The 288,358-nt window shown below is 39.1% G+C and overlaps 1 protein-coding gene and 1 non-coding gene across 11 annotated transcripts; both read right to left on the bottom strand.

Annotated features, from left to right (window-relative positions):
* Positions 1-101,780: 101,780 nt before the first annotated feature.
* ADGRG6 (adhesion G protein-coupled receptor G6) lies at positions 101,781-254,314 on the bottom strand. 10 transcript variants are annotated; one of them, XM_042253536.2, is made up of 26 exons: positions 253,743-254,314; positions 247,048-247,120; positions 245,685-245,785; positions 186,048-186,389; positions 183,006-183,629; positions 171,193-171,261; positions 168,915-168,998; positions 162,698-162,783; positions 159,823-159,875; positions 158,211-158,273; positions 153,837-153,979; positions 150,291-150,402; positions 149,122-149,186; positions 148,321-148,531; positions 146,789-146,960; positions 144,158-144,298; positions 140,880-140,999; positions 138,307-138,352; positions 136,684-136,790; positions 132,157-132,284; positions 130,937-131,205; positions 129,684-129,780; positions 127,146-127,429; positions 111,831-111,932; positions 110,615-110,767; positions 101,781-104,895 (listed from the first exon to the last, which is right to left on the bottom strand). In XM_042253536.2, exons 3-26 carry the CDS (start codon positions 245,782-245,784, stop codon positions 104,717-104,719), a joined length of 3,750 nt encoding a protein of 1,249 aa, XP_042109470.1. In that variant the 5' UTR covers position 245,785; positions 247,048-247,120; positions 253,743-254,314; the 3' UTR covers positions 101,781-104,716. The 10 variants fall into 10 exon arrangements, with proteins under 10 accessions (XP_042109470.1, XP_060275739.1, XP_004011434.3 ...); XM_060419756.1 differs by lacking the exon at positions 247,048-247,120 and having other exon boundaries at positions 101,781-107,510; XM_004011385.6 differs by lacking the exon at positions 247,048-247,120.
* TRNAF-GAA (transfer RNA phenylalanine (anticodon GAA)) lies at positions 151,509-151,581 on the bottom strand. The gene has a single exon. It is a non-coding gene; the product is annotated as a tRNA-Phe (tRNA).
* Positions 254,315-288,358: the final 34,044 nt, after the last annotated feature.

Raw genomic sequence — 288,358 nt, 5'->3', positions numbered from 1 at the left:
GTCTTAACCACTGGACCGCCAGGGACATCTCTGCAATCACACTTTTCTTCTCCTGCCTTGCCGGTAAGCCCTTCTTGCTGCCTTTTCCTATCTCACATGTTCTGGACAAATAGAACTTTGGAACTTTTGAGTTTTGACTATGGGTACTAGAAAAGGTGATTCTAGGCTGAAGTGGGAAGGGAATTTAGAAAAAAGAATTGATGAGGCAGAGGTATTTCACTATCAATTTTAGAATAAGAAATGCCACACATTGAAATATGGAGCCCTTCTACCAAAGGAGATCAAATCAATCAACTTTTCAGGAAAGAAAGAGGCCTTTTAATATGTGAATAGATTTTACTTTTAGAACATATAGAGCCTAACATCTTAAAATAACAAAGTTTCTAAGTTAATACAGTTAAGTCCCCCACGTAAGAACCTTCAAGTTGTGATCTTTCAAAGATGAGACTGTGCCTTCCATCAATGTCAGGCATGAGTGAAATTGCAACTTGCCCTCTGCTGGTGTTAGCTGGGTACCTAGGCTAACTTTGCTGACTCATGAACATATTGGAACTCATTCATAAGTAGGGGATTTACTGTACTGGAATATTAGGAGGAGGGATGGGGGAGGGGCGGGATTACAAATTCTACCCCCTTGTCTCATATCTGACCTTTTAAAAGACTTCCTCAAGGGCAACCCACTCCAACATTCTTGCCTGGAGAATTTCATGGACAAATGAGCCTGACAGACTGCAGTCCATGGGGTCAGAAAGAGTCAGACATGACTGAGCAACTATCACTCAAAGGTGCAGGTCATAAAAGACAGCTTAAGTGATAGTTGAATAAGAAACTAAACCCACATGCTCCTGAAGAGACTTGGTCTCTAAAAATAAAATTTGTAACTGAAGAGTGAAGACATATAGAATCATATTATGCTATTAATAGAGCCAAGAAGGACTCAGTCTCCTCATTTGTGACATGAGAAGTTGGAATGAATGATTGCTGTATATTTTTTCTCAAGATCCTATGACATTTTGAGTCAATTGTGGATGATTTGATTTGAAAAGCAAAACTGAAATCAAAACCCAAAAGCACCTTTTCATAAAATTCTTCAGGAGCACTACAGTGATAGATACCTGGCTTCATATCAGGTGTTTGAGGAAATAATATGATGTGAGAAGAGGCTGAGAGCAGTGCCAGGCAGCACAGGGAAGTGTACACAGTGTGTCCACTTGATGAAAACATATGGATGTGTATACACTGCTCTATTTAAAATGGATAACCAACAAGGTTCTACTGTATAGCACATGGAACTCTGCTCAATGTTGTGCGGCAGCCTGGATGGAAGGGGAGTTTGGGAGAGAATGGATACATGCATGTGTTTGGTTGAGTCCTTTTGCTGTCCGCATGAAACTATCACAACATCGTTAATCGGATATTTAGGAGGGATGGTGTGCTCAGTCATGTCCGACTCTTTGTGACCCCATGGACTGTAGCCCGCCAGACTCCTCTGTCCTTGGGATTTCCAGGCAAGAATACTGCAGTGGGTTGCTATTTCCTTCTCCAGAGGATCTTCCAAACCTAGGGACTGAATCCGTGTCTCTTTCATCTCCTGCATTAGCAGGCGAGTTTTTTTTTGTTTTTGTTTTTGTTTTTACCACTAGCACCACATCTGGTATACCCCAACACAAAACAGAAAGTTAAAATAAATATAAATACGTAATATAATATAAAAAGTTGAGAGTGCTTCAATGTTCACAGCAGCACTACTTACAATAGCCAAAACATAGAACACACACACACACACACACACACACAATGGAATACTACTCAGCCATAGAAAAGAATGAAATTTTGCCTCTTGCAGCAACACAGACAAACTTGGAGGGCATTATGCTAAATGAAATGTCAGACAGAGAAAGATAAATGCCATGTGATATCATTTATATTTGGAAATCTAAAAAATACAAAAAAACTAGCAAGTAAAACATAAAAGAAGCAGACTCACAGATATAGGGAATAAGCTAGTGGTTACAGGGAGGGAGGGAGGGAGGGGAGGGTAATCTAGGGGTAGGGAGAGTGGGAGGCACGAATCACTGGGTAAAAGATAGGCTCAAAGATGTATTGTACAGCACAGGGAATCTAACCGATATTTTGTAATAATTGTAAATGGAAAGTAATGTTTAAAATTGTATACAAAAAAAATCTTATAAAAAATAAAAATAAAGAACAGAAACAATACTAAAAAAAAAAAATGGATTGAGAGCAGTGCTCCATAGCCTCCTCTGTACACACAGTGCTGCACAAATCTGCTTGGCCACCTACACAGTATTCTTACCTGATACAAGTGTCTGTGATTAGGAGAGGATGTTCTTCTCAATAGCAGAAATGGATTTAATCTCATGCATCATAACACTCTTGCTTTTTCTATGATCCAGTGGACGCCGGCAATTTGATCTCTGATTCTTCTGCCTTTTCTACATCTAGCTTGAACAGTTAGAACCAGACATGGAAAAATGGACTGGTTCCAAATAGGGAAAAGAGTACGTCAAGGCTGTATATTGTCACCCTGCTTATTTAACTTATATACAGAGAACGTCATGAGAAATGCTAGGCTACATGAGGCACAAGCTGGAATCAGGATTGCCAGGAGAAATATCAATAACTTCAGATATGCAGATGACACTGCACTTATGGCAGAAAGTGAAGAGGAACTACAGAGCTTCTTGATGAAAGTGAAAGAGGAGAGTGAAAAAGTTGGCTTAAAACTTAACATTCAGAAAACTAAGATCATGGCATCTGGTCCCTTCACTTCATGGCAACTAGATGGAGAAACAATGGAAGCAGTGTCAGACTTTATTTTCTTGGGCTCCAAAATCACTGAGGACAGTGACTGCAGCCATGAAATTAAAAGGCTCATGCTCCTTGGAAGAAAAGCTATGACCAACCTAGACAGCATATTAACAAGCAGAGACATTACTTTGCTAACAAAGGTCTGTCTAATCAAAGCTATGGTTTTTCCAGTAATCAGGTATGGATGTGAGAGTTGGACCATAAAGAAAGCAGAGCACCAAAGAACTGATGCTTTTGAACTGTGGTGTTGGAGAAGACTCTTGACAGCCCCTTGGACTGTAAGGAGTTCAAACCAGTGAAATGTAAAGGAAATCAGTCCTGACTGTTCATTGGAAGGACCGATGTTGATGCCAATACTTTGGCCACCTGATGTGAAGAACTAACTGGCTCACTGGAAAAGATCCTGATGCTGGGAAAGATTGAAGGCAGGAGGAGAAAGGGAAAACAGAGGATGAGATGGTTGTATGGCATTGCTGACTTGACAGACATAAGTGTAAGTAAGCTCCGGAAGGTGGTGATGGACAGGGAAGCCTGGCGTGCTGCAGTTGCTGGGGTCGCAAAGAGTCAGACATGACTGAGCCACTGAACTGAACTGATCATAATACTCTCTTGCTTGGTCTTCTTTGGGGCCTTGGAAATAGGATTTCTGAATAGTTCAGGCATGGTCTGAGATCATGGAAGAGACTAACAAGCTCCAAAGTCTTATTTTTGTCCTCCAAGGTGAAGAGATCTCTCCAGGTAAGAAAAAGGCCACATCAGGAAGTTTCAGTGGGCCTGCAACCAGCTTTTAGGCCAGAGGTTCTCAATGTCAGCTGTATCACTGCCCCTGGGGAGGGTGTTCAACATGCAGATGTCTAGGCCCTACTCCCAGAGATTTTGATTTTAAAAGTTATACATGGGGCCTGGACCTTTGCATCTCTAACCAGTCATCCACGTGATTCTAAAACAGGTGGTCCTCTTTGAGAAATGCAGTTCTAGAAGTTAGGTTGATCTCTGCCTTTCTTCCTTGGTTCAGATCCTTTGAATTAGCCCCATTAAAAGTTTTTTTTTTTTTTTTTGTGGTTCCTATTTTGATGAAGGCAGTTTTAGAATCATAATTTACTTCTAGAATGCTCTTACTGCTATTCAAAATAGTATCACTTGGCAAAGTGGAAATGATTTTGAGAAAAGGGAGCATAAAGAGCTTTTGAAAAGAAAACCAGATCATAAGATAGCCTGTTAAGCAGTGAGAACAGAGGCAACTGTGAAGCTATGGAGAATTTTAGCAAGTGGCCTCAATGAGGAAATGACTAATGGAGATTTGGGGAGCCAAGGGAAAGAGACAGCGAGCGTATGATACTTCTGTCAGTAGTTAGACCAAGAATGTCTGCTCTGCTAGAAGACCCTGTGGCACAAAGAGAGCCAGGTGACTGGGAGATTAGTGTGCCCATCACAGACTTTTATTCACTTATCTGGAAGCCATTCCAGCTGAATTCGCGTTTCCAAGACTATGAAGACCATCCAGGGAAAATTTGCCTGGATTTATAGGAAGTCGAAAAACCTTGGCTTCAGTGTGACTATTTGGATCTTAGGCTAGAACAGCTGAGAGATCACTTTTGTGGTCCTCATTATTAGAAGAGGTCGGAGTCCTTAATTATCTAGGATGGGTCATGGTGGCAAACAGGCTTAGGCAAACGCATGAAACTTGGCAAAAAAATTGGAAAGAGCAACAAACAAGTACAGAGGTGCTTGCCCTTCTGTCAGAAGGATCATTTTAGCAAAACAGAAAACAAAGAAACAAGCAAAAATGCACGAAAATTGACAGTTGGCCAATGCAAGCCAAGAAGCATAATGACTAATAGCAAAAGAAATGGAAAATGCTGATATCTGTTCTCACTGTAGATGAATTCAGACAATCACCATGGGGAGGAGGACTAATAAATAATAATAATATTGAGGAAAAAAAAGTACTGAAGCAGGCAATTTGAGCCAGCCCTTTACTCCATGCCCTCCAGGTTTTTGGTAGCTGGGGCCCAGGCCTCCTGTGTCTCTAGACTGCCCTCTGGCTGTCACTGCTGGTACTCCCTTGTCTCTTCTAGACAGAAAGTTTGCAGATTGTCCCTTGGAAAACAGACTGCTTTGCATCCCATTGTCTTCCTGTTCCACTCCCTTCAATTAAATCTGAAAAGCCAATAATGCTTAAATACTTCTAACAATGAGATCCTTTCTTCAAATACAATTTCAGGCATAAGTCCAGTACACAAAACAAATAGAATTGCTGATCTTGAAGAGGACAAGACTTGCCGCTGGGGCAAGTGGCCTCCAACTGGAGATAACCCCATAGAACCCAGTTAGGCAACTACTGTGACAAACTCTTGGTGGCAATGGACTTCTGTTAGTTATCTTAAGGGATATATTTGCAGTTAAGAAGGGATATTTTGAAAATAATACACATGCATCAGAACTTTTTTGGTTAGAATGGACAGAAACCCAATCACATTAATTAAAGCAAAAGTGAGAGCTTTTGTTTATGAATCTTGCAATATTGGGTGTGGTCTAAAATAAGACTAGATACAGATGTTCAGATCATGTCTATAGGACTTGTCCCTTTCCATTTGTCTCCTCTCCCCCTGAATTCTTTACACACAATGTGAGTATATCTGGAGACAGGTCTTTAAGGAAGTAATTAAGGTGAAATGAAGGGTTTCCCAGGTGGCGTGAGTGGTAAAGAGCCCACCTGCTAATGTAGGAGACGCAAGAGATGTGGGTTTGATCCCTGGGTGGGGAAGAATACCTGGAGGAGGTCATGGCAACCCACTCCAATATTCTTGCCTGGAGAATCCCTTGGACAAAGGAGCCTGTCAGGCTACAGTCCACAAGGTCACAAAGAGTCGGACATGACTAAATGACTTAGTACACAAGGTGAAATGAGGTCATGATTTTGGACTTCTACCCTCCAGAACTATGAAAAAATAAATTTCAGTTGTTTAAAGTACCCCAATCTGTTGTGTGAAAGAGAGATGGGATGAATTAAGAGATTGGAACTGAAATACATATATACTACTATGTGCAATATAAGTGACTGATGAAAACCTGCTATATAACTTAGTAAACTCTACTCAGTGCTTTGTGGTGACCCAAATTGGAAGGAAAACCAAAAAGAAGTGATATATGTTGGTATATAGCTGACTCACTTTGCTGTACAACAGGAGCTAGCACAACATTATAAAGAAACAAGACTCCAATAAGTAATAATAAAAAAAAATAACACTCAATCTGTGATATTTTGTTATGGAAGCCTGAGCAGACTAATACAGATTTTTGTACCCAGAAGTGGGACAAATGACTGACAATGTGGAAGTGGCATTGCACCAGAGTAAAGGGTGGAGGCTGTCAGAGTTTTTTTTGAGGTGTGTGCTGGACAACCTCAAGCTTGCCTTGATGGGACTGTTGATAGAACTATGACCATTAAACACAATTCTGGGTGAGATCTCAGAAGGAAATGAAGCACATGCTGTTGGAAACTGGAGAAAAGGTGATCCTATGGAGAAGAGAAAGCAAGGACAAACGAGAGTGTGTGAAAATGCTTGGGAGGCCCCAAAGATGCCCTGGAACTTACTGGTCTCTCGCTACCTCTAGGACACCAATCTTGATGATGAGGTGACCTGAAGGAGCAGCTGGCACCCTTTGTCAGGGAGTTAACCATGCCCTTGTCCCAGGAATCAGAGAAGCTGGACAAGGTGAGATGGCAAGGCAAAGAGACTGTGGGTCTGGCTGCTGCCTGATGCTAAGCAGGTGACCCAACAGATAAGTGACAACATGTCTGAAATTAGCAGTGCTTCATGGTCTGCATCAACCTTTTAAGGAAAAAAAAAAATCATTGATGTTGCTTCATTTCTGTCCAGAGCTCATGCAAAATGTCTCACATGGCTGATACGAATCCAGAATTACAGTGATGGAAATTCTAGAAAACATAGTGCTAGATGAGCTAAATTGACAGTATAAATCCACCACAGGAATTAAGGCAAGGTAGAAAGAAAGGTCAGAGAAGGAAATGGCAAGCCACTCCAGTACTCTTGCCTGGAAACTCCCACGGATGGAGGAGCCTGGTAGACTGCAGTCCATGGGGTCGCGCTAAGGGTCAGACACGACTGAGCGACTTCACTTTCACTTTTCAGTCTCATGCATTGGAGAAGGAAACGGCAACCCACTCCAGTGTTCCTGCCTGGAGAATCCCAGGAACCGGGGAGCCTGGTGGGCTGCCGTCTATGGGGTCGCACAGAGTCGGACATGACTGAAGCGACTTAGCAGCAGCAGCAGCAGCAGCAGCAAGAAAGGTATGGATACCATCTTAACCATTGGTCAGACAGGGTTGTAATCCACAATAGTCCTCTATGAATATTGGAGAGAACTTTCTGTGTTCATCCTAGAGCACCTAGGACCCATCTCCTAGCAGGGCATGTTTTCCAGGAAGATTCAGGCAAAAGCTAGTTCTGAATGCTTAAATTCTGTTGAGATTATTAAAAACAGCAGTCACCTTACCTTGGAGTCATCCTTTTTTTTTTTTTTTTTTCCTAATTTAAGAATTGATTGCTTTCTGGAGTAGTCTAGGGAAATGCTTTGTTTCTGAAACTTTCTCATGTTCTAATGCATAAATTTATTCACATAGCAATGAGAATGATCAACAGCAGATAGGAGGAAGAGAGAAAAAAATAGATTAAGAGCTGGAAATAGAGAGAAATTGAGAGAGAGAGAGAGAAAACCAATTTAGGATTTCCATCACTATCAGGAAAGATGTCATACAAGTGGGTGCTTACCAGTTGTTATTTAATTCATATGACAATTCAAAAGGATAGATCTCCTTATTCTCATTTTGTGAATAAGCCTTACCCAAGGTAGTCTAACTTTAAGAAAAGAACAAGGATTTTAACTCAGTTCTATTTGGCTGCAAACTTGAGAGAATTCCGTTATTGTTGGGCAAAGCCACACCCTGTAATTCAGCAACGAGGCTGCCCCTAAGGCATACCATTTTATGCACATTTTAAATCAAGCCCCATCTTTCTCTCAAGGCCTTGACAAGAATCAAGACTTTTCTGTTTGGAAGACAATTTTAGACCTTTTTTTTTTTTTTCCCTCATTTGTTGTACTGACTTTTGAGAGAGTGGATAAATCTAGAAAGCCTTGGGATCCTTAGCTAGTTTGGGGATGAGAGGTTGGAGATAAAGCTATGAACTTTGGGAGCAGATTTTCACCAAGATTTTGTTCTCAGATCAGAGTAAGCAGTTTGTTATCAAAGGAAAGAAGATGGAGAGGATTGATGGAAAATCTTAGCAAGACCCCTGAATATCTGATAGCCTTATTTGGATTAGGTAAGATAGCCGGAGGGACCTGCAGTTGAGGCAACAGCCTCTACATCTGGCAAAGATCGATGAAAGCCCCAAAGAAGCTAGTTTCCTGATAACATTTGTGCTGCTTCAGGCCACTCTGCTCCATTCCTCCATACTGGACTCGCCCTTCAGGTTGTTCTCCAGTCTTCTGGGGTTATGGCTCCATAATTACTTGTGACTCAAATTGTAGATTAGAGACCAAGCAGTTCCTTTTTTTTTCTCTCTCTCTTTCTCATTCATTATCTATTGTATGCTGCCTCTGCTAAGTCGCTCCAGTCGTGTCCGATCCCATAGATGGCAGCCCACCAGGCTCTGCTGTCCCTGGGATTCTCCAGGCAAGAACACTGGAGTGGGTTGCCATTTCCTTCTCCAATGCATGAAAGTGGAAAGTGAAAGTGAAGTCACTGAGCCGTGTCCAACTCTCAGCGACCGCATGGACTGCAGCCCACCAGGCTCCTCCATCCATGGGATTTAAAAATAGTACCAATAGTGATATATGTGTCAATCCCAACTTCCCAACTCTTCGAAAAAGACATTTCTCCAAAGAAGACATACAAGTGACCGTAAACACATGAAAAGATGCTCAACATCACTAATTATTAGAGAAACTCAAATGAAAACTACAATGAGCTATCAGCTCACATCAGTCAGAATGGCCATCATCAAAAAATCTACACAATAAATGCTGGGAGAGGGTGTGAAGAAAAGCGAACCCTTATGCACTGTTGGTGGGAGTATAAACGGATGCAACTGTTACAGAGACCAAAACTTTGGCCACTTGATTTGAAGAGTCAACTCATTGGAGAAGATCCTCCTGCTGGGAAAGATTGAGGCCAGGAAGAGAAGGGGCGACAGAGGATGAGATGGTTGAATGGCTTCACTGACTCAATGGACATGAGTTTGAGCAAACTCTGGGAGATAGTAGAGGACAGGGAAGCCTGGCGTGCTGCAGTCCATGGGGTCACAGAGTTGGACACGACTTAATGATTGAACAACAACAAAGTACAGAGACCAAGCAGTTCTTTCTTTGTTGACATGTTATGCCTCCTGTCACCAAATACAACAGCATTAAAAAAAAAAAAAAAACATTTGCGATGGTTGCATCTACCAGAAATTTCAGGGCCACTACAGTCATATTGTGAGAAAGATACAGGTTTGTATATAGGAAAGTGTTGCTCTGTTGGTCTGTTTGTCCCCAGAGATCCTTTTTAGTAGGTGTTCTGGGTGTGAAGCTGTTCAGAAGACCCTGGCGGTTTCCTGACTCAGGGTCTGGTGATGGGCGGGAATGTGTGTTTGTGCATGTGGGTAATAGGGAGCCACTGCTGCGTGTATCTCACTGCGCACCTCCTTCCTTCCTTCATCAGTTACAGATGACTGAATGCGGAATCAGCACAGTCCACATTCCCGACATCAGAGACTTTTCCAAACGGTCCTCGGGTATTTGAGAGGACTCCCTGTGTCATCTGTATCAGCAACTTCATAGTCTCAGGGTAAACATCACTTCTGAGTCTATAAAGAGTCACAGAAAAAATACCTGGATAAAATTAAATAGAAAAAGAGGTGGTGGTTCATTTTTTAAAAATATATATATTTTTTCTCTCCCAAAAGTAGTGTCTATCAAGGTAAGTTGATTCATGGACAGGAAAAGACTTCTCTGTCTAGTCCACATCTTATGTGTTCCACCTGGAGACAAAAAGTAATGATTGGTCATAAATGGTTAGTTGATGCTTCTGTATTGACATGTGGTTTGCTTACAGCCTTACTTCCTTCACTTTGTGACATCATTTTCCTGTTCATTTCCCACAGTTGCATATGTGGGTTTATGTGATACACAGTAACCCAACAAATGGAAGAAATTATGTACCATGTCAGAGAGCTTTCAGGAATAGAATTTGGAACAAAGTGGTCAATACTTGAAGTGTTCATGAAGTAAGAATGATGATGAGATAACTGGTAAGGAATGCTTCTCAGCCTACAGTTAAAGAGCTCTGCTCACCGAATGTTTTGAGTCGACTGTGATGGTTCTCCTTATCGCTGATGATCTTCATGCTGGCAGCACTCAGTTCTGGGCTGGAGAGCATGTTGGGCAACTGGACGCATATTCATCCCACAAAGCCTGATGGCCTTGACCGTGATGGGGAAGCCATTTCCATCAGCAACAGGACAGAAGGGGCTTCTTTGAAGGAGTATGGTTTGTGGGAACCATGAGAAATCCAGGAGCCTTAGGTAACTGGTACAACTTTCACAGAGAGAGAAAAGAGGTATTGGAGGCTATTTCACTTGGCCAAAATGCCTTCAAGCCGGAAAATGCTTCCCAAGGTAGCTTGGGGTCACTGTAAATTCTCTAATTACTTTAACCCTGACAACCTCATTGCTCCATGACACTTGGAGCATCTTGGACTTTCAAGGAGTGTCAGAGTGCCCCTTTACTGATGATAACTCTCACTCTGAAGAATGATACCTTGCATGATACTTTTGTTGATGTTTTCTGCTATGAGAGCAACTTGTTAGTTGCTGACGGAGATTCTCTGTTACTTTGTTGGGGTTTTAGCTTGACAGTCAAGGTGTTCTGCAGTGCTGCACTGCTGTTTGAGATCTATTCATCTTCTCTGTTCTCCATGCACCCGATGGCTACACCTGTAAGAAGGAGAGACACTTGCATATTGAGGTGACCACTTTCATGAAGCCCATTATCCAGACGGCTTTCTCTCAGAACTTATGTGACTGTAGAAGAGGGTAATCTCTTTCAGGAGTCTGACTTGTAGTCTCAAAATGCATCTGAAATAACCCAGGGCTATTAAAGCATATCTAAAGCATCTGTAGAGGCTCCAGGGAACACTGTGGTAGTTTAGAGTTCATATCGGACTCTTGCGACCCCATGGACTATAGCCTGCCAGGCTCCTCTGTCCATAGGATTCTCCAGGCAAGACTACTGGAGCGCATTCCCATTTCCTTCTCCAGGGGATCCTCCCGACCCAAGGATCGAACCCTGGTCTCCTGCATGGCAGGTAGATTCTTTACTGACTGAGCTATGAGGGACATTATCAGCAAAGTCTGGGAGGAGGATAGCAGTAGATATGAGAAAATTAAAGATTTAAGCCTCAAGCTACTGGGTTATCTAAGTATCTTCAGTAGAGGTTTCATTGTTTAAGATAGAGGAAGTGCTTAATAAATTTCTTTGGATGGATGCCAATGGAACACTTACTCTGAGCAGAGCCTAGGGAGGGCTCTTTATACCCACAGCTAAGATCATGGCATCTGGTCCCATCACTTCATGGCAAATAGAAGGGAGAAAAGTGAAAGCAGTGACAAACTTTATTTTCTAGTGCTCCAAAATAACTGTGGACAGTGACTACAGCCATGAAATTAAAAGACTCTTGTTCCTTAGAAGAAAAGCTATGACAAACCTAGACCATGTATTAAAAAGCAGAGATATCATTTTGCAGACAAAGGTCTGTCTAGTCAAAGCTATGGTTTATCCAGTAGTTATGTAGGGATATGAGAGTTGGATCATAAAGAAGGCTGAGTGCCAAGAATTGATGATTTCAAACTGTGATGCTGGAGAAGACTCTTGAGGGTCCCTTAGACTGCAAGAAGATCAAACCAGTCAATCCAAAAGGAAACCAGTCCTGAATATTCATTGGAAGGACAGATGCTGAAGCTGAAGCTCCAATACTTTGGCCACCTGATGTGAAGTGTTGACTCATTGGATAAGACCCTGATTCTGGGAAAGATTGAGGGGCAATAGGAGAAGCAGGCAGCAGAGGATGAGATGGTTAGATAGCATCACTGACTCAGTGAACATGAATTTGAGCAAACTCCAAGAGATAGTGGATAGAGGAGCCTGTTATGCTACAGTCCATGGAGTATCAAAGGGTCGAACATGGCTTAGCAACTGAACAACGAATACTCCAGCCTAACTGCACATGCCTTCTGTAACTGTTGGAACAAATGCTGCCATAGAACTGGACTTTCTCTGCAACCAAGAGTCAGTGGAGCTTGATATGTAGAAGAAGAAAAAAAACATTGTGATTATAGTGACTTAACCTTTAAATATGAACTTTCAGAGCCTCAGCTATTCATCTATAAAATGAGATAAGGTGACATATAGGACTGAAGCAAGTACTAAAACTGTATTATATGTTATTGTAATTGGAAATGCATCTAATATATATATGTGTGTGTGTGTGTGTACACATATATACACTTATATACACATAAGGAAATGTAATGTGTTATCTACTCACAATAACTCTGTGAGATAATAGTCTGTGGCTTATTTAGATCAGTTGAACCTTAAATACTTAACATATCCAGCTCGTAAATGATGAAACTATAATTTCTGTCTATTCTATCTGATTCCTAAACTATGCTCTGTTCTATACCTGACTCTAATTCCCTATAGGTAGTATAAATTGGGTGAGAAAAATTTAGAACTGTCAAGATTTTTTACTTTTGGCTGTAGTTGATGTAACTTAATTTTCTGCTTGTTTTCAAGAGCCTCATACATAAATGAGATCTGGGCAAATTGTGTACCTAATTGTCTAGTAGTCTATGCAAATTAATTTGAGATTAATTCTTGTCTTTCAGAAGTCAGGTAACAACTAACATTTGTAATTGACTAATATGATTTTCCTCCAGCTTTAGTAAATTTCTATTTTACCATTTCTTTGAAGTATTGGTGCAATTGAATTCCATATTTTTATTTTTGCATTTTTTCTTGTAAGTTTATAGATCTCTTTTTTCAGAAGGAAAAGAAATTCTTTTTCATATTTTAGGGGTGAATGACTCACCACCATGGATAAAGATACTATAATACACACACCCATACACATACCTCCACACAGCTATGTATACATGCAAAGCATTTAGGATATGTGTGTATGTAAATTATATATAATATATATTTAAAGTATAGGCATATATAATGTAAACAGTATAATATTTAGAATATTATAGAATATATATACTATTTACATTATATATGCCTGTACTTTAAATATATATATGTGTATATTCTCTACATGTATTCCCAACAAGATAAGTGTGAAGCAAATCATTACTCTTAATCCTTTGATTTGTCTCCTGTGCCTACTACTTCTCTCATCCAACATAGTAATTTTCTTTCCACCCTGTTGCAAAATGTACACCAGCGTACACACAGAAAAAATATTCATGAGCCCTTCCTGAGAAATTGTTTTTAAGAGTCAACTGTCACCGCCCTACTTGGACCTTCTAAACTTTAACACCAGGAAAATCCCTATATGCTGTTGTCTTTCAAGAATCTACGAATATATCCTCCCCATCAATCTAGGGCTATGTAATACATGCTTCTCTATCTTTCCCAAAGCATAGGTTCAGCCACTTGTTATTACAGCATCTGTCTCCAGGCAATATGCCACCAGGCTGCTGAGCCAGTCTTCCAGACTGTAGGTTTACTGTGGTGACTGACCCCTTTGTCTTGAGTCAGTGACTTTTTGTTTCAGAGGCACAGCTGAGGAAGAGAACGACCAGTTCTGAGCTATTTGGCTGGGTGCACATCCTCAGTCTAAAACGAAGGATGCATGCAGGTAAGGTTGACTTAAAAAGGCTAAGGTGGATGGCTTCTGTGTGCCTACCCTCCGTTTGTCCTCACACGTCTAGGCTCATCAGCAAATAGACGCCTGTTGTCCAGAGTTCCAGTGTAGAGAAGGGGTAACAGAGGTAACAGGCCAGCTGCATGGTCTTTCAGGTTCCACTGCTCAGGGCCTCTGCTATTTTCTGTCACAAGTGTCCCAAAGCCACAGAGCCAGCATCACCAACCAGTATCACAAGTCTACACTTCTTTCCCTTATTTATTATCATCTCTGGGAGTATTTTGAAGATGGGTTCATTGGATGATTAAGCCTAAGCTTTGATAATCCATTGGCCTCAGGTTTACATGGACACTCGCCTTTTATATGTCATTGTATATTTTTCTAAGTCTTTAGTTACTCATGAGTCAGAGCAAATCAAAGTTGTCTACTGATGGCAGGGATTTTTTTTTTATTTTCCCAGTTGCTTCTGTAAGAAAAGGAGCGAGTTGAAACGGGGATAGTGTTGAGGCAGATGGAAGAGACCGGAGTGAACTGCAGCTGATTCTCTGATCCTCGGCCTCAGATGAGTGAGTGAGTGAGGCAGTTGGAGTCCAGACTTTTCCATCATCACCGAAACAATCACCTGCTTGTTTTTACTGTCATCATCACTAAACACAGTTTGTGAGCACTGTTTGCGCCTGGTTGGAATCAATGACCACAATGTTCACGTGACTGTTCCTGAGAGTTACTGAGGGGCATGGGCGCCAGCATCAGCCGGCATCGTGCCCCAGATCCAGCACAATGGGAAGTCAAGTTTATTAGTTAGCAAGCTTAGAGTACAAATTGAGGCTTCTGAGTCTTTCTCTAATCATGCAAAATCAGACAATGATAATGTTTTATGGCATTCAGATAAGTGGAAAAAGATGCTCTTGGCCTCAGGCCACTGGTCCAACAACTTGGGCAATTCTAGGTCCCATGAGGCTGCCAAAAGGTCAAAGAAGGTGATATGTCAGCAGCAGCCCATTCATGGCAAGAATACTGGAGCGGGTTGCCATTTTTTCCTCCAAGAGATCTTCCTGACCTAGGGATCAAACCCACGACTCCTGTGTCTCCTGCCTTACAGGTGGATTCTTTACCTGCTGAGGCATCAGGAAAGCCCAGCCATGACCCAGCATTGCACTACTACCTGCCAGCAGAAAGGTGCTAATCTACCTCACTGATATTAATGAACTACGTGGTACCAACTGACAAAATTCTATGTCTATATAATATTTGAGATATCTGCTAAATTAACAAATGCACTTCAATAGCCAATAAATGCTAAATTCCAGTGATTGTCCCTCTGTGAATTCTAGCAGTGCAGTTGACCCTAAAGGCTCATAAAGACTGGAGAGAGAAGAGTCTGTTACAAAAGATGTCAAGGTTTCATTACTACCAAATATTTCTAAAGCATGGACCCACTGTTTTCAGAATATTCAGGAATTTGGTAGGAATAATTCTATTTGGTTACCTTTAATGAGATAAATGGCAACCCACTCCAGTACTCTTGCCTGGAGAATCCCATGGAGTGAGGAACCTGGTAGGCTACAGTCCATGGGGTCACAAAGAGTCGGACACGACTGAGCGACTTCACTCACTCACTCACTCACTCACTTAATGAGATAAATCCCAGGCAAGTCCAAAAAGTAAATCAAATGCCCCACTGGACATGGTAGCATGAGAGGGAAACCAGATGGTGTTGCCAGGGAACATGCGAGATAGCTAGATGGTATTGCCCAAGGGGTTTTCAGATTATAGCAGCACTTGATAGTTGCTTTGTGTGCTAAGTTGCTTCAGTCATGTTCAACTCTTCATGACTCTATGAAATGTAGCCCACCAGGCTCCTCTGTCCAGGGGATCTCCAGGCAAGAATACTGGACCCATGCCATGTCCTCCTCCAGAGGATCTTACTGACCTAGGGAGTGAACCCGTGTCTCTTATGTCTCCTGTATTGGCAGACAGGTTCTTTACCATTAGTTGCCAGTTGGGAAACCTGATAGTCACCAAATAATAGATTCAGGTCGTACCTTCTAAGAAAGTATACGATGTGAAAATGATCCCCAGAGGAAATTGAATGTACTTGTCGTTCAAGATATGAGTTTGGAGTCACTTCCTCCTAAAGCTTCTTGGCTTTGTGTGAGACCCTTTCTCAGGAAAGCATCTGTTTCCTCTTCTATAACATCCCAGCATATACCAAATGATAACTGCTTCTTAAGAGTACAAAGTCCTTAAGAGATGGGGCCCTGTGTCCTGCATCTCTGAATCCACAGCCTCTTGTAAGTACTCAATAAGCTGTCAAATGATAGAGGATGTGAAATAGGAAATTTGGGGAATATTTATCCCCTATTCTATGAATTTTATTCACTACAGATGATAAGTGAGTGGGTGAGTGAATGTTGCTCAGTAGTGTCCAGCTGTTTGCGACTATACAGTCCATGGAATTCTCCAGGCCAGATTACTAGAGTGGGTGGCCTTTCCCTTCTCCAGGGGATCTTCCCAACCCAGGGATTGAACCCAAGTCTCCTGCATTGCAGGTGGATTCTTTGCCAGCTGAGCCACCAGATGATACGCTGGTATGTTATAGACAGGTTGCCCTCAATTTATGAACATTGGGGCTTTTCCCAAGTTCATTTTATTAAGTCAATTGTGAGAAATTTGGAAAGGGTTTCTTGGAGAAACGTTTTGATGTGTGGTGGGCTATAAAAATTCAGTGTAATGGAGAAAGTTACCAAAACATCACACTCATGTAACAAGATGGAAATCTGGCCAGGAGGAACAGCAGTCTCACAGTACAGAAATGAAAGGAAAGACTTTCTCTCTGTTCCGGGTTGGCCCTTGGCAGTGTTTTGGAACAAAGAATATTTAAGGGCCTTTCATTTATTGTAGAACATTATTTTGCCTCCTCCTAGATCTGTCCTATTTCCTAAAATGCTGTACTTTTAAAAATAACCTCTTTAACTCCAATCACAACACAGATTTTCTGACTGGATGAGATCTCAAGCTTACATTCACATGAAACGAGCTGATCCAAATGAATCCCAGCAAAGTTAATGACTTATCTGGGAGGTGCTTGCTCTGTTGAGTGGCAATTGAGGTTAATCCTCTAAACAGTCCTTGATTTTTCCCGATTTTGCCTGGCTTAGAGGATCCACGGTTCTCTCAATGGTCTGTTATTTCATTCCAAATTTCTTGGAGTCAGAAACGCCAGGGCTGCCTTTAGCCTGGGCAGGAATGACCCTCTGTGTCACCCCTGGATCATTTATTTATAAACTGGGAATGTGCAAGGCTGGTACTGTCTGTGCTCGGGATGGCTGACTAATATTCCCCACCCCAAGGCACTGGAATGCCCACTTCTCTAAACCTTCAGAAGGCAGCTCCTGCCACACCCAGGAACAGCCTGGGGAACCTGAGCGCCACCCTGGGGTTTGGAGGCTTGAGTTAATGACACATAGCCACCTGGCTGTGGTGACTGGCTATGCTGCCAAGCTTGTACAGCTGGTTGCCTGTGAGCTGGAAGATTCTGATGCCCCCTGCTGCATCCTGGCTTGCCAGGGAGAGCAGTTCCAGTGGGTTTAAGGAGAGCACAATTTATCTTTTCTCAGAGGCATCCTTGTTCCTTGGCTCCTGGCAGGTTGAACTCAGCTCAGGTTGTGGTTATGTAAGTATTACACACTGAGCCATCTGCCTTCCCCGAGGGCCAGGGATTTACAAGCGAGGCTATAGAGAGTGTTTGACGCTGTCATAGCTTGGATTTTACTTCAGCCATGGACCTCCAGAATATTCTGTACTGTGTTCCCTTCCTCACATGGATGGAGCAGGCATTCCATGTATTTTTGTTTTTCCTTTCTTTTTTTGCCTGGAGTGTTTGTTTACCACAGCATTGTATAATACCACAGGCATTGCTTCAACTCTCTTAATCTCCTCAAATGAAGATTGCTTTTGCCTTCTATTCTGTGGTGCTCTCTACAGCTGCTAGAAGTGTTTCAAATTTATGCTTTTATTAAATATTTAAACGTGTATTTTCAGGGATGGAACATATTCTCTGCTCAGAGCTGCACCAGCAGATTCATTTTGTCTGCCGGTGGGGAGATGAATTCATGAAAGGCTATGAAGTGTCCCCAAGTAGCTAGCCACAGATGGAGGAGATACTAGAGGTTTTATGTTACTTGAAGCTTCAGACTGGCCCTTATTCCTAGAAGACCCTTGGTTTGCAACAGTATTACAAGGCTGTGAAATCCCAGGGTCAGCAGCACAGAATTTAAACTGAAATGAAATGCATGCTAATGTGAAGTAAAATGTGTATTGTACCCTCTGAAAGAAAATAGTAACATTTAAATTCTCGCAACTGAGGCAAAAATCTTTTATTCAGTGAACAGGGCTCCTGCAAGTAAACTTTGCAAATGAGACATCTTTTCATGTTTGTGTGGAGCTAGCCGACCCCTCTGAGTGTTTTCTGAACACCTACTATGTGCTCAGCCTGGTAGTGGAGAGGGGCTGCTTTCAGAAACAGCTTTGTTTTGCCTTAAAGTAAGACAAGGTTTGTTCAAAATTATCACTTGATGGTTGATTTTTAAGGATAAAACTGACAATACCCTAAAATCTTGATGTATCCTTATAATATCCATGAGAAAAGTCATAAATATTACTTGACATGGCTGAAAAAAAAAGACAGCTTCTGAGATACCCAAGAAAAATATTTGAAAATCATTTTAGAAAGTCTTGTAATTAATGCACATCCTAAGTGGCTCAGTGGGTAAAGAATCTGCAATGCACGAGACACAGGCAGACACGAGTTCGATCCCTCGGTAGGGAAGATGCCCTGGAGGAGGGCATGGCAACCCACTGCAGTATTCTTGCCTGGACAGTCCTATGGACAGAGGAGCCTGGGGCTACAGTACATAGGGTCGCAAAGAGTCGGACACAGCTGAAGTGACTGAACACACAAACACACACACATTTACTAAACGATTAGCCTCCATTGTGTAAATCATAGCAATCACAATTGTCATTATGTCATATAAACAAAAAATATTTCTGAAAGCCTATAATCCTATAAAGCCTATTTTAATCAAGGAACACACAATGAATTGTAGAAGGTTTTATTTCGACTATGTATGAAATGAATCAATATTAATAAAACTGAATGTTTTTTAACTGAATGGTTTTAATTTTTTAAAACTCTATTTTAAAAATTAAGTTTATCTTTTTATTAAAAAAAAAAGAAAGAAACAGCATTTTTTAAAAGCCCGTATAAGTGTGCCAGAACATGAAGAGCTGAACCCAATCCTGTCAGGGCATCAAGGTTTTCTTCTGTACATTGCCCTTTCCCCATCTACCATCTCCAGAGTAAATGATGCTATCTTCTAAAAAGGAGAATAGAGCACAAAAGGGAAGACAAGTGCTTTGGCATTAAATAAGTAAGAGCCCCCAGGAAATACCAAGCGAAGGTAACATATAGTAAGAAAAAAAAAATAGTCTTAAAATGAACATAAAATAATTTATTTAGTTTACCTTAAATGCAACAAGCTTTATGACCATCATCATCATCACCATCATGTCCGACTCTGTGTGACCCCATGGACTGCAGCGTGCCAAGCCTCCCTGTCCATCACCAACTCCCGGAGTTTACTCAAACTCATGTCCATCGAGTCGGTGATGCCATCCAACCATCTCATCTTCTGTCGTCCTCTTCTCCTCCCGCCTTCAAACTTTCCCAGCATCAGGGTGTTTTCCAGTGAGTCAGTTCTTCAGATCAGGTGGTCAAAGGATTGGAGTTTCAATTTCAGCATCAGTCCTTCCAATGAATATTTAGGACTGATTTCCTTTTGGATAAACTGGTTGGATCTCCTTGCAGTCCAAGGGACTCTCAAGAGTCTTCTCCAACACCACAGTTCAAAAGCATCAGTTCTTTGGTGTTCAGCTTTCTTTATAGTCTAACTCTCACATCCATGCATGACTACTGAAAAAACCATAATTTAGACTAGGTGGATCTTTGTTGGCAAAGTAATGTCTCTGCTTTTTAATATGCTGTCTAGGTTGGTCATAGCTTTCCTTTCAAGGAGCAAATTTCTTTTAATTTCATGTATTATGATACTTAAAGGCAAATCCGAATAAGTGGTCAGACTAATTGTCTCTGCATCCTTTCAGCTCCTCCTGGTCTGAACATAAGCACTCTTATCCAGTGATTGGCCATCATTTCTCCAATTACTGCATTAAACCCCACTTTATGTTTCAGAAAAGAGTAAGCAGACACTTGCCTTGATTGTTATAACCAAATTTCCCTGGAACTCACCATCTGCTTCCTCCTTCCAAATTCTTGAGATTCTGTCTTGCTTCTTCATGCTACGCCTTTCAGTAGGTACCTGGTTGTTGTTATTGTTCAGTTGTTAAGTTGTGCCTGACTATTTGTGACCCCGTGAACTGCAGCATGCCCAGCTTCTCTGTCCTTCACTATTTCCTGGAGTTTGCCCAAACTCATGCCATTGAGTGGACGATGCTATCCAACCATCTCATCCTCTGTCCTCACCTTTTCCTCTTGCCGTCAGTCTTTCCCAGCATCAGGTAACTCGTATGTGCTTTCAAACCTTCCTCAAGCTGCTTCCCAGCCTGTCTCCTTTCACTTGTCATTATACTCTCTGGGACCTTCTCTGCCTCCCTGCCTTCATCTCCTCTCTTTTTCCAGTGCTGGGTTTTCATCCCCAGCTCCCTCATTCCAACACACACATACAATTCAAACTGGACCTATTACATGCTATCTGTTTGTAAAGTATGTTCTAAATTTGACTTCATGTTATTCCTGTCACTGACTGTTGTGTGTTGTGTGTGGTAGTCACTCAGCCGTGTCCGACTCTTTGCGACCCCACAGACTGTAGCCCGCCAGGCTTCTCTGTCCATGGAATTCTCCAGGCAAGAATACTGGAGTGGATTGCCCACTGACTGTTACATCATCTTTAAAAAATATATACCTTCTGTGAAAATCCCAGTGAAAATTAAAAATTAATATGCTTAGAGTTCAAATACCTTCCCATCCTTTTGTTTTGCTTATTTCTTGGGGTTCAAACAGTCAATTGTCTCTTTCTGAAAGAATGTGAAAAAAAACTTCGTAGATCAAACTGCCATCTAAAGTGAAGATTTCTCTTCCTAGAGCAGCCTCTCTTGCTCTGAATTTCTTGCTCTTAAATGTGATCAGCCTCCCTGCTCCAAAATTCTGAGATCATGTCGAAGTACCTTTTGTCTGTGCCGACCAGCGTCCGGATGACCTCAGTCTTTGAATGGATCTTCAGGTTTGACAGTAGGTGAATGATTTAATCACTTAGCATCTTTTGAAAAGGCCAGAGTTATTTTCATGCAAAACATATGTTAAAACAGATTTAGTCTCACACATATATATATATATATAAGTAAATAACCTTCCTCACAGTCCCCGATTATAGTCTACTTGAGGAGACAAGGCTAGCACATGTACATTAATTCCGGAACAATATAAGGCTGCTAAGCTAAGTGTTAAATCACGTGAGGCTGTCAATAAGAAACCAAGGAGTATAAGCAAGTATGGGAAGAATGAATGCTGCAGGTGTGGATGGGCAATGAAGCCTGGTCTTTGAGACTGAAGGGATTGAATTAGGAGAAGGAAGAAAGGGAGGGCATGTAGGGATGAAGAACAATCAAATGCAGGCAAAGACACAGGGATATGGTTTTAGAGGGGTGAGGAGAGGGTGTTTAAAACATTGGCTGACAAATGAATGCTGGAAGTGATGGAAAATAAGTTTGAATAAGTAGTTGTTTAGTCAGCAAGTCGTGTCCAACTCTTTTGCGACACTGGGGTGAGTCCTGATCATGGAGGCTTCAACCACCAGACACCAGGAACTGGATTCTGACGCTCAGGCACTGTTGAAAATGTTATGAAAACTGAGTCTAAAGAATCTGAATTCAGGAATTTGGAAACAGTTGGGAGGTAATTTTATTTACATATTTACAAGACAATGAAGTTCTTGTCCAGGGTTGTTTTTTTTTTTCTTTAGTAAAAGATTAAAGAATACTTTTCTTTTTCTATAAGTCCTCTTTGTTAATATTAAACAGAGGTTAGATATAATTGGAGTCAGTTGGGAAAAAACGAGGGTAATAAGTGTCTATCAGTACAAGTGAATATTGCTTCACTTCAACCTCCACCATTTTTTTATACAAATTTATTTATTTTAATTGGAGGCTAATTACTTTACAATATTGTATTGGTTTTGCCATACATCAACATGAATCCGCCACAGGTGGACCCGTGTTCCCCATCCTGAACCCTCCTCCCTCCTCCCTCCCCATACCATCCCTCTGGGTCGTCTCAGTGCCCCAGCCCCGAGCATCTAGTATCATGCATCGAACCTGGACTGGTGATTCGTTTCATATATGATATTATACATGTTTCAATGCTATTCTCCCAAATTATCCCACCCTCTCCCTCTCCCACAGAGTCCAAAAGACTGTTCTATACATTTGTGTCTCTTTTGCTGTCTCACATACAGGGTTATCATTACCATCTTTCTAAATTCCATATATACATGTGTTAGTATACTGTATCGGTGTTTTTCTGGCTTACTTCACTCTGTATAATAGGCTCCAGTTTCATCCACCTCATTAGAACTGATTCAAATGTATTCTTTTCAATGGCTGAGTAATACTCCATTGTGTATATGTACCACAGCTTTCTTATCCATTCATCTGCTGATGGACATCTAGGCTGCTTCCATGTCCTGACTATTATAAACAGTGCTGTGATGAACATTGGGGTACATGTGTCTCTTTCAATTCTGGTTTCCTCAGTGTGTATGCCCAGCAGTGGGATTGCTGGGTCATAAGGCAGTTCTATTTCCAGTTTTTTAAGGAATCTCCACACTGTTCTTCATAGTGGCTGCACTAGTCTGCACTCCCACCAACAGTGTAAGACGGTTCCCCAGAGGCAGAAGGAATTACATTAAAAGCAGATGGAAGTTACCATTTAGCTTATTGTGGATAATGGATTTGGTCTCATTTGCATTAAATTAGCAGCAATGTCAGAAAACCCAAGCCAAAGTTGCAAGTGCTCAGGAGGTAAGTGTGTGCCCATAGAATGACCATTCTGGATTTGTGACATGCTTTTCCTGCAAGTGGAAGCATATCTCTGTCCACACTACATTTTTCTTATGCAGTAAGTGGAAAACACTCTATTTACTTGAGAAATAAATGTCAAGAGATATTTTTGAATGGGCCGGTCACACATCTATTTATGTTTAGTCATTTATTTTTTATGATGAAATGTACCTGAATTAAACCAACTGGCTAAACTCAGTAGATCTACTTTGCTTATTTTTCAATAATAAATACAAGTAAAATCAGCTTTTCCAGTGCTGTCTCTGTGAGTCAGTACTAGTTTTCTGCTATGCAATCTCCAAATCTTGATTCAGTAGGTACTGAATGAGAGTCAAAGAAGGGACTTCCTGTCCTGAAAGCTTCTGTGAGGTTTGTAAGTTATACCTAGGAAAGGGCCAATAGGCAGTGACAGTTCACCGGAGTCCCCCAAGGGTCCCCAGACTTTACTTTCATTAATGGACGAAACAAAAGACCTGAGATAGGTTATTATAAACAATATTGGAACATTCAGAATTTTGCCAGAGTAGGATGTGGAAGTGCTGAAGAAACCAAAGGTAAAAAGTTTGGGGATCTGTATTTTCAAAACAGTGAGGGAAAGGAGTAGCAAGAAGGATTTAATATATTTGTGCAAGTCCCTGTCAAGGTACTTGAGTAAGAAGCACAAACACCAGAAATCTGAAGATTAGAAAACATTTGATCTGGTGAAGAGGAAATGCCAGATTAAATATCAAATGGGGAGATTGAGGTTTAGATATGTTTGTTTTTAATTTATTTACTGTTTTTATTATTAAAGTATAATTACAGCATTGTGTTAGTTTCTGCTATACACAGATATGTTTAAAATAAGAAATACTGAATTTATGAATTTATGTGTGGCATTATGGTCAAGTGGGTTTGGGACTTGCAACTTAGAGGTGACCTCTGTCCATTTAAGAAATAGTTCAGGGACTTAGAATTTAGCTGATTAGAAATTTAATCTATTGCCAGGAGAAATATCAATAATCTCAGATACGCTGATAACACCACCCTTATGGCAAAAAGTGAAGAGGAACTGAAGAGCCTCTTGATGAAAGTGAAAGAGGAGAGTGAAAAAGTTGGCTTAAAACTCAACATTCAAAAAAATAAGATCATGGCATTTGATCCCATCACTTTATGGCAAATAGAGAAATAATAGAAACAGTGACAGAATTTATTTTCTTGGGCTCCAAAATCACTGTAGATGGTGACTGCAGCCATGGAATTGAAAGACACTTGCTCCTTGGAAGAAAAGCTATGATCAACGTAGGAAACATATTAGAAAAGCAGAGATCTTACTTTGCCGACAAATGTCCATCTAGTCAAAGCTATGATTTTTCCCATAGCTGTGTATGGATATGAGAGTTGGACTATAAAGAAAGCTGAGCGCTGAAGAATTGATGCCTTTAAACTGTGGTGTTGGAGAAGACTCTTGAGAGTCCCTTGGACTGCAAGGGGGTCCAACCAGTCCATCCTAAAGAAAATCAGTCCTGAATGTTCATTGGAAGAACTGATGTTGAAGCTGAAACTCCAATCCTTTGGCCACCTGATGTGAAGACCTGACTCACTGGAAAAGACCCGGATGTTGGGAAAGATTGAAGGCAGGAGAAGTGGATGACAGAAGATGAGATGGTTGGATGGCATCACCAACTTGATGGACATGAGTTTCAGTCAGCTCCGGGAGTTGGTGATGGACAGGGAAGCCTGGCGTGCTCCAGTCCATGGGGTCGCAAAGAGTTGGACATGACTGAGCAACTGAACTGAACTGAATCTAGAAAAATAAATAAAATTTTGTTTTGTTAATATTTTAATTAAATGATTAAATATTTTCAATTATAAGAATCAAAACCTATGTCTTAGTAGCTATGATTAGGGAACCTAATGATTAAGCTCTTATATGTTTGAATGAAGGGAAGCCAGTTTCTGGCAGAATACTGGACAGCAGCACTGTATTATAGAAACCTACCTTCCAATCTCCTCCCTCTAAAATGATTTTGCTCAAAATAGCACAGCTATTAAGGGTGGGACCTAAGCCTAGATGATCTGATTCTGAAATATCAATATCAATTTTGAGTCCCTTGCTTCCACTTTGCTTCCATATCTAGATCACATTGAAGCAACCTGCATCTAAACTGGTCTGTCTTGGCTCAATCCTCTTTCATAGCAGAAACTTAAGGGGTTTAATCTTCCCTCCATACATCTGTTTATATCACTCAGAGCAGCTATACTTGTTCAAACTGGTAACTTCAAATTCAATGTATGCACCTCTTAAAAATTAACAAGTGATCTTTCCATTTCCTTAGAAGAATGCTTACACAGACAAATAAACTTTATTTCCGGTGGGCAAGGCTAAAAGAAAATTTGACAATGGTGTTAAAAAGATGTGTAGCAGCTAGCCTGGGAGTCCTTGGGTACATTACATGAAATAGCACAGAGTCAGCCTCACCTCTTCCTTACCTTACACATGCCTGGGTTTGTATGAGGTTCTGTAAGGGACTCATGAGCATAGTTTTCAGTGAGCAGTATAGTCTTCATTTCTATATTCTGGGAAGGGAGAGGTGAAGGAATGTGCTTTTGGTTATGGTAACGTATCAGTTTTTGTTCTTGTCAAAATCAGAGCTCATTCAAAGAAGCTATTTAAGTGAATTTTATAAAGGCATTGGTTGGACTGAGGAAAAACAAAACGTTAATATAGCCCTTTGGCATGATAATAGTATCTCTAGTTTTGAGGGACAAGGAGAGGGGCAAGTTAACAAAACCTAAAGACAGTGGTGGGAAGCCCCCTACCAGGGGGCTTCTCTGATAGCTCAGAAGATAAAGAATCTGCCTACAATGCTGGAGACCCAGTCCCTGGGTCAGGAAGATCCCCCGGAGAAGAGAATGGCTACTCACTCCAGTATTCTTGCCTGGAGAATTAAGGACAGAGGAACCTGGCAGGCTACAGTGCATGGGGTCACAAAGAGTTGGACACAACTGAGCAATTGACACTTTGACTTTTTTCCAGAGATAGTGTGGTGTGCTTAGTTAGTAGCAGTAGTTGTAAATGAGATTTGGCAAACAGAAGCTGCAGCCTTCAATAAACAAAAAACAGGAAAGAAAAGAAAAAACTCAAACAGCCCTAGTGATGGCCCAGCCATGATGCGGCCAGGAAAACGCACTTGGCCTGATGGTCCTCTCCTTCCTCATTCGGAGCTCCTGCCAGTGCCTCCTATGGCAGAAGCCAAGCAGAAGCCAGGTGACTAGAGAGCCTGTCATGCATGCGAGGAGCTCAGTCTCCCAGGTCTCCAAGGGCAGGTTTGGGAAGTGGATCTGAGAGGCAAATAGAAAGTGCCCAGTGCAGACAAGGACTGTGGGTAAGATAAAGGCAAAGTAATCTTGTGGATCAATGCCGGTTATATTTGGCCAATATTTGACACATTCTCTAAACTAAAGGCTCTTGGGAACAGAGATTCGCTGTGAGTAACACCCTCAGAACCTACAAGTGAACATCACTGTCTGAATCTGGAGTTCTGATTAGACCACTTGAATCCCGGCCCATCCTGACAAGGGTCTCAGAAGGAAAGCCCATGGGGGAACAATGGCTCTCACTTTCCTAGAGAAACTATCAGGAGGGGCAAATAGATGAAACCAGTGAAGAAGGAGAGGTTATTTCATGGGCAAGCTTCTAGGCTATTGCAAACAAGAACCAGCTCAAAAGTTTTTTGCAAATGAGTTGGCAATGTCTTTTTAAAGCCAATTACACTTACTTCAGATTGAAAATGATTGTGAACCGTGTTGTTCTTCTTTTAAACCAGGGGTTTGAGGTTCATTTGTGAGAAATCAATGCAACCACATTTATCCTTGGCCTAGTATTGAAAAAAAAGAGTAGTTACAGTAAAAATGATTCTAGTCTTTTGAAGCTGTGGGTAATGTGAGTGATACTGACTGAATGGAAATTTCAGGTTAAGTGTATGAAATGGGAATTCAATAATGATGTGGAATTTGGGTAGGGAGGGTGGTGGTGGATTTAATCTAAAGACTCATAGGTAATTTATGTGCAAAAAGATATCATCGTGTTCCAGTAAGTGATGTGACCCTGAAATGTTCATGGGGTGGGCACCATCACACTGTCACAGCCCAGCACATTTTCAGTACTGGTTAAATATATCCTGGGGACGAAATAGAATAAGGCCAGCATTGATGACAGCAAGCCTTGCAAAAACCAGCCCCGGCAGAGCAGTCCCCTTCTGTTTTCTTACTTTCAAGAAAGGGCTTCAAGCGTTCATTTGAAATTTGTCTCTTAATCTGTTTTCCATTGATGGCAGCAACCGAGAAAAGTTTTCAGCCAGAAAAAGTCAAGTTAAGTCAAACCATTCTTGTGCACAGCAAGCATACAAATTGGCTATTTTTTAAAAATCAGAAGTTAACCATATGTTTTGAATTCAGAAGTGGGATTACATACTCAAAGGTTGCATTAGCCTTAAATCATCCCGTCTGTGTGCATGGGTGTGCCTGTGCAGGGGTGTGTGTTTGTGTGTGTGTGTGTGTGTGTGTGTGTGTGTGTGTGTGTGTGTACGACTATTCTCTCACCACTCTGCCTTGTGGTGACCCTTGAACAGGGACAGTGAACTGGGGGACAGTGGCCATAGAGCCCTCTACAGTCCCCCGAAGGCAGAGACAGTCTCTTAAGGACACTGGAGAGAGAGGTTTACTCTACAGACTCTCTGAGAGAAGATGTATGGAGTTCCAGGAAGCACAGAGAAGATTTCTACAAAGAATCTTCACTAAATAACACTTGAATAAATAAGTTCTTTTAAGATGAAAATAGGGGGTAAATAATATTCCTTGAAGTTTAAATTATTTCTCACCAACTACAGTGTATGAGAAGGATTCTCTACAGACTAGATCTGAGAACAGGAAAAGAAATAAAGGGAGCCTCCCCCTCCATATTCACACACACACACACACACACACACACACACACACAAGATTGCAGCAGTTATAGAGTTGGATGAATTTAAGAGTAGCTCTAGAAGAGAAAACAAGACTGCTCTTCCCAGGTAGCTCAGCTGGTAAAGAATCTGCCTGTAATGCAGGAGACCCTGGTTCAATTCCTGGCTCGGAAAAGTGTCCTGGAGAAGGAATAGGCTACCCACTCCAGTATTCTTGGGCTTCCCTAGTAGCTCAGCTGGTAAAGAATTTGCCTGCAATGTGGGAGACCTCGGTTCTATCCCTGGGTTGGGAAGATTCCCTGGAGAGAGGAGTGGCTGCCCACTCCAGTATTCTTGCCTAGAGAATTCCATGGACTGTATAGTTCGTGGGGTTGCAAAGAGCTGGACACGACTGAGGGACTTTCACTTCTCTAGAAGAGAGAATGCTTCAATGTCTCAGATACATCAGGACTCCAAAGCTGCAGTTGGGGATTTGTTTATTTTCTGAGCAATATGTGTACCCACGTGGCACTAGGCCTCTTCTTCTCACAGAAGGTGGAGCCCAGAAGTGGAGATATCCCATGAGGGTGTTAAAGGGACCAACAGGGACACTATTTCTCCTGTAACCAAGATAGGGTGAGAAGAAGTGGCATTTTGAGCCTGTTTTAGGGAAGCTGCTTACCTCAGTGCTTACAGTCCCTGGTAACCCTAGTGTATTACCCTTAAAATGCAGGTGTGTCCTTTGCTCACTTTCTTACACATATTATAGGTAAGTGAATTACTGTATAACCTTTCCCAGACCTGTTATGGAACCTTGAGGCAGAAACATGTGTTCCAAGGTCTTTGTGTCTCAGTAATGTTTCCAATTATCCAATTACATTTCACAGATGTTGCATCAATGTTAGGAGACTGCTGGGGGCAGTGCCTTATTTGGTGAGAGCTCTGAGACCCCCCATTCTCACCCATAGCAAGTGATCAGAGAGGCCTTACAGAGTAAGTGTGGTGGCAACCAGTGACCACCTGGGTTACCCTTGCTTCTCATGGAGTCAGAAAGATTGCTGACTGGGTCTCTAGTTCAGGCTTAAGGTGGGAAAGAAAGAAACTTGAGTATGTATCTCCTTCCTCTCTCTCTCACTTGCTCCAACATGTATGGGCATTCACATTCTCTGGACCTTTAGAGAATGATGTGACCAGATGAATTAGACAAGAGAGTGGAAACATAGAAACAAGCAGAAGGATCTCAGCCTTTACCTAATTGCTGGACAGCATACAGTATTCAGCAGACCACCTTGGGCAGAAAAAGTTGCTGATAATCCTTTAGGCGTCTAAGAAAATTTCTGTATGGTAGCCTGCCCCCCGAGTCTTAGGAAACTTCCTCTCCAGTCACAGATAAATCCAATTAAATATCTGCAATACTATTTTGTTATAATCCCTGTTATATTCAATCATCAATTTTTTAAATTAAAAAGATAGGCAAAGGTTTTGAAAAAAATTCCCAAAGCATTATGGCTATGAGGTAACTCCAAAGAAGCAACTTACGGCTGCACTATGGCTGAGAGGATGAGATGGCTGGATGGCATCACTGATGCAATTACATGAACTTGGGCAAACTTCAGGAGATGGTGAGGCCTGGAGTGCTGCAGTCCATGGGCTTGCAGAGTCAGACACCACTGGGTGACTGAAAAACAACAACAACAATGGCTGAATTCAGACAGAAATTTTGCTTTATTTATTTTTAAAGTGATCAGAAATCACAGATGGGTTGACCTTTCTGTGGCTTCCATAGCAGTTTAGGTGCCTCTATCACTTGTCACATTTTATAGAATGATTTCTGAATTTTTCAGCCCACAGCATACATTAAAAATTAAAATATTGGCACCCATCATTAGACTATATGGATAAAGTTGTCCACAGCTAGAGGCAAAATTGGTCTAGGGCTCCAGTCATCCAGGGAACCACTGGTCTCTCCAGGACTAGGTTTATTGAGCTGAATTCTTCGAGAATTGTTTTAAGAATGTCTCCACTAGGGGCTTCCCTGATCCAGGAAGATCCCACATGCTGCAGAGCAATTAACCTATGTGTCACAACTACTGAACCTGCGCTCTAGAGCCCAGGACTGCAACTCCTGAAGCTCACGCGCCCTAGAGCCTGTGCTTTGCAACAATAAAAGGCACCACAATGAGAAGCTGTCAAACTGCAACAAGAACCTCCTTTCACCACAAGGTGAAAGAGAAAAACCTGTGCAGCAACAAAGACCCAATGCAGCCAAAAGTAAAATAAATAAGTTAAAAAAGAAAAGAAAAGAATATCTCCACTGCCTGCAGAGCAATGGAGATGCTGGCCATTTTTGTTTTTGAAATAGACTCTCCTGTGTAGGAATATTGTGAAACTCTGACAGCTGAAAATACCATGCAAACAGGCTAGTTTGTGAAGCCACCTTAACTGACTTGATGACACGCTGATCCCGATCTAGGCGAGGCTCATTTACGCTGTTACCCATCTGTTTCTCCTGGTCTCTGGCTGTGGGCTGAGAAGGTGAACTGTCGCTGTGTTTCCTCCAGCAGCATGGAGTCTCCCTTCGCCATGACAAGTGAAGAAACAGTGAAAGCACATAGCACTTTATTTACTTACATTCCAGTTACCTTTGATTCTAAAAGCCTCAAGTGACTCCCAGGGATTCTGTCTTAATTGTGAGAGTGCAATATACAGAAGTGTTACTAAAGTTAAATGCATTACTTGTTGTTGTTCAGTTGCTAAGTCATGTCTGACTCTTTGTGACCCCATGGACTGCAGCACGCCAGGCTCCTCTGTCCTCCACTTGCTCCCAGAGTTTGCTCAAATTCACCTCCATTGAGTCAGTATTGCTATCTAACCACATCATCCTCTATCACCCCCTTCTTCTTTTGCCTTCAATCGTCCCCAGCATCAGAGTCCTTTTCCAGTGAGTCAGATCTTCTCATCAGGTAGTCAAAGGATTGGAGCTTCAGCTTCAGCATCAGTCCTTCCAATGAATATTCAGGGTTGATTTCCTTTAGGATTGACTGATTTGATCTCCTTGCAGTCCAAGGGACTCTCAAGAGTCTTCTCCAACACCACAGTTCAAAAGCATCAATTCTTCGGCGCTCAGCCTTCTTTATGATGCAACTCTCACAGCCATACAAGGCTACTGGAAAAACCATAGCTTTGATTACGCAGATCTTTGTCAACAAAGTGATGTCTCTGCTTTTTAATATGCTGTCTAGGTTTGTCTAGGTTTCACTTTCACTTTTTTCACTTTCTTTTCAAGAAACACGTGTCTTTTAATTTCATGGCTGTAGTCACTGTCCTTAGCGATTTTGGAGGCCAAGAAAATAAAATCGGTCACTGCTTCCACTTCCCCCCTTCAATTTGCCATGAAGTGATGGGATTAGATGCCATGATCTTAGATTTTTTAATGCTGAACTTCAGTAATATTGAACCTGAGTATAAAGATCCCAGGCTTTGATTCTGTCCATCAGGGTAGGCTATAATATCAAAGTTCACTTGTCATTAATCTACATTCCATCATGACATGGCAAGAGAGTTATCCTCACCACGGACACACCAGGAGCCCAGGATGATGGGGGCCTATCTCACAGACTTCCATAACACAGAGGCAAGAAAGAGAGAGGAGGCCAAACCACATGCCGGTACTTCAAGCTTCTGACCAAATATAACACATTTCTTCTGCTCAACTTTCATAGGATAAAAAAATGCTATGACTAAGTCCTCTTGCAGGGAGGGATGCAGAATATTGGTGAACTGTGATATAGTATGCCACTGACAGAACGGCCTCATTATCTGAAAGAAAGCATTCATTAATTCAAAAAACACTTTTGAGCATCTATGTCAGGACCATTTGAAATTCTTGGAATACATTAAAGAACACAATCTACCCAGAGCCCTGCCCTAATGAAGTTTATATTTTAGTGGGAGGAGAAAGGTAAGACAACACAATAAGCATCATGTGTAAGTAAATTATATGGTTTGTTAGAAGATGATAAATGCTGTGGGAAAGGAACTGTAGAATGAGGCTGGAGGGGATATCGTACGATTGGAAATGCTAGGTCAAGAATGACAATTTTATTTTATCTATTTTTAACTAAAGTAAGGCTGAATGGCATCACCGACTCAATGGACATGAATTTGAGTGAATTCTGGGAGTTGTTGATGGACAGGGAGGCCTGGCGTGCTGCAGTTCATGGGGTCACAAAGAGTTGGACATGATTGAGCGACTGAACTGAACTGATTGATAGTTGATTTACAACAGTGTATTAGATCCAGGTGAACAGCAAATTGTTACGGTTTGTCGCTTAGCCATGTCCAACTCTATGGAATTCTCCAGACCAGAATACTGGAGTGGGTAGCCTTTCCCTTCTCCAGGGGATCTTCCCAACTCAGGGATCGAACCCAGGTCTCCTGCATCACAGGCGGATATACATACATACATACATATATATATATATGTATATATTCTCTTTTTAATTCTTTTCTATTATTGCTTATTATAAGATATTGAATAGAGTTCCCTATTCTATACAGTAGATCCTTGTTGCTTCTCTATTTTATATATGGTAATATGCATATGTTAATCCTATAATTCCAATTTATCTCTCCTCCCCTTTCCCCTTTGATAAGTTTGCTTTCTATGTCTGTAAATCTGTTTCTGTTTTGCAAATAAGTTTTTACTTTGAATAAGTTAGGAAGTCGGTGATGGGGTGTCTTTTTCATTGTATTTATTTATTTATTGCCTGTTCTGGGGATTTATTGCTGCTTGGGGCTTTCTCTAGCTGTTGTGAGCAGGGGATATCCTTTGTTATGACGCACAGGCTTCTCACTGAAGTGACTTCTCTCGGTGTAGAACATGGACGGTAGAGCCCGCAAGCTTCAGCAGTTGTGGCACGTGGGTTTGGTGGTTGTGGTTCCTAGGCTTTAGAGCACAGGCACACCCACTTCGTTGCCCCCTGGCACATGGGATCTTCCCAGACCAGGGATCGACCCCTTGTCTCCCATGTGGGCAGGCAGATTCTTTACTACTCAGCCACCAGGGAAGCCCCAGTGATGGGTTTTGACCAGAGGAGTAACATGACTAATGTGATTTCTGTTTTAAAAGGAACTGGTCTGTGGATCACAGACTGGAGGATGTAAGCCTAACATAAGGAGACACATTAGAGAGCTATTTCAGGAATCCAGGTGAGACGTTATGGCAGCTCTGATCAGGGAAACAGCAGTGGAAATGGCAGGAAGTAGTCTGAGGAAAGAAGCAAGGGAGAGGAGGGGAAAGAGGCAGGGAAGAAAGAAAGATGCATGAAATCCATCAGTGGCTTCCTACTGGCCTTGAGGAAGACTCAAGCCTTTCACTGCCTGCTTGCTGCCTTTCCAACTCTCTTCTTTCTTTCTCCTCCCTCTTCTTTCCCTTCCCCACTGTGGCTAACTCCTTTATCTGCTCTTAGCCCCAAGTACCCTCTTTAGGGCTCAGTTTAAATGTCAAGTCTCTGACCCCATCTCTCTACTCCCACCAGATTGGGATGAATGCCCTGATATTTGCTTCCACAATCCCCTTCCTTCTATTATCATTACAAGCATGACACACTGTTACATCTGAATTCAGACAGGTTGTGTCACTCATCCACATATGCTCAGAGCCTAGCATTTTGTGAAGCATCCAACCAAAAGTTATTAAGCATATGAGTAATAAATGACAAAAAGATACTACAGCTTTATCCCATCTATAGAGCCTTTTAACAGGGATGAAAGCTTTAAGGGCTGAAGCTGTCATTGGTGCTGGAGAAGAAGATTGCAAATGCTATCAGGAAGAAAACTCTGAACAATTCAAAATGTTTGGAACAGGGAAGGAAGTGAAAATTCCCTGTGTTCTGTTTCCTTTAAAACGTGAGCTGAAGACAGAGGGTGGGTTGTGTCTGGCAGAGGCCTAGACCCTACACATTCCTTGGCCACTCCCCCTCATCCTTCTCCTTCCTGTCTTAGCATTTGACAAGGAAGCTTTCTTGCTTACTTGAATTCACGTAAATCCATTTGAAACTACCTCATTCTGAAAGCTGTTTCTAGCTGCCTGTTTTTAATTTGCTGGAAACTTCAGAGAGAAAGAAGATTTATGGTTGTGTCAAATAATTCATGTCTGAGGTAACTTAAATATCAGCATTATTTGTCCTGCTGAATATTTCCAACATGAAACAAAATATTTGTCTTTAGTCTTTGGAGGCTTTAGTGGAAATTATATGGGAATATGCCACATCTTCAATACCATTTTGATTGCTCTTGTGTCCTCATGAAATGGCGGCTCAATATTTCAACCTTCTCTTTCCTTCCTCCCTTCCTCTCTTTCTCTATTTCTATGTTTATGGTCACCAGAGAGCACCACTACAAAAGGATATCTACCACTAAACCACTAAGTACACAGGATGGAATAACGTGGCCAGTTGCAGTTGACATTGGCCAACCTCTGCCACCAGACCAGTGCTCAAACAATAGTGCATGAATGGAGTAGCCCTTGTGGTAGGGATGAAGGCTATGTAAGGGTCCAACATAATATGCCTTATAATTTGAGACCAATCAGCCACTTACAGAAAGTCTTGCTATGCCACCACCACTGAGTTTGGAATCCCATTGCTAAGGGAAGTTTGTACCACAATTGTGTATTAGTCACTCAGTTGTGTCCAACTCTTTGTGTCCCCGTGGACTGTAGTCTGCCAGGTTCCTCCATCCGTGGAGGAATTCTCCAGGCAAGAATAATGGAGTGGGTAGCCATTTCCTTCTCCAGGCGATCTTCCTGACCCAGGCATCAAACTAGGGTCTCCTGCATTGCAGGCAGATTCTTTACCATCTGAGCCAAAAGGAAAGCTGTACCATAATAGGTCTTCCCAAAAGATCCTTTGCTATTGGCTGAATACCACTTGTTCCTGATCCCCTCTAGAGGTTGTATCTCTGCTGTTTTTCAACTCTTTTGCCCTCTTTCCTTACTCTGAGTTTTCATGCATAGAAGAGCTAGGAGATGAAAAGTAGGGAAAAGGGATTATATAGAAAGGAAATGCCTCAAGAAATGGTGGTTGTATTATTATAATTTTGTATGTCATCTTATAATTTGTAGGTTAGTTTATTATAGATATAGATATAGATATACCCTTTAATTTAACAAATATGTATTAAGCACCTACTATGCTTAGCCTAATCTTTATTAAACATGTGCTAGGATTGGACAATGGGTATATAAATATGATAATGTCTTTGTTCTGACAGGGACTTAACTTCTTAAAGTATGTGACTCATAAGCAGGAAAGATAAGGGTTATGCTGCTGCTGCTAAGTCGCCTCAGTTGTGTCCGACTCTGTGCGACCCCAGAGACGGCAGACCACTAGGCTCCTCTGTCTCAGATTCTCCAGGCAAGAACACTGGAGTGGGTTGCCATTTCCTTCTCCAATGCATGAAAGTGAAAAGAGAAAGTGAAATCGTTCAGTTGTGTCTGACTCTTAGCGAGCCCATAGACTGCAGCCTACCAGGCTTCTCTGTCCATGGGATTTTCCAGGCAAGAGTACTGGAGTGGGGTGCCATTGCCTTCTCTGGATAAGGGTTATAGGTGCTAAGAAAAACTCTGTTTAGGTAGAATAATGAAATAACTTATCCTTTAAATGCAGCACCTTTGAGAATGAGAGGGGAGTGCTAACTTGGGATAAACTGACTTACAGAGAATATCAGAACAGCAACACAAAACAGAACAGTCTAAGAGAAACCAGGACCTAGTTTCACATTCTGAATACAATAAGGCTCACAAAGCACACCAATGAAAGAGCAGCCAGTTTCACAGGCTGGTGTCAGAAATGAATTCGTTAAGGATATTTTTGAGCTGAGTCATACAAGATGAAGCGGATATTGCAGGTGGACAGTAAGCAAATGCATTCCAAACCATGAAAAGCATCAAGGTGTGGAAGAGAAAAGAACAGACAGAAAGTGACTCAGTGTGGCCTGAGAGGGGCTTCCAAAGAAAGCATGAAACTAGAGAGTTAGGTGAGTGTAGACGATGGAGGCAGGACATTCTATGTGATATTGGGGACTTTAGAGTTCCTCCAGTGAGGGTAGGGAGCCACTGAAGAGCTTTGAGCAGGGGAAGAACATGATTGCCTTCAAATTTTAAAAATTCACTCTGGCAGTAATGTATGAGATGTTTTGAAGGGATTAGAACATAAGGCTATAAACATATTTCACATTTAAAGATCAATTTTGGGAGCCATCTGGGATTAATGATCATATAAATGTGGTGTTTATTTATTACCTACCATGTTCTGGAGAGCTAAAGAATTGACGCTTTTGAATTGTGGTTCTGGAGCAGACTCTTGAGAGTCCCTTGGACTGCAAGGAGATCAAACCAGTCAATCCTAAAGCATATCATCCCGAATTATTCATAGGAAAAACTGATGCTGAAGCTCCAAAACTTTGGCCACCAGATGCAAAAAGCTAACTCACTGGAAAGGATCCTGATGCTGGAAAAGATTGAGGGAAGAAGGAGAGGGGGATGACAGAGGATGAGATGTTTGAATGGCATCATTGACTCAACGGACATGAGTCTGAGCCAACTCTGAGAAATAGAGAAGGACAGGGAAGTATGGCATGCTGCAGTCCATGGGGCTGAAAAAAGTCAGACACTACTAGGTGACTGAACAGCAGGCTCTGGACTTTACTGGGTATTGGACCATTTAATTCAACAGCCACTGTTGGAGTGAGTATTACTATGATGAGTTGATTGTGTCCCCTCAAAATTCATATGTTGAAGTCTCATTTCCAGTGCCTCAGAATATAGCCTTTTTGGAAGTATGGTCACTGCAAGTGTAATTAGTGAAGATGAGGCCTTACAGGAGAAGGCCGTGATCCAATGTGACTGATGACTTTAGAAAAGGGGGAAATTTAGACATATAAAGAAAGAGGGACCACCACGTGATGACGATTGCAGAGTTCAGAATGACACAGCCACAGTGGAGGAGCCCCAGTGACTGGCAGAAGTTAGGAAGGAAGCATGGAATAGACAGCCCTCAAAAGGAACCGACTCTGCCCGCACCTTGATCTTGTACCTCCAGCTTCCAGAACTATGAGACTATAAATTTCTGTGGTCTAAGCACACACTGTGGTAGTTCGTTATGGTAATCTAGCAAAGTAATTCAATTACTTTTCCATCGTATAGATGAGGAAATTGAAATTCAAACAAAGAAACATGCTCACCAGATGGTAAAGAGAGTCAGGATTTGAACTGTCATCATTCCTATCCATAGCCGGTGTTCCTTCTACCAACTGTGCATCATTAATTCTTCAATGTTGCACCAAGTGTTAACATACGAAACACAGGGAAGTCATCGCTTCGTGCAGTGTTGCCTGTAGAGCTCAAATGCAGACTCTGGGCTCTGAATTCTGTTTCCCTAGGGAGCAGCTGCACTGTTACTACTATATCATCATTTTTCTTTAGCATAGAAAATAATTATTGATTTCTTGGTGAGGGGTGGGGAGACTTTTGTAACACGAGATTTTATTCTAGCCAGAGAAGTAAAGAAAATCTCTTATTTTGGTTGATGTGTCAGCATCAGAATGTACATGAACTGTAAAGACAAGCAGATGTGGCTACAAAAGCCAGGTTGGCATCAGAGTATTTCATCTCATTTTCCAAGACAATAGCCTTTCTGTTGAGAAATCTGAAAATGGTCAGAAATTCTGCAACTCTTTTTATCCACAAAAGGTTGCACAATGAAAGCCAGAAATTTTGCAGATGAGTCTTCCTCATCGTTTGCATTTCAATAGAGTGTAAATATAATGCATTCCATCGTTGATTGAACTTGATCTCGCTTTCTAAAATATTTCTTACTTTTTTGACAACTTTTAAAAATCATGCCCTGGAACTTCTCAGGAGGTCCAGTGGTTAAGACTTCACTTCCAGTGCAGGGGGTGTGGGTTTGATCCTTGGTCAGGGAGTTAAGATTGCACATACCTCAATGGCAAAAAAGCAAAACAGAAAACAGAAGCACTATTGTAGTAAATTCAATGAAGACTTTAAAAATGGTCCACATCAAAAAAAAAAAATCTAAAAAATATCATGCCCTTAAGATAGGAGTTGAGTTCTACACTTTGCCGTAGTCCTCAGCATTCCATAATATTTACACTGGCCCTGCAGTTCGCATTTTAGATCTGTAAACATTTCAGTTTATGACCCCTGGTTTAGGTCTTTAATTTCTTACGATGTTCTGAGTTTCACGATTTGAAAACTCTAGTGTTTCATATCCAAATGATCCAATTGCAAAGGAGTTTTCATTTTCTTTCCCTTTTTTTTAAAAAAACAAAAGAATGAAGACAGTCTAATGTTCAGTTTACATTATATTTATACTCAAATGAGCTAATGATATCTTAGCCTAAGGAGGTATCTGGGAGAAAATTAGTTTTGTGATTTAAGTAGAGTGCAAATTTTACCTGGTAAAAGATTTTTTCTATTTATCCTCAGAGAACACCTACTTCTCTGCTTGAGTGGTGCTATATGCCATTCAGACTGAAGGATGTAGATGTGAGGATAATATTTAATTCATTCTTCTCATTTCCATGTCTTTGGAGCTTTTGTGCTAGCACTTAGCTTTAATGCCAACAAACACTAACTTTGAAGTGTCCGAAGGTTTTCTTTTTTTCCTCCTCTCTTCAAAAACATCCCTTTTCCTTTTGCACATTTACAAAATAAATCTGAAGCTAGAACCTCAAACTTCCTTTAGCCAGAGCCCTGTTTCTTTACTAATAACAGGGTTTGCTTCAACTAAGCCTCAGAGCTTGCCAGCTCTCCACCCTCACTGGATTCCAGGGAGGAGAGAGGGGAATGAAGCACACTGGTGATTGATGAGATCTTGTGGGCATGGCAAAAAATATTTCCAATTTTAATTTATTAGGCTTATATTGACAAAGAAACCATAAGCTCTTAAAAGCTTACTTCATTCACATATTTTTTGGCCAGCGAAAATTTCACCATTGCCAAGTAAAAATGCTTCCTTTATTCCTCTTACTTCTGCTGACATATAAATTTTTTTGGAAAGACTTAATTAGAATCAGAGAGCAGCTGATCCAGCCAGAACTGGTGATGGAGACAAGGTGTTTGGTAGCTGGATCTTGCTTGGATTTTTGTTGTTGTTGTTGTTGTTGCAATTTCTCTGGTTTTGCTATAGACAGGAGTTGAGGAGGTCCAGGCTTTTGGCACAGGAGAGTGTCTCTCCTACCGGAGTCCATTCACTACCGGGAAAAGGAAAATGAGCACTGTATGTTCTATTCCTACAAATATGGATGCTGCTGACCTTCGAGGTTTCAAAAAGGATCAGTGCTATTTTATGATACTTGGAATAGCTGCCACTGTGAAAAAAAAATAAAATTCTTGATGAATTCTTTAGAAAAATGATTTTTGCAATCTGTTAGAGCTGTACTGCAAACCGGAAACAAAAGAGTTAAAGATGCTGAGAAAATAAAGACCTTCTCTAATCATGAGTTTGGGGGAAGAAGTGGGTGGATCCACTTGAAGCTTGCCAAGTCTTGCTTTTCTGTTTATTTCTCTCTTGTGTAATCGTCCTTCACGATGCTCTTGTTGATGTTAACATTTAATGAGGGCCAAAAATATGCTAAGCCCTCGGTGGTACATAGAATGAGCAAAGCCCTTTCTCTGAGGTCTCATATCAAGACACAAAGGGGATAGAAAAAGAAAAGATGAAGACAGGAGACAGAACTATAGAATTATAGAAGGTATTCTGCCCATTGTTCTCAAAACAACACAAAATACCACTTGACACCAAATAAAAAACAAAATGCAACCCGCAATGAGACACATTGATTGATAGACTATATATTCCAGAATATGTGACAAGTATATTTTTAATTGATATATGTTCATGAATTTATTCTTTTACTCCATTCATTCAAAAAATATTTATTGTATTATTATTATTACAAAGTCCTGGTCTTGCATAGGATAAAAATGTGTTTCCATAACATTCCTGACTTCAGGGAATTTCTGATCTGGTAAGAGAGATAAGGACAAAATGTTGTTCAGTCATTAAGCTGTGTCCAAATCTTTGTGACCCTGTGGACTTCAGCACTTCAGGCTTCCCCGTCCTTCACCATCTCCTGGAGTTTGCTCACACTCTTAATTATCAGGACAAAATATGCACACAGTATCTGTTAATTAGATTACACCATGCTCTTACTAATAGGAAGTAGGTGATTCTTTCCACTCCAATATTGTCTATTTCTCTGCATCCCCAAACCTGTCTGGATCTCATCATGTCCTTTCTGTCTCCTGATTTCAGTCTTGTTCGTCTCTCATCCATTCTTGATTCAGTAGCTGGAGGATGACTTTTCTTGTCTAGAGAGGGCCTGGAGGAAATGTAGGATTTGGACTCCGGAAGGGAACTGAGAATGTTCTCAAAGGAAGAAATTCACACGTGAGGGAAGCAAGTGAAAGACATAATGAACAAATGAAACCAGTTCCTCTGCCTGAGTGTTGGGTTATGAGAAGGAAGAGGTGGTGAGAGTTGAGGAAGGCGATGCAGGCAGGGTCTTGCGGGTTACATGAAGGAGTTTATGCCTACTTTAATAGGAGAGTAATTGAAGGCACGGAGGGGCTTGCAGAAATGAATGGCATCCATTCACTCTTCGTACTTTTTCTCATCTCTCCATCTTTTTGTGTCCACTGGACGTTTTGCTCTTCCTTAACATCTACTTCTGCTTTATTGACTACACCAAAGCCTTTGACCATGTGGATCACAACAAACTGCAAAATTCTTCAGAACAAGGGAATACCAGACTACTTGACCTGCCTCCTGAGAAAACTGTATGCAGGTCAAGAAGCAAGAGTTAGAACTGGACATGGAAAAACAGACTGGTTCCAAATTGGGAAAGGAGTACATCAAGGCTGTATATTGTCACCATCCTTATTTAACTTATATTTGGAGTACATCATGAGAAATGCTGGGCTGGATGAAGCACATGAAATATCAATAACCTCAGATATGCAGATGATACCAGCTTTATGGCAGAAAGCAAAGAAGAACTAAAGAGTCTCTTGACGAAAGTGAAAGTGGAGAGTGAAAAAGTTGGCTTAAAACTCAACATTCAGAAAACTGAGATCACGGCATCTGGTCCCATCAGTTCAGTTCAGTTCAGTTCAGTTCAGTCGCTCAGTCGTGTCCGACTCTTTGCGACCCCATGAATCGCAGCACGCCATCACTTCATGGCAAATAGATGGAAAAACAATGGAAACAGTGAAAGACTTTATTTTTGCGGGCTCCAGAATTACTGCAGATGGTGACTACAACCATGAAATTAAAAGATTCTTGCTCCTTGGAAGAAAAGCTATGACCAACCTAAACAGCATATTAAAAAGCAGATATGTTACTTTGCTGACAAGGTCCATCTAATCAAAGCTATGGTTTTTCCAGTAGTCATGTGTAGATGTGAGAGCCGGAAGATAAAGAAAGTAGCTGTAAAGAATTGATGCTTTTGAACTGTGGTGTTGGAGAAGACTCTTGAGAGCCCCTTGGACTGCAAGGACATCCAACCAGTCCATCCTAGAGGAAATCAGTCCTGAATATTCATTGGAAGGACTGATCCTGAAGCTGAAATTCCAATCCTTTGGCCACCTGATGTGAAGAACTGACTTCTTGGAAAAGCCCCTGATGCTGGGAAAGATGGAAGGCAGGAGGAGAAGGGACGATAGAGGATGAGATGGTTGGATGGCATCACCAATGTGAAGGACATGAGTTTGAGTAAGCTCTGGGAGTTGGTGATGGACAGGGAAGCCTGGCGTGCCGTGGTCCACCGTTTCACAAAGAGTTGGACATGACTGAGCGACTAAACTGAACTGAAAATGGTGCTCAACCAATGAGTGTCTAACCCAAACCAAAGCTCCAAGGCTGAACAATGGAATGCTGAAGTCCTCACAGAGAATCTCAAGCTAGGACCATGTTAGTTTTCTATTCTATCATTACAAAGCACCCAAACTGGACAGCTTAAAGCAATAGAAATTTATTCTGACATAGTATTGCAGGCCAGACATTCCAGATCAATATGTGGACAACGTGGGTTCCTTCTAGAGGCTCTGTGGAAGAATCCATTCCAGGTGTCTCACCTGGCTTCTGGTGGCAGCTGGCTTTCTTGGTATCCCCTGGTTTAGAGCTGCCTCACTCCAATCCTTGTTTCCATGGCCCTCTTTCCTACGTTTCTTTCCATGTCTCTGTATCAAAATTTCCTTCTCCTTTCTCTTATAAAGATACTAGTCATTGGACTTAGGGTCCACCTTAATCCAATACAACCTCATCTTAATTGGATTACATCTACAAAATTTCTATTTTCAACTGAGGTCATATTCCTTGGTGGCTCAGACAGTAAAGAATCTGTCTGCAATGCAGGAGACCCAGGCTTGATTCCTGAGTTGGGAAGATACCCTGGAGAAGGAAATAGCTGCCCACTCCAGTATTCCATGGACAGAGGAGCCTCTAGGCTATGTCCATGGGTTCACGAGTCAGACATGACTGAGCAACTAATACTTCCACTTTTACTTCTGCAGGTATTAGGAGCTATGACTTGAATATATTGTTTTGGTGGATACAGTTCAACCCACCACAAGAACATTAATATAAAATTTGTTCCTGCAGTAGTAAAATACCTATAGTGCCACATCAAAGCAAACATCTCCTCTAATCAATGCACACGGGACACCAACAAAAATACACACACACACACACACACACACACACACACACACACAGCTGAAGATTAGCTCACAGTAAAAAATTACAGAGCACACAAGGACTTGATCAATGATTTACCATGAAAAAGAAATATCATGTAAAACACTAAGGAACAAAATTTCAAAATAATAAAAATATCCGAAGGATTTACAATTATGAAAGGAATCCACCATAAAAGTAGTTATTGAAGTGTTTAAAATATAAAAGGAGAAACAGGAAATAAAATGAAAGATGAGAGGAAGAATAATGAGGACTTGTAAAAGAGAACATAGATCCTCTAGAAATAAAAAAGAAAGCTATTAAAGTAAGTGGGAAATAAAATATTTTCTGCCCTATGCTCTATCAGTAAACAAACCTTATCCAAATGTAAATTTATGAGCCCAGGTGAAATAAAGCCAGCTTTTTGGAAGCCATCAGCTGCTTCCTCCCCAGTGTACTGAGTAGCTGGGGGCATATGAGAGGTATCAGACACATTTGCCATCTCTTATAATAAACAAAGCGTATGTGAACAGTAAAGAAAGGAGGATTGGCTCCAGATAGCTACATGCATATGAAAGAAATGCTTTCAATAAGCCTGCAAGATTGCATCTTCCAGTGCATAGAAGATTGCTAAATCTCTTCATGTGAGAGATTTAGTTTTCTCTTAGTTAACAGTAATCTTTTAATATTCAGATTACCTGCCCCTTGCTGCAAACTTGTATATAGCCTCACTCTTCCCTGCCTCCTCAGAGTCTGCTCTCTCAGACCTGAGATATTGTCTTCTGGGCCCAAGTCCTAACATTACCACCAAATAAAACCTAACTCTCAACTTTTAGGTTGTGTCTATTTCTTTAGTAGACATTAGCAAAATTAATAAATCAGTTAAGCAATAGATTAAGCCTAATCAAAGGAAGATCATCCCCAAGAGAAAGAAATTCAAAAAGGCAAAGTGGTTGTCTGAGGAGGCCTTACAAATACCTGAGAAAAGAAGAGAAGTCAAAGGCAAAGGGGAAAAGGAAAGATATACCCATTAGAATGCAGAATTCCAAAGAATATCAAGGAGAAATAAGAAAGCCTTCTTCAGTGAACAATGCAAAGAAATAGAGGAAAGCAATAGAATGGGAAAGACTAGAGTTCTCCTCAAGAAAATTAAAGATACTAAGGGAATGTTTCATGCAAAGATGGGTACAATAAAGGACAGAAATGGTATGGACCTAACAGAAGTAGATTATTAAGAAGAGATGGCAAGAATACACAGAGGAACTATACAAAAAAGATCTTCATGACCCACATAACCACAGTGGTGTGATAACTCACCTAGAGCCAGACATCCTGGAATGTGAAGTCAAGTGGGCCTTAGGAAGCATTACTATGAACAAAGCTAGTGGAGTTGATGGAATTCCAGCTGAGCTACTTAAAATCCAAAAAGATGATGTTGTGAAAGTGCTGCACTCAATATGCCAGCAAATTTGGAAAACTCAGCGGTGGCCACAGGACTGAAAAAGGTCAGTTTTCATTCCAATCCCAAAGAAAGGCAATGCCAAAGACTGTTCAGACTTCCACAGAATTGCATTCATTTCACACACTAGCAAAGTAATGCTCAAAATTCTCCAAGCCAGGCTTCAACAATACGTGAACCGTGAACTCCCAGATGTTCAAACTGGATTTAGAAAAAAGGCAGAGGAGCCAGAATCAAATTGCCAAAATCTGCTGGATCATTGAAAAAGCAGGAGAGTTCCAGAAAAATGTCTACTTCTACTTTATTGACTATGCCAAAGCCTTTGACTGTGTGGACCACAACAAACTATGGAAAATTCTTAAAGAAATGGGAATACCAAACCACCTAACCTGCCTCCTGACAAATCTGTATGGAGGTCAAGAAGCAACAGTTAGAACTGGACATGGAACAACAGGCTGGTTCCAAATTGGGGAAGGAGTACATCAAGGCTGTATATTGTCACTCTGCTTATTTAACTTATATGTGGAGTACATCATGCGAAATGCTGAGCTGGATAAAGCACAAGTTGGAATCAAAATTAATGAGAGAAATATCAATAACCTCAGATATGCAGATGACACCACCCTTATGGCAGAAAGCAAAGAAGAACTAAAAATCCTCTTGATGAAAGTGAAAGAGGAGAGTGAAAAAGTTGGCTTAAAACTGAGAAGCATTCAGAAAACTAAGATCTTGGTATCTGGTCCCATCACTTCATGGCAAATAGATGGGGGAAATAATGGAAATAGTGACTTTATTTGGGGGGGGGCTCCAAAATCACTGCAGATGTTGACTGCAGCCATGAAATTGAAAGATGCTTGCTCCTTGGAAGTAAAGTTATGACAAACCTAGACAGCATATTAAAAAGCAGAGATATTACCTTGCCGACAAAAGTCTGTCCAGTCCAAGCTGTGGTTTTTCCAGTAGTCATGTATGAATATGAGAGTTGGACTATAAAGAAAGCTGAGTGCTGAAGGATTGATGCTTTTAAACTGTGGTGTTGGAGAAGACTCTTGAGAGCCCCTTGGACTGCAAGGACATCAAATCAGTTTATCCTAAAGGAAATCAGTCCTGAATATTCACTGGAAGGACTGATGCTTAAGCTGATACTCCAATCCTTTGGCCACCTGATGTGAAGAACTGACTCCTTGGAAAAGCCCCTGTTGCTGGGAAAGATCGAAGGCAGGAGGAAGGGGACGACAGAGGATGAGATGGTTGGATGGCATCACCGACTCGATGGACATGAGTTTAAGTGAGCTCTGGAAGTTGGTTATGGACCAGGAAGTCTGGCATGCTGCAGTCCATGGGGTTGGAAACAGCTGGACATGACTGAGCGACTGAACTGACTGAACTGAATGCAGGTGTGGGGGAAATAGATACTTTCCTCTCAATTTTACTGTAAATCTAAAACTGCTCTAAAAATTAAATCTAAGGAAAAACATGTGACAAAGAAGAATTTATCTCAGAAATACAAGAATGGATTAAAAAGAAAAAAGTAGTAAAATCAGAAATGCGTAGAAAACACATTTTAGAAAGGAAAGGGTGGAAAATAACATGCATGAATATCTCAGTTGATCTAGAAAAAGTTTTAGATGAAACCCGATGTCCAGATATTGCTCAATATATAGGCCTCCCTAGTGGCTCAGATGGTAAAGAATCTGCCTGCAATGCAGAGACCTGGGTTCAATCCCTGGGTGGGGAAGATCCCCTCAATATATATACATATACATACACACACACTTGGCTAACTATGAATAAGAGGGAAATCCCTTAAACAGTTAAAGAATGTCTGCTTAACACTTCCAGCAAATTATATATCCTATTTATTACATGTCAAAGGCTGTTTTGAAAAGTTCCAAATCATACAAAGATACCAATTTACAAACTTTTTTTTTTGACTTTTTATTTTGAACTAATTCTAAACTTACAGAAAAGTTGAAAAAAAAAACAGAGAAAGGTTTTTTCTTTAATATAAATTTATTTATTTTAATTGGAGGCTAATTACTTTACAATATTGTATTGGTTTTGCCAGACATCAACATGAATCCGCCACGGGTTTTTTTTGTTTGTTTCTCACTCAGCATCCCTTAATACTATTATTTTCTATGATTGTAGCACAATTCTCAAACCAGGGAATTAACACTGGCACAATATCATAGGCTGAAGACCTTATCCAAATTTTACCCTTTTGCCACTGGTCTCCTTTTTCTGGCCTAATTTCCTATAAGAGATTCCGTGTTATGTTTGCTGATTTAGAACTGTCTCCAGTGATTTGTAACAGTTCTTCAGAGTGTCCTTGTCTTTTGTGACCTTGACACATTTGCCAAGTGTTGATTGATTGTTTTGTTGAAGGTCTCTCAGCTTGTGTTTGTTTGCTATTTTCTTATGATTGGGCTGGGGTTATGCAGTTTGGTAAGACTGACACAGAAATAAAGTTGTATTCTTCTGAGTGCATAATACCAGTGGGTTCAGTACCTCCATATGCACAAGGTGTCCCAAGTCTTGCTGTCACAAGAACAGCAAGACACCTTATTGGTTTAAGAACTGGACTGGGTAAAGCAGATTTCCTTCGTTTCCCCACAGACAATGCTTGTCTACATAGAAAATGCAAGACAATACACAAACCAACTATTAAAAGTAATTATGCAGTTCAGCAAGCTTGCTGGATAAAAGATCAAAATATAAACATCTTTGATATTTTTATTCACATGTATTAACCAGTCTAAAAATGTAATAACAATAGAATAAAGCATAAAAATATCCAAGGTAACTAGAAGGAAATATAACAAAGATATGCAAGATTTCTGTGGAAATTTGTAAAAAATTTATTGTAAAACATGAGACAATAACAAAATGCATATGAGATACACTTCATTCATGGACTAGAAAAATAAATAGTTAAAATAAATACCTAATTTGATATAGAAATTTAAATGTAATTCCAATCAAATTCTCAGCATAGTTTTTCATGAAATTAGACTGCTGACTCTAAATATTGTAAGAAAATAAACTGTTAAGGAGGATCAATACAATTTGATATAAAGTTTTTAAAATAAAGCTTTAGTAAATAATAATGTGCTTTTGATACAGAAATAAATAGATCAACTGAAAAAAATGGAGCAGAAACAAACTTACATATTTTGGGTATCAAAGAGATGGCATTAAAAACCTTTGAGGAGGGACTTCCTTGTTGACCCAGTGGCTAAGACTCTGTATTCCCAATGCACAGGCCCAGGTTAGATTCCTGATCAGGGAATCTTATGTGCCACAACTAAAGAATTCGCATGCTGCCAATAAAGGTCCTGTGTGCTCAGTTCAGTTCAGTCGCTCAGTTGTGTCCAACTCTTTGTGATCCCATGGACCGCAGCATTCCAGGCCTCCCTGTCCATCACCAACTCCCAGAGTTTACCCAAGCTCATGTCCATTGAGTTGGTGATGCCATCCAACCATCTCATCCTCTGTTATCTCCTTCTCCTCCTGCCTTCAGTTTTTCCCACCATCAGGGTCTTTTCAAATGAGTCAGCTCTTCGCATCAGGTGGCCAAAGGATTGGAGTTTCAGCTTCAACATCAGTCCTTCCAGTGAACATTCAGGACTGATTTTCTTTAGGATGGACTGGTTGGGCCTCCTTGCAGTCCAAGGGACTCTCAAGAGTCTTCTCCAACACCGCAGTTCAAAAGCATCAATTCTTTGGCTCTCAGCTTTCTTTAAGGTCCAACTCTCACATCCATACATGACCACTGGAAAAACCATAGCCTTGACTAGATGGACTTTTGTTATGTCTTTTATGTCTCTGCTTTTGAATATGCTGTCTAGGTTGGTCATAACTTTCCTTTCAAGGAGTAAACATCTTTTAATTTCATGGCTGCAGTCACCATCTGCAGTGATTTTGGAGCCCAGAAAAATAAAGTCTGCCACTGTTTCCACTGTTTCTCCATGTATTTGCCATGAAGTGATGGGACCAGATGCCATGATTTTAGTTTTCTGAATGTTGAACTTTAAGCCAACTTTTTCACTCTCCTCTTTCACTTCCATCAGGAGGCTCTTTAGTTCTTCTTCACTTTCTGCCATAAGGGTGGTGTGATCTGCATATCTGAGGTTATTGATATTTCTCCTGGCAATCTTGATTCCAGCTTGTGCTTCATCCAGCCCAGCGTTTCTCATGATGTACTCTGCATAGAAGTTAAATAAGCAGGGTGACAATATACAGCCTTGACTTACTCCTTTTCCTATATGGAACCAGTCTGTTGTTCCATGTCCAATTCTAACTGTTGCTTTCTGACCTGCCTACAGATTTCTCAAGAGGCAGGTCAGGTGGTCTGGTATTCCCACCTCTTTCAGAATTTTCCCCTGTATGCTCAGGCGTGCTCATTCATGTCCGACTCTTTGTGACCCTTTGACTGCAGCACACAAAGCTCCTCTGTCCGTGAGATTTTTTTAGTCAAGAATACTGGAACAGATTGCCATTTCCACTTCCAGGGAATATTCTTGACCCAGGGATTGAACCCGCATCTCCTGCATTGGCAGGCAGATTCTTTTACCGCTAACGTCACCTAGGAAGACCCAAGGAGGAAAGGATGGATTACTGAAAATGTATTTTTGAAAACTGGTTATTCCCGTTAGCTGCCATATCATATTATATGGATTAAATAAAAATAGCAACATCCTTAAAGGTTTAAAGGTTTAAAAAATCAGAATTGCAGAACTTCAGAAAACAACAGAGGAGACTATCTTAATGACATAAATTGGGACAACTTAAAGCCTAAGTAAATAAATAAGCCATAGAGTAAAACCTGCATACAACTGACTACTCTAAAATTAAAAACTTCCACACAATAAAATACATGTAAAGGAAATGAAAAGATAGGTAAAGAATACACCAGAAACTTGTAGGATGGAGAAGGAATTCGTATCCAGAACATCACATAACCTAGATTAGAAAATGCATGTTTTTTCACACTTTAATATCTCCAAATTTGGATACATCCTACCATTGAAAAAGCAATTGGCAATAATTGATCAAGAATGCCCATGCCCTCTAACCTAGCAATTCTCCTCCCAGACATACCTTAAACCAGTGTTTTTCAAACCTTAGGTCCTAATTCATGTTCGATCATGGAATGAATTTAGTATGTCCATCTCAGAATACAAAAGGAATAGAATAGAAATGCTTCAGAATGTACTGCAACTTCGTTTCTGCTAAATGCATGAGGGTATGCTTTTCTGTGTGCACCTGGGCTTGTGGATGGTGATATACAGTGTAGTCAGATTGTGAGTTCTTGTCAAAATGAGGTTGAAAAACACTACTCTAGAGAAATTCTCACACACATGAACAAGGAGGCATTTATAAGAATGTTCACTGCAGAACTATACTTAATAGAGAAATTTTGAAGTGTGTAAATGCTCACCAAAAGTAGAAAAGCTAGATTTTTGTAAGCATATAACAGAATAACACTCAACTGGCAGAATATATTGAACTAAGTCTATAGGGATCAACTTGGATAAATGTCAAAAACATAATTTTCAATGGAAGGTGTAACTTCTCAGAGGGCTTATAAAGTTTGGTACCTTTTTGAAAATCAAAATCATACATTTTATACATACAGGATTATCAGGTAATGAGGCTAGTGCTTACCTTTGAGAAAGATAGAGAGAGAGAAGGGAAGAGAGATGGAGAAAGGAAAATTAAACTGTTGATCAAGAGCTCTTTAATTCTGTTGTTAACATTTTTTTACTTACCAATACAAGATCTTTGGGGAGGTCCTCAAGATGACAGAGGAGTAAGACGAGGAGATTGCCTGCCTCCCCACAGATATCAAAAATTCATCAGAACACGGAACCAATCCTACTGAACAACTTCTAAATTCCAGAAGACCCCAAACTTCCAAAAAATGCAAGCCAATCTCCTTAGAAAAAGGTAGGGCAAAAGATAAAGACATAAAAGGAGACAAAGAATTTCAGGACAGGGCTGGGTAGGGGGTGTGGGCTTGTGCCCTGAGGGAGGGAGGGAGTCGTGAAGGAGGAAAAGTTTCCGCACACTAGGAAACCCCCCTTGGGCCAAGGGGGAGCTACGATACCTCAGAATGCTCTGCAACAGTGGGGACTCAGAGGGCAAAACAAGCTCTACAGAAAATTTGCCAAATTTATATCTATTTAGTGTTATATTTGATCAGTCCTGGGTGTTCATTGAAAGGACTGATGTTGAAGCTGAAACTCCAGTACTTTGGCCACCTGATGCGAAGAGCTGACTCATTTGAAAAGACCCTGATGCTGGGAAAGATTGAGGGCAGGAGGAGAAGGGGACGACAGAGGATAAGATGGTTGGATGGTATCACCAACTCAATGGACATGGGTTTGGGTGGACTCTGGGTGTTGGTGATGGACAGGGAGGCCTGGTGTGCTGCGGTCCATGGGGTCACAAAGAGTAGGACACAACTGAGAGACTGAACTGAACTGAACTGAATGTTATATTTTGTTATATAGTTTTAAAAAATGCTGTATTTTTTTTTTTTTTTACTATATGCACTGTTTTCGGAGAAGGCAATGGCACCCCACTCCAGTACTCTTGCCTGGAAAATCCCATGGACGGAGGAGCCTGGTGGGCTTCAGTCCATGGGGTTGCTAAGAGTCAGACATGACTTCACTTTCACTTTCACTTTTCACTTTCATGCATTAGAGAAGGAAATGGCAACCCACTCCAGTGTTCTTGCCTGGAGAATCCCAGGGATGGGGGAGCCTGGTGGGCTGCCATCTCTGGGGTCGCACAGAGTCGGACATGACTGAAGCGACTCAGAAGTAGCAGCATGCACTGTTTCATAGTAAAAAATAATACTAATTTTTTGAAAGCGAGACAAAGTAACACATGTCATGTATGTTCCATATTCCCAGCAGCCAGGACATATTTGGGATACAATGTACCTAATCCACTGGTTAGTCAACCAATGAACTTTAGCATATGCTCGTGCATGCTCAGTCACTTCAGTCATGTCCCACTCTTTGTGACCCTATGGACTCTAGCTTGCCAGGCTCCTCTGTCCATGGGATTCTCCAGGCAAGAATACTGGAGTGGGTTACCATGCCCTCCTCCAGGGCATCTTCCCAACCCAAGGATCTAACCCATGTATCCTGTGTCTCCTGGATTGCAGATGGATTCTTTTACCACTGAACCAATGGGAAGTCCCAGATTTTAGGACACTTGATGCCCTTAGAGAATATTCTAGTACCAGATCTCACCTATGAAATAAACTGGTAGAGTCCTCAGGCTTACAGGTGGGGAGAGTTGGCAGGTGACAACCTTGTGGCCAGTAGTTTCATTCTTTCCAAAGTAAATCCACAGGGAAGCCGTAGGAGACTTCAGACATCCCAGACAATGTAGTTGTGATGGAGAAGACAGTTTGGAGAAAAACATCACTATCCTTCCTTCTTTAAGAACTCGAGGTCAGAACCAGGAAGGGATGTTCAGTCGCTGGATGCCTTTCATTGATGTCAAGAATTCCCAGGAGATATCTTTATTCCTAGAGTCTGGGGGAAGGAGGAAAATGTTAGGGCAGCAGGGGACCACCCAGTGTGCCTTAGCCTGCAGCGGAGCTAGAGATCCAGAGAAAGGGGCTGGAGACAGGAAGAGGCAAAGAGGGTCTCTGGCTCAGGGGAATGGCTGAATTCCTGCTCTGACCGTGTGTGGCTCTATAAATTCCACGGCAGCTCTCCTGGTGAGGCACAGAGGCAGCTGTTTGTACTCAGGACACTTCCCCTACCAGACAGCAGCTGTAATGGATCCTGTTGCTCTCAGGACCGGACAGGACAGAAATAGGTTTACGAAGGCATACAATTCCCTGGTTCAGAGACAGAAAGAGTTGACAGAGCAAAGATTTTTTTCACACTCATTCTTCTCTCTCTGAGATCCTGCTTTGGAGATGATGCAATTCCAAGCCCTTTGAGATTGATTAAACGTGAAAGTCCCTTTAGTAGCTGATCGCAATGCCAAGGAATCAATTTGCTCCAAATGAATCTTTAGTGCTTATTACAGATCGGCCACTGTCACCGACTGGGGGAGATGGGAAGTAGAGTGTAGTTTCTTAGGTATGAGGTTATGATGTCCCTGAGTTGTCATCTTTGAAGAGAGAAATCTGATTGATGTTGACAAAGAGGAGGAATTTTCTGTTCTTTCCCTAGCAGTGGATTTGTGGGGTGGGGGATGGAAAGAGATGAGTCTGTTCCCATTTGGAGAATGAATGCACTGGCAGACCAGAACAAAATGCAGGCTGGACAGAGCAAGTCCAAGACTGAAAAGGGCCTCACCAGAGGAGAAACGAGTTAAGGAAAAGTAGTAGAGAACTAGAGAGTGAAATAAAACCTAAAAGTTACTTAGAGTTTGCTATAAATTAATCACTGTTGGCAGCATCTTAAATACATCAGTTCATTTAAACATCTAACAACCTTCAGATATAAATACAGTAGAATCATTACAATGAATACTTTATTACAATGAATAAAGTACAGAAAGTTAAGTAACTTACCTGTCAGAGTTCTGAAGTCATCTCACCATTGTAGCTGTTCCTCAATATCCCTGGGGGATTGGTTCCAGAACTTGTATGGATACCAACATCCATGGATGATCAATGTTTATACAAAATGGCATAATATTTGCATATCACCTATGCACATTCTCTTGTACACTTTAAATTATTTCTAGATTCTTTATCATACCTAATACAATGTAGTGAATGTGAAAGTCGCTCAGTCGCATGAGACTCTTTGTGACCCCATGGATTATACAGTCCATGGAATTCTCCAGGCCAGAATACTAAAGTGAGTAGCCTTTCCTTTCTCCAGGGTATCATTCCCAACCCAGGGATTGAACTACATTGCAGGTGGATTCTTTACCAGCTGAGCCACCAGGGAAGCCCAAGAATACTGAATGGGTAGCTTATTCCTTCTCCAGTGGATCTTCCTGACCCAGGAATCAAACCGAGGTCTCTTGCTTCGCAGGTACATTCTTTATCAGCTGAAATAACAGGGTACCGCTATGCAAACAGTTGCCTGTGCATAGCAAATTCAACTTTTGCCATTTGGAACTCTAAAAAATTTTTTCAAATACTTTCAATTCTCATTTGGTTATATCCATGGGTGCGAAACCTATGGGTATGAAAGGCCTGTACAGCAGTTCCCCAACTTGTGAGAGCCTGATAGGATCCTACACCCTTGCTTCCTGAAGGTAGATTTTGAACATGCCTGCTAAGTCATTTCAGTTGTGTCTGACTCTTTGTGACCCTCTGGATTATAGCCTCTGTCTGTGGGATTCTCCAGGCAAGAAGACTGGAGTGGATGGCCACGCCCTCCTCCAGGGGATCTTCCTGACCCACGGATCAAACCCACGTCTCTTATATCTCTTGCATTTGGCAGACGTGTTCTTTACCACTAGCACCACCTGGGAAGCACAAAGGTGGAGGTTACTTTATCCCATAAAATAAGACTGGAGGTGACATGTACCACTTCTGGACAGTTTCAGGAAACAGCCTTCTTCTGTCCTTGTTTCTTTCTCCTTGCCATGACTAATCAGAGACACTTGAGAGGGAGGTGTTGCCATCAGCCTGAACCCAGAGTGAAGAGACACGACTGAGCTGTGCATTGATCAGAAAGCCCAGCCTAGAAGCTTCAGCTCTTTTAGCAACTATGTAAGCAGCTATTTTGATGAATTCAATTCTTTCTTACTTAAAATACCTGCAGGGCTTTCTGTTTCCCTCCCTGACTGGTGCTCTTAAGTAAGGACTCTTGCAGAGTCTAACAGAGTGAATCATTCCCTTCTTGACCCTCTCTTGGCTTCCATGTCACTATTCTTATTTGCGTTTTCTTACTTTTTCCCTGTGCCCTTTGCAGGTTCAGAGCCTTCTTTCCATCCCTAAAATGTTGGTGTATTTCAGATTTGATTCTCAGGGGCTTCCCTGGTGGCTCAGTCGGTGAAGAATCCACCTGCAGTGCAAGAGTCTCAGGAGATGTGGGTTTGATTTCTGGGTTGGGAAGGTCTCCTGGAGAAGAGCATGGCAACCCACTCCAGTATTTCTCACCTGGCGAATCTCATGGACTGAGAAGCCTGGCAGGCTACAGTACATAGGGTTGCAAAGAGTCGGACATAATTAAAGCGACTGAGCATTCACACAATCTTCCCTTATTGTACATTTTGCCTGTAAATTTATATCCACATTGTAAATTTATATCCAGCTGATTCCTAGAAATCTTTGACTAGGCATTAGAGCTCAAAGCAAAATCCATCCTCCAACACCAAACATGCTCTTCCTCTGGGGTTTGACATTGCAACGAATTATTTCACAACTTCTAAGAAACCAGTCTTCTTCAACCAACCTCATACATCACCTCCCATCCATCAACGATGCTTCTCATTTGGTCACCTTTTCATTTGTTCAGAAAATATTTTTGAAACACCTAAATATGGTGGGCATACTGTGGGAGACGACAGTGAGTAAGATGTGGTCCCGGCCCTCAGTTTAGCGTAGTTCAGGCTGTCACCACGTCTCCCTAGCCTACACAATAGTTGCCTAACTGGTGCAACTCTCTGATCTACTTCACTGTGGCCCAAGTGAACGTTCATTATGGAAAACTGAGTTTAAAATATGTCTTCTCACTTAGAGAGGTCTGGATTTGAATGCCCATCCTTGAATTTGCCAGTTGTGTACCCTGAACAAATTAACTCAAAAACATTTTCTATAAATAGTCTTTTATGTGACCAAAGTATAGGGTAGCTCAATAAACAGTAGTTAACATTATTAACATGAAAATGGGACCAGGTGACTTATATTCCTTGTGTAAATCATTATTGTGGATAATATAAAGTCCAATCTCTTTGGCACGGGGTACTAGAGTCTTAAAGACCCAAAGAGGGATAAATCTGCCTTTATTTTTCTCCACCCTCATGCTCCCGCCATGCGTTCTTGCCACATCAAATGACGTACTGAATGTACCTGTTACAGTCTTTCTGTGCTCCGTGCTCTTGCACAGTTTGTTCTTTCTGCCTAGAATGCTCTTATCTTGGGCTTCTGATCACCTTTCAATTCATCCAACAACATTTTTTGGCCATTTATAACTTCCCAGACATTGCATTAGGCATTCAGGACTCAATATTTTATAAGTCAGTGTAACTCCTTGGGAGATCCTTACAGTTTAATGAGAGAAGCAGCCAGGAGGGAGGTCATTACAGTACCAAGTGGTGGGGAGCCGCGATGGGCAGATGAAGACAGAGGAATGCTATTTACATCATATTCAAAAAGTCCTAGAAGATTTCTTGGCTGAGGAGACATCTGAGCTGAGTTTTAAAAGAGGAGGTAGAGGAGATGAAGAGAGAGTAGAGTGAGTGCTTTTGCAAAATTTTGCTGTATGGGGAAACAAAGAAATAGGGTGCCAACTCTTGGAGGGAAATGGATTAAGAGTGGTTGCTTTTTTAAAAAATAAGAAATATAAAAACATGTTTGTATAATGATATACACAACCCAGTTGACCCAGCAGAGAGGCAGTAACTGATGGCAAAATAAGAGGGGAGTAATTAAAGTACTCTGCTATACACCTGAAGTGAAGAAGTGACGCAAAGTGAAAGTCACTCAGTCGTGTCCAACTCTTTGTGACCCCCATGGAGTGTACAGTTCATGGAATTCTCCAGGCCAGAATACTGGAGTGGGTAGCCTTTCCCTTCTCCAGGGGATCTTCCCAACCCAGGGATCAAACCCAGGTCTCCTGAATTGCAGGCAGATTCTTTACCAGCTGAGCCACAAGGGAAGTCCATACACCCGAAACTAATACCATATTGTAAGTCAACTATACTTCAATTTTCAAAAAAATGAGAGGGGAGAGTTGCTAGAGTGCTGGCTTTGAGAAGGCCAGAGAAGGCAGGATCCTGTGTGCAAGAAGAAGGCTTGGCCAGAGTTTAGAGCCTGGAGCCGGGTAGCTGGGGGGTGTGGGGGAGGTGGGCTCATCTGCAGTAACCTCATGTCTGCCTTCTCCTCTGGTGTACTCCCTTTCATCTTTCTAGAAGCCCTTATTACCATTTTCCCAGCAGGGATGGGATTTTAACCATACCTCTGTATGCAGAAAGCTCTCAGAAATTTATCTGTGAAATGAATAATGAATGAAAAATGACCTAGAGACTGCACCAGCATGTGCAAATCTAAAACATAAAACTTGTTGTCTAAAGAAAAGAATAATTGAATTACCGATTATCCTTTGGAACAGACTTATTCCTAAATTGAAAACTATCTTTAAATTTCTTTATTGGCAACAGACAATGTACTTAAATACATTGGATTTAAGTAAGTTTGCAACTTTTGGGGGGCAAGTTGCAAATTCTATTTATAGAGCTGTCCACTTCCAGAAATAATTTCACGTTCTACAGAGAAGTCCTCAAATTTTCATATTGTGAATATTTGCTATGAACCAAAGAGACAATGTCTTAAAGTAGAAAGATTGCATAATCGTTCATCACAGCAATGTTAATAAGAACAAAAGAACTGGCAACAAGGTAATCTATAAGAGGAAATTAAATTATTTATTAAATTCTATAAATCCATGAAATTAATGAGTAAAGCAATAGGCATAATTAATGATACAAAACCTACTTATGACATATATTTAGGGCTTTCCTGGTGGCTCAGATGGTAAAGAATCTGCTAGGTTGGGAAGATCCCTTGGAGAAGAAAACATCTACCCACTCCAGTATTCTGGCCTGGAGAATTCCATGGACAGAAAAGCCTGGCAGACTGCAGTTCATGGGGTTGCAAAGAATTGGACACGACTGAGCGACTTTCACAAGTGACATATATTTAAGTGAAATAAAGTTTATAAAGCCTATGTAATTTTTGTTTTAGAAAAAATATAAATTTAGGCATTGAAAAAATTTCTGGATGGATATATACCAAAGTATCACATAATTTTCCCTACATATTTGAATCATGGGTGAGCTTTTACTTTTCTTTTTTTTTTTCTTGCTTTTCTAAATTTTCTAGTTTTGGGGTGATGAATATATAGTATTTCTGATTTTTAAATGCTATTTTTAATCAAGAAAAATGCATATTCCATCAACTCCCTCAGTCAACATTATTCCTATATGGCCCATAGTTCTCCACGGCTAACATCTTTAATAGACCACATTTTCCTATACTTTTCCCTTTCACAGGCAAAAAGCAGTTAACCCCTGTGTTAAATCTCTTCTGAAGCAGAAGGCTGTTCACACAGCGCTAGCATTCATCTAGGAGGAGTGTAATGGTGTGGCAAACATTTTCTCTTTTCCATTCCAGACCAGGAAATTTACAGGTGGTCTGCGTATGTCAGGAGTAAATATTCATGATCAACGGGTATCTTGACTCTCCTGAAAAATGCTCTGTGGAAGTGTGGCTGTTTCTTCAGGTGGTAAATTATTATTCATTTATCAACTCAGAAGATTTCATTTTCTATAATGCAAGCGTGAAGTTTAAAAGTAGCCTTTGGTTTTTCAATTGCAGGAAGGGAAGTGTCATTGAAATTGGTGAATGCACTGTGTCTTTAATACAGAACCTATAGCATCTTCAAAAAGTTGCTGAAGAAATATTACATAACAGGTGTTAGTGTCTCCTGACCTGGCTGGTTATAGGTAAAAGTAACATTTTCAATTTATATACTTAATGCCCTCCATCTTAGCTATCCTTAATTTCCACTGTAATTTTCTCCAAAATTAACTTCCAATAGAACACAAGCTTCCTCTCCAAATATAGCCTCCACTAGCACTAAAATAGCAAGCTTTTTTTTTTTTTTTTTTGCTTTCTATTTCTTCTTGGTCACAATCAGAGAAGAGAAGAGAGAATTCAGTAAAATTCTTCCCTTTGAGAAGCATCTTAAGCATAATATAATCCTTTTGGGAAAATAACAACCCACTCTAGATATGTAGCTGGCAGGGGGTTGAACTGTTAATATTTTATGTGGCCAGTGTGTTCCTTCAGCCTTAGAATGTATTTGGATGATGTAACTATGTGGACTTCTCCATCAGTCAGGTGATGGGAAGCAGGCAGGCTGTCTGTTTATCTTATACTTTACATTTTTCAATGGTACTGGGGCTGAGAATGGAGAAGGCAATGGCAACCCACTCCAGTCCTCTTGCCTGGAAAAGCCCATGGACGGAGGAGCCTGGTAGGCTGCAGTCCATGGGGTCGGGAAGAGTCCGACACAACTGAGCGACTTCACTTTCACTTTTCACTTTCATGCATTGGAGAAGGAAATGGCAACCCACTCCAGTGTTCTTGCCTGGAGAATCCCAGGGACGGGGGAGCCTCGTGGGCTGCTGTCTCTGGGGTCGCACAGAGGCGGACACGACTGAAGCGACTTAGCAGCAGCAGCAGCAGGGCCGAGAAGAATGCAGATATGTGTGGAATAAAGAAATGCAATACAAGAAAACTCAGTGAAATGATTTTTCAAAATAAATCCTGAGAACGGAAAAGATCGTCACATTCATGGGGAGAATGCCAAATTATAAATATATTATAAATATAATATAAATATATTATAAATATAAATATAAGTGTCAGAGACAAGATTGCTAGATTAATTAGATGTCAGCTGTCCAGTTAATTGAGAAAATATCAGTCCTAGTCAAAGAGAAAGAGGTTTAGATTAGACTTACAGAGATTTTTCAACATAAAAAATTGAGAACAGAGCACAGGAGAGTTATGAGCCTGGATACATAATAAACATTCAGATAGTATACCTTTTTCCAACCTTCAAAGGGAGGATTTGGGGTTGAAGGGAGCAGGGGACATACGCAAAGGGAAATGTAGCTCATTGAAGAGAACAAGTCTTTGGAGAAGAGAAGATCTGAGAGTTGCTTTCCAACTGTGTCTCTTAGGCAAGAAACTTTATCCCTCCACCCTGTCTTTGTTTTATCTTGTTTAAAATGAGAAAATTAGACATTATCTCCTTAGAGTTTCATTATCTCTGAAAATAGACAGTATAATACCTAGTATATGATTGATGCTAAACAAATTGTACCTATAATTATTTCCAAGAGTGTTCCAACCTTTCCAAGAAATGCTTGGTTACTCTGGCATTAGGATGTGAATAGCACAGTGATCTCCAACCAACATGTTTGTCTAATACAGCCAATGTTCTTCACTCTTTAATGAATAAACCGATGTCATATGTCAGTTAATTGATAAATAACATGTTCTTAAGCCAAGCATCATGATTCATTGTTAAAAATCATAAACGTAAAATAAGCCATGGCTTCAAAATATTTTTTGAGGAGGGCATGGCAACCCACTCCAGTATTCTTGCCTAGAGAATCCCATGGACAGAGGAGCCTGGCAGGCTACAGTCCTTTGGGTCGCAGAGAGTCCGACACAACTGAGTGACTGAACACACACATTTTTATATGAATTTGGGAACTAGACAGAGATCAGGATGGAGAAATGGATAAGAGAGCAACAGAGGGCAAGTAGATTATCATCATGGTCTTGGGCTCTGATATCAAACAGACCTGGCTTGAAAGACTGGCTCAGCCCAGTTAATGCTCTGTATCCCTGAGCAACTTGCTTAAACTATGTAAGTATCAGTTTCTTCAACTCTATAAATAAGTATAACAGATACTAATTATTGTTATCAGTTAAGGCATAAATGGGTGACCAAGAGTGGAAAAGTAGCAGACTCAAGTCCTTGCCTTGACTGATAAGAGTTGCCGTCTTATGGTAAGAACTTGGAGTGTCCCAAATGAAATCTCTAAGCAGGCATTATGTTTATAGATATAAACTTGATTTTCTCTGACTCTTGATTAGGTCTTGAGAGCTCATTTCATTTTAAATAAATAATTTTGAGACATTTTTAAAGTTACTTTTACGTATGATGGGATCAACCCAAACACTGCCTTTGAAAAGCATAAATCATCATAAACACATGTGTATTATTGGTATAAGTATAAAAACTAGCATGTGTCATAAGAGAAGTGTAGATAAAGTGTTATGGGAGTTTAAAAGATTATTACTTCCAGTTGGAGGGAATAGAAAGGTGATTTTTAAAAAAAAACTTTCCACACTTTATCCAAACCCCAGAAAAGCTATACCTAAATATAGGTTGAGACAAACACTAGCTCTGTGCTCCAGGTCAATCCGGGGACATTTTAATACAAATTGGAATTGTGTCAAAAAAAGCATTGTAAACCAATATTTGGTTCATTTTGACTTAAAGTAAAAGATCGTTTGTATTCTTGAGTGGTAGTTCTAGTATGTAGTAAAATATATTGCCCGAATGGGCTAATCAGAATTTTTGGTTCTGATACAGCTATTTCATATATGATTAGCTTTAGAGAAGAATGAGATAATTATACCAGGACTTCCAAAATATGACAAGGGCTGTAAACCAAAGACTTTTGGAAAAGACCCTGATGTTGGGAAAGATTGAAGGCAGGAGGAGACGGGGACGACAGAGGATGAGATGGTTGGCTGGCATCATTGACTCGATGGACATGAGTTTGAGCAAGCTCCAGGAGTTGGTGAAGGACAGGAAATCTTGGTGTGCTGAAATCCATGGGGTTGCAGAGTCAGGCACAAATGAGTGACTGAACTGAACTGAAGCCTTACTAATGATCATTACAGAGAACTGTTCATCAGGTATCACTTTTTGTCTATACTCATATGCACAAAAAGCAATTTTCCCCAAAGACTCAAAACCACTGCCTAATATGACACATAGTCTGTTGAGAAAAAGAAGTACAGTTAGTTGACTCTGGAACTACATGGTTAAATGTCACCAACTCTTGAACAGTTACAAATTCATGTACTGTTATCTCTGCCTCAAAAAAGAATAAATAACTCATTCAAGGGCAGGAAGTTGAAACAGCTGGGTAGAATCAGGACTACAACTATAGTTCTTTTTAAAATTCTTTTAATTTTTATGAACATTTCAAATATATGCAAAAGTGGAAAGAATACTACAATAAACACCAGGGTACTCAGTACCCAGTTTTAAAATTATCAATACTCAGTCATTCTTATTTCATCCATCACAAGCACATAAATTTTTGCCTGAAACATTATAAAACCAATGCAAAACATTGTATTTCACCTATGAATATTTCATTTTGCTGCACAGTAGAAACCCTAGTTCCTTTGATTCTGCATGCTATGCTCTCTAACAGAACATAAATTGTTCCCCATCCTTACTTAATTTAAAGATCTGTAAAATGAAAATACAGATACTATGTTTACATTTGAAAATATGTGTTATTCAAGGGTCAACTGTATAACCTTAATTGTAAATGGGCTCAGTACTGTCAAATAAAATATTTCTTATTTTGAATAAGGATCAGAATAGCAGATTCTCCTCCACGTACCACAACTAAGGAATGAAAAGAATTCTTTTGCACAGATTCTATATTGTTTGTGACCTATGAATTCTTGACCAAACCGTTGTGGCACACCTATAATCTCTATGACTCCAAGGTTGTATAACTAAAATATAGTTTAGACCTCTTGAGTCTCCTTGATAGACTACTTGTTTCTAAATTTTAGATATGACAAGAATCAGTTTATCACAGATTCCCGATGCCCATTTCCAGGCTTCCCAGGTGGCTCAGTGGTAAGAATCTGCCGGCCAGTGCAGGAGACACAGAAGTGGTTTCGATCCCTGGGTTGGGAAGATATTCTGGAGGAGGAAATGGCAACCCACTCCAATAGTCTTGCCTGGAGAATTCCATGGACAGAGAAGCCTGGAGGTATGGGGTCTCAAAGAGTCGGAGACCACTGAGCATTCACGCCCATTTCCAGTTATTCTAACTTAGTGAGTCTTGGATGAGTTAGTATATATCACAAGCAGTACCAAGCCATTCCAATGTTAAGTCCATAGTCCGAGAAACTTGCTTTAGATTTACTAAGATTGATATAATGTCCTCCTTTAATAAAAGATCTAATCAGTATTTTCTTCCTTCACTTTCTAGAACATATTCTGTTCCCATTTTTACTCTTCCTTAAAAATGGCAATCATTTCTGGGCTAAATCTAGGCCAGGCTGTGAAAGAGAAAAATATTTCCTGTGCACAAGTCTCTCTAAATGCTCAAAGCTAGTGGTTTTCTAAGTGGTGTGTATACCTTAAGAGCTGCACGAAGTGACTTACTGGGATATGGGGGGAAATTAGAATTCTACTTTTATTCACTTTTATCTCAAAAGAAAAATTAAACTTCACCAATTTAAATGAATTGGAGCAATACTGTATATCCTTGTTTCTAAGCAAATGAATATGCACATAGAGGCATGCACAGTAAAAGACTTTTCACTGACAGAAATGAGTAATGAGAGGTTGACAACCAATAGCACGAATCAATAAAGTTCCCATTTCCCTAAATCTTTCAACATTTATTATTGCCTTGCATCATTGGTTACATTCACTGTATATATGTCTTCTGTGCCCAATTAGAATGTAAACTGGAGGACAGGAACTATTTATTCAACTCTCCCCACACTCAGCCCCAAATTTCCAATTAGTGGACATTTAATAACTGCTTGGAGATGAGTGAATTTGTCCTATGTCTTTTGAAATATTAGTTCTTTAATTTCAAGGTGACTGGCAGCACCTCAGACTATCCTTCCTCACCTCTTTGCTTTCTCATGTTCTGTATCCAGAACAACTCTTCACTCACATTCCCTTCTGATGAACACATATGTCTTTGTGGTTTAGCTCCAACATTCCCTTTTCTCTGCTGGCTTTCTTACTTCCCCAGCTTCACTTAGACTCATGTCCTTCCTGGCTTTCCAGAGAAACTGATACGCGGCTCTCTCATAGCAAGTGCCAAGCTGTGTGCAAGCCTGAACTCTCTTGGGATTCCAAGTTTACAAAACGACTCATGTCATGTCAATAACAGAGGAGGTACTCAATGCATGCTCTTGAGTAATTGGTTGAATAATAAATGAAGGCCCCAAAAAACTGCCTTTATCCTTTATCTGTGGATTTTCTTATGCTCATTAGAGCTTTTATTTCAGTTCACAGTATCTTTTCTCCCTAAATTATAAAATATACCAAATTAAGTTAAGTAACCTGGCGTGCTGCAATTCATGGGGTCGCAAAGAGTCGGGCACGACTGAGCGACTGAACTGAACAAGACAGTGATAAATACCTTTAAATAAAATGGTTCTAAGTATAAATTGTTGTCATTGTTGTTGTTTTGGTTTGATTTTTTTGGCTTTAATTTTTTAATTTTTAATTAGATGATATGACTGAATATTTTTAAAATCTTAGAAATATGTTATATGTCTACAAGAGTAGATAGCATCATCTAATCACCTTAAAGTGATATTTCACAACAGCTTTTTATTTCAATGTGTGAATACAGAATTGCTATACTAGAGCTAAAACCTTTTAAGCAATGCTTTGATTCAGTTTCCCTTCAAAGGTAGCAATTTATAAACAATTGCTGAGAAACGGTCTGACGAATGCACAAGCACCTTTACATGGTGATTTTAGAAAGTAAATAGATGAAGGCAACTGTAAATAAAAGAATGAGAAATAGTCTTAATTAAAGTACACCTTATTAGAATAGACATTTTAAATGAATCTCTCTCCAGGTTTTCTTTATCTAAATGAATATCGGAAACCAGTGTTTGGAAATTTTCTATAAATTGTTCCAATTATTTTTAAACCTCATATTTCCTAGCAGCTTGAGAATGACTCCATCATGTTAAGTGCACATTTCCAGAATGATTTCAACTGAAATGTTCGCTGGTTGTTATTCTGTATTCTATACATAAGACTCTTGGAGATTATCAGAAATTTGGGCCCCAAGAAGTAATCAGAAGACCTTTCATCCTGAAAAAGAGAGACAAAATGTTCTGATCTCTAAAGTCAGTGAATATTTACACCTACGAGTGTAAAAATATTTTATTCTTTCATTTATTTATATATTTATCTACTTATTTATGGCAAACCCAGTGATTTTAAGTAATGAAACTATAAAAAGTAACTTCTATTCAACACTGTCTATAATGGAATTGGCATTTAGTAAGAAAATTGCTGTCTCATTTCCATGGCCAAATATCCATTCGCTATTGCATAGTATAATGAAAAATAGGTCTAGGCCACTTATCTGACTCAGGAACATTTAGAAGGGCAAAAATTGCATGGAAATACAAATTTGGTGACATCAACAGTTTTGATGTCTTGCCTGATGCTTTAAACATTAGGCATCTAACTCTAAATCTCACTTCAGTAATATACTGCCCTTTGTCTTTCCCTATTTGAAATTAAAATGACAACAAAGTGTACAGTGAGAAGAAATAGGAGTCACAGCTGTTTTTTCTCCCTCTGAGATGCTGGAAACTCAGAAGTTAACAAAACAGAAGTATCCCTTCAGCCAAAGAACTTCTTATCTGGGGAGACAGGAAATGAAGAAGTAAACATATAAATTAAAAAAATCATTTTAAACATGAGAAATGCCTTGATGAAAAATGGATGATAAGAGAGAGGGTAACTGCTCGGCGTGGACTGGAGGATGGTGGGTCCTACTCTGATACTGTGGTCAGTTCATACTGATTTGAGAGGACATTCATGCAGAGACTTGAAGGAGCAAGCCTTTTGAGAAACCAAGCAGGGAGAATTCAATTATCAAAGCTCTGTGGTAAGAAGGAGCTAGGGTAGATGAAAGAGAATAAGCAAAGAATTGGGTAGAGTAGGGAAAATAAGCCAGCTGATGTGGGATCATTACATTATGTACATATGTACATTTATATCTATATATCTATATCTATATATTGTGTCACTGTACATAATGCCATAATTCTGCCAATAATACACAACCTGAATTTAATCATGAGGAAAAAAGAGATATACCCAAACTCTGCAGAGCAACTGATATGTAATCCTTAAAAATGTCAGTCCTGGAAAACAGTGAAAGACTGAGGATCTGTTCCAAATTAAAAGAGACTTAAAAACAAAAAAAAGAAAGAAAAGAAAATCACAATCAAATGCAGTGTGAAATCCTGAGATAGGATACTGGATTGAAGGGTGTATGGCTGCTATAAAGAACATGACTGGGAAACTGGCAAATTTTAAATAGGAAATATTAAATAATATTATGGTATCAATGTGCACATCTGATCACTGCGCATGATCTTAGAGAATATTCTTGTTCTTAGGAAACTAATGCTAAAATACTTAAGAGATATACAAGCATAAGAAAAGACAAATGTGGATAAAATATTAATGATTAATATGTCTGGGTAAAGCTAAGTGGGAGTTTATTGAACTACTACAGTTCTCTATGTCTGGAATTAGTTGAAAATTAAAAGTTAAAAAAATGTCACTCTGGCTGCGGCTATATGAATCCTTTTTAAGGAGACAACAGAATCAGTAAGGTCAGTTAGGAGGTCTTTGAGGCCCTGCATGTAAAAGATAGCAGTGGCTTAAGCTCAGAAATGACAGCACAGTTATCTTTGTCTGATAACCGCTCATCACAAGAACAAGAAGTGAGTTTTGCAAGATAATAGAACCTGAGCTCAATGTACAAAATCAACTGTATTTTTATATACAAGCAATAAACAATCAGAAATTGAAATTTAAAAACACTATTTACAGTAGTATAAAACTATGAACTACTTAGTGGTGAATCTAACAAAAGATGTGCACACTCCACACTGAAAACCACAGAATACTCATAGGATAAATTAAAGGTATCTAGATAAATATGGAGATATACCTTGCTCATGTCTTAGAAGACTCAATATTGTTGACATGCTTGTTCTCTCATAACTGATCTACAGATTCCAAACATCCCAATCAAAATTCCAGAATGCTATTCCATTAAGATTGACAAGTCGATTCTAAAATTCATATGCAAATGCAAAGGGGCAAGAATAAATAAAACAAATCTGAAAATGAAATTTAAAACTATGATTAGATACCTATTAAATGGGCTAAAATTAAAAAGACTGACCATACCAAGCATTGGCAAACATATGGAGAATGAGCATTCTCATTAGCTCCCGATGGGAATGTAATATGGTGTGGTTTTTTTGCGAAAGTTCATCAGTTTCCAAAAAAGATACATGTACACCTTCTATGTGATCCAGCCATTCCCTCATATTATTTATGAGAAAAGAGAATGTTGGCTCATACAAATAGTTATACACAAATATCCAGAACATTTATGATCATCCTAGACTAGAAACAATTCCAATTTCCATCTATAATGAATGGGTGAAAAAATTATGGTTTATCCATGAAAACAAAAACTACTTGGTAATAAAAAGTAGTGGACTATGGACACATGCAGTGATATTGATAAATCACAAAATAATTATGCTGAGTGAAAGAAGAATATATACTGTCATTTGTATAAAATTCTAGAAAAGGCAAATTACTCTCTAGTGACAGAAAGTACGTCAATGGATGCTTGGGCTTGGGCTAATTCAAAGGATGGAACAGACTATAAAGGCTGTCTGGATACTTTGGGGGTTCTACATGTGTCAAAACTTTAAAATGGTATTTATTTTTGTACAAAATTGTACAAAAATTTTAAATTGTGTATTTTAAATGTATGCAGTTGATTCCACATCATATATATCTTAAATTATGAGGCATGTGTGCTTGTTAAAGTAAATTAAAGACTATAATTAAGCATTTTAGAATTTAAAAACAAAAAGTGACTATTGAAAAATTTTCTTATATTTATTTCATTTTTTTTTCTTAAAAACTAGTAAGTGAAATAAAAAGAACTATTTTTACAGAAGAAAATTCTAAGAAGATTTTGTTATCCCACTAGTCCCTGGGTAGGTGTTTTTACCTTTCAAGGTAGTTGGAACTAATCATTTACCTCCACAGTTTATTCACAGTAAATTGTATTTAGGCTAATTTATCATATATACTCCCACAAATTGCTAAAAGCTTTATTGCTTCTTCACCTCTGATTTCTGCTGAAATCTTATTGCTTGCAACAACTATGATCAGAGTCAAGTACAACCAAGTGAAATGAAGTCGTGCACTGTTTCAGTAAACGCCCTTATTTCACTGCTAATTGTCCGAAGACACTCTTTCAAATTTAACTATAACTTCTTTGTGGTTAGATCATCTTTAATCATTTATAATATAGAAATAAGAAAAAAGTCAATCTCTTTAGCCTCAGTTTTCTATCAAAATGAAAAATGGCATATAAAATGTACTTTCACAAATTGCCAAGCATGACTCAACCAATGGTTTTTAATCACTGTTATTTTTTTATTATTGCATCTCAATGAATGTCCATCCATCTGTCTAAAAGCACCACTCTCCCAGGTGTCTGCTTCTAGAAAAAGAGGACTAATAAACTTCCAAAGGTAAAAAAAAAATCTAACAAACAAAACAAAAAACAACTAGTAAGTGAAGAAACTGGGCTTCAAACCCTCTCTATGTCACCATTTCAGTGTTCTGCTCTCTACAAATGTTAGTCGCTGTCCCTGAAATAGAGTAGATTCTTATAGTAGGTACTCAATAAACATTTCTGGAGTTGAATAGAATGGAGGTGTGTATTAGGAAGAGGGGATGATTGCATTCCAATACTTTTTTGGATGATGACATGATCTTTGTACATTTTCCTTAACAAAGAGCAACACAATTTAATTTCTCTGCAGTTTCCTGAATAATTTCCCACTGCATTTGCTATGTATCCTCCCACTGCCAAAAAGCCAGATGTTCTCTCTTTGATCTATATTTGTTCAGTAGTTGTATTGCACATGCTATTAATTGGTCAGTAGGGGTTCATAATATTTATTCCTTCATAATCCAAACCATACTGGGAATTCCCTGGTGGTCCACTGGTTAAGACTGTGTGTTTCCACTGCAAACCATACTAATTCTTTGGGGGCAGAGAGCAATGATATATTTGGGCCTGAAGATCTTATTCTGTAAAACATCATCTTCTGCTTACATTTGCCTTTCAAAAACATTAGAAATTTAAAATCCATATTTATTCACGTCTCAGTTCAGTTCAGTTGCTCGGTCGTGTCCAGCCCTTTGCGATCTCATGAACCATAGCATGCCAGGCCTCCCTATCCACCACCAACTCCCGGAGTCCACCCAAACCCATGTCCATTGAGTCGGTGATGCCATCCAACCATCTCATCCTCTGTGTTCCCCTTCTCCTCCTGCCCTCAATCTTTCCCAGCATCAGGGTCTTTTCAAATGAGTCAGTTCTTTGCATCAGGGGGCCAAAGTATTGGAGTTTCAGCTTCAATATCAGTCCTTCCAATGAACACCCAGGACTGACCTCCTTTAGGATGGACTGGTTGGATCACCTTGCAGTCCAAGGGACTCTCAAGAGTCTTCTCCAACATCACAGTTCAAAAGCATCAATTCTTCGGTGCTCAACTTTCTTTACAGTCCAACTCTACATTCACATCTATTTTGTTGTAAACCTTAAAATCACTCTAAAAATAATTTCTTAAAAAAAAAAACTTGCTTCTTCTTCTCATCTGAATTGTGTTCCACATCTCACTCCCTATCGAGAAACCAAGAAAAAAATTTAATGTATGTAAACTTTCTTATATTTTACATAGCAAACGTATGTGTTTCTGTATATGTGTGAGAGATTTGTGCTTATTATAAAAGTATTTTTAGCTGATATAGGTTTATGAGAGCTTCCCAGGTGGCGCTAGTGGTACAGAACCTGCCTGTCAGTGCAGGAGATGTAATAGATGCTTGTTGATCCCTGGGTTGGCGTGGCAACCCACCCCAGTATTCTTGCCTGGAGAATCCCACGGACAGAGAAGCCTGGTGGGCTATAGTCCATAGAGTCACAAAGAGTCAGACATGACTGAAGTGACATAGCATGCATGTAGCACATAGGTATATGAGTAATTAAAAGATCTAATTCTCCAAAAATATTTTTGGGGAAAGACCTAACATGTCATGAGTACCTACTGCTTATGTTAAGATTTTGCATAATTTTGTTACCAAAAGAGTGTGTGGGGTCTGGCTACTCATTGCTTAAAAGTCAATAAACAGGCCAGATTGGTGGAAAGAAAAGTTCGCTTTAATTCAGATGCTGGCAACTGGTCGGGGGAAGGATGGCAGAAACCTGTCCAAAGGTCAACTTCTCCCCCACTGACAGTCAGTGGGGCAAGAGCTTTTATAGACAGATGGAGGGGGCTACATGCAAAAACAGCACAGTCAGCTCTGACAGTCATCTACAAATTGGTCGTTGGTGGTCTGACCAGCATCATCTTGATTGTTTCAGGTACCGTTAATCTTCAGTCCCAGGGTCTGTTTGTTCCCATTTCTCTGAGGCCAGGTCTCGGAATTGTGGTAGCTTATGTCCTGGGCACAGTCTTGGTCATCACGTAGTTAACTTTTCTGCTTGGTGTTTTGGTGCCTAGAAGACAGCTCAGAGGATATGGCTCAAAATATTATCTATAGCCCTCGAGGAAGAACTAAAGGTCCTAGGCTATGTTTAATGACTACATTATTATTTAGTCTCCTTTGACTGTTTTTCTTTGCTTCCACATTTCTCACTTCTCTGATTAAACTTTTTTGACCACGGTTTTCCACAGACAGAAGGCAGGCAGAGGGCATGATGAGAGGGGGTGTTCAGGACCATAGTGTCCTGCTCCCTTTCAGTATGATAAATCCTATGAAAAATGACCAGAAAATGGAGGGTCTGAGAAATTAAGAAAATTGTCACATAGCAGTGATAGTAAGTGGCACTCCCTGGATCTTTCAATTCCAATTGTCCTTATTTTAAAGTCCCACACTAGAGTTACTGGGTCTAAAAGAGGATTCCTGTCTTGGGAAAGCTGCTGCTTTCTAATGGTCCTAATATCCTTCTGAGTCCTTTCAGTTAGTTAAGTTCAGCCGCTCAGTCGTGTCCGACTCTGCGACCCCATGGACTGCAGCCTACCAGGCTTCCCTGTCCATCACCAACTCCCAGAGCTTACTCAAGCTCATGTCCATCAAGTCGGTAATGCCATTCAACCATCTTATCCTCTGTCATCCCCTTCTCCTCCTGCCTTCAATCTTTCCCAGCAGCAGGGTCTTTTCAAATGAGTCAGCTCTTTGCCTCAGGTGGCCAAAATTTGGAGTTTCAGCTTCAACATCAGTCCTTCCAATGAATATTCAGGACTGATCTCCTTTAGGATGCACTGGTTGGATCACGTGGGACAAATTGAAAGATTGGTGGTTTAGTCACTCAGTCGTGTCCAATTCTTGTGACTCCATAGACTATAGCCTGCCAATTTCCTCTATCCATGGGATTTCCCAGGCAAGATTACTGAGGCAGGTAGTCATTCTCTTCTCTAGGGGGTCTTCCCAACCCAGGGATCAAACTTGGGTCTCCCGCATTGCAGTCAGATTCTTGACTGACTCAGTCACCAGGGAAGCACTGGGAGATTATATATACATTGCTGCTGAAGCTGCTTAGTCGCTCAGTTGGGTCCGACTCTGTGCGACCCTATGTACTGTAGTGCACCAGGCTCCTCTGTCCATGGGATTCTCCAGGCAAGAATATTGGAGTGGGTTGCTATGCCCTCCTCCAAGGGATCTTCCCAACCCTGGGAGCGAATCTGGGTCTCCTGCATTGCAGGCAGATTCTTTACCACTGAGTCACCAGGGAAGCCCCATATGTACACTATCATATGTAAAATAGATACCTAGTGGGAAGCTGCTATATAGCCAGGGAGCTAGGCTCAGTGCTATGTAATGACCTAGAGGGATGGGATGGAGGGGTTGGAGGGAGGTTCATAAGGAGGGGATATATGTATATATATATATAGCTGATTCACTTTGTGGTACAGCAGAAACTAACACAATATTGTAAAGAAATTATACTGCAATAAAATAAAATACAGAATCAAAGTTTAGTTTAGCGGTAATGTTGACCCTAGCAAGAGACAGAGTCCCCTCATCTCTTTGCTTCCCGTTACCCGTGGTGAAGTTCTGGTAAACTGGTAATCGCTGGAGCAGACCAGTGTGTGGAAACTTGTCAGGGCATGTCACAAGCTCCCTGGGGGCCCCATCCATGTCATGGTGGCCACTGTGAAGTCTGTGATTTTATTCTGGAAAGGCAGAGTTGAAAACACGGGGAGGCAGTTAGTGGAGAGGAGACTCATTAAAAACAGAACTGGGCATGGTGACTAAAAAAAACAGAAGAAGCAACAAGCAAAGAGCAAAATGGTCTGAGGGTCAATGATATGTTTCATTAGCTCCTCTGGGCCTCTAATGGAATATGGATTAGTCTGCTCTGTGAAGGATGGTTAGAGCAAACAGTTGGTGGTAATGTTCTCCTTGCAGAATACATTACAAAACTTGTTCTCCTGCCATAGCTGATATATCACCATTTTATAGTAGGACAAACATAAGTGACATAGTGAATTTTTTCAAGGAAGAAGCTCACAGAATAAAATTGATAAAAGAACATGAGGAAAGGTATTAGACAAGTTTATAAATCCTTTCTTTTATATAGACTGTACTCTCAAGACATCATGTGTCGGTTGCTTAGTCATATCTGACTCTTAGCGACCCCATGGACTATGGGGGACCCACTAGACTCCTCTGTTCATGGAATTCTCCAGCTAAGAATACTGGAGTGGGTAGCCATTCCCTTCTCCAGGGGATCTTCCCAACCCGAGATCAAACCCGAGTCTCCTGCATTGCAGGCATATTCTTTACCGTCTGAGCCACCAGGGAAGCCCAAACACATCGTATATGCACCTAATTTCAATAATACTTTTGATTGTAGGTCACACGAGTACAATTCCCAGTTTTTCGTTGGGAAAGTTTAGCCATTATAGACAGTTCTCAACTCACAACGGTTCGAGTTACAATTTTTCAAATTTACAATGATACAAAAGTGATATGCATTCTGTGGAAACTATACTTCAAATTTTGGGTTTTGATCTTTTCCCGAACCTGCCTACCAATGCAGGAGACAGAAAAGAGTTGGGTTTGAGCCCTGGGTGGGGAAGATCCCCTGGAGAAGGGAATGGTAACTCACTCCAGTATTCTTGCTAGGCTAATCCCCTGGACAGAGGAGTCTTACGGGCTACAGTCCATAGGGCTACAAAGAGTCAGAAATGACTAAAGCAACTTCGCACACACACACACGCAGGGTAGTGGTTGTGTAGTATGACACTCTCTTGTGAGGCTGGGCAGCTCTACAGAGCCTGCAGCTCCTGGGGCTCTGTGCCATCACCAGGGTAAACAACCAGTACACTTAAAGTTATTCTGGACCCATACAATTACCTGTTTTCCACTTTCAGTGCAGTATTCAATACGTTGCCTAAGATACTTAACATTTCATTATGGAACAGGTTTTCTGTTAGATGACTTTGCCCAACTGTGGGCTAATGTAAAGTGTTCTGAGAATGTTTAAGGTAGGATGGGCTAAGCTATAATGTTTGGTAGGGTAGGTATATTAAATGCATTTTCTGCTTAGGATTTCTTCTGTTTACAATGGGTTTAGTGGGATATAACCCCATCATAAGTCAAGAAATATCTGTATAACCAAATTATTTAGCCAAAGCCTAATACGCTCTGCGGCAGAAACGCATATCTCCCCATAGATGTAGAGAAAAGAATATATGGATACCAAGGGAGAAGGGGGGAGAGGGGAGGAACTGGGAGATTGAGATTTACACATTCACACTATTGAGACTATGTATAAAATAGATTACTAGTGAGAAAATACTATACGGCACAGGGAGGTCTACTTCATGCTTTGTGGTGACCTGAATAGCAAGGAAATCCAAAAGGGAGGAGATAGATGTATAGGTATGGTTGATTCCTTTTGCTGTATAGCAGAAATGAACACAAAACTCTAAAGCAACTGTACTCCAATAAAAGTTAATTTTTTAAAAAAGAAAGAAACACAGGTCTCCCAACCCCATTTGCTGTCAGTTACTAGTTAAACTTAGTATATTTCCCTCCTGCCAGGAAAGACTATGCAGTTTCCTGTGCTTCCTAGAGGGCTTCCCACGTGGTGCAGTGGCAAAGAATCCATCTGCCAATGCAGGAGATGCAGGAGACCCAGTTTTGATCCCTGGGTTGGGAAGATCCTCTGGAGGAGGAAATGGCAGTATGCTCCAGTATCCTTACCTGGAAAATTCCAGGGACAGAGGCATCTGGCCACACATAGATGTGCTTTCTAGAGCTTAGCTGATCAGAAGTAAAATGTCATCATTGTTTTGAATATTGCCATCATGGAAAAATAGGCAGATCTTAAGAGTGATGGTATATACCAAAAAGAAAAGAAAAGAAAAGAAAATCTGAAAATTGTCCTTAAGGAGATAAGCATCGAGGAATTAGATTCAAGCTGGACCACTTCTGACACTGACATTGATTTTTCTTGTCAACTACAAGGTTCTCTGAATACTTTTTAATTAAATGACTACAAAGGAGGAACTAGGAGTCCACCAATGGCTTCCTTATTAGGAAACAGCTTTTACACTGCAAGTTCCATGTCTATTGTATCAGAGTTTCTTTGGAAAGAGGGAAAATATCTTTTTTTTTTTTTTTTCCTATTCAGTGATTTAGATCAGAAACAGCCTTTTGGATTAACCTGTTTGACCACAATGTCTGATGAAAGTGAAAGTAAAAGTCACTCAGTCTTGTCCTACTCTTTGCGACCCCATGGACCACAGAGCCCATGGGCTTCTCCAGGCCAGAATACTGGAGTGGGTAGCCTTTCCCTTCTCCAGGGAATCTTCCCAAACCAAAGGTTGAGCCCAGATCTTCCCAACCCAGGGACTGAACCCAGGTCTCTCACTTTACAGGTGGATTCTTTACCAGCTGAGCCACAAGGGAAGCCCAAGGATACTGAAGTGGATAGCCTATCCCTTCTCCAGGGGATCTTCCCATCCCAGGAACTGAACTGGGGTCTCCTGCATTGCAGGCAGATTCTTTACCAACTGAACTATCAGGGAAGCTGATAGAGGTCGTCAAAGAAAAAAAATTCTGATTGGAATTGCTTTGGATCTTGAATCAATAGAAATTGGTGTGTGCAGACTTCCTTGCGTCCTGGCCAGTGTCTCATTGCCCAGTGGAAATACCACAAGAGGACTGAACAAGAGAGGATTTTTTTTTTCTCTAAATTTGTCATTTCTTGGATTTTGAAATTGCAAAGGCATGTTAATTATTCCCGTTGTTCCCCCTCTCTCTAAGAAAAGAGAACATATTTTAATCATTACATAATATGATTCAACACATCTCTCAGCTTCAGGTAACTTTCACTTATTTGCCTTTTGAAATTTAAGTGAAATGTTCCTGTAGTGATTGATTTGCAGTCTGACCCAGTTTCCTGGGCTGAAGTGGAACACAGTATGTTGAGTTCCCCAGAGTCATGGGATTTGAAGTGGTCTGAATGCAGGCGATGGAGTTCCACAGACTTGGATTCAGTCCTCACCTCTGCCACGTACTGGCTGCTGCACCCCGGACCCTTATGTAACCATAACTGTCCGAGGACATCTCCTAATCAGGAAAATCAGTATTACAATACGAAGCAGGCTGTATTTGTTTTTCCTAATATCTGATGCAGCACCTGAAAGTAGCTAAATTAAAAGCCCACTCACTATCAATGTTAGCTATTGTTATTAGTGTTTCTCAGGCTGGAATAATTGATAAGAGGTCTAAGCTTCTAAGGATAGAAGGAGTGATCCGACTGTAAAAGGACCATAACATGTCTTGACTGATGTAATTGGAACTGGGATGGAAGAGGTGCAAGTGAGGTCAATATAACCACTGGAAATAATCTTGGAGTAAACTGGTCAAACCAGGAGTTGGAAATAGGAATTAGTCATGGCTTTAGAAGCAAGAGTCAGAAAATGACTCTGGTTAGTGGAGCTCGAGGAGCTGATGGAGACACGGGCTTGGGAACAATCAGGGACATAGACATCCTAAGGCTTGGGAGCAAGAAGGAAAGTGGAAGGTTCCAAAATCACTGACCAGAACCCACCTGGAGATGACCCCAGACACAGCCCAGGCACCCCTGCCTTTGCCAATCTTTCCAAGTGCCTGGTGTTGCCACTGCACCAAGAAAGCATAAATTGTCACTCTGTCCCCTTCTTTCCATCAGAGTTTTCAAAGTCAGAGTTCTGGAGGGGTGTGTCTGATCAGTAAAAGGGCTGCACAGAGCAAGCATAACCTTCCACTTTCTAAATGAGAGTCTCTTCCACCCATTACTACTCAGAGGGCAGAAGATCCCCAGAAAAGAAGGACAAGGAGATGCTGACCAGCCAAAAAGCTTTGTTCCCTGTAAAGAACAAGGTCAATGTCAGGTGTGTTATCAGAACCAAGGGTACCTGTGTGAGACCACGTGCAGTAAGATTCATGTGCAGGATGTGGTGGGGAAGGTCAGTAGTTAGAGTCGTTGAGTTATCTAGCACCTGGGACTCCTCACTGGACTTATTTTTCCAGGCAGGCATCTGGCCTGCCCCCAGAGCAGCCCCTCAGCTATCCCCATGTGCTCTCATAATGCTTATGAAATAGTTCTAGGTTGACCTGTTTGGGAATTAAAGTGGTTCCCCTCATCTTGGTGGTTTCAACAATTCTTCGCAGGCCTGAATGGGAGAAGGTAGTAAAGGGTTTTGATCTGGAAAAGGGGGACACTCATAATATAGGGTGAGTATCATTGCTCCATCCTCCCACGTCTAGCCTTAGCCAGGACTTCTGAGTTCTCATGTTTGGGGTCAGGGAAGGGGGCAGTCTTTGAATCTCTAGTCTGAATAGGAACATAAAAATAATTCTACCAATTACTGATACTTTAAAAAATAAACACATGGTTTTATATAAGAGCAATATAATTTAGTCAAATATAAAATAATATAGTATATAATATAATTTTATCAAGGGGAATTTTAAAAAACTAAAGAAAACAGAAGAGTTTATTATAACATCATTCTAACAAAAACCACTTTGGGCCTTTGGGTCTATTCTCTGCCACAGATCCTCTGCTGTTAAAAGCCATCTGCTTGATCCCCCAAAATCATGCTTATTAAAGAGAAGTTGAGGATTAGCTCCAGGTGTGTGTATGCATCTTTGGAGGCTGTGGCGGAGGGGAGAGGGAACCAGCCTTGGCTATTGGCAACAGGAATGTGAGTGTGACTGTCATTCAAAACTAGAGACAAGGCCAACCACACATGACTGATATGAGAATTAATGGCGAGGAATAAAGCAGCAGTGAAACAGTGGATAAAATACAAACACACACACAGAAAAAAGTAAAATCACCAAGGTTGCCACATATTTCCCTTTTCCTCCATGGTTTAGGCAACTCATCAGGAACATCCAAACTCTAATTAATTACGTTTATTAGAGATACTAAGAAGCCCCAGCTGTTATCTAACCAGTATTGAAATAAAGTACTTCTCTGCATCAGGCCCTGTTACAAGAGTTTTATAACTTAACTCATTTATCCTCTTCACAACCAATGCTGTTGTTGTTCACTCACTAAGTCATGTCCAACTCTTTACGACCCCATGGATTGCAGCACGTCAGGCTTTCCTGTCCTTCACCATCTCCCAGAGTTTGCTCAAACACATTTCCATTGAGTCGGTGATGCCATCCAACCATCTCATCCTCTGTTGCCCCCTTCTCCAGGACCACGAGGAAAGTCTCGCAACACACAGGATGATATTGTTTCACAGATGAGACCACTTGGTACAGTGTCATCGCTTACAGACCTCAGGTGGTAGAGCTGGTACAAGGCAAGCCTAGGGTTCAAGTACAGAAGCCTGGACCCAACTCCATACTCTTCACCCTTGCACTGTTCCACTGTTGGCTGAACTTAAGAATATTGAACATAGAAAACAATTGTTCTGTTCCAGCCCAGTGCTCTCTTTGGAGTGGCCACAGTCTTTCTCCTTAGGAGCTAGTGTTGGCTATTCTCCTGAATTCATCTGAAAAACAATTCTGAAAGAGCTGATTGGACGTGAGGTACACATGTGGCAAAGTCCATGTTCCTTCTGCAGGCGGCCTGTCCTGGAAACTCAAAAGATGGTGGTGCTTAGGGTAGATCTGGTATTTAAAATGGCATGCTCATAAATAGGACTATTTAACTTGAGATCAAATCGTTGCTTCCAAGAAGCATTTGGCTTAACTGAATCTAACAATCTATCCCACACTGCTTTTTTGTCCATCTGTGAGCCATGATGGGACAAATAATTTGTATGACATGTATACCTCTGAAGTCATGACTTCAAATGTTCAATGAATGAATGAGTGAAGTGTGGCTTGAAGGAAAGTGGAAAGAGGAAGCAGTGTGGCCTCTCAGAAATGATGTCATGCTCCTCCCTGCCCCCTGTTCCCCGCAGTCTATAAAACATCTTCAGAACAGGTGTCCTATAGAATGGCGAAACTTGGAGAACTCAGTTTCAGGCATTTGTCAACCATACATCACAAAGCTCCCTTCAGACTACAGTACTCTTGAGTTATTCCCCCACCAAGTAGTTAAGCTGTGTGACATTCCTTCTCCCACACTCACTCCCCTCTTCACACGTGGCTTTGTTAGGGGAACACGCAGTCCTGTGATGTGTTTAGCACTGCAGGTGTCGGGTGTAAATCTCTCTACAAGCCTGGGAGACAGGCGTGGTGGGAGAAACCGCTGCATGTGCCTTTGAATAACTTTTTCTGCAAGAGAGACAGTTAGTGCATAAAAGGCTTTATTTCAGCTTGTCATTGGTGCTATTTAATAAAGAAATTGTCCCTAGAAAAGGAAATTGTGAACTTTGTGGTCCTTGGTATTCTTCCAGAGTTTTTATGCTGAACAAACATCCACTCAGTAAGTATCTGAATTATTCTGAAAGTCTGCACGAATTCATCTGGCCAGCTCCATGACAGTATCAGCTTTTCACACGTACTTCATTGTCTTGATGCTCCAACTGGCGGCACCATCAGGTGAGATCACGTGTTGATCTTACTCAGCGTATGCCTTTGAAGCTGAGGTTCTTTCCTTAGGGTGTTATGAGGATGAGAGAAATAGAATCTGAGTTTAGCCACCAGACTAGGTCTTAAATGAGCCCTGAATTGTCAAGCCTGGAGAGCTGAACAGCTGTGCTCCCTTTCAGTAGCCAGATTGTGCTAGGGCTGCAGGTAGCAGCTTATGAGCTTTAGCTGGCTTCCTTGGTGGCTTAGATGTTAAAGAACTCACCTGCAATGCAGGAGACCCAGGTTCAATCCCTGGGTCAGGAAGATCTCTGGGGAAGGGAATGGCTACCCACTCCAGTATTCTTGCCTGGAGAATTCCATGGAAAGAGGAGCCCGGAGGGCTACAGTCCATGGAGTCACAGAGTCAGACATGACTGAGCAACTAACACTTTCACACAACTTGGGAATTTCCCCATCCAGGTATGCTGAATGGCTTCTAGACAGCCAGGAAGATCTCAGGGTCCTCTCTCTCTTTCTCTCTCTCCCCTCTTTCTTTTCTGGGACTGTGGAAAATATGAAGAAATTCAAATATTCAAAAATACAAATAGTAAATGCTCATTACAAAAATTTAGAAAAATGGAAGGGTTCAAAAAAAATAGCATGAGGAAATACACAGTTTTTATTATGCTCAAAATTCTCCAAGCCAGGCTTCAGCAATACGTGAACTGTGAACTTCCAGATGTTCAAGCTGGTTTTAGAAAAGGCAGAGAAATCAGAGATCAAATTGCCAACATCTGCTGGATCATGGAAAAAGCAAGAGAGTTCCAGAAAAACATCTATTTCTGCTTTATTGACTATGCCAAAGCCTTTGACTGTATGGATCACAATAACTGTGGAAAATTCTGAAAGAGATGGGAATACCAGACCACCTGACCTGCCTCTTGAAAAACCTCTATGGAGGTCAGGAAGCAACAGTTAGAACTGGACATGGAACAACAGACTGGTTCCAAATAGGAAAAGGAGTACGTCAAGGCTGTATATTGCCACTCTGCTTATTTAACTTATGTGCAGAGTACATCATGAGAAACCCTGGGCTGGAAGAAGCACAAGCTGGAATCAAGATTGCTGGGAGAAATATCAATAATCTGAGATATGCAGATGACATCACCGTTATGGCAGAAAGTGAAAAGGAACTAAAAAGCTTCTTGATGAAAGTAAAAGAGGACAGTGAAAAAGTTGGCTTAAAGCTCAACATTCAGAAAACAAAGATCATGGTATCTGGTCCCATCACTTCATGGGAAATAGATGGGGAAACAGTGGAAACAGTGTCAGACTTTATTTTTTTGGGCTCCAAAATCACTGCAGATGGTGACTGCAGCCATGAAATTCAAAGACGCTTACTCCTTGGAAGGAAAGTTATGACCTACCTAGATAGCATATTCAAAAGCAGAGACATTACTTTGCCAACAAAGGTCCGTCTAGTCAAGGCTATGGTTTTTCCAGTGGTCATGTATGGATGTGAGAGTTGGACTGTGAAGAAAGCTGAGTGCTGAAGAATTGATGCATTTGAACTGTGATGTTGGAGAAGACTCTTGAGAGTCCCTGGGATTGCAAAGAGATCCAACCAGTCCATTCTAAAGGAGATCAGTCCTGGGTGTTCTTTGGAAGGAATGACGCTAAAGCTGAAACTCCAGTACTTTGGCCACCTCATGCGAAGTGTTGACTCATTGGAAAAGACCCTGATGCTGGGAGGGATTGAGTGCAGGAGGAGAAGGGGACGACAGAGGATGAGATGGCTGGATGGCATCACCGACTCAATGGATGTGAGTTTGAGTGAACTCCGGGAGTTGGTCATGGACAGGGAGGCCTGGTGTGCTGCAATTCATGGGACTGCAAAGAGTTGGATGCTACTGAGCGACTGAACTGAACTGAACTGATAGACATATAGTTAATATGTTTTTATGTAGCCTTCCAGGTCATTTCTACTGTGCATGGGAGAAGGAAGGAAGGTATGAAAGTGTTAAAATGAAATAATATTTACCATAAAATATTGTTGAAGTGTGAAGATCAAATTATAATATTTCCCATGGGCCACCCTAAAACCTAAACTCTTCATATTTAGCATAGATGTCAACATCTTTTCATCAATAAATGGGTACAATGTCTACGACTCACAGCTTATTTTAATGGCTTAGAAAAAATTTGTTTATCATCTATCATGTATAGAAGAGAAAGTAAGACAGATTTAATCACAGAACAAATATGGTAAGATGTTGACATTGGGGATCTGGGTTAAGAGCTGTACAGAAATACTTTATACTATTCTTTCAACTTGCTTATAAAACTAACATTCTTATAAAATATTATGCTAAATATTAAACAGTCCATGGGGTCGCAAAGAGTTGGACACAACTTAGCGACTGAACAACAATCAGTTCAAATACCTTGCTTAAAAAAAAATTACTGGCTTTATTGTTGTTTTCTCGTCTCTGCCCATCTGAGGACAGGGTAAACATGCGCTGTAGAGTGCAGATTCTTGAGTTCTGCTTTGTTCAGGATGTAGAAAGTTGTAACAGATCATCTCTTACCCTAATAATAAGAAAAGCCAAATAATCTATAAAACTATAACTTTTCCTGAACCTGTCAGAGAGCTGAGGTTGTGCTGCAGCCAAATGGACTGGTGTCCAAAGGATGACAAGGCTCTTTGAGGAGGAATGGGGCACATGGACCGTTTCATCAGGAGCAGAACCTGGGAGGAAGGTGGCTGCCATGAGAAGGGCTGAGAGAAAAGCAACTAAAAAGTCACCTGGCAAAGGCCAAGTGTGTCAGGCACTTTCCTTTGTATGGGCTGTGTCTCTGCACACTCTGGCTCCAGGATTTCTTAAACAGTTTTATTGAGGAATCGTTGACGTAAAAAACATAAATAAATAAAGGCCAAGTGTGAACTAGCATATCCACTTAGATTATCCACAAGCTCCATACAAGCCAAGTTTACATGCAAGCTCATCCCCACAAACCTCCTGCAGATGCTTATAAGACAAATGACAACATTGTGGAAGATTCTGAAGATGTGTTATACTGAAGGCGAGAAGAGCAATGTAAAGAACTCAATAGCCCAGTCACTGATGACAGTAACCCAATGCACCACACTACTGTCCAGACACAAGAGAAGATGTACCCATGGCCATGTACAAATACTATTTACTTCAGTTCTGTGACTCTCCTACACACAATATTAGGCATTTGATAAAAAATTATGAGATATGTAAAATTAAAAACAAGGGAAGGTGGGGGCTTCCACACGTCCATTGCAGGAGACATGAGTTCAATCCTTACTCAAGGAACTAAGATCCCACATACCACACAATATGGGGGAAAAAAAGACTGGAGAAGGTGACCCACTGTGAAGACACGAATCAACTATAGACCAAGCCTTAGTGTGGAAGTGCAGGAAAAACAGGTCTCCTTCAACTCAACAGCTCAACTCAGCAAGACTCAGAGACGAAGCAGATGCTATAACCAGCAGACAGGATCTTTAAAATAACTAGACTCATAGGTTGTTGGAGCACGATCAGAAACAGACAGACTAGGGTGGAGTGGACGGTAGGGAGACATGCTTGCTTGAAGAAAGGGATATGAAGAATTCTGCAAATGAATTCCTATCTCATCACGAAGAAGTCACACTTTCTCAGTTTCTACTTCCCTTCAAGTTGACTGCCATTCACTGATTCCTTGGCCATTGGGAGCCATAACTTTAATCACATGTATACCTTAAATTCTGTTTTTCCCCTCATGCCACACAAACAAAAAAGCCAGAATGCAACTCCTCACTTTGTTTCCTCTTGAGAATGTATTCCTTTTTTTTGGTCCTTATTGATTGCATTTTGGACATGGTAAGTGATGGAGATTCTGGCTTCTATTATTTTTCTCCACTAAGTATTGTTTTCTTCAAACAATGTAATTCACAATATCACATATATATATATCATAATAAAACTATATATATATATATATATATATATACATTTTTTTAGGTACTGTACTAGAAATAGAATCTAAGATGGAAAAGGTCTTCAGCCTCACGGAGAGAAACAATGGACAAGCAAAGAAATAGGTAATGTTACTAATGTGATTGGTCTAATGAAAGGAATAAATTCAATACACTAGACCGGAGTCTATAAATATTTTATGTAAAGGTAAGATAGTAAAAGTTTAAACTTTGAAACTATCCAACTCAGCCATTGTAGCACGAAAGTAGCCAGAAATGATACACAGCCTAACTATGTTCCAATAAAATTTTATATTAAGGGGGGGAAAAAAAAACATAATGGGGCTAGTTTGGTTCCTGGGTCAAAATTTTCCAATCTCTGTGCAATGGAATAAAGCACACTTTATTCTTCATAATTTTGATAGAGTGGTCAGGGAAGACTTCTCTGAGGAAAAATGTTTTAGCTGAGACTTTAGGGAAAGCCAGTGTGTTCTGGGAAAAGAAGCGGTTAGCATGAGAGTTCTAAGGCATGGCAAAGGCTTGGGCTGTTCTGGGAACTGACAGGACGCAAGTGTGGCTGGAGTGTGGTCAGCAAGCGGCAAATTAAGGTTGGAGGGTGGACACGGGAGACCATGGACGGTTTGGGGGTTAGCGTGAGAAATCTGGTTGTTCTTTCAACTGCAAAGGGTAGTCACTGAAGGGTTTTAAAAATGGAGTGATGTGACCCGAAGGACAATGAAAGGTCATACAGTCCGTGGAGAAAGATTAGACGGTGACAAGCGTGAGGAACCCAGCCTGGAGGTGTTTGCAAGAATCTGGTAGATATCTACACTGCCTACCGTGTGGTGTAAACTGGATAGCTAGTGGGAAGCTGCTGGATAGCACCGGGAGCTCAGCTCGATGCCCTCTGATGGCTAGAGGGGTGGGTGGAAGGTTCAAGTGGGAGGGAAGGTACACAGACATATGGCTGATTCACTTCGTTGAACAGCAGAAATGAACGCAACATTTTAAAGCAATTATACTTTCCCCTTCTTTCCCCCTCAAAGCACAGAAGCTGGTAAAGACCACTGGAACTTTTACTTGGTATTTACTTAGCGCTATTATTTGTCCTATTAGATCTTATCATGCCTAGGAAGTAGTTATTGTTATTAACCAAAATTCTTTACACAATTTAGGAACCAGCGAAACTTGCCCAAGGTGATGAAGGAGGGATGAAGCCCAGGGAGATGCTTTCTCAGGTCTGAGGTAGCCAGCCGCCCCTAGTCCTTTGACCTTAAGTCGCCCTTCCCATCACTGCCTGTGGCTGTGTGTCTGAGTGGTTTCCAGAATCCTTTGGCTCCATCCACCGTGACTCAGCAGTAAGCCATACCACCTTTGGCTTTGGGCACTTACCAGCCCAAAGCCTGCGTTTGATCCTTTAATGCAGGGGAGTCAGTGTTCTCTGTGGGCACACCTCTGAGATCTGTGCCAAAGGATATTAGCAGCTAAGACCTGGCTGAGTGTGTGTCAAGCACAAAGATAATGTCTTCATTCAGAAGAAATTGCGTTGCAAAGGCTGAAAATGCTTTAAATATAATTTTCTCTTTGTTCTTCATGGCTGATTGCACCAATTTGTCATAATTTTCAGAAGATTTTTGAGATTATCACTCTCTCATATTTGATTCCATACATTTGGGGAAAAATGGAGATTTAGAGCTGGAGGGTCTTTACAAGCTCACTCAGGGCAGTAGTTTTCAAACTGTGTTCTGAGGAGGCTGAAGATTCTAGAGGAGAAAGACAGAAGCTCAAGAGGAACAAACTCTTTCAACTCAAGCTTGTTCCTTTATTTTACTTACTGAACTCTAGCTTAGATGCTGAGTGGTGTCCAACTCTTTGCGACCCCATGGACTCTAGCACGCCAGGCTCCTCTGTCCATAGCATTCCCCAGGCAAGAATACTGGCATGGGTAGCCATTCCCTTTTCCAGCAGATCTTCCCAACTTGGGGATCAAACCCAGGTCTCCTATGTCTCCTGCATTGGCAGATGGAATATTTACCACGAGTGCCACCAGGGAAGCCCACTGAACTCTCCAGTAAGATTTTAAAAAATATTCCACTGGGTGAAAGTATTTGAACCTACTTACCACATCTAATGCCTTAGATTTTACAGAAAAATAAATTAAGCCCCAGAGGGATTGAATGAATTTGATTAACCACACACAAAGAGTCAGTAACAAGATAAGGACTAGAAAATTTTCAGCCCTGAATTTGTCACTCAGAGTATCACTGCGGTGAAACATTTGAGAAAGTAGTTCATCAACTGATTTGCATCTAACTGTTACTAGTTGTGTGTGTGTGTGTGTGTGTGTGTGTGTGTGTTCAGTCATGTCCAACTCCGTGACTCTATGAACTATGGCCTACCAGGCACCCCTGTCCATGGGATTTCCCAAGCAAGAATATTGGAGTGGGTTGCCATTTTCTTCTCCAGAGGATCTTCCTGTTTATATAAGGATTCTAACTGTCTTTTGTTTTCCTTCTTTCACTACAAAACTTTCTCTCAGAAAAGTGACTTTTAAGGAGTTCAGAAAGAGTAACATGAAATTTTCTGAAAAGACAAGCTTGGGACAATTCTTTCTTCTTCCACACTTCTGCATGCTACTCCACTAGAATATTATCCATTAAAGCAGAGTTTATGTCTGTTTATTTACCAGTATAACTCAGAGTCTGAAGAAGAAACTTGCACACAGAAAGAGATCCATAGATTCATGTTTAGTCTATGCATCTCTGAAGAATGGAACAACCTCTCTTGGTCTAATGGGTATGCAACCATTTTTAATGATGCAATGCCATCTGCTGGCAATGTGCATAATTACAGTTGCATCTATGAGAAGACAATCTTGAGGAACATTTTCCTTTGTTTTATATTGCATTAACAGTCCGGCAATCTTGATTTCAGCTTGTGCTTCTTCCAGCCCAGCATTTCTCATGATGTACTCTGCATATAAGTTAAATAAGCAGGGTGACAATATACAGCCTTGACGTACTCCTTTTCCTACTTGGAACCAGTCTGTTCCATGTCCAGTTCTAACTGTTGCTTCCTGGCCTGCATATAGGTTTCTCAAGAGACAGGTCAGGTGGACTGGTATTCTCATCTCTTTCAGAATTTTCCACAGTTTATTGTGATCCGTACAGTCAAAGGCTTTGGCATAGTCACGACTGAGCGACTGAACTAAACTGAACAGTGGAGAAAATACTGCGCCAACACTTTGTCTTTTATAATAAAATAAAAAACTATGAATTTTTAGACTAGAAAAACTCCTTCATTTTACCTGCAAAATGACAAAACATGTACCCTCACCTATACTGAGAAATATAAGCAAGACTGGGAAAAGAAAGGCTGGAAATGAACAGATGTACCTGAGGGAGAAGGAACTGAACACTGGTGAGTGTCACCCTACTGTGGACATTCAGTCTTACTCAGAATGAGGAGATGAAGGTTCTATGGTAAGACTCTCTTTCTGTTCAGTTCAGTTGTTCAGTTGTGTCTGACTCTTTGAGACCCCATGGACTGCATGCCAGGCTTCCCTGTCCATCACCAAATCCTGGAGCTTACTCAAAGTCATGTCTACTGAATTGGCGATGCCATCCAACCATCTCATCCTCTGTCTTCCCCTTCTCCTTCTGCCCTCAATCTTTTCCAGCATCAGGGTCTTTTCCAATGAGTCAGTTCTTCACATCAGGTGGCCCAAGTATTGGAGTTTCAGATTCAGCATCAGTCTTTCCAACGAATATTCAGGACTGATTTCCTTTAGGATGACTGGTTGGATCTCCTTGCAGGCCAAGGGACTCTCAAGAGTCTTCTGCAACACCACAGCTCAAAAGTAGTAATGCTTCAGCACTCAGCTTTCTTTAAGGTCCAACCCTCATATCCATACATGACTACAGGAAAAATCATAGCTTTGAGTAAATGGACCTTTGTTGACAAAGTAATGTTTCTGCTTCATAATATGCAATCTAGGTTGGTCATAGCTGTGATTTCAAGGAACAAGCATCTTTTAAATTCATGGCTGCAGTCACCATCTGCAATGATTTTGGAGCCTCCAAAAATAAAGTCTGTCTCTGTTTCCATTGTTTCCCTATTTATTTGCCATGAAGTTATAGGACCAGATGCCATGATCTCCGTTTTCTGAATGTTGAGTTTTAAGCCAATTTTTCACTCTCTTCTTTTAACTTTCATCAAGAGGCTCCTCAGTTCTTCGCTTTCTGCCATAAGGGTGGTGTCATTTGCATATCTGAGGTTATTGACAATTCTCCCGGCAATCTTGATTCCAGCTTGTGCTTCATCCAGCCTGGCATTTCTCATGATGTACTCTACATAGAAGTTAAATAAGCAGGGTGACAATATACAGCCTTGACGTACTCCTTTCCCAATTTGGAACCAGTCTGTTGTTCCATCTCCAGTTCTAACTGTTGCTTCTTGACTTGCATATAGATTTCTCAGGAGGTCAGTAAGGTGGTCTGGTATTCCCATCTCTTGAAGAATTCTCCACAGTTTGTCATGATCCACACAGTCAAAGGCTTTGGCATAGTCAATAAACCAGAAGGAGATGTTTTTCTGGAACTCTTTCGCTTTTTTGATGATCCAAAGGATGTTGGCAATCTGATCTCTGGTTTCTCTGCCTTTTCTAAATCCAGCTTGAACATCTGGAAGTTCACAGTTCACGTACTGTTGAAGCCTGGCTTGGAAAATTTTGAGCATTACTTTGCTAGCGTGTGAGGTGAGTGCGATGGTGTGGTAGTTTGAACATTCTTTAGCATTGCCTTTCTTTGGGATTGGAATGAAAACTGACTTTTTCCACTCCTAGGGCCAGTGCTGAATTTTTCCAAGTTTGCTGGCAAATTGAGTGCAGCACTTTCACAGCATCATCTTTTAGGATTTGAAATAGCTCAACTGGAATTCCTTCACCTCCACTAGCTTTGTTCATAGTGATGCTTTCTAAGGCCCACGTGACATCACATTCCAGGATATCCAGCTCTAGGTGAGTGATCACACAATCACGATTATCTGGGTTGTGAAAATCTTTTTTGCATAGTTCTTCTGTGTATTCTTGCCACCTCTTCTTAATATCTTCTGCTTCTGTTAGATCCATACCATTTCTGTCCTTTATTGTACTCATCTTGAAATGTTCCCTTGGTATCTCTACTTTTCTTAGAGAGATCTCTACTTACCCATTCTATTGTTTTCCTCTATTTATTTGCACTGTTCACTGAGGAAGGCTTTCTTATCTCTCCTTGCTATTCTTTGGAACTCTGCATTCAAACGGGTATATCTACCCTTTGCCTTCCACTTCTCTTCTTTTCTCAGCTATTTTTAAGTCCTCCTCATACAACCATTTTGCCTCTTTGCTTTTCTTTTCCTTGGGGATGGTCTTGATCTCTGCCTCTTGTACAATGTCACGAACCTCCGTCCATAGTTTATCAGGCAGTCTATCACATCTAATCCCTTGAATCTATTTGTCACTTCCACTGTATAATCATAAGGGATTTAAGTCATACATTTTGGTCTAGTGATTTTCCCTAGTTTCTTCAATTTAAGACTCTCTTTAGAGAACTTAAAATTAATGATGAGATTCCTGAATCCTAAGAAAATCTCAAGTTTCATTGATTATTTGGTCTGATTCTTTACAAATAAAATCTCCCCAAGGTATATCTAAGTTCTTCCCACTGTTGTTGTTGTTCATCCCCTAAGGCATATCCAACTTTTCAGGACCCCCATGGACTGCAGCACCCCAAGCTCCCCCATCCTTCACTATCTCCCAGGTTTGCTCCAATTCATGTTCATTGAGTTGGTGATGCTATCTAACCATCTCAGTTTTCATTCCAATCCCAAAGAAGGGCAATGCCAAGAAATGTTCAAACTACCATACAGTTTTGCTCATTTCACATGCTAGTAGTTTATGCTCAAAATCCTTCCCACCACACTTTATCACATATCCTTGGGAGCACAATTTGTTTATTAAAAGCCAAGATGAGTTGCTGCCGTGTGGGATTTCTCTGAGCCTCAAGCTTGTCCTGTGAAATATGGATTGTTCTAGAGAAACTCAAAGGTTTCTGAAAACCATTAAACCATGACACCTCTTAAAAATCGTTAAATCTGATTAGCATTTCAACTTTCCTATTCTGCTCATCCCTCTCCTCTCTAGGAAGACAGTATCTGTGACTATGAGACTTTACATGGAAAACAAGACTTTGCAGACATAATTAAATTAAAAATCTTCAGATGAGGGGATTATCTTGAATTATCCAAGGTCAGCCCAATGTAATCATAAGGGTCCCCGTGAGAAGGTAAAGAAGAGCCAAAGCTGAAGAAGGCAGTGTGACAACAGAAACACAGAGGCTGGAGTAATAAGCTGCCAATCAAATATAAGCATCCTCCAGAAAGAATGGATTCCCTCTGGAGACTCCTGAAGGATCCAGCCAGGCCAACATCTTGACTTTAGCCCTAGAAGACTTGGTTCAGATTTCTGGCTTGCAAAACTTTAGGGAAATAAATTTGTTTTTGTTTGTTTGTTTGTTTTTTGGCCACCCCACATAGCATGTGGAGGCTTCCCTGGTGGCTGAGATGGGAAAGAATCCGCCTGCTATGCAGGAGACCTGGGTTCGATCCCTGGGTTGGGAAGACCCCCTGGAAAAGTGAACAGCTACCCATTCAAGGATAATGGCCTGGAGAATTCCATGGACAGAGGAGTCTGGCAGGCTACAGTCCATGGGGTCACAAGGAGTCAGACACAACTGACGACTTTCACTTCACATGGCACGTGGAACTTCCCTGACCAGGAATTGAACCCTTGCAGTGGAGGCTCAGAGTCTTAACCACTGGACCACCAAGGAAATCCCAACAAATTTTTTTAAGAGAACAAATACGTTGTTTCAAGCCACCAAATTAGTGGTAATTTGTTACTGCAGCAATAGGGAACTGCTGCTGTACTTATCTTTAATAAATAAGAAGATTTAATCTAATCACCACGCTGTCACATTTCACAAAATTAACCATTTCATTTATATCAAATAACATACTCCAATTACCTTGATTTTGTAGCTCTAATCACCACATATTGTCATCACCTGTTTGACATACCTGCCTCCCCCACCAGATCATGAGCTTATCAAGAAGGGTTGATTCCATTTGGTAATGTTATCTCCTACAAAGCCGAGGTCCTCACATATCATAGACGATTAATAACAGCAGGCTGAATTGAAATAAATCACATCAATAACAACTTTGATGTGAAACTGCTGAAAATGGAACTTTACTGTTATAACTATATACCCCAAGTCAGAAAGCTATTACACCATAATGACAAAGTCACCATTTACTGATTGGCCACTCTGGACATTTCATTTTACATATAGTTTTTAATGTAATTGCTATAACAGCTCTGAGAAATAGACAGTGTCATCTTATCACACAGTTAGTCACACTAAAATTTAAAGATCGGTAACATGATAAATATTATTTAACAGGCAATTAGCAGAGACAAAGTTCAAATCTTGAAAACATCTGATGTTGGAACCACTTTACATTCTTCATGAATAGCTGCTGCTTAGAGAGTTGAAGTGTCCACCAAAAGTAGGATGGGGCAGGGGCCAAAGCAAGAGTGGCTTAGGCGAGAACACCACCTGCTCTAGTCCCAGTGGTAGGACTGTAGAGAAACAGACTGGCAGAGAGAGGATCTGAAACCAGGCAGACTGAAACGTGACGATGAATATTTAATGTTAAACGTCATTTAGTTCCTGACTTGAGATTGAGTAAGAATGAATGTCATCAACCAGTAATGCTGAAGAAGTTGAAGTAGAACGGTTCTATGAAGACCTACAAGAACTTCTAGAACTAACACTCCAAAATGATGTCCTTTTCATTATAGGGGACTGGAATGCAAAAGTAGGAAGTCAAGAGATACCTGCAGTAATAGGCACATTTGGCCCTGGAGTACAAAATGAAGCAGGACAAAGGCTAACAGAGTTTTGCCAAGACAACACACTGGTCATAGCAAACACCCTCTTCCAACAACACAAGAGAAAACTACACATGGACACCACCAGATGGTCAACACCAAAATTAGATTGATTATATTCTTTGCAGCCAAAGATGAGAAGCTCTATACAGTCAGCAAAAACAAGACCAGGGGCTGACTGTGGCTCAGATCATGAGCTCCTTAATGCCAAATTCAGACTTAAATTGAAGAAAGTAGGGAAAACCACTAGACCACTCAAGGATGACCTAAATCAAATCCCTTACGATTATACAGTGGAAGTGACAAATAGATTCAAGGGATTAGATCTGATAGACAGAGTGACTGATGAACTATGGATGGAGGTTCCTGACATTGTACAGGAGGCAGTGATCAAGACCATCCTCAAGAAAAAGAAATGCAAAAAAGCAAAATGGTTGTCTGAGGATGACTTAAAAATAGCTGAGAAAAGAAAAGAAGTGAAAGGCAAAAGAGAAAAGGAAAGATATACCCATTTGAATGCAGAGTTCCAAGAATAACAAGGAGAAGTAAGAAAGCCTTCCTTAGTGAACAATGCAAATAAATAGAGGAAAACAATAGAATGGGAAAGACTAGAGATCCCTTCAAGAAAATTAGAGATACCAAGGGGACATTTCATGCTAACATGGCACAATCAGGGACAGAAATGGAATAGACCTAACAGAAGCAGAAGATATTAAGAAGAGGTGGCAAGAATACACAGAAATGTACAAAAGAGATCTTCATGACCAAGATAATCACAATGGTGTGACCACTCACCTAGAGCCAGGCATCCTGGAATGGAAAGTCAAGTGGGCTTTAGGAAGAATCACTATAAACAAAGCTAGTGGAGGTGATGGAATTCCAGTTGAGCTATCCTAAAAAATGATGCTTTGAAAGTGTTGCACTGAATATGCCAGCAAACTTGGAAAACCCAGCAGTAGCCACAGGACTTGAAAAGGTCAGTTTTCATTCCAATCCCAAAGAAAAGCAATGCCAAAGAATGTTCAGACTACTGCACAACTGCACTCATCTCACACACTAGCAAAGTAAAGCTCAAAATTCTCCAAGCTAGGCTTCAACAGCATATAAACCATGAACTTCCAGATGTTCAAGCTGGATTTAAAAAAGGCAGAGGAACCAGAGATTAAATTGGCAACAACCACTGGATCATCGAAAAAGCAAAAGAGTTCCAGAAAAACATCTCCTTCTGGTTTATTGACTATGCCAAAGCCTTTGACTGTGTGAATCACAACAAACTGTGGAAAATTCTTCAAGAGATGGGAATACAGACCACCTGACCTACCTCCTGAGGAATCTGTATGCAGGTCAGGAAGCAACAGTTAGAACTGGAGATGGAAAAACAGACTGGTTCCAAATTGGGAAAGGAGTACGTCAAGGCTATATATTGTCACCCTGCTTATTTAACTTCTATGCAGAGTACATCATGAGAAATGCCAGGCTGGATGAAGCACAAGCTGGAATCAAGATTGTCAGGAGAATTATCAATAATCTCAGATATGCAAATGACACCACCCTTACGGCAGACAGTGAAGAGGAACTGAAGAGCCTCTTGATGAAAGTGAAAGAGGAGAGTGAAAAAGCTGGCTTAAAACCCAGCATTCAAAAAATGAAGATCATGGCTTCCAGTCCCATCACTTAATGGCAAATAGATGGAGAAACAGTGGAAACAGTGGCAGACGTTATTTTCTTGGGCTCCAAAATCACTGCACATGGTGACCGCAGCCATGAAATTAAAAGACACTTGCTCTTTGGAAGAAAAGCTAAGACAACTAGATAGCACATTAAAAAGCAAAGACATTAGCTTGCTGACAAATGTCCGTCTAGTCAAAGGTATGGTTTTTCCCAAAGTCATGTATGGAAGTGAGAGTCAAATCTTAAAGAAAGCTGAGCACTGAAGAACTGATGCTTTTGAACTGTGGTGTCGGAGAAGACTCTTGAGAGTCCCTTGGACTGCAAGGAGTTTAAACCAATCAATCCTAAAGGAAATCAGTCTTGAATATTCATTGGAAGGACTGATACTGAAGCTGTAACTCCAATCCTTTGGCCACCTGACGTGAAGAGCTGACTCACTGGAAAAGACCTTGATGCTGGGAAAGATTGAAGGCAGGTGAAGGGGACGATAGAGGACAAGATGGTTGGATGGCATCACTGACTCAATGCACCTGAGTTTGAGTGAGCTCTGGGAGATGGTGATGGACAAGGAAGCCTGGCATGCTGCAGTCCATGGGTTCAGTAAGGGTTGGACTCGACCGAGTGACTCAACTGAACTGAACGTCATCTCCCTCCAGCACACACACGAACACATCAGACACACAAATATCAGCTGCAGTAAAAGCAAACTGAAACCTTTAAAGGCAATAGTCAGATGCATTACTAATTATCTTTGTTAATTTTTTGAAAAATATAAATGCCCAGGTATGCTATTCTTCTCCAAGGCTTCAGGTATGTTCTAATGAGCAGCCACGTTTAAAAACAACTGGATTATATGATGATCTTTTACTTTTATCTAGTTTGTTTCACTTTTTCTGTTTCATATTCAGTTCAGTTCAGTTCAGTCGCTCAGTCATGTCGGACTCTTTGAGACCCCTTGAATCGCAGCATGCCAGGCCTCCCTGTCCATCACCAACTCCCGGAGTTCACTCAGACTCACATCCACTGAGTCGGTGATGTCATCCAGCCATCTCATCCTCTGTCATCCCCTTCTCCTCCTGCCCCCAATCCCTCCCAGCATCAGAGTCTTTTCCAGTGAGTCAACTCTTCGCATGAAGTGGCCAAAGTACTGGAGTTTCAGCTTGAGCATCATTCCTTCCAAAGAAATCCCAGGGTTGGTCTCTTTCAGAATGGACTGGTTGGATCTCCTTGCAGTCCAAGGGACTCTCAAGAGTCTTCTCCAACACTACAGTTCAAAAGCATCAATTCTTCGGCGTTCAGCCTTCTTGACAGTCCGACTCTCACATCCATACATGACCACAGGAAAACCATAGCCTTGACTAGATGGACCTTTGTTGGCAAAGTAATGTCTCTGCTTTTGAATATGCTATCTAGGTTAATCATAACTTTCCTTCCAAGGAGTAAGTGTCTTTTAATTTCATGGCTGCAATCACCATCTGCAGTGATCTTTGAGCCCCCCAAAATGAAGTCTGACACTGTTTCCACTGTTTCCCCATCTATTTGCCATGAAGTGATGGGACCAGATGCCATGATCTTTGTTTTCTGAATGTTGAGCTTTAAGCCAACTTTTTCACTGTCCTCTTTCACTTTCATCAAGAGGCTTTTAGTTCCTCTTCACTTTCTGTTATATTCAGTCTTTCCATATCATTTAGTTTATGTTTTCCAATCTCTCTATTTTTGCTGTTCTTTCTCAAGTGTAGTAGAAAAGCTTTTGTATATATATATATAGTATGTATAATATATATTTTAGAAAATTTATAAATCTTTGCTTAGCTAAAAAAGTTTATTACATTTTGATTCCACTTATTTAACTTAGTATGAATAGAATGCTGGATTTCTAATTTATATTCACTCAAAATTTTGATGTAATTTCATATATTTTAGCATTTAGTATACTGCTCAAAGTCTAGAAGATCTATTATCTTAGTGATTTAAATGCTCTGGTGTGATATGTTTCCTGAATATTGTCTGGATTTTTCTCTCCCCAACTTGCTCAGTGTGGAGGCCGAATTCTGCCTCCAGAGGTGCTCAGGTCCACATCCCTGGAACCTGTGACCTTTACCTTGTTTGGCCATAAGAATTTCACAGTTATGATTCAGTGAAGGCTCTTGAGATGGGAAGATTATTCATGGAATTCATAGGCCTTAAATGGAATCATACATGTTCTTAACAGAAGGAAGCATAAGGAATTACACAGAGGGAAAAGAAGGTGATGTGACTGAAGAAAAGAGATTTAACTTTAGTGATAAAGGAAGAGAAGTGCCTGGCTGACCCTTTGACATTGCTGTTGTTCAGTCACTGAATTGTGTCTTGAGTCTTTGTGACCTCATGGACTGCAGCATGCCAGGCTTCCCTGTCCTTCACCATCTACCAAAGCTTGTTGAAACTCATGTCCATTGAGTCAGTGATACCATCTTGTCCTCTATTGTCCCCTTCTCCTACTGCTTTCAATCCTTCCCAGCATCAGGGTCTTTTCTAGTGAGTCAGCTCTTCACATCAGGTGGCCAAGGTATTGGAGCTTCAGCTTCAGCATCAGTCCTACTAATTCAGGACTGATTTCCTTTAGGATTGATTGGTTTTATCTCCTTGCTGTCCAAGGGACTCTCAAGAGTCTTCTCCAACACCACAGTTCAAAAACATCAATTATCTGGCGTTCAGCCTTCTTCATGGTCCAACTCTCATATTCATACATGATTACTGGAAAAACCATAGCTTTGACTATACAGACCTTTGTTGGCAAAGTAATGTCTTTGCTTTTTAACATGATGTCTAGGTTTGTCATAGCTTTTCTTCCAAGGAGCAAGCGTTAGCCCAGTGTAACTGATTTGGGACTTCTGGATTCCAGAATCATAAGAGAACAAACTGGTATTGTTGTAAGCAACTGAGACTGTGGTAATTTGTTCCAGCAGCCATAGGAAACTAATACACTCACATAAAGAGATTACTGTTAAGTTCAGCTATGATTTAGTTTATGGAATAGGCATGCATTGACTGCTAAAAAGTATATATGGGGAGAAGGGATAGTTAGGGAGTTTGGGATGGACATATACACACTGTTATATTTAAAAAGGATAACCAACAAGGACCTACTGTATAGCACAGGGAACTCTGCTCAATGTTAGGTGTCAGTCTGAATGGGAGGGGAGTTTAGGGGAGAATGGATACATGTATATGCATGGCCAAGACCCTTCACTGTTCATCTGAAATGACTATCACAACAATGTTAAATCAGCTATGCTCCAATATAAAATAAAAAGTTTAAACAAAAATGTATATAGGTGTCTCAAATCAGTTTATTCAGTACTTTTCATTAGGAAATTTCAGGCATTATTTTATAGAACCCCACAAACAGTTGTCATAGTTGCTTCTCTAACAACTATCAGATTGTTTTATTTTTAAAAATACATACATAAAGAGAAGCTGACAAGTCATAAGTGCAAATTGATGAATTTTGAAAAAGTAAAGGTTTTCATGTTATCACCATCCATCAAAAAATAGAACATTTCCAGCTCCACAGGAATTCTCATGGTTCCTCTTCATAGTCACTTCATATCACGAGTTTTCTCCCAAACCTTACTCCTATCTTCTTCCTGTTTTGAACCTTATACAAATGAAATCAACAGCATGTAATCTTTATCAGGCTTCTTTCTCTCAACATTGCGTTGCTCTGTTTTGTAGCTAGAGTGTCTTCATTTTCTAGACTGGGTAACCTTTTGCAATGTGTTTATACAGTGGTCTATGGCACTGTTTATGGACAATAACACTGGGGCCATTACACACAGTACCATTATGGATAGCATTGGGCATATTTTTCAATACACACAATTGTCTATTAGTCACATTGATAGACAGTGAATTGATGGGGCCATAGGTATGTGACTGTTCAACCTTAGGAGTTACTCCTAACAGGTTTCCAAATTGTTCTATCAATTTATATTCACAACAAGAATGCATGAGTTCTAGGTTCTTTTGATGTTGTTTGTAAATGTTAGTCATTATGAGGGGTATATAATACCTTTGTGTAATGTTAATTTTAATTTTTTTTGAAGTTCAACTCTTTTAGCCACTTCTCTATTACCTTTTTTTTAAAATTTAGGATTTAAAAAATATTTTGGATATGAATCTTTTGTAGGATCTATGCATTTCAATATTTAATAATGTGCACTGTCAGTCTCTTAAATAGTGAGAACAGAAGTTCTCAGTTTAAAATTGAAGGGCAGAAATTCAACAATATCTTTGCAATATCTCTTTAAGAAATATGTACCTACTCCAAGGTCACAAAGATTGTCTCCTATGCTACTCCTATGTATAGAAGCTGTATTATTTTACTTCTCACATTCAGATTTACCAATCACCTAGACTTGATTTTTCAATGAGTGCAGTAGCAGTCAAATCTTATTTTTTCCATACGGGTATTCAACTGGCTCCACATTACTTATTGAAAAAACTTTCTATATTCCATAAGCCATTGATTTTGTCATAAGTCAAGACACCATAATGAATGTGTGGGTTTATTTGTAGACTTTCTATTCTATTTGTATATTCGTCAATTCTCCATGACAGTATCACACTGTTTTAATCACTGTAGCTTTATAATACGTTTTGATACATGGCAATGCAATTTTCCATTATGAATCTCTAAGATTGCCTTATTATTAATGATCCTTCATTTTTCTATAAAAATTTAGTTTTAGCTTGTCAATCTCTACACAGAAAAAGAAAGGACACTTGGATTTTAAACAGGATCAAATTGATTGTTTAGATCATTTTGAAAAGTGATATTTTTGTATTATTTACTTTTTACATCTATGAACATGGTACCTAACAGACAATTTGCTTCATATCACTTTCAATTTTTGTCAAAAATGTTTTACTTTTATTATTGTAGAGATCTTGCACTTGGAATATTTCTTCTGGAGGCTTAATCTTCATATTGCCTAGTTTTATATTTTCATTTATCCTTTCTTATAGGAAAAAAAGAATATTGGTAACTTTTACGACCATTTCTTGTGTAAGACTGGCCAGTAGTCAGTAGATATCTTTTCTGTTAGTGACGGATGAAAAACAAATTAAAGTTCTTCTACTTAAAGTTTCTTTGTTGTTGATGATGATGTTGAGGGACTCTGTTGGCTTACTGTACAGATCCCTAGTCGATTTAGAAAAATTTGTTCCTCTGTTGAAGGACTAGACAAATGCCTGGATGAGAGTTTTTGCCCAACAAAGAATTATGGGAGTAAGACCAGGAAACTTGGGCACATTTCATCTGTGAACCTTATAAACGTTTGTGCTAAAAAGAATTTAGAAACAAGGAGGGATTAGAGTCCAGTGGATTTGCCCTGTTGTTTAGCTGTGACTGAAGAAAGACAGACTGCACGTTGTAATTCTGAAAGCCCCTCACACCAGTGAGAATAACGGACGAAAAACAGCGACTGTGAAATATGGCTTCCTCCCCATGACTCTGGGCTCATCACAGCCTCCTTTATCCCGCCTACAAGCAAAGTGTGAAATTCAACTGGAGGCTCATGGAGAGAATGGCTAAACTTCAAGTGCTCCTCTTGAGTAAACAAGGATCATCCAAAATAGCAGAACCAAAGTTAGGAAAAAGATCCTTTGAAGGAAAAAAAATTTCCAAGTGAACTGGGAATTATTTGGAAGAATGAAAGCCACAACTATGTTAGCAATCCTTTATAGCTTTTGTGGATAAAGAAAAAAAAAATCCAACCAACACTTTGTAACTACAGACTGATTTTTCTATAACTATGGCAAAGAGCTAGTAAAACATTTTCTAACTCTTGTTTGGAATCCTTGCTTGGAACTGTTCCTGAGGAGAAAATGTCCTTTTGACAATTCTGAGTATTTAGAAGACAGTCTGTGCATAGAGCTATCTACCAAAGTATTTGAAGAAGCAAGTTTCTGTGAAATTCAAATGAAAATGCTAACTGGAAGTGGGCTACTCAAACAGTGATAACTACTTGCAGAAATAGATGTATTACTTTTAAAAAATATATAGTAAGATATCACTATTCCGGTAGCTGTATTGACCTCTAAGCTATCCAAGCATTCGCCTTACTCCACTTCACATCTTTGCATTGCCATAGATGATTTCTCAGCATCATGACTCTGTAAACTGGTGTTTAACACAACTTAGACTCTCAGGGCCCTTGAAAAGGAATCACAAGAAATAATACATCTTTAAAACGTTTCTCAGGTCTTTGGCAATGAGTTCTGTGTTAGAACTGCCCTCCGTAACTGATGTGCACACAACTTTCTCTAATTTGAATGCAAACTGGGCCGAGACATCCAGGACGACAGTAAATAAGCTCCTCTGAGCTGCGGGGCACGTCCAGTGTGTTTATTACATGGCACCTATTGGTTTTGTCTTTCTCACTCACCCAGCAAGAGACCCTGAATTGGCCGTCTGAGGCACATTCTTGGCAACTGTTGAAACTGTTTTGCTTGCTGTCTTTGTATTTCCTCCTGATCTGTTTTCTTCTCTCCCCCTGTGGACTGTGCACAGCATTGCAACACAGCTGGGGAGGAGAAATGGGTTTCTTGTACCTATGTTAGAAGGGTCATTAATTCCACCAATTTGCTAAAAGAAAACTAGAATTTTAATTCTGATTTTCACAATGAGTAGGTACTGCCTCACTGCTGGGGCATCTTCTCTTTGGTACTTGAGTGGATTTTCCTACTACTTTTATCTGCAAAAGATTTAATTAGTGCTCTGAAAATACCTCAGTGTTTGCATAGAAAAGGCATTTATTTTGGAAATAAAAAAGACACAGAATGCATGTATGTCCTTGAAAAATTGAGACTGAACAAGATCAAACATCTTGCTTGACATTTAGTTTTGGGGTCTTTGGATTCTGTGTTTAAATACAAGTGACTGACATTTTTCTATTTAAAGATGTTAAAGAGAACTATAAAATTCCAGTGCTGAAAACATTTTAGCTCTTTAGTGGCCTTTTTTGTCTACCAGATAGATAACCTGAGGCCCACAGCAGATGGGTGACATGCTAAAGTCACATAGGGCAGACGGTTACTTGTGACCTTTCTTCTACACCCTGTGGTTCCTTCAGAGAAGGAACTGTTGGCTTTAGCAAAATGGGATCATTCCACCTTCGTAAACCTTAAACAATATGGATTCTATATGGTCACTTTCTCCAGTTCTTCTCATCCTTACTAGTTAACAGTATCACTGCTCACCGTTCTTCCTGCAGATTGTACCATGGCTTTCTCACTGATAGAGACTCCTAGACAGACAGTAATAGAATCAGGCTAGTAAGCTCGTTGGGATCTCAGACTTTTCTTTACATGCAAGGAATTAGCCAGAGCAAAAACTTACTTACCACAAATTTCATACAAAGCAAGTCTAACAAATATTTGTGAATATCAGTTAAAGCAGAGGAAAATATCCCTTGATCCCAGATTCCTCAAAGTCTGGCCACAGGGTTCCATGAGGACCCTGTATGTTCATACGTTAAATTCCTAGATTTTGAAGCCAAGTTGAGTCAGAAAACAGTTTCTAAGAGTTGCTCAAAAGCAGGTTTGTGTGCTTAGTTACCTCAGACTTCAGCTGAACCTAGTTTCCTTTCCAAAACATTAAAAAGTATTTAGAGCTAACCTTAAACTGAAATCTTCTTGTTCTTATCCTACTTTACTGTAGCATATAAGGTGACATTAAGCAATGTGGGTAAAGTGTCTTGAATAGTGTGATACTAGCATATTTTCCCTTTTACTTTGTATTTCTAGTCCGTATTCTTATAAACTCACCCAAATTCAAGGTACTCTGAGATCTACTTTTCCAAAACATGAAATGCAAATAGACCAGGTAAACACCATATAAATTCAATAAACATGAACCAAGCACCTGTTGTATAGCCAGCAGTATGCTATTGTCTGTGAAAATGATGAGAATAGACATAACCCAGTGCATCCGATCTTAATATTAATGTCACTCAGTAGAAGAGCTATACACCTAGAAAAATTTGAAAACCAAAAATACAGTATACTGTGCTCTAGACATTGTAGGAACTTGCTGTTGCTGTTAACAGTGTTACGGGAGATAATGTGTTCACTCTAATTTGCCAGTAATGATTACACAGCAGATCTTCACCGATAAACTGATTCTTTTTTAAGTTACAATAGTTCCAAATGTGTCAGGTCTGCCAGCTCCGGCCAGTGAATAGGGTCACAGAGTCGGACATGACTAAGAAGATCGAGCACGATGTATCAGTCACTTAAAATCCTCCAATGACTGGCTAAACTGTAGGATGATGAAGCAGGAAAATACGGTAGTGCTCTAGAGATCTTTCTTCTGTCCCTAGGGTATTTAAAAATCTTTATTTTGCTATTACTTTGTTATTTTCTCACACCGTTTGATCTGTGTATCTCTATTAAATTATATTTAATGTGAATATCAAGTATCTTACTCTCACTGACAATCTGAATTTATAAACATCTTTTAAAGCAATTTATGATGAAAATAAGCCAACAGAAGATATAACTTAAAAGATGAAAAAAGATTTTGGGTATGTCTCCAATTATTCAAAAATGTTTGAGATAAATCAGTAAATATTTGAGACTTTAGAATATTAAATATTTGGTTGTGAGCTTGAAATAAACTAGTTTTTCAAAACACACCAAATAAACATATTTAGATACAATGATTTAGGGAATGTACTTGTGAAAGCTACTCTGAGGGCAAACACCATGTATTAGTTTATTTAATTTAGCCAGGAACTTGCATTCCTGTAAGGCTGTTTCACATTTTAATTTTACTCAGATCCCCATCCTAATATTGTCCTTAGAACACCCAGCAGATGAAAGAGCTTTTAATTATTTTAATTAATAAAAATCAGGAAATCCAACACTGACTCACTATCAGTCTCTTTATACCTCCTTGTCTCATCTAATAACCTGTAGTTCAACCTCAGAAGAAAGCTATGCCTCTTCGTATTATTATTTCTTTCTTTCTTTCTTTTTTGGCCACACAGGCATGTGGGGTCTTAGCACAGCATACGCAATCTTAGTTCCCCGACCAGGGATTGAACCCACACCCGCTGTGTTGGAAGCACAGAGTCTCCAGCGCTGGATCACCAGAGAAGTGCCCATATGCCTCTTCTCTTTGCCCGGGCTGACCTTCTCCCTGTAATTCTCATCCCACCCTTGCATCTTCATGTGTACTCTGGTTTTTCACTAGGGAAGCAGAAAAAGAGAACGGTTAAGTATTATTCCTTGATATGAAGAGGGAGGGAAGGAAGAGAGAAAGAGGGGGGAAAAGTGAGAAAAGCAGGAAAATTGGGGGAAGCAGAAAAGGGAGCGAGGAGGACAGAAAGAGGGAGAGAGAAACAGTACTTTTATACAGAAAAAATAGAATGTTACCCAACTGGAAACACAGGCATTCTTCCAAAACACTGTGTTTGCAAAGCCCAGTTCCTTCAGATTTCAAAACACTACATACACAGATTGGCCTGAAAATCAAGTGTTTCCCACCTACTCCCCACTGCTGCTCCCCTAGCTTCAACCTGCTATATGTGACTGGAGACGAAGCTTTACCAACTGCTTGCCTGTTTTCTTAACATGGCTTGGCCAGGAGTTGTGAAGTTGGCTCAGAAGACCTGAGTTACCAGTGACCAGCCAACACGCCTCACAACTTAGCACTAAGTAGGGCCATGAGCCAAATTGGGCCTTGGCTCTCTGCAGAAGAGAGTTATCCTAAATAATCACAGCAAAAGGAAGTAAGGAGGTCCTGCTCTCATCATGCAAGTCAACTTGGCTAAATTCTGTCATTTTCTAAGCCTCCCACAAAGAAAACAGTGACTATAAATATTAAAAAAAAAAATCCTAAGACCTAACTTCTATGTCATATTATTGATTTGGTTCCCTTTTCAGAAGGCTGAAGACTTCCCAAAAAGGAAACCTACATTACTGTTAATTTGCCACAGAGCTTGGCTTTGCATCAGTCATCTCAAGAAAATCTAAGAACTTCAAAATGCATTAATCCCCAGTGAACTGGATCTTTCTAAAATATTCATTCTCAATGTTTTGGCAAAGTCACCCCATGTCACTAGCTTAATTGGTGGCAGGTTATTTTCCAGTTGTCAAATAATCTTTTCCTATTTAAGAGGCAGAAATAAAAACAGTCACTCATAAAGGAATTGAATAATTTGGATCACAAACAACATAGGCATTTATTTGAAAAACATTTTCCATTTAAGTAAAACGGCAAATCAGCTACAGTAGCTTCTTTACTGATTATTCTATCTGCACTCACAGTCATTTTTTATTCATCAAATTCAGAGATACTGCTATAGAAAACTATTTCACAAAGTATTTAGAAAAAATATAATACAGTCTCTCTGATAGAAAGTTAATTAAAATAACAAAGCCAGGCAATATAAAGGTAAGATATAAAACAAGCTCACATTTATAAACACAAATAAATAAATATGTACAAAAGAGTCTATGCCAACATTAAACAAACAAAGCTTTACAACGCCAAGTCATGGTGACAACATTGGAAAACATATCAGGATCCTAGACTGACTCTAACATAATGTAGTTTAAAAAAAGGAAAAGAAAGAAAATTAAAAAAACAACAAAAATTGAAACTCTTTTCCAACTCTCTTCCAACCCCAGAGAGTCTAAGTTGATACTATTCTCAAATTTAGGCTAAACGAAATTTTGGCTCCAGAGCTAAATTCCTGAAGTTCTGTTCTGAGGGGGTTAAATGAAGCTGAGAACTACATGTGTAGAACTCAAGTCCATTTGCAAATGTTTCTATTCAGCTGTTTCTCCATTTTTTTTTTTTTTCATCCTTACCTGATTACTGGAAATTTCTAAAGTGGAGCTGATACTGTTGTCAAATATGAAAAAAACATTTTTCCAAGATCTGCATGAATATGAGTAGAAATCAAAGATATTTTTAAAGTTCTCACTTTAATTACTTATAACTACATAAGCACTTCGGGTAGAAATCTCACAGTTGAAAGCTAATTAAATTCTATCATCTCTAAGGCTTGGAGGAGAGTATATGAAGATTAAGTGACTAGTTAAGGTTAACTTTCATCTAGATGCAACCTCTGCCAAAATAAACAGCCTGTTAACATACATGCCTATGGAAAACGAAGTGACTCTGCTGTAGGGAATCTTAGTGACCTCAGATTTACTATCTTTTCCTCTGTCTACACCCCTCTCCTGGGAAGGCCAGGCTGAGCCATGCTTTTATCTCCCAGAAAAGTGTTCCAGGATGCTACAAAATGGAATGGTATGAAAACTCATTACCACATCATCACCTGTTCGGGTCTGGCAAAAACCTACATGACTGAGGATGAGTGGAAAGTGAGACGTCCCTTGGTTGCTGCACAGTATGAGAGCTTTCTTATATCTCAAACTAAGGGCTTCCTGCTTCCTGCACAGAGGGAAAGGTCCCCAGGTGCTCAGTCTGGCTTCTGCCTTTAAGCAGTTTCGTTCTGCAGGAATGTCTCATCTTCTCACACTTAAGCTGCTTCCAGAACCTGAAACGTCTCAGATAACCCAAAGCAAATGTAAAGGTACAGCACATATTGAGACCAATTTCTAAGAAACTGGACGCTCATCCATCATTTAAGAACAATTAAAATGTGGTCTCCTCCACATTCACTAGCAAGCACATTACTCAGGACAGTCTGAAAGTTAGGCTAAAAGCTGCTTAATATTATGCATGGCTTATATGCAGAAACCTAATCCATAAATAACACCTCCTCTATCTTGCCAGATCTCCTCTAGCTCTTATAATCAGAGGACCTATATACAAATAGTTTTCAGACTGGCAAGTATAGACCCACATGTTTATATATTATTTTGATTATGATAAGTCACCCACCTAAGTCTCAGTTTATATTCTTTGGAACAAAGCTCTTGAAAGAGTAAGTAAGAGGCTTTTCATTTGTGCAAATGGAAATATCTTAAAAGTCTCTGGAGCTATGACAAGACCATAGAGTCTCAATAGTTGTTTTTCCCAAAAGGGCAAGACTGTTGTACACAGCATGCCTAATGGAAATTCCATTGCTCCCATGAACCCATGGCTCAATATACAGTAGACGATCAAAAATAGAGGTGTAAGAGGTTCATTCTTCAACTACTGTGAGGTCCACTGTAATGAAACCCCAACACTAAATTTGATTCAAAAGTATAGGATTAAATTATAATTAATAATGATGTTTACGTTGTGTCTTGAATAGGATAAATGAAACAGCATGACTTCATATTAACTAGGTCAAAATTTGGGAAATTCTTTCTTTCTTAGGCACATTGTGCTCTTCATGGTTAAACATTTGAGATAATGGAAGATACACCTTTCTAAACTTTGTCAGACATCATTCTTTCGTCTCTGTAGTTAAAAGAGGAAATGCTACTGCATTCATGGAAACTAGCAGAGATGAACTTGTGGGCATCCAAAATAGTTTTAAATATTAATATGCTTTTTAAAAGATTTTTTGGATGTGGACTATTTTAAAAGTCTTTATTGAATTTGTTTCAATATTGTTTCTGTTTTGTGTTTTGACTGCAAGCCATGTGGAATCTTAGCTCCCTGACTAGGGATCGAATCCACACCCCACCCTCACCCCCCATGTTGGAAGGCAAAGTCCTCACCAGTGGATCACCAGGGAAGTCCCTATTAGTATGCTTTTGTTTGTTGAGAAAGATGATGGAGCAAATGGCCATATCCAAACCTAATTATTAGGTGGAGTGTGAATAAACTCTAAACTAAACTTTTCCATAGCCTGGCCTGTCCCTTGTCCTCTAACCGTAATATTCCACCTCCCAGCCCAAGTTCTGATTGGTCAATTCAATTATATATTTAAAAAACCTTATCCCTGTGGGTACTGAATCATGCTGCTCTCAGTAGTGAAGTTTTAGTGATGGTGGAAACTCCCCCATGTAAGAAACACACTGAAAAGACAGATAGTGAATTTCACAAATGCCTTCTTCACAAAACACATTGGTCATATATATGCAGTTACCTAGCTAAGACCACGTTTACATCTGCTAGTCAGAGTTTGACTGCTTGCACATCTTCGTGTTTGTGTAGACTGATTCCTCTTTCTTATATTAAAGATATCAAAACTTTGTGCTGTGGCTGAAAGTGTCTGACATGATAATATTTTTATAGAAATTATCTGAATGAGCATTGCAATAACCCTTGACCTTATCAATGACCTGATGGACAGGAATGATCGATGTTTGTTCTCCATCAGCATGAGTTAGTTTTGATGAGGACTTGTCCATGGAAGCATTGTCTGAAAGAAATGATACAAGAAATTAGGCTGCAAGATGAGCTGGTGACATGCCTGAGGGCCACCGTTTTGGACGCTCTATTTTGCACATTAAAGAAGATCACAAAGGAAATAAAGCTCTGATTCTTTCTTAGTTTCGATTGCAGGCAGGACTAAAATTTCATGTTTTTCATCTTCAAGGTGCATTCCTGCATATGAATGAATGTTAATGTGCCTTCCAGTAATTTGCGGGGGTTTAAGAATGTTCTTCTAAGTGGTATTTTTCAAAGAGCCAGTGAATAGAGTCATCAGAAAATTGAGGAAAAAAATATATATGGCAAATGGCTCGCACAAAGTAGTGATAGATTATATAACAATGAATTAAAAAGTGCTAAAATATCAGTGGAAGAAACTATATGATGTCTATGATATGTTTTCACAGTAATACAGAAAGGGGAAAATGTGTAGGTGGCTATGAGTTGATAGATTCAAGGAGATTCATTATATTATCCTCTCTACTTTTTATATGTGTTTGACATTTCATAATAAAATTTTTAATGAAATATAAAGAATTTTGGAAAAGAAAAGTGAATAAAAAACATAAAAGCTATTTTGAACACATTTTCTCATGGAAAAAACTAGTGAAATGATTGCAATATAGAAAAAAGGCATCTTTTATGAATTATTTTTAAATTATAGAATCCAAAATTATCTTTATCAGAAATATTTTAAGTGTATGTTTTCATTAACTATGCTACAGTCTCAGAATAATGTTATTGCTGGCAGCAATAAAATCATAGCAACTAACAGTAATAAAGGATTGCTAAATACATTTCTTTTCCTAAATTTCTCAGTATCACATATTAAACGCTATTTCTCTAGACCCATAGCTTTCTAAAAGTGGCTCAGCCAATGCCTTGAAACTCTGTTGTGTGTGTGTATGTGTTAAGTCGCTCTGTCATGTCTGACTCTTTGCGACCCCAAGGACAGTAGCCGGCCACCCTCCTCTGTCCATGGAATTCTCCAGGCAAGAAAACTGGAAACTCTGTTAAACACTCTTATCTATAAATACGCATGACTATCTTCATGTACCCTATGAGTATCTTGTAAGTTTCTGTCTTCCTCCTTCTCCCAACACATTTTGGAAAAAAATTCTATCTTTTTAGAATTGAAAAAAGTCTATCTTTTAGAATTGAAAAAAATTCTATCTTTTTAGTTGAAAAAAATCAGCTACAGAGATTTCACATCAGTGAATGAGCAAATATGACCTTCTATAAAGTACTCTGTCTCCTGCAGCTGTATCATCTCTATTCACTGTGGAAGGGGAAAAAAAATTTATCATGAAACACTGTGTCTAGAAATCATGGCTCAAAATGGAATGTTCACTCCACGTGTTTTATGTTTTGAGTATGCTGGACCCAGTATGTGACTTAACATTAAAAATCCATCCATAATTGGCAAAAGCCATTGCTATTGTATCTGTTGTCTTTGGAAATGACTCAAATTGTTCAATTGTGGTCTTGGTGTTGGAGCAGACACTAAATACAATGAAAGCTAAAATAAAAAATGGTGCATCCATCTCACTGGAGGAAGCAAGAGAGAACAGATGGTCTATGGGAAGAGTGAGCAGACTGAAGCATGGTGGGATGACCCAGGATTGGTGAGAAAAAGGCTCAGGGGTCATTATATAAGAGTCCCTCCCCATTCAGCTCTCAGCAAGCTGATTGATTCTATGCTTTCCTTCCATTCACACATTCACTAGCCATTGGTTTTCTTTTGGGAATTTTTTCTGTTGGCTTAAATCTCAATAATGAACAATTTGTACTTGATGTTTTTAGAAAACTGCACATCCTCAAAAAAACCTTCAAAGATACATTCATTCTATTTCATTGACAACTTCCAGGGCCACACAGTTTTTAAAGATTTTGACCAGCTCCATTCCAAATATATGACCCAATTTTCTGGATCTTCACAGTCTAATAAAGTAAAATTCTGAGCTAGGTCTGTGTTTCTACATATATGCCATTTCCAGTTTCTGCAATTCCCAGTTATAGTTATTATATTGTGGATAATATAGATTTTTGATTATTGCTATAAGTCGGAAAACCAGGGGCTAGAGAAAGGAACTATTATTTGACTGATGCTGAAATTTCAAGCAGACAGAAGTCCTCAAAAAGCAGGCTTGGAATCGACAATTTGTCTTTTATGACTTCTGTGAATGTACCATGACATATCCAGTAATTCATAAGAGCAGTGAAAAGGTAAAGAATTGTACTCCATTCTGCAAAGAACCTCTCAAGTACTGCTCTTTTTTTTTTTTTTTCCTGTTATATGACCCACTAACTCCAGAGCATGGTACATTTCCTAGAAGGAGCAGCTTGCAGATACCCCCATGCAGAGAAGAGCCAGCCCAGCACACGATCATCTGACAGTTCAGAAATTCCAGCTCAATGCAGGAATGTCCTTGTGCTGAGAAGTATTGTAAAGAAGAAGCCATTTTGCTGGTGCAGCAAGAGTCTTAGTTTAATCCATGCAAATATTCTATTACCTTGCAAAAAAAATTCATGCATTCAAAAAAGTAATAAAAGTTTACCTGAATGATCCACTTTTGTTGAAGGAATGATCTTAGAAGACATTATCTACAATTCCAAGAAATAAACCATCTAGATATCCATGATGATATGTGGTGACTTTCTACATACCCCAAGTGACCTAGGTACACCAGCAGTCCCACTGAGAAGTGGCTAGGTTGCAGAAGGCCCTTCATATGTCAACTGACTGGAATGATTGTACCATGAAAGTCATGTCATACCGTTGACTATATCCTAATACTAGTTAATAAGAACCTGTTTAACTCCAAATGTTTGAATGGAAATGATTAACATTAGGGAAGTCTTCAAAAATAAATATCCAAGATTTTGAAACAGCAAAGCCTTTCTTTGGTATTCCCATTTCTACAGTCTCTTTTATCTTCTAGTCAGTTTTCCCCATGATGCTATTTCCAAATATTTTATACTTTCAAAATGCCCTCTGTTCCAAAATATCTACCTGTTACCTTCTTTACCATTTTAATAGTGGTTTTTCAGGCTAGCTATTTTGTTATATTAAGAGGAAAGTAATTCAATTGGGCTAATTCCTATGTATTCACAACTAACTTATAATGCATTAAGCATTTGGATTTTAAAAGGGAGACAAAATGAGTATTTAATTTTAAGGCTGATTAAATAAAGTATAAAATTCACTCATTATAAGTACAATAGAGCCTTGCATAATAGTTGGGATTAGGGGGCACTGACTTCCTGAACAACTGAAAATCTGAGTACAATTTACAGTTGACTCTGTCTGAGCTTCCTCACTGTCCACAGTTCTGTATCCATGTATTCAGTCAACTGCAGATCATGTAATACTGTTTGCTGTATTTAGTACTAAAAAAAAAAACCTACGTATAAGTGGACCTGCACAGTTCAAACTGTTTTGTTCAAGGGGTAACTGTAAACAATATTTTTGCCAGGGAACTATCAATTAGGTAGACTAATCTATCTCAGATTACATAGCTGTCATCATGTTTCTTACACAGGTGTTTCAAGCAAGAATGCAAAGACCTCTTAATTTTAAGGAAAACTGCTTGTGTGCAGGACTCCAGTACTCTTGCCTGGAAAATCCCGTGGATGGAGGAGCCTTGTAGGCTGCAGTCCTTGGGGTCGCACAGAGTCAGACACGACTGAAGTGAGTTAGCAGCAGCAGCAGCAGCTTGCGTGCAGGACTCAAAGACTGCACCCCATTCTGGAAGAGTTCATAGCTTCTATTCAATTTCCCAAAGTATCCCTAACTCCGAGAAACTTTAAGAACTGCTGCCCTAAGCTGCTCCAAGTTTCCAGATATTCTTTAAAATAATATTAATTATGTATTGGCTGTACTGCATCTTCGCTGTTGGGTGAGCTTTTCTCCAGCTGTAGCGAACAGGGGCTACTCTCTAGTTGTGTGCGGGCTTCTCATCGCAGGGGCTTCTCTTGTTGCTGAGTGCTCTAGGGGCCCAAGGGCTCAGTAGTTGCAGTTCCTGGGCTCTACAGCACAGGCTCAATAGTTGTGGCACACGAGCTTAGTTGCTCCTGGGCATGTGGGATCTTCCCAGACCAGGGATCGAACTCATGTCTCCTGCAGTGGCAGGCAGATTCTTTACTGCTGAGCCATCAGGGAAGCCCTTCAGATCTTTCTTTGACTAATTTTGGAATTAAGAAAACTCTCTAAACATTCAAACTTTTTTCCACAGTGCTATCTCGAATACCAGGCAGTGGGCACCACAGTGGTACAAGCAGGGACATGTGGAAAGATTCAAATGTACACAAGGGTCATTTGCAATGCAAGTGTTATAATGTGAACATTTATACACATATCACGCAAATCACTCTTGCCAAATATGAATGTTTTTGGTGCCATTTGCTTCTGTCTACGTTTACTAGCTAAACAAATACAAAACTTGAAAGTCATTTCCATTACCTTTTATAAGCATCTTTCATTTAGAAAGTGCTGGATACTGAGTGTTGAGAGCTGTTTGACTGAGGTTTAATTAGCATTTAAAAGTAGCATTTCTGCTATTTTCAACTGAAATTATTAAGGGAGTATACCTTTTCACACTGTTCACTGGCTATCAAGGACTGCAAAATGGTCTTTGCAGGCATATGTCATTTTATTTCACTTCACTTTGAAGCCCTTCACAGACATTGCAGTTTTTATAAATCGAAGATTTGTGTTGTCTGATGACAGTCAAGCACAGTTTTTAGCAATAAAGTATCTTTTTAAATTAAAGTATGTATATTTTTTGACATGACTGTATTACACACAACAGACTGCAGTATAGGGTAAACACGTATGCATATATTTATATATGCTACATATAAGCATTGAGAAACCAAAATATTTGTGTGACTCTCTTTATTGCAAAATTCAATATATTATAGTGGTCTGAAGCCAAATTCTCTGTATATCTGAAGTCAGCCTATGTTTTCACAGTCTTCAGAAATTTTCATACACAGGCTTAGTGTCAGAAAGTGTGATCATTGTAAATATCATGAAGATTTGGTAGATGAATAAAGATACAATGTTTCTCACTATCTGTATCATTTTCCAAACATAATGTTCCATCTTTCATATTTAATCAGTAACGTAGAGAGCAATTGCCAGTAACACTGCCAATGGTTAGGGACTTATGTATCTTTTTTGATTGAGGTATAATTGACATATATCATTATTGGTTTTAGGTGTACACTATTATGATTTTATATTTGCGTATATTTCAAAGGACTTAAGTCTTTCACATACAAGTTGGATGGTGTCTCTTCCTGTTTTCATTCCAACTTGCCAGGTAACTGTCACACTATGCTGAAATAATCTGCAACTCAATTTCTGTATTTTTTAAATAAAGATATAACTTCTAAAAACAAGATACCATACTTTTTTAGGAAAATTAAATTTTAAAGCAAATGAAGTTACAAAAATAATGAGCTAATGATACTCTGACAATGTAGGTTCACTTTTGGTTGTAAAATTTTTTAAAAAGGACAAAACATTCACAAAGGTGCTGAAGGTGCAAATAAATTTTGATTTTCCTAAGTCTAAAATAAGCACCCTAATGGGCACTGTGATCTATGAATCTTTATGACACGCCAGTTCTCACCATGAAAACATGATGGGAAGTGTCCCAGACAGCATCTTTACCAGCACCTTTCTGGCCAGAATGACTCACCCGTGTGGCTGTTCCTTTTGAAGTAGGTGGTAGAGCTGGATTTAGACTTGGATGTAAGGTAGGTTGAGTTGGAACCAATGGAGCTGGAGGACAAAGATTTTCCTAGATTATCAGAACTTTTCTTGATGATGTTGGTAGCTGTCTTACTCCAATCTGAAAGAAATGACATCTCTCCATGAGTCTGCTTGAAAGGGGATACAGTCTGCCTTGAGGCCTTCCCTGGTGGCTTAGCAGTAAAGAATCTGCCTGCAATGCAGGAGATGCAGGTTCGAACCCTGAGTTGGGAAGATTCCCTGGAGGAGGGCATGGCAACCCATACCAGTATTCTTGCCTGGAGAATCCCATGGACAGAGGAGCCTGGTGGGCTACAGCCCATGGGGTTCCAGAGTTGGACAAAACTGACTCAGCACACATGCACACACTTCGCCTTGAAAAATCACCACATTATTTAAGTAACTGATTCATAGCATTAGATGGTCTGACACACTGGCAGCGAATCATACAAGAGACTGACATATCAACGGTAACAACTCGAAGAAACAGAAAAGTTTCTTACTTTGACCTTATGTTTAAAATTCTACTTAATATCTTAAGGTTGAGAAGTAACTACTGGACGTTTTTTTTAAAGAGTAATATTTTTCTTCAGGGATTTTTTTATATTGAGAAAAATCTCTTTTGTCTAATAATGTAAATGAAGACTTCAAAAATATGGAAAGGTACACAGGGTATAGTGGATATCCGAGTTGTTAAGTTAGACATAAAACCTTGAGCAACTCACTTAGCCTATCTTGAACTCATGCGTCTCCTTTGCAAAAAAGAACAGTCAGGTCCAAAGTCCTCAGGTCCCATGCAGTCTTAATAATCTAAGACCCCAAGCAAGCATCTTTACACACTCCACCTCTACACCTTGCTACCACTGGGACTGGGTTGCTCTGACAATGCAAATGTGTGTGTGCTCAGTTGCTTAGGTGTATCTGATTCTTTGCGACCCCACGGGCTGTAGCCCACCAGGTTCCTCTGTCCATGGAGTTTTCCAGGCAAGAATCCTGGAGTGGGTTGCCATTTCAGGGGATCTTCCTGATCCAGGTATAGAACCTAAGTCTCCTGCATTGGCAGGTGGATTCTTTACTACTGAGCCACCTGGGAAGCCCAAATGACAAACCCTTCTGTCCACACTCTTAATGTAAAAAGCTCAATCACCAACGGGCCCCTTTACCTGAGTTGTCTGCCAACCGAAATCTACCACAGCAGAGATGCCGCCTCCACTGTTTCTGAACATTCTCCTTCATAGCACAGTGGAAGATAAATATAAATAAGCCTGGGGCAAAAGAAAATATAAAACAATTAGGCAAAATGACACACTGCTAAAGACAAATCTTACAAAACACATGGATTTAATTTAAATTTTTTTTTACACCCAAATCACTAAGAAACAAAGATCAAAGGAATCTTTAAGCATGCAGCTGATGTTTTAATCCTTTAGGGTAGAACACAGAGGCTCAGATAAAACTAGAACAATTACATGAATCTAATTCTGTCCTTGTTTTAATCAGTATTTGTTGTGACATAACCTAAAGACTAATCTGAAATAGGCAACATTCACTTTAAGAGACACTTAATGTTTCCCTTATATTTGTTTTAAAACTATGTGAAAACATAGAGAAAATATCCATGAGCTCATCATCTATTTCAATTTGTGTATTCTAAGCTATTTTATGTAAGCATATTATTGTAAGTCTGGGCCTGGTATTTTTACAAGTCAAGAATGGCCCCAAATCAGCAGTTTCATGTAGCTCCACCTGGCCTGCTTTAGTTTCTCAACATTTTAATGCAGATACTTCTGTATTGTCAAGTGGTCTTCATATATTTATAGTCTGCCTGCATCTATCAAAAACTGTATCACTTGTGCTTTGGGAGCCAGCCTCTTTTAACTCTTCAAGGAATTTGCTTTTGCATTTTTACTTTCTCTTGGCTGCCTCAATTTCTACCTCTCTTCCTCCAAACTTGGTTATTCCTGTTGCTCACAAGCATATCCTAGTAACTCTCTTTTAAATAATCAAATAATTTCACCTTTAACCCCTGATCTTCCAGCTTCTACTTCTTCATTCCCTTTCTCAAAAAAACATCCAATGACTAACTTTTGCTGTCTCTACTTTTTCTCATTTCTTTCCTTCTCAATCTGCTCTAAAGAGGTGACTATCCTCATCTCTGAGGCCACTGTTCACATCTCTGGGGAGACTGTCCACATCTCTGAGACCAGTTAAACTGTAGATCACAGGAACTCCCCTACTGTTAACTCAGTTTTCTCTCCCATTTTACTAGACCTCTCAACCGTATTCAAAACAATTGATCACTCTCTCATTCTTGAAATACATCCTCTCTTTTTTAAAGATTTTTTTTTCACGTAAACCACTTTTTTATTGAATTTTGTTACAACATCGCTTCTGTTCTATGATTTGGTTTTACGGCTGAGAGGCATGTGGGGTTTTAGCTCCCCGACCAAGGACAGAACACATACTCCTGCATTGGAAGGTGGTCTTATCCACTGGACTGCTAGGGAAGCCCCTTGAAATATAGTCTTGATACCATTTTCTCCTGTGGTGGGGGTGGTTTAGTCACTAAGTCATGTCCGACTCTGAGACCCCATGGACTGTAGTCCTCCAAACTCCTCTGTCCACGGGATTTCCCAGGCGATATCCTTCTCCAGGGAATCTTTCCAACCCAGGGATCAAACCCACATCTCCTGCATTGGAAGTAGATTCTTTACCACTAAGCTACTATCCCTGATGTTCAAAACAGAAGTGCTCTTCATCATTACCCTCAAACAAACATATTAAACTCATTTCAGCTCGATAATTTGATGGCTCTTCCTTCAAATCTTTCCATAACAGGCTCTTAACCTGCCATTCAGGTCTCAAACTCCTCAAAGAGGCCATCATCAACTGTTCCTTTTTATTTTTTATGTCTTAGCCTCTGCTCACACCCTTGCACACACCTACTTTTGCTACGGCACTGATCAGTACCTGATATTCTTGTATTCTGTATGTATTCATTTATCTCTTTGCTTGATTATCCCTTGCTAGTAAATAATAAGCTCCAAGAACACAGGGATGCTTGCCTATCTAATGCTGTACTAGCCATTCCCAAAATAATGCCAGGAACTAAGCAGGACCTCCATAAATGCTTTGTTGAATGAATAAATATAACCATGATTAATCACTCACCTATTTTACATGAGATAATTTAATACATAATGTACATCTGAATGTCTTAAGTGTGTTTGGGTGTAGGGGCTTAAAAACAGGAGTTAACAGAACACAAGTTAAGGAGTGACAGGAATACAATATATTTAAGGCAAAAGTTTCTGAAACGTATGCAAATTAGCTGCCAAGTAATAGCTTAATAATATACCATATTAAGCAGATTATCTACGTAAGTGAGGGTATTCTAGAGAGTGCAAGGGCTTAAACTGAACTTGAAGAAAACTTTGGGTAGGAAATTCAGGGAAGTTTCCAACTGAATAATCTACTCAGTGACTACTAAGCACTGCTAAGCAGAAGGCACTCTTTTAAGAGCAGGAAATTCCATGGGGATGATCATTGCTTTCATGGAGCACAGGGTCTAGCATGGAACACCATAAAAGTGAAAATGACTAAAGTACCTTTAATGGACATTAAAACCTATCCATTCTTTTTGAATATGGAGTATTCATCAAGGAAACTATAAATTACACTGTAGCCTGTGTAACTGGAAAAATGGGGCGAGTATTTAAAGTACTCTTATTTTACATGTGCAGATAAATTTTCAAATGAGATCTAAGGCTGTGCTTTTACGTTTAATTTTTCAATATCTTAACTGAAAGTGGTCACAGTTTTACTCCAGAATAAATTACATTATTAAGAAGGATTACAGAAGGGAATGCACTGGATTTCTACAGGTTAGACCCTGAATGCAGTGAGATGACCATGGCTGATTCTCCTCCTCTGGGCTTGGCTTGTTTGGTCATCACTGAGTGGCAGACACTTACTTAGGAGGTGTTCCACCAATTCCTATTGAACCCAGGTCTCCCACGTTGCAGGTGGATTCTTTACCAGCTAAGCCACAAGGGAAGCCTGAGAATATTGGAATGGGTAGCCTACCCCTTCTCCAGTGGAGCTTCCTGACCCAGGAATCGAACCAGGGTCTTCTGCATTGCAGGCAGATTCTTAACCAGCTGAGCTACTAGGGAAGCCCTTATTATTGTTACCATATCATTTTATACATATTTATATAAGTGAAACATTATTATGTTATTTATTAATGATACTTTATTTGCAATAAAACAATTAGTGATGAAAATATATGCTAGTGACACAATTACTTGTCTGAGATGATACCAGATAGACTAGGGAAGTTCTAATTTTAAAAGAAAGCTCTACTAAATATGAATCAAATTTCAGTATTTCAGAAAATAAACACATACATGTACACCCTTCCTGAAGGTCCCCATGCTATTGACAAGGAGGGAGGCTGGGTTGGGGAGGAAGAACTGGAGATAAGAAACCCTCTTGCAGCCTGGCCTGGCCTGGAGCTCAGACATGACAAGCCTCAGAGTAGGGGAAAGATTTTCCTCCACATTCAAAACTCCACAGAATCAGGACCTAGCAGGTAGAGCTATCTTCCCAGGAAGTACAGCACAGGCACTGGGTTTGGACCTCATCTTTACATTTTGACTAAATCTGATTGGGCTTCCCTGGTAGCTCAGTCAGTAAAGAAACTGCATGTAATGCAGGAAACCCAGGTTTGATCCCTGGGACAGGAAGATCCCCTTGAGAAGGAAACAGCAATCCACTCCAGTATTCTTGCCCAGGAAATCCCACGGACAGAGGAGCTTGGTGGGCTGCAGTCCATGGACTCGTAAAGAGTCAGGCATGACTGAGTGACTAACAGTTTGGACCTCATCTTCACACTCTGACTAAATCTGATTGCCTTTTAAAGCCTTCCTACACCAACAACCCCCAAGTCCCTAACCTGCTTGCTAACACAGAAAATCCCTTTAATTAGCATGCACGATTTGTAATACGGGTATACACAATATAGATTGGTTTCCCTTTGAGAATCTTTGAAGAGGTGGTGGCAGTTTCCTAGTACAGGGAGCAGAATGCATGGAAGCTTGAGGTTCAGTTCAGTTCAGTTCAGTCGCTCAGTCATGTCCGACTCTGCGACCCCATGAATCCCAGCACGCCAGGCCTCCCTGTCCATCACCAACTCCCAGATTTCACTCAGATTCATGTCCATCGAGTCAGTGATGCCATCCAGCCATCTCATCCTCTGTCGTCCCCTTCTCCTCCTGCCCCCAATCCCTCCCAGCATCAGAGTCTTTTCCAATGAGTCAACTCTTCACATGAGGTGGCCAAAGTACTGGAGTTTCAGCTTTAGCATCATTCCTTCCAAAGAAATCCCAGGGCTGATCTCCTTCAGAATGGACTGGCTGGATCTCCTTGCAGTCCAAGGGACTCTCAAGAGTCTTCTCCAACACCACAGTTCAAAAGCATCAATTCTTCGGTGCTCAGCCTTAGCTTGAGGTTAGGTCAGCACAGGTTACAGGTGAAGGAGTCAGAGGTGGAGAGGGAGCTCTTTGACTTGGGTTGAATCTATTTTTGTGCACTGGGGCAGGATTTGCAGAATTTGTTGTTGGAGGTATTTTTGTCCTACAGCTGAAAATATAGCTAACCGTGTGTTTCTTAAACAATTGTTTAACAAAATCAGTTATCAGAGCTGGAAAAGATTATAAACTCTAATTAAGGACTTTGGTTCTCAGGCATTAATCCTGGCCTTACTCATGCTTGGGATTCACACTGAGCAAATGATTTTTAGTAGACAGCAGAAAGTGAAATTTGCTAGATGATGTTTCTCTTAACACTCAGAAGTTTTTATAAATGTCATATATATTGGAGAAAAAACTTCAGAGCATACAACTGGTGTTTTGAGGACACTGGGAAAGACCCAGTTCTGGATTTGCTTCCCTGATATTAAGGGCTTACCTGGTAGCTCCTGCCTGTAATGCTGGAGACCTGGGTTCTATCCCTGGGTCAGGAAGATCTCCTGGAGAAGGAAATGGCAACCCACTCCTGTATTCTTGTCTGGAAAACCCCATGAATGGAGAAGCCTGGCGGGCTACAGTCCATGGGGTCACAAAGAGTTGGACACGACTGAACGACTACCATATTAAGATGTGAATTATTTTGGGGCTCTGAGGCTGACCACAGTCATACAGAAGGAAGCTAAAGCTAAGAAAACTGACTTAATAAAACAATTTTTTAGATGGTACAGTGCTACTCTATATCATAATTATATAGCATTAGATGACACTGCTTATTTTTAAGCAAACCTGAAAATACACATCTCCTGCATTGGCAGGCGGGTTCTTACCACTAGCACCACCTGGGAAGCCAAGTTTAAGAGACATGTATAGAAATTAAATTCAAAATCTGATACTTCTCTAAACCTTTGTAATAGAAGTCATTTACATGCTCCACTTCCCACTATGAATTGTGATGCGATGGGACAAAAGCAGATAATAGGCATGAGAAATTAGAATTCTTTGGGATAAATATATTTTAAATTTCCAAGGTATCATGCAGATTCTTCAGCCATGAGACAGATTTCCATTTTTAAATCAGAATGGGACTCTCATAACAGGTTATTTGACTATTTGTAGCAACTAGCCCTTTTCACATGTATTTAAATCAGTCTGGCAATAAATATTATCCCAAGATTATTTTAGGACAAAACATCCCGCTTAGATTTCAGCCGTGGGAAATGTGGAAGGTAGCCACATCTGGAAGCATGCACATGCGGTATGGAAAGAAATTCTGAACACTGCAGGCGGGAGGGGTAGAAAGGCAGGGGGAGCGCCAAGGGCACTTGGAGGCCAAAGTGAGAAAACAGAGGGCTGGTCCCTCGTCAGTCTCAGGGTTGGGTTTTTTTTTTTTTTTTTTTTTTCCATCTACTTGCGGATCTTGGTGCCAGGAGCAGAACTTAAAATCACAAAACTTTATAGAGTTTTCCTTTGGCATCTAAAAGAATCTGTTTGACTTCTCATCTCCATCTCTGTTCTTTCTATCACATGTTTTCCCTTTGAGAATCTTTATATCAACCCACATGCCTCAAAGAGGCTCTTCAACCACCTGGAAAAATATGCTTTTCTAACTTTCTGGAAAGGGCTTTAAGCTGCAACTGGGGACCGGAATAATTGACTCTTACTCCTCCCAGTGCCTTTCAGCTTTATTTAACTGATCAGGGAGTAGGAAACACTGCCCATAAACGCTGGACACTAACACGACTGAAAAGATAGAATTCAGAGTTACAAAGTCTCTGCTTCATCTTGACAGGCCGTGCTAGTTTTATGACAACCCTTTTACGGTGAATTTGAGCCTGGAAAACCACCACTCTGATGAATCCAAGCCAGTTCCTTTGCAATAGTTTCTTCAGCTTGATAACTGCCTTGATTCTTTATCATACCCATAAAACCCCAGATATTATGTTAGAGCAAGATAAAGAGTAAAACTTTCTTTAAATGAACAGATTCTTAACCAGTTCTATACCCGTTCATCCTTGTCTTCCTTACACCTCCATTTTTCACTAACCAGAGGTATCTGCTCACTTTTAAAAATAATTTTGACCAATACATGAATAGATGATGTAATTTCTCATTTAAATGCTTTCTTTTCTGCAATCACCCTCTGTGTTTTTTGTTGTTGTTGTTGTTGTTTTGTCTTTTAACTTTACTGAGGCTTTCAATGGCTAAGTCAAAGATCTCTTGGTTAATGTCACATTGCACTTGAAACTATGTGGGCTATTTTCAAATATGTTTTGATATTGATTTCTAACATAATCCCACAGTGATAAGAGAACAGACTCTGTATGAAATTTCTGCACCTTGTTTTATGTCCCTGGATATGTTCCAGTGTTTGCTGGTTTATAGTCTATGGGAAGTTAAATAGAATTTGCATCCTGCTGTTGTGTGAAAATTCTATAAATTATCTTAACTATGCTGAATTGGCCTACAGTGCTTTCCAGGTCTACTATATCCTTCTGCTTTTATGCATATTCATTCTATAAATTTTTGAGAGTTTGACACTGAAACTCCAACTAAAAATTTATCTACTTTAAAAAACAATTGTAGTATATAGTGGAACTATATGTAACTTTGTTCTGCATTTTCCAGAAAGTGAAAGTGAAACTCGCTCAGTTGTATCCAACTCTTTGCCACCCCATGGACTATACAGTCCATGGCATTCTCCAGGCCAGAATACTGGAGTGGGTAGCCTTTCTCTTCTCCAGGGGATCTTCCCAACCCAGGGATCGAACCCAGGTCTCCCACATTGCAGGCAGATTCTTTACCAGTTGAGCCACTCCAAGTCTCTTGTAAATGTGTTACCATACCTTCATAATTTAAAAAATAAAAAGAGAAAGAAAAAAATAGCTTTTTCGAGAAAGGGTGTTATAAGTATGTGGGTCCTGGTAGGAAGGAAAATGCAATGAATTCCACCTCATCAAGACCTCCTGAAGAACCACATCATGGGCCAAAGTTGGCTCAAAAAACACAGTAAAGGGACATCCCAGGGGGTGCTCTCAATATCTGAACATGGAGTGAGAAACATTCGGAGAGACCTCATCAAGTAGCAGGCTTGGGTTTTGATATCTAGTTCTTTCACCTGCCTCAGAACACATTCAAGTAGAAAGTCTTAAAAAAAAAAATCCCCTTTCTAAAGCATTGACTTCATAACCATTATATATAGATTATATAGGCTTGTGTTTAATCTTGGTCTCTATAAGTGCTATTTAACTACTTATTTGGGGGGAAAAAGATATCCTTAGCCTCAATATTTTGGCTAGAAATTGGGCGTCCACATAGAATTCATCCTCTTTGGTTGATTTTAGCAAAAATAGGGGACTTCCTATGGGCAAATATGAAATAAGTAGCTAAAGGGATCTTCTCAGATCTCAGTGCCATACAGTAAAATTTAGGGAAGCACATTTTGCATTCTTTTACTGGCCTAACAACTCACTTTCAATGTCTGGTGAAGGAAAACAAACAAACACCTTGAGTGCTCATTTCCTAAACATTTCTTTACCGACTAAGGTCCATTAGCAATTCCAGCAGGCTCGTCATTAATATATTCTGATAAATGACCTAAGTTGATTTTTCATACCTGGACAGAAAAGATCCAGAAACACAGTGAAAAGAAGATTATGGATATAGGTGACTTCAGGCATATGGGACGGAATCAATCAAGAATTAATCAAACCACATGCCTGGGTCAAAAAAGACACACATCCTAGATAACTGATCTTTGACAAAAATGATCCAGATAACTTCTCAGCTTCCCACCAAGCCTGAGTGCAACAACGGCTCATGTGTTCTCTTGTCACACAGATGCAGCCAGCTGGCTGCAGGACTGGGGAATCTCTAGAGTTTATGACTCCCTTTGGGAACCTCTTGAATCCTCCTTTCATTCAACAAGGTGCCCTTTAAAAAAATTACTTCTCTACACACAATATGCTCTGCCAAAAGATGAGTAATTTATTTCCCTGCAGTATGTAATGTCTTGGCCAACGTGATGCCACTTCAGATGTGAATGGGTTTAAAGGTGGTACATCTCTTTACTTTGGCGCCAACCCGCCGTGTGTGTTGTCCATGTAATTATGGCCCAGCTTAACTATCAGGAGGTTCCTACTCCATAATTTTACTTAATTTTCTGAGTTTGCCAACAGGATTAAAATATATTTTTATTTTAAAATGATAAATAGGTTTCTATAGATGATTTTTGCTAGAAAAGGGTAAGAGCAAATTTCCACTTCATTAGATATACATTTACTACATTTCTTTAAACAGACATATTCACTTCCTAGAACTTTTGAAATAAAACATTGAAAAGGCAGTAATTTGTTTTATTTTTTTACTCATGCTTTCTCACCTGATGTGCTTTTCTATGCTCACATATGCTATGTTGTAAATATTACACTGTAGGAGTCAAACTGATCTTGGGAAAGTCATGAACTCTTGTAAGCCTGTTTCTTCGTCTATAAAATGGGGAGAATATCCTCTTTCTTGGGTACCTACTTTTCATATTTGCTGCAAGAATTACACAACAGATCACAGATGTTATGTGAAAGTGCTCTGTAAACCACAGCACACTATGCAAATATTCTTTCTGTTGCTCTGGGTATTTTAATCTTACCCACTAATTAATGGCAAACGTGATCTCTGAGTAGATTGATGATACCCTTCTGCGTTTGCCATGGTAGCCTCTATTTGCAGAACCATATGCTGCACGGTATACATACAGAAGATGGACTGATTATGCCTGAGACTATTAATCAATATTGTTTCATATGCATGGAAAAGGAAAACTGATGATTAAGCTCTCAGTATGGGGCTACGTTTTAAATCCTGTTAAACGTGTCAGGAGAGTTAAACTTCCCTGTGTACTGGAGAAACCTAATCTAATGTTGCTGTTGTTCAGTCACTAAGTCATGTTTGACTGTTTGTGACCCCATGGACTACAGCACGCCAGGCAGCCCTGTCTCCCGGAGTTTGCTCAAATTCATGTCCATTGAGTTGGTGATGCTATCTGACCATCTCATACTCTGCTACCCTCTTCTCCTTTTGCCTTCGATTTTTCCCAGCATCAGGGTCTTTTCCAGTGAGTCAACTCTTTGCATCAGGTGGCCAAAGACTGGAGCTTCATCTTCAGCATCAGCCCTTCCAATGAATATTCAGGACTGATTTCCTTTAGGATTGATTGGTTTGATGCCTGTGCAGCCAAGGGACTCTTAAGAGTCTTCCACACACAATTAGAAAGCATCAGTTCTTTGGTGCTCAGCCTTCTTTACGGTCCAACACTCACATGCACTCATGACTACTAGAAAAACCATAGCTTTGACTATGTAGACCTTTGTCAGCAAAACGATGTCTTTGCTTTTTAATACGCTATTTAGGTTTGTCATAGCCTTCCTTCCAAGGAGCAAGCATCTTTTTATTTCATGCCTGTAGTCACCATCTACAGTGATTTTGGAGCCCAAGAAAAGAAAATCTGTCACTGTTTCCACTCTTTCCCCTTCTATTTGCCATGAAGTGATGGGACTGGATGGAACTGGATCTGTTTTTTCACTGTTGAGTTTTAAGCCAGCTTTTTCACTTAGTGTCAAATACTTTTGTACAGTAATGAAAAAATATACAGTCTGAGACACTATCATTTGTATAATAAGCAGCAATGTGCACAGGCTGCATCTCAAAGCAATAACTGAATCTTGCAAGTACATCAATATCACCAAAGGATATATTATAGATGCCCAAGAGGACTCTGGCCAAGATCCTCTCAGAAACCAGAGAATTGCCTTTTACTTCTTTAGGATGAATTGCATTATACTTCTTGACATATAGGCTAATGTTCTCAGGCATGTGAATTATGATGTATTTTAGTCAAACATCTGTTCTCTTTTGAATAGCAATTTGTATACTATGTGATTTTCTCAAGTTGTATTCTTTAGAATAAATTAAAATGTCGAATAAAATGCTTTGCTACTCTCACCCTAGGAAAGCAGCAAAGATAGAAAAAAGAGTTAGAAACATAATTGTGCCATATTAAGAGAAGGTATATTTATCTAGTCATCTTAGAATAAAAAATGCAATGAAATATTTAGTATATAACTTAAATGAAGTAGGTAAGAGAAACAGAACAAAGCAATATACGGTGGGAAAGCAGTTAATAGTAAACCTGGTTTCAGCCTGGATTCAGGTGACTTCATTTGCTTATTCAAGTAGGTAAAATTTTAGGTAGAGCTGCACAGATTATAATAATTTTATGATATCCAGTTAACATGATTTTTTGCAACTAAACTGTGCAATTACAAATGTATCTTAAAAATTCAGAAAAAATAAAGATAGTACTGAAAATAAAAATAAAACATCTAAAATAAAAATACACATATAAAGCTTTAATACATAAGCTACACAAATATGAATATTGACATAATTATACATGTATATGTCTTTGTACATACACACATATACACATGTATTTCTAAGAATCCTGAGAGATAAATGGATTTTTAACATCTTTGAACCAAATTTTTAAAGACACACAAAAGTGAAAAGAAATCTGCTAGCAAAAGCTATTCCTCTGATACACGTGACCTGGTATCACTGCTCAAACACATCTGTCCTCCCTGACAGACCTCACCTCTGTAACACTCAAGAGTGACTTGTGATCTTGCCGGTTTTAAGATGCTCAACTATAAGCTAAATCTGAGAAAATTAAAATTTACTTTTTGGGGCTTCCCTGTGGCTCAGATGGTAAAGCATCTGCCTGCAAACCTGCAGGAGACCCAGGTTTGATCCCTGGGTCGGGAAGATCCCCTGGAGAAGGAAATGGCAACCCACTCCAGTACTCTTGCCTGGAAAACTCCATGGACTGTCACTTAAGGAGCCTGGTAGGCGACAGCCCGTGGAGTCGCAAAGAGTTGGACACGACTGAATGACATCACTTTGGCATAATTTTAGGTTTCAGAATATTACATTATTAATCTTTGACCATTGCTAATTCTTGCAGTTCCAGGCTTCAAATCATTACAATACTGTATTAACATGAAGCTTTCTTATCCTAATCAGTGCAGAGAAGAAAGAATTTAATGACCAAACCAATGGTAAGTGTTTTGTTACTAGCACACCTGCAAATTCTCTTGACTCTGCTCACGTATCTCAGGCTCCTCCATTCCCATCACAGTCTAAAACACTGAACCGTCTTACCTTACTTGGATCATTGCCACGGCTTCTCATCTACAGACACTACATGGCTGCTGTAATCCATTCTCCACATTATGTCCAGCTTCACCTTTACAAAATGTGTATCTGATCATATCAGTCCACAGGCCTCAAACCTTTCAAGAACTTCTAAATGCTCTTACACAGATCAAAATACAGAGCCTTTACCTTCCTTCTGTATCATCCCCACTGCTCTGTCACTCTCCTGCTCTTTCTTGGTTGGTTATATGATCTTTCTTTTAATGCCTTGAGTATATGCTATAATCACCAATTACAGCAATTGTTTTGCACAAGAAATGCCCTCTATCTGAAATAGTTTTCACCCAACTCCTACCCCCACCTCTCATCTAGTTAATTCCTACTGATCCTTCAGCTCTCAGTTTAGGCATCATATCTTCTGTCACATGCTTTCAACACCACCATGTATATTGTACAGGGTGACGTATTTGATTAACATCAGTCTCTCCTAGGGCTTTCCTTGTGGCTCAGCTGGTAAAGAATCCACCTGCAATGCAAGAGATCTGGGTTCAAATCCTGAGTTGGGAAGATCCCCTGGAGAAGAGAAAGGCTACCCACTCAGTATTCAGTCTCTCTTACTATAATATAAGCTCCATGAGACCCGGGGGCAAGTTTTATTTTGGGGGGGTTTGAATAAAGAATATCAGAAAGACATCGACACAACATAGTTTGCCTAAGTTCACCCTGAGTTCATTATGTATTCATGGAATTTTTTTCTTTAAACTGTCTAAATTCCACATGCTTCTTTTAATAAATCATATACTTTTAATAACCACCAAGCCTCTCACAGAAGGTTCCAAAAATGACGCAAATAAAAACCATTAAATGACTTTCCATAGTGTCTGAAGAAGCTGTTGTACAAGTCTGGCCAGTAAGCAATTGTTAGATTCATGTGCTCTGTATCATTGCCTTTTAATTTAAATTTTCTTTTTAGAAGGTGTTTTTAATATCACTGAATGTGCAGAAATCTGTTCTGAATTTATATCATTTAAAATCAGCCCTAAAAGTCAGTGATTTATGAAGAACACTGACTCGATGATGGTTTACAACATTTTTCCCTCCTGAGAGGAGACCTATGCTGGGAAAAATAAAACATCCTGAGTCTTATTAATGGAAACAGAGCTGAACAGACAACTGTAACTATTGCAGATTACTGAAAACTGCCAGGAAATTCTAAAAGCAAAAACAAGGTTGGGCTGGCAGATTAATGTCCCTTTCATGTACAATCCTGAAATATAAAACCATGGAATTTTCTAATGTTAATGGATATTTCTGTCAATATTTGTCTAGGCACTTTTATGTTGTATATTATAGAAGAGATTAAACAAGAGGAACACTCACTTTACAAAGTTGGATCCCAGTGCAGATGTATTCATATGCTACCTATTCAGTTTCCAACTTCTGGAGGTGCACTTGAGGCTTATTATTTTATTTACTAACGATAATGAGCCCACCAAGTTCCTCTGTCAAAGGAGAATGAATCTGAATAAAATTTGCTCAACTAATTAATTCATATTTATGCCGGAGGAGTCTCGGATTGAATTTAGGCCATCCCCCAAGCTCCTCCCTTCTTCATCTACCAATGCAGTGATTGATTTATCAAGTAGTTACTGAGCAGCTTTTAAGTGACAGGTTTTTAAAACAACAAGAGCTCATGAACTAGTTGGAAATTGAGGAAGATAAGCAAAACAGATACATAGGATACAAAGCTGTAAAAACTCTTCTGTAGATAAACACAGATGTTTCTTAGAACACAGCTGCTGGGAGCATTTGCTCAGGCATCTCACCTGTGAGAAGCACAGACCTGATTTCCACACTTTCCTTCCCAGCTCAGATTCATTCAGCTTTAGCCAGCGATTCCTTCCCCACAAACCTTCAAGTGCATGACCAGTAGCTTTAGGTAAGCCAGTAGTAATGCCCTGCTCTAAAAGATGCCAAACTTGGTCATCTCATTCCTACTGGTCTGTGGACTTCATTGTGCTTCCAACATTAGGGAGTTTTAACAACAATACAGGGTATATCAATGTCTTACAGAATGTTACTGAATCTTGAAGAAAACACTTCATATTCACTTAAGGTTCAAAACTAAATTCATCCTAAAAGGGAACCTTCCTAATAGTGTTGGTGGGAATGTAAGTTTCTACAGACATTATGGAAAACAGTATGGATGTTCCTCAGAAAACTAAAAAACAGAATTATCATATGATCTAGCAACCCCACTCCTGGGCATATACTTAGACAAAACTATAACTTAAAAAAGATGCATGCACCCCTATGTTCATAGCAGTACTATTCACAGTAGCTAAAACATGTGAACAACCTAAATGTCTATGGACAGAAGATATGGTACATACATACACTGGAATACTGCTCAGCCATACAAAAGAATGAAATAATGCTATTTGCTGCAATATGGATGCAATAGAGATTATCACACCAAGTGAAGTCAGAAAGAGAAAGACAAATAACACACGATGTCACTTACATGTGAATCTAAAATATGGCACAAATGAAATGGTCTATAAAACAAGCAGACTCACGGACGCAGAGATCAGACTTCTAGTTGCCAGTGGGGAAAGCGGAGAGAGAGGGAGAGGGGTGGACTGGAAGTTTGGAGTTATTAGATTCAAACTATTACATTCAGAATGGATAAGCAACAAGGTCATACTACATAGCACAGGGAACTATACCCAATCTCTTGGGATAAACTATAATGGAAAAGAATATATTTTTAAAAAGATTGTATATATGTGTATAACTGAGTCAATTTGCTGTATAGCAGAGATTGGCACAACATTGTAAATCAACTATACTTTAATAAAAATGGTTTAAAAAGTTAAATTCACTCTAGAGTACACTAGGTTTTGTGTTATGGACTTAGAAGCATTACAGGGAACTCCTTGAAAGAAACCTTGTATTTCTAAACAGAACAGGCCATTTATTAGATTGTTGAGTTGACTGCCATATCTTAGGGAAAAAAAAAAAGCATTTCTGAACTAGATTGTTGGTATTTACATTTAGAGCCAAGGAATCAAAGTGAATTTTTCTGACCCTGACAGAGTCCAAAGATTTTTCTGGCCAAGAATGCTACACTCACATGGTTCCATGAAGAGCATCAACACTCAGCAAAACAATGAAGAAGCCACAGAGCGTCTGTGCCTCCCTTTCACTTCCCATTGGACCCCTCTCATATTGACTCATGAACAAGATATATATACCGAGCACCTACTATCTTCCAGGCATAGTTTTAGGTGCTTGGTAAATACAACACTGAAAACAAATAAACTAACATTCTACCTCTTCACTTCATTCAAGGCCATTTTCATGAGCACCCACTCTGTGCCTGGAACTGTGCTCAGCACTCAGAATAGTGACTTAGAAACGCAGCATGGCGTCTGTTCAAAACTGAAGTTGTCTGCACATACGTTCAAATATGAAAGAGAAAACGGTGCGGGTACCATTTATCTTGGGCTTCCCAGGTGGCATTAGAGGTAAAGAACCCACCTGCCAATGCAGGAGACATAAGAGATGTGGGTTCCATGCCTGGATGGGGAAGATCCCCAGATGAGGGCATGGCAACCCACTTCAGTATTCTTCCCTGGAGAATCTCATGGACAGAGGAGCCTGGTGGGCTACAGTCCATAGGGTTTCAGAGTTGGACACGACTGAAGCGACTTAGTAGGCATGCACCAGTTATCTTACCTTGTAACGAGTTGAAGATGGAGAAGAGGTACATGAAGGGGACATTCAAAGGTCCCCAGGCAAAGAAAGCAAACCCCCACGTCATGCCCAGGAGAAACGTCAGGCTGACCACGCTACGCAGGTTCCGGAGAACCTCCTCACGCAGCGTGCGGCTGCTTCTCTTGCCGTTCCTCCCACAGATCTGCACCATCACCACAATGAACATGGCGACGTTCAGGAAAAACATGAGTCCGAAATACCCAGCACAGGTCACGTAAAATACGACAGGATCCTGTATCCAACAGCTTAAAGGAGAAGAGACAGAAAGAGAGAGATTAATCATCACGCCCTGTTTACCTAAGAGGCTTACTTTGGGATTCTGCCTACTTTACAGGTGGGCCTTCCTCAAATGCCCCTCAAATCCCTTTAGGAAGTCATTTCATTTGGGGAGGGGGCTCAGTTTCTTCCTTGATGTTTACATAAGTTTTTTGTTTTTGTTTTTGCTTTCTTTTGGATAGTCATTATCTTAACACTTAGTTATTTAAGTCAACAATTAAGAAAACAAGGTAGCCTCTTAAACTCTGACTTGGTGTGAAGACATTATCGTTTGGCTCACTCTAAACCACATCTATCCCCTTTCTCTTATGGGCCTCCACTCCAGAGGATGGGACAGTTTCTCAATTTCCTTTGTTATTTAAATGGTGGCCATGTGGACTTTCTGGAGAAAGAAATGGCAACCCACTCCAGCAGTTTTGCCTGGAGAAACCCATGGACAGAGGAGCCTGAGGGGCTACAGTCTATGAGATCACAAACAGCCAGACACCACTGAGTGACTGAGCATATGTGGACTTTGTTCTACAAAATGATAAGGTAGCAGAGTCCACTAAGGGATTTTAAGAGAGGTATTCCTGACAGTCTGACTGGCAAAGCCCTTATTTCTTATTTCTGCTTTGAACATGAATGCGAGCTCTGTGGCTGTAGTCATCATCTTCTGTCCAGGAAAGGAAGACCAAGAGAGCTATAGGATTGCTGGTCCTAACATTTTCAGCCCAAAATTAATGCTGGTTGTTGCCTTCTTCCAAGTTTCTTATTATGTGAAAAGAGTAATACTTACTTATTTAAGACATACATAATTGTGGATTCCATTATTAGGAACAAAATACTTCCTAATAATATAATTGGTCTAATTGAGGCACAACCTTATTGTATAACTCTGTTATTCTTATGCTGAAGCTTCTAATGCACAAATAAAAAGCTTACATCATAACATCCTTGTGAGATGAGGAAAGATACACTTGCTATTCAGAATGACATACATCTGAAAATAGATGGAAGTACTTTTAAAGGGTACTAAAAGTAAAATTAAAATACTGCAATTTGCAGATGCCCCAGTACCTAATTAATACTATGCAAGTTCTTAGGTACCAAAAATATTTAGATGAACTATTTAAGACAATTAATCTTCAAATTCTAAAGCATATGGTCATCATTTTGGTAGGTTGTGTCTACCATGGTATAACTTGACCACTGCAAAGGCAAAAGCTGTCTTGAACATCTTTGAGTCCTATAACCTAACCAGATTCCTGGCATATAGTAAATTCTCAATTAATGAGAGCTGTCCATGGCACAATAGCTTACTGAATCATACTTTAAAGGCCTGTAAAAGTTGACTCACATACTTTTTATATTCCCTTATTTAGAACTTGTTCACTGACTTGTACCTTTAATATAGCTTATTTTAAAGGTCCCCAAGTGATATGGCTTGTCCCTGGAGCTAATCTTACTTTCTATATGGAAGTCCCCCTAGAATCTGAAATTCCTGGCCTGGATCCTTTACTTCCCACTAGCTCTCTTGGGGGCTTTTGAATGTTACTTTGGAAACATAAAAGGGAAGACCAGGAGGAAAGGAACAAGACTGGATACTGACTGGATATAAAAGTGATATCCATCCATGAAATGAGCACAGAAATGTGGCGTCACAGTCAGGAGTAAGCTCTTCATTCATTCAGTAATTCAGTCAACCCACAAATAATACTCAGTACTTATTATGTGCTACATAAAATATAAGAAAACTAACTGCCAAAACTGAACAGTTTAAAAATCTTAGCCTCAATAATCTCACAGTCTGAAGGGAATTTTTCAAATTATTCAAGATCCATTCTCTCCACTTTCACACAATAATCATACTGTTACTGAATCCCTCACTGTCTGATGCTGCTACTTAACTCTCTGGAAGATGCATGTGGTTTAACGAGGTGGAAGTATTAGGAAATCTCCTCAAAGAGACAGGATCTTCTAAGTCCAGAAGAGAGAATCTTAGGCTTCTTCTGAACTCCGGATGAGAAGAGCACAACATTCATAAAAGCAGCTCACACAGTTCAGGGCTTTCAACTGAATTCATGTATGATATAGCAGAGGCCTTGGCAAAGACACATAAATACAACTTAACCTTCCAAAATAAGAAGCTCACTATTGGCATGAAAACTCACACTAAACTTCAGGAAATGAAGCATATAATACTCATCACAAATTAATTCCCAACAAACTTTTGTTACTTACAATTCATCACCTTGTTCTTTTCCATAACTGTCTTTTCCATAGACTTCATTTTGCTTTCTGCTTGCTAGAACAATGGATACAACTAAGACAGGCACACCTGTTATAACAAAACCATGACAGAAACAACTTTTCTGAAACATCTGAAATTGCTTTATAAGACTGAAAATGGCAAGGGGAAAAAAAGAAAGTAAACACTCCATATTATAAAATCAAATTTCTTAGAACTGGCAGCTTGGTTGAAAACAACAATAAAATCCCCTTTGTGGTATGAAACATCCAACTCTAATTAGAAACAATCTAAATCTTAAGTATTCTGTTTGCTTGCTGGTACCCACTAGAGTATAAGGACCTGCCCTATACTGAACACAGCACCAGAAAATGTAGTTTCATGAATGACACCTGTTAGACTGACCGAGTTCAGGTTGGAAAGAAAGTGCAGCTTCATTCTACCCCTTTCTATAGAAAGAAACGTCTTCAGAATAAGTTGAGGGGAAACAATGGGGGCAGAAAGTCTTTACAGTCATCTCTTTTTTCTCATGAGAATCTATATAGATTTGCATGTATATATCAGTAGGAAAATGCTACCCCACCTGAATTCCCTGAAAGGTGCCTTCACTGCCTCCTAAGGAGGTACTGAACACCTTGCAAATGTCTCATTTTCCCCCTGCCATCTGAAAAAGAGATTTGTGATAAAGCTTGAAAATGCCTGCCCCAATACAGAACCCAGATAAAAGAAGGAGCCTGATTGGAAGACTGTAAACAGGCTAACATAGCCATCTGTGTGGGGCTGAGGAATCATGGTAAGAAGTTCAAAGCAAGAATTCTGTCAGTATTCTGGTTGCACTCACAAAAATAACCTTTTCGCTCAGGTTTCCAAGACATGGGCATGTGTCTAGGGGCAAGAATAGTTAAGAGTCTGAGCTGGCCTTTCTATTTTGAAATATAATGGAAATCCACCACTGTCTGCCAGCTGCTTCTTCAGACTTGGGTGGGCTGGCTCTGGACACAGGAAATAAGTTGGTGGTGACTCAAGAGCTAAGGCTTTTTTTTCTTTCCCCTTTAATCGTGACTTTTGTGAGGACTGTGGAACAGTTTTAAAAACACCCCTGCCTTCGGTTATGTATATCAAAGGCATATCACTCACAATCTTGAAGTTTCTTTTAGCAGTCCTATTCTTTCAAAATAGGATTTTCCTATGAGAACCTAGTGATTTCCAGGACAGGGGAAAAAAAAAAAAAATGCAGGAGGCTTACCCCAGCCAACGATGCAGAATTTCAGGATATACCGGCGAATGTAAGTGTTAAATACTTTCACCAGAGCAATGTACATGTGAATTGCTTCTAGTCCCATCCAGGTAAAGGTAGCTAGAAGGAAGAAGTGCAGCAAGGCTGCGATGGCCGTGCAAAGTCCATCCACATGAAATGAGGTGATCCACCCGTCCAGGAGGAAGACGAGATTCAGAAACAGCAGGGCTGTGCTGAGGTTCATCAGGATTTTGGAGGGATAATCCCTTCGTAATTTTCTTTAGGAAAAAAAGGAGGAGCAATAGAAAGATAAATGAGAATGATATTGTAAATAAATCTTTTAAGCACAGGCAGTTAATTCACATCTTATACAGCTCTGCAATAACCTAGATACTACCATCTTTGACTTCACTGGTGGCTCAGATGGTAAAACATCTGCCTACAATGTGGGAGACCCAGGTTCAGTCCCTGGGTTGGGAAGATTTCCTGGAGAAGGAAATGGCAACTCACTCCAGTATTCTTGCCTGGAGAATCCCATGGATGGAGGAGCCTGGCAGGCTACAGTCCATGGGGTGGCAAAAAGTCAGACACGACTGAGTGACTTCACTCACTCACTCACTCCACCGGAAGGAGGGCCAAAGATATAGGAGTACCAGGCAAATTATAAAGATTTTTTTTTAAAACTACTAATCTAATTTTAAAACTGTTTCCAAATTTTCTAATTGGTTACAACAGATTGATTTTTTTTTAATCCAGGAAAAATTCTAGATTCATTAGAAAAAATATTTTTGTTAAAAACCAATTTCCCTAAAACTTGTTGAAATTTATTGATTTCTAATGAGGTCAGGGTCCTTTTTTAAAAAGACTTCCTGTTTCAAAACCAATTTTATAAGATTTATTTTGCTTTCATCTTTTTTTCATCTTGTATTTTCACAAAAATGTTTTTATCTTTTACCGTAAAAAGCAACTCATACAATTGTTATTTACTTAAATACTAATTATCTTAACAGGCTTAAATACATGTTATCAATAGAAATATAGTAACTATAAATTAAGATTCTAAAGCTGGGAAACTCATGTTGCATGATACATCTCATGAGAAATCTGAACATTAAAACTGAATCCTACATGATTCACAGGGTGTATACATGTTTTTTAAAAGCTGAGACAATTCATGTTTTGCAACAGTCCGCTCTGGATTTGGCAGATAGTGAAAAAAAAAAACTTACTCAAAAGCAACATATGTCAGGAGGGTAGCTGCTGAAAAGATGGCAGATATTCCACACCCAATATAGGTAATGAAGGTGAGGATTTTAGTGTTTTTCGCATCCAACTGTGAGGCAGTTCCTTGAAGGTCCTACCGAAAACATGAGAAACAGCTGTAATAATCTCTTTTCATGAGAATGCTGTTTTGTTCTAGTAGAAGCTTCATGACAACACTTAGAATCGCAACTCAATCTTAGGGGCTAACAACAACAGTGTAAATCAATACAGGTGAATCTCATTTTAAGTGTTTGCCTTTATTGCACTTCACAGACACTGCATTCTTTTTACAAATTGAACATTTGTGGCAACTCTGAATTAAGACCTTTTCCCAACATTTGCTCACTTTGGGCCTCTGTGTCGCACTTTGGTAATTCTCATCACATTTAAAACTTGTTCGGTTCATTGTTACTATATTTGCTATGGTGACCTGTGATCAGTGATCGATGTCACTGCTTGATAAACTGAAGCTTAGACGATGGTGACCAATTTCTAGCAATAACATATTTTAAAGTAAAGTATCTATATATTGTTTTCCTTTTAGAGATAATGACATTGCACATTCACAGGCTACAGTATTGTACAAACGTAACTTTTATATGTACTGGGAAACCCCAAAATTTGTATGACTCATTTTATCTTGATATTTGCTTTATTGCAGTGGTCTGGAACTGAACCCACAAAAATATCTCCGAGGTATGCGTGTACTGAAATTTCCACTTATTGCACTCTTGTGGATCACTCCATGAAATAAAAATGAAGCATTATTGAGAGAATTGTACATGGTTTTTTATCATTACCTATTACCCAAGCTCTTTGCACATCAGTATAACTTGAAGAGCAAAACCACTGGTTCCCCTAACAAAAACTGGAAAGGAGGTCATTGTCTTGCATTATAAATAACCAGACCCTTCCTACCATTTGCAGAGCTGGGGTCCCAAGCACAAATGGAGGCCACTGTGGCCCATGTGTCCAAGCCCTCAGGTGGGCCTGATTTCTTTGCTTGGTAGGGTGGGACTCATCCGAGACAGCCAGAGGCTGGCTGGCACGTGGCTGCCCAGTTCTAAGAATAGTGCTAAGGCTCTTACTGTGGTCATTGCAGAGTTTGGTACATATATGGTCTTTCCTTTTCTGTTGTCATAAATAAGAAGCCACCAAGAGTTTTTTTTTTGGTGGAGAGGGTATCATAGATTTTTCGTTTTTATACACTTGAAAAGTTGTTACTTAAAAGTGTTAGGGGTTGGACTTCCCTGGTGGTGCAGTGGATAAGAATCTGCCTGCCAATGCAAAGAACACAGGTTCAATCCCTGGTCCAGGAAAATTCCACATGCGGAGGGGAACTAAAGCCTGTGTACCACAACTACTAAGCCTCTAGAGCTGATGCTCTGCAACAAGAGAAGCCACCAAAGTCAGAAGTCTGCCAACAGCAGTGAAGACCCAGCACAGCAGGAAATAATTTTTTTTTTAAGTATTAGATGTTATTGTGGTTAAAAATAAGTAAACATTTTTGCATGTGAATACACAGCCGTAATTTCACTGTGCAGAAGGAGGCAGACTTGCAAAATTCAGGTATGATAGGAAAATCTTTCTTTTCTTCCTTAAATGGAGAATTGGACTAGGGATAAACCTTGAGTTAAGACCAACTACTCAAGCCTTGGATGGGGGAGAAAGGCATCTCCATTATACAGATGTTTGAAAATGGAGCCTTTTTGGAAAAAGAACAGGGAATATCTGGTTTAAACTTTTAGGTCTTAAATTATGAAAAAAAAAGTTTATAGGTTTTTCATTCTGTAATGTTAATTTTCTTTAATTGTCACCAAAATGTCAATAAAATCTACTATTCATACAAAAACCTCCAGGAAGTCGTTTTGTATGAGTGCCTATTTACGTGAAACCACGAGTGGGACTTAATTCCAGGTTCGATTGACACAGTGAGGAGCAGGTAACAGTACCTGTGTGATAGCAAGAAATGCACAAAGTGATGGAATTCAGCAGACACAGGGACTCAGGGTCAGAGAGGACCATCAATCCCTACCCTCCTCTCCCAGGAATCCCTCAAACCACTGGGAGGACCTGAGATTCCCCTGGCACATGGGGTGTCTTTGAGTCAGGCCACTCGATTCACTGGTAGGTTACCCTGATCAAAATTCTGGTTACTCCAGGATTTGATGGAGCAGAGAAATATCTTGAGAACCTCCAAAGGACTCATTATTACCTCTTGAAAAATGTACGGCTCTCCGTTAGATGTTGTGGTTGACTTGCAAGTCATGATTAGAGCCACAGTTTAAAATGTAAATTGAATAAAATAATGCTCTTCATGGTTACACATTTAAACACAATTTTCATGCTGTTTTGTACTTTTAAAGAATGAAGAATATGAAAATATTTGTTCCTCTGAACTAGCCAACATGAAAACATACTAATGTCAAAAAAGATGAAAATCGGTTTTACTACAAATACTTGGAACAGAGGATGTGAACATTTTCATGTTTGTAGATTAGGAGATACAATTATGAATCTGGGGTATGTTTTTTTGGGGGGGTATGTTTTTTTGGGGGGGTATGTTTTTAAATTTCTCATATGGTGACTGTGTCATGGGGCAAAGCAGACTCAAGGAACACCTTACAGAAGTGAATAAAGAGTCTGTACACCAAGAAAGACTCTTAACAATGTCTTGGTGGTTTGGAAACGCTGAAAGGATATGGACATATGACCAGAAAAGATAAATTCTGGAAAGTTTTTCTTCCAGAACTTTATAATCCTATAAAAGCAGCCACAATGGAAAATGGAAAGAGAGCAGTGAAAAATGCACATACCCTTATACCTGTAAAATTAATTATTTCATCAAAATACAACAGAAAAAGTAATATATAATTAAAAATTCATAACAAAATGTAAACAATACTTGAAAAAAAGTAATAGGAAGCCAAACTTTGGTTACTCATAAATCATCTCTGAACAGTGAATAGTATTATTGCTATCTATTTATCTAATATTGATTTATAACACACACAATCCTGCTCAAACACACACACAGTTAAATACTTCAGTAAATTAAGCTAAAGCTTGTATACCTAAATGATTAATGATGCAAAATCAGCATTTCATGAAAGAAAGAGGCTGTCACTTTTCAAAAAAACAAATACAGAAGAAAACAGGATTTTAAAAAATTATTTAGGGAAGACATACTATAGTTTAATTGCTCATTTTCATGGTCTGTCAGTAAATAAAGACATTAATATTTGAGGAAAGTTAAAAAGTTACTTTCTATGATTGTCAGTCTTTTTAAATGACATGGTCCTATCCTTCAGAGCTTTAAGTACTGGATTGTCGGGAAAATCACAACGGGCAGGGCTGCCTCATGACAATGGCCCTTTATCAGTCCACAGGCCCAGTAGATCCATGAGCCAGTCACTGCGCCCCACAGTCCCTCACTGCTTCGTCTCAGTCCCATTGGAAGTGGGTATAAGATTCAAGGGACAGATTGGATACACATAACCCGACGTCTGTGATTCAAATTTAAAAAGCTTTACTGCCTTAGCACTCATTACTCCCATCTTCAATTAAAAAACAAATGTGGTTTGTTCCCTTTATGGAAACTATACAGAAACAATGGCTCTGTTTGGATGTGGAGGGTATATTTCATACCAGAAAGATGTTTACACAAACACTAGCATACCAGATTATAAAATGAAGGTTTAAGTCTATGGATGAAGTCATACAAGTTCCTGCTTGTATGACTCTCGAAAACTGACTCTTAAAAATGTGATGGGCTGAAAAAACATACTGATGCGATCTAATTTCTGCTTAGAACTGTTGGACAGGCTGGCTAATGAGATAAAACCAGGGCCAGGGGAAAGAAGGCAAAAGAAAGGGAGGAAAGAAAGATAGGAAGGTCTAGTTGTGAGAGAAATGTCACACCCATCATTCCTCTGCAAGCCTCCACACTACCCTAGTTACTAGTCTGTGCTAACAGGCGTGATCTCTAGATAGGGCTGCAGTCATTTGGGGTCACAACTGGATCACCAGTACCTGGTACAAAGTTCCATTCAAATATACGAGTGATAATACAAGACAATTTTTGATGAAACTTTTCACAGTTCACTTCCATGCTAGTAAAACCCAACATTTTCTCCCTCTTTAACTTTTCTCTCTCTCTCTCTCCCACCCTCCCTCTCTTTCCCCATCTCCCTAACTTCCTCTGTTAATTTGAGGGTTTCATGGTGATTTTCTTGTTTCTGAGGTTATTTGTGATTACTGTTAATGCACGGGATGGGGGGACAGTATTCTTTTCTATACTTACCTTGCACATTTTAAATATATGATCTCTGCCAGTTAGATTCTTATTTAAGAATCAAGATTTCAGGCTATAGATGAAAATAATTAGGAAAAAAATTTCCCAAACACATCATCCATAAAGGCTGACTCACAAAAAGAAATACGCCTTCCACAATTATATCATTTCAAAATGAGGTTAGACATTCCTCCCCTACCATCAGAACCCCAAAGTGGGTGAGGTGGTTACACAGGCAGATTGTCTCGTTGGCATCTGAATCTTTGTGTGCGTCACATCCTGAAGTGTTCCAAAATCCAGAACCTTCTGTGGGAAGAAGTCAACAGTGTGAAAACGACAGCGGATCAGTTCCTTTCCCAGAATGGGCGAGCTTTCCCTTAGGGAACTATGCCTCAGTCTCTTTTGCCCTGCTGTTTATCTGCAAGACAGATACTGTCTTGAAAACTGCCAATACTTAAAATAATTTCGATTCCTGTAATCATAGGATGTTATTACAAGATGGGCAGATAGAGATTAGGTGGCGGTTTTCAACTGTGTCCTATGGAAGTGCCTCCTCAGGGAGATTGCAAAAACGTCAATTTTTAAAATTCAAAATATTTGAATATATATTTTACTTATGTAATGTATGTATCTTGAGTATATCTATAAGACATATTTATTTAGTAGATCATATTTTATATAAATATATATTTAACATAACTATATTAACGCATGAATTGATGTGTAATTTATTTAATATATTTCAAAGTTAATTTCCATGAAAAGAATATTCCTTTCCAAATATGTTATGTACTAAAAAAGTCTCTACAGATCAATACAATTTTTTACCCCCTTGAGTTAACCTATGTTTCTGGGAAGACATAAGAACAAAGGTCAGTTTCCTTAGAACATGCTATTAAGCACACAGCAGTCATGCACAGAAACAACTTACTGTAATGCCTTTACCACATCTTATATGACTTTCCTGGTATGATATGGAATATGAATGACACATACAGTTGGAAAGTGTTTTAAGACTACAAGGTGATATCATTTTTAACTATGTAGCAAGTAAATCAGGATCTTCTCAAACTGCAACCAGAAACCAAACAACAACAAAAACTTTCCAGCTAGGATAAGGAGGATGAGGAGGTTTGGGACACTATCAGATTACATTTCTGAGAAGCAGCCCACACTAGCACTGGTTTGACTGGGCCACCACAGTCCCACTGGGGAACCGCAGGAGAACAGCAGGGAATCCCAGGGGAAGCCGACCAGGTGTGAGGTTTCCCCTTCCCTTCACAGACGTCACCACCCTTTACACCTAGTGATTTATCCCTTAATTTTGCCTTTCTCTCTCAACTGTAAAATGTCATTTTGGAGGCACTTCATTTCTTTCAAGTAACATGTATCTATTATAACCATTCCTATAAGTCCTCTAATATGATACCCCCCCATAATCCATGGTCTGGAAACTAGATTTTAAACTGCATGCCTCATGCATATCAAATGATCTCAGAAGTGTCCCAGAAGAAATGTGATCAAATGTATACTGACATTCATCTAAAAGGGGCAATAAAATGTATGCTATAGCTTATAAATTACTGAAATTAGAGGTAGTTTTTTTTTAAAGTAAAGTAAGCCTATTTCTTCTTGCAATGAATAAAAAATTACTGAAATAAGAATTCTCTTCCCAAGCTACCTAAACTAAATTTTGCAGCTCAGTTGCCATCACCTTACATTGTGACTCACTCTGATCTGAGATGGAATTAAAGGAAATGGAGGTGTCTAACAAGGTTTAAAATTCAGCTGTTATTAAGACAGCCAATATTTTAAAACTTACCATTTTTGTTCAAATCCCAGAAGGCACAGATGGGATGAGCCACTGCCTATATTAACATAAGAATAAACATGTTAAACTGTGTTTAAAAAAAATGAAAAAAAAATCATAAAAAAAAAATCATACAATTTGAACATGGGAAATGAGTAAAAATGCTAAGCTTTTCACAAAGGAATAGATCACCATTAGTCACAGCAATACAATCCAAGAACAGCAGGCAGTTTAAGGGGTTTGCTCTTATAGACTTCAAATGGAAATCAACTATAGCTCCAGAGGAATCATCACCTTATTCATTTATCTGCAGGTTACTAATTTTATGTCTCATCGTAAAGTGCAATTCTAAGCATTTAGCAAAGCTCTTTACACTAAAATTTCACTTCATCTTCAAAATTCTCTTTTATTTCTAGGTATATGCCCAAAAGAATCGCAAGCAGGGACTCAAACAGATATTTATACAACCATGCTCAGAGCAGTATTATTCACAATTGCCAAAAGATGGAAGCAGCTAAAGTACCCATTATGAAGATAAGCGAAATGTGTGTGTGTCTCTGTGTGTGAATGTATGCAATGGAATACCATTCAGACTTAAAAATGAAAGAAATTATGACACATGGTATCATATGGATAGAACTTGAAAATACCAAGTGAGATAAGCCAATCACAAAAGGACAAATACTGTATGATTCCACTCATATGAGATATCCAAGTAGTCAGTTTCATGGAGAGACAGAATAGAAAGGCAGTTTCCAAGGACTGAGAGAGGAGGGATGGAAGGTGTTTCATGGGGACATAGTTTTAGCTGGGGAAAATGAAGAAGTTCTGGAGATGGATATAGCGATGGTTGCAGAGCAGTGTGAATGTACCCACAAAACTGCACACTTAGTAATGGTTAGAATAGTAACTTTTATGTTATGTATATTTTACCAATACTTTGGCCACCTGATGCCAAGAGCCAACTCACTGGAAAGGACCCTGATATTGGGAAAAACAGAGGGCAGGAGGAGAAGGGGGCAACAGAGTATGAGACGGTTGGATGGCACCATTGACTCAATAGATGTGAGTCTGAGCAAGCTCTGGGAGAGAGTGATGGACAGGGAAGCCTGGCATGCTGCAGTCCATGGGGCTGCAAAGAGTAGGACACGACTTAGCTATGGAACAACAACATATTCTACCACGATAAAAAAAAATCCTTTATGGATGAAGGAGCTGAAACAAAGGAGGCCAAAGGGTAGAACAGGGAAGTCTCAGAGGGTTCCGTGACAAAGCAAGGCGAATTCTTAGTAGACTTCAATTCCAAGCCTTACTCCTTATCAGCTGGGTCACTTCCCGCCTGCCTTCCTGCCTGCCTAACAGTCGAACCATGACTGGGAGCCTCTATAAAACAGGGGAACACTGTGGTTAGGCCACTGAGGACAATAAGAACCCCCACATAATTTTGTAAAATAAACAGATGAAGCAGAAAAAAAAAAGCAACATTTGCCAAGATTTTAGACAAGCACTAACCTCTCAAAAAATAAGTCAACTCTCTCCTGTTTCTCCCATTTCCCTTCTGCTTTCCCAGCTTCAGATATCTTTGACTTTAAAAGGGGTCCCCTGGTAGCTCAGCTGGTAAAGAATCCGCCTGCCATGCAGGAGACCCTGGTTCGATTTCTGGGTCAGGAAGATCCCCTGGAGAAGGGATAGGCACTCCAGTATTCTTGCCTGGAGAATTCTATGGACAAAGCAGCCTAGTAGGCTATACTTGCTAAGAGTCGGATACAACTAAGCGACTTTAACTTTCACTTGACTTTAAAAAAGACAACAAAAACCTTTAATGACACAATTGTGCACTGTGTCTAAATCTAATTTAGCTGAAGTACTGGGTTGGCCAAAAAGTTTGTTCAGGTTTTTTGTAAGCGGCACAAAAATACGAATGAACCTTATGGCCAGTCCAATAATTATTTGTTGTCGTTGTTCAGTGGCTAAGTCATGTCTGACTCTTTGCGACCCCATGAACTGGGAAGCTTCCCTGTCCTTCACTATCTCCCAGAGCTTGCTCAAATTCATGGCCATTGAGTTGATGATGTCATTCAACCATCTTATCCTCTGTCAGCCCCTTCTCTTCCTGCCCTCAATCTTTCCCAGCATTAGGATCTTTTCCAATGAGTTGGCTCTCCGCATCAGGTGGCCAAAGTATTGGAGCTTCAGCATCAGTCCTTTCAATGAATAATCAGGGTTGATTTCCTTTAGGATTGACTGGTTTGATCTCCTTGCTGTCCAAGGGACTCTTAAAGAGTCTTCTCCAGTACCAGTGTTTGAAAGCATCAAATCATATGTCGTTTCTTAAAAGGAGTGGCTCTTTCCTTCACTCTTATTCCTCTTCAGATGACTGAATCCTAGATAAGACTAAATTTCCCTCGCTCATCCTACAGCCACCATCTGTGACATTACAGGACTGCCGGACTAGCTGGTTTCCCCTTTGTGGAAAACAGCCCCCCACAAGGTACAAGTTACTTCTAACCATGTTTTAAAACATGCCTCGGAGTGCTATGAAACAGTCAGACTCCGTCCCATGGCTGTTTGCAGCTTTTCTTTACCTGAGTTCTTGTGTGTTTGATCTTTATCTGAACAGGATCCTTCAGATCCTGGATAGTAATGTTTCCAATACTGCACGCCATCACATAGCTTACTAAGGTGACTTTCTTGGTTCCTACATCCTTTCAAAGAAAAAAAAAAATGTGTATTAGTCAGAAGTACACCCTTTTATTTTATTTTGGTGCTCCAAAGTAAGCAATCTGTCAGCACTTCTTACACTTAAGATCTTCAGTTATAGAACATCCTGTTTATAAGATCAAACTGCTAGCTTTCCTGAAAGAGCTCTGCTATTTCCCTTATTATAATAAATACATTGAAGGAACCTTAGAGCCAATGCTGTAAGATAATGTTCATAAAACTTCGTTCTTGATTGCTGTAACTGATGTCAGCCAGTTAACATCTGAAACAATGCAAACTCACAAATAATATACACTCATAAAAAGCTGCGAGACAGTTAGATCATTTCCCTACCATAAAAAATAGATGAGGTTGTTTTCCTCTAAAGAAATAACAAGGAAATATGGTGTGAAAAATAAAAATCAATTCATCTTTCAGGTTCATGACAACAGTCTGAGTGTTTACTAGAAGTGAAGTGAGTGAGGCTAAAGTCGCTCAGTTGTGTCTGACTCTGCGATCCCATGGACTGTAGCCTACCAAATTCCTCTGTCTATGGAATTCTCCAGGCAAGAATGCTAGATGGGTTGCCATTCCCTTCTCCAGGGGATTTTCTCCACCCAGGGATGGAACCCAGGTCTCCTGTATTGCAGGCAGATTCTTTACTGTCTGAGCTTCTAAGGAAACCTGAGTGTTTACTAAAGTGAAGTGAAATGAAAGTCGCTCAGTTGTGTTTGACTGTTTGTGACCCCCATGGACTACAGTGTCCATGGAATACCCCAGGCCAGAATACCGGAGTGGGTAGCCTTTCCCTTCTCCAGGGGATCTTTCCAATATAGGGATAGAACCCAGGTGTCCTGCACTGCAGGCAGATTCTTTACCAGCTGAGCCACCAGGGAAGCCTGAGTGTTTGCTAATGTAAACCTAAATGTAATTCTACTGGATTAAAACTCCACCAAAACTTCTACCATCTCCAATCGTACACTTGATGGCGTCTGTAGCTACCACTTCAAAGTTAAGGTTGTCAGGAAATCAAATTAATGAATCTGTGCTGCAAAATGCCTGGGAACAATAGGTTATCATCACTTTCTCTTTTCCTTTGTATTTCTTGTTGAACCTCCTCAATTTCTCTATTACAGCTTGTAAATCAGCCCTTTTGGAATAACTATAGGATTCCTTCAATGCTACCTAGTTCTCAGCACCCAGAGTATAGCTTTTTATTAGGTTTGTGTGTTCTCTCTCTCAATGAAGGAGCTACAGTTTGGAGATATCCAGCCTTTCCGGTAAAGAGGAGAGGTGAGAGAAATTAGAGATTGAGACTGACACATATACACTATTGATACTTCGTATAAAATAGACAACTGATGGGAATGTACTGTATAACTCAGAGAACTCTACTTGATACACTGTACTGTCCTAAATGAGAGGGAAATCCAAAAGAGAGGGGATATGCATACATATACAGCTGATTCATTCTGCTGAGCAGTAAGGCTTCCCTGGTGGCTCAGACAGTAAAGAATCTGCCTGCAATGCAGGAGACCTGGGTTCAATCCTTGGGTGGGGAAGATCCCTTGGAGAAGGGAATGGCTACCCACTCCAGTATTCTTGCCTGGAGAATTCCATGTACAGAAAGGAGCCTGGTGGGCTACAGTCCATGGGGTCACAAAGAGTCAGACAAGACTGAGTGACTAACACTTTCACTTTTCAGAGGTTAATACAACATTGTAAAGCAACTATACTGCAATAAAAATTAATTAATAAAAAAATACTCTTATTCTGTTCCCTTCTTGAGGGGAATACAATTAGAACCTTCCATGTTTTTCAGTCTTCTATAAATTTACTTTAAAAACCAAACATATGTTTTCTAACAATGTCGAGGATTGGGAGATGTCAAAGGAGAAGGAAGTGATCACATGAGAAGATGAGACTCAAAATGAAACAGTGACTGATCTTATAATGCTAGGACTTCCTCCAGTGCCCACCTCTCCTCTCAATGACCTCTTCTCCCACTATTCACATCATCCAAAACCTACTGCATTTTTTTGTGTTATTATTATTTGCTGGGGCTTGGCAGGTACACCTGGAAGCATGTGGGATCTTAGTTCCCTGATCAGGGACTGAACCCAAGCTCCCTGCATTGGAAGCGTGCCATCTTAAACACTAAACTACCAGGGAAGTCCTCTCCTATTATCTTAAAAGGTGCCATTGTTACACGTCTCCAACAACTTTAACAAATGCATTTTTAAGTGTTTGTAGCTATTAAATCCTTCAAAGCAATTGCATGTAGCTACATTCTTAATTTACTCAAAAACTGTATATAGCTTGTTCTGAAAGCATTTGCTGATAACATTTTAAAGTGTTTTGAGTTAATGACTATAAACAGTTCCATGTTCCTCCTTTTACTTCCCCGTAGCCTCCTTTGCCATTCTTCTAAATGTGATGCCTAGCACAGTGAAAAACATTTCTACTGACTTTGAAACTTGCAGCTCTCTCTTACATAGGTCACACTGTTTAATATACACAGGTATCCTCAACATAACAGATAAAACTTTTATTGACAGGGCTCAGTGAAACTGCTCAAAATGAGCTGTACTTTCAAAGGCAACCAGAGGTCATCAGTGTTTGCTGGCAGGGGACTTTCTAGTATTTGGAAATGATGCCAATAAAAATGATAATATGTGCTCAGCACAATGCCACGCTACTCGGGGGATGTGGGAAGGCCAAAGGCCATTTGAAATACTAATGGGAAAACTGATTAAAGCCAAGAATGCTGCTCGTTATGTAAACAGTGCTTCCCGCTGAATCAAGAAAAAAACCTTTCCTTTGGCACACAATTTCTTTAACTCTGAAGATCTAAATTGCTGGAGAGCATAAAATACTTAACAAAAGAAATAAGAAATAATAACTTCTCCACAAATTCCATTTCTAATTGCATCATGCAAGTCTTAATCTGATTTATTTAAAAAACTTAAATGAATACATCTTATTAATAAGCATATGATTACCAGAAATAAAGTATTTAGAGTTATATTAACTAACTTTTTAAAATACAGTAGATTAATTTTTCTATACTTTTGACATGTTTTCGAGAAACCTGAACTTTTATCTTTCATTTTAAGCAAGGAAACTATTTCGGTTGAAAAATAGTAAGTTAATGAACACTTACCTGGAAAAGTCCAGTTTTATTGAAGAAAGTAAATTGTGCTCTTTTCACTAATACAGAATCCTCTTCACTTAGGTTCTCAAGTAAGTTTGGAGGCAAAATGACAGAAGCCAAAGGATCCATTTGTCCACTCTTAAAATCCATCTGTCACACACACAGACACCAGTTGAGTAATTATATTTAAATTGCAATGATAACTTTACTCCCTAGGACAGTAACTGCCGTCATCAAGACTCAGCTTCGTCTCCTCTTTACCTCCACCACAGTCTCTGCCCTCAGTATGAGTCCCTTACGAAGGCCTGGATCTTATTCGAGCTTTGCAAATGTGGCAAACAAGAAATGTAGAGTTTAACTCAAACCGAGAAATCTACAAATCAGTTGACATTTTCAAGAATAAAGATTAGATTTGCACTTAATAGATTTTAAATTTTTCTCAAAACACACTGTGAAAAAATAACTACCAGAAAAAAAAAAAAGACTGGAATTCATTTGTTTTATTGCTGAGAATGAGTATCTTTTCACTGAGGAAGCAGCTGAAGTTTTATGAGCGTTCTTGGGTATCATTTTTCCTGAACCCACAGATTACGCCAAAGAGTGTTTTCCTGCAAATGGACCTGAAATGAGACTGACGCTGACTGCTTTTTAACTCTTAAGATGTGAAACAGAATTACTCCAAAAGAGCTGCTGGTCCAAAGCAGAAAAAAAGTTCTTCCTTATATCCAGATTTTAAAATATTCTATCTTGAATTATCTCCACAGTTAAGAAGTATGACATGCCAGCCACTTAGGTGTTCTCCCATGTCAAGGATGATGTTTCAATCATTTCATTTGCCCATGTGGCTAACACTGTCTAGTACATAAGAGGAATCTGACAATTATTTGCTGAAGTGTCACTTGAACAAGTCAGAGAGGATCTCCATTAATCTAGCCCCGAATTTCTTGTTCAGCCTCATTTTCATCTGTCATTCTTAGCCTTCTATACCTGGAGAAGGAAATGGCAACCCACTCCAGTACTTTTGCCTGGAAAATCCCATGGACGGAGGAGCCTGGTGGGCTGCAGTCCGTGGGGTCGCTAAGAGTCAGACAAGACTGTGCAACTTCCACTTTCACTTTTCACTTTCATGCATTGGAAAAGGAAATCGCAACCCACTCCAGTACTTTTGCCTGGAGAATCCCAGGGACGGGGGAGCCTGGTGTGGGCTGGGCTGCGGTCTATAGGGTCGCACAGAGTTGGACACGACTGAAGCGACTCAGCAGCAGCAGCAGCCTTCTATATCACTGTTTCTCAAAATACAATCCTCAGACCAGCAGTACTAGCAAATACCTGGGAACTTGTTAAAAGTGCAAATGAGAGATCCACTCAGGACCCTAAATTAGAATCTCTGGAGATGGGACCTAGAAACTTTTATTTGTTTATTTATTTTTGGCTCTGCTGGGTCTGCATTGTGGCTCAGGCTTTCCTCTAGTTGGGGCAAGCAGCAGCCACTCTAGTGGCAGTATGTAGGCTTTTTGCGGTGGCTTCTCTTGGGTTCTTTGGTAGCTCAGACGGTAAAGAACCTGCCTGAATGCAGGAGACACAGGTTTGATCCGTGGGTCGGGAAGATCTCCTGGAGAAGGGAAAGGCAACCCACTCCAGTATTCTTGTCTGGAGAATTCCACAGACAGAGGGGGCAAAGAGACAGACAGAGGGGGCAAAGAGTCAGACACGACTAAGCAGCTTTCACTTTCCACTTTCTCTTATTGCGGTTTCAGTAGTTGCAGCACATGGGCTCAGCAGTTGTGGCTCCCGGTTCTAGAGGATAGACTCAAGAACTGTGGCACACAGACTTAGTTGCTCTACGTCATGTGGGATTTTCTCAAACCAGGGATCAAACTTGTGTCTCCTGCATTGGCAGGTAGATTCTTTATCACTGAGCCACCAGGGAAGCCCCAGCAATCTGTTTTGGTAAGTTCTCTAGGTGGTTATAATGTAACAGTTTGAGAAATACTGGCACACCATGCATCTTCCCATCTTTGGGTCCTTAAAAAGGTCTTTCTTCTGACTAAAGGAAAGTGAAAATCATTCAATTGTGTCTGACTCTCTGCAACCCCATGAACTATACAGTCCATGGAATTCTCCAGGCCAGAATACTGGAGTAGAGAGACTTTCCCTTCTCCAGGAGATCTTCCCAACCCAGGGATCAAACCCAGGCCTCCCGCATTACAGGCGGATTCTTTACCAGCTGAGCCACAAGGGAAGCCCAAGAACACTGGAGTGGGTAGCCTATCCCTTCTCCAGGGGATCTTCCCGATTCAGGAATCAAATCGAGGTCTCCTGCATTGCAGGTGAATTCTTTACCAACTGAGCTATCAGGGAAGCCCTTTCTTCTGATTAAACTAATCCCATATCCCACTCCCAGTGGGGTGGTACTCCCTCATAGTTCAACGTTTAATTCCAGTATCACCTCCTGGAGAAGGTAAGCTGAAGGTATACCTCCTGTCTGAGTCGACATGGCTTATGGCTACTGCTGCTATTAATCTCAGTCAGCCTTGAGACTCACCTTCCACCCCTAGAACCAAGATCTCCTTGCCATAGCAATTAGCAGAAGATCAGAGATTTTTGTCTAATTGATTACAGAAACCACTAACTTATTACCTGGAAGTATGATTCATTATTGCTTGGAAGACCAATGCTAAAATTTGAAATTTCATTGGTCTCTGGGGACACAGATGATACTCCAAGAGCCAGATTCCGAGTTGTGATATTCACATGTGTTGTGCTCTGTAGGTCTATCTTGAAGGCCAATTCATCAATTGTTTTCAAAGCTCTAAAGAAATGACAATAGCATTGTTAAGGAACACATTTTAGGTACCTGCACACATGTGATTTCCTGCAGGACAAAATACAAACCAAATAAAATCATCCTTAAATCTTTTGATCTTAAAAAAATTTTTTTTGACCTTAATACGAATACCTATTAAATTAATTGCCTCATATCACAATAATATCAGTTAAAACACTGAATTCTAGAGGTAAACTTCAAGAGAAATATATACTTTAAGGAAAAGGAACAATAAAGTTATCCTAAACAAATACTCTGTTTTTTAGGTATTTTAGCCTTTCTTTCCTCATACAAAAAATTCTCTTCTTACTTTATACTGAGTGAGAATCAAAGGAAATAATATGATAAAAGTATTTTTTGAATTGCAAGACCCTGTAAAAAAAGTTTGTAATTATTTTTGCATAATAAGTTAGAGAATGCATTCTAACAAGGAAAATTTTCATCAAAGAAATTTGGTTGAAAGAAAATAGAAAGGAAAAATATCTCAGTATTCGTGCATACTCAGCTACTCAGTCATGTCCTGTTCTTTGTGACCCCATGTACTGCAGCCAACCAGGCTCCTCTGTCCATGCAATTTTCCAGGCAAGAATACTGAAGTGGGTTGCCATTCCCTCCTTCAGGGAATCTTCCTGACCCAGGGATTGAACCTGTGTCCCCTACATCTCTTTCACTGGCAGGCAGATTCTTTACCACTGAGCCATCTGGGAAGCCCAAACATCTTAATACTAACACATTAAATTAAATAATTGGATATAAATTGAATTATGTAAAAATAGGTATATTTCACCCTTCCCTAGGCATTTTCATTTCAGAAGTATAACAGTCAGAGTAGTGGCTGTTTTGTGTCACAGTCCATGGAATAGTAGACAGCAATGACCACATTATACCTAAAAGATGTGAGCTGAATGTTTGCTAAGTATCTCCTTTGCAAGCAAAAATAGTGTCATAAATTTATATACATATATAAAATATATATAATATATTCTAAATATAAAATTATATTTATGCTAAATATATAAATATACACAATTTATCTTTTGAATTTACAGCAGTTAACATTTTTCAGATGAAAAAATGAAATACCAATAATGTCTTTCAGGGACTATTTACATTACCTAGCCAGGTGGGCAGTCCTAATCAACTTGTAAATTATTTTCTCAAAAAAAACCCCAAACAAACAGAATTTTGAAGTACATTTTGTGAATGATTTGGAAAATATCAGTGGATCTTCTAGAGATTTAAATTATGAAAGCTGGGTACTGAGCATTCAGATTTTTGAGAAACTACATAACAATACCTGTATCCAATAAACATTATTCTCTGGAAGAAAAACAAACAGACTTACTCAGAAGATGACTCAAGCAAATCGCTGTCTGGGCTGGTTAAAATATTAGAAAATATATTCATTAAGGTTGAGCCAAGCGTTATATCAATGTTTTCTTCTTTATTTACAATCCTTTTGACCTGTTCTACGATGCTGGTGATATTGGCTGAGCTTAATGTCTGCCCGTCACTGGTTAAATTTAAAATCTGACTGGCAACTTCATTTGCTTCCCCTAAAAAATATGACAGAAGAACAACATACAGTTTTACGTGTGTATTCTGAGCAGTTCTAGGGATCCGAAACATAGGATAACATTTTACTTCACAGTAAAGCAGCAAATCAGGTTCCCTGTGTGTATCCCTTAGCACGATTTTCACAGGACAACAGTATTTCTTTACACACACAAACTAATTTCTTTCTTTAGTGAGACACAAACTGTGCTTATAAGCAGCTTAGGTAAATAACTTGGAGGAACCAATATTCACACATAGTTCTAAGTGAGATGCCCGCAGAATCACTAAATAAGTATGTATTTGCTGCTTAAAAAAACACACACACACAATCTTAATTTACACAGTCTCTTCTCCAAAATTTTCTTACTATTGTTATCTACTACAGAATAAGTATAACAGAAAGTCAGAATGAGCAAAAACAGTATTTTCTACTTTAAGTGAGTCGAACAATCATTTGCTTAGCTTTTAATATCACAATGGTATCAGCACGTGATACCACAGAACAGAACATCTTCCAAAGAAGATGAAAACCCTGAAACTTGAGGTCATCTTATTTTGCCTTGGAGAACTGAAGACATCTCTCACTTACTTGAGCAATTGGAGATATCGGGATGCCCCCAGTAGGCTACAGAAGTGTTGACAGAGTCTTTATAACTATAAAACAAAAAATGTAAAAGGTTTCACAGACATGACATTATAGCTGACAAAAGTAGTTAATAATAAGCTTTAGAATTTCCCTTGATATCTAGGTAAGTTTCATTTGAAGACTATAACAATGGACATAAAATTCATATTAAAAGTTCTTATCGGGGAAAAAAAATCAGGCACGTGCATCAAGGGAAAAAAAAATACTAGCAGTGGCCTATATCCTAGCATAGGCTCCATCAGATTACTAAAGTTAAAAGCATAGTTGTTAACATGGATCAAGCATCACTTTAAGAACTTTCTAGATAAAATCTCATTTTGATTTCACATAACTCTGTAAAGCAGATTATAATCCATGTTTCATAGATGAGGAAACAGACTTAGATAAATCAAGGACTTTTCCAAGGTGTCACAGGCAGGAAGAGGCAGAACCACAATCCAAAGCCAAGTCCCTTTCTTTCCTCTCCACCACTGGGGCAAAGTATTTCTACACGGGCAGTTTCAGTGTCTGAATTTCCCTGCAAGAAAATTCTCACTGAAGGTGGGGTGGAGGGTGAGGAACTGGATTTGACTTATTCAGTGAATCCTCTGTTAACCTGTCTGAGGTTTCCATTCAACAATTAGAGAAAAATCCACACCCTGCCAGTCTCCACTAGCAGACTGCCCTAACATGGATCTTGTCTTTCTTCTTTTTGATTTCTCTTTTCCCCTCCAGTGATGACCACTCCAAAGATTTAAAAAGACTTGGCATGTCATGACACATATATGCAAGTCATGTCATGTAAGTGTATGTCATGTCATGTCATGTATATACATGTCATATCACATATATGCTGGTTCTGTTCATCAACTTTGCTCTAGAACTTCCCTCTGGTTTTCAAATTGCTCCATCTTTCTTTGAAGAAGGCTAAATTAGCATGTTGCTTAAAGAGAAAAAAACGCTTTTCTTGGTAACCTACCTTCCTCATCTTTACCTCACATGGATTTGACGTACAAAGAGATTCCTGTCCTTCTTTCCTATTAATATACACTGCATGGGATCTATGGAACAGCGCCTGTAACTCTGGAAAGCAGGTACATGGAGTTTGCTGGCAAGAGTTAAGAAAGTATTACCATGTTCGTGAAGCAGAGAAGCCCTGTTTCCCTGGACAGGGCATTCTGTATTCAGAAGGTTGGATGCTTGGCCATTTATAACCTTTGGGTTTCTCATCAGAGTGACATATACCTATGTGAAAATAAGACCCAACATGAGAAATATTAATCTATTTCTTGAAATTAGACATGCAAGATGAGAGCAAAACAACAATGTTGGTAATTAGGTATTTATTCCATGCAATACTAAAATAACAGGTTTTTATGTTCAGAATTTATAAAAGTTTAGAAGCTATGAAAAATAAACATTAGCTGCATTTCATATTTAAGACTGTATCTCAAAAATCATCAAATAAAAACATATACTTATGCCAGTATAAAAATGAATCAGACAATATTATTCCAACATAAGTCCATTTGTAGATAAAACTATTAAATACTTGTTGTTTAGTTGTTAAGTCATGTCCAACTCTTTTGCGACCCCATGGAGTATAGCCTGCCAGGCTTCTCTATCTATGGACTTCTCCGGGCAAGAATACTGGAGTGGGTTGCCATTTCCTCCTTCAGGAGATCTTCTGCAGTGGCTGGTGGATTCTCTACCACTGAGCCACGAGGGAAGCCCCTAGTAAACCAGATTTATTGGGAAACCAAAAAAACCAACATAAAATGAAAGCTATCCTGAAAAATTCAAAATGTAATTTAATTTTTTTCAAAGAAAAAGCCTATAAAATAGTGCCTCAACAGTGTTGCTGTTGAGTTGCCAGCATGTTTTATATAAACAACTTCTGGTTGCTCTGAAAGCATGTTTCATCTGGCAATTTGCTGGGGGAATGACAAGAAGATAGCTGCAGGCCACACATCTTGCACACACACCTTCACCTCAAATCATCCTACTTATTGTCTAAAAACTGTCTGAGTGAGAGCTATGACATAAATAACTCAGACTTTATACTTTAAAAATATGAAAATAAAATCACTGTATCGATAACAACAAAATCTCATATTTCAGTACTGAAAAAAAGCAAGTTACACAAAGACTACCGGAAACCAGTAGAGTAGTTACCAGTTGAACATTTAAATAACTTTCCTATCTATATTCTGAGCTTTTCTTTTCCCAATTGGTAGAAATTTTTCTATAGAAGCAAGGTCTGCTGCATTGCAGGTGGATTCTTTACCAGCTGAGCCACAAGGGAAGCCCAACAATACTGAAGTGGGTAACCTATCCCTTCTCCAGCAGATCTTCCCGACCCAGGAATCGAACTAGGGTCTCCTGCATTTCAGGCAGATTCTCTACCAACTGAGCTATCAGGGAAGCCCTAAGGATTTTCCTGGTGGCTCAGACAATAAAGCGTCTGCCTATAATGCGGGAGACCTGGGTTAGATCCCTGGGTCAGGAAGATCCTCTGGAGAAGGAAATGGCAACTCATTGCAGTATTCTTGCCTGGAAAATCCCATGGACAGAGGAGTGTGGTACGTTACAGTCCAAGGGATCACAAAGAGTCGACTGAGCGACTTCACTTCACTTTCTACAGAATAACAATACAATATGGAATTTAAGTGGTATAGTAGCATCGTGCTCAGTCCTGACTCTTTGTACATCCTCCTGTATACTTTATATCATCACTAGATTACTTACCATAATAAATACAGTGTAAATGCTATGTACATAGTTTTAAATACAATGCATACGCTAGGTAAACAGTTGGCCAGGCACGGCAAATTCAAGTTTTGCTTTCTGGAACTGTCTGAATTTTTCCTCCCAAATATTGTCAATCCAAGGTTGGTTGAACTACAGATGCAGACCCCATGGAGACTGTGTATGCTGACACATTAGAGATGAGGGTTTCCTCAGAGAAGCAAGGATGCCTGCTTCCTTGTTGCACTGCGATTCTGGCTGCAGTCATAATCATGCTTTTAGAGGCTGAGGAATATCTGCTTCACTCACTTCAACTTCCTAAGTGTGTGTCTAAGGAAATGTGTCAAAGTTTCCCTTTCTTTTGAGCTCTACTAATTCACCTAATTAGCTGTCATCATAACATTAGAACGACTACTTTACTTTTCGTTATCCATGTTTTTGATCCATTTATTTTTCTCAAAGATGCCCATCAAGGGGCATTCATTTATTTATTCATGCATTTAAATGCTCAGGAATGTGCTGGTTGCTGGGAAGGAGGTGGGAAGTAAGAGTGTTAAGAGAAAAATAAGATGTATTCTCAAGCCAGAGGAAATTTCTGGTTAAAGGAAATATAGAAGAGAACACAAACAAGTCCAGTCAAATTCAAGTTTTCTATATGGATGGTACTTTAGGTCTGTGGACAGCACGAGGTGGAGGCTCCCAGGCAGTGATAGCTATTTGTACATAATGATGTTAGAAAAGGCTTCACAGAAGAGGCGACCTTGGGCTATCCTTCATACCATGTAGGTGATCATCAGGTGGGCAGTGAGAGGGGAGGAAAGAAATGTGGGCAAAGAAAGAAAAGAGCACAGCATGTCTGGGGAAGTGCTGGTGGCACCACGCCTATGGCTGGAGGTTAGGATGTGAGTGGCGTCCAGGTAGGAAACGGTTAGGCAGGTAGAACAGGGGAAAGGAGTCCAAAATGGCGGTGGCCACAGACAAGGAAGGGAAAAAGCCCGCGAAAATGAAACAAAAGAAGGCCCGAGAACCAGAGTGAGGACCTCAGGGAAAACAAACACCACTCCTGGCTGGCCCAATTTACATAGGACAGGCCCAGGGAGAGATAAACATATAAATAGAGGAGCCAGAGCCAGCTCTCTCTCTCTCTCCCCCAACCCGTGCGCTGGGGAGCTCTTCTCCTCGTGTCTTTAGATCAATGTGCCCTCACGCCTCGAAGACGGATTTTCCTGATATCTTCTAAATAAAATAGAGCCGTAACACTGAGCTGTAACACTGATTTGTCTAAGAGCTATAACACGGTCCATTCGAGACCTGAGAGCTATAACACGGTCTATCTGAGACCTGAGAGCTGTGATACGCCGAGGGGGCTTTAATGTCCGCCACTCCAAATCTCTGTTGTGACGAGACAAAGAATCGAGGAACATACACTTGCGTGACAAAAGCCATCTGGGTTTGGGATAACTCCCAGATTTTTTGGTCTATTCCTGCATAGATGGTGGTATCATTAACAGAGACAGAGAACATAAGAGAAGAGGATGTTTCATAACAAGAAATTGCCTTTTATAAGATTTACTTTATTGGAGATCCCATATGCACATACACACACTCTCTTTATTCCTAAAGTTGAAGCCAACTCTGGTCAAGGTTATCTTGGCATTTTGCTCATATTCTTAGTATTTTCACAACAGGTTCCTAAAATAGGGTATCAACTTCCATCTGCCTCTTTCATTCCCTTGGATTCATAGGTATCAAGGTGCTATCTTTTATGCTAACCTTGTCACGCATTTGTTGAAAATGTCACCAACATCATCAGAAAAATAGCTTTAAATAAGTAAACACACAAAGGAAGAATATTTTTGTCGATTTTGTTTCAACTTAACCTGTTCTATAGTCACATAAATACATATAATAAAACAATTAAAGGCACTTACCCAGCTGTCTCACATTCACGGTATGTAGCCTCAAGCCTTCATCCAGGGACTCATTATTTCTTAAAAGCTTCTGCTGAATGGTTCTTCCTTCTAAAGTGGGATTGTTGGTAGCATTATAAACCAAAAGGGCCAAAATCACCAACCTAGGAAAACAATTCAGATAGAATTGTTGTTGCTGTTGCTGACCAGTCAGATCATTTTTTGGTGGAAAAACAGAACATTTGCATATGGTAGTAAGAGGGTAACTGTGAAGCGTTGAGATTTAAGAAATACGTCAAAGCATTCAAAGACTTCTGTCCCTGTAAAATTATAATGCTAAAAAAGTGTTTAAAACTTATAACCTAATGAAGCAACTGACAAACAACTAATCTCAAAAATATACAAGCAACTTCTGCAGCTCAACTCCAGAAAATAAACGACCCAATCAAAAAATGGGCCAAAGAACTAAATAGACATTTCTCCAAAGAAGACATACGGATGGCTAACAAACACATGAAAAGATGCTCAACATCACTCATTATTAGAGAAATGCAAATCAAAGTGTGGAGCACACTGTTGGTGGGAATGCAAACTAGTACAGCCACTATGGAGAACAGTGTGGAGATTCCTTAAAAAATTGCAAATAGAACTACCTTATGACCCAGCAATCCCACTGCTGGGCATACACACCGAGGAAACCAGAATTGAAAGAGACACATGTACCCCAATGTTCATCGCAGCACTGTTCATAATAGCCAGGACATGGAAACAACCTAGATGTCCATCAGCAGATGAATGGATAAGAAAGCTGTGGTACATATACACAATGGAGTATTACTCAGCCGTTAAAAGAATTCATTTGAATCAGTTCTGATGAGATGGATGAAACTGGAGCCGATTATACAGAGTGAAGTAAGCCATTATACTATATGGTAGGAAGATAAGAAGGGAGAACAGATGTGTATAACGGACTTTTGGACTCAGAGGAGGGAGAGGGAAATGGGATGATTTGGGAGAATGAATTCTAACATGTATACTATCAAAATTGAATCATTATGTCAAAATGCACATGCTCTGTGCCCTGTTAAAAATTCATAATGCATGTAAAAGATTTTTTAAAACTTATAACCTTAAAAAATCTCAATATGAACATTTTAAAGAATGCTGCATGTATTATCTTATTACCCCATTTCTTTTAATAAATATTTAATATTTTATAGCATACATGCAAGAAAGAATCATATTTGTGGTTGGTTCTATACTGTTTCTTTACAGTCAAAAACAAAGTTTTTTAAGAAAAATTAGAATTTTAACTAATCTGATTAAACAATTGACTTTTAAATTACTATTATCATTTACTAATACGTTGCAAGTTTCTCCAGAATTGTGATAAAATGCTTTTCTATCTCCATGAATCATTTACTAGTACTCTGTACACTGAAAAGCTACAAAATAAGTACTTGAAATTCACTCAGTAATTGGCTGGCATGTTACTGAAGAAGTTTATATATTGCTTGAACTGGCTTGTCTTTAAAAAGAAAGTATCTGTATGGGAAGCAGAGATATATATCCTAAAACACCTACCAAAACTCTGGTTCTACAATTTAAAGTAATATAATTTCCTGTTCACTTGCAATCACACAGACAGTCAAAAGGGAAAGCAAAAGATGCCAAAGTGAACCCAGTAGCATTGTTTCTGAAATAACTATGAAGTCCTCAGAGGAGAGGCAGTGGCATATTTGATTTATGAAATACTATGGGTATCAACATAAATGAAATAAAGTAGTAACATATTTGTAATGCTAAAAAGAAGAAAAATAACTGAAATCTTTAATATTCAACATTAGGTGAAATTTTAAAATAGCCCTATTTTCCCCCTAAATATCTGTGCTTCACAATTCTCATAGTTTACTCTGAAGAGCTATTTATCTCTAAAATCACTTACTGCTTACTGTTCATATAGGAGTCATATTTTAGGATGAGAAAAACACAGATGTGAATATAATGTTGAACTGTTATAATAATTTTTAAATGACCTATTAAAAAAAAAGTATCCCTTGATTAAATTATTATTGGATGCTAAACTTCGCCACTCCAGTAACTGAGAACTTAAGAGCTGGCAATGTGAACTTTTACTTTCCTTGAATATTGAGAAAACAGTACGTTTTGGATGGTACTGACCCAAATTCAGCAATTCAAGAATGACCATGCATTTTCACATTTCTTATCTGTGTTGTTTCCCTCTCTCATCCTGGAAACTGAAACTATTTTATAGTTCTGCAAAATCCAGTTCTATCTGTTGTTACTATCAGTCATTCTTTAATTGAATAAATCAGTCTCTGTGGCTCTGGTTTCCTGTCTGTCTAGGCAATAGATTATGATAGCATTATCTAAAGCTAGGGTTTGTGTTAGGTGTTACAGCTCAATTGAAAGGCAAGGTCGGGGAAAAAAAGAGTGTGTGTAAGACTAGTAGATTGTAACTTTGAGAAAATCTATGAGAGATCACAAAGGTTCATCCATGAGCATAAAAGCAACAGAGAGCAGAAAGGAAAGATGGAGATAAAGATGGTAAGAACAAATTTTAAAGCAATGCCAGAAGCTCATACCAAAGAAAAACAAAATGTATGGATTTTCCCATATATACTCTAAGTTTATTCTCCCTATAATTTTTTATAAAATTACCCATTGGCGTTACAGACAGGAAACTGAGATCCCACGAATTTAAATGTCTTTCCAACAAGAGTTTCTAAGGTGTGGACATATACTCATGATGACTGATTTTAGTATCATCAGGGAATAGAAGAATCACAGTAAATGGGACCAGAGCATGCGAGTATGAAGTCAGAAATCTTGGCTTCTCACATTGGCTGGTTGATGTTGGGCAATTTATGTGGTCTTAGTTTTGTCACTGGTTGAAAGGGCAGGACGTTACCTGCCTTATCTATGTTGGGGGTAACTGGTAGAGAGAAACAAATGAGCCAACGAATAAGACAGTGCTTGGAAACATGAAGTTTCCAAGGAGATGCTGTGATGAAGGTTATAAAGGTGGTCAGAATGAGGGTGATAATGCTTTCAAAGGGCATGAGTTTAATATATTTTATACTTCTGGAAAATGTTTTATTTGGCTGTTCTCATCAAATTGCATTATTAGAATCTGAGTTTGAGTCCTATGAAGAGGGGATAGCATTGGAGACACTTTGAACTAGGGCTGCTCCAACTGCAAGACAAAGTGTCCAGCAAAGTTATCCAGGTAATTGTGGATCCATTATTCCAGGTTCAATATGATCTAGCAGTAAGGTCTGGAGAAGAATTTATTTGGCTAAATCAAGGAGAAAAATCCTGTTACCATCAAGAAGACAGTGTTAAGATACATTAAATACATTATTCTGATCTTCAGATCATAAAGAAAAAGGAACAATTCTAGAAAATAAACAATAACTTTCCCTAATCAGATGGTCCAATCCAGTCTGTTGAACATACACGGAAATGGTAAATTTGAAATATAATCTTAAAGACGTGTGTTTCTCTAATGCATAGAGAAACGTGTGTTTTTCTAATGTGTTTTTCTGAATAGAAAAAGAAAAAAAATAAGAAAACTCTCTGGTCAACTCTCATATGAAATTTTATTACTAGCTTCTCTTATAAGAATATATGACCTGGAAAGAAATATATTCCATCTCTATAGTTGTAAATACACATATCAATTCAGTCAATTGAAACTGAGTAAGAGATGTAAACTTTCGCTTTTCAGCTGACTTTTTTTATTCTGTGGAGATGCAATATACGACCTGACACGACTTCATGTATTTTCCTTGGGAGTTTACATTGTTTTTTTACTACATAGCACTCTTGAACAGTTGGTTTTTAAATGCCCACTATTTATACATGATGAACATATCTATTAAATTACCTGCTTGCTTAAGTCATGACCTTGATATAAATTTAAAAATGAAGACTTCAGAAAATTAGCTGATGGCTTTGAATGCTGAAAATATTTCAGCACCTATTACCCATATTATTAGATGCTACTGTACGTAAGTACTTTACTTAAAATAACACTATAATTATTTTTTCTTCTTTGAAGGTCTATGAAATTTCAAATAACAAGTAATAGGTTATCATAAACTGGAATTATCAATACTAAAAATAATAAATGTTCCAATTCTGAATTATTTTTTTATCAGATGTATATTTCTACTGAGTCGGCTTATATTACAGTTTTAACTATAGGAAAAAAGAAAGATTTGTTCATTAGGGCTAAAGAAATAATTTAAATGTGCTACTCAAAATAAACATTTCTCTCCTACCTCCTTGATTTTATTTCTCTACAGGACATTCAAAACAGAGAACACGAGAAAAGATGTCACATTTTCTACGAGACCTTGTCAGCGTTACCTTTGGTCAGTCACAACGCTTCTCCTCACTTTAATCTTGTCCTCTCCAGTGCTCAGGTGAAAACTGTGAATACAAACAGATATATCATTATCAGGGTTTCCCAGGTGGCACTAGGGATAAAGAACCCGCTTGTCAATGCAGGAGATGTAAGACACAAGGGTTTGATCCCTGGATCACAAAGATCCCCTGGAGGAGGGCACGGCAACCCACTGCAGTATTCTTGCTTGGAGAATCCCCATAGACAGAGGAGCCTGGCGGGCTATGGTCCACAGGGTCGCAAAGAGTCAGACTCGACTGAAGCAACTTAGCATGCATGTGTGCATATTCATTATCAACCTCATCTGCTGCATGATCAGCAACAGAACTTGAGGAGGTGAGAGGAAGAGGCAGAGAGGATGTTCTAAGCCAATGTTAGCAAATGTGTCTTTAGAGGTCCTAGTTCCTTCTTAAGCCTGAGACAAATCAGCTCCTTGGCCAAATAAAACTTGGAACTACATGACTTCTCTCTCTTTCGAAGATTTCATAATGCATATCAGCACATGAGAGAACCTGAGATGCTCAGATATACAGAAACTTGCTCCTGAACTAATTTCACCCTTTGATCCTCTTTTCTGTGAGATACATTATCGCTATATCTCAGGTTCATAGAATACATGTTTAAGGCTTCCCTGGTGGCTCGGACAGTAAATGAGACCTGGCTTTGATCCCTGGGTTGGGAAGATCCCCTGGAAGAGGACATGGCAACCCACTCCAGTATTCTTGCCTGGAGAGTCCCATGGACAGAGGAGCCTAGTGGGCTATAGTCCATGGGGTTGCAAAGAGTCGGACATGACTGAGTGACTAAGCAAAGAACAGCACAAATACACTTTAGAAACTGTAAAACTATAAAATCAAGGTGCAGAGGAAGACAGGTAGATAACACAGGTAGAAAGTCTCTTCTGCTAGAGATTCATGGAGTATTTAAATAGAAGATTAGTGAAAGTTAATTTTGAAAAGCTAGGTTGCAATCACACTGTAGATGTCTTATTTTATAGAAAAAATGGTCTTCAAACAGGTGCATGCAAACCAGGGAGTGCTCTTGATGATCTACTGGTGTGTGAGAAGCAACTAATTTCTATTTATATTACATGATAACATATATTGGTTAAGTAATATACACGTACAGACATGCATACATAAAATTTATTTAAAATTACAAATATATTTTGGGAGTACAAGCTAAATTTCTAAAAAATGATTGGGATCTACAATCAAAAATTTTTTAAACCATTACTGCACTATTGAAGCTTTTTGTGCAAAGCAATGATATAATATAGAGAGTTATTTAGAAAGATTATGAGTATAGTGTGTATTTCTGTATTTTCATGTGTATGTGTGTGTAGGTATAACCACAGAGAGAGAGTAGTAGTAAATTAGACACTCTTGTTTATTTGCACGTGGCAGGGGGAGGGAAAGGGGAAGTTGCTATACTTTGCAGCGCGTGGGATCTTAGTTTCTCTAACAGGAATCGAACCTGTGCCCCTTGCAGTGGAAGCAGAGAGTCTTAACCACTGGCCTCCAGGCAAGTCCCCTGGACACTACTTTCTATTTCTCAATTTATTCTGTCACTTACCTGATATTAACCACATAAACAGTGTAGTTCCAATTCTGGAAAGTTGAATTGAGCTGAAAATACAATGGAAATGGTGAGTTTGAATTAACACTTAAAAAAAAGAAACTTAAATCCAGTTTCTTCTCTCCCCTTAATTGTTATTGGAATAAGACTCTGGGAAAATTCCAAAGAGCTAAAGGAATGAAAGAAAGGTACAGATAACAGTTACTGAGGCACTGTATGCCAAGAAATTTACCAATGTTTTTTCTTTCATTCTCACAACAGCTAATGAGATAGGTATTATCTGCACTATCCTCCCACCCATTACACGAAGAAACTAACCTTCACGGAGATGAAATAGCTCACCCAGCTGCAACTAAGAAGTAACAGATCCCAGACTGGAACCGAAGTCTATCTGAATGGAAACATTATACTTTCCTCTTTAGCCTGTATTATTAGGGCTTTCTCTCTAATGGGCTTTCAAGTCAGCTCTAACACTGAGAACTTATCCTCAATAGAGTACACAGGAAAGACTAGCACAATACACACCTTCCACGTTCTTCATTCAACAAACACCGAGGTGCATTAACACATGTTTTTCTAGCAATTGTCATCTTATAAGAATGTCAGTAGTAAGAAAAATGACAAATTAACAATATAGACCTTTAAAAACAAAGATCAACATTATGGAGAATTGTTATTGCTAATTATGTGGCCATTTAACAATTTTTATGGATCTCAGCACTAAACTTTTTAATGAAGCAAGGGATTCCTCTCTATGGAAAAAAAAAAAAACCCCAAAACTTTCCATATGTCCAATACAATCACAAAATATTTTGATTTCTTTACTGACATGAAATTCTCTTATTTATATATCACCTCCAAAGAGTTTTTAGGTCTTGTTTGGCTCAGATGGTAAAGCGTCTGCCTGCAATACGGGAGACCCAGGTTTGATCCCTGGGTTGGGAAGATCTCCTGGAGAAGGAAATGGCAACCCACTCCAGTATTCCTGCTTGGAGAATCCTAGGGATGGAGGAGCCTGGTAGGCTACAGTTCACGGGGTCGCAAAGAGTCGGACACGACAGCCACTTCACTTCATTTCACTTCACTTCATACACACATTTAGCCTTCCTTGTGAGCATTTTTTAATTGAATGTAAATTCTAGGAAATTCTGGAAAGAAGCATTAAATTATTTTTAAATTGTGAATAGTAATGATATGAAATAGGGACACCACTTATACTTTCTCTATCACCAAACACCTGCTCTTGTATCTTACGTCTTTAGGAGAAATGTCCATTTAAGTTTAGTTTCAGATGAAAAACGATGCTATGTTGAAAACCATGCATGAGATAAATACAAATGTAAAATTATACCTTGCCTAAAGCATAAACTCCCCAATGGATGCTGATTTACAGAATTAATAACATTAGAAGTGGTTCATTTGAGAATGAGAATAAAGAATTCTATCTTTTGACTAACACAACGTTGAAAATCAACTATACTTCAATAAAATAATTTAAAAACTTTATCTTTTGAAAACATTCTGACTTTAAAAAAGCAGAAAGAAGAATGTGAAAGAAAATGGGATGCAAGATTAAACTCATTCAGTAAAGCTCTCTCTCCATTTAGAAATTCAATACATCTAGTGTTTGAATTAGCTACTAAGGTTAATATGTCATTCCAGAAAGTTGACAGTAGTACTTTTCTTGGATTTCCACTAGATTTTACTCCCCCGCCTCAATTTTTGTAACAGAGTTGTTAATTACATACTTTTGTTTTCTGTGGGTAACTTGTTGCAAAGGGTACAGCCTTTAAAAATAAAACTATGTCTTCCTACCATTCTTCAACTATATATACATATACATATATCTGAAGAAAGTATATACAGTTTTATATATATAAAGTATTATCATCACTATTTCTCAGCGTATGGTGTAACATTTTTTTGCTACCGAGGCCACATTTATTAGAAATGCGGCCTTGGTATATGCCCTACCACATAAGAAACCCATTTTTCTTACTTCAGAATGTATACCTAAATGACAAATTACTTTTTCCACAAAAATTGTCTGAACTGTAGTAGTAAATAAAAGCAGTACAGGGTCCCAAAGTATGCTGTAGATAGGAAATAAAATAATAAAAAATATAAACCTATGGGAAATTAAATTTTTGATATTATATCAGAGAAGGAAAAAATCATTAACATGTATTTATAAAATGTATTTATATATTTATATAATGTATATATATAACATGCATTTATAAAATAATAAAATAAAATATTCAATTTTTTAAATTAGAAATTACCCAAATTTCTACCAGTAGAATACTGGTTAAATAAATTATAACCCAAATATCTAGTACAGTGTAGAATGGTGTGTACAATATTCTATTTTTACTGTAAAAAGAAAAACATAAGAATGTACAGTCATTTTCTTTTACATTCACAAATTCTTGGAAAAAAAACAAGAAAAATTCACAGTGATTTTCAAGCAGATCAGTTGGTTTCCAGGCAGATGAGTGTCAAGGATGGGTGGAAGATATTCATGATATACTTTTTATACACTTGGTTTTTTAATCAAAGACTCAAAAACAGTGCTAAAAATGTACAACTATTACCGTAAATAAAGATACCTGTCAAAATACTTTTCCATTTGTGCTGTTCTTTTCTTATTTGACATAATAGCCCATTAGGCTCACTTTCTTGTCCTTTATTCAACTATACCTCACTTTCTATTCAAAGGTGCAATACTTCACTTACACTTTCATACATTTATAATGAACAGTATCTTTATTTCAGTATGATCTGTGGGTTCAGTTAGACAGCAGAGTGTTTCCCAGATTTCCAGAGATTAGTTTAAAGCCCCCAAACAGAAATTTTACAATCCACTTACCCATTCTGCCACCTTGCTCTGTACTTTCACCTCGGGGTGAGGAAGGATGTTTTGAATCACTATGGAAATTCTATAAATAGTCCCATCTGTCCATTGGAAATAGGATTCAGTCCATTAGTTATATTTTACAGTCATACAATTATCAGCTTACATTTATAATGACATAATTTCATACAAGGTCTTCCCCCTGTGGCTCAGCTGGTAAAGAATCCACCAGCAATGCAGGAACCTGGGTTCGATCCCTGGGTTAGGAAGATTCCCTGGAGAAGGGAAAGGCTACCCACTCCAGTATTCTGGCCTGGAAAATTTCATGGACTGTATAGCCCATGGGGTAGCAAAGAGTCGGACACGACTGAGCTACTAAGAAATGCCTTCTACATAGGTACAGAAATTTTCTGTACAGGTCATTTTCAGTGACCTTGCAACTTTTTAGAAATAGTTATCATTTAGTTTACTTATAGATAAGTCATTGCTTCTAAATTATCACCTATAAATGTTCCTTCATAATTCTTAATTCTATACGTTTCTCCCTACTGTCTGTTAAATGATTTTTCATGTATAATTTGATTTCCTGTAACCAAAAATTATCCTTTTCTAACATTGTGAAGAATGATAGTTTGAGATGTGAAAACTTGAGTAAGATGATGGGCAGAACTTAATTTGGAAAAGAATAGGTATCACGTATTTTTCACCCACAGACCCTTATTCTCTCTATCCTCTTTCCCCTGCCCCACTAAAGCATTTTCTTCTATTTAAGTTGTTGGGTTCATTTTCACCAGATTTTTTCATCAAAATTCCATAAGTACTGTCATTTGTATCAAGTAAAGGAGGAAAAAACAAAGAATATTTGCAGATGGACTTTCAACTGGACTTGCTTGTAAAAGAAAATCCTATATCAGAAGGAAGTTGTGCTTTCTTGCAGGAGAGAAGTGCAATCTTTAAAGTAGTCTGCCATACATATACATATATTTTTTTTTAATGAAAATCAAACTGACCAGCCAGGGTTTGCTAAATTTCTCTAGATATGTGCTAAAGGATATCTTACTACAAATAGTAATGAGAAAAAGATTCTTTTTAAATATGGTAGATCATGCAGAGAAAATATATTGATTCTTCATTATTGTCAATCAATCATCTATCTCCATGCTTATAAACATGAGTAAAATACACGTTGTTTGTTGTTTAGTCGCTCAGTCATGTCCAGCTCTTTTGTAACTCCACGGACTGTAAACTTCCAGGTTCCTCTGTCCATGGAATTTCCCAGGCAAAAATACTAGAGTGGGTTGTCATTTCCTTCTCCAGCGGATTCCCAACCCAGGGATCAAACCTGTATCTCCTGCATTGTAGGTGGAGACTTTACTTCTGAGCCACTGGGGAAGCCAAAATATGCACAGCAAATGTAAAACTATATTATTAAAACAGTGGGGAAAAGATTTAATGAAGATTTGGGGGAAGTAGTACATAAAAGTACAAAAGTATGTCTCCTAGGAACTCCCAAATCTACCAAAATGCAAATTCCAGTCACACTCCTAAAGGAATGTTTTCCAGTTATAGGGGTCACAAACTCATGCTTAAAAAAAAAAAAATCACCACTCCCAGATGTAATAATATGTCTATGAGATCAGTGTAAGTCCAAGGATATTTATTTGATTCATGCATACTAAGTTATTGGAAGTCCAGCTTTTAAAACTCTTCAGATATTTTAATAACCTTGACTTTATCTTCCTTTAAAAAATATTCTGAATGAAAAATTACAGGAGTGTATGTAAAATAAATGATAATTAAGTCAGGCAAACAAACAAACAAATTTACACTGTAGACCTTATCATATCAAATCGTGGACATTCTGAATGACTCAGAGGGAATTTAAGTTCCAGAAGTCCAAGATGCTACACCAATGTTAGGAATCAAGGGGTATTCTGTGCATGTTCCCTGATGCCAGTTAAGTATTAAAACTGACGAGCTACCACTAGATGGAGACCTAAAGCGTGTGTCTGTGTTAGGAATTACAGTCTTGCCCTCTCAGGAGAATCCTGCAAAATATTAAAAATGAGTATTTTTAATTACTCACATTTCTGAAATCCCATTTAAGATTTTTTTAATTTAAAATATTTCTCACTTTTTTTTCTAATTCACTGTTGTTATAAATGAGAAAGACATTCCATATCAGAGTCAGTCTAAATCCCTATAGGACTCTTCCCAGTATTATGTTGTTTATGGCAAATAAAAGCTATGACTATACCAAACAACCTACCCCTAAGTGTTGGAGATTCGCCCATGCTATGGATCTTTTTTCATATAGTCCTGCTTCAGAAGCCTCAGAATGAGATATTTATATATTCAGCAAAAATTATTCAATGCTGTCTACTTTTTATACTTATTTAAAATTTTTGGGTAATGCAGTCAACAAGTAATCCAAAGAAATGCGCAAGAATGAATTGTTAAAGCAAGATAAAATATCCACTGAAGGTCTGGTGAGAAAGGTTTTGGACTGCAGCGAAATAACTGGCTTAGGTTAAAGCGTCTGCCTCCAATACGGGAGACCCAGGTTCGATCCCTGGGTCAGGAAGATCCCCTGGAGAAGGAAATGGCAACCCACTCCAGTATTCTTGCCTGGAGAATCCCATGGACTGAGGAGCCTGGTGGGCTGCAGTCCACGGGGTCACAAAGAGTTGGACACGACTGAGTGACTTTACTTACTTAAGCATTGCCACTGCAGAAAATGCACAATTGAGACACCTCAATGCAGACTTTTCCAGGTCATCCTGGTAATCAAGTCACCTTCTCCTATAAATCCTATGGTTTCTCAATAAGAAAGCTATTCACAAATCTTCATCTGTTCCAGAGACTTCAAAAGCTGTATGTATTGTCCTAATAATGACATCCCAGTCTAAAGAATGCGTGACACTTTTTTCCAATTAGATGACTCTTCCAGGCCCACAAAACTTCAAAGAAGAAACCGTTACTTGCCATAACAGATCTGGTATCAAAATATATGCCTGGCTGTAGATCTTTTCCTTTTTTAATTTTCTTAACATTCTTCTCAGAATTTTTTGGAACATTTAGAAATGAGATTATTCTCCATTCAAGGGAATGAAGTAGGTTTGAACAGGTGGGTTTTAAAATATATACTTGAAAAGATAGATTTTAAAGTAAAAATTAAATGCTATTTTACATTCAAGATGACTCCTTTGACTGGTGCAGAGGCAATTATAGTAGACAGTGGCATTTATTATATGACTAGAGTACTGCTCATCACACACACAATTTCTTTAAGTTATTTGGTATATAAAGCTAGATTGATTGTTGGGTCCACATGAATACCCTGAGAGTGAATTTTTTTGAGTAGTGAAATGTATGTGAGAAACTAGAAGCAGTGATACAATTTGCACTTGTAGGTTTTTAGAAGAATAATAAGGACTAACAGAGTCAGCTCCTTACTTTGACTGCTTGTGTTAACCTCACAAAAGTTTAACATTCAGCCACAGTACAGCGATGCTTCAAGCATGGAACATATGATTTGGAATGGAAATAATAATACGTCCAAGAGCTTTTCTTGGGAATGCAGTAGAAAAGGCACAAAGGTTATTTGTGGGAATACCTAAATTGTTCCTCATATAGAAATATGTTTGTGAAAAGTAGCTTAAAAGATAAGATTTTCTTAGTATATAATCTGAACTATCAGATTAAAATCCTATTGAAAAATAACAACAACAAAAAAAACTTCATGCAAGGGAATAGGGACATTTCACTAAAGCCATGAAAACAAATTCTCTTGATATACTCAAAAAATACATCTGATTGCCAAACAATTTAAATCCCTCTTCCCTCACCACACCAGCAAATCATGACTAATGAATTAGATTTCTTTGATAAAGTAGATTTCTTTGATAGTGCAGAGTTTATAAGACTGGATAAGGTAGATAACAGATCTGATAGCTGTGTATCTTTCTTATAGTGAACAAAACAGCATTCTCTAATATATCAGATCTGAGCCCTGAGAATGTTTACTACATCAGTTTCCCAAGAAAAGTGTATTTGAAATTGCTGATAGCATGTGAATGATCTCAGATAGTCTAGAATAGGACATTAAATCCTATTTATTCACAAGGTAAACAAGTAATTCTCTTTTCAATTATTTTAAATTTAACTACACCAAAGACAAAAAACTTAATTACAGTGGGTCTTGGAACCCTCCCTTTTAAAAAAAAATAATGAAGGCTTCAAGTGCTGAGATGTGAGAAGGCAACTGGATATAGAGAGAATTCAGTAGCATTGTTTTCATTATATTTATTTTCACTTTACACTTCTATTTTAAGACAAGCAGTACTAGTTTCAGTTTACAATTGTGATATTTTCCCATGTAAACATAAATGTTTAAGTTTAAAAGTGAGTCAATTTCGGGGGGAAAAATCTATTATAAATAGTAGAGATGGTTCAAGGATGTGCTAAAATTGAGATGCTGCACAAATTTGAGTACACAATTTGAGATTATTTCTACAACATGGGGACTTTCAAATATTTTTAAGTGCTCAGATTACATTTTTATGAAGAATGATCTGAATTCAAGTTTTCTTTCTTTAAAGTAGCCAAATCAAACCATTTGAACTGATTCTAACATTTGCTTTTTTTGTTGAAACGCCCATGAAGGTTATGACGCAGAGAGAGATGGACTGAACAAGGCTCTCTTCAAGAATGTCAGAAATGACATGATTGAGTGAATACAGCTCCACTCCACCAAGTCGAGGACTCTGAAGCATCATGTAAACGTTCTTGGGCAGTAGAGGATGTGCCAGTCCTAGAGGGCGAATGCCACAGAGGCTCTTTGTATGTTCATACAAAGAGTGAAATACTTAGTTAGAATTATAATATTCCCATCTACTGGCTAGAGTCCATGTGAAATATGCACTGGAAATTTCAGCTGCTTTTACTTTCTTGGGGGTTGCTGGAATTTTTGCTCCATCATAAATCTCCTTGGCGTAACTACCAGAATAACCATAAACACTTCCCTGAATCAATGTCTTTATAACCCTAATGAAATTTATATCTACGTTTCATGTAAAATATTCCATACTTTCAATTTAAATGTCCTTACAGAGGAAGTTGATGTAACCCCCAAAGCCAAAAGAAAAAATGAAAAAAAAGAAAACTATGCTCTTCTCTGGGTTTCTCTTCTCTGGGTTTTGGTCCCTGGTGATACATCACAGATGTCTTGGCCTTGCAAGTTAAATGATTGAGGTTGAGAAAATTCCTTTGTTTCTAATACCTCATATTTGAGAATATTGCTGTGTTTGAGGCAATGATGTGGTCACCTGATTGGAATTTCTCTTTTTCAGAAGAAACTGAAACCACTTACTCTGAATTACCAAAAAGCTATATATGTAGTCAATATAGGTAGCAGATTAAATAATCAACCTGACATTTCCCCAGTTCATTTCTTATCTTATGTAACTTTGCAAATTATAAATAATATAAACAGAAATGTATTTGTACAAGGAAAAAACAGGAAGTATTGGCAGTTACTTGAAGTTTTGTCAATCAAAAACTGATTTATGATTTAGTTAATATCCAATCACATTCTAAATGTGTGTATGTGTGTGTGTGTGTTAGTTGCTCAGCTATGTCTGACTGTTTGCGAATCCATGGACTGTAGCCCACTGAGCACCTCTGTCCATGGAATTCTCCAGGCAAGAATACTGGAGGTAGCCATTATTCCTCAACAAATAAAAACAAAGAGCAAAGTATTACTGTATAAAAATTATCTAAATGTCACAAATGTTTGAACATAACATTGGCCTCAGTGAGAAATTAAATTACTAAAATTATGTAGTTTTTTGAGATTGCAAAATTCTTTAAAACAGGTTTTTTTTTTTAGCAAATAACCTGACAGAATGCCATAAATATTTTTCTTCTTGGATCTCTAGTATAATGCAAACTCATTCCATTTAATTAATGTCTTTCCCTGAAAGCTTCCTTTGAAAGAAATTTTAGCTAAAATTCAGAGATGTGTTACTAGATGTGTACTCATTTCATTGGTTATTTGGGGGAACTCAAGGCAATCAAACGATATTTATTTTACTAGTCTTGCAAATGTGCAAATGTACCAATTGATTTTAACAACAGACAATGTGTTGGAACATTAGATATTTCCATCTTTGGAATACAGGTGTTCATCAAGTCAGACATACTACAAATATAAAAGGTAACGATTTCTTACCATTCCTTTGTTTATCGGTTCTGTTAGTAACAGGCATGTTAGTGGTGACAGTGGGTGATGTAGTACTAGGAGGGTTTACAGTAGCTGGTAATAAAGATGAGAAAGATGTAATTTTGCAAAAAGCACATGAAAGTTAATATGGATAAGCAATCTATAATTGATGCATGAAAATATACAGAGGAGGAACAGAAACCATTTCTTGCCACTAAACACAAGTTTCAAGGTTATAATGTATAAAATGAAGCAATGCCTTCTATAGCACATTAAGAATCTATTCCCATGGTCTTTGGTGCCATCTTGTACAAGAGTCTGGAACTGGCACAAAGAGAATGGAGAGAGAACATTCGGATTCTAGACCTAAGTTTGCTATCAAGAGGCTGATGATCACATAGTAAATGAATAAACCTTCCTAGAACTCAGTCTTCCAAGTCTATAAAAAGAAAGGCTAGAGAAGGAAGTCTGAACACCACCTGTCAGCTTGAAAATTATCTAAACTAAGTTAGTCTTTCTGATATACTGAGAATAGCAAAATAAAATTTCAGAAGAAAATATACTTCTCCTAGAGAAGATAAATGTGAAGAAAAAAAAAGAGAATGAAATGTGTGGATGACATCAATCATCTAAAGCTCCCAATAACTTTACTAAACAATGATGGACAAAATGGATTTCGTAAGGGCAAGCCTTACAGGAGGGATTTTTCAAAGCATTATGTCAAAACTATGTTTCTGATTCTACTAAAACTCAAAGATTAAACCCTATGTAATGTTTTGATAATATCTTTCTAAGGGATTCTGGAGGAACAATGTAAGTAGTATACATATAATTTTCCTTTAGTTTATCTTAGGAGTATATTTGTATAAGATGTACATTTCTATGTACAATAATTATTTGTTACATATTTCTTTTAAATGGGCTTCCTTGGTGACTCAGATGGTAAAGTATCCATCCACCTGCAACAAGGGAGACCTAAGTTTGATCCCTGGGTAGGATCTTTTAATTAGAAAAAAATTACCTAAATTTGAAACATTTCAGTAATTATAAAAAGAATTACCTTCCAAAGGATCTTTAGAAAATATTGAATTCCTTAATCAAAATTATTCTTAACTAAAATAACTTTTTCATTCAAAAATAATATATATACAACACTTAAGAATGAGGATTCTTTTTGAAATCTTTTATATTTTTAAATTGTGAACAATCAGTTACATTTATGTAATGCAAAATACATCTAAGTCTCAGATTAAAAGAAAAAAAAATTCATGGCTTAAACTAAGCAAAATTAAGGCTTTTTAAAATTTCATTTAACTATTTTAAAACCACACTGAGTTCATCAAAAGAAACTACTTAATGGCTTTATTATCTTAAGGTAGTCATCAACAATAATATCAAGAAATAATGTCTCAGAAAAGAAAAATAATAATGAGTTGCACCCTTTCTCCCTGCCTACCCTACTTCCACACTGGAACTATAAAAGAGAGCTTAGGTTTCTATTCATTTAGTCTCACTTCTAACCCGTCACTTTAATCCTGTGACCTTCTTAATAAAAGATCCAGCTTTACAAAAGGCATGGTCATGATTCTTAATGTGGCATATAGAAATGCTACTTCAAAAAGAAGTATATAATAGAATAAATGGATGGAAATGGGTCATGGATAATCAGAAGAAGCAATGATAAAATTAAAGCAAAATATTTTAAAATTTATGCAACTATGGATTATTCAGCATGCAACTATTCAATACATAATATACAATTATAATACTGATCATAGTATGGTCATTATGCACTGTAATAATTAATAAAATTACATTCATATTAGTAATAAGATAACTATTTTTATCTTAATATTTAAGTTACATTGCACATCATAAATTGGCTCATGGCCTTGTCTTAAACTTAATTGACTATTCAACTTAATTTTTCCTCTTGTTTTTTAGACATGAATACTTTTTCAAAATATTGTATCGCTATATTTATACTGGACAATATTTTTGAGAGGAAATAGAGGGAAAAAAAATGAAGTCAACCCTTCCTAATAGCATATAATTATTCACATTTTAGAAACTCAGTGCTTTATGGAAATGTGGTCATCCAGTGTGTGAATGCATTCTTTCTCGACACTGCACCCACACAACTAAAACACATCCAGAAATTCTTCTGGTTTGCTGGTTTCTGGCTTCTCAAGTAAAAATGAAGATAAAATTCAAAACAATGACAGCTACATTTTCCAAAACAGCAAGTAAGAAACAGACAGGCCAGAGGACGATGTTGACTCCCTACCTTGGCAGAGGGTCCCCAAATCTGCACAGCTGGCTAGTTCTGCTGCCGGGAGTGGAATCAGGTAGGAACCTTGATCAACACAGAAAGATTGCACAAATATGACTTATGATTTAGTGATATTATCCAAAAAAAAAAAAATCATGAATCATTTGGTTGGTGTAAAAGGAGCAGTCCTGGAAGAGTCCACCAGTAATATTTTAACATCAAGAACGTCTGTGTCTTAATTTCCACAAATGTAAAATCAAGCTACTGAAATTTCTCTCAAAATCTTTAACTCAATCTACTGACCTTAACCACACATGAAAGGGAAAGAAGTGCTACTACCCCTTAAGCTGTGCATAAAGAGTTTAGGACCTTTTCACAAAACAAATTATAAAGCTTTGGTGGAAATTCATACATATGAAATAATAAGAACATGAAAGATAAGTTTCAAAAGTGAACATGGATATTATTAATGCTCATAAAACACATACTTTTGGTTCACAGGTCCTAGCAAATACTAGCTGCAATTCCAGAAATAAGTTTCCGTGACTTCAAGCTGGTCTCTGTGCCTTTTTATTTCAAGCTTTGCCTGACTCATCTTCAGCAGGAAACAAATTTTGAGCTGATTTTCTAGTAGGAATAGTGGATTTTCTCTGTTGCACTAAATCTCTCTCTGGCTATTAGCAGGCTTTTATCAATAGGTTGAGGCTGAGGGAGATGGGCTAAACATCACAAAGCATATTTTACTATGATTAAGGACAGAAGAATAAATACAAACATGTACATACACATAAATCTTTGGCCACTTAATGCAAAGAGCTGACTTATTGGAAAAGACTCTGATTCTGGGAAAGACTGAGGGCAGGAAGAGAAGGGGGAGAAAGAGGATGAGATGGTTGGATGGCACCACGGACTCAAAGGGCATGAGTTTGAGCAAACTCCGGGAGATAGTGAAGGACAGGGAAGTCTGACATGCTGCAGTCCATAGGGTTGCAAAAAGTCAGACATAACTGAGCGACTGAACAATAAGAAAATGCACATATATATACATACACACATTATTGAATTTTTAAAGAACATTTCTGTAATAGTAACTATATTCTAATATTTAAACATTTTCCAAACTTCCTGTGGCAATGGTACACGTAGACAGAGCAGGTACATGAGCCAACAAAAGATGTCTAATTAGATTAACTGTGTGCATAAGCAGAAAGCATCCCAACAATTTAGCACCATCTCAGGCGCATACTGTCTTCATTCTTAATTGCCTCAAGGAACTGGCCCAAGAAAGAAATCATTTTATTTTAGAAAGAGCCAACCCTTGGGCCTCTCGTCTGTGATGTTAGCTGGCAAGATTTTATTATAGACCTTTACATGTTCATTCAATAAACATTCATTCACCATTAACAGTATGAGAGACAGGGAGGCTAGAAGAATGCTTTAAAATTATGTCTCTGCTCTCAGAGAGACATGAGTGGGAGGTGGCTTCACAGTTTTCACAGAGAAATATAGATGCATAGTGGTCCAAAGGAGCATGTGACCAGCAGTTTGGTGAGAAGTGTGAATAGAAAATCCTTTACAAAGATTAACTAGAAATATGAGGAGTCACTATACTGATCAGAGGATAAGAGACTAGAGATGGTTATTACTGGCAGACTGAATTACAGAGACAAATTCCAAGAAAAAGCCTTCCCAGGTGGCACTACTGGTAGAGAACCCGCCTGCCAGTGCAGGAGATGTAAGAGATGTGGGTTCAATCCCTGGGTTGGGAACATGCCCTGAAGTAGTGCATGGCAACCTACTCCAGTATCCTTGCCTAGAGAGTCTCACGGACAGAGGAGCCTGGCAGTCCATAGCGTCACAAAGAGTAGGGCATGGCTGAAGCAACTTAAGCATGCACACGTGCACACCAAGAATGTAGTCCAACCATCTGTGAACCCAAGTGGCATAGCATTTCTGGAGTAGGGCATTTGTAGAAAATGGTAGGAATGATCAGATATAGAGGCAATAGATAGCTGTACAGGGCCTTGTAGAAGGTAGGCACTATGAATTCTGGAACTTTGTGTCTTTCTTCCAATGGTGTATCCCTTACACATAGTAGCTGGGTCCGCAAAGTTTACTGAATGCATTGTGAATGACTGTGAACATTTTGAACCCTTTCTTAAAGGAAACGGAAAAAAAGAAAAAGGAACTTGGGGAGAAAATTAGATTTAAATCTAAAACAATCACTTTTGAAGCTCCATAACTAATTAAAAGAGAGGAGATACAAGAAGCCTGAATAAGACTAATAATTCAGGCTTCATATCACGAGTCCACTGAGGATGGACAGAAAGAGATGGATACAAGACTTGAAGATGGAATAGACAGGATTTATTTAGTGGCAATGGCAACCCATTCCAGTACTCTTGCCTGGAAAATCCAATGGACGGAGGAGCCTTGTGGGCTGCAGGCCATGGGGTTGCTAAGAGTCGGACACGACTGAGCAACTTCACTTTCACTTTTCATTTTTACGCATTGGAGAAGGAAATGGCAACCCACTCCAGTGTTCTTGCCTGGAGAATCCCAGGGACAAGGGAGCCTGGTGGGCTGTCGTCTATGGGGTCGCACAGAGTCGGACATGACTGAAGTGACTTAGCAGCAGCAGCAACAGCATTTAGTGACTAATTGAAGAATGGAGAAAGAATAGGAAGAACAGAAAAAAAAAAATTGCTAATTTTCAACTTGAGAAATTGATACATAATGGTCTCAGACAGTAAATACTGGAAGAAAAGCAAACTCAGGTGGGGTGGGCTAAAAGTAATAGGAACTGAGGTAGCACGTGTCATCTGGTACATGAGCAGGTGTACATGTTTTTGTAAGAGATCTAGCAAGGAAGTACGCCACAGAAACTATAGATGTGTTTGAGATCATGTGAGCTAGGGTGTAGATTTGATGGAACCACAGATTTCCTATATTTAAGTATCAGATTTTTTAAAAAAAAAAAAGAGAGAGAGCTATAGATTTGAGAGGGCAAAAATAGCTCTTGTCAATGATTTTACAGAATTCAAGTTAAGAAAGTTTCATGGAGGGTGTGGCCACATCGAGTACACAGTAAGGTCCACAATGATAAAGACTGAGAAGACCCTTCACTTTGGAATTTTGCTAACAGCTCTACAGAAATTCCCTTCAGTAGCGTGGGAACAATGAATTGTAGATTTCCAATGTTTGAGAAGTGAATGCAAAAAAAGAGGAAGCCTGGCTACGAAAGGAAGCAGAGATGGGGTGGATGAGGGGCGGTGTTAAAGATTAAAAACTTAATAGCAAGTGTACTATGGAGAAAGAGTATGTGAGAGGTAGAAGCTGAAGCTAGCCTAGAATTTGATCTTGAATGTTTTCTGCCCATTATTTCTGCCCATCACACTGAACTGATGCCCTCTTCTTGCAGGACCTTACTTCTCCTTTAGGTATTTACATTTTAGTAAGGAACTTTTGAACACTAAAAAGCTCTTAAAACTTAAAATGACTGAGGAAATCTCAGCCAACATAACATGCAAGAGAGGAGACCCTTGGACAGAGTTCCTGTGCTGCTCAAATTACACACAATGTTGGCAGACACAGGCTCCTAAGGCCACTTCTGGCACTGATACAGTATCTCTGGAAGACAAAGGGAGATAAGGGAACAACATTGTGGGAAAGAAGCTTTCAGGCTAACTACACATCCACCGCAGGGTATCAAAGAGCTGAGAGGTGGAACTAAGGAAAGAAAATCAGAAGACTTAGGATTTAGAGTAAGATACTTAACAATATTCTTTAACATCTCATCAGTTTGATCGTATGGTAGCAAGTCTAAATTTCATTCTGTGACATACTTGTCATGGAAAATTGTTAACATTTGCTTCTCAGTATTATCAGTTGTTCCTTCCTGGGTACTTTTAATTTAGCAAATGGACAATGCTTTATAGATACTTTATAAACACTATTTTATGATGATTCAGTATAGCAACAGAAATTACATTTGAAGTTTGTTTCAGTGCAAATGGTTTGAATACAAGTGACAGATTTAATTAGAAAGGTCTGGAATAAATGAAATCTTACATTACAAATACACCAAATTACATGGACAAATACATAAAATTTTAAAAATGTGCACAAACTTTTCATTTGCAGGCAGTTCAGTTTCTGGCATATCTACATAAAAAAGTCATTCTTCCAATCAATTTTTATAGGTGGATAGATTTACAAACCAGAAGATTGTTAAGGAAGAAGAGACAATTCTTTCTCCTGGATATATTTATCATTAAAAAATTGCTTTCAGAATATGACCTATGTATAGCCTCTGGTATTTGCGGATACTACAAAGAGATTTAAAGGTATTTACTTAATATTAGCCTCAAAAATTAAAGTCAAATTTCCTTTAAAAATGTAGTCTCTGAAAAAGGGCAGTTGATGAAAAGCTATGAAGCTGTTAATCTTTCTTCTTTGTATTCTGTTCTTCCAAAATCGTACTACAGAGGGGAGTCAATATTTGTACAAGTTGTAGTAAAAAAAGACTGACATAGCTAACCGCTCATCTCACACCCTCAGTTCAGTTCACTTCAGCTGCTCAGTCGTGTCCGACTCTCTGCAACCCCATGAATCCCAGCACGCCAGGCCTCCCTGTCCATCACCAACTCCCGGAGTTCACCCAAACTCATGTGCATCGAGTCGGTGATGCCATCCAACCATCTCATCCTCTGTCCTCCCCTTCTCCTCCTGCCTCCAATCCCTCCCAGCATCAGAGTCTTTTCCAATGAGTCAACTCTTCGCATGAGGTGGCCAAAGTAATGGAGTTTCAGCTTCAGCATCAGTCCTTCCAATGAACACTCAGGACTGATCTCCTTTAGGATGGACTGATTGGATCGCCTTGCAATCCAAGGGACTCTCAAGAGTCTTCTCTAGCACCACAGTTTAAAAGTATCAATTCTTTGGTGATCAGCTTTCTCCACAGTCCAACTCTCACATCCATACATGACCACTAGAAAAACCATAGCCTTGACTAGACGGACCTTTGTTGGCAAAGTAATATCTCTGCTTTTTAATATGCTATCTAGGTTGGTCATAACTTTCCTTCCAAAGAGTAAGCGTCTTTTAATTTCATGGGTGTAATCACCATCTGCAGTGATTTTGGAGCCCAAAAAAATAGTCTGACACTGTTTCCACTGTTTCCCCATCTATTTCATGAACTTCCAGATGTTCAAGCTGGTTTTAGAAAAGGCAGAGGAACCAGAGATCAAATTGCCAACATCTGCCAGATCACCAAAAAAGCAAGAGAGTTCCAGAAAACATCTATTTCTGCTTTATTGACTATGCCAAAGCCTTTGACTGTGTGGATCACAATCAGTTCAGTTCAGTCGCTCAGTTGTGGCCGACTCTTTCCAACCCCATGAATCGCAGCACACCAGGCCTCCCTGTCCATCACCAACTCCCGGAGTTCACTCAGACTCACGTCCATCGAGTCAGTGATGCCATCCAGCCATCTCATCCTCTGTCGTCCCCTTCTCCTCCTGCCCTCAATCCCTCCCAGCATCAGAGTCTTTTCCAATGAGTCAACTTTTCACATGAGGTGGCCAAAGTCAACTCTTCGCATGAGGTGGCCAAAGTACTGGAGTTTCAGCTTGAGCATCAGTCCTTCCAAAGAACACCCAGGACTGATTTCCTTTAGAATGGACTGGTTGGATCTCCTTGCAGTCCCAGGGACTCTCAAGAGTCTTCTCCAACACCACAGTTCAAAAGCATCAGTTCTTCGGCGCTCAGCCTTCTTCACAGTCCAACTCTCACATCCATACATGACCACTGGAAAAACCATAGCCTTGACTAGACGGACCTTAGTCGGCAAAGTAATGTCTCTGCTTTTGAATATACTATCTAGGTTGGTCATAACTTTTCTTCCAAGTAGTAAGCGTCTTTTAATTTCATGGCTGCAGTCACCATCTGCAGTGATTTTGGAGCCCCCCAAAATAAAGTCTGACACTGTTTCCACTGTTTCCCATCTATTTCCCATGAAGTGATGGGACCGGATGCCATGATCTTCATTTTCACAATAAACTGTGGAAAATTCTGAAAGAGATGGGTATACCAGACCATCTGACCTGCCTCTTGAGAAACCTATATGTAGGTCAGGAAGCAACAGTTAGAACTGGACATGGAACAACAGACTGGTTCCAAATAGGAAAAGGAGTACGTCAAGGCTGTATATTGTCACTCTGCTTATTTAACTTATATGCTGAATACATCATGAGAAACGCTGGGCTGGAAGAAACACAAGCTGGAATCAAGATTAATGGGAGAAATATCAATAACCTCAGATATGCAGATGACACCACCCTTATTGAAGAAAGTGAAGAGGAAGTAAAAAGCTTCTTGATGAAAGTGAAGGAGGAAAGTGAAAAAATTGGCTTAAAGCTCAACATTCAGAAAACTAAGATCATGGCATCTGGTTCCATCACTTCATCTCACACCCTACTTAATGACAATCTGAACAATAGTTGACAAAGCTAAAACTCTCATGTGAGTTGCACTAGTAAGACAAATATTAATTCCTTTCAATTCCCTCTTTGTAATTGTTACTAAATTGAATTCAAATTTTTCATAAATGTATTTAAAATTATTTTTGGATTTCGTTTATGCTCTTGAAGAGTTTGGGCATCTTCAAAGGATAAAGTCCTTCATAAAAATAAGTGACTTCATCTTTGTTATTTAAAAAAAAATTCAGTCATCTAAAAATGCTACACTCAATAATTTGTTAGGAATGAAGGGAAGGAGCCAATAGTGAAATCAGTTTTATGGCTCTGAGGGACAGAAGTGTAACAATCGAAAATGAAAGGATAGGCATCCAAGAGCTGATGAAATCTTGGTAATTAAGTGTAAAATTTCAGCGAGGAAAACAAAAGTCAGTCCAAATCTAAAAATGTCTAGAAAAGAAAAACATCAAAGTTTATCTTATCTCTACATTCACAGTGGTTAATAAATGGAAGTGATTAATAAATGGTTGTTAAATAAATGTAATTTGTTTGAACTTAAACTATTCATTGAGTTATACAGCACCACTCCTCAGGAAAGTCCAGTCATCAGTAAAATAAATAAAACTGGTATAGAAGGCACTGTCTGTTCTTTGTGAAAATTGATGGACATTAGCCACCTAAAACTGAATCATGGGCTTCCCTGATAGCTCAGTTAGTAAAGAATCCTGCCTGCAATGCAGGAGACCATGGTTTGATTCCTAGGCCAGGACGATCCACTGGAGAAAGGATAGGCTACCCTCACCAGTATTCTTGGGCTTCCCTTATGGCTCAGCTGGTAAAGAATCCGCCCATAATTCCGGAGACCTGGGTTTGATCCCTGGGTTGGGAAGATCCTCTGGAGGAGGGAAAGGCTACCCACTCCAATATTCTGGCCTGGAGAATTCCATGGACTGTATAGTCCATGGGGTTGCAAAGAGTTGGACGTGACTTTCACTTTCATTTTCAAACCTGAATCATAACACAGGGAAATGGTTGAGCCTATAATTAAAGAGTCCATTAGGGAAACCATCTGTCCACTGAGGTTATAAACCCAGTACTGTTTAATAAAATCGTCTTAAGAAAAAGAATGATGATATAAAAAGAAAAAGAATTGTTGCTAAATAAAGCATTTCTTTCTGAAAAGGACTGACAAGATTAACCATGTTTTAAAAAAAAAAAAAAAAACCTGCTGAAAATCAATTATATTCCAATTTAAAAACCTGCTGAAAATTTCTTAATTAGATATATTTCCTAACTGTGCTTAGAACAGCATGCGGAAAATAAAAGTACAACTATGAAATTATTTAAAAATTTATTAATAACATGTTGATTTTATTGCTAGGATAGTCAATACTTGAAACAAAAGGCAGGATGCTTTAAAAGGAGTCAGTTTAGTTCCATCATCTTATTTCCATATTAAAATTTACTTAGCAAGAGACCTTTGGAAAAATCAGTTCATTTTCTGTCACAAGTTGATTCTGGTATGAAAGTTCATATTTAACAGATACTGTCAAGCCAGTGGAATGTTAGGCATGAAATTCTATTTTCCCATTGGCTACTGTACTGATCATTAGTTTTGGGAAATTACCATTACCATAAACAGAAAGCCGTGGTGTTCCGGAAAAAAGGAAAGGTTAAAATGTTAATAGAGCACACATTTTGTCATTTATTCAAGTTTTGCTTAAGTAACAAGCTTAGATATAATCTCTTGTTACAGGTATTTCCTGTCAGTTAATAAGTGACTTGGGTTCTTCAACTCCCAAAGCTTATGATTAAGCAGCAGGAAACTCCCTCCCCCATTATTACTCCTGAAACCCAGTCCAGGATATCTGAAGGTAAGGAACGGGGGTGCTGAGAGTCACTGTGGAATGTCAAGAAGAGGAACCAGACACTGACTCTGTAAGCTTGTGTTACTCCTTTGAAGTCATTTTGAAAACTTACCGATGGCTAAATTCCACAAGCATATATCTGATGCCTTCCAGTAATCATAAGGCTTGGAAGGGAGTCTTAAAGACTGTGTTAAAGAAAATATGAGAATTCCCAAATATAAACCCTGGACAAAAGGACAGGAGATGTGCATTTTAGCCTACCAACTGGCTCAGCCGCTTGTTTTTTTTTAAGCTTCGATTTCCTATCCTGTATAAAGTGAAAGGAGTGGCCTAAATCGGGATTCCCAAACGCAAGTGCCTCCCTGGGCCAGAAGTGAAGGGAAGTGAAGTCGCTCAGTCGTGTCCGACTCTTTGCGACCCCGTGGACTGTATAGCCCTCCAGGCTCCTCTGTCCATGGGATTCTCCAGGCAAGAATACTGGAGTGGGTTGCCATTTCCTTCTCCAAGGGATCTTCCAGACCCAGGGATCGAACCCAGGTCTCCTGCATTGCAGGAGCCTTAACGCTTTAACCTCTGAGCCACCAGGGAAGCCCTGGGCCAGAAGCTAATCTAAACAGGGCTGGTGTGGGGAGAAAACAAGGGGTGGTAAGGGCCAAAGGGGACTTGGAAAGCCCCTTCAAAGGGGGTTGTCACCATTTAGCTCCAGCTGTGTTGGTTAGTCAGTCAGACATACTAAGGTACGTATTTTTTTAAACCAGGGAATCCAAAAATTCATATTTATGTGGAATCTAGTTTTTTAAAGTTGGAAATCAATCCTTATTTAAAAGCACTGCATGGAAATGTAAATAAATGAAAACAAATCAGTGTTGCCACCACTCATGCCTATGGGCTAAATGAGCCCTAAGTGACTGGCCTGTTATCTCTGGCTCAAGAGATCTAGCGGGTCTTTCCCAGTATTCAAAGTGTGTGCTTCAGAAAATGAGACCCTTTGATTTTTTGGTCTAGTTTCAGGGGTTGGCAGATTTTCTTTAGGATGGTGGGCCAGGTCATCTCTCAGAATCAGTCTACTCTATGTTGGAGCACAGAGGCAGCCACAGGTGATACAAAACCTATTTTCCAATAAAACTTTATTTACAAAACAAGTGACCTACCATAGGCCCTTCTCATTTGCCAATGCCTGGCCTAGAGGATTTCTTAGGAGAAGTTTAGAAATTTTGTATACTAGATTCTTCATATTTTATTTTTTTTATTTTTATTTTTTTTAGATTCTTCATATTTTATTATAATAAGGTATTAAGCACTAAAGGAGGGAAATCCTTATTAATTTTGTTTAAAACGAATACCATGCTAATACCTGAGAAAGCTAGTGTTCTGGCCAGCAGTGCTTTCTGTAGCCAGAGATGGCTCCTGGGCCTCCGTCCCACTCATCTGGACAAGAATTGGCTTGCCTACTCTAGCAGTACATCTTGTCTTCTAGTTCTGCTTATTCTCAAAGACAGTTTAGGGAAACACGGTTCTAAAACTGAACATTTTGGCTTCAATTTCTGACTTGGCTACTTATTAATTAAATGACCTTGGGAAGTTACTTAACCTCTTTGTACCTCAATTACTCATCTGCAAAATGGGGTTAATCATAAACCTCACATCATGGGATCTGTGTTGCAGGAATAAGTTCCAATGTGTAAAGTGCTTAAAACAGTACTTAGAGCACAGTACATATTAAAGCATCATTTAAGTATTTAGCAATTATTAATGTACATAGCCAAATTCTTTTTCTAATTTTCTTCTGATGGTCATCGTTCTCAAATACTGACCCACAGAAATGCAATTGTTAAACAGTCCATTATTTTTAAATAATGGCCAATGATATGATGAAAACAGGGCCCTAAAGATAATCATCTTGACTGTAGGAAGTGTACCACTGCCCTCTCCTCACTGTTCACCACCCCACACAAAACACACACACTTGATTTTCTCAGTTTCCTTGCTGAGTGAAAGACTTCTCAGGAGTCCCTGAAGGTTGTCCTCCGTAGCCAGTCTCAGACTGAGAGAATGTTGGTTCACACCGTTAACTCTTACAAAGGTCCAGAGTCTCCTTTTGGAACAGGGCTGTGGTTTGCCCTCTTTTCAACAACCCACAAGGAAATACCTTTCAAGTGACATCACATAACAGCCTCCCACCATCTGTAGGAGCGCCGTGGACCACACTGAGAGATGGGTTGCCCACACAGGGAGGTGGGTGACAGGAGTTTCCCAGGCTGGAAGGGCAAACATAGGTCAAGGATATAGGACAGGGGGCCTCAGGTCTTCATGCTACTGCTGCTGCTAAGTCGCTTCAGTCATGTTCGACTCTGTGCGACCCCATAGACGGCAGCCCACCAGGCTCCCTTGTCCCTGGGATTCTCCAGGCAAGAACACTGGAGTGGGTTGCCATTTCCTTCTCTAATGCATCAAAGTGAAAAGTGAAAGCGAAGTCATTCAGTCATGTCCAACTCTTTGCAAACCCATGGACTGCAGCCTACCAGGCTCCTCTGCCCATGGGATTTTCCAGGCAAGAGTACTGGAGTGGGTTGCCATTGCCTTCTCCACAGGTCTTCATAGTGGTTCCTATTTTGTTGAAAGTATTGGGACTCAAGTTGTGATAGAATTCCCTGCAAAATCACTTACAGATGACTTTTGAGTATTAGGCCCCATCTTTCCCTCCTTTATTGAGAGTTAACTCTGAGACTAAAGAACATGTTATCAACACTTTAGATTTAGTCATGTAACATTGAAAATTGATAATGAACTTCTACTTTTTATATGTGACTCAGTCCTAGTGTAAAATAAGGACTTCCATTGACTTATATACATAGGGAATACTTTATAGAAGTATTTCTTAATATAACTTTTATAACATGGAATTATATCTCTAAATACTTGCAGTTGGCTACTTACAATAATAATGCATTTAAAGTCTCTCAAAGAGCAACGAAAAGAGAAGAGTATTTGAAACAAACAACAAATCCTCATTTTCAAGTAAGTGGGGGGAAAAGTTAAAAGAAAATTGACAATTCCTGATTATCAAGATTTTCCATAAAATGGACTGTTCTGATATTGGCTAAATACATACCATTCTTTAAGGTGATGGTTGTTTAAGTAATGTAATGGAAACTGCATTCCAGGATGACAAAGATCAGCTTTTCACTATACCAGCTTTGTGATTAAAAACTGTAACATTAATTTCTTTTGTTTTGGTCCTGGGGTTAACATTTCTATCTAAGACACAATAATTGTAACTGTTGTTTATGCTTGGGGAAAGCTGTGTGATATTTTATGGCATAGGAAAAACTTAAAAATGGTAAGACCAAAAGCTTTAGTTGAATATGTATGGTTTGCAATCATATACAAAGATGTCTGTCTATATAATTTCTTGTTGACAAACATATTCACAGAACAATGGGAAAAAAAAAAAAAAAAAAGAGTGACTATGCCACAAACTTACCACAGCTGAGGTTGCTTTCAGCTTTCAGAGCTAGGGTTGGGATATTCCAGAAGTCATTTTGCCAGTCCACCACATTCCCTTTCACACTGCAGCTGAGGTTGGAGAGGATTTTGGAACTCATGGTAAAATTCCAAAGTCGAAAGTTATAAATGTCCCCTTTGAGGGAGCCAATGTCATGTTGATTGGAGCCCAGCAACAATTTCCCATTCCCGGGAATAGCTTTACTAATCGTAGAATTGCATGAAACTGTTCCATAGTTTCTTTTGAAATTTACACCAATGGAGCCCAAAGAACTACTCCAAACAATGCAGAGCTGCTCGAAGCTTTCTGTGAAAATATCTTCCTTATCTTTCACAGGTAAAGCACTGTTTAGTAAGCATTTTGAGCCAAAAAATGATAGGAAGTAGCCACTCTTGGTCTTTCCGAAACTGAGCAATTGTGGGAAGGATGCACCTGAGTAGGAGAAAGCTATCCATTCACTGTCTTCCTTGCCGATTTTGGTTGCTTCAAAGCAGAGTGTGAAAGCTCTGAGCTCTGGAATAGAGACACTTTTTGCAACAGATACCTGGTAAGAATCAAGTGACTGGGGTAAAATGACTTTTTGATTCCTTAAGGACACGGCAACTAGAACAAAACACAGTAGCAGATAAAGCATGTTAATTCAGACATGGACTAAAGAGATGCAAAATGTCTGAGACCTCCAACCTCCACCCTCTCTGCTAATTGGCTTTTACCCACCGTGTGCCTCACTCTCTCCCCTTTCTCTGTCTACCACTCTCTATTGCCAACCCAGTACCATATGCCAATACCAATACCAATACCAATACCAATACGAAACCCCACCCATTTAACTCTAGTCACAGTTGGCTCTCACACTTAAATCTTCCAGTTATAGCTTCCAAAGTGATATGGTGTTTTTTTTTTTTTCTTTTTTTAAATCCCTGAACTGAAGGAGATTTAAAAAATTAAGGAAACTAGTGGTTTCAGGAAAGTTCATACATTATGATTTTCAAAACTATGTTTCTTTTCAAATAATTTTTAAACATAATAGCTAATCGTTGTTCACTAACCATCACCTTTAACTCTACCCAAACACTCCTATGCTACCTTTCCCTTTGGACACCCCATATCGTACTAGTCTTCCCCATATCAGGCTATTTTAGAATCAAAGGCAAAGAGAATTCCATTACTAAGAAGGAGTCTTAGTACAAAAAAAACAAACAAATAAAAATGGCATTTTAAGATACATTTCCTTGACTTCTGGACATGTGAGCTAATTTCTGAGACAATACGGAGCAATGGTTCAAGGGCAGACATTGGATCTCCCTTGGCCAAGTCATTCTGCCTTAGCCCCCTTGTCTATAAAATGAAGGGAAAGGCACCAAGTGTATATGTGATTAATGAGAATTTAATAAGGTAATACCTGCAAAGCGCTAGAGCAGTACCTGTGCCAAGCTGTATATAGCTATTACTGATAACTAATATAGATGACTATTATTATGTGCATAATAAAATTAAAATTAAAATGCATTAGCCTAGTCCTTCTGTGACATACATAAAATTATTAAGTAATACAATGGATTTCACTCTGGGCTCATACAATAGATATTAGTAAACATGATGTACTGACTTGAGAGAGAAGTAGCTGTTTACACTGGCTTCATATGTATGCTAGTTTGAATATATTTTAATACATACCAAGAATAGCTCTATAGTAAAAAAACCATTCTTTTAAATGTAAATATTCTGGTCAAAAATCCATGATGGAGTTTAATGAATCATGATTGTTTAGTCCACTTCTTAAATATAAAGCAGCATACAAGTCTACTTGGGCTTCCCTGGTGGGTGGTAAAGAATCCCAGTGCAGGGGAAGAATGTTCAATCTCTGGGTTAGAAGATCCCCTGGAGAAGGAAATGTCAACCCACTCCAGTATTCTTGCCTGGGAAATCCCACGAACAGAGGAGCCTGGTGGGTTACAGTGCATAGAGTCACAAGAGTCAGACACGACTTAGCAACTAGCTACCCAAAAAGATACAGTATAAACCCAGTATTCTATATGCACTGTGAAAATAAAAAGGCTGGAAGGAAATATGTCCATCAACATTTTATTAGTAGTTATGGCTGGGTGGTAGACGTATGGGTAATTCTAATTTTTTTTAATTTTCAAATTTCCCATAATATTTTATAACCTTAAAACATTATTTGAAAAATTAAAGCATGTATGTTTCAGTTAACCACATATATATCTAATGTCAATCACAAACAGTAAATAAAGATGTCTACCAAAAAACATAAATTGTAATAAGAAGGGTCAGGCATGTCCATAGTGCTGCCTTTCTTTTTTGTTTCTTTTTTTGATATATAAAGCCTACTTAAGTAGCTCAGGATGGAAAAAAAAACTATTACTAAATCTCATAGTCTTGAAACTTGAGTTTTCCTTAAGCACAGAAAGGTTCTGGAGAGAATGGTTCAATTTCAATGTTCTGCTGTGCCAGAAGCTAGGAAATATGTCTGATAAAAATATGTTTCTTTTTTTCAGTTAGACATTTTCAAGGGGCTTTCCTCAGGCTATGCTATTTAACAGCTTCAGTTACACAAAGCTCATTTCACATGTTAATGTATATGTTTATTTCATATATTTGTTCTCCAGCATAATTCCTTAAAAGAGCAACATCTTAAAAGCCTAAAATAAAATGATTTATAAATAAGAATACTTTGAATGTTTGCTGGAGAGATATTAGAATTAGATTCAATTATTAACTGTGGGATATTCACTGAATCTTTCAAACAGCCCTTAAATGTTCTGCATGCAAACACTAGACAAGAATTCAGCTCTACTGTAACCAGATTTTGGATCTGGTAACTATATATTGCTAATGAGAATGCTCAGAAAATACTAATAGATTCCTGCTGCCTTTAAATTCTAATCCTAATCATTCATACTCACATAAAAGAGCATAACTCTGTCCTCTGGGCCTTTTGTTTATTGTTGAACATGCTAAATGAAAGCAGAAGTTTGGCTCCACCTTTGGTTTACATACCTCTGATGTAGCTGGCATTGAAACCTTTCTTCTGGATGCTAAAGTCACTTGAAAAAGACACATGCATCTCATTCGCACTTGAGTTAAATGATAGGCCTTTGGCAGTTGCTCCACAAAACTTCGTCTGGCTCTCTCCATTATCAAGGGATAATGAGTCATAAATGCAATTGGGAGCTTCTTCAATGTCGAAGTCATTAAATGTTATCTGAATGATATAGCCCGTGGGGGCTCGGAGGGTCCACATGCAAGCCTGGCTGTTGGGGTAGTCGTTAGGGTAGCACGGAGAAGTAAAGGTCCCGGAAGGGTTGGAGAGGACCACCCTGCAGTTGGCACATGCCCATACTGTTGGCCAGACAAAAGAGAGACAGAGAGAAGGGCTGGATCAGAGGTGTGCAATAAACCAAGAATACCACACTCTGGGGACAATCAAGCAGCAAACATTTTAAAATAGCAAAATACAATCATCAACATTAAAAGGAAAATGAAACCATCTCAAGGGAAAAAAGAAAACCCAAGACTAAAACAAAAAGTAAAAGAAAAATACAAAATTTTAGAGCAAAGATTTTTTTAAACTTGGGGGAGGGCCATAAACACTGAGAATCTAAAAGTCAGGGAAACTCTCTCCAATAAACTGTACAGGGGCCCCTGCACCTGGCATACAATTTCAGGGAGTACATGAAGCCTTAGGAGGTAACACTGGATTTCACAAAGGTTCACTGACTTTAATCTTAAAGGATTAGGAATCTCCACTGAGCTAGGGTGGAGGGGATTTTACAGAACCATAAATGCAGAGCAATATTACAAAACTTGGAAGAGAAAGACTTAGGAAATAGATGTTTAAAGAGAAAGCTAGCAAGTAGTGCAAAAAAATTTGACAAGTTATCATCTGGCAAATCGCATTCTTTTCTAAAATTCAAATACAGAGCATCACCTTGCATGTATGAAATACTTATAGTTTTGAAAAATACTTTCACTTCTTCCACTTGTTTATTTTAGTTGGCAATTATATACCTCTATGATTATGTCATTTATTCATCCACTCAGTGAGTATTTATTGAATGTCTTCTACATGCCAGGTGCTAGTCTAAATAGTATATACCATGAGCAGGAAAGACAAAGTCTCTGTCTGAATGATTCTTACACTACAGTTTTGGACCCAAAGATACAAACAATAGTATAATGACAGATAATAATTAAGAGGTAGAAAGAAAAGTAAAGCAATCAATTATTTCTCAATTATTATTTACCTAGGGCCTGGTCACCAGCTAGAACCAGAAACCAAGATCTACTGTCTTTCTATTTAGTGATGCTTTTGAAATTAATATTCATGTTGCTTTTAAACATTTATGTAAATATAGGCAGCAATCTCATTTATTCAACATTCTGGATAAATAAACTGTCAAATAACTGACCACACACACTTTCAAACAATAAAAGACTTCTACTATGTTAATGGAACTCACTCTCAACTTACTGTGTTCCCTTTTTAACTGGGTTGAGTAGAATGAATATACAATAGCTTTTCTTAAAAATGGTAGGTAGTGTAAGTATTACTTATTCTTCTATGATGCGGTGATATCTTCAAGGATTTAGATGTGTAATGTCACATTGCTCAAGTTAGAGTTTTCTTTTTTCCTGTCCCTGGGGCCACCTTGTGTTTTGCAGGGGTTTGCCAACTTGGCTCCACAACCATTCTTTCTAAGTTGCCCTCTATCCAGCTCCTCCTCCACAAATCTCTAACATCTTTTACAGAGCTGAGGATAGACAGGGAAAAAGATCTATGATCACCAAATGTTAGCCAAGTGCCTTCTCTTACCCACCCCTGGAGTGCTGTGCTCCTCTCCTTGTAGCATGATTAAGAGCAGCTGGGTGAATTCCCAGCGTGAGATGACTTTGTTTATTGTCTGGATCTCCCACTATTCTCTAGGCTCAACAAGCAGAGGATTGGTACTGTAATAGTCATCATCTGACCCCTCAGGACCTCACAGCACCCCTGCCACCTGGGAGGCCTCTGATAAAATTTGTTAAATTTATGAACAAATAAATGAGTTACAAAAGAGTTGAACATGACTGAGTGACTGAGGGCACACACACACAAATGAGTCACATGACTAAATGAAAGAATGACTGTAGTATATGAAACTGTCAACCAAAATCTAAGGCCCCAAAAAGAGTGCATCATATCTGGGATATCTTTTTTTGGATGGGGTTTTGAGGCTATTTCTTCCAATGATTTCACTCATGGCATGAGATTGAGATGATGAGGGCCTACCTCTCTGACATGTTTAGCTTTCTGTGACTGTACCCTGGGCTCAGAAGCAAGAACTAATCCTGGTAGATTAACAGTAAAGTATCCAGCAAAAGCCACTGGAGATTACAAAAGAAAATAAGAAAGGAAAATAAGATACAATCTCTGAGTCATCCCAACATGCATGCAGGCAGCATTATTTTTCCATAATGAGATGCTATCCCCTACATCCCTTACCCAGCTAATGTTCATGATTTCCTTTACATTATTTTTACAAATTTACAAGAAGTTTACAAATTCTTCCAGAGAGCTAATGAAAGGTATAAAAAAAAAGTCAATCTGACTCACCACACTCACCACATAACCTTGAACAAGTTAATCTCTCTGTACCTCAGTTTCACCACTTTTAGTTTAGTCGCTCAGTCATGTCCGACTCTCTGTGACCCCCTGGACTGAGGCATGCCAGGCTTCCCTGACCCTCATCAACTCCTGCAGTTTGCTCAAACTCATGTCCACTGAGTTGGCAATGCCATCCAAGCGTCTCATCATCTGTTGTCCCCTTCTCCTGCCTTCAATCTTTCCCAGTATCGGAGTCTTTTCCAATGAGTCAGTTCTTCGCATCAGGTGGCCAAAGTATTGCAGCTTCAGCTTCAGCATCAGTCCTTCTAATGAATATTCAGGACTGATTTCCTTTAGGAGTGACTCGTCTGACCTCCTTGCAGTCCAAGGGACTCTCAAGAGTCTTCTCCAATGCCACAGTTCAAAAGCATCAATTCTTTGGCGCTCAGCTTTCTTCACAGTCCAACTCTCACATCCATACATGACCACTGGAAAACCATAGCTTTGACTAGATGGACATTTGTTGGTAAAGTAATGTCTCTGCTTTTTAATATGCTGTCTAGGTTGGTCATAGCTTTTCTTCCAAGGAGCAAGCGTCTTTTAATTTCATGACTGCAGTCACCATCTGCAGTGATTTTGGAACCCAAGAAAATAAAATCTCTCACTATTTCCATTGTTTCCCCATCTATTTGCCATGAGGTGATGGAACCAGATGCCATGATCTTAGTCTTTTGAATGTTGAGTTTTAAGCCAGGTTCCTCACTCTCTTCTTCCACTTTCATCAAGAAGCTCTTTAGTTCCTCTTCGCTTTCTGCCATGGTGGTGTCATCTGCATATCTGAGGTTAATGATATTTCTCCCATTAATCTTGATTCCAGCTTGTGCTTCATCCAGCCCAGAATTTCTCATGATGTGTGCTGTATATAAGTTAAATAAGCAGGGTGACAATATACAGCCTTGATGTACTCCTTTCCCAATTTGGAACCAGTCTGTTGTTCCATGTCCAGTCCTAACTGTTGCTTCTTGACCTGAATACAGGAGGTCAGTAAGGCGGTCTGGTACTTCCATCTCTTGAAGAATTTTCCACAGTTTGCTGTGGTCCACACAGTCAAAGACTTTGGCATAGTCAATAAAGCAGAAGTAGATTAACATTGGCAGAAATAAAAGCACCCACTACCCATGGTTATAGGGAGGACTGAATAGATTAGTTTTAGAATGTCCTAGATACTGTACTGGCCACACAGATAGCACTATTTAAGTGTTGGCCATTATTGGCATTACTATAACAAAATCTGTGCATCAATAATTTAAGAAAAAATTTAGCACCCCATCTTAACAGAAACTCTTTTTCCTTTACGCACCCATTGTGATAGAAAAGACAAAGACTCCATAATCATCATTGTAAAAAGCGTGTAAAGCACTCTTCTACATGATGCTCATCTACAGTAGCTAAATTGCATTTAGACATAATGCTACCAAACAGCGATTATCTTAATTGGATGAAATATCAATTAAACTAGGCACAATATCATCACGTTCATTATACTGATGTTTATAGATCCCAGCAAAGGGCTTTCACATAGGTTATCTCACTTGGCATCATAACAACCCTGGGAATTAGTATCTCCTCCATCTACAGAAGAAACAAATAATGCTATTAGAGATTATGTAAACTGCCAAAAGTTACATGTCTAATTGATAGGACCAAGGTTCAAACCAGGTCTTCTGAATGTAAGTCCAGTGTTTTCCCAGAGACGTTGCCAAGATTAAACAAAAGACACAGCAAAGTGATGAGACCAAGTCTTGTTTTAAGAGACAATGCTTTTTAATGGGTAATTTCTTAAACATAGTGTAATCACCCTGTTTTTGTTGTTGTTTAGTCATTAAGTTGTGTCCGACTCTTTTGCAACCCATGGACTTGAAGACCTCCTGGATCCTCTGTCCAAGGGATTTCCCAGGCAAGAATACTCGAGTGGGTTGCCATTTCCTTCTCCAGTAATCACCTTAAAATTAATATATTTTAAGAAACTAATTTTGAAATATTTGAGTAAAGAATGTTAGAGAGTCTAAAATGTAGTGCTTTGGATTTGTCCACTTGGAGCAATAAAATATCACTGCTAACTGATTCCTATTCAAAGAGCCAGTACCCGAAGAAATTATTCTCTTTTGAAGGTGAGGCTACATAAAAAGATGGCTACAGTAGCCATTGAATAAGGTCTTGGGAAAACCAGAGTTAACATCTTTTAAAAGCTACCCAATTCAAAACATCTGGCTCAAGTTGTTCTCAAAGACAGATATAATAACATATTCACACCCATACTTTATAAAAGCAAAGTTTTCAGATAATCTAAACAAACAAACCAGATTCCACCCTTGCTTCTTGTCTGTGCTTGCAATGTTGAGTAATAATTCACTTCTGCTTATTTTCACAAAACTTTATTCCTCAAAGAAACTCAAATCTGAATTGGAATACCTCCCAGTTATGACAAAGGCTATCTCAGTTTATGTAGAATATTTAGATATAGATTTAATAACCATTATCTCATTTTTTTTCACCTGAGGTTTGGATTCTTACTCCACCTTTGTTGCAAGTACTTCTCTATAAATCAAATACTATGTTCTTTAAAATCCAAGACAGGAATATCAGATCCAAGAGATAAATCAAGAGCGATCAATTTTAGCTGCTTTCAACACATATCTGTGGATGAAATAATTGATATTCCTATACTGTGTTAAATGGTGAACAAAATGAATGCACCTAAATTGAATCTCAGGTTTTGTTTTGTTTAATCTGAATGTGTGTAAAACTGGCACTAGTGAATTTGTTGGACAACTTGGCTGGTGAAGAAGTATCTCTAGAAAATTTCCCTTCAGTTGCCTGCTCAGTTTGCATCTCTTCGAAGTCACTGTTTGAATTATCTGTACGAATCTCTTAAATGAATTGCTTAAAAAGGTTTAAAATATTTAGCAGCCTTGGTGGCTTCTGCAGATGAAACCTAAGGGCAGCAGCTGAGAGCTCGAGAGTCAGCCTGATGCCTCAATCATTACCAAACCAAGGTAGCCTCGCAACATTTCCCCTGATCAAGTGGAATGCACCAGATATAACATCACTGAAATGTAAAATATAAATAATACTTTGGATGCTGCCAGGTGTTAAATAACTGACAATGTACAGAACTGAATGACATCATCAAAGTATTTAAATTCAAGCGATTTTAGGCCTCTATGTGTATTTTTTTCAGGATGGCAAGGAATCTGAAGGCAATCCGGCTGTGACATCTGCGTTTCTGTTAATGCGGCAGACCTGGCAAGCAGGCCTGGGGCTCCTCACCACTCCTCTTCAAGCTCGGCGCTCAAAGATAGCATTTCTGTGCAGGGGAAAGTCACTCTTTCACCAAGGTTACACTGGTCGTTCCACCCTCTTGCTAGAACAAGCTAGGACATCCATTTGCTCCCAAACTCATCCTAAAACACTGGCTTCCTGGAGTTAACCAGAAAATTGTCTGATTTTCCTCTGTGATGTTTCAACCTGAAAAGATTCTTCAGAAGCGCCACAAATATGAAGGTACTGCAATAACTTGGGCTAACTTGGGCTTCCCCAGCGGCTCAGCAGTAAAGAATCCACCTGCCAATGCAGGAGACTCAGGAGACTCGGGTTCAGTCCCTGGGTTGGTAAGATCCCCTGGAGAAGACAATGGCAACCCACCCCAGTATTCTTGCCTGGGGAATCCCATGGACAGAGGAGCCTGGTGGGCTACAGTCCCTGGGATCGCAAAGAATCAGACACAACTGAGCACACATTCTGCTATTGTGCAATAACTTAAACATTGTTCAAAAGGTCCCACTCTACTTCAATCAGTTCAATTAAGTCCGACCTCACTAGAATATGAGCAAGAAGTTGAAATGAAGGTTCCTTGGTGAGGCAGCACCATTCAACTTGAATAATTTTTTGAATCTCCAAAGAGATCCATACGCACAACACCCTCAGACACATTTCTGTCTTCTGTGATACTGTTAATGTTCAAACTTTGAATCCTCTTTCCATAATCACCTTGGCATGAGAACATTCCCTATATAACTGCAAAAGGGAATACTTTTGAAGATCCAAACAAGAGAACTACTGTAAAATCATTCTAGAGTCGGCTGAGCGTGTATATATATCCTGTGTAAGAGGATTAAGAACCCAAGCACATGTGCATGCATTTACAGACACACCCACACACACTTTCACAGGAAACTATTCTCTCTTAAGCAATCATTGCGTCTTTCTCCAGCTGTTAAAAACACAATCTAAAACCAATGCACCATTTGAAACAGTCTAAAGCTGCCTGCTTATAACTTACTCTGCTACTGCTACTGCTGCTAAGTCGCTTCAGTCATGTCCAACTCTGTGCGACCCCATAGACGGCAGCCCACCAGGCTTCCCTGTCCCTGGGATTCTCCAGGCAAGAACACTGGAGTGGGTTGCCAGTCCCTTCTATAATGCATGAAAGTGAAAAGTGAAAGTGAAGTCGCTCAGTCATGTCTGCCTCTTTGCGACCCCAAGGACTGCAGCCTACCAGGCTCCTCCGTCCATGGGATCTTCTAGGCAAGAGTACTAGAGCGGGGTGTCATTGCCTTCTCCACCTTTAAGTAATAACATACTACAAAATCAATTCACAATCTCCACACATGCACGTGCTTCCAAGAAGATCTATCTGCTCCTCCTGCATCTTTCTTAAAATTTTATTATTTTATTTTTGGCTGCACTGGGTCTTCATTGCTTTGTGCAGGCTTTCTCTAGTTGTGGGAGGTGGGGGCACTATTCTTGTTGAGGTGAGTAGGCTTCTCACTGATGTGCCTTCTCTTGTTGCAAAACACGAGCCCTAGGCATTCAGGCTTCAGTAGTTGCACAGAGTGAGCTTGGTAGCTGTGGCTCGCCGGCTGTAGAGTGGGGGCTTAGTTACTCCATGGCACGTGAAATCTTTCCAGACCAGGGATCAAACCTGCATCCCTGGCACTGGCAGGTGGATTCTTATCCACTGTAAACCTGAGAGGTCCCCTCCTGCATCTCTTGGTCATATTTGCACCATAACCCCAGAGGAGGATCTCTCACCTGAAGAGTATCAAATCAGGGGCTTCGTTGCTCAGTCAGATTACTTCTCTATGAAATTAGAGACACAAATTTTTCAGAGAATGATGAACAACAGAATGACAAAGTTATATGAACACAAAGGTATCAGCATCCTTTGCCACTTGCAGACAAAGACACTGATGAGCAAATAGAGAAAAGAGAAAGAGAGAAAATGTAAGAACGGAGAGATCAGGGAAAACCAGTCCTCTGAAAAACAGACTCTCATTTAGACACTCCATGTCCAGTCACCAGTGGGGGAGCTGTTCTTTGTGGCTTGTCCTTGGATCCTATGACCAGAACTCTCCTACCACGCCGCTTCTTCTCTTGATCCATCGTTTGTAGATTTCTGATCCATACAATCAAGTCTGCCCCAAGCCTCTGTCTTCAGTTCTTCTCTCCTCACTCATTCTTGCTGGGTGATCTCATCCAAACAGAGGCCTTCCTTATGTCCAAATGCAGATGGCACACGTGTTCTACTGTACACCAAACCACACTCATGCTTGTCTGCTCAACATCTCCACTTGGACACTCCACAGATTCCTTGATCCAAACACTGTTCCTCCAACCATTTATTTATGTTCTAAGTGCTAGTTGTAAGAAAATTATCCAAACTAAGACTCTGAATATCCCTTCTCTCTTCTTTCCTCTACACCCCTTAAAGTGGTTTGTCAAGGGCTATGACATCATTTTCTTCATGGTTCTTTCATTTCTCCCCTTCTCTCATTCCTGTGGCCACTTAGTTCTTATCTTTCCTCCCTTAGAAAAAAGTTCAGTAACTAGTCTTTTTGTCATTAGTCTTGTTATCTCTGACTCATTCTCCCCATCACTACAAGAAATATCTATGAAAATGAAAATGTAAGTATAAAAATATTTCCTCTAATTCAAAATCTCCTCTGAAATCCAATAAAGCAAGCATCTTTGAATGACCATATAGTGCTCCATATTTGTCCTGTTTGAATTTTCTAAATCGTCACTCAACAATCCCCAACATCCATTTACCCAGTAAATAGTTATTAAGCAACTATGTGCCCGGCTCTGTGGTCTGGTACTGAGAATAAGTTGTGGGCAAGATATAACCCCAGATTTTATGGAAGGTGTGCTGCTGCTGCAGCAGCTGCTGCTGCAGCAGCTGCTGCTGCTGCTGCTGCGTCGCTTCAGTCATGTCTGACTCTGCGACCCCATAGACAGCAGCCCACCAGGCTCCACCGTCCCTGGGATTCTCCAGGCAAGAACACTGGAGTGGGTTGCCATTTCCTTCTCCAATGCATGAAAGTGAAAAGTGAAAGTGAAGTTGCTCAGTCTTGTCTGACTCCTAGCGGCCCCATGGACTGCAGCCTACCAGGCTCTTCCGTCCATGGGATTTTCCAGGCAAGAGTACTGGAGTGGGTTGCCATTGCCTTCTCCATTATGGAAGGTACAGATTACTGCAAATACAGATAAATAAGTAGATAGTGATAATACAATGTGAAAATTGCTCTGATAGTGCATGCTATGTGCTCGCTCAGTTGCTCAGCTGTGTCTGACTTTTTGTGACCCCATGGAGCCCACCAAGCTCCTCTGTCCATGGGATTTCCCAAGCAAGAATACTTCAGTGGATAGCCATTTCTTCCTCCAGGGGATCTTCCCGATTCAGGAAGCAAACCCATGTCTCCTGCATTTCCTGCATTGGGACACAAATTCTTTACCACTGAGCCACATGGGAAGCCCATGATGGAGCAAGTAGATGAGTAGATGACTGCAACTACCTAAGTTTAGGCTTTGTAGAAATAGAACCATTTCTAACAGATGAGAAAGAAACTAAGACCTAAACATCCAGCAGATAAGTTGGCCAATGGAAGAGGGGAGGCAGAGGAAAAAAAGAAAAGAGAGTTCTGCACAGTAGGGTCACCAGGTTGCATCAGCTTGTAGGTGAGAGAGAGCATGAATTGTTCCAGTAACTTAAGAGTTTTGTTTAGCTGAAGCCGAGTGTACAAAATGGGGAGAAACATTAGATAAAGATGGCAAGGTAGGCCAAGATTAGATTCTTCAGGGTTTTGCAAGCAATGCTAAAGAAAAAATTTTTAAATGTAATATGAGCAGTAGGGAAAATTAAAAGGTTTTAATTATGGGAAAGTAAAATAATCAGATTTGTACTTAGCACATTTTAAAAACCTCACCCTTGTGCACATAAACACACAATTACCAGTGAACCAAAACTGTTGTAAGAATAACTTCAGCCTTATGCAAAGGGTTTGAGAGATGACAAGAAGAGAGACAAAAGACAGAAAACTATCCTGGCAGTTTATTTGTGGAAAGAAAATATCAGTCACAGTGGTAAAGGAAGATTAATTCTACTAAGATTCAGTGAAGCAAAGCCTAATTGTTGATGGGTAAGTTTAAAATGCAGCAAAATGACCAATCTAGTGTTTATCAAAGATGTCTTACTTTGATGTATTATCTCTTTAAAAAAAAAAAAAAAAAGAACAGGAAACTATAAAAAAACAAACACTCACCTAATGTTCATTTCACTCAAGAATGCCACAGAAAACCTGGGATTATCTAGGCAGCATTGCAGGGTAAAACTGGTTTATGTTAGTATTATCCAGAAAAGCACTGCTAAATCTCACCAACATAAGTGGAGAATGTCTTAGCCTCATAAAAGCTAATTATAGTTCTAATACCCATCAAGGCAATGATGTCATTACTGGCTAAACAGCACATGACTAATTCCTTGAGCACTGAATGCAGCTAATGAGATATCCATGTAAAGTACTAGGACTATACTTGCTCATAGAGAGATGCTCAAATAATATTCATTTATAGTGTTGTGACTGTGGTTATTATTTAATAGCAGAGCATGTTAGTCATATTTTGGTTCATTCATTCATTTATTTATTCAATTTTCTGGGCCCCTACTTGCATTCATTTTCCGTTTTCTTTTAAATATCTTTACATTTATGTTTATCAGAGGGTGGTCAGAGGGAAACTAGGATTAAAAGGTCCTTTTTATTATGGGTGCAGGTGTGGAACCTGAAATTAATAGCTAGAACTAGTTTTGATTTTAGAAACTTGCCCTACAAATAAGTTGGGACAATATATTAGGAAGAAGATGGCAGTAGGTAAATGTGCATCTTAGCTCAAATTTTCCAAATGAGCTTTTAATTTGAGGATTAAAAAAAAAAAAAAAAAACCACTCAGGTTTGTGCACTTAAATGGGAGCAGTTTAAATGGTCAAGGTTTGGAGCAAAGCAAATTATCAATGCAACTGGAGAATTCTATCCCTTTATGCAGTACTTTTTAATGTTAGCAACTTAGTAATAAGGAAGAATTGATGTAAAAATTACATAATATAGATTTTTAAAAATAAAGAAAAGTGTTTTTTCAGTAAAACTTTCCATTTTATACATAAATAGGTTGTTTAAATACACTGTCTAACTGCCTTAAGTTAATCCATCACTGGAATTAATTACTTTTCAAAATATTTATACAGTGTTAACTTTGCACATAAATCTCAAGTATAATCTATTAGAGAAGTGTGTGTGTGAGAGAGAGAGAAAGAAATAGAATATCTCAAGTTTTAGTAAATTCTAAAGTGGGACTTTGAAAAACTGTCTCTTAGTCCAACTCCTTTCTAGCTAACTCACAAGGTCTAGCTGATTAAAAAAAAAAGTTAGTATTATGGAAAAAAATCATTGTAGCAAGAACAATATGCTTATGAAGTTAAACTAGAAGCTTTCTCAAAATCTTTTCCAGATCTAAAATTATTACCATTCAAGGCATTTTCTTAATGTGAATACATGCCATATAAACCCATATAAAGTCATAAACCCATCTTCTCTGGAGGTGAAGAGAAATAAAAATAACTGTAATAACAACCAGCATTTAGTGAACGACTACTTTGTGCCAGGTGAGAGGGGATTAAATTGTCTTCTCCTTGAAATAATCTATGGTTATGTGAATAGCTGGGACACATGACAAGCGGATCACAGTGGGTTCTGCCCTTGGCTAGTGACTGGCCTTAGTTTGCATATTTGAAGGAAATGTCTTTTCTGGTTCTAAAACTCTAGTGGAGTGATGGATCAGAGCTTCAGCTGCCCCTCCACTGGAAGAAACTTCTGGGAGAGTCATGAAGACATCAGACGCTTCCCCAAGGAAAGCTCAAGAGATTATATGGAAGAGGGTCTTTTTGAGTATTCAGGAGTCTCAACTTGTTTGTGTTGTTTGTCCACATAGGAACCATAAACCAGCCAGTACAGGGTGAATGCAAGTGGAGCTTAGTGCTCAGCAAACATCCTGGCTTCTGGGATATATTCCGACTGCTCAAGAAATTTCCACATCTTGCTAACAGTACTTATTGTGCTATTTTGATATTGCTGGCTTAGAGTTACAGAGCAAGTTGTGACAGACTGTGAAGATTTAGAGTGTGGTTACATCAAGGGGAAAAAAATCACCTCTCTTCTACTTAATATAGCTGCTTTTGTATGTTCTTGATGCCTACCAGCTTACTTTATAAAAGAAAAAAAAATCATCTCTTACTTTCATAAAGTTAATACACTTACTGAGCAATGAGGCTGAACTTTGGTCTGCTACTCTATTGCCAAAATGTTTATCTAATTTCAAACTGCACTGGGCTGGGGACAAGGTGATGTAGGTGTAACACTGTACAGCCTCTGGCAGGTTATTTACATCCAGGCAGCTTCATCAACTTCTCCACAGATAAATGGCTTCACCCCTGCCCTGGGGAGCCTTCACACCAATCACCAGTCTGCAGCAAAAACACACTGGAAGAAGTTCATGAAGTTCACCACGCTGGATAATTATAAGTTTCCAGGATAGTATAAAAATCTACTTGCTTACTGTCCTCTTTCAGTCAGCTTTATTTTTAAACTGCAGAGAAATGGGAGAGTGACTTGTTTACAGGTGAATGAATAAAGTCACACCTGCAGGCAAGCCAGAGAGGAGGCCAAACCACCAAAAGCGGGTGGGTTGGGTGGTCTACATGGCAAACAGGGTAGCATGTTTCCTGATGGAGGTGCTGACCTAAGAACGGAAGTTGGTCAGTGTGCAAGAGAGCTGAGCCGGGCAGGCATACCTCTGTCACTGGAGAGTGCTGGAGGACTCAGGCCGCTCAGGACTCTCTCACGGCTTCTGGGGGAGCTGAGCCATCACTGGCTCTTCTGTAAATTGCTTCTACGCTCATAATCACCTTTTAGCTTTGCAGAGTTGTTTGTGGGAAGTGTTGTGTTAGTCGCTCAGTCGTGTCTGACTCTTTGTGACCCAGTGGACTGTAGCCTACCACGTTCCCCTGTCCATGGAATTCTCCAGGCCAGAATACTGGAGTGGTTTGCCATTCCTTTCTCCAAGGGATCTTCCTGACCCAGGGATCGAACCTGGATATACTGCATCACAGGTGGATTTTTTAGTCTGAGCCACCAGGGAAGCCCATTAGAGGGAAAGGGAAATATTATTTTAATATACAGATTCCTTTCATGATCCCACTTAGAACAGCAAGTACGGAAATTTTGTAGGGTGTTATCTAAGGAAGTTATTTTGAAATAACAATAGGTATAATACTATTCTTGTTCAGTAGCAAGTATAATACAAAGCTCAGTCAACCCCAACTCATCAGACTGAGCCCCAGGAATTAACAAAATGACATTAAGAAGGTCCACTTTACAGAAAAACTGAAAGGGAAATTCCAAACAATGGCAATGTGGGATTCCAGTATAAATACAAAGCTCTAGATACACACATATCATTTCCCAGGGAAGTATGTATGATGGGAAGGCCATGTGCCATTTTGGCATCAAATCTCCGTCCAAGAAAGATGAGAAACTTTAGGTTTCTCGACTCCTTCATAATAAATTAAACTAAATAGGAGATAATTTAGATAACAGATCTTTTCAGAAAATCATTTGCTAAGAGAATTTCAGTAAAATCTCTACTCAAGGCAATCAAAATGATTTTCTTCTCCAATAACTTTCTGTCTGGGGGACGAGCAAGACATTTTTCTGAAGGACCACTCAGCCAATGTGGTTCTGTCAAGCAGAAGGGCTAGCCTCACCGTGCAAAATGAGCCAAAACAAAAAAGTCAGTTGAGATTTGAATTAAAGTTAGTATTTGCTTGTAAAACGATATTAATAGTTTGCACATATGTGACTTTTCTTGAAAGGAATAATTTTTAAAATTCTCAAAAATACGTTTTCTCCAACATACATCTTTTTTCACGGATAATATTTTATGATGTTTTACAGTTATTTTTCTACAAAACTGAAAGTCATGATTCAAAAGTGAGCAAGGCAGAAAAAGCTCCGTGGTCACTTTATGTCTCATAATAAACAACCGTCAATAAGAAATATATGAACCATGCTGAACTTACAATGCAGGCCAAAGCTCTTGGCTAAAACGTAAAAGAAGTGTTCTAAGTGACTATATGAAAAACTTAATGTATAGCAACAAATGCAGGATCGTATCTAGTCATTAGCAATTCAAACACAGCAAAGACCCTTTTCACAGAAGAACATGAGCAAAGCAAACCTTAAAGGACAGCCTACCTTGTCATTTCTGTTACTATATTTAAGCATTTGCTCGCTGGAGAGCTGAAAATTAAGCACCTATAGTTCACATAAGGTCTTTTGGAAGCAAATCGAAGTTTCCATTTGAACTGGCTTCGGAGTTGCTCCAAGGCCAACATCTGTACAGCTGTTCTCAGTACATACACCCTCCAAAAACTGGACTAGAAATAGCACACTGGCTGGCTGGAACTCTGTGCACAGCATTTCAGTGAAAGACAGCACTGTCCTCTAAAGCACATTATTCAACAATTAGATTTGGGCTGCTGAAGCGAAAAGACAAAGGCTCCACTATACCCTGTGTAGTTCTATCAATTTGCTTCATGATGTCATTTTTAGGTACAGCCTTTCCATTCACAGTCTGATTTACAGGGTTTCTGGTGATGTAGAAACTATGCAAAAAGATGTGCCCCTACCTCTCAGGGTACAGGCTTTCCAGAATTATAAAGAAATAAAGACTTCAGTAAGAAAACTTCATGTCAAAGCAACTTTTCTATCGAAACCATTGATAAAGGTAAATTTTAATGTTAATGAAGCTTTAATGAAAAACAGTTCACCCACTTGTACCCTACTTGGTACAACATCCAAAGAAAGTAAATGTGCTGATTCTTTTTGCTGCCTTCAGTAGACTGGAAAAAATTTAAGAAATAAAAGAGAAAAGATAATGGCAATGCTCAGCTGATTTTATCCTGGAATTTTGGGGAAGGCTGGAGGGAACACTCTGCACTAAGAACGTTTGATATAAAGTTGTGATTAAACCATCTTGTGATGAGTGGCATCTCGTTAGGTGTAATTGGAATAGCATTATGGCAGATTAAGCGATCACATTTTCCTCTCAAACTCCTTTGGTAACTGGGGTAACGGAATATAGGGAAGTAATACAGGGAAGTAAAATAAAATAGATTTTAGACATAGCTTGGGTGAGAGCTCTTTGCTGTCGGCTTCCTTTTTGATTCTTTGAGTTATATCCAATAAAAATGGAAGTAGAGGGGAAAAAAAAACCAAAACAAATGGCTATCTCTAAGATAACCAACTTATCTTGGGTTCATTCTGTAACACTGCTTAATGCCAGTACACAAACTTAAAAATTCCCTTCATCCCACAGACAAAGGCTTGGGGTTTTTTTGTTTGTTTGTTTCGGTTTTAGGAGGGAGGATGAGAAAATCTGAAAATCTTGTGATACACATTCTGAAATTCAAGACTATTTTTCTTGGCCGTCTTCACCTAATTTTATTTGCTTGCTTTCTTTGTCAGGTTTTTTTATGGATTAAACAACACGAATTCATAACATGAGCTAGGCTAAAAAAAATAAAGAATCACAAAGGACAAAGTTCTACATGCACACATATAATATGTTCCCCTTCTGGACACACATAGGATATAGATGCAGATAATTTCCATGAAGTCAGGGAGTGTGGCTACTTGATTCACTGCTGAATATCCAATGCTCACTATTAGGCATGGCAAAGATTCACCACTCAAATACCCAGAAACTGAGAAACACATACACACATGTACTTCAAAATACATACACAACATTAACATATATGCTTTTACATATATTTTAGATATATGTATTATAAGATAATTTTTTAAAAAAACAATCAGAATCCTTATAGAAAAAAATCAAGTTGTTTGTTCTTTCCCGGTCATGACAGAAAAACTAGAATTCCATTTTAGACTGAGATTATATTTGGTTTCACAAAATATGTTTGCTTCACTCTAGCATCACCAACTCAGTGGACATGAGTGTGAGTAAACTCTGGGAGTTGGTGACAGACAGAAAGGCCTGGCGTGCTGCAGTCCATGGGGTCACAAAGAGTCGGACAAAACTGAGCGACTGAACTGAACTGAACTGAACGAATCAATCTATACTTACTCAGCACATACTAAGTCTAAAGCATATGTTGCAAGCATTAAAGAGGAAAATTATTTACTTTGGGAAAAATAAGAAGCGACAGTAGTTGCTGTTCAGTCACTCGGTTGTGTCTGACTCTTTGTGATGTCATGGACTGCAACATGCCAGGCTTCCCTGTCCATCATAAACTCCCTGAGTTTACTCAAACTCATGTCCATTGAGTTGGTGATGCCATCCAACCATCTCATCCTCTGTTGCCCCCTTCTCCTCCTGCCTTCAATTTCTCCCAGCATCAAGGTCTTTTCTAATGAGTCGGCTCTTTGCATCAAGTGGCCAAAGTATTGGAGTTTCAGCTTCAGCATCAGTCCTTCCGATGAATATTCAGGATTGATTTCGTTTAGGATTGACTGGTTAGATCTCCTTGCAATCCAAGAGACTCTCAAGAATCTTCTCCAATACCACAGTTCAAAAGCATCAGTTCTTTGACATTCGGCCTTCTTTACGGTCCAACTCTCACATCCGTACATGACTACTGGCAAAATCATAGCTTTGCCTAGACGGACCTTAGCAGAGCGGTCACAAATTTCCCAAAGTAGGAGAGTCACTTGTATGCAAGGCCAGTTGTTGACATTACACATTTTATCATCTTAAACCACCCAGATCTCTAGTCTCAGTAACATTTAGCAGAATATCACTTTGTGTGGAAAGCTAGATCACCTACCTCATGCCTCTCATTTTACAGATGTGGAAGCTAAGGCCCAGAGTTACCAACTGACTTGCCAAAAAGAACACTATGAATTAAAATCAAAATGAGAATCGTCTCTGTTTCCCAATTATGCTAAAAGCAATATTTTCTAATATGTATATGCCTGTGATATATTTAAATGCAGAAAATAAATTTTAGCATGCCTATAGGGCTTCCCTGGTGGCTCAGATGGTAAAGAATCCACCTGCCAATGCAGGAGATTCAGGTTCGATTTCTGGACAGAGAAGATCCCCTAGAGAAGGGAATGACAACCCACTCCAGCATTCTTGCCTGGAGAATCCCATGGTCAGAGAAGCCTAGCTGGCTCTAGTCCGTGGGGTTGCAAAGGAGTCAGACACGAAACAGTAACCGAACAACAACAGCAACAATCAAAGTATACCGTTGATCAATGAAACTTCCTACATTATCATTAATATTTAAAGCAATTTTTAGGAAACTCTGTCTTCTTTTTCAATGAAGTCTAAATATCTCAAAAGAAAATCTTATGTTCAAATATTGCTTTGCTCATGATCCATAAATATTTTTTCAAGCAAAGAGAGCAAGTTATTTAGTCACCAAAATATACTTTGTATTCACACTGAGGTAGCAGATGCTTTCAAATGATGTTAGGAATGAAGAGAGAAGTAAATTAGAAAAGGATATTTTTCATTATCCTATTTTTACCAATCCAAAGATACACACTGTTCCCACTGAAAAAATGACCTATCGTACGCCTATATCTAAATTTGCCTCTTCCTTTTGATCTTTTAACATTTGATGCAGAGTCCAATTATAAGACGGCTCAGTTGATCAAAGACGGATTGTCATACTCCCTTTGATGCATCCTCTAGAGGGCTTAACAAACACCATTTTAAAAATATACTGTACCAGAACATAAACCTATCACTCATGTTTGTTTTTTATTGAATTTCTGGTAACCGAGTGGTGTGATGATTCTCAAAACCCGAATTCCACCACTCCATAACCATGTAGCTAATGGGTTCAGAAAAATCCAACCACAAAAACATAATCACAGTAGTTCTCTGTAAAGTGGTACCTGAAACCTCATTGATTACGACACTTAAAATATTCCCTGTGACGGTCAAATCCAAAACATATTTATGAAAAATAAACCTTTATGTTTAGATTTTAAGTCTGTTGGCCAGAAAAAACATGGAAGTTTGGTTCAAAATATAAAAAACGAACATAGAAATCCAGGAGAATATTTACCTACCTCATTCAAATAAAAACTCTTGTCTGTACTTGAAAGTTATAATGAAGAGCCCCCCAGGAATTTAGAAATCAGACTGTTCTTTAAAGCATTAAATTTTAACTCTTTTGCATTGATACCAATAGACAGAGTCATCTTAGAAAAAGAGAATCTTTCTGAGACCAGTAAGATATGACTGCTATCAAAATCAATGTGGAGAAATATTTACAATAGATATGGTAAAAGGACAATCTAAGAACTCAGTGGTAATACCTATCTATGTATTATACTAGGCCAGCAAGAAAATCCTAGAAAATGGTCCTGAGTCCTTCAGCCACTAAGATCAAGACTCTCATGAAATAGATACACAAAGTTCATTTGTATTGATAGCGTTAAACACTGGACTCATCACAACCTTCTAATTCATACTCAGACCACTTCTAGTGTCTTCTTAGGTGTGCCATCTACTCGTCTGGCTCCTCTGATAGATATTACTGATTATATATCAAGAAACTGGCTTATTATGATTTAAGTTTCTCAAGTAAAGTGATATCCACATGACAGCCATCCAAGCTGGGTAATTTCAAAAATATTTAACAATCCATAACAACTGGGCTCCAACCAATTAGAGGAGATGTTGGCTGGGAAGGTGGCCATAAAAAACAGGTGAATATCATCAGGTTTGACTCAGATTTCTGTACTCATTTTTCTTTTCCCTTGACTTGTACATAAACTTTCAGTTACTTGTTTTTCTTCCCTCTCTTCTGTGCGATCCATGAGCACAGGGACTTATTTACCACTGTATCCACAAAACCTAGTCTAATTCCTGGTCCTGGTCCTGCAAATAAATAAAAGAATGAATGAATGGAAAAATGAAGGAAGAAGTTAAGTATTAGCTTGGGTGAATCTACCATTAAGAGGTGGATCCACTTTCACAGTGGGCTCAAAATGAAATTTCTGAGCCTCCAAGACTGAGTGATAGACTAATTCACCAAGGACACCTTCAGGGAGGTCACCTGAGGAAACAGTTTTAGCATCCTTCCTGCAAGCAGACCACTATCTTGACCCAGTCTTTCAGACACCCTGGAGATTGCCCCCCGCTCAACACACACACACACACACACACACACACACACACACACACACACACAGAACCTTCAGTGAGATTATCAACATAAGAAAACTTTACATTCTTTGTCCTCTCAACACAAATCTAAGACATAACAACAGCCAACACATCTAACGGATTAAGAGCCTAAGTCAATTTTGCCACAAATTAAAGTCTGGATAGAAGTTAAAAGTTTGCTTACTGAAACAGTCATTTTGACCATGTAATAATTAAGCTTCCCTGTTCAATTTGCTATGCTTTAGTCCAAGACTATTAGCCATGTTGCCATTGGGGAAAATGCAATTTTAGTTGATGACATTATCTGATCATAAATTTATGTTTCAACACAAAATAAGCCTTCTTAAAGAGTACATTCAGAACATGCTGGGAGTGGGGTGCCAGGATTTATGATATTCTATTTCCTCCCTTTTTGTGGGTTACTAAAAATTCACATATTTAACTGACATGTAAATTAGAAAGACTATTTTGAATTCAAACAGTGTTGATCATTATATGAATAAGATTTCTTAACCAAAAAAGCAATGGGTTTAATATAGTGCTTTATATTTACAAACCAAACTTTTGTTCAGTATTTTCATTATTTGTAGTATCTTTATAGCTATCAGCCAACAAGTATAAGTAGAACAGTCTTCATCATGGCTAAAAGGATAACAAGATATTTTTTCAAGTTATGTACATTTTCCCCTAGTCTAGTTCCTAACTAAAAAATTAAAGAAAAATTAAAGACAACTGCACTTTTATATCAAAAACTCTCAATGCATCAACAAATCTGTAACATCTATTTCTTTCTCCTTTGCCACTCTCTAGGAAATTTCTCAGTCATGCAAAGCTTTTACTGAAAAATGAGTGTTTCTCAAGTCCCCTTGGACTTTTGTAATTTGCAGTATTTTACAATCTGATTGTTGAAAGAAGCATACTTTTGATATTTATTGGGGCTGACTTGACTCTCAATTCTCCTAATCTGTGATTCCACCTTTCTGCCTTGCTCTAGCTGCTTTACCTGGAACTATTTGAAGCTGAAGTAGAATCAATTCATTTCTTAATAGCTCCATCATTTAAAGAGATCTTCAAATATCCTAATAGTCATCAATATATTTTATTGCAAGGACAGCTTGATAACTACAATTCTAGACTCTTACAGAATGTCAACCATAATGTTAGATATGTTCAAAAGTAGCATATGTGTGTGTGTGTGTCCTTTATCATCTTTCAATTTTAAATCTTATCTAGTAACTATTGCCTAAAATAGAATGGAAACAAAGCTTTTTATCTGTAGTTTTAAGGCACCCAGTTACTTCAACAAAAGTTTCTGGAGGAGGCAGTACTTAGTAGTATCAATCATCTAAATAAAATACCATTTAACTAGTTAATGGTAAATTTTCTAGACTGTCTAGCTTTGGAAATTTCCTTCCTGTGAGAGTCCTTTAAATAATATTCCACACTATTTTCTTTAAAATATGTCCATAACTAAATACCAATTTACATGCATCCAAAGGATAAATCATGTTATATCTTTTCTTTTGAGATTGGATATTTTGTATGTACTGTAGACATGACCTAAGATAGTCCCATGTGATGTACTAAAATGCACGTACAATATTCAGATTAATCACAAAGCATTTCAAATACTCTTTTACTACTAAGTTATAGTATAAAGAAAAACTGATTATCACATTGTTAGATGGTTTCTCCTCAAGTATGTATTTCTTTCACTTGAGCTCATGTAATATTTTTCTTATCACTAATACCCTGGAAACAAAACAATCAATGACTCCACCTAGAAAAGACTTTTTCTCCTCTTTACATAGAGTAATAAATTCAAAATAATAAATCATGTATCAGTATGTAAGCTAGATCTTTCCAATTTCCCTATGAATGCCCTTTCAAGTCTTCCAACCAAAAAAAAACAAACAAACAAAAATCCAGTAGGAACTGTAGCTATTTGTTCAACGAAGATATCTTTCATACATTTCATTTAGTATTTAGATAAACTGTAGAAACAGGAATTCAGTGCTGTAAATTTTAAGTACTAGCAAAGTACCATATAAAAAACTACGGGGTAATATAAATCTTAATGTTTCATTCCAGGAGAACATAAATTAAGAACTTCCCCATTTTGTTTCCTTTTGCCAGACAATTCACACAAAATGTCTTAAATTTTTGTACCTTATTAAAATAAATAGTGAACTACAAATTTTCACGTCTCTGGATCTGACTAATCTAAAAGTTTGTTGTTTAGTCTCTAAGTCACGTCTGACTCTTACAACCCCATGGAACGTAGCCTGCCAGGCTTCTCTATCATGGGATTTCCCAGGGAAGAATATTGGAGTGGGATGAATTTTCTTCTCTAGGGAATCTTCCCAACCCAGGGATCGAACCCATGACTCCTGTTTGTCAGGAAGAGGATTCTTTACCACTGAGCCAACAGGGAAGCCCAATCTAAAAGTTATGGATAATTAAATATTCTGATGCTTGGAAACTAAACATATTTTTCCAAACCAGATAATTTTCCTTCTCTTCTTCAATGGTAATTAAAATATTAAGACTAATTTCATATTCAGGTTTTAAAATCCGTAATTTAACACTTTATAGATTTTTTAATAAACTAAAATCTATATAAATTTTATCTAAAAACTTTATCTTTTTATCTTTCATTGAACAATTTCACTAAACTAGATCATCAGGGAGAAATCATAATTTAAAATAAACAGCAAATAAAATCTTATTCAAAGATACTGGCTGCACCTCCTCATTTTTATTAAGTGATAAATATAATTTGTTTTCTGAATGTTATTTAAAGTAGGACTTAATATTTATTTGCTTAAAGATGGTTCACTAATTCTAGATATTGAATTTTTGAAAGATACTATGTTATTTTCTTACTTCCAAGTACTGTCTTTACTTGAACAACCACATAAGTTCTGAGAAATCCCATGGACAGAGGAGCCTGGTAGGCTGCAGTCCACAGGGTCCCAAAGAATCAGACATGACTTAGAAATTAAACAACAGTAAGTTCTTCATGACTACGAATAATACAGAGATGCTTATCAAGGTATCATTAAAATTATTAAATAAAAATACAGAAAAAGCAGGATATTAACTTTATATAAGTAAGGTCAAAAATGTATCTCATTTTCACAGAAAATACAGAGAATACATTTATAGACAAGTATGTTTTTTAATCTGTTAATATTAATATCAACAACCCATTCATCCAGGAACCATGTTGGGGTATATGTACAAGTTATACAGCATATGAGTAAATCAGAAGTCAGAATTTCATCTGTATTTGTAGGAGAAATTTCACTCATCTAAATAAGTTTGTAAATAAATAAAATTGATTTTTTCCCATTATCTTTCATCTTCTAAATAGCTAAATATATATTTACTCTGGGGAAAATGACAATTTATGATAGATGACTATGAATGAAACTGATTTTATTCATTTATCTACCATGTGATTAGTTTTGTTAAGAAATTTTGGAAATTTTTTAAAAATTGCTTATAAGATTCAGTTCAGTTCAGTTCAGTTGCTCAGTCGTGTCCGACTCTCTGCGACCCCATGAATCGCAGCATGCCAGGCCTCCCTGTCCATCACCAACTCCCGGAGTTCACTCAGACTCGAGTTCATCAAGTCAGTGATGCCATCCAGCCATCTCATCCTCTGTCGTCCCCTTCTCCTCCTGCCCACAATCCCTCCCAGCATCAGAGTCTTTTCCAATGAGTCCACTCTTCGCATGAGGTGGCCAAAGTACTGGAGTTTCAGCTTTAGCATCATTCCTTCCAAAGAAATCCCAGGGCTGATCTCCTTTAGAATGGACTGGTTGGATCTCCTTGCAGTCCAAGGGACTCTCAAGAGTCTTCTCCAACACCACAGTTCAAAAGCATCAATTCTTCAGCGCTCAGCCTTCTTCACAGTCCAACTCTCACATCCATACATGACTACTGGAAAAACCATAGCCTTGACTAGACGGACCTTAGTCGGCAAAGTAATGTCTCTGCTTTTGAATATACTATCTAGGTTGGTCATAACTTTTCTTCCAAGGAGTAAGCATCTTTTAATTTCATGGCTGCAGTCACCATCTGCAGTGATTTTGGAGCCCCCAAAAAATAAAGTCTGACACTGTTTCCACTGTTTCTCCATCTATTTCCATGGAGTGATGGGATCAGATGCCATGATCTTCGTTTTCTGAATGTTGAGCTTTAAGCCAACTTTTTTACTGTCCTCTTTTACTTTCATCAAGAGGCTTTCTAGTTCCTCTTCACTTTCTGCCATAAGGGTGGTGTCATCTGCATATCTGAGGTTATTGATATTTCTCCCGGCAATCTTGATTCCAGCTTGTGTTTCTCCCAGTCCAGCGTTTCTCATGATGTACTCTGCATATAAGTTAAATAAGCAGGGTGACAATATACAGCCTTGTCATACTCCTCTTCCTATTTGGAGCCAGTCTGTTGTTCCATGTCCAGTTCTAACTGTTGCTTCCTGACCTGCATGCAGATTTCTCAAGAGGCAGGTTAGGTGGTCTGGTATTCCCATCTCTTTCAGAATTTTCCACAGTTTATTGTGATCCACACAGTCAAAGGCTTTGGCATAGTCAATAAAGCAGAAATAGATGTATTTTCTGGAACTCTCTTGCTTTTTCCACGATCCAGCGGATGTTGGCAATTTGATCTCTGGTTCCTCTGCCTTTTCTAAAACCAGCTTGAACATCAGGAAGTTCACGGTTCACGTATTGCTGAAGCCTGGCTTGGAGAATTCTGAGCATTACTTTACTAGCATGTGAGATGAGTGCAATTGTGTGGTAGTTTGAGCATTCTTTGGCATTGTCTTTCTTTGGGATTGGAATGAAAACTGACCTTTTCCAGTCCTGTGGCCACTACTGAGTTTTCCAAATGTGCTGGCATATTGAGTGCAGCACTTTTACAGCATCATCTTTCAGGATTTGAAATAGTTCTACTGGAATTCCATCACCTCCACTAGCTTTGTTCGTAATGATGCTTTCTAAGGCCCACTTGGCTTCACATTCCAAGATGTCTGGCTCTAGATGAGTGATCACACCATCGTGATTATCTGGGTCATGAAGATCCTTTTTCTACAGTTCTTCTGTGTATTCTTGCCATCTCTTCTTAATATCTTCTGCTTCTGTTAGGTCCATACCATTTCTGTCCTTTATCGAGCCCATCTTTGCATGAAATGTTCCCTTGGTATCTCTAATTTTCTTGAAGAGATCTCTAGTCTTTCCCATTCTGTTCTTTTCCTCTATTTCTTTGCATTGATTGCTGAGGAAGGCTTTCTTATCTCTTCTTGCTATTCTTTGGAACTCTGCATTTCCTTTTCTCCTTTGCTTTTCACTTCTCTTCTTTTCACAGCTATTTGTAAGGCTTTCCCAGACAGCCATTTTGCTTTTTTGCATTTCTTTTCCATGGGGATGGTCTTGACCCTGTCTCATGTACAATGTCACGAACCTCAATCCACAGTTCATGAGGTACTCTATCTTTCAGATCTAGGCCCTTAAATCTATTTCTCACTTCCACTGTATAATCATAAAGGATTTGATTTAGGTCATACCTGAATGGTCTAGTGGTTTTCCCTGCTTTCTTCAATTTAAGTCTGAATTTAGTAATAAGGAGTTCATGGTCTGAGCCATAGTCAGCTCCTGGTCTTGTTTTTGTTGACTGTATAGAGCTTCTCCATCTTTTGCTGCAGAGAATATAATCAATCTTAGCAAACTTAAAAAAAAAAGGTCTGAGAGGAATAATGGAAACAATTTTACTACCAGGTCTGTGGTTTACTAATTTTGACCTTGGTAAAAAAAAAAAAAAAAAAAAAAAAAACTGAAATAGTTAATTATGAAAATTTCTTCATGCTTTATTTAGTTGGTAAAGCTTTTAATAAGAACACTCAAAAAAATGGGAGTTTGAGTTAATGGTAGGGATCATTTCTCCTGAATTTCTTTTTTAAAGACTATACTGTGTGCCATGGACAATAAAAATTGTTCAATTTCCCCTTGTTTATTCAGAACATTATAATTTTTCATTTAAAATAATGATTCCTGTACTATAGCGTAAATAAGGATTGGGAAAGCATTATAGAATTGGGTCTCCTCTGGAATTTGACTTTTGAAATAAATTGCTGAGATAAACTTTGTTTCCTAATGTTCTTCCTTTCAACAATTTTCTCTTTGCCTCTGGAGGATTTTTTTCCACTCAGTTATACTCTGTCTCTACACTTGTTCAGTTCAGTTCAGTTCAGTTCAGTCACTCAGTAGTGTCCGACTCTTTGTGACCCCATAAATCACAGCACACCAGGCCTCCCTGTCCATCACCATCTCCCAGAGTTCACTCAGACTCACCTCCATCGAGTCCGTGATGCCATCTTGTTACATCTCTCCAAAACTCCTGCTACCGACTTGCCTTCCACTCTAATTTATTCCGTCTTTGTACAAAGGTCTTAATGGCATCATGCCCTGATGACAAGCTAACTTGCCAAATGCTGAAATATGGTCCTCTTAAGAGGTGAACTGCACCAAAAAAGTGTTTTCTAGATTAACCCTCAATGGCAAGCTTTCCAGACATGGGATCTGATTCAGATTACACTTTTGACATTCATTTCAATTAATGAAGTTCCAGTGATAAAGTTTTTTTTTTTTAATTGGTTTTCATTGGTTAAATGCTCATAGAATTATAGAACTCTAATTGGAATGGAATTACAGAGTGTAAAGTCCACTGTTTCATTTTCTAACCTATAAGGAGGTTAAGAGAGGAGGAAAGGAAGAACAGGCAGGCACAAAGTGTCCAAGGTTACAGAGGTTTACTCAACAGCTTAACTGTGATTAGAATTTTGCTCTCCATTCACATTTCCAAGTAGAGGATAAACCAAGATCTTGATTTTTTCATTAAAAAAAGTGGTCATTAACTTCTATGCTAAGCAGCCCAATTAAAGCAGATGCTATGAATAACCCTGTTGACACAAGGAACTATATTTTCTATCCGGTGATAAACCACAATGGAAAAGAATGTGAAAAAGAATATATACATATATAATTGAATCAGTGTGTTGTACAGCAAAAATTAACACTATAAATCAACTACACCTCAATAAAATAAATTTTATTTGATTCTTAATAACGAGTAAGGATATATTCTGACTGTTTTCTTCATATATCCAAAGTTTTGTTTTACCTGATGTACATGTGAGCAGTTATGACTATACCCTCTAATCTTATTTAACTATAAATGCACGCATACTCAGTCATATCTGACTCTTTTTGGCCCTATGGACTGCAACCCACCCGGTTCCTCTGTCCATGGGATTTTCCAGGCAAGAATACTGGAGTAGGTTGCCATTTCTTCCTCCGAGGGATCTTCCCAACCCAGAGATCCAACTTGTCTCCTGCAGTGCAGACAAATTCTTTATCGTTTGAGTCATCCTAGAAGCCCACTGTAAGAGTACTTCTAAATTCTTACAAGTGCCCTTACTATCATTATAACCTCCTATAGTTAACAGAAGAGCCTGGAGGGCTACAGTCCATGGAGTCACAGAGTCAGACACAACTGAGCACACACAAACAAAGTGAGTTGAATGCACACATGGAGAATTGAATAAATACAGGGTTATACACAAACAGGAAGACTTGTACACAGTAGATAATCAATAAATATTTGGCGATATGCAGATTGCCACAGATGAACATTTACTCTCAGGAATACATCTGCATTTCATACAGTCTTCCTTGCAAAATAACTTGCAGCAAATGTTGGTACGTAAGCATAACTACACTAAACTCCCACTTCTAATCTTTCTCTTTTCACAGATGTGTAGTTACTCACAGGAAAGACTACCTGGTCCCACTGCATATATAAGCTACTGTTAATATGCAATATTTATGATTAACAAGATTTTAACTTTATTAAACAAGACTGCCTTAGCACTGCCTAACTCTGCATCTAATATTTGCCTGTAGGTCCAGAGCCAGAATTTCCAATGCAAACCACACCTGCAAAACACATGCATAAATAAAAATGTAACACAAAAGGGAATGCTTACCCTATTATGCTAAAAAGTAATACATGAGAATAAAAGCATAAAAAAGAAAAAAACCACCTGGTTTCTAAAGATTCAGTGGTGTAAGGCAATCCAGAGGCATTAAATCTAGAGGGTTGTAATGAAAAGATTAAGTGGGTAATTTCATAGTGGTTTTTATTTTGCACTTCTAGTAAAGTACACAATAATCCTTAAAGTCAAAACATCCCAGGAGCATGGACAGTCTTGAAGAAGGCCTGTTTGTGATTGCCAAGTGTGACAGAGCACTGCACGAACTTAGCTCTTGATATCACAGAAGGTTTCTGGTTTTCAACAAAAGACAGTCAGTAAAGACATGGGATGACAAGGCTGGGTACTCAAGCAAAGGAGAAGAAAAGCCAAAGTTGGTTTTGGTACTCACTCTCGGCCCTGCGCAGGGAAAGAAGAGATTCTAATTTTAGTGTGCTTCTAGAAAGCTCTGAGATTAGCCCTTATATAACCGTGCTTGATTGATAGTTCCTAAATCAAATTCTTAGTTTCAGTGTCTCGTGCCAATTTTTACTCTCTGCAGGTATGCAGCTTCTTTCAAGGCATTCACATTGTTGTTATAACACCAATGCCAAAGGGCAGTTTACAGCGTAGAAGGGATTCTCTACCTGGCTGGTCCTTGCATAAGCTCCAAGTGGTTTATTAACCTCCAGTAAGTAATGTGAAAGTGTGTACACGGCAAGTGGTCAGACTCTAAACAGGGACCCTGACTCAAAAATGTGAAGTACACTATTAACAAATACAAATGTTTAATATCCAAGGTTTATACAATAGCTAAAGTGAAAGTGAAGTCGCTCAGTCATGTCCGACTCTTTGCGACCCCACGGACTGTAGCCTACCAGGCTCCTCTGTCCGTGGGATTTTTCAGGCAATAATCCTGGAGTGGGTTGCCATTTCCTTCTCCAGGGGATCTTCCCAACCCAGGGATCGAACCCAGGTCTCCTACATCATAGGCAGACGCTTTACTGTCTGAGACACATTGCAAATTAATTGTTCTGAATGTGAACATTTCAGTATATAGGGGTAAAATTCTTATATTAATTTAGAGAGTCGATACAACATCAATTAAATCCAGTGGGATGTGGATTGTGTTTGTGTCTATAGAGGTGTGGGGTAGGGGATTTGAAAAACTTCTAAACCTCTTAGCTATTGAGAGAAAAGTCTATTTATATTTGGGGTGCTTCCAAGTTTGTGTGGGGGGGGGCCTGGGTGGATGGGTGGATGGATGAATAAATAGATGATAGGTGTTATTATCAAAATGACAAAAAATAATTTAAATGGTTCAATTATACACCAGATGAAATTAAGGATTATATTTAACTTCTTTAAGATAAGGACTATAGTGTATAAATCTAATGATGCTAAGTATAACTGCTTATGAAATGGTAATTGCCTTGAGAACTCTTTGTATTAAAATTATATCAAAGAAAATTAATTTAGATATTTTAAAGTTTTAAAGCTAATATGAATCTGATGATATATCAGTGCAAAGCTTTTAAGCATTATCTGAAGTATTTGCTTTAAATTTTTAAATTTATGGAATATGATAAATAGTCCCATTTAGAGTCTTCATTAAGAATTAAATTATTGAACTACAACCAAAGAAAATTAGATTTTTCTCAACACAGTTTAAGACACAGTCTTAATATTATTAAATTGTCATTCTGACAATGAATTTTTTATGCCCTGTATTTCTTTCATTTCAATATAATGTCAAAGATACAGGGCATAAGAAATTCGTTGTCAGAATATTTGTTAATTTTCAACATAAAAATTATATTTAGATTCAGTGTCAGACAAGTATATAAAATTATGAGACATTAACTATTCACTAACAATATTCGTTTCACATAAGTCCATAGGAATCCCTCCTGAGATGGTCTGGAAAGCAGTAGAAAGCCACATCCCTCAGGTAGGCAGGTACCTACTAACGCATGGGAGGGTGGAGTCAAGATGAGCATACCCAGTTATGCTTTCCACAGATTAACAATCATTTAAATCCAGGAATAAAGTCAGCTTGGAGCTCCCTTCGCAGGGAGGAACCATCAAAAGAAAATGTTTCTCCCCAACATGCACCGTTGCCATTTTTCTGGGTTGTTGTGGTTTCATTGCTTGAGTCATATTGCAGCAACCAGAAGGGCTGATATAAGATTAAAACAGAACCACAATCTATTTTGTTTTAATTACAACTTCCAAAAGCCCAAGTGCAAAATTCTTAAACTCTGATGCCATTTCAATATATCCAATAGATGGACATTTTATTCACCTTAAAAGCTGCAGGCTCTTTTTGGTTACACAGTAGCGAACTCACAAAGAATACAATGGTCTCTGAAATTTATTCGAGAAGAGGGAAAAAACGTCCCTACAGAGGCACCCCCTGGTGGAAGGGATATGGCCCTGCTGCAAGCAGCCTGACCAGCTGGTCCTGAACCCCTCTGTCCTTCAGCTTTCTCACTCGTTCCCCCTGACACTGGTCTCCAATGTCTCTATATTCCAAGAGGTACAGCATAACTCAGGGATGGAGGGTATCGCATATGAAGCCATTCTATCTGAGGGTGCTTTCTCGGCTGGCTCTTTTATCCATCTGAGCTTGGACAGCTGTAGGACGTCTCACAAATTCAGTTTTGCTCATCCATAGAACAACAATAATACCACCCCTCTGAAGAGATTGTCATAAAAGATGATAATGTAAGTGATGTGGTTATACATCATGTCCAGCACAGTAACTCAGAACATGCCTCAATATGCATGTCGTGATTGTTACATTTTTATTAGCAGAATAGTATATTTGATTACCAGCAGCATATACTATAGCTGCTATGATGTGATAGGTGAACTATTTGAACCCAAAACTTAAGTTTCAGTTAAGGCAGTTGTTTTTCCTATCATATAAGACAGCAAAATATAATATAACGAATCTTTAAGTAGTCCCCATCTAGTCTTATCTGTAAGTATAATAAAACTAGTTATGAGGAGGAATTTGCAATTTCTGAACTACTCTTTAGAGCAAAGTCAGTCTTACAACAAAGCCATAACATGCACATTATTTCAGAGATAACTAACTAGGTGTTTTGTGCCAGTATGTCCCAATCATCTACTCCCTCCCCAAAAAGGAAAACAGGAGCAACGCTGTCCTCCAATGGAGCTTGATTCAAATCTATAAATTTAGTCTGCTGTGAAGGCTTTCTCCTGAGAGAAGTCTGAGCAGCAGTGCAAGGAAGGGCAGAGAGAGGCCTTGTTATCACCCAGAAAGGAGGGGAAAGGCATCATGAAAGTCGCTCTGAGTAACAAACACAACTGTGACTAATGTATTATTTGGCTGCTTTTTGTTCCTTCACATATACAAAATTATATGGTCACTCCAGTTCCCGAACTCTTGAAGGGTGGTTAGAATCCTCCAAGGAAACTTCCAACTTGGGTCTGTCTTGACTTCACAACTTCATGGTCTCTGAGAGTATCACATGTTTTTGAGGTTGTGTTCTTCCTCAGCTTCCAAGAAATACTCTTGAGTTTTCTCCTTATTCATTAAGTTTGCTTTTATTACTACCTTCTCTGATTATTTTCCCTTCTCTTGCCTGCTAAAAGGTTTCTTTTCTTTTCCCTGATAGGCTAAGTCATGTCCAACTCTTTGAGATCCCATGGACTATATATATTCCATAGAATTTTCCAGGCCAGAATACTGGAGTGGGTAGCCTTTCCCTTTTCCAGAGGATCTTCCCAACCCAAGAACTGAACCCAGGTGACTCCTGCATTGCAGGTGGATTCTTTACCAGCTGAGCCCCACAAGGGAAGCCAAGAATACTGGAGCGGGTAGCCTATCCCTTCTCCAGAGGATCTTAATGACCCAGGAGTCAAACCGAGGTCTCCTGCAGTGCAGACAGATTTTTTAACCAACTGAACTACAGACTGATTCCAAATTGAGAAAGGAATAAGTCAAGGCTGCATACTGTCACCCTGCTTATTTAGCTTATATGCAGAGTACATCATGTTGAGCTGGATGAAGCACAAGCTGGAATCAAGATTGCTGGGAGAAATAACAATAACCTCAGATACACAGAGGCCACCACCCTTATGGCAGAAAGTGAAGAACTAAAGAGCCTCTTGTTGAAAGTGAAAGAGGAGAGTGAACAAGTTGGCTTAAAAATCAACTTTCAGAAAACTAAGATCATGGCATCTGGTCTCATTACTTCATGGCAAAAAGATGGGGGAAACAGTGGAAACAGTGAGAGACTTTATTTTTGGGGAGTTCCAAAATCACTGCAGATGGTGACTGCAGCCATGAAATTAAAAGACACTTGCTCCTTGGAAGAAAAGCTATGACCAACTTAGATAGCATATTAAAAGGCAGAGACATTACTTTGCCAACAAAGATTCTTCTAGTCAAAGCTATGGTTTTTCCAGTGGTCATGTATGGATGTGAGAGTTGGACTATAAAGAAAGCTGAGCACCAAAGAATTGATGCTTTTGAACTGTGGTGTTGGAGAAGACTCTTGAGTGTCCTTTGGACAGCAAGGAGATCAAACCAGTCAATCCTAAAGGAAATCAGTCCTGAATATTCATTGGAAGGACTGCTGCTGAAGCTGTAATTCCAATACTTTGGCCACCTGATGCAAAAAACTGACTCATTAGAAAAGACTCTGATGCTGGGAAAGATTGAAGGCAGGAGGAGAAGGGGATGACAGAGGACGAGATGGTTGGATGGCATCACCAGTTCAATGGACATGAGTTTGAGCAAGCTCCAGGAGTTGGTGATGGACAAGGAAGCCTGGCGTGTTGCAGTCCATGGGGTCGCAAAGAGTCAGACATGACTGAGCAGCTGAACTGAACTGAACTGATAGTCTCATCTCTGGAATTTCATTGCATTTTAGGTTGCGTCCTCCATGTAAATAATTCCCAAATCTGCATCTCCATTCTTCACCTCTGTCCCATTCACTGGTTCTGCATTTGTGGCTCCAGATGGACACGAGGGCAATGATACCCTCGATACCTTTTCTCCCCCATAAGCTTCCCATTTCAATTAAAGACAACTCTATCCTCCTAGGAGCTGATTTCTCACTACTTCTGCTCTAGACTGCAACTTTTCTCACCTAGACTTTTTATCCCTCCCTTTTCTTTTCTAATCCTTCCTTCCCACCATAACCAAACTAACAGTTATGAAACAAAGCTCATTATCATGTCCATCTCTATTTAAAAAATTTTAAAAATTACAAAAGAAATTAGGTGTCCACCAAAGCCCAAACATATGAACCTGAAATTCAAGTTCGTCCATTCCCTAACATGAATTTCTGATTGTTTCCCTCAATACTGTCCTCCAACCAGCTATAGGAAAGGACAGTATTTGCCCTGTAGCCTCTGACACATGTCTTTTGCTTACTCTGCAGAAGTTCTTTCCTCCAACAGAATTATACAATACAGACACACCTTGGAGATATTGTGGGTTTGGTTCCAGACCACTGCAGTAAAGTGAAATATTGTAATAGAATAAATTACGTGAATTTTTTTGTTTCCAAGTGCATATAAAAGTTATGTTCACACTGTATTGTAGTCTATTATGCATACAACAGTATTATGTCTTAAAAAAACACCATGTACATGCCTTAATTTAAAAATACTTTATTGATTAAAAAATGCTAACCATCATCTGAGCTTTCAGCGAGTTATAATCTTTTTACAATAATAACATCAAAGATCACTGATCACAAATCACCATTATAAATATAATAATGATGAAAGGACTTGAAATTTTGTGAGAACCACCAAAATGTGACACAGAGACACTAAGTGAGCAAATGTCTTTGGGACAATGATGCCACGGACCAATAAGACTTGCTCAATGCAAAGTTGCCAGAAACCTTCAATTCGTAAAATTTTTTTTTTAGTATCTGTGGAGCACAATAAAGTTAAATGCAATAAAATGAGGTATGCCTATATAAATGTAACAGATAAATTCTTTTCCAGATGTATTTATGTCCATCGCAAATCACCTTCATTCTGCTGAGATTTATAATCACTACAATGGGCTTTATTCAATATGACTTTCAAAAGAATCTATTCTGGTTGTTTTCCTCTAACATATATTATTTTGAATTTCATTTGATTACTTTCGTAAGGGGCTTCCCTGGTGGCTCAGACAGTAAAGAATCTGCCTGCAATGTAGGAGAACTGGCTTCGTAAACCTGGGTCAGGAAGATTCCCTGGAGAAGGAAATGGTTACCCACTCCAGTATTCTGGCCTGGAGAATTCCATGGACAAAGGACTGTCAAGCTAATCTTATTTCATAAGCCCAAGTCCCTCCCTGTGTATATTAAAGTATATTTATGAAAATCAGTCAACCTTTGAGTATGAAAGAGAAATAAGGTGTAACCAAAACAGTCACGGAATCAGAGTCTTGGCAAGGAACCTTCAGGTCCATCACAGTTCATCACGATGTGAACTGTGACCCTCTGCTGGAACCCCCGATGGCACCCCTGCCAGACAATGTTCTGGCTGCTGCCTGATTCTCCAGCAGGAGGAAGCTCATTTCTTTAGAGGAGAGGACATTCCATTGTTGGCAGCTCTTATTGTTAGAAAGTTCTTCCTTACTCTGGGCCAAGACATACTTCCTGGTAATTTTCCCTCATTACTCCCAGCTCTAGTGCTACAAACATTTGGCCTTCTGTTATTCTGGAAAGTTAGGTAATAGGATTCCTGCAGTCTGTTAACGTTTGCAAAGCCAGTGTATTGTTTTATGGGGCCCGGGATGGCATAGTCTGGATATATGCCATATGCCATATGCTAACCAATGTCATATATGTCTATGCTGTCCGGCAATGTGGATTAGTTTTACCTTTCTTTTTTTTTTTTTTTTAAACCACTTTCTTCCTTTAGCCAAACTTGCTGTTTTGATTCTATTGCCTACATGAAATGGCATTTCTTTTTTCCTTGCTTCCCCACTGGATTATTTCTTCGACCTTCTGTCTTTCTGCTACTGACCATATTTCTAGTATTTCAACTTGAGAAGTCATACTTTGAGTCTCACTGTGGAAACACCTTAAAACTACCAGAGAACAGACAGCTGTACCCATTCATTGGGAGTTACTGGAAAATCCACTCTCCTCCCCCAGTCAACAATCTTGCATCATTAATTGGCAATAATTTATACCAGCTTTCTTTCAGCAAACACCATTAGTTTATAGATATATTGCCCCTTGACAAAGATTAGCAAAAATCCATTTGAATTAAGGGGAATAATAGTGTGGACAGGACACAGGATTGGAGACAGAAGGCTTGACTCAAGCCCTCCCTGCCTCAAAGACCCTAAGGTGATGATGGGCAAATCAATTAACTTCTCTGCAATTCAATTTCCTCATCCCTAAATAACAATAGTAAACTACCTGTACCAGAGACATCTATCCTTGTTTCAGCCACACCATAGCAAGATATGGGCATTTTTACCTTCATCCTCAAAGATCTAACCATTAAATTCTGTTGCCAAGTTCCTAGGACCCAAAACCTAAAGATGATGAAGGTGAGTTAACAATCCAGTTGACCTGATTCCAACACCCACACTTGCATATAACACACACTAAAATGAGGAAGAAGAATTTGCTGATAATCAAGGCCTATCATATTTTAGGATTCTAATGACATATGCAAACACTTAGTGAATAGTTAAAATAGTTTAGACGGGATAAAACCCTATCAAACCAGCTGTGAATATGCTTGGTGGTAAATTAAAATGAGTCATCATACAGTCCTCTTTTTCTAGCCATCCAGAACTCTCATTCTGTCTGAAGTTGTTTCCTGGGTGAGTCTAATCACTGAGACATTGATTACTTGACAAATTCAAGAAAGAAAATAACTTCACATTGTCTCATTAATCAAGTCTTGTATCATATACTCTCTTTGTTGTGACATGGGAGGCAAATGACAGGATCATACTTTTCCAGTGTTATCACCATTTGGATGATGTAAGACTTTTCAAACACCTCTGAGTCAGTGAGGTGAGAGCCAGGCTATTTTTATGCTCAGCAGACTTCCTAGTGTAGGTAGCTAGGATGGAAACTAGACGGCTCACTGACACTCCCACTTGCTTCACCTTCTAAGCATCTGGACAGAAGTCCTTCCCTAAAAGGTTTAAGAGCTCCTATCGGCCTCTTCCTTGTGCCATAATCCTTCAGACCACACTACAGTTTTTCCCATGTTTCTCTGGAGTGGGAGAGAAAGAGCCTCAAGGACATTCCTACTAATTCCCGTATACAGAGAAAGAAGGTCTGGATAAAACCCCAAAGATTAGAAAAACAGATATATTGATATATAAAATAAACATTATCTTTATCTCTCTTGCAAAAGCTATCATTTCTTGGCTTGGTCAATAATTGTGTTTTATGGCCATACAACACCCAAGCTTCACAGCAAGATTTACGAGGAAAGGAAGTCATTTCCTCGAGAAACTGCCTTGGAATGAGGTAGCTCATTATCTAAGCCAGCAGAATGTCAACTCTGCTTAACCCAGACTTCCTTCACAAATGAGGCAAAAAACATCCTGGTTAAAAACATTCTAGTTTAGTGGAGAATAGAGAAAGGTCATCAAGCCAATATTCACATAATCTACTTTTATTAAAAATAAAAACTTTCTATCTCTATGGAATGTCATCTAGTGTTTACATATGTTTACATTTCTTCATGAACTGAATTAGAGATTAGTGAATTGAGATTATCACTAATATGCCAGAACATGCTACTACTCATCACTATGCTAGCAAGTTCAGTATCCACATTTTTTTTTAAGGAAGGAAGGAAGGGAAGCTATTATATAATACAGAGATACAGTCATGCTATAAAGTAAGCAACAAGGGGTAATCTACCCATGTGTTGACATTAAATTCTGTTACATTTACTTTTAGAAGAATTGAGTGCCAGACCTTTTTCTGGAACTCCAATAATATATATTTTAGACTTGCCAGTATTTTGTTCTAAAAATCTGTATTTAATTTCCCCTTTTGTAAAGCTCTCATTGACACAAAGTATCAATACAGCCCTGAATTGTAAAAATGCAGCTAACTTTTTTGAGACAACAATATTTCTTTGCATCTCATTAAAAGGTGGCCTAACACACAACAAAAAAAATTAACATGAAAACATGCCAAATTCCACAAGCTATGAATTAAATTGATTAGTTAATGGAGAGGGGGGTGGGAAAACTAGTGACACATATTTTCCTACTTAGTCATAAATACACTAAAAAAAAGAGGAGAGCAAGTTTTTAAAAAACAGAGCAGAGGGCAATAGTTTTCATGAACTCTTCTGTTCCATTAACCCTGCTAAAAGTAATCAATATTGTTGCTTTAAAATTGTCTTAAATATATACCAATCTAGATCTATAGTCTGTGAACACAGTGCATTTCAGAACAATTTTCATCTATGAAAATAAAACAAGGTTAAGTTAAAGACATTTCTAAAAGTTTTCTTTTAGCATCCTTTTCAGAGGGTCATGTCATTGTTGGATTCCCACTGCCTTTTCGTCATTGAGAGTGATGATTATACCAGCAAACACAGAACAGAAGAATCTTTTTTCATTTCTGACCCTGCAAGATGAGATCACAGAAAGCCTCACACAAAGCCCATGGGCTGCAGGACATGTTTCACTGGGCCTAAAAAGACACAGCCCTCTTCACTGTGACTTTCTTTGAACTACAGGCTCCTACAGGCTTTAAAGGAGCCGTAAGAGTTGAGGTGGGTGGGGGTGGAGGCAGGAAGGGAGGCAGGGACAGAGGCAAGAAGAGGCAGTGTATCGTCTCAGAACTAGAGGCATCCGGATGGCAAAAGTTAGGAGTGAATGGGGAAATACTAAAAAATCCAGGACAATTGAAAAACATTAGCCTTTATTAAAAATTTTTCCTTTCCTGTTATATCCACATCACTCACAGCATTTCTGACCTCAACTCCAAAGGAGACTGGGCTTCATCAGTGACTTTCAGGCAAAGGCAAGTTTTGCTTCTGTCCTGCCATGGGAAAAACTGTTATCAACCCCTGTTACATAAATGAAGCTCAAAACACTCTTTTCGAAAATAATTCTCAAATGTCTTTACATGGACAAGAACTCCATGCTTTAAAAAATATTGTGCTACAGTTCCTCTGACATATAATAAATTGAAAATTGACTTTTTGACATACAAAGAACATGTTTTTATACTCTAGTAGTAAAAATGGAAAGAGTAAGTTGTAAATTCCTCCTCCTCAAAACCCCAAATGAAAGACCACTAGGGAAAAAGGCATATAAACTGTTTTCAACTTTCAGCCCACTGAATGCATTCAATACTACACGGTTGTAAGAGATCAAATCTGTCTTCTCAAGCATATTTTGTTTCTTTTCCTGAGGGGAAAAGGCAAGGTATCAAATATTATCTGTTTCTTGATGCTGAACAGAATATAGAAAACCCTGACTCCAAAAATGGATCTGGTGACCTGGTTATATGACACTAAGGGTTAGGGGAAGACCTTTTCTTAATATGGTTTTCATGATTAATGAATGATATTACCACATTTACTCCCACATCTTTCTGGCTTGCAGAAGCCCTGCTGTCTTGAGAACACCATCAAGAAAAAAATGTTTTCACCACCTAATTTCTAACCTCCCCTTACACTGTTTTTCTGCTTATTAAAAAAATTGCAGTGGCAAATAAAAGAAAATTTTTTTTCAGCAGAACAATTTTTTTTTCCTTGCCAGGACCTGTTAAAGACTAAAACAAAGGAACCAACAGCTGCTGGTGATGGTCTGTAGTAAAGAGTGAAGTTCAAGAGCAACACTCACATACCTAGCCTTTGCACGGCTGCCCTTCCCCTACCATCTTTTTTCCTACCCTCTTCTCATTATAGGTGGCAGATTGGTGGGAGATGTATCACTATCACAAACTTACGGGAGGAACAAGAAAGCTTAAGGAGTAAACTGGAAATGCCTCAGCTACACAAGCAGTAAAAGCACCAAAGTTTAAATGAAAAAAAAAAACTTTCAGCATAAGAACACCTTTCCACCACTTCCAGGGTCCTATTATTTACCCTTTGTGTGGATCACAACAGCAATGACTCAGGGATGGCAGCTTTCTACAAATAATAGTTATTCACTGAAATAAAGAGGAAACATTCAAAATTGTAGATTAAGGTCAATGAGAAATGTCATGGATTTATAAAAATAGATGTTAAACGTTGCAGCAGACGGCTGATGCCCAAAAGTTGGATGATTATGTCAGCACTTACTTCCCTTTCAAAAGTGAAAACATTAGAGGAGAAAAAGGAATATTACATTGAAATGAATTTTTAGCACAAACATTCTCTTTATGCCACTTTAAGCTATTAATAGGTTATTAAGATAAACAAGCAAGCAACATTTAGAAAGGAAAAACAACTGCTAATGAGGCATGCACATTACTGCGTGAACCCCAGAAAAGTCTCAATTGGTGGTTTTCCCTAAAGTGCATTTTTAAGATCCTTGGTTGAAATAAAATATTATTTTTCAAAATAATATTTACTTGGTGAATAACTATTCACCCTGCTAACAATTATAGCAAACACTTCATTGGTACTTTCCAAGAGATCAGTCTCTGCTAAATATGTTACATGGATTCTTTCACTGAATTGCCACAATAACCCTAGGAAGCAGGAACTATGGTGACTTCATTCCACAGAGAAGTAGCTTTTCCTAAGACCATATCCCCGGTACACAAGCAAGAGGACCAGAATTTCCAGCTCACAGTTTGTCTTCAGAGCCCATGTACTGAACCACTACACTCTCCCATCTCAGGCGGTCGACATGAGGGATGTGGACATCAACAAGAACAGTATTATAAATGCTAGATAGACTCCTTGGATACATCAAGAAAAAATGAAAATTCACTAGAATTTCAACTGCAATGAATGAGTTAAAGCAGCTGACCTCAAACTTTAGCCTGCGTGGGAATCGCTTTGGAGGGCTTGTTTACAAGCAAACTGCTGGACCCCACACCCAGAGTTTCGAGTCAGTAGGCAAGGATGGGGCCCAAGAATGTACATTTCTCCCAAGTTCGCAGATGATACTGATAGTGTTTGGCCTAGATCACACTTTAATTACCACTGGTATAAAACATCACCCTGGTGATACTTTGATTGAAACATAAGGGGTGAATTTTTTGAGTACTATTACTGAATGAAAATCAGGCATATAATACATACCCTGACTCCTGCTTAAGGAGATGAGGTAAATTTAATCAGAAAAGGATGGGCATGTGAGGGTGTGTGACTCTTCATAGCCTCTGCTTGTTTGGTATCTGTGGGCCGTTTAGGGATCCGTGGTGATGGTGGGTTAGTCTCTAAGTCGTGTCCAACTCTTGCGATCCCATGGACTGTATAGCCTGCTAGGCTCCTCTGTCCATGGGATGAGCCAGGCAAGCATACTGGAAGTGATTGCCATTTCCTTCTCCAGGGGATCTTCCTGACCCAGGGATCAAACCAGGCTCTCCTGCATTGCAGGCAGATTCTTTATCAACTGAGCCACCAGGGAAGCCCTGGGGATCTACTTCTCACATTAATTAAAGAACCTGCGCTAGGAGCCAGAAGAACTATGTTCTGCTTCTTATGCTACACAACTATGATGAAATATTCAATTCAGTCTCCTCTGGAACGCAGGAACAATAATTCCCTTCCTTTCTTTTTCTTCTTAAATGCACCAAAGAGCAATATACAAAATAAAGCAGCATTACTGAGACACCGATTTAATTTGATTTAATCTCAAATGTAGGACTTCTGTTTCTTTAGAGAAGATTACTTTTTATACCAGTTTATGATTACTGATCCTAATGATGAGTGAGGATTAGAGCATATTTTAATTCAAAAATTTCCTAAAAGAGAGGCAATGAAAGTGGAAAAATTAAAAAGGAGTTTACCCTTTACAAAAATAACCGACTTTTAAACAATAAAATGAAGAGAGACTGGGCACACAATCTTCTTGAGAATGAATAGGAACAGAAGAAAAGGTGGGGTAACAATTTAAGCACAGGTACAAGAGTTCTGTTGTTACAAAGTTATCAAGAAAATGGAAATAAAAGCAAAAATAAACAAATGCGACCTAATTAAAAGCTTTTGAACAATGAAGGAAACTATAAACAAGGTGAAAAGACAGGCTTCAGAATGGAATAATAGCAAACGAAGTAACTGACAAAGAATTAATCTCAAAAATATACAAGCAGTTCATGCAGCTCAATTCCAGAAAAATAAATGACCCAATCAAAAAATGGGCCAAAGAACTAAACAGACATTTCTCCAAAGAAGACACACAGATGGCTAACAAACACATGAAAAGATGCTCAACATCGCTCATTATCAGAAAAATGCAAATCAAAATCACAATGAGGTACCATCTCACACCGGTCAGAATGGCTGCTATCAAAAAGTCTACAAACAATAAATGCTGGAGAGGGTGTGGAGAAAAGGGAACCCTCTTACACTGTTGGTGGGAATGCAAACTAATACAGCCACTAAGGAGAACAATGTGGAGATTCCTTAAAAAACTGGCAATAGAACTGCCTTATGACTCAGCAATACCACTGCTGGGCATACACACCAAGGAAACCAGAATTGAAAGAGACATATATACCCCAATGTTCATCACAGCACCATTTACAATAGCTAAGCCATGGAAGCAAATGGATAAGAAAGCTGTGGTACATATACATGATGGAATATTACTTAGCTTTTAAAAAGAACACATTTGAATCAGTTCTAATGAGGTGGAAGAAACTGGAGCCTATTATACAGAGTGAAGTAAGTCAGAAAGAAAAACACCAATATAGTATATTAACACATATATATGAAGTTTAGAAAGATGGTAAGGATGACCCTATATGTGAGACAGCAAAAGAGACACAGATGTAAAGAACAGACTTTTGGACTCTGTGGGAGAAGGCGAGGGTGGGATGATTTGAGAGAATAACATTGAAACATGTATATTACTATATGTGAACTAGATCACCAGTCCAGGTTTGATACATGAGACAGGGTGCTCAGGGCCAGTGCACTGGGATGATCCTAAGGGATGGGATGGGGAGGGAGGTGGGATGGGAGTTTAGGATGGGCAACACATGTACACCCATGGCTGATTCATATCAATGTATAGCAAAAACCACTACAATAGTATAAAGTAATTAGCCTCCAATTAAAATGAATAAATTAATTTTTAAAAAGGTAATACATATTTCCTAGACATATCTAACAGCCTCAGAACTTTATTCTATGTCTGCACTAATAAAATCTGTTTCTTACTAGCACTCATTTCCCATATTGTGTTCAGAAACATTTCCTAACATAAAAGGTGGACCTCACTTGCTAAATTTGAATTAGGGGATTTTTACAGTTTAAACAGAAAGTTGTTACAATATTCCCAGTTCCTCTTACTCCTCAAAGACTTATTAAAAACAGAAAACTAAATTCCTCTTTTTCTTGTCCTGTCATTATTTTAGTTGAAGATGTGGCTCATTTGTTTCATCCTTTATTTTACAAGGTTTTGAAATTAAAACAATTTTTTTTTTAAATCTCCCACTGGCAATTACAACTGAAAAGAACTTAGTAAGTGTGAATACCCAAAGTATTAGAGCAAGATGGAATACTAGTCTTTCATAACCAGACTGAGATGAGAAATTATAACTTTTACAATACTCATGATTTGATACTGAATCATTAAATAATGTATGGAGACTTTTCTGCATGCCATCAGTTTCTGACAGAATGATCTATGTCGATTAATCTGAAAAGGATTCTTAAAGTGAGAAGACTTCTAAATGAAAAACAAACCTATGCAAATATAAATCCCACAAGTGACAGAAAGGGTTCACCAGCCCCCCAGTACACACACACTCTCTCCTTAACCTTCACACAACCTGATTGATGGCCTTTTCTACAGATGTTTCTGTGATCACTTCAGCCATGAAGACTCCACATCATAAGTGAGTTTTGATAACAGATGATCTCAGACTCACAGGATGAGTCTGTCTCTGCACCATTAATTTGAAAGAACAAAGAACAGTCAAGGGGTACATAAGAACAAAACAACTCTGTTCTGGACAAGGAGTCAGCATTCAGGGCAACACTCATCTTGAAACACGTTCAAAACCAAAAACAAAAAGAAGGCAAAGAAGATGTGAAGGGCCTGAAAATGATGATAATATTGCATATTATAAATAATTAGGCTCAATGAGATATGACAATTATTGCAATGGTATGTATAATAACCACATGATCAGTCATGTCTGACTCTTTGTGACCCTTTGGACTATAGCTGATCAGGCTCCTCTAAGAGTCTTGTTAATTTTTAACTCCTGTTTCTTTTTGCATAGGAGCTTTGAAAATTCGGAAATCTTACAGCAATACAGGGAAAAGAACCACAGCAACTGGTAAGTGCTTATCAAGAATAACTTGTTAGGAGGGAATATAGAGGATCAAAAATGACAGTTCTGAATTTATCTTAATGCACACTGCTTTAATCAGCTTGCCTTATTATTCCAGAAGCAACATGTTCAAAATCAAATAAAATTACTTTGAATACTCACTTTGAAAACCTGAAGCCATTGGTCTGAACTTTCTTACTCAGATACTTTAACACTTGCATGCCAGCTCTCCAGTCATTTATACTCATACAGTTTGCAAATATGACATATTTAACATTTAGTATTGATATTGTTTTTTATTCTAAATACAGTGTGCATTTCTACATGTAATTATAGTCATTTTCTCAAAATTCATAAAGTTATTTAGTGTTATTAACTTCTTTGTTTTTTACTACTTTGTGTGCTAAGTCACTTCAGTTGTATCCAACTCCTTGAGACCCTATGGATATAGGTCACTAGTCTCCTCTGTCCATAGCGATTCTCCAGGCTGGAGATACTGGAGTGGGTTGCCATGCCCTTCTCCAGGGTATCTTCCCGACCCAGGAATGAACCTGTATCTCATGTCTCCTGCATTGGCAGGCAGGTTCCTGGAAGCCCCATCTTCATGTACGAAGCCTTTCAGTTCAGTTCAACTCAGTCGCTCAGTCATGTCCAACTCTTTGGACCCCATGAATCGCAGCACACCAGGCCTCCCTGTCCATCACCAACTCCCGGAGTTCACCCAAACTCATGTGCATCGAGTTGGTGATGCCATCCAGCCATCTCATCCTCTGTCATCCCCTTCTCCTCCTGCCCCCAATCCCTCCCAGCATCAGAGCCACTTTTCCAATGAGTCAACTCTTCGTATGAGGTGGCCAAAGTATTGGGAGTTTCAGCTTCAGCATCAGTCCTTCCAATGAACACCCAGGACTGATCTCCTTTAAGATGGACTAGTTGGATCTCCTTGCAGTCCAAGGGACTCTCAAGAGTCTTCTCCAACACCACAGTTCAAAAGCATCAATTCTTCAGCGCTCAGCTTTCTTCACAGTCCTCTCACATCCATACATGACCACTGGAAAAACCATAGCCTTGACTAGACGGACCTTTGTTGGTAAAGTAATATCTCTACTTTTTAATATGCTATCTAGGTTGGTCATAACTTTCCTTCCAAGGAGTAAGCGTCTTTTAATTTCATGGCTGCAGTCACCATCTGCAGTGATTTTGGAGCCCCAGAAAATAAAGTCTGACACTGTTTCCACTGTTTCCCCATCTATTTCCCATGAAGTGATGGGACCAGATGCCATGATCTTCATTTTCTGAATGTTGAGCTTTAAGCCAACTTTTTCATTCTCCTCTTTCACTTTCATCAAGAGGCTTTTTAGTTCCTCTTCACTTTCTGCCATAAGGGTGGTGTCATCTGCATATCTGAGGTGATTGATATTTCTCCCGGCAATCTTGATTCCAGCTTGTGCTTCTTCCAGCCCAGCGTTTCTCATTATATACTCTGCATAGAAGTTAAATAAGCAGGGTGACAATATACAGCTTTGACATACTCATTTTCCTATTTGAAACCAGTCTGTTGTTCCATGTCCAGTTCTAACTTTCGCTTCCTGACCTGCATATAGGTATCTCAAGAGGCGGTCAAGTGGTCTGGTATGCCCATCTCTTTCAGAATTTTCCACAGTTTATTGTGATCCACACAGTCAAAGGCTTTGGCATAGTCAATGAAGCAGAAATAGATGTTTTTCTGGAACTCTCTTGCTTTTTCCATGATCCAGTGGATGCTGGCAATTTGATCTCTGGTTCCTCTGCCTTTTCTAAGACCAGCTTGAACATCTGGAAGTTCACGGCTCACGTATTGCTGAAGCCTGGCTTGGAGAATTTTGAGCATTACTTTACTATGAAACCTTTACTTCTATTTAATTATTCTCTTTGGTGAGTTTCCCAGAAATTAATCAGAGATACAGCATCATCACCCTGGATGAATCAGCACAGACTAGTTTAAAAAATCAAACATTTATTTTTAATTTTAGTAAAATTTATAAATATTCATTTGAATGAGAAGCATATCATATAAATTGATGAATGTTTAAAGCCTTGGCTACATCATATTTCTAAATAATGCATAGTGTGACTATTTTAATTTGATTTAAAAGAATAAGGCACAGGCACAATGAATTTTGAAATATTTGGTCATAAAAAAGTCAACAGTACCAAGTCCAAAATGTACTAATTCCCATATTACAAAAGAATAAGCTCCAGGATGGTTGTTTGGATTTTAGAACGTTTTTTTCCCATGGAAATAACATTATAAAATTCAGTTAAAATCCCAGGCCAACTCATAATGTAGCTAAGGCAAAATTAACAGCAGCCCAGAATCCCAAATCTACTTAACACCCTGGAGCCTCAGCCCAAGATTCTGCTAAGCTAGAAGCCTTCTGGGAAATGTACGGAATATAAAGACCATGGAAGCTCCAGTGCCTCTCCCACACCCCCACTCCCACAGTGGGGGAAGGAAGAGGGGAAAGGGGAGGAAGGCGAGTCACTTTAGGGGGTGTGCTGGAAGCTGAAACCTACCGCAGGGACAGCTCAGTCAAGAAAAGACAGGAAGAGGAAAACTTCACAATACTGGACTCTTAGGCATGTTGCTTCATCAAGGCCAGAGTTCTCATGTTATTAACGTCATAGGAAGTTTGTCTCGAGTACTATATAAATTGGGGTACACCAACAGAGCCAAAATGAATGAAATGCAGACCCAGCCCCCAGGGTCTGCCGCACTCTGAACAGTTCAATGAATCTACTCCAGTATGATAACTAAAAAGGATGCCTGTGTCTTGGTCTACTTTTTCATGACACAGCTCTTTGTGCTTTTCACATCAAACCCATAGAGTGGATGGGTTACTTTAATCTTAAATGTCTCCCTTTAAATAATGTACTTTAATTCATTCACATTGCAGTACCCATACTCTCTTGGTTTTGTGAAGAAGAAGACATAGCCCCTACATTCTAGGCACTCATTAGCAATAAAAAAGCAAATATAAACATGAATAAAAATAAAACACAATCCCGCAATAAAACATAGAATAAGTACAAATTATTATAGAATTCCAAAGGAGAAACGGGAAAAGAATTGGAGATATAGAAAATATTTCCTGCTTCATTTTTACCTTTAAAATGTTACCTAACAGGTGGTTACCTGGGTGTATATATTTACATGAAAATTAAGGGAAAAAAACCTACTCATCTTACCAGCCTCATTTTAAATATTCCCCACATGAGGAAGCATTTAACACAGGTCTTAGATTGGGAAGCACCTTACATGTAGCAAAAAAGGAGAAAGGAGTTCTAGACTGAGGAAATACTGTAAGGAGGACTTAGAGGCAGGAAGATATATGAAATATCAGAGAAAAATATATTCCCCAATTTATCTATTTCTTAGATTATGAATAAGGAACCTTGGAAATAGCTTAGAAAATACTAGTTAAGAATACATGGTGAAGGATCTCAAATGTTAATCCATAAAAGCAGTAATTAACTCAGCAACCAAAAGTTCTTCAAGGTTCCTGAGCAAATAACCTTCCTTCCTGCTGGTTCCTGCCAGCCTCAATAAAAGATCCTGGATGTTGCAACTAAGAACTCCATGTTCTTAGTTTACACAAAAGTGGTTTTTACTAGCTTACAGATGAAAACAGGCAACAACAGCACCAGTTTTTCTATTATTACAAAAGTTGAGGTAAGAAACCATCAGGCTCTACATAAGAATGAAGAGCATGGACTTCCCTGGTGGTCCAGAGGTTAAGAATCTGCCTTACAGTGCGGGGATTGCAGGTTCGATTCCTGATCAGGGGACTAAGATCCCACATGCCATGGGGCTACTGACCCCATGTGCCACAACTAGAGAGCAGCCTGTCAGCCACAATGAAAGATCCTGCGTGCGACAACTAAGAATCAACACAGCCAATAATTAACTAATTTAAAAAAAACCTTAGGAGGAAAAATAATGAAAAGGATTCAAAAAACCAAAGCGATACAAGAGATGCCCCCAGATTTAGCAATAGATTAGGTTTTACAGGGGGGTTCCCTGATAGCTCAGTTGGTAAAGAATCGGCCTGCAATGCAGGAGACCCCGGTTCGATTCCTGGTTCGGGAAGATCCCCTGGAGAAGGAATAGGCTACCCACTCCAAGATTCTTGGGCTTCTCTTGTGGCTCAGCTGGTAAAGAATCCACCTGCAATGGGGGAGACCTGGGTTCAATCCCTGGGTTGGGAAGATTCCTTGGAGAAGGGAAAGGCTACCCACTCCAGGATTCTTGGGCTTCTCTTGTGGCTCAGCTGGTAAAGAATCCACCTGCAATGGGGGAGACCTGGGTTCAATCCCTGGGTTGGGAAGATTCCCTGGAGAAGGGAAAGGCTACCCACTCCAGTACTCTGGCCTGGAGAATTCCATGGACTCTATAGTCCATGGGGTCACAAAAAGTTGGACACAACTGAGCGACTTTCACTTCACTTCACTTCACTTGGGTTTTATAGAAGTGTTGCTAAAGAAGAGTCAAAGATATCATTGACATTTTGATTCTGGAAGGAAGAAACATTACAGCAGTGACATTGAAACCAGGAAAAAGCAGCTCAGATTGAAGAATACCTTAGGCTGCAGCCTAGAGATCCACCAGAGGCTCTCTTAGCCAACCTGCACTTAACCGATGCCTCAGGTTAACCTACTTCGATGACTTTCTCTGTAAAACACTGAATGATACAGCAAGTTGAATATTCAAAGCTAATGACCCTCTGAATAGCTGTTCCCATTAGTTGAGTTGTGCTTATTAGATGATAGTTGTTACTATTTTTTGCCAGTTATACTTCATATTCTAGTTATGAAATTTACTATATTTTACATGACTCAATAAATATACAAAAGTTAAAGGATATATAAGCCTATGAAAACTTGGTCGAATCATTAGAAAGATTTTGAATAAAGGTAAATAAAAATAGCTGCTTAATAATGACTAAATGATAAAACTCAAAAATAAGGATTTTGTGCTCAGATCACTTCATAAGCAATCTCTCTTCACTCTAAAGGAGTCAAAATTAAAAATCACTGTGCTGTATGTAAACTATATCTCAATAAAACTGGAAGAAAAAAAATCAATGATGACACTTCATGGGCATGATTTACTCAAGAGACAGCACTCTCCAATTAACAAATCAATCCTCAAAGAAAAGAACTTTGCTGTGTATCAAATGATTGGCAAATAAACACAAGCTTACATTAAGTTCAGATAAAGCGGTAGGGACTCCTGCTTTAGCCATAATGAAGTAACAAGTATTGGACTTCCCCTCCCAGCATACAAACATGTAAGTGGGCAAAATACATGAAAAAAATGTTTTCAGACATTGGATAACTGACAGAACAAACCTCTGATGCTTAACAGAAAGAAATTCAGGAAGTATAAACCCCATATTTCTGTCTGAGAGCACTTTCTGAGCAATTGCACAGGTAACTAATTAGAGAGTGGTGACTTCATAAGATAGTAGAGCCATAAAACTTCCCCTACTCTATCATCATGTAGGCTTGATTTCAAAGTACCACCAGTGTCTTAACAATACATGAAGTTTGTTTTTTTTTAAGAAAAATAAAACGCTGCCCTATCTGATGGGCACAATTAAATTATAACTCTAGCACAGGTCCCATTTACTAAAACATCAGCTAAATCAGCTTAATTGTAAACTTCTCTGAAACTCAGAAATGAGATCAGACCTTAAGATGTAAAAGTTGAGCTTCATCTTTTTTTAACACTTACTGAAGTTTAAAATGATGCCATTTTCCCCCTTTGGATCTCCCCAAATTATCCACCCAATACATTCTCTCTTTCAGAAGATGTCTTTGTATAATCTGTGCATCATCTGGGATCTTAAATTAACAGTTGATGATTATTCGTTCCATTATTTTGATTCCATCAATGGCTACATTCTCATTACACCCTTCCTAGGCAAATAGTGACTTTCATCCAGGGACACAGTCATAGCAGGTGCATCTTCTGAAATGAGACTGCCTTGACTGATGCTTTCAACCCACTATTTACCCATGAAAACCTCTCAAGTCAGGAACCAGAGCAGAACAAATAACCCCTCAGAAAGTATTCACCAGGTGCTGAGTCTACTCTAGGCTGGAATTTTTAAGTGTTTGTAATTTACTTTCTGGTTCGTGCTTTATATTTGCTGAGCAATCAACTTTACAAAAAGATTTGTGGAGTTTTTATAAATACCATGTGTTTGTGAAACTAGTGCAAATCCCTTTATAGGAAATGATAAATAGTTGTGTTAAGATAAAACAAAATGAACAGAAAGAAAAGTATGAAAAAAGAAAAATAACACTATAACTAATGGAGTGAATGTTCTTGAGGCATCCTTTTTTCTCTCATTTTTATTGAGTAACAAGCCAATAATATCAATAAATCTCCATTAAGGTATTGGTTAAGAAGCAAAATCTGATATATAATTATATACTGATCATTGTACGTATTTTTATTAAATGAAGGAAAAACTCACAGAAAAGATCTGCCAGATAAAGATACAGGAAGTCAAACTTTTGAATATAGAGGTTAAAGGAGGGTGAAATGAAAGCTTACACTGGAACTAGGTGAGGTTTCGTCCTTTGCAGAAATGTCTGCAAACAGAGATAAAAGAGTATTTGTAAGTACTGAAAATATCTGAATAAGCATATCTAATTCATAAATAATAAACCTAAATAATCCTTTCCTGCTAGCCAAACAAAACAAAACAAAAGCCAGCAAATCAACAAAAAGGCTGTATTTTAGAAAGCTATTATTTAATTCTTTATATAGCTAATAAAATCCTGACAGTTTTGGATGTATCAGAGGTCTTCTTATTGTGTCCTAGAACTATTCTGGCTTTCCAGGTAACTCAGTGGTACGAGTCACCCGCCAATGCAGGAGACTCGAGTTTGATCCTTGCGTTGGGTAGATCCCCTGGAAAAGGAAATGGCAACCCACTCCAGGATGCTTGCCTGGGAAATCCAATGGACAGAGGAGCTTGGCAGGCTACCGTCCATACTGTCAAAAGGATAAGACACGACTTAGCGACTCAACAGCGGCCGCAGAACTATTACTAATATTTTTTCCAATTAGCTGAGACTTCTTTTTGAGGTATAATTGACACACATTAAAAATGCATAGATTTTAAGTATGCTGTTCAATCAGGTTTGAGGATGTATACCCCCATGTAACTACATTCCAACCAAAATTTGGAACATTCCCATCAACCCAATGTATCCTGAGGTGTCTCCTTCCAGTCGGTTGCTCCCTGGAACTCAATCATCCAGTTGTAACCACTTTCAACCGCCTTCTGCCTGATTTTGCCAGAAACAATTTAAAAAATCAGGCACACATGTTTCACTACATGTAGTAACTGTCTCCTCCTACCTAGAGTCCGAGAGGAATAAAGCTCCAGTACACACATTGAGAAGGTATTTCTGAGTATAAAAGAACGTCTTTGCAAAATTTTAGTTCAGAGTCAGCATTTAACTCATGTTACTGATGGATCAAAGTACTCAAAGTCAACTTAGCAGTGTCAGTGATATCGAAGCAAACTTTTCATTCTCATCATTAGCTTAGATGCATCAAAAAAATCAGTAATACCATGGTATGTGCAGCTCAAGTTTTAATGAAATCCAAAGTAAATTTATATTTTTAAAAATGTACTTTTCAAAGGCAGTTTTCTCTTCAGCAACACAGGATTCATTTGTGTTGTTAACCTGAAATAGCCCAATAGATTGTATTGATGACTAGGATTATTAAGATATAAAATATTCAGATGGTACTATGGTCTTACTTAGGAAAAAATTAAAAGTTAATCTTTAATAATAGGGGAAAAAAGTTCAATTTGATGATTAGACTCCAAATCTGATTTTAGTTTCCAGATGAATAACAAAACTGGTTTAGTTTCTATATTCTGCCCTAAGAGCTAAAAGACTCCTTGGTAATATAGCTGGTAAACAATCCACCTGCAATATAGGAGATTCTGGTTCAATTTCTGGGTCAGCTTGATTCCTGGATCGGGAAGATCCCCTGAAGAAGGGATAGGCTACCCACTCCAGTATTCTGGCCTGGAGAATTCCATGGACTGTATATGTATAGTAAGTATTATATAATTTTATGAAATATCCCCCCTTAAATAGCTGGTCTTCCATAAAGGTAAAAAGGTTGAACCCCTGAACATCTCAAAGGACTCTTGAGAGTCCCTTGGACTGCAAGGAGATCAAACCAGTCAATCCTAAAAGAAATCAACACTGAATAGTCATCAGAAGGACTGATGCTAAAGCTGAAACTCCAATACTTTGGCCACCTGGTGTGCAAAAAAAGCAGTAACATCAGCTTCTAGGAAGTCCGAGGCACCTAAAGGAACAATTTAAAGAATATGAAAAACATGCAAAGCAGTATATTCTAAAAGCTGAATATAAGCCATTTCACTCTGTGACATAATTTCAACCTAAAACAGACTTTCTTTGAAGAAAGTGTTTTTTTGTCCATTTAATAACAAAAACATTATTGCATTATCCACCTCCTTGAAAAGAAAAATTTTTAATAAAAAACCCTCTGGAGAAGTTCAGACTAACTCAGGAGATCTTTAGAGAAGATAACATAATTGTTTACATACACGTACAGCTAGATACCTGTCAATGTGTCTCTAAAGCAGAATGATCTATTTTTAAGTGTGAGGAAGTAATAAATCCAAAATGTAGTCTTTTAAGGTTTTCAGAAATAAAAAGAATGATGAATGGGAATGAAAACTGAAAAAAACAAAAATGTGAGGGGCATGTGGGAAATTTTTGTTTGCTTTGTAAAGAAAAGACTAGAACTGATGCAGGACAAGGGGGGAACAGCTGAAAACAATTTTAAGCAAATAATAACTTTCACTATTCTCAACAAAAGTAGATTTTTTTTTAGAGTGTACATTTTAATAGCAATGAGTTTGCCACTAAAGAAATGTATTTCCATAACAAGTCTAGCCCTTGGCACAAGTGAAAATAAATTCTCTGGTTATTTTTCTCATTTGGAGGCTCAAGTAATTATTATACAATTTATGAAATATCCCCCCTTAAATAGCTGGTCTTCCATAAAGACAGAAAGGTTGAACCCCTGAACGTCTCAAAGGACTCTTGAGACTCCCTTGGACTGCAAGATCAAACCAGTCAATCCTAAAGGAAATCAACACTGAATAGTCATCAGAAGGACTGATGCTGAAGCTGAAACTCCAATACTTTGGCCACTTGATGTGAAGGGCCAACTCACTGGAAAAGCCCCTGATGCTGGAAGAGATTGAGGGCAGGAGGAGAAGGTGACAGGGATGAGATGGTTGGATGGCATCACCAACTCAACGGACATGAAAGTGAAGTCACTCAGTCGTGTCTACACGACTACGTGGGCTACAGTCCACGGGGTCGCAAAGAGTCAGACCCAACTGAGCATGTACTCTCACACACACACAGTAGGGCAAGCACTTGATCACTTGACGGCATTATAAAGCTAGAGAGCTGTGAAATTACATAAACTAAGGACTGTGGACTCTATCCTGTGGGCAATAAGAATCTTAGGGGAACTTCAGTAGGGTGGTAGCATGGTTCCAACTGTGGTTTAACAGAAACCTGGATGCAAGGGGACGATCAGGAGCTCACACAATATTCCTGGTGGAGATCAGAGCCCCAGTCATTAAAAAGTTAACGAAGGCATTTCCAACCTAGATTCAGCAACTGTTGATCACAACAAAATATGAGTTAGAGCAAGAAAGAGAAGGCATCAAGTGTGTCTAAAGTTTTATTAGTATCTCCAGCTTTTTGGTGAATCTATGAATGAAGTTCACTAGGGAGGAAAGGAAGGCTGCCATTTCTGAAGTAAAATGACATGATAGAGAAAAAGCATAAACTACAGGTTCAATAAACCAAAGACAATTCTACTACTGAGTTACCTGTCATCTAGGGAAGTTCTTACCCTCTGCTCCTCAAGCATATCTTTCTGGTTACACGTATCTTACTGAACTACAACTGACAGTGACCTGGCTATCCCCTGACTGAGTTGGAATCCCTCATTCAGTTCTGATAGCACTTTTCCTCCAGCTACATCCTCCACCATCTGGCCTTCCCATTACATGTCTAATTTAAGTCTTTATTCTCTTCTGCCGAGATCCTTATCCTAGAAACAGGAAGTACTGATCATCTCATAAAATCACTTTCAGTGCACTTGTAGGTTCGTCCTTGACCTTTTTTCTGCCTACATCATCCTTCTCCATTTCTATATTAACTTTCTATCTTCTTGCTTTCAGTTAAGGTCAGAGATGATACTCAGTAGGGATGAACTACTCCCACAGCTGCATCAGATTTTACAGCCAGCCCTCCAACCTGACTACAGGGCAAGTTCTTCAAATGGTGAATGACAAAGCCATACCATTTTGTAAATATTTTTTCATCACCCTTGATACAAGATGCAGTTTTAACACTACCTCCCGTGTGCAAACTTTTCTGAGATCTCTTCCGTTATCCCTTGATATCAGAGTCACAATTGTATTAGACCACATATCACAGCGCTTCCTGTTTGTCTCATATCAGTCTCCCCAACAACACTAAAACTCCATGATTTAGTTTTGCATAGCCAGGACTTTGATAAGACTCTGATACATATCTGATACACACACACAGTACTCAAAAATTATGGAATTATGATAACATAGCCCTTAGAGTTTAAATGCATTTAAAAGGAGCAATAGTACACCCGTGGCGGATTCATGTTGATGTATGGCAAAACCAATACAGTATTGTAAAGTAAAATAAAGTAAAATTTTAAAAATAAATAAATAAATAAAAGGAACAATACAATTACACGTTCTCTGTAACTCCTTTAAGTACTATAATGCTCTCACAAATGTCTAATGTACTTTAATAATATTGGGGGAGGGAAAGGTTCTGATTAAGCATACCAAACTTTTAGATTTGCTAGACTCACTCTTTCCTCCCCTGCTACTCCACCCTGTAAAACATACTTACTCATTAAGTCTAGAATAAGTTTTTTTTCCCCTCTCTTTTTGGTTCTTTTCCATTTTGTTCTTTTCCACATTCTTTACTTACTAAATTCTATTATATTGCAATCTTAGAAAGAAGAGTACCAAAAAGCACATATTCTATTTGTTGAAAATAAAAGTAAAATTCCATAAAAAATTATTCATTTGAAAGTAGCAGAAAATTTTGTACCTGCCAAAGCCTACAGTTCCAAAATTTATCTTATCTGAGAAAGTTACCTTCCTAATCTCTCACTGTGTATAAAATTTACCTACTAAAATTGAAAGAAAATACACACAGACGAACCTTTTGAGGTAACTATTAAAACGATGTGTATATAAAAAAAAAAGACCCTCTCTGTAGCAAAATGGATCGACCTAGAGATTATCTTACTAAGTGAAGTAGATCAGATAGAGAAAGACAAATACCATATGATATTACTTATACATGGGACCTAAGAGGATGAGATGGTTGGATGGCATCACCAACTCAATGGACATGAGTTTGAACAAACTCTGGGAGATGATGAAGGACAGGGAAGCCTGGCACACTGCAATTCATGGGATCGCAAAGAGTCAGACATGATTTAGCGAGTGAACAACAAAAAGCAGTTCTGATGAACTTACTTACAAAACAGAGACAGATTCACAAACATGGAAAACAAATTTATGGCTACCAAAGTGGGGTGTGAAAGATGAAAAAAAAAAAAAGACTATACACACACACTCACTCTGTGATTAAACTGGAGACTGAGGAGGCCATCATGGTTTTTAGTACAAAATCCTCTTCAATATTAAGATTCCTTCTGCATTCCTTCTTCATCGCCAGTGATGGCAATTTCAAAGGACAGCTGGTTTTATCTTTTGGCAACTGATTACTAAAAGCCATTTGGTACTTGAAACATCAACACAAAAGTATTCAGACTAAGTCTGTTATCACTTCCAAATGACCACTCTATCCAAAGACCACCATTCACTATTCCAAAGTAAATGTACCATTTAAGTCATTTTTTAAAAAAATTCAGTAAGACTTTTCCGCTTTCAAAAAGACCAAGTTGTTACACCAAAGCAACACTGTGGTGGCTGACTCGAAGGACATGAGTCCACAGCTGCAGCCCAGCCTCAGAGAAGCCTCACGTAACACAGTGGAGACAGAGATGCTCTAAAACATTCCTCAGATTACTAGAGACTCATCACCGGCCTGATCTGCCTGGTCTACAAACTGTTTACCAACTGTCTCTAAAGGATGACAGCCAAGCCTGGAGACAAACGTGATCTGACCAGTGAAGGGGAGGACTCAGTACAGTACCCTCCCCTTCCTAATGCTTAATTCCTAAGTGGTGTCAGTGTCACTGGAGGCCCGTCACACCACTTAGTCACTTAATATTGTCACTGTGGTGATGATGAGTCACCCCCATCCCACGTTTATGTAAGTGACTTTATGACCCCAATGTAAGATTTCATATTTACCTACATCAAATTCAGATCATTTCACAGGAATATGAGGGAAATTATCTACAGGGACGATGCATCAAAGAGACTTCTGTATATAAGTTTCTGAGGTTTGCTTATTCAGTCACACTGGCTCTTCTAAACTGAAGTGTAGAATGGGAACACAGCTTTAGCTGAAAGCCTCAGACGGTAATTTGGAACATTTTGACTCTGACTGAAGGAAAAAACCCACAAACATTTATCATCATATAATTTTCTGTTAGTCACTTAAGCATTACTCTGGCTCTTTCTTCACTTGATAAGAACAGTTTATACAAGTAGATCGTTATTTCTGACCTTCCAGATATATTTATTTAGTAGTTAATGCAAAGATACTGGAGTGGGTTGCCATTTCCTTCTTCAGTGAATTAATGACATATTCATACTAAAATGGCTAGGGAAAAAAAAAAAAAACTAGGAGATTTATAAAAAGATTATTTTTCTATGCATTGGAAAGCCTGTTGAGCAAATACAGTTCAGTTCAGTTCAGTCGCTCAGTTGTGTCCGACTCTTTGCGACCCTGTGAATCGCAGCACGCCAAACATGTATAAAAGATGTCTAACACTCCATCACAGATTGCAGTGTAACTGACAGAATAATGGCCCGTTCTATGATCATGAGAAAAATGAACATACAAACAAATCCAAAAAAAGCACAAGACTTCTTTAGCTCAATCATCTGCCTTCCAGAACCGTGCAGTGCTCTGGGCTAGAAAGTACACAATTCAGGTCAGATTGTACTTTCAGAAACATTTCCCCTTTGAGCTGTTGCCCTATCGTAGATATCAGCATAACACTGAGTTTTGAAATAATCTGCTGATGTCATCGATTTTCAGGAGTGAAGGGAGGCTCCTCCCTCAGCGCTCGTGACTAAGGCTATCTGTGTGGAAACAGCCTCCTGGTTGCTAAGGAATTCATTGGCTCTTGGCTGTTTGTTTCCCACTCTGTTTGAAGCCATAACCTTCTGTCTGCTTGAGATATCATCATTCATCTTCAGAGCTGTAGTGTGTCACGCTACATAAAAAGAGGTTCTTATTTGAAACACCATTTGGAGATTCTTATCAAGTGAAGGAACAGCTAGAGTAACAGTCGTGATTAAAAGAAGAGTGTAATATTCATACATGTCAACAGTCTCTCTGGCCAATATTTTAATGCGTTTTTTTAACACCAAAGAATTTCATCAAGATTTTTTGTTTCCCCAAATTACTAAAATAATACATGCTCACTCTAACAAGGTAAACAATTTGTAGTTGTATGAAGTTCCATCGCTTTCCTGCTTCTTACTCCTACCCTAAAAAAATGCATTTTATGCCCCTGTAATAACCCATTTTAAAACCTGATGTGTATCATTCCATGTTTTATCCCAGAAGACAGAGCCACCATGTTAGTGCATGCCTTTTACCCAAACTTTGATAATACTGGATGTTATCAGCTTTCTAAATATTGTCAAGCTAGTGCATAAAAAACAACCACATTTTGTAATTTGTACTTCTGTGGGGCCAGTTTAAATATTCAAAGATCATACTGCTGCAGTTCTTCTTAAAAATTATATTCATCAGCTGTCAAAAGAAAAGGCGTTCTTTTTATTACTTTTTAAAATCCAGCTTGTATGCTATTTGCTTTGTGAATGTCCACAAAACTACAAATGTTAACTTGCCTAGAAGACTCAACGTTGTAGTTCTATGTTATGAGGTAAAGTGTGGATATTATCAGAATCAAACTATAGGATCCTAATTTTTAATCATCCGAACTAAGTGTCAATCTTAACAATCTAGAGGTTTTGCCAACCCTCCAATCCAGCTACAGCAGTCAAATTAACAAAACATTAACAAGCAGAAGAGTAACCAAAATCAACAGATTATCACTAAAGGTAAAATGAGAGTGACCACAAGGCTTCTTTGAATTGGGGCATAAGCAGGCTTATCTGAGATGGTAATAATTAAGACCTGAGTGTCAAGAAAGAACCAAGATTAGGGAGAAAAGGGTACTGAGAAAGCACAGTCAAGGAACAGAAAGAAAACGTGTCTAAAAGACAGTGACTTTAGGAGAAAATAGCAGGAAGTAGGAGGTATTGGGAAGGATTGAAGGCAGGAGGAGAAAGGGATGACAGAGGATGAGATGGTTGGATAGCATCACTGACTTGATGTACATGAGTTTGAGCAAGCTCCGGGAGTTGGTGATGGACAGGGAAGCCTGGTGTGCTGCAGTCCATGGGGTCGCAAAGAGTCGGTCACGACTAAGCGACTGAACTGAACTGGGGATGTACTGGAATGCATGAGAGTGAAGCAGATTTGGGGATAGGAGGTAGGAATCAAGAATCTTGTTCACACATGTGAAGTTTGAGGCCTATTATACATCCAAGCGTCTGAGGACAGGCAATCCAAGAGGTAACTCCAGGGTCCAGAAAGGGGCTCTGGCCAAAGATAAGTACTCAGGAGATACTGGCATCAAGATGCCACTTAAAACCACTGGATTCAATGAGATCATCCAGGGGTCATCCACAGAAGTGAAAAAAGTCAGAATTCCTATACAGAGACAAAAATCACAGTTAAGCACCAGATGGTCTTTAAAAATATAGTGATATTACACCATGATTTAAAGATAGGACTCTGAAAATTATATATATTGATAGTAAAGTTTTAATATGCATTATTTTCATGAACCCTCTACTGAGTTAAGGCAAAAATTTTATATAAAAATGCCCAGTAACAGCCCCTAAAGTACTTCTGTAAGTTTAGCTATTCATGTGGAAGGCAGTGGCATTTTAAGTGAGTCATGTGTAAGACATACAGATACAAAATATGCTGGCTTCATGAGTAAACACAGGTAACTATCTGTCACAAAGCCTTAGGTGATATACACACCATGTGGAGTAATAAGAGAAATTCCTTCAAAAGATTTCTTGTGTCAGACAGTAACTTGAAAATACATTTAAATACTCTGATTCCCATACCCTTGAGAATGAGAACCTCCTGAAATTTTACATCCCAGGTGCTCCCCCTGCCCCACTCTGGTCTCAGCTCAGTTGACCTTATTTGTTTAGTCTAAAAACATGGGTTTCATGTAATTTATTCACACGATAAAAATAATGAATGTGCACATATCAATCAACACACTGACATCTAAAATAAAAAGTCCCAATTTAATTTTTGAAGAAACCTTGAAAATTGGCAAATGCCATGACCTAACAAAATGAAAGTAAATAGACCTCAACTAATTTTAATCTCCTAATTCATCTTACATCATGTAATTGACTCTTGGAGAAGCACTTTTGAAAGTCAAGAAATAGTTCAACTATACATGATAAAACCCAACATATATACAATTTTCAGATCTCTTTACAAGAGTGCTTCTTCTTTCTGATAATGAAAGTAACAAAAAAATAGACTTCTAATGAAATTGAAACAAATATACCAAAAAAAAAAAACACTCAAAGTTCAGTTATGTTTTGAAGCCATTAAACATTAAGTACCAGGGATTTTCCAACTAAGTAGCTGAAACTCTTAAAATACTTGATGGCTTGGGAAAAAAGTATTTATATATTAAATACTCCAGTTGAATATCTTGATCTATGAATAAGCAATTTTAGCAATCTATTTCCATGATTTGTTACATGTATTATTTATAATAACATACAGGTATTTATAAATATGGAACATATGAAATCTTATGTAAATTCCAAGTAATCAGTATATAAAACTTCATGAGTAATGATTTCATTCTAAAGGAAAATATAATAAACTGAATAAATATAGCTGTAAAAAAAAAAAGGCAAAACAAAATAGGCACAAGAGAAATTCAGTTTGCTCAAGCAACAAAATCAGGTAACTTTTAAAGATCATTAACATTCCTCAGGTTTCTATTGGCTCATTCACATAACTAGCTGTTTATAGAAAATTTGGCTTTCAATAACAGCTAAAAAGGCCTTGTTGCAAAGTTGAGAAAAAAACTGTACTCATTTCAAACATTAAATATCTTCATTCCAAAAGTACTGTAATTAAAATAAACTTCATCACATCATTTTAAGGCGACTACTTCATGGTCTAAAAACTTAATTCCAAATTCCTATCTCATACATGGCAACAAAATCAGAACAATAACAAAGTCTCTACTTTTCATTAAGAACTGAATGAAAACTTGAAAACAGAGAGTTAAGTGCTGTATATTTATTCAGTCGTAGGAAAAGCTAGCACACTTTTAATGTCAGGTATGTAGCTATCTTATCATTCAAAATGGGCTCAATGAATAAATAAAACTAAAAGAGATGTAGCGAAGATCAAGGAAAATAAAACAATGATCAAAGTAATAGAATTCACACATAATTCAGGTGGAATGAGAGGCCCCTAAAGCCTGTAAGGACAGAAAAAGTCAACAAATAAAAGGCATACTTACACTGAAGGCAATGGCATCATTATTAAATACAGAATTTGAAAGGAAAAGTCTTACTTACCTGAGAGAGGAGCATACACAAGACACAAAGCAAATAAGAACAAAAGAGAACTTGGCTTCCATTTCCAATGACAGCTCCACATTCGGTCTGAGTGAAACATCCTGCCATGAAAAAAAGCAACAATCAGGACACTCAGGCTTAGTAAAGCATTCAGTCAGAAAACGTTGTAGGTTTCTGGCAGGGACTGAAAAAGAACCTTTTCCTGCCTTGCTTCCAAATAAGAAAAGAAACCTTGAAGATAATAAACTAAGGATTCCCCTTTAAGCTAATTAGGTAAAAGAAAAAACCCATGCATTTTATTTGCTACTTGGTGACAACCTCCTTATCAGAGGTATATAGTAGATGATTCTTGCACAAAGATGGGGAAGAAAAAAAAAAAGATGGGGAAGAAAAAAAAAAGATGAGGAAGTATTCTGATAATTCAAGGGAAAAAAATCACTTATAAAAAAAAAAACAATTCTAGCATCAATCTTCAGCATCATCAGTCACATGCCCATCTGAGTACCAAGAGGATGCTTTTATCAACCTCTTCTATAATCTCCCAGAAATTTAACCTCTAAGGAAATGTTTTCATTTTATAATATCTGCTGCTTTACAAGTGGAAATATTAAAATCAAAGTGCCCAAACTTTCTTCTTTCCTCTAAAATTAAGTACTGAAGCTTAACTTAATTAGTACTAATGTCAGTTCTAAAATTATATATATTAATAGTTATCAATGTTTGTAAATGGCTAGTAAATACCAAGTATTGAAGAAACTAATAAATGACATTAAATGGAGGGGTGGTGCTTTGAAGACCCTCAATTGTCTGTACAATAGTCTTACCTCTAAACTCAAAATTATGCTTAATGATTTAGATGGGAACATCCATATTATCTTGGCTGAAGACAGTGGCATGCTACCTTCCATTGACGTAGCCCTATCAAAAGAGGCAGACCACGGAAGGGGGCAGTGGGTGTGAAAGGCAGTCACAAAAAGGAACCGTGAATGAACTGGTGAGCAGGAGAGTCATGAAGCAGGAAGAAAGTCGAGTGGCAGAAAGAAACCTCCAGATCTTAAAATCCGCAGAGTTATTTTCATTGTAAGTGATAATTGAGAATCATTTTATTTCTAAAAGAGGAGCAACTAAAACAATGCTTTGGAGTCACAATAAAATACTTCTCCACCTGAAGGTTGCTTATCTGGAAAAAATGTACAATAAATAGAAAACCAGAAAGTGGTAACAGAAATACTTGAATAATAAAAATCAGACATTAAACTGATTCTTGCACTTGTCTCAAGCCTGCCCTTCTAACTTATCTGAGAGACTGCTAAGTAGAGACTACTTAAGTAGCAAAGAGAATAAGCTCTGGAGTCAGACAGACCTGAGTTTGCTACTGATGAACTAGGTAATCCTTGGAAAATTGACTTGACCACCTTGTTCCTCCTAGTTTTCACCTGTAAAATAGGAACATCAATACAATCTAGTCCATGGTGCTGGTGGATGATTAAATCAAATCATGTCTTTTAAGAAATGTGTCTAACATTCAGCAAGTGCTCAGTGTTGTTGTTGCTGTTTAGTCACTAAGACGTGTCCGACTCTTTTGTGACCCCCTGGACTGTAGCCCAGCAGGCTCCTCTGTCCATGGGATTTCCAAGGCAAGAATACCGGAGTGGGTAGCCATTCCCTTCTCCAGGGGATCTTCCCAACCCAGGGATCAAACCTGGGTCTCCTACACTGGCAGGCAGATTCTTTACTGCTGAGCCACCAGGGAAGCCCAAGTGTTCAATAATATTAGCTATTTTTATTGTTACTATCATCCTGAGCATTCTAATACAAAGGTGGTTATTCTGTCAACAGTGAAGTAAGAAAAAAAAGGACTTTACCAAGAACAGACAATAGGATCAATATTATAAACCAACACCAATCTATTAACTTTGTAGCTATTTCTCGGATCTACTTGGAACAGAGATGAAATAGACTATTCAAGTATGCCGTGAAAGAAGATATTTAAAATAGTATCTGATTTTGTTCATGTTATTTTATATTCACCAAACTAGAATCCCCAGCATCACACAGCTCTTAGCAGAAACCAACTCTACACAAGAAAAAGGCTACATAGTACTTTTGCACAACATTGTAAATCAACTGTACCAATAAAAATTTTAAAATATTAATTTAAAAAGTATTTTTGAATGGTAGGTATATTTTCAAATACATCCATCCAAAATATTTGAAATTAAAAGCAGTGTTACTGCTTACATGAGAAGCAAGATGTTCTAGTGAGTCATTCGCCGTGCTCAGTTGCTCAGTTGTGTCCAACTCTTTGTGACCCCCTAGACTATAGTCCGTCAGCTTCCTCTGTCCATGGGGATTTCCAGGCAAGAATGCTGGAGTGGGCTGCCAATTCCTTTTCCAGGGGATCTTTGCAACCCAGGGATCCAACCCAGGTCTCTTGCATCTCCTGCATTGGCAGGTGGATTCTTTACCAGTGTGCCACTTGGGAAATTCCAGTGAGTCATTAATAATAACAAAATGATAATGGCTGTGAACTCTGGAATAGCACAGTTACATCCTGGTACCTCTATCTACTGTGTGTTTTGAGGGGGCAAGCACTTTAAATTCTGAACCTATTTTCTCTTCTGTAAATATAATATTACAGAAAGAACTAGATTAACATTGCATAGAACTTAACGAGGGTTTTGAAAAGGGTGGCCAGTAAACCTTTGTTGCATGGAAAGTTCACTTATTTGGAAGAAGGGTCCATTTCCCATTGATGCTGGATTTATGAGATGTTTCCCATTCATGCTGAGCATGGAAGAGTGTACTTCTGAGACCAAAGAACAATCATATATTAAAAGAAATTTAGAGCTGGAAGGCAGAGATAAAGCCTAACCTCCTCGTTTTATGGAGGAGGAAACTGAGGCCCAGAGAAACAAACAGGCAAACCAATGAAGCCTGGATGGCAGCCTCATAGACATTAGCAGAAGGAATATTAGCCCAGGAGAACTGAAGCTTCTCGATCTTTGTGGCACATGACAATCTTCCTTTATCAGCATCAGGGCACTATTAGTGAATATGCCCTTCTCTTATGTTCCCATGTCTTCTAAACAATACTCAGGGAATGACGTTCATTAGTTTGGTGACACTCAATTTCATGGTGTCCATTTCACGTGCTCATGCAACTTTCTTTTGCTATAAAAGGTGCTGACACTTAGCAGTTCCATATTCTCTCCTGAAGCTATTTTACAAAAGCTGCCTACAATCCTATTAGACAAGAGCTGCAAATGGCAACCAAGAGCTTAATGCATTCCAGTTCTCAGGACTCCATCATGTTGTACAGCAAAGGAACCCAGAACAGGGCAAGCACTTGTAACCAACATAAACCATATGACATGCCAACTTTCATCCACTTAACTGTTTACTGAAGAACAGAAACAAATAAATTAAGAATAGAACAGAGGCAGGAAAGCACTGTCTGTCTTCTCAAGGGATCACTTAGCAAAGACACATCCCTGGGATTTAAACAACTTTCTCACAAGAATGGAAAATCCTGAACAGGGTTACTAAGGTTCTAAACAGGAACTACAAAAAACACAGTATAATTTTGTGTCACTCCAGTTGTGGTCTCAGCGTTCTATTGAAAAGAACAGGAATACTTTTTAAGTAAAAGAGAGTCATAGACTTCTATAACCTGAAAAGAACCCAAAAGTTATGGAACAAAACCCATCATTTCACAAATGAAAAAACTATGATGTTTAAGCTACTTGCCCAAGATCACATAATCAATGATGGCAAAATCAAAAAGACCTCCTGGGTCACCTGGCTTCCAACCCAATGGTCCTTTTTGAGAACCAAGCTAACTTTATTGGAAACTCACTCTTCAAAGTATATAGACTGCAAGATGCAACATACTTAAATCTTGCATCAGAAAGTTTTAGAACTCAGCTCTTTTATAGGAATATGGATACCATTTAATCCAAACGCATTACTGAAATAATCTAAAAAACCTGCCCCGTGTTCTGTGATGACCTAGAGGGGTGGAATGGGGTGGAGGGGTAAGGGAGGGTCAAGAGGAGGGGATATATGAATACTTATTGTTGATTCACATTGTTGTAAGGCAGAAACCAATACCACATTGTAAAGCAATTATCCTCCAATTCAAAATAATTTTTTTTTAAACCTACTGTCTTACATCTCTTTACTCCTACTGACTCCTCTAAAAAAATCACAATTAAAGAGAAAAGAGTGAAGAGATTTTGAAATTGTGGAGAAATTAACATGGTACTAATTTTCTTAATATTAGCAATAGTCAGAATTAACTTCTTTCTCTATATCCCAATTGTATTTCTAAGGCAAATCTTTTCAGGAAGGGACATGAGGAGTAGCACAGAGAATGCCTTAATTTTTCCAGAGTAAAAAGCATGGTAATTTGGTTTATTTAAGCCTGCTTATAATTTTGTTTCATCTTCTGGTTAAAGATCATGTTCTTGAGCCTAAATAATGAAGTGCTATTATATTACTTAAAGTAAGTTCTTTTATTAAGTTGGGTTCACTCCTCACTTGAAAAAAGCATAAAGGTTTATAATTCTTGAAATCTGTACAAATCTTGCCCCTTACTTGAGCTATAATATACATAACTGGCTTTACATAGTTGAAATTAAGCAATCATGAGAAATACACACACCTTCACACAAACACACGAAACTGGGAAAATCTGAAAAAGAGAGGTGTATTGTATCAGTATCCTGGTTGTGATATTGTACTCTAGTTTTGCAAAATATCAGCATTGGGAGGAACTGGGTAAAGAGTACCTGAGCTGTCTCTGTGTTATTTTTTAAAACTGCATGTGAATCAACAAATACTTCAACAAAAATTTCAATTAAATAAATAAACCCTTGAAGCCCCAATAAATGTAAGTTACTTTCAGATGATTCAGGGAAAAAGAGTGTGTGTGTGTGTGTGTGTGTGTGTGTGTGTGTGTGTGTGTGTATGAAAAGGAGAAGATAAGAAAAATGATAAAACAAATGGGGCAAACATTTACAATAAGTGATTCTGTGTCAAGAGTATACAGCTGTTCTTCATGTTATTTTTGCAACTTCTCTGGAGGTTTAAAATTATTTCTAAATAGAGGAAGATACATATGTACAGTTTTACAATGAAGAGTATCAGTGTTTATCTAATGAGCCTCTCATCACTACTGGGTAATATTGCTTTAATCATTGCCAGTTTGATAGAAAACATAATGTCTCATATGGATTTCCTTTATTTGGATTGGCATATTGAATGATTTATATAGTTAATTTTCCACTATGAACATTTTCTTTTCTAGTGATTTTTTTTTAACCAATTCTATACTAAATATGTTAAGCCTTGGTCATGTTTGTTGTAAATGTTTTCAATACAGCAATACTGAAGTTTTCCTTAAGGCACTCCAAGTAATTCCATCCTGAGTAACGTTAATAAGCGAGAGTAAGATGACACTCAGGTAGTGCACTCAATTTTTATTGGCATTTTTAGTTATGACTGAAATGGCCTTTAAATGTTTACAGCCCCAGTCACTTGCTGCGCTTCTTCACGTTGTCCAATGCAGATAATGTTTTAATGTCATCCAATTAGAAACGAAGTGGAAAGATGCAATTTTGCCCAAGCATGCCACACACACTGAACAAAGTCTTTTTTTATTTAGTCTAAAGTCCAAATGCACTCTAGAAACTTTTGATCATCGCATTAGAAATGTAAACCCTTGTTAAGACATGGGCAGTCAGAAAAACCGTCAGGTTTAAGGAAGTAGCTGTCAGTTTATTTTTAATATGTAAACTGATTCTCTTTCAGATCATTATTTCCAGAAATCAGAGTGACGTGTCCACTTGGGCAGTAAAACTACAAGCTTCTAATATTTCCCATAAGCCAAGAGACAATAGCCTCATTCACCATTCACACTGGAAAAGCACAATGTCATGTAATTTATATAAGCCATAAATGGAACAGTAGCTTCATGCAGCTTGAGACCAATTAATGCAAGTCTTGCTAAATCTACTAAAATTTAAAATTATGCAGTCATTACAACTCCAAAGTATATTTGTAAAGTCTCTAATTCCAGAACTTGAGTGTACTAATATATAAACACTCTTTATCCACAAGAGTAGGCAGAAAATATATTCAAACAATTTGTGTATTTGAATCTATCAAAATTAAAAATTTAAATGATAATTACATTTTCAAAGAGATAGTAGGAATATTTACTTTGGAAAGGTTGGTATTATTTCTATATATCTTAATGTACTGATATCTAAAAAGAATCAGATAATCTTAAACCATTCCATATGAATTACAAACAGAAAAAAAGAAAAAGTTGCAATCTGACAAGAAATGGAAAAACATTCTGTCAAAATAGCTCAATAAAGAAACGAATCAGAGTAATAATTTTGTGATTAAATATCCATGCTTTTACTGTATAATGACATTAAGATTTTTAAAACCATATAGAATTCAAATGGACTATATAATTTCATAACCAGGAAATTTTAACATTACTTGATCAGTTTCACATCTTTTAAAACCTGGTATTTATATTTTTTTCATGTCTAATGTAGTTTTTTCCCCATAAGGTCCAAATCACCTAGGAAAGCTTATAGAAAGCTAGACAAACATCTGCTATTAAAACTCTTACTATGTATTTTCAGGAAAAACTGAAGCTTAAAACAAACTCACATTCATTCAAAATGTGTTGCCTGTATATAAGAATAAGTCTTATATGAAGCTGTTGGCCACATCCCAAAATAAATTATTTCAGGTTATACCTTGCTGATCCCACTGGGCAAATGAACCTTTCAAACTCACAGGTGTGGAATGACTTCACATGCAGTTTAATAAAAATAAGTGGTTCCTTTCTAATTACACTGCTCACTACCAGGAACAGACCAGCCAAGGGCTAGGTTTCTGGACACTAACCCTTTTTCCTATTTTGAAAATGTGTGCTGGAGGGAGCAAGGCAGAAGGTCCAAGGAATGGAAAAAGACAGGCCTGAGGGGCAGGTTTTTTCCCAGGTATTAAATTGAAAGAGGAAATTTAAGTGGAAATAAGTTAGGCTCCAAAAGTTGGGGGAAGGAGGGTGTTTATCAATTTCTAGAAACTCTTGTATATTAGTCAGTGGAAGGGAGTTAAATGTCTGTCCAGATGTCTGCCCAAGATTAAACAAAACACCAGAGGGAAAATTATATGTTACAAGAAAAAGTAACTTCTGAGTTGGCCACAAAAATAAGCTGGGTCTTTCGAGAACAACCTTCCTTTTTCCATTTTGGCAGGCTAAGCTAAGCGGTGCTGGGGGCCCTTCAGCGGGGTCGCCCTGAGGCACCTCACCACTTGGAGGACAAGTCCATAGAAACAAAACACATCAGGTTTCTCTAAGCGAGTCATCGCCCTACACCCCCGACTCCTGCTTCTACACAAGCCCCTTCAGAGATTCTATCACGTAAAATGGCATCTTCTTTCAGGACTTCTTAATCTGTAAAGTACACGGAGAACCTTTTCTGCGCGCTTAAAAAAAAAAAAAAAAAAATCATTCAAACAACCCAAAGATCCAAGAATAACTTCTACAGTCAAGGGTGACAATGTGTAAAGTCAACATTCTCTCCGCATACTAGTACCTTCCAAGCCCCCAGGTGCTGATCCAGGAGAGCGCCTTCCTGGCAGGGCCCGGCCCCTGGATGGAGCGACCGCGCCTGTGACTTCTTGTTGCATTTGAATCGAAAACGTTTTCCCCATTCTTGAAGCCCTGCCCTTTTTATTATGCTTTACGCCGCCCAAACGTGAGGTTTACCTCTGGCTGCGGGGAAAAAAAAAAAAAAGCCAGCCGCATACACATGTCACAGCTCCGCCTGGCAAAACAGCAGCTCACTCCTCATTGCCTCGGGGGGCGAAGTGAAGACAAACCGGTTTATTCTGTCGGTGCTCAGTGCGGCTAAGTCTTTACAAAGCCGTGGGGTCGGGGACCGGGAGTTAGGGGGAGGGCAGGGGCAGGGGGCACAGGTAAAGGTGTGAAGGAATTCTGAGCCGAAAGTGGGGGTGGGTACTCACATGTTGGCATCACTGCGCTGGGGTCCCCAGGGGCCGCGCGGTCATGCTCCACCACCTTCACCAGGCTCTGCGGCTCCGAGTTCCCCCGATGAAGCCCCTAACCTGGGCCGAGCGCGGTGGCCGGACCCTCCTTTACGCTCTTTCTGGAGAGTTCATCAGGGTTTCCCGGGCAGCTCCGGGGTGGCGCAAGGTGGAAGGTCGCCGCCGCGGAGTTCAAGTGCGGATCGTCGCGGCCAGGGGGCGGGCGGGGTGGCAGGTTCCTCCTTACGGAGAAGTTGGAGGAAAGTTAGGGCGAGAACGTGGAAGCGGCTGGGTCCGCCTTGGAGCCGGTGCTGGGTGCTCGGGGTGCCCCGGGGGCTCCCAGGGTGACTGGGTGGGCGGGTAGGTGGAGGGGTCCGCTGGCGTGCGGCAGCACGTGGTCACCCGCTTTGTGGCTCCAGTCTCCCTCTCTACCCCACCCCGCAGGCTCGGGTTGCTCCCGGGACCGGTCCACCCCGCCTGCGCTTCCGGCGCCGAGTGTGCCGGACCAGGGGCTCAGGTGCGGCTGCCCCCGCGGCGTCTGGCCGGGCCCCGCGCGGCCCTGGGGCGGCCCCAGCCTAGCTGATCCGCCGCGGGGGCCGTCCCGGAGGCGCGGCCGCCCCACCCAGGATCCCAGCCCCGGGGCTGGAGGGAAGAGTCTGGCTGCGGGGTGGGAGAGGAACTCGCCAGGCGGGCAGCGAGGGGCGAGTTGCTGGGGCCGGAGTGGGTGGGAGACTGGCTCCCGGCCCGGCTCGGCTGCCCGGCGGGGGAGGGGGCGGGGCAGGCCCAGAGGTCGCCCGAAGCCGGGCGCCGTGAATCCAGGAGACCCTCCCTGCGAGACCTGAGCAGCTCGGAAGGCCCGCGGGGATGGGGGCATCTCCTCCCTGTCCCCGTGGGGTGCAGCCCGAGTGCGCGGAACCCCGCCGCCAAGTTCCCGCGCCATGGCCTCGCTTTCTCCTTGTTTCTTTGCTCTTCTCCTTGCTTTTCTTTCATGTCTTCCCCCTACCCCTCGCTTCTTTTGTTCTTTTTCTAATGATTATCAGGGTGAAGGGTGAGCCGTCTGTCCTCAGCGCGCACCCAGCCACCCCATGCCATCACCAGATCTCTTGGTCTCTGCTGGGAGAGAGGGGGTGAGAGTCCCTCAGCGCGCGCTTCTCCAACCAAAGATGAAGACCAGCCTTAAGAGGAACCTGCGACAGTCGCCCTATTCCTTTGCCCAGCACAGAAATACACTACTGCCTTCTCCCACTGATTTGTTGACACCTGTAATTCCATCCTTTTGGCTTAGAATTTTGTCTTCTGTTGAAACATATCTAAGTACTCCTAAGGAGTGGTAACACGGCAAAGCTTTGACATTGCCTTTGGTTTGTATTGTTCAAATCCCTTCTGGAAAGAAGCTGATAGGCAGCAGAATCAGCCTGAGCGATCTGAGAGTGGTTGCAGGGGGGTTAACTGAAAGTGAAAACTGGGCAGGACAAGTGACAAACTGCTTGCTCCACAATCTGGCCTGGGACCCTCCTTCTTCAGCCCCCTCCTGCTGCTTCACTGGGATTCAGGGATAGGGCTGGACAAGTCATGCTTTCTTTTAAAATCTGCACCACAAAAAAAAAAGAAAGAAAGAAAGGATATTAACATGGGACTGACTATTTGTTCACCTAATATTCAGCAGGATTGATTTGCAAATGCAAATCCAGTTACTCAATGGGAAAAGTCCACTGCCTGGCCTCCTATAAAGTAGCTGCCTGGCAAAGGGATCTGGACACACCCCCTTGGAAATCAGAAGGGGAAAAAAAGGACTCACACTTGCAAACATGTTCCCTCACCCTTGGGTACCACCAGTTAATCCATGAAAATACAGGAGGCAAAACCAAATGCCAGTGCTGTGTACGCATCCAGAGCCCAGCATGAACTGTGAGCATGCACACACAGGCCACAAGCAGAAGTGCCAAAAACTGTACATGACATTGATTGGCTAGTGATACAGACTAGTAGGGGTGGAAAAGAACAGGTAGAACAGGACTTGAACATAGACAGCTATCTGCACAAAGGATGCTGGAACACTGCCACCAAGTCTGGAGGCCTGAAAAATCCAGGGTGTGTTCTTCTTGTGACTTTCATCAGTATTTATTTTGATGAATAAACCATATGACTAATAGGGACATTGAATTGTAGTACTTAAGGGAGGCCAGAGTTCTAGTGTCCAGTCCTCTCATATTACAGATAGGAAAATGAGACCCAGAGATGTGACACCTACATAAACTAGCTGGCAGTGACCAGGAGCTAGGACCCAGGTCTCCAGACCAAAGTGACCAGGGGCTAGGACCCAGGTCTTGCAATTCAAATCAGCCTCTATTACACAAGACTATTCCAAAGGAATTTAAGTTCCATTCATAGAATATCATTAAAGCAAACATATTTATTATTTCACAGTCCTCGGGTTCAGGAATCTGAGGAGAGCTAAGTATAATGTCTCTCATGAGACTGCAACAAAGGTTTTGGCTAAGGCTGTGATCTTATCTGAAGGCAAGACTGGGGAGGGATCTGCTTCCAAGTTCATACAGGTACTACTGTAGAACTACTGTTCTACTCATAGAATTCTAAAGCTAAAAGGAACCAGGAAACACGTGGGCAAAGAAATAAATATAAATACCAAATTTGTCAGAATTCTCCAGAGAAATGGGATGTATATGTGTATATAGAGAGATCTAACAAATTGACTTAACATGACTATGAGGTAGAAGTCCAAAATCCTCAGGGTAGGCCAGTAGGCTGGAGACTCAGGAAAGAGTTGCAGTCAAGTTCAAAGGCAGTCTGCTGATAGAATTCCTTCTTGCAGAAGGTCAGTCTTTCTTCTATTCATGCCTTCAAGTGATCGGATGAGGCTCACACATATTATGGGTGGGAGGCCCACCCACCATGTTCTTTACTAAAAACCCAGTGATTTCAGTGTTGCTGCTGCTAAGTCGCTTCGGTCATGTCCAACTCTGTGTGACCCCATAGAGGGCAGCCCACCAGGCTCCCCCGTCCCTGGGATTCTCCAGACAAGAACACTGGAGTGGGTTGCCATTTTCTCCAATGCATGAAAGTGGAAAGTGAAAGTGAAGTCGCTCAGTCGTGTCCGACTCTTCGCGATCCCATGGACTACAGCCTACCAGGCTCCTCTGTCCATGGGATTTTCCAGGCAAGAGTACTGGAGTGGGGTGCCATTGCCTTTTCCGATTTCAGTGTTATTATTATTAACTAAAAACCATCTCTGTCACCTTTTGTCTCTGTCATCTTCACCGAGACATCCAGAATAATGTTTGACCAAATATCTGAACACTAAGGCCTAGCCAAGTGGACAGATAAAATTAACCATTACAACAGAAACAAATGTACATATATCTTGAAGATAGGAGTGGCATATTTAATGTGCTGTTATAAGTTAAATGTTCATAAACATATGTACTAATAGTAAGTTAAAGTATTAGTCTTTCAGTCCTATCTAACCCTATGGGGTCCCATGGACTATAGCCCACCAGGCTCCTCTATCCATGGAAGTCTCCAGGCAAGAATACTGGAGTGGGTAGCCATTCCCTTCTCCAGGGAATCTTCCCTACCCTGGGATCAAACCTGGGTCTCCTATACTGCAGGTGGATTCTTTACATCTGAGCCACCAAGGAAGCTGATATTTCTGCACAATTACATGAATCATAGGTAAACTGTTTCAAAAAGCCAGTGCTTGTCATTGGTCAGTGCATTGGTAAAATCTGTGTATTTTGATACTTTTATCCTCAAACTAAAGATGTTTTCATTCCTTTGAAAGGGAAATGAAGTGTGCAGAGGTGAGTACATAATCTTATAATGCAATAACCTCGGTTTAAAACTTGGTCCTTTAATTTACCGGCATTATAAACTCTGCCAGTTTACTACATAAACTGTGTTATGCTGATTATACTTACAATTTTTAACTCATCAGCAGACTCAGTGAGCTAAAGATACATAGCATCCATCATATTTCCTGGAATTCGGTAATATTGGTTGACTCTGCCTGCCCCATATATCATCCTAAAATGGAAATTGCCAGGCCACATTCCTCTGCAAACAGGAATCCTCTGACAGCATTCCAGACAAAATGAATATTGAACATCTGTTTGAATCCTTAGCATTGATGAACACTCAACTATGAGAAACTTCCTCTTTCTGTTGATTGAATCAAACATTCATGCCATCAACTTCTATTCAGAACAAGGACATGCTATCTTCCACAAAAAGCCTTTTAAATCTCTGAAGACAGCTATCATCTCTCCCCTCAGCTGCCCCTTGTTCAGCCCTAGTTGTTTTAACCATACAGTGCCCGACTCCTCACTACCCATGTGAATCACTCTTCGTTACATTATCAGCCCACGTGAAAAATGTACTCTAAGTGGATTCCACACTTCGTCTCTGATGAGAGTGAGATCCTTACCTTTCCTGAACTAGACATTACTCTTGCGTAAATAAAAGTTAGTATTGACCTTTTGAATAGCCACATAAAATATTTATAGTTGGGATAGGAGTTGTCTTTATTGTATTGATCTTCCACTATGTGCCAAGGAGTATATAAATTTTATTCTAACAAATCAAAGTTGTTCAAGATATTACCTTAGTCTGTAAATAATTCAACCCAATTTTTGTTTTAATACCTTCTTCTGCCTTAACTATTTTGATTCCTCCCCTTTCACCAGGCTTGTTACTTTCTTCAGCGGAGGGAACAGAAGAAAAGTAGTCCTTGATATCTTTTTATTTTTTGGCCGAGACCCACAGCTTGCAGGATCTTAGTTCCCTGACCAGGGATAGAACTTGGCCCCCTCACAGTGGAAACACAGAGTCCTAACCACTGGAAGTGGTCTTTGATTTATGTGTGGTAGCAGGTACCACTCTGTGTGGGTATTAGTTTACACAGGTTGTCAGTGAGGGTCCTTCAAGTCAGGCTCTTTATTGGCTCGCTGATGGTCTATCACTGTCCATCAGCATTGTCCCTGCAAGGAGCCCTTCTCTGGGGCCGTGGCTCCTCTCTAGGTCTCTAATTGGGAGGCAGCACAGAAAAACACTCCACTCTCTGCTCTCCCACCATCTCTCTTCCTTCCCTTCCAACCTGAGAAAAGGAAAATAGCTTCTCTTTCTCTGCTGTGTCCCAACATTTTGCCTGTATCTCAGCTCCTCTCTGTTCTCTTGGTGCTTAACATTACACACACACAAAATAAGAATTCCTTGGTGGTCCAGTGGTTAGGACTCTGCACTTTCACGGCCAAGGGTGTGGGCTCAATTCCTTGGTGAGGAACTGGCACCCTTCAGCCCCTGCGGCCAAAGGAAAACTTATGAAAAACAAATGCAGGCATTCTGAATCCCCTCTATTTTTGCCTCTGCTCCATCATTTTCAGAAGCTATGCTTATACACTAGCTAGAAACTTGAATAGGGAGCAGGAGAAGGGGCAATAAGCAGAAGAAAAAAGGAAGACAGCTAATCTCCCAAAAACATCATGCCTCCCTCAATTCATTATCTTTACAAGTGATTGTTATTCCCATTTAAAGACAGGAAATTGAAGTTCAAGATAATTGAGTAAGTTACCCGAGATCACACAACAAGCAAGGGGAGGCTGAGCAAACACCAAGGACTGAGTGACTGCTTTGCCCTCCTGGCTTCTCTTCAGTGTAGGCCTGAGTATTTTCACAGGAGCTGTCACCAAGTCAGAAAGCCTGTCCTGCCTAAATCACTCATCTGAATCCATGACCAGTTTGCTGAGTACATCTTGTACTGTTGCATTCAGTCCAGTGTATCAGTTTGAAGAAATCAATTTGAAATTTGATTCTTTCGCTAATCTTGTTAACAATCTTTTCCAAGCTCTTGCTACATGCAAAATTAATCATTTTGTTTCCTGTATTTGGAATATATAAATGTTGAAGCTGACCCATGCAAAGCCCCTATGGAATTCCACGAGGGATCTGATTCCTGGTGATACTGATCTACTGATAATCAACATTGGAAGGTACACGTTTTGAACCAGTTGTTATTAATCCATGTTGCTTTACTGTCCCACACACTTCTTTCAATCAGTTCAGTTAAGTTCAGTCGCTCAGTCGTGTCCAACTCTTTGCGACCCCATGAATCGCAGCACACCAGGCCTCCCTGTCCATCACCAACTCCTGGAGTTCACTCAGACTCACGTTTATCGAGTCCGTGATGACATCCAGCCATCTCATCCTCTGTCGTCCCCTTCTCCTCCTGCCCCCAATCCCTCCCAGCATCAAAGTCTTTTCCAATGAGTCATCTCTTCACATGAGGTGGCCAAAGTACTGGAGTTTCAGCTTGAACATCATTCCTTCCAAAGAAATTCCAGGGTTGATCTCTTCAGAATGGACTGGTTGGATCTCCTTGCAGTCCAAGGGACTCTCAAGAGTCTTCTCCAACACCACAGTTCAAAAGCATAAATTCTTCAGCGCTCAGCCTTCTTCACAGTCCAACTCTCACATCCATACATGACCACTGGAAAAACCATAGCCTTGACTAGACGGACCATAGTTGGCAAAGTAATGTCTCTGCTTTTGAAAATGCTATCTAGGTTGGTCATAACTTTTCTTCCAAGGAGAAGTGAAGTGAAGTGAAGTCACTCAGTCGTGTCCGACTCTTTGCGACCCCATAGACCGTAGCCTATCAGGCTCCCCTGTCCATGGGATTTTCCAAGCAAGAGTGCTGGAGTGGATTGCCATTTCCTTCTCCAGGGGACTTTCAGCGTCTTTTAATTTCATGGCTGCAGTCACCATCTGCAGTGATTTTGGAGCCCAGAAAAATAAAGTCTGACACTATTTCCACTGCTTCCCCATCTATTTCCCATGAAATGATGGGACCGGATGCCATCATCTTCGTTTTCTGAATGTTGAGCTTTAAGCCAACTTTTTCACTCTCCCCTTTCACTTTCATCAAGAGGCTTTTTAGTTCCTCTTCACTTTCTGCAGTAAGGGTGGTGTCATCTGCATATCTGAGGTTATTGATACTTCTCCCGGCAATCTTGATTCCAGCTGGCGTTTCTTCCTTCAATGGAAGCTCCCAATTTATCACAAAAGACTAAATGCATCAGTAAATTCGTATAGATTTTGTTTTCTCTTGACCTGTTAGTCTAGACTGTCTAGTCATGAAGCCAGAATGTGAGTTTGACTATATGATATTTTCTTTCTTTTTTTTACTGTGTCACATGGCTATGGGATTTTTTTCCCCCAAACCAGGGATTAAACGTGTCCCCCCTGCATTGGGACCTTAGAGTCTTAACCACTGGACCATCAGGGAAGTCCCTGAATGACTTGTTCTTGATGCTGTCTTGCTGGTCCTTAGCGATATCTCATTCTTTTCAAGTGTCAAAAATCATCTTTCATATAACCCATTCTTAACAATGTCTAGGACAAAAGAAGAGTGTATTCATGCTTGAAAAGAACTCAGAGCATGTCGCTAGTTTAATTTTAAATAGGCTATGCAAATAATTAAATGTCAGTTCATATCAACACCATCAAATTTAGGAGAGTATAGATGGTAGACAATCCCAGAGTTCTAGGGAATATTACATCAGATTTACCAAGGCTCTGAATCCTATCTTGCTTTTGATAATATCTAGGAGTAACATCAAGATCATTAGATTTTATTTTCCACAAATCCTCTTTTCCTATGAGTAAACCAGAAAAAATTATATATTGTTTTAAAGCTGACGTGGCAGACATTGTGAGATTAATTCATTTAGTTCGGTGATAAATGTAGGCTGCTATGAACTTCATGAGCTGAAAGTTCTTTCATGTACTGGAAGCTCTTTAGTCTTCCATAGATAATAAAAATATTAATATCAAGCAATTAGTGCTTTCTATGTACATGATATTTTATTAAGATAATTGCATATAGTATCTTTTTATCTTCACACCATCCCTACAGATACGTAGAGTTGGCCTAAAAGAGTTCAGGCAATCAAGGTTTAAACACTTCTCCTTTTTATTTTTTATTTTTTTGCTTCAACACTTATGCTCTTGACCAACTAATTCAGATCCAGTTATACTTGCCTGGAATATTTACACAGAGGTTCTAGTATACGGTCTGGTCAGAATGAATGGAAGGAAAACACATACAGAGATACACAAGCATACAGGTTTTTCTGCTATTGGATTACCTTGTTTTCAAAAGCACTTTAAAGCTGGCTTTCACTAGCTGGATGGGTATTCATTAATATTTCTGAGAGTCTAGCCATATATATACATTGCTTTTTTAAACTTCCCAGTTTCAAAAACTGGGAAATGCTCCTCAATTACATAAGAAAATCAAATATGGGAATAAATGCAATCACGAGAGCAGTATTCATCCAGGTAATTGATAATTGCCCTTGTCACCCATTCATTCATTTGGCAAAAATATTGATCATCTACTATATGGCAAGCACTGTTCTGACACTGTCATGACAGCGATGAGCAAAAATAAAGTTTCTGCTTTTGTCAAGTTCATATTCCTCTTGGAAGGGGAAGTAGATAGTAAAGTAATAAAAATAGAGAGAAAGAGATAAAAAATATAGATGATGATTAATTCTATGAAAAAAATAAAGCAGGGAGAGATTAAAGAAGCTAAGGGTGATAGGTATTTTCTACAGAGTAGTCAGGGAAAACCACTCTGGTAAAATGTCATTGTAGAAGAGACTTGGTTTAAGTGGAATATAAAGTCAGGCTAGGAGCGGCGGCTGGGAGGAGCAACCCCAAGTCCAAGGAGCGGTGGCTGTGCAGGCACAGGAAGGCCTAGAGGAGCTATCCTACACTGGAGGTCTGGAAGGGCAGCGGTGAGGAGATACCCTTCATCCAAGGTAAGGAGCAGCGGCTGCGCTTTGCTGGAGCAGCTGTGAAGAGATACCCCACGCCCAGGGTAAGAGAAACCCAAGTAAGATGGTAGGTGTTGCAAGAGGGCATCAGAGGGCAGACACACTGAAACCATACTCACAGAAAACTAGTCAATCTAATCACACTAGGACCACAGCCTTGTCTAACTCAATGAAACTAAGCCATGCCCGATGGGCAACCCAAGACAGGTGGGTCATGGTGGAGAGGTCTGACAGAATGTGGTCCACTGGAGAAGGGAATGGCAAACCACTCAGTATTCTTGCCTTGAGAACCCCATGAATAGTATGAAAAGGCAAAATGATAGGATACTGAAAGAGGAACTCCCCAGGTCAGTAGGTGCCCAATATGCTACTGGAGATCAGTGGAGAAATAACTCCAGAAAGAATGAAAGGATGGAGCCAAAGCAAAAACAATACCCAGCTGTGGATGTGACTGGTGACAGAAGCAAGGTCTGATGCTTTAAAGAGCAATATTGCATAGGAGCCTGGAATATCAGGTCCATGAATCAAGGCAAATTGGAAGTGGTCAAACAAGAGATGGCAAGAGTGAACGATGACATTCTGGGAATCAGCAAACTAAAATGGACTGGAATGGGTGAATTTAACTCAGATGACCATTATATCTACTACTGCGGGCAGGAGTCCCTCAGAAGAAATGGAGTAGCCATCATGGTCAACAAGAGTCTGAAATGCAGTACTTGGATGCAATCTCAAAATGACAGAATAATCTCTGCTCGTCTCCAAGGCAAACCATTCAATATCGCAGTAATCCAAGTCTATGCCCCAACCAGTAATGCTGAAGAAGCTGAAGTTGAACGGTTCTATGAAGACCTACAAGACCTTTTAGAACTAACACCCAAAAAAGATGTCCTTTTCATTATAGGAGACTGGAATGCAAAAGTAGGAAGTCAAGAAACACCTGGAGTAACAGGCAAACTTGGCCTTGGAATGCAGACTGAAGCAGGGCAAAGATTAATAGAATTTTGCCAAGAAAATGCACTGGTCATAGCAAACACCCTCTTCCAACAACACAAGAGAAGACTCTACACATGGACATCACCAGATGGTTAACACCGAAATCAGACTGATTATATTCTTTGTAGCCAAAGATGGAGAAGCTCTATACAGTCAGCAAAAACAAGACCAGGAGCTGACTGTGGCTCAGATCAAAAACTCTTTATTACCAAATTCAGACTTAAATTAAAGAAAGTAGGAAAAACTGCTAGACCATTTAATATGACCTAAATCAAATCCCTTATGATTATACAGTAGAAGTGAGAAATAGATTTAAGGAGAGAAATAGATCTGATAGATAGAGTGCCTGATGAACAATGGACTGAGGTTCATGACATTGTATAGGAAACAGGGATCAAGACCATTCCCATGGGAAAGAAATGCAAAAAAGCAAAATGGCTGTCTGGGGAGGCCTTACAAATAGCTGTGAAAAGAAGAGAGGCAAAAAGCAAAGGAGAAAAGGAAAGATATAAGCATCTGAATGCAGAGTTCCAAAGAATAGCAAGAAGAGATAAAGCCTTCTTCAGCAATCAATGCAAAGAAATAGAGGAAAAGAACAGAATGGGAAAGACTAGAGATCTCTTCAAGAAAATTAGAGATACCAAGGGAACATTTCATGCAAAGATGGGCTTGAAAGGACAGAAATGGCATGGACCTAACAGAAGCAGAAGATATTAAGAAGAGGTGGCAAGAATACACAGAAGAACTGTAGAAAAAGGATCTTCATGACCCAGATAATCATGATGGTGTGATCACTCGTCTAGAGCCAGACATCCTGGAACGTGAAGTCAAGTGGGCCTTAGAAAGCATCACTACAAACAAAGCTAGTGGAGGTGATGGAATTCCAGTGGAGCTATTTCAAATCCTGAAAGATGATGCTGTGAAAGTGCTGCACTCAATATGCCAGCACATTTGGAAAACTTAGCAGTGGCCACAGGACTGGAAAAGTTCAGTTTTCATTCCAGTCCCAAAGAAAGGCAATGCCAAAGAATGCTCAAACTACCGCACAATTGCACTCATCTCACATGCTAGTAAAGTAATGCTCAAAATTCTCCAAGCCAGGCTTCAGCAATACGCGAACTGTGAATTTCCTGATGTTGAAGCTGGTTTTACAAAAGGCAGAGGAACCAGAGATCAAATTGCCAACATCCGCTAGATCATGGAAAAAGCAAGAGAGTTCCAGAAAATACATCTATTTCTGCTTTATTGACTATGCCAAAGCCTTTGACTGTGTGGATCACAATAAACTGTGGAAAATTCTGAAAGAGATGGGAACACCAGACCACCTGACCTGCCTCTTGAGAAATCTGTATGCAGGTTAGGAAGCAACAGTTAGAACTGGACATGGAACAACAGACTGGTTTCAAATAGGAAAAGGAATACGTCAAGGGTGTATATTGTCACCCTGTTTATTTAACTTATATGCAGAGTACATCATGAGAAACGCTGGACTAGAAGAAACACAAGCTGGAATCAAGATTGCTGGGAGAAATATCAATAACCTCAGATATGCAGATGACACCACCCTTATGGCAGAAAGTGAAGAGGAACTAAAAAGCCTCTTGATGAAAGTAAAAGAGGACAGTAAAAAAGTTGGCTTAAAGCTCAACATTCAGAAAATGAAGATGATGGCATCCGGTCCCATCATTTCATGGGAAATAGATGGAGAAACAGTGGAAACAGTGTCAGACTTTATTTTTGGGGCTCCCAAATCACTGCAGATGGTGATTTCAGCCATGAAATTTAAAGACGCTTACTCCTTGGAAGAAAAGTTATGATCAACCTAGATAGTATATTCAAAAGCAGAGACATTACTTTGCCGACTAAGGTCCATCTAGTCAAGGCTATGGTTTTTCCTGTGGTCATGTATGGATGAGAGAGTTGAACTGTGAAGAAGGCTGAGCGCCGAAGTATTGATGCTTTTGAACTGTGGTGTTGGAGAAGACTCTTGAGAGTCCCTTGGACTGCAAGGAGATCCAACCAGTCCATTCTGAAGGAGATCAGCCCTGGGATTTCTTTGGAAGGAATGATGCTCAAGCTGAAACTCCAGTACTTTGGTCACCTCATGCGAAGAGTTGACTCATTGGAAAAGACTCTGATGCTGGGAGGGATTGGGGGCAGGAGGAGAAGGGGACGACAGAGGATGAGATGGCTGGATGTCATCACGGACTCGACTGACGTGAGTCTGAGTGAACTCCTGGAGTTGGTGATGGACAGGGAGGCCTGGTGTGCTGCGATTCATGGCGTCGCAAAGAGTTGGACACGACTGAGCGACTGAACTGAAAGTCAGGCCAGACAGGAAGAGATTTGCCACCAGAAGAACAAGTGAGTGAAAATGCTCTGTGGCAGCATGGACTTGTCTTGCGTGCCAGAGCGAGAAGAACAGAGAAGCTGAACTTGAGGGAGAAAGATGGAATGATGTCTGAGAGACAACAAAAGGCCAAATTTTATGCCTAGTGGGCAAGAAAACAGGCTTTTAATTTTATTGTAAATGGTCATTTTAAATAGAAAAGAGCATGGTCTAAGGCAAGCATAAAATAGAATCTATGGAGTTTATTAAGTGTGAACACAATCAAAAAAAGAGATGATGATGGCTCAAACTATAGAGATACAAATGGAAGTGGTGAGAAGTAATTAGATGGGATATTTTGAAGGTGTTTTATTGATAAATTGGATATAAAAAAAAGCAGAGAAAAGTAATACTCCAGGTTTTCCACATATACAGCTGGGAGAATGAGGTTGCTAATAATAGGGTTGGAGAAAAATGAGGGGAAAGCATGTTTGAGAGGGAAAAGTGAAGAGTTCTATTTTGGATCTGGTTAGTCTGAGATGTATATTGGATGTTCTAACACATGCAACTACCACCCTGCCTGGAATATACTGAGTGCTCAGTGAAAGTTAATTAAATAAGGAAGCAAGCACGGCATTCTAAGGTTTTACCTGAGATCCAAGTCAAGTTTCTCTAGCAATTGCTTGTAGAATAAAACTTCACAAAGGAGCAGACTTCCCTGGTGGTTCAGTGGCTATGACTCTGGGTTCCCAATAGAGAGGTTTGGGGTTTGATCCCTGGTCAGGCAAGTAGATCTCACATTCCTGGTACCACAAATAAGACCTGCTGCAGCCAAAGGAAAAAAAAAATACTGAAACATTTTTTTTTTTAATTTCCTAGAGGAGTTAGAAGTTTAGTTAAGTCTTTAAGAATGGATTAGATTGACAGTAAAAGAGGGAAGAGTAAGAATTTAAAGCAAGAGAAGTATTTAACAACATTGTAGGAAAAGATGATAAATATTTGAGGTAAGCAAACAGTCTGGTTGCTTTTATAAATTCTATGAAAACAAAGGTTAATTGCTGACAGATTGTGAAAGGCTTGAAGGGTCAGGCGAAATAAACAATTTGTCTCATTTTTAGCTATCTTCTGTTTTTATTTGGGCTTCCCTGGTGGCTCACAGGTTAAAGTGTCTGCCTCCAATGCGGGAGACCCGGGTTCGATCCCTGTCGGGAAGATCCCCTGAAGAAGGAAATGGTAACCCACTCTAGTATTCTTGCCTGGAGAATCCCATGGACAGAGAAGCCTGGTAGGCTACATTCCACTGGGTCGCAAAGAGTCGGACACGACTGAGCGAGTTTTACTTTACTACTTTCTGTTTTTATTTACCTTATTGGCAAGGGAGTAATATGATAGAAGCAATATTCATATAAAGCTAATCAGAATGGGCTATAGTAGAGAAGATTTATGCAAGCAGAGGATTGCAGTAACACGAGAGGATATAATAAGTACTGTGGGAACAATGGAAATAGAAAAGGAGTAATTCATTCAGAGCCTTTGAAATAATGAAGACTTGATGCTTATTTAGTCCCACCGACATAAGTGTTATCTAACTTCTTTGATGCTTGACTTCGTGCCAAGTATGGTTGGCTGCATCCTTGTTAATTTATAGAATTATATATGATATACATATATATCATATTTGTATATGATATAGCTTTGGGAGTCATTGGGGCTGTTCTCTGCAGATGGTGGGAGTGCTCTGCCCTTTCCCTTGGATGTTAGGCATGGTAAAGTGACTTGCTTTGCAAAATGGGATGTGAGTATGCAGGATAGAAGTTTTTAAAATATAGAGCGCAATTTGTCACTGTCTCTTCCTTTGACACAGCAAATTGTATCAGCCTGAAAAGCAGAATGTAGCTGTTGTGAAAGTTACTTCAGCCAACCTGCAGGGGAAATAAAAGTGACAAGCTTTTGTTCCTACAAGCCACTAAGATTTGAGGTTATTTATTACTAAGTTAAGACTCAGCTGATTCTGACTGATATGATAACTGCTGTCTAAAGAACAGATAAAGCAATATACATTCAAATGTCAAAGATATTTAAATAATAGAAAAGAACCTGTTGGAAATCTTACCTTTCCATTTTAAAAGTATTAAGCAAGAGATTTATCACTTAAAGTGTGATGATATTCATGAAAGTGAAACAGTTGTTGTCGTGTCCGATTCTTTGCAAGCTCATGGACTCTAAGCCACAAGGCTCCTCTATCCATGGAATTCTGTAGGCAAGAATACTGGACCGAGTAACCATTCCCTTCTGCAGGGAATTGTCCCAACCGAGGGATCAAACCCTGGCCTCATGCATTGCGGGTGGATTCTTTACCATCTGAGCCACCAGCGGAGGCCAAAGATGATACTCATTTTGTTGTTCAGTTGCTAAGTTGTGTCTGAGTTTTTGTGACCGCATGGACTGCAGCATACCAGGCTTCCATGTCCTTTGATATCTCCCCAAATTTGTTCAATTTCATGTCCATTGAGTCAGTGATGCTATCTAACCATCTCATCCTCTGCCACCTGATACTCATAAGTCTGGCCAAAAAAAGACAAACATAAACAGGAAGTAAAAGTTTTTATTGTGTATTTGCTCACCTGTGTTAATTCTGTATGTTTTCTATGATCTGTATTTTAAAAATCAAAGTAAAGTAGTTTTCCAAGGATTTTGCAGAAAATGGAAAGTTTGCACACGCATGTGAGAGAGGAGAAAATCAGCTTCCCCAGGGAAGAACGAGAAACCTGGAACAGAAGTAAATGCTGTGTGAAGCCAATATTAACATCCTCTATTGGTACAGAAATAATATCCAAGGTACTTTTCTACAATTGGAGAAAAAGGTTGATTAATTTAAAAGGATAGGATAACCGGTATTCAGTATTTTGGTCACCTGATACAAACAGCCGACTCATTGGAAAAGTCCCTGATGCTGGGAAAGATTGAGGGCAGAAGGAGAAGAGGGCATCAGAGGATGAGATGGTTGGATGGCATCACTGATGCAATCAATGGGCATGAACTTGGGCAAACTTCAGGTCACTAAGAGTTGGACTCGACTGAGTGACTATAACAACAACGACGAGATAAGCACACTCCTTAATATAAAGGACATCACTTAATTTAGAACTATGCATTTATACATTTCTGTGCTTGAAAACTTTTCAGTTTTTGACTGTGTAGATCACAACAAACTGTGGAAAGTTCTTAAAGAGAGATGGGAATATCAGACCACTTTACCTGCCTCCTGAGAAGTCTGTATCCAGGTCAAGAAGCAACAGTTAGAAATGGACATGGAACAACAGACTGGTTCCAAATTGGGCAATTGAGTACATCAGTCTGTATATTGTCACCCTGCTTATTTAACTTATGTACAGAGTACATCATTTGAAATGCCAGGCTGGATGGAGCACAAGCTGGAATCAAGATTGCCGGGAGAAATATCAATAACCTCAGATATGCAGATGATACCACCCTTATGGCAGAAAGTGAAGAGAAGAGCCTCTTGATGAAAGTGAAAGAGGAGAATGAAAAAGCTGGTTTAAAACTCAACATTCAAAAAATGAAGATCATGGCATCCAGTCCCATCACTCCATGGCAAATAGATGGAAACAGTGACAGACTTTATTTTGGGGGGCTCCAAACTCACTGGACACGGTGATTGCAACCATGAAATTAAAAGACACTTGCTCCTTGGAAGAAAAGCTATGACCAACCTAGACAGCATATTAAAAGCAGAAACATTAGTTTGCCGACAAAGATGCATTTAGTCAAAGCTATGGTTTTTCCAGTAGTCATGAATGGATGTGAGAGTTGGACTATAAAGAAAGCCGAGCACCGAAAAATTGATGCTTTTGAACTGTGGTATTAGAGAAGACTTGAGAGTCCCTTGGACTGCAAGGAGATCCAAACAGTCAATCCTCAAGGAAATCAGTCTTGAATATTCATTGGAAGGACTGATGCTGAAGCTGAAACTCCAATACTTCAGCCACCTGATGTGAATAACTTACTCATTAGAAAAGACACTGATGCTGGGAAAGATTGAAGGCGGGAAGAGAAGGGGACGACAGAGGATGAGATGTTTGGATGACATCACCGATTCAATGAACACGAGTTTGAACAAGCTCCAGGAGTTGGTGATGGACAGGGAAGCCTGGTGTGCTACAGTCCTTGGGGTAACAAAGAGTCGGACATGACTGAGCGACTGAACTGAACTGATGCATTTATAGAGTTGAACAAACAACCAGTTTTACATTTTAGATGTGTTGGAACTGACAAGACTCTCCTCAACCAAACTCCAGACAGATTCCTTTGAACTCGACTAGGCTGCATCCTTGAGCATTCCTCAGAAGTCTAACTTTAGCGAGAATCCCACTAAGTCTGTTTAGCCAGAGTCCCCACCCTCTATATCTGATCGGATTCCTCATCCCCACACTCCGCCAGGTACTGTCTGATCATCCTGGCTGCTCTTCAGCAAGAATTCCGTCATGCTGGTTTAGGCAGAAGTTTCCCTTTAGCTCTGCTGTTCCCTCTTAGTAACTGTCCATCTCCCCATCTCCTCAGGTATAAACCCCACTTGTCTTTGCTTTATTAAGAATTGAGTTCAGTTCTGTACCAAGTTTTCTTTTCCCCGTTGCAATAATTCTTAGTTAAAATCTGCTTTTACATTTTAATTACTGTCCAGATCTTGTTTTTATTCTACAGAAGACATTTCAATGAGTTTCTTAAAAAGGAACTGCAGTAGGAACTCACAGAAGTACTATCTAGATGTAACTAAAGTGAAAGTGAAGTTGCTCAGTCGTGTCCGACTCTTAGCGACCCAATGGACTGAAGCCCACCAGGCTCCCCCGTCCCAGGGATTCTCCAGGCAAGAATACTAGAGTGGGTTGCCATTTCCTTCTCCAATGCATGAAAGTGAAAAGGAAAAGTGAAGTCACTCAATCGTGTCCGACTCTTAGCGACCCCATGGACTGCAGCCCACCAGGCAATAGACACTAAAAAAAAAAAAAAAGTGAAAACAATTCTTGGAACAAGCGGTTAGACTAGTTACCTATAGAAAGTACCTTCAGATGAAACCTGGTTGACAAAATGGTGCTAGCTATCCAAAAATTTAGAAGTGCATTCACACAAGAAGTACTTAGCTACTATAAAAGTCTAAGGCCGAAACCCATTTAAATGTTTAAAGGTTGTGGCTAGAGCATAGTGGGTAAAGGGGAAAAATGGAACATGATAGCAGAGTATAAGGAGGAGTCAGATTGTACAGTCTTGTGAGTCAGGTTGGAATTTCCTTTTCAATACTATGATATGCAGGGCTTCCCTGATGGCTCAGAGGTTAAAGCGTCTGCCTCCAATACGGGAGACCCGGGTTGGATCCCTGGGTCGGGAAGATCCCCTGGAGAAGGAAATGGCAACCCACTCCAGTGTTCTTGCCTGGAGAATCCCATGGACTGAGGAGCCTGGTGGGCTGCAGTCCATGGGGTCACGAAGAGTCGGACACGACTGAGTGACTTTACTTACTTACTTACTATGGTATGCTATTAAAGAGTTTAAATGGGGATCTGACCATTGCATGTGGAGTTGAGAATGGATTAAAAAGAATAACGGAGGCATGATGACCACTTGGATGAGTATTACAGTCATCTGGGGTAGACAGTAATGGTGACTTGGATCAGGGTATTTGTGTAAGGATGGAGTGTGAAGTGGGCAGATTCAGGACAAGGTTTGGAGGTTGAGGTGACATGAATTATATTCATTTGGATGTAGGAGGCTGAGGAATCAAGGAGGGCACCTGGGTTTTAGGCTTGAACAGCTGCGGGGGTGGTGGTAGGTGAGGGCTGACACTGTGGATGGGATAGTTTTGGAGGAAAGGGGACATGTTAACTGTGAGATGCCTACAGAGGTCTAAGTAGAGATATCAAATAGGTAATTGGCTTATATATATGGAGGGTATATATGGAGATAAATAGATTAAGGAGTAGATTTGAGAATCATCAGCATCAAGTGACATTTAATGCTCTTAGAATGAGTCAGAATGCTATCCAGAGAGAAGAGAAATGAACTAAGACCATGCCCTGGGACAAACTAACGTGTAAAGAGGAAGAGGGGACAGTGAAGAACACAGAGAAGGAGTGAGGGAAAACAAAACCCAGAAAATGCGTTTCCATGGAAGCCAAAAGAACATGTTTCAAGTAGGAAGAAGAGCTCAGCTATGTTGGCATCGCAAAGATGAGATTCTTGGATGTGGCAACCTAGAGTTCCCCAGAGACTCATAGCAGCGGTGTCAATGGAGTGGTGGGACCAGAAATCATAATGAAAGAGCCTGAGGAACAACTGGCAATGTTCAAAATTCTCCATATTATTTAGCTTTGAAGCAAAGCAGAACAATGGAATACAATGTTCCTGAAAAGGAATGTGGCAGAGATGTTTCTCTTCAAATGGAGATGCTTCAGTATGTTTGTAGGTGGATATAAATGATTCGAGAAAGAAGACTCTATGACAAGAGGAGTGGATGGTGATTGCGGCAGTGATGTCCTTGAGAAGCAAGAGGGAGTTGAGAAGGAGTCCAGGGTGCATACGGAGGACTTGGTCCCCAAAAGCTGCCACCACACCATCCAAGAATGGTGCCTGCAAAACGCTTACTATACTGATGGATCACTAACATCAAGCAAGAATGTAAACTCCTGTTGGGACTGATAGGTGGTGAAAACCTTTGATAAGATCGAAGAATTGTTAGAATTCAGATGAAAGAATAAGTGAGCTTTGTTCAGTTTTTAGGAAGGAAGAAGTTAGATGTTTAAATCCCTATTTTCCTAAGCAAAATGATGACTAGTTACCATCATTTTAACTGTTTAAAAGTTTGAAAACATAGGTATAATATCATACAGATGTATACAAATTATTTTTCAGTCAATGGTTTCTATTCACATGTAAACTTTTGAACATATGTTGTCTACAAGTTTATACATACCTAACTGGATCTTTGAATATTCATTTGATGTTTGCTGCGCAAGTGCCATGAAGTATCACCAGAGTTTGGGCTATTTACTTTCCTTAATCGTGCTTTTAAACACACTTTCTCTCTGCTTGTCTTGGAAAACCCACTTTTATTGTTAGTTAAAATTGTCTAGCAGAGTCAGAACAATTGGAAACAAAGAAAAGCAAAATCTCAGGCCAAGAAATTTAACTGAAAATAAGATGCTATTTAGACTGTAGAAGAAAAAAAGGATTGAGGAGTCAAATTTGTTTAAATGAGGCACATGAAACTTAACTTTGGAACAGAGGTCTCAGAGAATAAGAAATCAAGAGGTTAGAGGTCCTGCATTGAAAAGAATAAGCAATGAACTTGGGGCTCCAGTGGAAAGCAGAGCACAGTGGGAAAAATACACATTTGAGAACCACAGCACAGGAATATAAACCCGGTCACTACCACTCATTCATTAGGTGGCCTTGGCAAGGATTGGCCTCTCTGAGCCCAACTCCCTGTCTATAAGGGGAAATAAATGATACTCAATTTCATTAACTGTTATTATGCCTAGAGATAGCACTTATAAAGTATCTGTAAGAATTGGAGCTTAAATATAATAGGAGCTATTTTTATTAAAAATAATTTCAAAGTATAATCAGATTTTTAAAAGGGAAAAGATCCTCTTAGTGAAGAAACAAGATTTACTACCAGAATAAGTAATTAATTCAGACTAGTTTGGATTCTGTGACTCTGTTTAGTGCCTGACCATTCCCACCCAGAATATAATTTGTAGCCACAGTCCTTGAATTGTGGTGTAGTAGATTTTGCCATCTCAAATGTCATGGTCTGGGTGAACTGCTATGGAGTGAAGTACACACGTCTTGGACTGTGGAAGTGTGATGTGATCACTGAAGAGTGTTTGGTGCCTTCATGTTTACAGTGCAAATGTACAAGCCAGGTAAACTGGGTGTTCAGCCCATCTGAACTGAAACCCTTGGAATACAATAATTTTGTGAGCAATATCATCATCAGAAACTACTTTTGCTGAGTTCTTTATAAACCAGTGCTTGTTTTGACTGACAAAATCACAAGACTCTTGTTCTCATAATTTCTCTAAAGTTCCATTTGTATACTTGCCATCTCCATTACACACAATTTGGGGGTAATTTCTTATTTATTTTATGGGAACATTTCAAAATCACTTTGCAAATTATAGTTAAAATGGTATATTGAACTATATCAATTTTTTTATTGTAGCATAATATACATTATCTAAATTTACCATTTTAACTGTTTTTGAGTGTACAGTTCACTGACATTAAGTATATTCACATGTCTGTCAACCACTGTCCATCTCCAGAATTTTTCACCTTCCCAAGCTGAAACTATATATCCATGAACAGTAATTCCTCCCTCTTCTTACTCTCTAATCTCTGGTAAACTCTATCCTGCTTCTGTATCTGTAAATTTGGCTATTCTAGGCACTTTGTATATTTTTTCCTTTGTGTCTGGTTTACTCATGCTGGAATTGCATACGAGTTTAAAAAGTGACCAGTAGAGCCTTGGCTATTAAAGTAGAGTTAAAGTGGATTATCAGAAACAGGAGGAGCCTGGGAGAGGTCATGCTGATTTCTGATATATGTTGATAACCCTGTGCTACCATAGTTTCGACTCTGATAACAGGTAGGAGAATTTTGAATGTAGGTGATAATTTCCCTATTTTCTAATCTAATTTATACTGCTGAAATTTGGCAACATATTTTTTGGAAAACCAGAGTAAAATGCAACCTGGAGGAAAATAGAACAAATTCAACTCCCCCCTCTCACCCCTTTTCCGTATCTCTTAGCTAGCATTAAATATAACAGAAACAAAAACAAACAAAAAAAAATGACTGGAATGCTACCTGGTTAATGAGAGAAAGAAAGAAGTGTATTTCTGCAGAGTTAACAGCAAGCAAAATCTTATTTCCAATAAAAACTTTTGCTTTGTTGACTACTTTAATATGCCACAGAATGAATAATTATGTTGAAAAAGTGGCAATAAAATTAAAGGAGACAAGAAGGAGGTGCTTGCCGTGAAAGCCAGAATTGAAAACTTCGTTTGAAGCTGTAAAATATCATTAATCTTTGAGTGAAGTGAAAACAATCCTCGCTCTCTTCTCACATAGACAGCTGCTATGAGTTAGGTAGTTTCAGGAAAAAAAATATTTTGACATGGAAACTGCTAGTGCATTTAGGCATGGGCAACTATGTCTAAAATCCAAATTGATCCAACCAATAAAATATTTGGAAAAATAAATTTCATTAAAAATATTTTTCATCAATATGGTCAAAAGTATTACCCATAATTATTTTTTCTTAGTCATTTCTGAACCATATGAATACATTTATAATTGGCTTCTCTCCCCTCTTTAAAAAAATTTGAGTGGTATCAAAGAAATCATTTATACTACAAATTGTTTTTGTTTGTTTGGTTTAGCTTATCAGCAGCTCCAAATGAGTATGCTAAATTTAATCTAGCTAATGTTTAAAACTCAAAATGCTACTTATGATCTATAAAATGGCACTGTTAAGTTATATATTTCTATTTTGACATGTGGCCATTGATTTAGGTTGAAATCTTTGCCAAAATTAATGAGTCGTGTCTTTGAGCCTCAGATCATTTTTCTGGTTTCCCCAAATGAACCTGAATCTCAGATCTTACCTTCCCAGTTCAGCTAGACCCAACAAACTTTTTCCCTTATAATCAAGGCAAAAATCATGCTTTGAGCAAGAACTGTCTCCAGTGGAGCTCAAGAGAACCTTTCATCTATTCCTGTTGGACATTGCTTAGTCTTCAGCCTTTTTCATCACACTAACATAGAGATCCAACCAGTCCATTCTAAAGGAGATCAGTCCTGGGTGTTCTTTGGAAGGAATGATGCTAAAGCTGAAACTCCAGTACTTTGGCCACCTCATGCAAAGAGTTGACTCATTGGAAAAGACCCTGATGCTAGGAGGGATTGGGGGCAGGAGAAGGGGACGACAGAAGATGAGATGGCTGAACAGCATCACCAACTCGATGGACATGAGTTTGAGTGAACTCCGGGAGTTGGTGATGGACATGGAGGCCTGGTGTGCTGCAATTCATAAGGTCGCAAAGAGTCGGACATGACTGAGCGACTGGACTGGACTGAACTGAACACAGAGAATGATACAAAGTCACATTCTAAAATGGCTAGATTTACTCTTCAAACTTAGTTGAAATAGTCACTGACTTTTAAAGGAGACATTACCCCTTTTGTGAATCATTATAAAAGCAGGCAAGATAATATACAATTATTTTTCATAATATTTTGTTTTTAAATCTCAGAGCTATATTAATGAAAAAATCTGGAATTTTTTATGTTTAATTATTAGTAAATCAACATTTGCTAAACTTAATGTATATGGAACTCAGTGGGAGGTATTATTTGATATTTTATAGACAGTGAAGTGACAATCCCAGACTAAAAGAACAGTTTTCTTGTGTGTGCTCATATTTATAGCTAGTTTTCAAACATGTTAATCCAGTTTTGAACAATATAATAAATGTCCTTTTTTAGATCTAACTGAAAGTGATAATAAACATAAAATATTTACTAATGATGCACCCTGGCACATAGTAGGTATTCAATCTATTGTAGCAAAAGTATTACATGTTATTTTTGTAGTATTCTTTTGTCATCAAAACAGTTTCCAGTTCCTGTCATTAAATAAAGAATTAAATACCATGTTTTCATGAATTAGTTTTTCAGTTGTTTTTTGTACAGAAGAGAGAAGAAATCTAAGTTTATTCCTGAAAAGATAAGCTTCTTTATTTCAAATCAAACTTAATCCTAAATTTCTGCCTAACATTATGGGCAATTTATTAATATATTTGTGCCGTATTGTGCTTTCCTGGTGGCTCAATCAGAAAAGAATACACCTGCAATGCAGGAGACCTGGGTTTGATCCCCTAGTGGGGAAGATCCCCTGGAGAAAGAAATGGCAACCCACTCCCTTATTCTTGTCTGGAAAATCCCATGGACAGAGGAGCCTGGTGGGCTACAGTCCAAGGGGTCACAAAGAGTCAGACACGACTTAGCAACTAAATCACCACCACCAATAGAGATCATATAAAAAATATGAATTTTAGAATTTTAATCAATAACTTAATCTGAGAATCAAATAATGAAAAATATTTTTATATTTTAAACTCAGATTGAAATTGAACCATGTATATTTACGTATAATTACCGAGTTCATAACTCACACTTAAATTTATGTAATATATAGTTTATCAATTTAAGCCAAAATACTAATTTTAGCATATCATTAACACATGAACATTAAGGAAAATCTATAATGCAAGTAATTATAAGTTTCACAATATAGACAAGGTGAAATGTGACCAAACAGGAAAATGATATGGTATGGTAGTAGTTGGTGGTTTAGTCGCTAAGGTGTGTCCAACTCCTGTGACCCCATGGACTCCCCAGGCTCCTCTGTCCATGGAATTCTCTAGGCAAGAATACTGGAGTGGGTTGCCAGTCCCTTCTCCAGAGGATTTTCCTGACCCCAGGATCAAACTTGGGTCTCCTGCATTGCGGGTGGATTCTTTACCAACTGAATCACCAGGGAAACACTGATCTTTACTAGTCCTACAATGTCAGAACTATAGAAGCTAGCATAAATGAAAAAAGCATTGCATTTGGAGTGAAAATGAATATGGACCTCTGCCAAGGTTAGACATTAGAGCAGGAGATGGTTCATGGGGATGTTAGAGCAGGATTGTCTCATGAATCCCAGGAATATGTATCATAACTGCTATCTAAAACGTTTAAACATTTAATTTTGATAAAATTGGAATTATAGCAACACTTACTTTCCACACATGGTGGATAATAGATGAGACAATGCCTTAAAAATTGCAAAATCTCCGGCAAATGTTTGTTACTTTTTGAATTTTTTCCATGTGACTTTAATTGTTTTCAGAATTCTGGTGTTTGGGTGTCGGGAAAAAATATCCAATAACTCCGTATTTGATGATGTTAGGAAGCACTTATGGTATTGAATCATAATAAATAAAAAGGAAACTAAGTGTGGTAAAATCCTGGCCACTATAAGAACACAAAGATAAGACCTCAGGTAAAGTTGACAGAGGTCAGAGTTCTTCAAAGAAAGTAGAAATCTCCAAGCCTAAACCAATGACCGTGTTTGTTTGGGACAATTCGAGAGGGGTAGACTAGATGGTCTCTCAAGCACCCCTGAATCCCACTGGCATCATGTTCTAGAAGAGGAGACTAGACTGAATGAGAAATGTGAACACCTGGCACCTTGGCGAGACACAGTCTGCTGATATGGCTGTGCTGGTAGAGGCACTCCAGTGTGTGAGAGTCCTATAACTGCCGATTTTTCATCAAGCAAAATTAAGACACATCATGTGCACACACATGTTTTTTGTAATATGAATTTTTTATCTTGAGCTATCCTGGAATCTTCCAGGATACCCGCTAAAAACAAAACAAACGAACAAAAGCCACAGCAATTGAAAGCCAAAAACAACTGAGCAGAGACATCACTTCCCACACACTTCACGGAGACAGGTTTCATAATGTGAATCCAGGCAAGGTCCAGACTAGCAGACAAAAACACTGGCTGCTCAGAAGAGCAAAACGATTCATAGCTGCCTGAGTGCCTAATTTCCAACTAAAATGTGTTAGTTGTGAAAAAAGCTTTTTGAAACAAAAACCAATTTAAAGTGACCAGAGGTTCAATTTAACAACTGTAAACTTCAAAACAGTACTAAAAGTATACTCAAACAATGAAAGGAAATTTTTTCAAATAATTAAAGGAAAATATATTAATGAGTAAACCCTTAGGGATAGCAAGAGAAAAAGTAAAACTATTTTTAAAAACTAAAAAGGTACTGCAAGGATATCAAACCAATCAATCCTAAAGGAAATCTGTCCTAAATATTCATTGGAAGGACTGATGCTGAATCTGAAGCTCCAATACTTTGTTACCTGATGTGAAGAACTGGCTCATTAGAAAAGACCCTGATGCTGGGAAAGATTGAAGGCAGGAGGAGAAGGAGAGAACGGAGGATGAGATGGTTGGATGGCATCCTCGACTCAATGGATGTGAGTTTGAGCAAGCTCTGGAAGTTGGTGATAGACAGGGAGGCCTGGTGTGCTGCAGTCCATGTGGTTGCAAAGAGTTGGACGGGACTGAGTGACTGAACTGAACTGACTGAGATCTGAAAAGTACAATAACCAAAGTTAAAAAACCCAATAAACTCAACTGTAGATTTTAATTGACACAAGAAAAAAAAAATTAGTGTACTTGAAGATAGGTCAATAAAAATTATCCTGTCTGACAAGTAGAAAAGAAGGCAATATTGAAGAAAATGAAAAGATTTTGTGACAATATCAAGTGGTGCAGCATACCAGTAATTAGAGTTTCAGAAGGAAAAGATTGAAGAAGTGGGCAGAGAAAAACATTTAAGGAAATAATGGCTTACATTTTTCTAAATTTGTTGAAAAAACATAAAATTACAAATCCTAGAGGCTGGCTGTATGAAACCTAAGTAGAATAAAAAAAAAGAAAATCATACATAGGCACTTCAGATTCAAACTAATGAAAGCCAAAATTAAATAGAAAGTTTGAAAACAGCAAGAGAAAAATGAAATGTTACCTAGAGAGAGATAATAGTAAAACTAATGTTTGACGTTTCCTCAGTGGAACAATGGAGGCTGGAAAATAATGGGATGGTATATTCAAGTTGCTGAAAGAAACGTTATTATTCAACTAAAGCTAAATTAAAGACAGTTTTTGATTCAAATAATTGAGTGAAATTAATGCAAGCAGAACTACACTATTTAAAATGCAATTGAGGGACTTCTCTGATGGTACAGTGGCTAAGATTCTATACTCCCAGTGCAGAGGGCCTGAGTTTGATCCCTGGTTAAGAAACTAGATCCTGAATGCTGCAACCAAAAATCCCACATGCCACAAGCAAGATAAAAGATCTTATGTGCTGCCACTAAGCCCAGAAGCAGCCAAATGAATACATTTTTTTTTAATGAGGTATACAATTCATTCTAGAGTAAGGAGAATAAGGTAGGGGTCTGGGACTTCAAAGGGAAGTAAGGTAAGTTCAGGACGATGAAAAGAGTTAGTGTTTGGTAAATAAATGTGGGCTGAGCCATCTAGAGACAATGGAACACAGAAAGGACTTTGAACAAAAGGGCCTTCCTAGATTTCTCCCTGCTACCATACCAAGTTCATAGTTTACTATAGTTATCTATGGTGATAGATAACTGGAACAAGCCTTCTATTTTAAATTCTTTCAGGCAGTAAAGGGGAATTTCAAACCTTCTTCCTGACTCTTTGAAGCCTTGGTTGATTTCAGGTTGAAATAATCCACATGCCGGAGTGGCATATCTTGGGTTGGCCAAACCTAAACCCTATCATCTAACAACAAAACTGAACTTGAATTCGAACAGAACGTAGCTGCCAATTCCCCTAAATATTTAGAAGTCAAACCTTTTGAAAATTAAACAAATATTTGGAAATGAAATTGGCCAAAGAAGAAATCAAAAGGAGAATTAGAAAATATTTTGAGATGAATGATAATAAATGCACAATATTGCAAAATTTGTGGATGAACCCAAAGCAGTGTTAAAGGGAAATGTATAGAATTCAATGCTTACATTAAAAAAGAAAGAAGATCTAAAATTAATGATATAAGCTTTTAGCCTAAGAAGCTAAAGTTATGTGCTAAGTAGAATGAATGAAACAAAGATCAGAAATCAATGAAACAAAATAGAGGAATAAGGAAAATAAGTAGAGCAAGACTGAGGCTTTTAGAACATTTTGATAAAATTCTAGCTAATCTGAACACTAAAGGAAGAGAAAGCACACAAATTATCAATGTAAGGAATGAAAGAGATGAAAGAGAATGTTGCTGAACTCAAGTTGCTGTGCTTGACACACAGTGAAGCCAAACAAACAGAAACATCAGAGCCTGGAGCAGAGAAAGAGAGCCGAGGAAGGTAAATGAGCGGCTCCTGCTAGAAAAAAAAAAAACAAAAAACCCAAACTCAACAGAGGATGAGATGGTTGGATGGCATCACTGACTCAATGGACATGAGACTGAGTAAGCTCTGGGAGTTGGTGATGGATAATAAGGAAGCCTGGAGTGCCGCAGTCCACAGGGTCGCAAAGAGTCGAACAGGACTGAGTGACTGAACTGAAATGAACTGAAACTCCCCAGTGGTTTTCAGGGAGAGTTTTTGAAAGCAAAATTGGGTGTGAGGACTATAGAGTATGTTACTTCCTTCTGAGTGGCTGGTGGTGAGGTAATAGGGTGGTGTTCTAGGAATCGTGTGCTCAGCCTGAAGTTACCATCCTCCACCTGGGTGGGGACCTTAGTTGCCGTTGAACAACTAAGAGATATGTGTCAAATTGTTCTGTTTATCCCTTGAGGAGGAATCAGGACCCTGATCCATGCTGCACTATTGTCTCTTGACTGCTGTTTCATTGTTTCTGCATTCCTTTCCTTCCCAGATTAGTAAATGAATCCACACTTTGGAACTCTCGGAAGGTGTAGGAGGCTGAAAAATTTTATCCCACAAACAAGAAATGGGGACATGGAAAAGTTTTTGCACCCAGGAAGATCCCACATAGTCCTGCTCGGTTTCAAGAGGATTTTACAGATACCAAAAGGGTAAAATTATGGAAAACTTTATCAAAATAGATTTAATACTTTAGTTAAAGGAACAAGTTCCTTGAGGGGGAAAAAAGAAAAAGTCAAAATTTGACTCAGAAAGAAACAGAAAATCTGAATAGCCCTGTGTCAATTAAAATGTTGAATTAATAATCAAAACACTTTCTATAAAGAAAAGCCGAGATGGCTTGATTAGTGTTTGCATGCTAAGTCATTTCAGTTGTGTCTGACTCTTCGTGACCCTATGGACTCTAGCCCACCAGGCTCCTCTGTCCATGGGATTCTCCAGGCAAGAATACTGGAATGGGTTGCCATGCCCTCCTTCAGGGGGCTTGATTGGTAAATCTCGTCAAACATTAAAGAAAAAACTAATATCAATCCTACAAAATACTATCAGAAAACAGAAGAAAATGGAAACTTCCCTAACTCCTTTTATGAATTCATTATTCTTCTGATGCAAAACTCAGAGAGAAAAAAAAATTCAAGAAAACTACAGACAAATATTCCTTACCAGTTTAGTTGCAAAAATCCCTAATGGCATTAGAAAATTAAATACAACACCACACAAAGAACATGAAAAGGTTATTCTTTGTTGTTGCCCAGCCTCCAAGTCGTGACCGACTCTTTGCAACCCAGGGACTGCAGCACACCAGGCTTCCCTGTCCTTCACTATCACCCAGAGTTTACTCAGATTGATGTCCATTGAGTCAGTGATACCATTCAACCATTTCATTCTGTCTGCCACCCTTTCTCTTCCTGCCCTCAATCCTTCCCAGCATGAGGGTCTTTCCCAATAAGTTGGAATACAATATTTGCATCTGAGATTGGGAAATTTTCTTAAGTAAGAGAAGCAAAGGTCAAATGTCAAATAAAAGTCAATACACATTCTACTTCCACTTGCTTAATAACTTTAGAAATTTACTTAATCTCTGCTTACCATCTATAAAATAGGAAGAAGAAAACTCATCTCACAGTGTTGTTGAGGAATAAGTGAGGTAATATATACACATTGCTGAAACAGAACCCAGAGCATGAAGTGAGTTTAACAAATTTTAGCTGTAGTTATCATACTGAGAAAAGGCTGAAAAGCAGCACTGAATTAGAAGAGCACAGCCATGTTTTGGTAAAGACTAAACGTCTCCCTTTCTCGGACAATTAGATGGGGAGTTCCCTGGTAGCTCAAACAGTAAAGCACCTGCCTACAATGTGGGAGACTGGGGTTTGATCCCTGGGTCGGAAGATCCTCTGGAGAAGGAAATGGCAATCCACTCCAGTATTCTTGCCTGGAAAATCCTATGGATGGAGGATTGTGGGGAGCTACAGTCCATGGGGTTGCAAAGAATCAGACATGACTGAGCAACTTCACTTTCACTTTTCAAGGAAATCAACTATTCAGATAAGAAACAAAGAGTCCATATTTTGAAGCTCATGTTAAACTCAACATTGGTTTTCATCCAGCACTCATCAATGCATAGCTGAATCAGGTAATGAAGTATTCAAACTTTTAGACGACTACTGCAGAAGTACTGAAAAATGGGTTGATGTTTAATTTATGTGTTTATTGCAATAATCTAGGCCAGGAAACTGGTATTTAGGCATTTTCAGTGACGATAATGTTTTGAACATTGCCAAGATAAAATCAAAGAATCTTGAATTCTAGGGACAAAGGAGGAGGTAAAATTGGTTCTGAAGCTTGTAGCTGGATGAACAGAAGGATGGTAATTCCAGAAGCAGAGAAGAAAGTGTAGACATTCTTTTCCAGAGACAGATCAGTAAGTCATTTATGTGATTCAGTTCAGTTCAGCTCAGTCGCTCAGTCATGTCCGACTCTTTGCCACCCCATGAATCACAGAACTCCAGGCCTCCCTGTCCATCACCAACTGCTGGAGTCTATCCAAACCCATGTCCATTGAGTCAGTGATGCCATCCAGCCATCTCTTTCTCTGTCATCTCCTTTTCCTCCTGCCCCCAATACTTCCCAGCATTAGGGTCTTTTCCAATGAGTCCACTCTTTGTATCTTGTGGCCAAAGTATTGGAGTTTCAGCTTCAACATCAGTCCTTCCAGTGAACACTGAGGACTGATTTCCTTTAGGATGGACTGGTTGGATCTCCTTGCAGTCCAAGGGATTCTCAAGTCTTCTCCAATACCACAGTTTCAGTTCAGCTCAGTCGCTCAGTCATGTCCGACTCTTTGCCACCCCATGAATCACAGAACTCCAGGCCTCCCTGTTCATCACCATCTCCCGGAGTTCACTCAGACTCACATCCATCGAGTCAGTGATGCCATCCAGCCATCTCATCCTCTGTCGTCCCCTTCTCCTCCTGCCCACAATCCCTCCCAGCATCAGAGTTTTTTCCAATGACTCAACTCTTCTCATGAGGTGGCTAAAGTACTGGAGTTTCAGCTTGAGCATCATTCCTTCCAAAGAAATCCCAGGGCTGATCTCCTTCAGAATGGACTGGTTGGATCTCCTTGCAGTCCAAGGGACTCTCAAGAGTCTTCTCCAACACCACAGTTCAAAAGCATCAATTCTTCGGGGCTCAGCCTTCTTCATAGTCCAACTCTCACATCCATACATGACCACAGGAAAAACCATAGCCTTGACTAGACAGACCTTAGTCGGCAAAGTAATGTCTCTGCTTTTGAATATGCTATCTAGGTTGGTCATAACTTTTCTTCCAAGGAGTAAGCGTCTTTTAATTTCATGGCTGCAGTCACCATCTGCAGTGATTCTGGAGCCCCAAAAACTAAAGTCTGACACTGTTTCCACTGTTTCCCCATCTATTTCCCATGAAGTGATGGGACTGGATGCAATGATCTTCGTTTTCTGAATGTTGAGCTTTAAGCCAACTTTTTCGCTCTCCTCTTTCACTTTCATCAAGAGGCTTTTTAGCTCCTCTTCACTTTCTGCCATAAGGGTGGTGTCATCTGCATATCTGAGGTTATTGATATTTCTCCCAGCAATCTTGATTCCAGCTTGTGATTCTTCCAGTCCAGCGTTTCTCATGATGTACTCTGCTTAGAAGTTAAATAAGCAGGCTGACTATAGACAGCCTTGATGTACTCCTTTTCCTATTTGGAACCAGTCTGTTGTTCCATGTCCAGTTCTAACTGTTGCTTCCTAACCTGCATACAGATTTCTCAAGAGGCAGGTCAGGTGGTCTGGTATTCCCATCTCTTTCAGAATTTTCCACAGTTTATTGTGATCCACACAGTCAAAGGCTTTGGCATAGCCAATAAAGCAGAAATAGATGTTTTTCTGGAACTCTCTTGCTTTTTCCATGATCCAGTGGATGTTGGCAATTTGATCTCTGGTTCCTCTGCCTTTTCTAAAACCAGCTTGAATGTCAGGGAGTTCATGGTTCATGTATTGCTGAAGCCTGGCTTGGAGAATTTTGAGCATTACTTTACTAGCATGTGAGATGAGTGCAATCATGCGGTAGTTTGAGCATTCTTTGGCATTGTCTTTCTTTGGGATTGGAATGAAAACTGACTTTTCCAGTCCTGTGGCCACTGCTGAGTTTTCCAAATTTGCTGGCATATAAAGGGGTGCAATTCTTCTTTTCTGCATCCGGTATGTGCTCCACTCCCTGGAACTTTCTAGTCTATAGGCAAGTCATTTAATTTCTGTTAGCTTCAGATGATTTATCTCTACTTGAGAGAGAAAAAGAGAGAGACAGAGACACCAAGAGAGAAATAAACAGATGTCTGGATACCAGCACAGAACTACTTCATTTCAAAGAGGATAAAGGCCTATGCAAACATGACTGCTACTGTTATTATTCAAATAGCATGCAAAATTTGCTTACACAGAGTATTTGTGTTCTGGTTTAGAGCTTGCTTTTCCTATACCCAAAGGCAACTTCCATGTGTCCACAGTGTGCTCTGAGGTTACAGTTCAGGGGAGCATCACTTGCTCTCACAAAAAAAGAGAGTCTTAAAAAAGAAGCAAGTCTTTGTTTCCCTGCCTCATGTCCTCACTGAAGAATTAAATACTGTATCAAATGACTTGCTTCAGGTTTAGACAAATCTGCTATGCATAAAGGAAAAATAAAAGAGGATCAGAGAAATTCATAAAATATATCTACACATGAAAGAGGAGAATAAACATTTGCAAAAACTGCTTCAGTGCAAAGGAGTATGTGGGATTATGATATTGGTGCTGGGTTGTCCTAGATTTAACAGGAGAGTTGTGTCATCTCACTTCTGATCACATTCATGGGAAGGACTTCAGGGAAGAAGTGACAGTAAATTGGCTCTTAAAAATGTGAATCATCACGCCTAATCTCCCCACAAAGCTCCCCTGTCTGTCTCTTCTTTCTTTTATAGCATCACCCCAGCCCCAAAGGGTCAAAAACCCTTGTGGTCTTTCAACCCTCCCAGCTGTAAATAAGTGTCAGAACTAGGAGCCTTGTTCCGGGCAATAAGTAGTTTAACATGTAGGCAATGAAATTAGTAAACATCAAATGGTAGAATTTAGGGAATTTCCAATATTAGCAAGGGTAACTTTCAGAAGACCTTTTCCAGCAGCCAGGAAATCAGCTCTATTGATTTGAAGTGGCCTGTGATCTGCAGCTACATTCCTATCACAAGAATTAGTGGGTTATCTTGCCAGATATCATGCCAGAGTGGCAACTGGCATGTGACTTTTGGGGGACATCGTCAAAGGAAAGCAGCACTTTATTAGTATTATTATTTAAAAGTTTAGTCTTTCACTATTGTTGTATTTGTTTATTTATTTTTGGCTGCATTGGGTCTTCATTGCTATGTGCAAGGGGGTTTCTCTAGCTGCAAGCACAGGCTTTAGGGCTTGTGGGCTGGGGCCTTCCGTAGTAGTGGCACACATGTGGCAGTATGTGAGATCTTCCCTGAGCAGGGGTTGAACCAGTGTCCCCTGCATTGGCAGGAGGATTCTTAACCACTGGACCATCAGGGAAGTCTGCAGCGCCTTATTATTGTACAACATGCCAAGAACTGATGCTGGGAAAGACTGAAAGCAAAAGGAGAATGGGGTGGCAGAGGATGAGATGGTTAGATAGCATCACCAACTCAATGGACATGAATCTGAGCAAACTCCAGGAGATAGTGAAGGACAGGGAAGCCTTGTGTGCTGCAGTCCATGGGTTTGCAAAGAGTTGGACGTGACTTAGCGACTGAACAACAGCAACCAAGAACCCCCAAACTGATAAAAAGATGTGGAGGTGGGGGAAAGACCAGAAAGGGCATTCCTTGGATTTTACCTGGAGAAAACATTTGGTCAAAGAAAAAATATCCTTTATGTACCTCTCAGGTGTGTAGAAATGCAAATCATGGATACTTGATATCTGAACTGTTGAGAGACCTGAATATTAAATTGACTTCTAGGAAGCAGTTGTTCATTTTCAAGTCATTATTAAATTCCTTTTTAAAACACCCCACTGGTTGAATAAGGGGAATATTGTGGTAAGTGCCCAGAATTCCACTAGAAATGTGCATACTCTCTGTGTACTTGAGGCTAATAAGAATATGCCCTCTGAAACTTCCCTAAATATGGTTTCTCCAGGGTATGTTAGAGTTTCATTTAATTTTGTTTACAGGAAACTTTATTCTTTGGCCACCTGAACTTCATTTCATCACTTGTTTTTCTGCAGGCATTTAACTGCTTATGCTTACCGGTCAATTAATAAATCAAAAGAGTGCCTAATTTCCCTTTCTTGAGGTAGGAGTTTCTACTAGAAATGTTGGCTGAAATTTGGTTTTAAATTTTGTTATGCATGAAAAACAAGGAACTGGTGGGTGGTCCTACAATGAGGTGGTCACAATGGAAACCAGAGCAAACTGAAGTGGAAAACACTATGTGCATGTTTAAAAGTTAAAAACTCGTAAGGACCCCATTGAACAGTGAGCTTAAAGTTAATTTAATGCCACCTTGGAACAGAGTCTTTAGTGGTTTAGCACAGAGAAAAGCATAAAATGTCACTGAGCAAAATTTGTAAATCAGTGAAATGAATGAATTAATGAAAGTAGAGTAATGTAATGCTTTTAAAAATCTTGGTATAGATCATTATCTAAGTATGGTATTACTTGGATACAAAGACATGAAACCCATGACCCCCAGTAACATTTTTGTTTTGCTGTGACTGGTTATCTTGTGTTCACTGCTGAGTCAAAGGGTCAGAGCTCTGACTTCCTCAACCTCTTAACTAACTAAATGAAATGAATATAACTAACTAAATATATTGAAGATATAGCCTCTCATCAGAGATGCTAATGTGTATTGGGAATTTACACAAGAAGCTCATGAAGGTCAGAAAGCTCCATAGTTTTTTGAGTAGGACATAAATGACAGGTAATGACCAACTCCTTGACCGCTGCAATCTCTGTTCCAAGAACATTCTGAGCTCAAATAGTTGGGTATATATTCCAGCTTGATTCGCTTAAAAAAAAAAAAAAAAAAGGAAAGAAAGCCTGAAACAATATTGAGGTCTCTGATTCCTCAAATAGTGTTCTTTCTCCACTTCTTTCTTTCTTTCTGTGAAATTCAATTCTTAGTACTTGAATTCCCATGAATGTATTTAGCACTTTTATTGCATTCGGGGGAAAGTTGAAAATAAGTGAAAGATATGATTTACATCTGTGCTTTTTTCTTTGATTACCCTTCTGACCTAAAAGCCCTTCCTGTAGTCCAGTCCAGTTTCCCTCATTATTTCTGGATGAGGAAAAG

This window comes from Ovis aries, chromosome 8 (assembly GCF_016772045.2).
Source record: "Ovis aries strain OAR_USU_Benz2616 breed Rambouillet chromosome 8, ARS-UI_Ramb_v3.0, whole genome shotgun sequence".
NCBI classification, from domain to species: domain Eukaryota; kingdom Metazoa; phylum Chordata; class Mammalia; order Artiodactyla; family Bovidae; genus Ovis; species Ovis aries.
This window is presented reverse-complemented; position numbering and strand designations above follow the sequence as displayed.

Bases quoted from the DNA above. Each gene is read 5' to 3' on its own strand.
- ADGRG6 (XM_004011385.6), bottom strand. The intron at 132,285-136,683 runs GTAGGGGAGGAA...TGTTTTCGGTAG, and splicing joins CCCACTTTGGGGTTCTGATG to GACCTTCAAGGAACTGCCTC. The intron at 111,933-127,145 runs GTAAGATAACTG...CTTTTGCCCCAG, and splicing joins CATCTTCAACTCGTTACAAG to GCTTATTTATATTTATCTTC.